Raw genomic sequence first — 242561 nt, 5'->3', positions numbered from 1 at the left:
GTCTGTGGCTCAAATTAAATCAATGACTGGATGTCGGGCTCGGGCAAAACACAATCGCTCAACTGAGTCAGCAGACTCCTGCGGATTCACCCCTCCGCCGGCACCGGGCTCCGAATGAAACGCCAATCACTCTGCTTTCGCTCTGCAGGGGATTTACAGTCCGACTGGTTTCTCTGAGGTCGCGGCAGTTTGTCGAGTGTGAATTTATTGCGTTTATCGTCGACGCCGAGGCCCCTCGTTTCCTAAAACAATCCGATCAAACTACCGGCTGCAACGTAAACCCTGTAAAAGATGAAGGGCGAATAAAGGAAGCTCGGGAATGATCCAGTTATCTGAAAGGTGCTTTATTTTTGAAAGGAGAATTGCATTATTTCATCGATAACGTGGTCATCTCCGCCGCCCAAAATATCTCGTTCAGTATATATATTCACTCAGTGACGTTACGGTCGGTGCTGGATTGGATCAGTCGAAGGGCGCCTTAAAATCTACGCTCCTGTGACTGGTTGTGAAGTGTCCCTGAACTGGTCGTAACCTCAACCTTAAACCTCCCACAACGTATCAACAAATCGCTGGCAGTACCTTCACCAATCTCCAATCCAACCCGGCACCATCTGACGTAAAAAAAACATAAAAAAAGATTTATGAACTCAACTCATCTACAAATTACAAGAAATAGACAAGAAGCGGCAATAAAGCAGCTGAGACAACATTATCAGGCGATGTGCACATGGACGTACCTTTCAGTCGGACATCTTTCGTGTTGCCGTCAGAGGGAACGAGTCGGTTCCGGGATTGATGACGGCGTTAAATCCTCCTCTCGAAGTTCACCGAAGAAACATCACTGCATTAATGTTTTCCCGTGTCAACCCGATATCCCGGGAACGCTTCGAGGGACATTCTTTAAATTTGGCACAAACATTCACTTCGACTCGAGGGTAAACTTATTCAAATTTGGGTGTTGAGAGGTCAAAGGGCACTGTCACCTGACTCCAAACCCGTGGTCGTTACGCAAGATATCTACAGAAAACCCCCCAGTGGATGTAGCTTCTGGGTCTGAAAAATGAGGCAGATGCGGAAGCGCCTTAAGCTGCGATACCACCGGGTGGCGCCAGAGGGTCGGCTCCAAAAAGCCTCCATAGACTCCTATTCAACTTCTCTGATGAAATTCTCAGTCAATAAAAGTTCTCCACGAGTTATGTCGGTTTTGCTCGTTAAAGTCGCTCCTTCTTATTAGTTTTCTGGCCGTCCATCAGAAAACAATTCCCGTCAATATAGAAAATGCTTCAAAAGGCCATGTTTGATTTATTTGGGGGTGGGGGCGTCTGTTTGATTGACAGGCCCCACTCTAATATCATTCGATTTTGGTGGTCAAAAAGGTCTCAGGAATGTCTAGAGGTACCTTTAGATTTAGTTGAAGTCGTGGACGAAGTAAATAGATTTAGGTGATTGAAGGTCAAAGGTCGATGTCAATCCGACCGCACGTCTGTTCTATTTACAGCTTCTTTTGCAGCAAAATCTGTATTTGTTTGGACACACATAAATAAGAAAAAGTTCTGTTGGACAGCTTTGATTAAACGGCTGCACTGAGTTAAAGCCACCGTGCAAAATTATGAATCTGTGTGCTAATTGAGTCGCAGGCTCCGATCTGCTCGGTGCCTCCGCCAGGTCGTCAGCGGCTCCGTCCAACGTCGGCCGCCGCCGCTTTTTATAAACCCCGACAAACTCGGGGAAACGCGACACCGCCGCCGTGTCCGCCTCGCGCCGTACCGAGACATCCGTCATCACCTGCAGGCAACCTGTGGGTTTTTTTTTTTTCCGCCCCCGGTCGCCCGGGGTTGTCACGGCAACCGTTCCCACCAAAGCATCCGAGAAGCAGAATCCAAATGATGTTAATTAATTCCCCCCCCCCCCCCTCCCTTCACCCGATCCCGATCCGTGACTCTGAGCCACATGATAACTACTTTGCTCTGCAGTGTTTCTCCTCCTGCGTCGTTGCGCCGATGCCAAAAACCATAATTCTGATTTATTTCAACGCTTCAGAGAAGAAAAGAGACAGAGACGCCACTCCGGAGTGATTGCATTCAGCTCCATCTGTTTGTTATGCATTAGCTGAGCACAATTGAGCTCTTCAAGAAATCTGTTGAAGGGAAAATGGCCTCGGGTGAAGTGCGGAGAAGGAAAAGAGGAGCTCCATTAAGACATTTTCATTTTCTCCCTCAGAGGGCTGAACACTTCTTCTGAGCCCAGAAAACACTTGAATAAACCTGCGAGAGATTCTTCCTGGGGAAGGATCTGACTTGTCAAATCTGTTCTTTCAGCAGCGGGTAACACGCACTAACGCTTACACAGGTAGGATTTACATTTTGAAAAGCAGCGGGGGGGGATTTGGAGAGCTGTGCTGGATTCACGCTTCTCTCCGTGTTCTTATTTCGCCTACATATATCAGGTGAAAAGACGAAGTCCCGGGCTACAATAGAGGAAATGTTTTCTGTAAAATATTCTCAATTTCCTCCTTTGTTCATTGTGACTGCTACAAGACGGCAGAGGAGCAACCAACTGACCAAAAGTTAGATTGAAAAAACATTCTGCAGCTTCAGCAAGAATCATCTTTGGAAAAAACAACCGTGTTACTTACAAATTACATTCATGGTATAGACTCGTAATTTGCAAGTGCAACGTCACGCAGAAACATAACGGGGAAGAAATAAATGAACATATATACAAAGCAGAGTGATGGTAAATACAACGCTCTGTTTCGGCCTCGATTTAAAAGCAGCACCTTCCATATTTGGCAAATTATGAAGCATTTGCAAAAGACTTTTTGCTTTTTAATGTCACAATATGATTGCGGAGTGAAAATAGTTAGGTCAAGGTGAAGATGAGCGTCTGAAATGTCACTAATAATCCCTCGTTGCGCAAGAAAACTGCACACAACTCCAGTAAATTAAAAGTAGTCATTTCAGCTTAATTAAAAACCAATTTAGATCAAAATAAATCAAATCAGTCGCTAAAGACTAAATTTAAACTTCGACACTGACTCAGCAAAATGTTAATTATCTTCAACATTTGGCCACGCCCCAAGGGGGTGTGGTTATCTAAGAAACTTTAGTTCTGGTTTACTGTTTTCTTAGATTTAACCTTTAATTTTTGTCAAATTGACCGTAAATTTAATGAATTGTGGCTCAAATTAAAAGAAGAAAATACACTATATCAGGGATGGGAAAAATAATAACGTACATATTGTATATAATTTGGATTATTCAAGCTGTTATCAAAGATGTCTAACTTGTTCAAATACACATTAAATAAATGACTTAATTTGAAACAACCTCAAGAGAATAACGGCACCTCTTGGCTTCCATACAAAGCTTCACAATGAAAAACGTTCAATGTGGTCGCAAACTGAAGTAGAAACATTACAGTTTCATGTGTACGTACATGTTAAAATGTCTTCCTGCTCAGAGACTGTTTTTGTGTGTGAACCGCTCAACGTGTGGGAACTAATGGCTTTGCCTCTCAATTGTTTTTTTTTTGGGGGGGGGGAACATAATGACACATCAAGCTGTGAGAAAAAAAAGAGCTTCTTCTTTCCAAAATGACAAGTCTGCCTTTTGAAAGAAAGTGACACCTTCTGTTAGGGAAATGAGCGCCTGCTTTGAAGGGGGGGGGATACTAATGAGGCAGTGAGCCAATCTCACGTCTGTGCTTACAACACAGCAACGATTGACAGCTCGATATCCGTGATATCCTTTAAGCCACACTGAACTCCATCAGGTTGATGCTGCGGCGCCACTTAGAGATGCGATGACCAAAAGTTCACCAGACAAACTCTTTTTTATTTCTACAATAATTTCACAGTGTGACTCTTAAATAATTCTGCACGTAGCTTTTATTGTTATTTAATACTTTTGGCAATGTTCGAAACTGTTTTAGCTTGAAACAAGTATTATAAGCTTAATAGCCTACCGCATTTTGGGCCCTAATTAATTGACATTGTGCAATTTAAAAAGCATTTATCAAGTGAATAAGTGTATCTAGGTGTTGCAAATTATTGATTTGATAATGATTGAAATAACACAACAACTTTCAAACATGAAGTGATTGGCTTTTTTTTTTCATGTTTATATAGTTTTACATCATTTTTACGTTTACTTTTTTCGCCATATGTCAACAGTTCTGTTGGATGAATTGTCATAATAACTAAAAAATTCATAATTTCTAGTTTTATTTTCTTGTCCAATAGTGCCAAACTAACGACAATCCAATTGGCTCAGCTTTTACAATTGCGCTTTTGGGTGATTTTCCACATCCTTCACAACCTGACTGACTAACACTAAACTAGACCAAAACAAGGATGGTCAAGAACTAAAATTTCTAGTTTTTGCACCTTTTCTCTTTTTCGCTTTTGGGTGATTTTCCACATCCTTCACAACCTGACTGACTAACACTAAACTAGACCAAAACAAGGAGCTAAAATAGGCACACACAAAAAAAAGAAGCTCCGATCACTTCATCAGTCCAGCTTTCAATTTCAAGTAAACACAACAACATTCAGGCGAGATAGGAAGAACATTTATTGTCCAACACCTCACGAGGTCGAAAAAAAAAATCCTCTTTCCTGCCTCGACAACCCCATCGACCCCCCCCCCACCCCCACCTCCACCCTCACTCATTTAATGTCGCAGAGCGGTAAAAAAAAAAAAAAAAACGTCACGACCCATCAGCCCTTTTAGAAAATATCCAGGGAAATAATGACTCTCAAATAGCAGTTATTTTTGTGCTAAAAGGCATAAATAGACTCCGAATGACGCCAAGCAGGACCGCCGCTGCTCATTACCGCCTCGCTCAGGTTAAGCCGCCGATCCACCTTTGCTTCTCGTCCCAATTACCTCTCCCGTCCGAACTCTGGCGGAGCCCCCCGAGAAGGACAACCAGTGCCACGGGCATGACAACGCTGTCAGCGCCGCGCACGGGCCCGTAATCACACAGGAGTTGGCTCTCTGCGCTGGTCGGGTAAAGATTCTGGGTCTGATTTGTAGGCGTCTCGCAGCCGGCTCGTTAACGGCTGTCGGAGACAAACGCTCGGAGGCGGGCGGCTCTCTCGTAGCAATTAAGAGCGAAGGTTAATTTTCCATATTAACACCGAATCTAAGGCGGCAGTTTTAGTTCCAGCTTCGCGATCATTTCATCGGTCAAGTATTTGTCGTTGGATTAGTTATTCGTCCCAGTGTAGACAGTTTCTCAAACCGAATAAATACAGCACATAGAAACACTAAACTGCTCAGCTAGCTCAATCTGGTTGTAAGTAAGATATCTGCTGAAAAAAATATATTAATGGAGTCTTGTATTTTTAAGATTTATTAAAACATAAATTTTACGTTGCAGGTGCTCGGAGCGACAAATATGGATCAAAAGAGATCATAGGCCTACGCTGCTGTGACGACTAACTTTCCCCACTGTGGGATTAATAAAGTCTAAAGTCTAATGTTTGAGCTCTGTTGTTGGAGCATCATATTTGATAAGATCTTGCTTTGGTATGTAAAACATTTTAATTTATAAAGTAGCCAGTGATTTTGAAAGTTAGATGAATAAAAAGAAAAGTGTATTTTCCTCTAAAAAAGAAAGTGTCACAAATACCTCACATTTGTACTAAACCTGCCATATATAGAGGAATACAAACAAATGGTCTGATTGTGGGTAATATTTCACCAAAATGTTAGGATTACTCTTTTTTTTTTTGGTAATGTGTGAGTCCCCCCCCCCCACCCTCCACCCCCGCGGCTCCGTGTTGTTGTATATCTGCATATGACTCCATTGCTTTCGTGTTGCGAGCGAGCGTCGGTGAGTTGAGAAGCGTCAGCGCCGTTGAAGCTGGATGCGGCACGACGAGCGTTATCAGCGATGCAGCAGGCAGTCAGCGGACCTGTCAATCAAACCCGGTCACCGGGGAGCTCCACCTGTGTGCTCGCAGACAGGCAGGGAGCGGCATGCCAATGAAACAAACACCCTCTCCCCCTCCGCCTCCCCTGTCCTCCCTACACTGCCTGCTGCACCCCACGGCGGGGGGTTGGGGGGGGGGGGGAGGAGATATGAATTATTCACTAACACACACACACACACACACACACACACACACACACACACACACACACACACAAAATACACATAGTCACAGGTAGCTTTGCTATGTATCATGCATCACTGGACAAGGTCACATTGTTGCTTTGAGTTTGAATATATATATATATTTATATAATGTATGATTAACATTTGTTAAATCTAACATTTCTGCAGCACCAGCTTCGGGCCGGTTCCCACCTGATTTTTACAAACCTCCATTTATAGAAGCGTAAACATCACCGGAACCACTTTGAATTGCTTAAATGAAAGATTTTGTAAAATGTTTGAGTAAATAAATACAGTTTTATCTGTATCGCACTTTTCTCCGACAAAGCTTACGAAGGGCTTTTCACGAGAACGTCAAAATGTCTTTGCAACTGTGATCGAATTGGATGCTTTGTTTTGTTTGTGCCTCATTTCTGTCGCATCAAATTTGGTACGGTTATTTGCTGAGAATTGTTTTTGGGAACGGGTTCAATAATATCAATTGTTCTTCTGTTTTCACAATTTTGACTATAGGCGGACGTGAAACTGTTTTTAAAAAAAATTATTTTAGATCTCACAATGACAACAGAGACTTGTTGCCTTTTAAAAAAAATGCCCCAAGTGTCTCCGGTCCATGTACCCCGAGGTTGTTCATTTTGTCCTCACAGTTGTGGAGCTGTGGATGTTATTTCTGTTGGAAATGTAAAAAAAAAAACAGCCCGGGGCTAAAGGATAATTCCAGTTTATTTCAACACAGTGAGTTTCCCTTTAATGTGTCTATTGTGTCTCTCTGGGTCATACTAACAATCTCCACCCAGGGATTCAAGAGCATTTTAGCCATCAGGACAAAAAAAAAGCGCGAGCTCCCTGCAGTGGATGAATAATTTTATGCTAATACTAGTTGCTGCATATCAATCAGATAAAAAAAAAACAGGATTCATGTAAAAATGTTCACTCTTAGTGCCATAGTGACTGTTGTGTGTTGCTCCTAATTTATGCTGCACCACTGTTAAACACTCAGTCTTAAAGATATAATTTTCTTTCTTTTTTTTTTAAATGTGAAAGAAAAATCTGGCAATGGATGACTTGAACAAAAGTTTCTAATTTAAGATAACTTCAGAATTTATTTTTTATTTTATGGTGATTATTTTGTTAGCTGAAGAAATAGCTTTTACTGTAAATGGGGGTTGATTCACAGTACTTGGCAGATTGGTAAAGAAGCCTTATAGATTATACTTCTTTTTTTTTTTTTAATCTTGGGCACACGAGAAATAGTTCTTGTGCAAACCGGATATTTTACTCTAAATTTATATACTTATAAGATAAAAAAATAAAATAATTAAAAAAAAAAAAAAATCGTGTGCGTATATATATACAACATTTGCCCTCTGCGTAGCACAATTTGTTCTGAGGATGGCGCACCGTGACTAAGCTTTTAATTTGAACAGTTTATCCCGGAAGTCAGGGCTTTTATTCTGAAAATGTCCCACCGGAAACGCTTTGACGCTTTGGTTGAAAGTTACTAAAGCGTCGTCGAAGCTGGTCACTTTAGAGGATTTTTGAGTGCCGCAGTACCCTCAGTCATGGCTCCGGTCTGCAGATAAAGTCCTGCAACGCTGATGAAGAAACCAAAAAAGTGACTTTAATAAACAACACGGTCTAAAATCAACGTCTGAAACGTGATGTCGCTAGCAGCTAATGCTAGCTCTCCGTTGCCTGACGACGGACAGGAAGCCAAACAAAACAGGGCTCGCGGCTAAAAAAAAAAAAAAAGGATTTCCTCTTTTCACGTTTTTTTTTTATTTTTTTATTTTTTAAAAAAAAACCATTTCGTTCTTTTTGACCCGGTAAAAAAAAATAAAAAAAATTCTCCGCACCATGGCGGACGACGGCCGACGGGCGGAGGAGGACGACCGCGGGCCCGGAGCGGCTCACCAGGTGTTCGTCGTGATGGAGTTTCTGCTGGAGAAGCTGAAGGTTCTGAACTACGAGGAGGAAGTTCTGGTCAAACACAACATGAAGAACCTGTCCAGGTGAGAAACACGAGGCCCGCCGGCACAAACAAACAAACAAACAAACAAACAAAGGTTCGGAAGTTTCAGCTGAATTTTTTTTTTTTTTGTCGCATCAAACATTTTAAACAACGATTCGTGATCCAGGTAGAAAACCAGTTAACTCTGAAACCAGTTCTCATCCAGACATTGATGGGTGGAAAAGTGCAGTGTTAACTATTCATAATGCAACTTGGTGGATTATATTATTATATTTAGCGTTCACAGCCAGAAAAATACAGAAAAACAACAACAACAATATATTCCAATGTCTCCCTGATTGTATGTTTATGTACAGATTTGTATTGCTCCTCTTGTGGAAAAGTTTCCCCTTGTGAGATCAATAAAGTCTATCTATCTATCTAACTAACTATCTATCTAACTAACTAACTATCTATCTATCTATCTATCTATAACTAACTAACTAACTAACTAACTAACTATCTATCTATCTATCTATAGATAAATCTATCTATCTAACTAACTATCTATATATCTATCTATCTATCTATAGATAAATCTATCTATCTAACTATCTATCTATCTATCTAACTATCTATATATCCATCTATCTAACTATCTATATATCCATCTATCTAACTATCTATATATCCATCTATCTAACTATCTATATATCCATCTATCTAACTATCTATATATCCATCTATCTAACTATCTATATATCCATCTATCTAACTATCTATCCATCTATCTAACTATCTATATATCCATCTATCTAACTATCTATATATCTATCTATCTAACTATCTATATATCTATCTATCTAACTATCTATATATCTATCTATCTATCTATAGATAAATCTATCTATCTAACTATCTATCTATCTATCTAACTATCTATATATCCATCTATCTAACTATCTATATATCCATCTATCTAACTATCTATATATCCATCTATCTAACTATCTATATATCCATCTATCTAACTATATATCTATATATCTATATATATCTATCTATCTAACTATCTATATATCCATCTATCTAACTATCTATATATCCATCTATCTAACTATCTATATATCAGCATTAACTGCCCACTAAAGTGTCTCAAAAGCACAATGTTATTAATAGTTGTGGTAATAATCTTAATTTCCTCCTTTTTTTTTTTTTTCCTCCCCAATTTTGTGCAAGCGACGGCCGATCCGACCTCTCGTGATAATGACTTGCAGGAAAGACTCCCTCATGAACCGAGAATTTCTTATTCTTGTTTCTTATGAAAGTTTGATGTAATTTCCCGCCAGGATAGCGTAGCTGTACTTTTCTCCAAATTTTAATTAAACTTTGCCGGGCAGCTCCCCCAACAAAAAACTTTTTAAAGTAGCTCCAGTTTCCTCGGCAATGATTACCTGAAAATTCTCTGGTCGCAGTCAGGTTGATTTTTTTTATTAATTATCTCTCCATATAAAGTACTTTAGTCTACGGGGGGGGGGTGGGGGATGCAACTGCAGACCTTCACTGTTATGGAATAAACAATAAAGAAAAAAAAACAGGTCAAGAATGCAGTAAAACACTAATAAGGCTTCATGTTTATTAAATAATATGCAGAACGTCTTGTTTTTTCTTCTTCTGACCAACAAACTCGATCAAACTCATTTTTTTTTTTCTTCTTTTTTTTTTTTTAATATAAATTAATAGTTCCGTCTGTTCTCTCGTTTCCTCCGTCCAGACATTATTTCGTCTCCAGTCCGTTCCTGGCGTCCAACCCGGGCGAGCAGTTCTACATGTTCACCGTCATCGCGGCGTGGCTGGTCAACGTAGCGGGGAGGCCGTTCACCGAGCCTCAGGAGTACGACGAGCCCAACGCCACCGTGTCCAACATCCTGGCCGAGCTCAGGGCTTTTGTAAGTCACAAAACTTTTCAACAGTGTTTTAACTCGGGTGTTGTCTCCAAAGTCGTCTCTTTTTGTCTGTAAATGCGGTAAAATCTCAAATGTCAAACCAACTCGCGCAGACTTTTATTGTGAAAGGTCATTTGCTTCTGGCACGTGAGGAGATTTAAATGTGGTAAAATAACATTAAAAAAAAAAAATCAAGCCACTCTTATAAAGAGCTCGATCATATCCGATAGGAATCTCAGCCTCAAACCTTCTTTCTTAGAAGAAAAGTCCATGAAATATGTCAATGATTTTTTTTTTGGAGAAAATTCACATAAGAAGCCAAATTGATCAAATATTGTTTCAAATGAAATCTTCCTCTCCGTGTCTTTCAGGGCGTGAAGGTGGACTTCCCGCCTTCAAAGCTGAAGTCCGGCTCCGGCGAGCACGTGTGCTTCGTGTTGGACCGACTGGCCGAGGAGGCTCTGAGGAGGAGAGGCTTCACCTTCAGAAGGTTTATTACTTCCCAACATTTCTCCTTCTCTCTGTTTTAGCTCGCTAGAAAACAAACACAAATCTTTTTTTATTCCTTTTTTTTTTAAGGTCTGAAGAGTTTTGATTTTGGATGTGATTTTTTTTTTTTTTTTTTTTTTTTTTTAACTTTCAGGCCAAACTACCCGTCAGAAAACACAGAAGAAGAGTCGGTGATGGAGGACGACGCCGAGCTCACGCTCACCAAAGTGGAGGAGGAGATGACGGTGGGCGTTTTTATTTTCCTAATTTATTTCGCTTCCTCTTTTCTTTTCTTTTTTTTTTTTTTTTTACCCCAAACGCTCAACGGACAGTTCGTCCTTTTAACCCCCGCGAAGCCGTTCGTATTTTACATGAATTCATTTTTATTTGTATTGTTTTAATGTAGGAGGAGCCCGACAACGAGGAGGAGAACGTGATGGACCTGGAGGCTCTGAAGTTACGAACCACTCACACAGTAAGATTTGAACATTTTGCATCTGGACGACTCGCTGTACTTCCGTTGTAACCGACGGCTTTTCGGCCTTTTTAATGTTGCTTGGTTACAATATCCGGCGTGTTAAAACGCCCCGTTCTGTCAGTTTTTATTCCGGAGCAAATTCCATCATTTGGAGGAGTTGACGACTTGTTTATTTTTTGTTGTTGTTGTTTTTTTGTTGTTGTTTTTTTTTGTGTCCGACAGGAAGTGGAACCGTCCTCCAAACCGGACAACATCCTGGAGTCGACGGTGGACGCGGCTTCGTGGGTTCTGGAGATGGAACGGGTCCTGCCGCATCTCAAAGTCACCATCCGGACCGACAACAAGGTACGAACGACACGTCGTTAGAGAGGCGTCCCCCAACGGATTCCTTTTTTTTTTTTTTTTTTATTTTTAATTTTTTTAAGTCCATCGAGTATCTGTAAAAAAAAAAAAAAAATAGAAGAAAGTTCAACACGAAACCCGATCCGATGTAAGATTTACGATGGTGTCGTAGTTTCCTGTTCGGTAAATCAAATATTGAAAGGCGAGCTGCTGTTTCGCTGCAGGGAGCTCGTTCGATTCAAGAAGTCGATTCCAATTTTAAAGTCTGAGAGGTTGAATAAAAGATTCTCCGGTGAGGATGTAAAACAGCGGGCGGGCGACTCGTGGTGGGTTTTACTACTTTAATTGGGCCCTGCTGAAGGTAACGGTGTCATGTGGTCAGCTTTTTCGTTACCAGACCGAAATTCTCTATTATTAATAATTGGTGTCTGACGACGCTCTTATTGGTGTGTGTGTGTGTGTGTGTGTGTGTGTGTGTGTGTGTGTGTGTGTGTGTGTGTGTGTGTGTGTGTGTGTGTGTGTCGTCCTGTAGGACTGGAGGATCCACGTGGACCAGATGCATCAACACAGAGACGGGATCAAGTCCTCGCTCAAAGACGCCAAGGTGCGTTCACTGACCTGGTTCATTAAGACACGCGGTCATCACAAGTCGACTGTTTGGACTTCTGGACTCAAGTCATTTTCATCTCTGTTCCTTATTTACATTGAGGTGGACGATACACACTGAACACACACACACACACACACACACACACACACACACACTGCAGCACCGCCCTCCAGGGCATCCGTCGATATTATTAAATGTGTATTTTCTGAGTGAACGCCGTCTTAAATTAAAGCTGACAACAAAAGTTTGTGTACTTTGTGTTCAGTTATTGATTTTCCTCTCCTCGTTGTCTGTAAATGCAAAATATTCTTCTTTTTTTTTCAGTGACATTTTAATTATTTTGTCTATTTAATTGATATAAATAAAAGGCAGCAGTTAAAATTCGGTTCACGATTGGAACTAAAGATGGAAAAAGAAATAAACTCGGAAGCTCAGCAGATCTCATTAGCTGCCATGTCATTCTTTTAATTTTTTTTCCCCTCTAGTTTATTTTTTGTTTTGGTTGTTAAAATCACTTTATATGTCACGTAATTTGAACGTGTAAAGTTTTACATTATTGTCTTCAGTATAGGACCGAAAGACACTCGACCCAAACCCAGAAAACGCTGGATTTCTGTAAAAGCTTAAAGGGAATTCTTTTTTTCTTTTTTTTCCCCCCCTCAGAGCTACCTGGACAAGCTGCAGGAGGACATCGGAAAGACTCTGGAGAAGGTGAGCAGCAGAGAGAAGTACATCAACAACCAGCTGGAGCATCTGATCCAGGAGTACCGCAGCGCTCAGGCCAAACTCAGCGAGGTGAACGCAACACACACACACACACACACACACACACACACACACCTGAGGGTCAAAGGTCAAATCACGCACCTGCACATCAAAGCCACGAAAATATCTCCGATCAGTTTCATGTTATTTTGACGCACGTTTGTTGAAACTCTTTTTCTTATTAAAAAGTGACATAAAACTTGTAGTTTTTAATTTAAGATACTTTGAAGGAAGTGAAAGGAGTAAAAAAAAAAAAAAAAAAATCGAATGAATTTCCTTCGTCAACCAGGCCAAGGAGCGCTACCAGCAGGCCAGCGGAGGGGTGACCGAGAGAACCAGAGCCCTGGCCGAGGTCAGTGAACGCATCACCCCAAGCAGCACTTTTAAATCAATCAATAACACTTCATTTAGCACCTTTTTTGTACAGGAGAGTGCAGTTTAAAGTGATTGGGTGTGTGTGGGGGGGGGGACTACTACTGATGAGCTGATGAATACAACAGTAACAACAGTTTGAGACCAAGACACATGAGTAAACAAGTAAAAACTTCCCGGAGTCAGTCAGCAGCGTCTCTGATTTCAGATCCACCGCTGCCACCGTGTGGAAAAAACACGTCACTGCACCTCTCCACCTCTCGAAGACTCAATTACAATGTATGGCTTCGGGTTTTAATCAGTTAGAATTCATAATTGAATCAGTTTGAAACCTAGAAATTGACTTTTTAATATGCATGAGAATTTTTTTTTAACAAATTAGCCTCTAATTCAGTTATGAACTGATGAGAAACAAAATGCAGATTCATAAATCTGCTCGGCTGCAAATTTAAATCCAAATTAAATGATTCAGGAACTTTAGAAACATTCAGGAGAGGAAGAAAAAAAAAACACGTGAAGTTAAGAGTGTGAAAGTCGTGATTTCGGCCCGTTAGTGGAATTAACTCAAAAGGACGAGTAAAACAAAAGGAGATTGAAACCGGAGCCTGAAGGCAACACGATGGCCGGAGAGCTACAGCGACGGCGCACTGAAACTTGAGAATAAAATCTTTATTTACATCTTTACCAAATTTTACAACACACCAAATACAGAAAACAAGACTGTGTTAGGGGCACGCGCTTATTGTTGGAGTATTTTGTGGCTCATATTTGTTCGTTTTCCTATTTTTAAAAAAAAAAATTTTTTTTTTTTTTTTAAAAGTTCATTTGTATTAGAAAGACAAGACATTTTCACCCCACTGTAAGTTTTGGTTGCGTTATTATTATTCTTTTTTTTTTCTTTTTTCATTTTACAACTTATCAAGACAAAACTTTAAGAATACAAAACGGAAGGAAAAACAACAAAAATCAAAAAACAACAACATGAACAAATAATAACGTTCACCACCAGCCTGACATGATTGCTCGTGTTTTCCTTTTCTTTTTTTTTAAGTTTAATTTATATTAGAAAGACGAGACATTTTCACCCCGAGAGAAGTTTTGGTCACTTTTTTTTTTTTTTTTTTATTTTTTTAATAACTCGATCAAGGCAAAATTTCAAAACTTTAAGAACACAAAAAAGAAGGACAAAAAACAACAACAAATAATAACAACATCCTCCTCGCACCCCACCAGCCTGACACGATCGCTCGTGCGTCTTTTTTTTTTTCTGTATTTGCAGAACGTACTTCTTCTCGCAGACGTTCATCCGTCTCGTGTATTTGTTTCCTTTCCCGTTTCAGAACAGCGAAGAGCTCGACAAGGTGAAGCAGGAGATGGAGGAGAAAGGCAGCAGCATGTCTGACGGAGGTGAGGCTCGTGTCTTTTTTATTTTATTTATTTCTTGCATCAGAAATCATCTCGTTGCCGGTTCTGGTTCTGACCTTTAACCCGTCCCTCCCCCATCCCCCTCCCTCCCTTCCCACCCACCCGCCCCGCCCGCCCCGGCAGCTCCGGTGGTGAAGATCAAGCAGAGCCTGACGAAGCTGAAGCAGGAGATCGTGCAGATGGACGTGAGGATCGGCGTCGTCGAGCACACGCTGCTGCAGGCCAAACTCAAAGAGAAGTCCAACATGACGCGCGACATGCACGCCACCAACATCCCCGAGGCCGTCGCCGGGCCCTTCGCTTAGTCGCCGCCGCCGCCCGCGCCGGCCCGAAACCACAACAAAAAACAAAACGGCGTCGGCCCCGTTTTTTTTTTTTTTTTCCTTTTCCTGGACCTCGAGTGTCCAAAAAACAACAACTGGATCCTTAAAAAACAACAACTCACGGAATATAATTTCAAAACGAAGAAGTGTTTTTTTTTTTTTTCTTTACACGTCAAAAAACAAAGTTATTCCACTCCGTTTTATTTATTTCATATCTTTATTTTTCATTAACACTACTTAGTTTATTTTTGTGTATTTGAAACAGAAAATAAATTTTTGATACAGATATTAATTTCTGTCTTTTAGAAGTCTTTGGGGGTTAAAGATTTGAGGCTCAATATTAAATTGCATTTGAGCGCAATGTCCACTGGATGTCTCCGGCACCGCTGGGAAAACCGATTGGTTTCAAACTTTTATTTTTGAAACTTGTGTTTTGAGCACAAATTTTGTCTTCATATTTATTCAAGTCGAGTTTAAGCAGGCAGCACAAATGAGTAACAGAAGAAAAACATAAATCGGCTATTGTCATATGGGAAATTTAGGGGAAGTCTCATTTCATCATCTACAGCTTATCAAGCTAAGTGCACTCCATAAGTTAGGGTATCCCCTTTCAAAATAAGGGCGGGATTCTGAATACAGTAAAAGGTGCATCATGATCACATGAAATATCTCAATTATGAGACACAGTTCCTGATGGAGACCCCAACATTTATAAATGGAATATGGTAAGTTTATAAAAGTCTGACACCTAGTTTCCAGTATTTTAGTTGTGCTTATGTGTATTTTTTTTTTTTAAATTTTTTATTTAAACAATAATATCTCCTTAAAGATAGAAGCAAATATTATTATTATATGCTTGATTTTGGATTTCAATCATTGTACATCTACTTTCTAACTTCTTTAAAGTATATATAATATCTTTTTACATTATTTTATTGCAATTAACCTTAATTAATCTATATAAGTGAATTTGAACACAGATATGCATCATAGTTATAAATATCTAAATCAAATAATAGTTCTATTGATAATTTATAAACATATACTCTATAAAAAAAAAAAATCATTGTGATTCTCTAGAAATATAAACGTCGTACTTTTATTTTGAAACGCCTCACCGGAATCTGTGGTGGTTATTTGTTTTGATTTGACAGCTGCTGGCGCTTCCTGTGTGTGGGCGAGGCTCGGTGACAGCTGCGGAGCCAGGAGCTTCAGACTTCTGTTTGGTTTTCCTCTCCTTTCAAAATTTTAAGAACAAAAGTCCCCCCAAAAAAATACAGAAAAAAGAGGACTAAACGTTAAGAAGCCAGAAGAGGATTTCTTTTCTTCACTTCCGGCGGAGAAACGAGGAGGAAAACAAACGGTGAGTTCAGCTGAGCACCGTTATTTTTTTCTTTGTCTGGTTTTATGTTGTAGATTCTGCAGGGAACTACTTCGAAAATATACATAGAAGTATAAAGAAGTGCTGGTTGAGGTTTTTTTTTTCATGAATTTTTAATCATAAAAAGTATTTTAGACATTTTTAATTTCATTTAACGAAACGTTTTTAAGTTGTTTGTTTTTTTTTTTTTTTTTTTTTTTTTTTATCAGAAATTGCGATCAGTTACTTTCCTGCTTTTATTTACAATACAACAAATACAAATATCATTCATATCTTGTGTGCATCTATGCATGAAATAAATTATAATTTATTATAACGATGCTATATTTGTAGGACATTATCAAAAGACATACCAGACATACTTTATCATGGTAATTTTGTAGAAATGCAGCTAAAAATAGAATAAAGCATCTATAAATGCTCTATATGAGACACAATAGAGGTATTAAGATGTTCTTAGGGTAATTTGGACACATTTAATCCAATATTATTGCACTAAATCATGAAAAAAATACAAGAAAACATTTATTATTAACTTCTGAACACCTGAAACACTGAATATTGATATTTAATATGCACTATTAAACATAAATACTGTGTGATAACAGGATTATTAGGCCTTTGAGGATGCTGGGAACTCAAAATTGAGCACAAATCATTCAATAAATTGCAATAAAACAAAAATAGGGGAGGTTAATACATTAAAAAAAAAAAAAAAATCCTGAAATTGCAATAAAGGCTTTAACATTTCAACTTTATGCACTTTAAACATTGTGAAGTCTATAAAAATACAAGTGAGGTGCTGCTGTAAAGACACTCAGAGCAGCGTGGCTGTGTTCTGGTGCTGATAGGGAAATGGTTTGGTCCATCTTTGTGTTTCCTGTTACGCGTTTTCCTCCAACATCAGCAGCTTCAGCAGAAGACGGACTGCTGCTGCAAGGCATGCTGGGAAAACACAAGATGGGAAGAGTCCAACATGGCACAAATAGGGGGGGAAATTAAATAAATATTTTTAAAGCAGTGAGAGTCAGGTAGGGCTGATTATCAGTAATATTATTCTAATATCTGTCGGAGAGATTTCGTGCAAGATTTGGTGGGAAAAAAAAACAACAATTTGCAGGACAATTATTGAAATGTTTTAAGGATAATTGAAGTATTTGAATGGAAAGAAAATATAATGTATTCTTTATTTTTTTTTTTTTTAAATGTCCCAGTGTGTCAATGCACACTTGACCAGACAAAAGAATGAATCGTGGAAAATTTAAGTATTTTTTTTGCAAGTGTGAATATTGTTTCATTGAACTACCATTATGATTTGTTTCATCAATAGAACTGCAGATACTTTTATCAGTTATCAATTAATGTGACTGTTATTTTCTTGATTCATGGTTCATAAAACTTGAGTAAACATTGTCTGATTAACAGTTAAAAAATATATATATATGTAATATATATAAATGTCTCTGTAAAAGTAAGTACCTCGAGAAAATTCTCAAATTTAAGAACCTACTGAATCATTAAATTAGTTAATATTGAATTGCAGCTGTAGTGCGTTATTTATGCTTGTTTCAGAACATTATGCATGTAGAAAAAGAAGTGGCTTATATTCCCCTTTTTACATTAAAATTCAATGTGCAGAAAAACAGATTGTTTTATTGAACGGACCAAAATTATTGTTCTATTTGCTTCTTTTTTGAGACACAGTTCTGGTATTTTGTTATTTTTACACAAAACCAGCCTCGAGCAGCGAAGAGGAACTTCTATTTACAGTCACTTTGTCAGGAAAATGTACAAGTTAGGTTTTTTTACCCTTTTAAAACACTTACAAAAGTGGAGATGATAGAAACACGAGGACACAAAAATGAGGCCTTTCTCACTTCACGAAATTTGATATTTATTGGCTCCGTTTGCTCGTTAAATGATGATGATGATGATGATGATGTCACTCGTCTGGCCGCTCGTGCAGTAAAAGCGCCAGAACGCGTAAAATGGAAAAAACGCCCGTGATGGAAAAAGTCCCGGAGAACACTTCCCTAAACGTCCCGAGGTCTCCTGGAAGAATTTTTTAATGTGCGACAATATCGTAATGAAATCACTATATATACTATATATATGTATATGAATATGTACTTTCCTGCTCCCCAGAGGATGAAACCCTTCAGATTTGAATCAGACAGAAAAGTCCCTCGAAAAAAAAGTCTTTAGAAAGTTATAAAAGTCGTGAATTTACTTCTTTTTTGTTTTGCCTGCCGAGACAGAAACATTAATTATAATTTTTGCCTTCCAGGAGACATTGAAAGTGTCCATTTTATTTTATTTTATTGTCTCCTGTGTTATTTTTTTTTTTTTAACCTTTTCACTGAACTTTGTGACAAGAAATAACCTCATATGAGCTGTTCAGTAATCTCTACATGAGTCTAGGTAATTGATTAAATATATTACTAAGTCTTATTCTTTCGCTATATACAGCTCGGACTTACTGACAACAATATGATAGAAATGTTAATAAATGAATCGCTGGCCCGTTTGTTTTGTTTTTCCCTACTGTCTTCGACTTTGAGTGCCTCATTACAGCCCCCCCCCCGCCCACCCCACGCGCCTCCTCCCCCTCCCCTCCTGCATTCACTGTAACACAGAGCGTCTCTGTTCGCCGCCCACCAACAGTCACTGACCCACTTCATGTTTTTCTCCTTGTCAGTAACTGTTTCAGTCGGGCTCCCTCAGCTCCTCGTCGGCCCCTCCGACCTGTGGCGTTCCCCAAGGCTCTGTACTCGGTCCCTTGTTCTTCTCTGTTTACATCTTCCAATAGGGCTTATTATAAACGTTATCAAAGTGCAATCTGCAGGTCAAATGTAAAAATAACTCAGTCAACAGTTATTGAAGGATGTGTTTTTTTTTAGATCCCTACCCACCCCGTTTCACAGTTCATTTTGGACGTTTGGAGTACATCCCTTTGAATTTACATTTGTTGGATGCTCCTCTAGATTGCATTTTATTTGTGAGATACATTTTCCACTTGGAAATCAGCTGTTCGTCTGGCTTCAACTCAACTTTAACGGCAAACTTAAATGTCTGAACTAGAAATAGAAATTTGCCATTGCAACAGTATTGTTTATTCTTTGACCATTTGTGAAGACGGGAACGTGTCTCTGTTTTGCTCGCTCAGCTGTTTCTGAAGTTTTCCTTGAAGGCGTCCCAGCAGACGAAGCGTTAACAGGAAACATGAGCTCAGATTCACGGCCCCGCTCTGTTTTTCTTTCTGCATTTGCTTCTCAGGCTGCTGCTTCGTCCGCTGCAGGATGTGAGAGAACCGCGACAGAAAAAAAAACAACCCTCTTTGCACGAGAACAAGTTTTAAAGGTAAGACTGAGGGGAAAAAAATGAAAAACTTCTGCTGTGTGTCTTTATAAATACCCGGCACTGGTTTAGTAGTCTGATCAGTTTGGATTAGATTTATATTAGAGTCTGACTCCGGTTAATCCCCGGAGCACTTCGACTTCAGAGGAAAACTCCTCTTATCAGCTCTTGCAGGGATTATCTGAGCTGACTGGGCTCTAATACGCCACATGAAAGCAGATCAGGCGGGATGGCAGACCTTTTTTCTTTTTTCTTTTTTACTGAAGAGCTGAAGTTTAATTTTCCATTTTTGTGCCTGTTGTCAAACTTGCTCTGTCTTTTATCTGTTCCATGTCAACCAGCAGAGTGAATCCTCTAACGAGTATCGTGTCTGATCAATCTTAATCCGCCCAACTTAATGCACTCTTTCCTACAGCGACCAGATGTTTGAGGAAGTTGCAGAGAGCCGGAGAGTTTTGACACACTGATTGTTTTTTTTTTTGGGTTTTATTGCATTGTTGACCGTAAGAAATATTCTCCGCCCGATTCTCATCTCCGGGTGTCGGGTTTCTGATGTCTTTCACAGATCAGACAGACGAGACTCTGTGGACTAAAGCATGGCTCTGTTCTTCTCCGGAGCCGTTACAAGTACGTCACACACTTCACATACGAGAAAAATGAACCCGTGGATGAAAAGTAGCTCCTGAAACCTCTTTGTTGGAATCCTAAATTTGGTTTGAGATTTTGGGAGCCTCAGACTTAGAACCGCTTAAGTTCCTAAAACTCTTTTTTTGTGGGACTTTTGTGGCTCCTACCTCTGAATTTGAATTAAATATATACATATGTGAAGAGGTCGACCGTTTGCTCGGCGTAATGCGAATCGAAGCACCCGGAGGCTGTCGTGGATTATTTATAACACGTTCCTGTAAAATGTTTCACAATAAAAGCCCTTTTAATTATTATTTTTTTTTTCTAAACTGATACAACTCAACAAACAAGCAAATAGATTTCGACTTAACTTCCTGAAAACAAAGCCGTGCTGCATTCAGGAACTGTGTTACTTTTAACGTAAAGATGCCACATGCCTACACGGTATAAATATCTTCGTCACGTCACCGAGCAGCCTAAAGAATGTTGTCCCGCTGATAAAAAACAAAAAAGCCATCTTTATTTAGAAACCTGTTTTATAAGTGTGTGTGAAGCTTCCTCTTTTTTTTCCACCTGTTTTATGTCTTAACTCAGACATTTTTTCCAACATCTGTTGTTTAGGTTCACCGATAAAACGGAGGTTGCGGGGAAATCACTCCTTTCAGAGGTAAAAACAAAAGAAATTTCCGCTGCTTTTACATTTTAAAAGAAATAAAATGTAAATGTACTTTCTGCTGCCGCGCAGAAGTCTTTCTGAATGTATCCGACTTATGCCGTATGCACTCATTTTCATAGCATAGGTTTAACCGTACAGTATTCATCTACGCGATGAGAAGGTTTGAAATGGATTTGCATGAACTGACGTGGTCGAGGATTGTTTAGGTCCGAAGGTCCAGATCTCTTAATTTGACGATGACCAACTTTAAGCCCGAGACAGATCGATGAAGTTAATATTCTTCTTTTACTTCTTTACAACACGTCTGTATTTGTAAGTCTGTATAAAGTGTAGTTCAGCAATTTGTAAAAAAAAAAAAAATGTCTTGACATTAACTGAATTTTTTTGAATTTTTTTGAATTTTTGTTTACCCCTCCTCCCCCGTCTGTCTTCCTTTTCAGCCCCGACCTGTCCCTCCTCTCTCCGGACTCCTCGTACGTATGTTACTCCTCGAGCGCCGGCAGCAGCCCGTGCTGCTGCCGGCGCTCGCCGCGCCTCCTCACCAACGGTTACTACGCCGTCACCGAGGAGACCTTCTTCCTGGACGACGACGGCAACGTGTCGCTGACGCCCTGCAAGACCAACGTGTCCTACAAGGAAAACCTGGTCAGGTGAGAGCAGCATTTTTATTTTTTCTTATTTCGCCTACTTACAACAATAGTTGAGACGGAGTTTCAAATATCCTGTAACGTCAACAGATTTTTATTTTTATTTTTGGGCATTTTTTAAAAAATTTTTATGTGATTTGGATTTTTTATTTTTATTTGAGATGTTGCCGTAGAAACAGAGGAAATGTTGGGAAACAGATCTTGTCACTTGGATTTTTGGAACATTTTAATAGTTTTATGATAAATGACATGTTGGCTAATTTAAAACGCTTCGAAGTGAAATCAGGTTGCAAAGAAAAAAAACAAAAACAGTAAAAACACAATATTTTGCTGATGTTGCCAAAAAAAAAAAAAAATTGAAGGAGCAAAGTTTGTCTGCAGTAACTTCCTGAATTAAAGAATTTGACTCAAAATCTGACGTCAACTTTAATGTTGAAAATCACAAATGTTCACGCAGCAGCGGTCACAAAAACGTACTCGTGAATGATGTAGCTCCCACCGTCTTTAAAATAAATTTAAAAAATCAATCTTTTCTTAAAACGACAACAAAATTTTAGCAAACGAGCCGTGCATTTGTTGGGGACTGTTTTTACGCGGTGGATTAATCCACATTTGGGACTAAATACAGATAAAGAGTTGTTGTGTTTTTTTTTTTAACTCTTTATCTGTCCTGATTAATGTGTAAATATCAGAAACTGTTGAAAATAAACGGGTAATATTAACGACAGCAAGTCGGCTGCGTTCGGGGGGACCAGAGCGTGATGTCATCCCCCCACGGTTGCCAGGAGACCGTGGTGTGTTTGAACACTAAGAAGAAAGTCGACACGAGAAAGAAGTTTCTTTGTTCTGTTTCACAACTGACGAAGTCTGCACTGACAACAATGCGATATAAAAGCCAGCGAAGTCACATGAATAACAAGTATATCTTATATAGTATAGCTCTGGATTATATTTAAAAACTTTGGGTTTGATTTTGTTACCCGAACAAAAGTGTTTCTTTACTTTGCTGCCGAACTGGAGTTTAAACACCTTTTTTTTAGGGGGGGATGAGGTTCATAATAGTCTCATCTGATTATTTCAAAATAAAAAGTAAATGATCCAAACCTTTAGAAAAATATCCTCAGAAAACCTTATTTAGGGATTAATTCACTGGACATGTCAACTAGGCATCAAGCAAAATTAGCAAAGGATAAAAAGTTAAACAAATTATTATTGTTGTTTGTTTCTCAGGGTTTTCCGGCGCCGGCGGAGGCCTCGCCGGTCTCTGGTCAGCCTGCTGAGCGACGTGACGGAGAGCTGCCACTCGTGGCTGGACCAGAAAGTCTTCAGAGGCATGTTGGGGACGGGGCTGAACCAGAACCAGAACCAGACCCAGACCCAGACCCAGAAGCAGGACCAGGATCAAGGACTTAACCAGGACCGGGACCTGTGCTGGGCCAAGAGGAGCATCAGCCAGGAAGGCCCGGCCCCGCTGGACGAGTCGTACTGGTCCGGACTCAGCGGCACCGAGCTGGACGAGAGCCGCAGCTTCACGTACGGTGGGTGGACCGACGCTTAAATAAAAAAAAATTTTTTAAAAAAAAATTGTCCACATTTTGAAATCAGCACTTCACAATAAAAGCCCAACAATCAAAAGTGTTTTTTTTTTTGTCTTTCAGACAACACTGAGGTCCCGCCTCCTCCTGACAAAGTAGCCCCGCCCCCAAAGCTGCTCATCCAGGAGGAGATTTGCTCGGAGATCTGTCAATCGACAGAGCGCTTCACCCAGTCGCTGGGCGGACTCTCCGAAGTCCCGCCTCCCTCGCCCTTCTACGGCAACACCTGCTGCTGTCAGACGGCACCTGAGCGCACGGGTTTGTTATTTAATTAATTAATTTAAAATCTTAATTTTAAATTTTAAATCTTAACATTAATCTTAATGTTATTTAATTATTTAATCTATTTGTTTAAAATAAAAATAAAAAAATAAAAAAAATTCTATTTTGTTCTGGCCACTTTTTTTGTCAATTTGTTCGACCACAGCTGACGTCTGAATTTATCTCGTTGGCATTGTTGTCGTTTGTGTTTGTCTCTGATTTGTGTCTTCGCTCGTGTTCCAGGGTTAACGATGAAGACCCTTCTCCTCCTCATCTTCACCATCTTCATCCTCACTGCTCTGTACTCCGGGTAAAAACTTTTTTATTTTTTATTTTTTTAAATATTTGCCTTCATCCTCATTATAGAATCTCTGAGATCTAAAGACGGAGTCGGAAAGAAACGACAGCGTGAATTTAAAGGTTGAAGGGTGAAACGTTTCTTTGCTGCAGGTGTCTGTTGTGGAGCGCGAGCGTCACGTCGGCCGTGTTCATGACGATCGCGACATGTATGCGTGAGTATCACCGTGTTATACAACAGATCTGATGATGAAATATTGTCTGTCGGATGTCCAGCAATTGTAAAAGAAAAAGAAAAACTTAAAACAATCCGATCCAATTTTCTTGTAAATCTAGTCGTACGTTCAGTTCTGATCTTTTCCCTTGTTAGTCTTTTATTTTGAAGGGTTGTTGTTTACTTCCTGTGTGCTGCGATCTTTCCGAATGCTTATTTTACAGGCAGAACTCTAAATGCTTGACGCAATTACTCTTAATATTTTGGAAAGTACTGCAGCTTCAGCGCATAAATTTATATATCAAATATTTTAAATAGTCATAGTTTGATTTTTTTTTTTTGCGTTTCAACGATCTGCTCTCTTTCAGTCGTGACGAAGTCGGGCCCGTTGGGCGAGTGGAGGAAGGCGAAGACGGAGGTGAGTCCGAAATCGAAGAAATAGACATTTTACGAATATTTAAAAAAAAAAAAACAAATTTAAAACACCCAGTTGTGTCTAGTAGTAAACAACAATAACACAAAGCAGAAAGAATCAACACGGGAGGGGAGGATGGAAGTTAACGGCTTCTGCTTCATCTGCGTTTCAGGATATCACGTCACGAAACGAGTAAAGGAAGCGTCGCGAGACGGCTTCTTTGCTCGCAGACGTGAAACTGGAAGAAGAGACGGAAGAAGAGGTCTGATGGGAATCAGTGGAAATATCATACGAATTATTATTTCACTTACTGTTTGCATGTAGGTTGCATTTAGAGGAAAAAGTTATTTTGAGCTCCGGAAATCCTTTTAAAACGACAGCACCTGTTTGATGCTGGAAATTTGCAGAAATCATTTCTTAAAATACATTTCGTACCATTTGAAGAATCCAAATTAAAACGCGTTGTTGTTGTTGTTGTTGTTGTTGTTGTGAGCTTCGCGATCACGCGGATGGAGACGGTCTTTGTTAAACGTGAACTAATCGGACTTGTTTGCGTGTTAAATGTTAAAACGGCAAAAACAAAACAAAACAAAAAAAAAGTCTTTCCGGCTACTAAACGCCGTGTTGTTGTTAAAATGCTGAAGGAGCTCAAAAAGACGGTGACGCGAGTTACTGTAGGTTAGCAGATACGAAGGATAAATATCATGCGTATCAAAATATAAAAATGTACCTGATGTATTTCAAGTGTAACTTTCTTTCGTTAGTGGTTGAACTTGGCTTTTTTTTTGGGGGGGGGGGGCAGGGGGGTGTCCAAAATGAACCAAACGTCGGGACATTTCACGTCCATGAAACAAATTCAGGTTCCTCCCTTCTAGTAAGTCTTAAAAAAGACAAATGCACAAAAATCACCTGGAATTTTTTTTTAACTGCGGGGAGATAAAAGTGCCATTTTATTTTCCCTGGAGAAACTGAATGAAGAGTTTTATTCCAAAATAAATCGAACAGGAAATACAGCACAAATTTTGTTTTTACATTAAAGCTGCACCGGCTCAGATTTTATTGTGAAAATCCTAAATATTGCTTTCCTGATTAGGTTAGGTTAGGTTAGGTAGTTACTTTATTAATCCCCGAGGGGATTTTTTTTTTCGCTACAGCAGCATACAGAAGCAATAAGATAATAATAGAATAATAGAAAAGCAATAAAATAGCAGTAAAATAGCTGTAAAAAAATATAAAATATAAAATGCACAGTATATACAGTACAGTATATATCTATATATATTATATACAAACAACCAAGAAACACAGTCAACAGTGTCAATTATGAGAGTAAAATAGTTTTATTTTTTTCTGGTACAAAATTTTTTTTTATTTCAGACTTTCTGACGTCTTTTAAAAGATCATCTTTGTATAGAGACATTTTTTTTCTGATGTCACATGATTGACAGGCCAGTGGGCGGGGCCACAGACTCAGTCAGATTAAGCTAATGTTGTGGTCTGCAGATAGTTTTTTTTTTATTTGCTCTACATACTATTATCTGATTAATTGAAATTAATCAAAAGTCTTACATTTTTACAAAATTAATCAACCCGATAAGTGCAGATGATTTTTTTTTATTCCTGTAATCTTTTTAAATCAAAGCTACAGGGTAATAACGAAAATGCAAATAAAAAAAAAAGCAGTTTTCTTAATGGACCCTGGTGCAGCTTTAATAGTATCGTGTAATAAATCCATTAAAAATCTTCTGTATTTTGGGACACTAAATGGTCGTTTTCAGGAAGAGAGTTCTTCTCTGCTGTGTTTTGTGGTAAAACTCTTCATATGTTAAGTGCCTTTATATCAACCAGCAGTGCAGAAGCGCTACATAAACATATTAATAATAATACAGGGAAGTGTTGAAGCCTGTAATGCTGCTGAAACATTTAATAGATCTGATAGAGTCGCTGCAAAATTCTCACATCACCTTAAACGTCTACACATAATACATTCAGATGTGATCGGCTGTTTCACACGTCAGACAAAACAAACAAACAATAAAAACACACAACTGTTTTAAAACCTCAACGATGAGCCAGGAAAATGTTTGTGGATTTGGGAAAATCAACAACAAAAAAAGTACCTTTTACTCCAGTGACTTAAGTACAAGTGATTCTAGTCGGAGTAAAAAGGAAATGTTAAAAAAAAAAAAAAAAAAAAGTACTGTAGAGCCTTATGGGGTTTTAACTTTATAAAGTTTTTTTTTTTAAATTCAATCATATTTGGGCCTCAAACTACGCCAAGATTGAAAGATGACGAGATGAGCTGTGCTTCGGGTTTGATTGACGGCACAGTTCAACTCCATCTTCGTGAAACTTAAATGTTTGTTTATGTGTAACAGAGTTTGTCGATATCGACCGGAAGAGGAGAGAAAATATTTAAGCTCTTTGTGTTCCAGATCGTCTGTAACCTAAAAGATATATAAAAAAAAAAAATAAAATTTTTTTTTTTTTTTTTTTTTTAATCATGCTGCGTTCAGGTCACGTGGGAAATATTTGAATTAGCAGTTTACGACTTGTAAATAACGTCAACATTCACGCTGTAATTATCTGGTGCTGAATAATACGCGAGTCAAACATTTAAAATCTCAGCTGAAGAGCGACAACAGCGTCCTCCACTTCGACTCTTGGTTCTCTTCTCTCCAGATCAGCGCCATTAAAACTATTTAGCCAATCCACGTCGCGATTTCAACGATTTCAACTTTTTTTGACCTCTAAATGCGACTCTATTTAAACGAACTAACTTTAAAGTTCACGGTTTTAAAACGCTGGAGTGACCGAACCTTTAAAAAGTAAATACTCTCTCTCCGTCTGTGTAAATCAGGACTTTCTGAATCATCAAGTGCCAAAATTTGTTTTAAATGTAATGATTCAGGAAATGTCACAAATGTCACAAGTACTTCGTAAATGAACAACAGCAACAAAAAAATCTATATATATTACCGATATTTTTAATACCGCTAATACTGCTTCACTTTGTATTTAAAGCTGTACTTATTAATACGTGTAAACAATGGATAAGATTATTCTGTGTAATGTGAAAGGTGTCGCTTGTAGCTCTGACCCACCGAGAATCAACACCAGCTTTTTTAGCTTTTTTTTAGCTCGTAGTTTTGGTTTCACGGCTCAAAACAGGAGCCAGATATTTTTCTTCAGGAGACCGAAACAGAGCTAATAATGTGAAAAAACACAACTCCAGCAAATCATTTTTGTTTTTGTTTTTGTTTTTTTTGTCAGCTGGATGTTTAAAACTCAATCTGCTGCCCCCTGCTGGCCAGAAATCAATTAAGGCAGCTTTAAATGATCAAAGTTAAATGTGGATCAAATATTATTATTTTTTAATTTTTTTTTATTATAAAATTCTGAATGTACTTCAAATGATGGAAAAGATGGAAACTGGAATGATGAAGATGGAAAATCCTGCGACAAAAACGTGTTCGTATTGGACGAATCTTAGCTTTAGATGTTTCAGTGTGACGCAGCTACTGAACACCATGTTAACGATGTTGTACATAGTTTTTTTTATTTTTTTTATTTTTTATTTCCATTGATTGCACTTGTTTCCAATGATGGAAATGTGATGCTCTGCTTGTAACAGCACTTATCTTTAAAAAAAAAAGTTTTTATTGTATTCATGTTGATAAAGTCTACCACAGATATTGTAAAAATTAAACCTTAAACGAGACGCAAAGTCGACTTGAATTGCAAACTGAGACAAAGATTTTCGATCTAAATGAACAAAGTATTATGAATATTTTTCAATTGGAAAATCTCTTTAAAAAAAAAAAAAAAGACATTTTAAAGGATGAAGTCGTCCTTTTTTTTTAAATTTTTTTTTTTACAGTGTTGACCACTGTAGTCAGAAAATAACAAACAATCAGTACTTTAGGGACTAGTCGGGCGTTTTCGGCCTGTTGATGGCGCTGTTTAAGATTTAAATGTTACAGTATTTTACATGTTGTCATATTATGTTTTGTTTTAAGTAAGTGAACATAAACGCTGTTATTACGACTAACTGCCTTTTCTGTGTATTTTTTCGTACTCTTTAAGGAGCGATTATCAACTTTTAATTTAATGGTCTTCATGTGTGTTTAACACGAATATGTTTCTAGAAATATAACATAATATAATATAATATAATACAATATAATTTCATATAATTTGTTCCAGAGTCCCAACTGTTTTAGTTCAGCACCTGCAAAAAAAAAGGTTTTCTTGGGCATTTCTTTGCTTTCTCTTTTTTTGAACTGAATATTTCCGAGGTGATCCACCGGGTGGCAGCAGAGAGAAGAAGAAGTCACACTGCTGACCCGACAGGTGAGTCGATGCTCGCCAGTCATTTCCATACACGTTGATTTTAACCTGGCAGAAATCAGAAGTGAACGGCACGACAGAAAGTCCAGAACAGAAGATAAACTGTTCAAATACGGAGCTCCAAAGAGGAGAAAAACTGAAAATCACCTAAAAACAAAACTTCCATTGAGTTTCACTTTGTTTCTTTGATATCAGCGATTTTTTTCAATACATTTTTTTTTTTTTTTTTTTTACGCCCAAATCCACTGATTCTAAATAAACTCAGCAGACTGATGAAGACATGAAGTTTTATTTCAGTTCAGGAGATTCCCGACGTTCCCGACCTGAAGGACGAAGGACGAAGCGGCACCTCGGACGCCTACGGTGAGCTCTGATTGGTCAACGCGTAATCATCGACCAGATTAACGGTAACGACGTACAACACTTTCGTTGACATTTATTGTTTAAAAAATATATATATGATCAATAAATAGGAAAACGGACTTCGGCTTTCACAGAACAACAGCTGTTTAATGATGGATCCCAGATATGGAGGACAAAACGGGACATCGTTTTAAATAAATAAAATGTAGAAATTCAGAGCGAGCTTAAATAAAACTTAAAAAAGGTAAAAAAAAAAAAACCCAACATAAATTCAAGAAGTTAATTTCATTATAAAAATTTATTTCATTTGTATATTCATTCATTCATATTCATATATTAATACTTCAGTCGTTTTTGATCCTACATAGCAACGCACAGTGGATATGTCTTTTAAAAATCTTTTTTTAAAACATCTTAAAAAAAAAAAAAAAAAATTCACGTTTTATTGTTTGGGTGAAATTGTGACAAAAATAATCAACATTTATTCAAAAGGAATTCAAACAAAAGAAAAATCTGAACTTTTGACCTTTCGAACCCACATCTCTCAGGTTGAGTCTCAAATCGCGTGAATTAAAAGTCGTACACGAAAGCTATTATTTTTCACTAAGTATCATTATACCGTTGTCGGATAGAAGGCATCAATACAGTGAGACAGAGGGCTTAACAACAAAAACATTTCCGGTAAAATAAACAAACAAAGCCGGCTGATATGTCTGCAGGTGATGCATTCAAATGTTACAGTTATTTCCGGTCATTTTTGAGACGACACCGCCCGGTGTCGAATTTCACGCGCGAAGTGAGCGATCTTGAGACAGTCGTGGTCTTCTGCCGCAGATTAAGTTTGAGATTGTTTTTTTTGAGAGGAAGACAAAAAGGAATCTTTAAAAATCTTCTGAAAACAAAAAAACCAAAACAGCTTTTTTTTTTTGTGTCAAACTACATTAAAGTTTTCCAGTTTCCAGACTGACCAGTTTGATGAAAAATTCTTGTTTTTATATATAAAATAATTTGAGATTATTGAGATGTTTTTTGTTGTTGTTGTTCCAATGTACATAATACACGTTTTTTTTTACAAAGTGTCCCGTGACCGTATTTGAGCCGACGTGTCGATGCGTTTTCAGTTTGTTTTTTTTCCGCGATCCCGTCGGACGTCGTCCGGGCCCGAAGCTCCGCCCCCGGGCCCGAAGCTCCGCCCCCGGGCCGTCTCTCACTGCGGCGGGTCTCCGAACCGTCTCTCCCCTCCGTGGATGCTGACGTGCCGCCGCAGGTGGCTGCCCGATATGAACGTCTTGCCGCAGTACGAGCACCTGAACTGCTTGCAGTCGGTGTGGACGCTCATGTGCACCTTCAGCGAGCCCGACTGGGCGAAGCGCTTGCCGCAGTGGACGCAGCCGTAGCGCTTCTCGCCCGTGTGGACGCTCTGGTGGCGCTTCAGGTTGCTGGAGTCGGAGAAGCGCTTGCCGCAGAGCGCGCAGACGAACGGCTTCTCGCCCGTGTGGACCCTCATGTGGGTCTTCAGGTTCTTGAGGCAGGCCAGCGATTTCCCGCAGTAGTTGCAGGCGAACGGCCTCCCGCCGTCCTCGTCCTCCTGCTGTCCCCACCCGTCCCTCCGGATGAGGGCGCCCGGTCTTCCCGCCGGCTCCTTCCTCTCCGGGAGCCGCCGCTCCTCCGCGGGCGGCGGCGGCAGCAGCGCCCTCTGCTGGCTGTTGTGGAAACCTGCAGGCTGCTGGCGCTCTGCCGACAACAGGCTCGCCTCCGTGAGGGTGAAAGGGAAGCCGCCGCCGCCGCCGCCGCCGCCGCCGCCGCCCGAGTCCGACGCAGTCGTCGACGAGGACGAGCCGCCGCGGTCCGCACCAAGAGGATTCTGGGTAACGAGGGAGCCGTGTTGGAGCTGCGGCGGCTCAAACATCAGACGGTCGTAACCGCCGGTTTCGGGCCCCTGGCCGGCGCTGGGCGTCTCCGGGTCGGACGCGCGGGGGGAGCCGGCTTCCCCGCTCGTCCACGGCCGAGACGAGACGCCGCCGCCGTCGTCCGCCGCTTCCTGTTTGATCGTCGGGGGCGACGATTGATCCGTCAGCTGGCCTTCAACAACTTGACAGAAATGTTCTGGAGAGAAAGAAAAAGCAGAATCTCAAAACCCTTTTTCACAAACACATTTGGAAATGTGCTCACATTTTAATTCAACTCCACCAGAATAAAATCAAACCGAAAGCATTTTTTTTTTGTCCATAAAGATAATGTTGACATTTTTCCGAACGGCTTTCTGTCGAGTCCTTTCGAGAATCAACCGCCTCAACGTGATGGAGGGTTTTAAGGGTCTCGGGGGTCCTGAGAGTTACACTGTACTCACTCTCCTGCTCAGACTGGGACCAGGACCCGTCGTCGTCCTCCACTTTGATCATGACGGTCGTCTCGCCTGCGGCCGGCTGCGAACAAGAGCGGAGAGAATTTGTTTTTTTTTGTTAACTTGGGAGTGATGAAGTCGGAAACCGCGACGTCGCGGACGTCTTCGTCCTCCACTCACCGTCACCTGCGTGGTTTCCGGTGCCGACTCCGAAGGCGCGGCGGGGTCCCTGCACCGCGGTGTCACCTGATTGGACGGTCTGGACAGCACCACGTCACCTGGAAGAGACGATGCGTTTTAAAGATCTGCAGCCAGTGTTAGTTGCTATATGAAGCCGGGTACGTCTGATTTAATTTATTGACTTCTATCCTCTGCCTTGGATTACCACTGCATGTTTTATACAGATACCTGTGAAATATTACTTAGTAATAGCTGACAAAAAAAACAATCGCCCATTTAATCGATCTTTGACCAGTATAAAGAACAGTAGAGCTTGCATTTATTTTTTTTTAAATCATGTTGTTTAGAAATCATTGTTAATTAGGCTATCTCGAAATAACGAGATAATCAACCCCTAATCACGAGAAAATAATAAAGGTAGCAACTGATTTAGGTTTAAATTAATCAAAGAGTAATTATTGATCAACAAAACAAGTTTAAAACAAGTATTTTACCCTTTTGGCTTTAAACTTGGGGGTTATTTTCATTCTTTCGCCCATCTTTCTACATTTTGTGGCACTTTATTAACGTAATCTAAAACTGTTTTCAGCCTGTTGCTTTTAAATTTGAGAGTAATTAAAGCTCCTAAAGTTTTTTTTTCAACGTCTTATTTGTGTCGCCCCTATTTTGAGCAAAGCGCCGAGTACTCCGTTTTCCAGATGTCAAGTGAACGCACCACATCCTGACGTTTAAAAAAAAAAAAAAAAAAAAAAAAAATTATTAGTTTTTTTTTTTTTTTTTAATTACTGTCGATAAATTTAGAATATATGTTTTATATTTATTTTTTATTTTTTTAACGGTTACCTGTCGCTGTCCTCCTCAGCTCGTTGCCCGCGAGCAGCTGAGCTCGCGCGCGACCGCTCGCGTACAGCAGCGCGCCGCCGCCGCAGCCACCAGCGGCGGCGGCGGCGGCTCTCAGGGCGCTCGCCCGGGCCGCCCGGAGCTCCATGAACCGCAGTTTCCTCCGCAGCACCTCGTTCTCTTTGCGGCTCCGAGAGATCTCCAGCTGCAGCAGCGAGTAGCCGCCGTCCACGAGCTCGCAGATCTCCGCCACCGCCGTGTTAGCCAGCGCCTCCATAATGGAGGCGAGCTGCGCGTGGAAGCCAGCGGCCGGGGACATCGTCGCAGTCCTTCCGCGCGCGTCTTTCTCTCTATTTTGCTGGGGAGGGAACAAGAACAGTCCCGGAAAACCCCGGCGCGCGGGAGTCAGCGAGCAAAAAACAAACAAACAAACAACAACAACAACAGAGAAACGCACGCGCCCCGCTTTGTTTACCTGAGTGCCGCCACCACCTGTGTTTACAAGTGCCGAGACGAACCAGGAAGTGATGCGACCAGGAAGACGAGTGAGAAACGACCGAGACCGCGCATGTGCAGAATCTCATCGCGCAGCGTTTTCAAAATTAAAGCCCCTGAAATTATTTCCTCAAGTTTAAATGTTGTTTTTAGCCGGAGCCGAAACACCAAACACATTTGGAGCATTAAAGTATTTTATTTATTTATTTTACAGCACAAAATGTGTCGTTTTCTCTTTTTGTACAAAACCAAACATTGCCATTTACTTTCTCAATCAAATGATAAAATCCCTTTTTTTTTAAAATCGCGAATCAATATTGTTGCAAATTATATTTTATTAGTATTTTTTCAGGGCATTTTTCTACATTTTGGAGCATCTTTATTGGATGTTCTGTACAAATTTGTTGTCATTTGCATCTTTTTGTAGTTATTTTGAGTCCCTCTGAAGTTGTTTTACTTCTTAAACCAGTTTAATTTCTAAAAGATCTTAAAACGGCTTCACTTTGGGCAAGAACTCTCCATCTCGATCCGCTCCGGGCTCGAATCGACTATCACGGGCCGAAAACGCACCCTTTAATTGCGATAATGAACTGTTTTAATCCATCGCATAGAAACCACTCGTGCAAATCCGACATCAATTCTTGGAATTCGAATTGCACGTCGTGTGTCGTGATTTTTAATCCTGACGAAAACAAATCTGAACCCGAAACAGGAAACAAATGGTACAAAACTATCTCTGAAGTTGTTTTATTGAGCAAAACAAATCACACGTGAACAAACCGTATCCTACACAACCCTTAAAAACATTTGTTATAAAATAGCGACATGACATCAGAGACATTTGGTTGTTGTTAAGAAGCTCTAATCGAACTTTAAAAACCCGTTGTTGTTTTATTTTTTTCTTCCCGTAATCTTGTGGCTCGAGTTGCCACGCGAAACCTTTATTTTTTTAATTTTTTTTTCTTCTTGGTGGAAACCCGGATATTTACAGAACGTTTTAAAAACGTTTTTTTTTTTTCCCCGTTCAGAAGTCCGGGTGACACTTCTTCAGGTGCAACTTGAGGCTGTACTTGACGATGAAGCTCCTGGAGCAGAGCGTGCAGGTGTACGGCCGCTCGCCGGAGTGCACGCTCAGGTGCGACTTCAGATGCGCCGACTGCGTGAACTTCTTGCCGCACTGGTCGCAGCTGAACGGCCTCTCGCCCGTGTGGATCCGCATGTGGACCTCCAGGTTCTGCGTGGTGGCGTACGTCTTGCTGCAGATCGAGCACACGTAGCGCTTCTCTCGGCCGCCGCCGCCGCCGCCGCCGCCCGGCTGCCCGTTGCAGAGCTGCGGTCGGCCGTGCTGGTCCCGGTAGACGGCGAAGTTCATGATGCCGTCGTCGCTGTACTCGAACGCCGGGTCGCCGCTTTCCGACAGCTGGCAGTCCGACGGGATGGAGCCCGACACGCTGATCAGCTTCAGCCCGAAGGCGTCGCCGTCCAGGTTTTCGTCGGGGTGGTACTGGGCGAAGCTCATCTGGGCTTTCGGCTGCTTGGTCCACGCCGGGTCGACGCTCAGATCCAGTTCCGCCCGGTGCGACGGAGACTCGACAAGAGCGCCGCCGAAGTACATCTGCCTGCTGGAGCTCAGAGGAACCAGCGCGCACTCCTGGACCAGGTGGACGTCCGGGTCCATCTGAGAGGAGTAGGAGGAACACGCCGACCGGCCGGCCTCCTTCTCCGGCTCGTCGCCGAGCTGGCCGGAGCAGCCCGGCTCGCTGCGCGGAGAGTCCAGACTGTAGACGGGCGTCGTCGTCGTCTTCTTCGGCGTCCCCGCCGGGGTCAGTTTGGTCGTCTTAACCGCGACTTGCCCCGCGGACGACTCCTCGGACGCTTCGGTTTCCCGCCAGCGTTTTTTCGTCCGCCGGCCGACGCGAATCGACGCCGCGCTTTCTCGGGCTGCGGCCGCGCCTCCGTCAACAGACACGTTGATATCTGAAAGAAAAGGCCGTCAATCACCTCCCAAGCCAGACGAAAAAAATAAAAAAAATAACGTATACTTTCAAAACATAGAAGTTTTCCACGACAAGAAACAAAACGTCTGGAAAATATTCACTCCGACGAGCGAACGAAGTAAATCAATTTCAGACGATCGTTTCTCGAACCTTTTCCGGCTGTTTTAAATTCTTTATTAAATATGGAGTATTTTTGCTTTAAGTTTTTATGAGCAAGATAAAAGACAATAAACACAAATCGCTGTTTTTGAAATTCTGAAATCTTTGGAGGAAATCCACCAACCCAGAGGACGGAGATTAGTTCCCTCGTCGAAGGTGTCGTCGCTGTCCGAGTCTTCGTCTTTGATCAACACCACGTCTGGAAACTGCAAGAAACATTTGCAATAACATCATTTAATTTCACATTTCATGTGAAACATTTACAGATGAAAGTTAACTTCCGCGTTTGCACACGAGAGATAATCGATTTCATATCCGTAAAAACAGATAATTTAATCACGGTACAACGTCTGGGAAAACAAAACAAAACAGGGATGTCTGCAAGTGGATTCATTTGCAACAGCTGATTTTGAATATCATTTGATTTGAATAGCACCAGAGCGTCAGTGAAGAAACTTGTGGTCCCCAGTTAGCTCAAAATAAATCTGCAGTTAATTATCACGTCATCTCTGAAAAGTGCCGTTTGGTTTTCCGAGATAATTAACGCGAGAAAAACATCTTTACGCCCGAGACGAAAATAAATATCCTCACGGTTTATCTTGGCATCAAAAATGTCAAGGCGACAAGGAGATGATTAACTTCTAATCTGGAGATTATATTGGATTAAAAAAAAACATGACCGCAACCTCTCCTGGTCTGAAAATACAATATTTAATGTGTCGTTCAAGCGATCGTAGAAAAGTGTGGAAGGATTCGCTGATTCGTGTTTATCAGCTGAAGTTAAAAGTCCCCCCAAAAAAAGGCAAAAAGTAATATGAGAATAAACAGTCATTTAATTTATTTCTATAATAATTATCATAATAATGACGACCAATTTTTATATTTTATCTTTTGACCTTTTTTGAATTTTAAATCTTGGGAAAACTAAATACTTTCTTCATGTATCTCACCAAAGCTCTCAAAACTTTATTTGTTGAATATCAACGTAGCTGCAAATAATTTATCTAACTGATTATTTTATGGACAAAATATTGGCAAATTATTAGGTAATTAAAATAATAGTTGCAGGCGTTCCTTAAAAAGAATACAAAAAATTATTTGATTCTTAAATTGGACTAAACTGCTGTAATTTAACTTCCGTTCACTTTATAGTTATTCTTTTTTTTGTTAGTACCTGTCAAACAAACCAATAATTAACCGAATAATCGTTTCAGGTCTGAAACTGAGCTGATATTTAAAGCTCCGGGAATGTGGCGTGTTTGTTTTGTTTGTTTGTTTGTTTGTTTGTTTACCTACCTCCTCCTCCCCCACCACCACCGCAGCTTCCTCTTCGTCCCGTCCGGCTGCAGCGGCGGCGGCGGCGGCGGTTCTCCTTCGTCACCGTCCCGCTGCTGCCGCTGCCGCTGCCGCGGTGACTCCGGTTGCGGTGCACCCTTCGCGTCCGCCGGTGGTGCCGCCACCCCTCCTCCTCCTCTTCCTCCTCCACCTCCTCCACCTCCGCCGTCGCCGCCGCTGCTGCCGCGGACCACGATGGACTCTATGAGGTGCAGCTTCTTCCGCAGGTCCTCGTTCTCCTCGTGGCTGCGGGTGATCTCCATCTGCAGCACCGCGTAGCCTTCGTCCACCAGCTCGCAGATCTCCGCCACCGCCGCTTTGGTCAGAGCGCCCATGATGATGGACAGCTGCTCGTGAAGCACTTTGCTGTTTATGACCGCCATCCTGCCTCTCGAGATGGGGTGGGAGGGGTGAGGGGGAGGAGGGGGGAGAGCGAGGGATCCCGAGCCGGACCAGAACACCCTTCTCAACGGCTCTGAAACAGCAGGGTGAAGGGCAAAGGCGGAAGACCGAGCCGGTTTTTGGACTTTCGACCGTCGATGATTACAAAGAGGACGAATGTTGTTTCTGCTTCCTTTTGACTTCACTTCCGGAGCAACGCTGCTGATTTCAAAATAAGAGCTTATTGTTGTTGTTGTTGTTGTTGAGACAAACAGGAACGCAAACTCGTAATTCGGCGGTTCTCACAATTCTTACTTATTTTACTGACATTTTTTTCCTCCTTAAAATTTAGTTTATTTTTCATGTAATTTTCTTTGAACTCAATTTAGATTTTGTCATGATTTTGAGTCTATTTTTGACTTGTTTGTTCATCATTTTGCCGATGATTTCAAACTAAGATCGGCTGATTTCAAAATAAGAGCCTATTGTTGTTGAAACAAACAGGGAACACAAACTTGTAATTTGGCGGTTCTCACAATTCCTACTTTTTTTTACTTCAAATTTTTTTCTCCTTAAAAATGAGTTGTTTTTTTGTTTTTAATGTAATTTTTTTTTACCTCATAATTTCGATTTCTCATGGTTTTAAGTCTATTTAAGGGCCCGAGCACCGAATGGTGCAAAAGCCCTATTGTTTTTTTGAAAAATTATTATTAGGGCCCGAGCACCGAAGATTAAAGTTTGTTAAAATAATTTGTTTTCGTCGACGGTTGCCACTTTTAACGTCTCGCCACGAAACTACAAAAGGCTGTAAATCTTATGTCTCTGGACTGACCGTCTCCAAACATTACACATATGATAACGGTCCGGCCCCGAACACATCTCTATGGTAATATTCGCCGTGGCGATGCGGCAAAGTGTGACGTCCCGCCCTGACACAGGAAGTTGATGTTTCCTCAAATTGTGAAATGGGAAGTTTGAATTTTGACCTTTTAACCGCAAAGTTTTGACTTAAATTTTTCAATATTTACTTAATAAAACACTGAACTGAATGAAGTGCACCTTTACCGATTCTCATTGATTAAAAAAAAACAACAACCTGCTGCCGTGACAGATGGAGATGAAGTCACGTGTTCATTCAGGCGTGAAGACCGCAGCAAATCTTTTCGGTGAGTCCGCGACAACAAGCACGCCGTCCACCATCATCGAAGATTGCACACTTTATTTCCAAATACACACCAACTGATATAACATTCACATGCTTCTTACAGGTGTTATAAGGAAACTCTTTTCATCAGGCACCACGATCCTGAAAGTATTCGAAGCGGACGCAAACCCCCCCCCCCAAAAAAAAAAAGAAAAAAAAAAGAAAACGGCTCCACGTTCTTTCTGAGGTAAGAATTGATCTGGATCGGGTCGTGGTTCCGTTCAGTTTCCACACCAAGGCAGTTCAGATGGTTTAAAAACAAAACGAAAAAAAAAAAAAGGGAGTAAGGCCCGTCGAAAGGTACAATAGTCCGAGCTATCAAAATCTCTTTAAAAGGCATTTCGACTATAAAATAAAAATCTATTTAAAATGAGCAGTTCAGTCACTAGTAGGAGCAGCGAGGTCCCGGTCCGTCGGTAGTTCGGATCGGTGTCACGGCTAAAGAGGAGGCAGCGGGTGTTCGGCCAGGTGGTGTTTCTGCTGGTGGATCCTCAGGTTCTGCTTCCCGGCGAATCGCTTGCCGCACTGCTCGCAGGCGAACGGCCGCTCTCCGGTGTGGACGCTCTGGTGCGTCTTCAGGTGACCCGACTGCGTGAAGCGCTTGCCGCACTGGGCGCAGCTGTACGGCCGCTCGCCCGTGTGGACGCGCACGTGCGTCTCCAGGCTGCGCGACGACGTGAAGCACTTGCCGCAGTAGCTGCAGACGAAGCGCCTGTCCCGGCAGTACCGGTTGAGCTCCAGGGGGTCCAGCCGGGATCCGCCGAGGGCCAGCGACGGGGGGAAGCCGGCGGCGTTCCGGTCCGACGCCGAGTCCAGGAGCGGCGGCCGGCAGACCGGCTTCGGGTACGGCTGGCGGTCGACGGGCGCCGCCGCGCTCAGGAGGCCCTGGTTGACCCACGAGGAGCACAGGTCCAGGTCCGTGTCGTAGGGGAGGGAGCCGATAAGGGACGCGCCTCGCTTCAGCTCCGAGGTGCCGGGCAGCGAGGCCGGACTCCCTCCCGACCCGAGGAGGAAAGGCTTCCTCGCGCGGGCCGCGGCGGACGACGGAGCTGCGCAGTTCGACTCCGAGGCCAAATCGAACACCACGTCCGAGGAACTGCTCTCGGCGCCGCCGCCCCCCGCGGGCCCCGGAGAGCCCGGTAGACTGCGGGAGTCGTGGTGCTCGAGTTGCTCCGACGGCCCGGTACTGTTCTGGTCCCACGGTCGCACGTTTGCGCCGGCTGAGGCGGAGAGCCTCATCCCGGACGGGCCCTCGTCACTATCGTCTGTGTCTGACGGCAGCGCCTCCGTCCCTTCAAACAAACCGATCAAGAGAGATTCAATCAGCAGCAAAGAAGAAAGCTCAGTTTTTATTGAACAAAACAAAGAAACTGTCAAAATGTTCCCAAATAAAAACTCAGTCCGCCATGAAAAAAAGAGAAGAAACAGCTGATCTTAAAACATCTTTCTTTTAATATCGACGGATGTGACGTGACCATATTTGGACGAGCGGGGGGAGGAGAAAGCGGTGAATTTGACTCTCGTCAGATTGGGACCCTGAGGACGCCAAGCCCCGCCCATCTGTAGCTGAAACCTGACCAGGCCTGTCAATCAAACAGACACGCCCGCCCCTCTCAAACATACCGCTTTTTGAGGCCTAATAACGAATTTACAGGATTATTTTCAGACGGACTGCCAGATAACAAATAAGAATCAGTGACTTTAGTGAATGACACCATAAATGACTTGTGGACAATTTTTTTTATTAACTTTGCATTTCAAGAGAAAAGTTGAAATGGGAGTCCATGGAGCCTTTTTTGGAGCCGACCCCTAGTGGCCCTCGGTGGTATCGCAGCTTTAAGGCTCCAGCCGATCTTCTCCCCTCTCGCGGTCCTGCTTTGCGATCATCGGTGCTCGTGTTTCATCTCAGCCCGATTAACGGCTCTTTTTTGTTTGCCGTGAACGTCTGAGAGTAAACTCGGCGTCACGGTTCTCTTACCGTCCTCGTTCAGCAGCAGCTTGTCCGCGCCGAGGTCGTCATTCTCGCCGTATTTCGCCGTCTCCTCTTTTATCAAAACGACATCGTGACTTTCCTCCTCGTCTGCGGCGACCGTCGAAGAATCCTGAGAAACAAACAGCTGCGATTTCATTTAAGTCCTGGAGACGCAAAAACAACTGCTAAAGCAAACAATCATAATACAAATAAAAAAAAGAGCATTTCTTTAAATGTTTTTTTTTGGGAGGTAGAGCAGAATAATCCTTTAATTATCCTGTTTTTTTTCTGTTTGACATAAAAAAAAAAAGGAAAATTTTTCTGCCTCTTTTCTGCCTTGAGGTCAATTTACAACAAAAATGTTGCAAAAAGTGCACAAACCTTTTGCATATAACTGCATTTGAACTTTATAATTACAGATGTTTCGATTACAATTTACTGTTTATTTTACACTCACTCACGGTGTGACGTTTCTGCTCTAAACTCACACAGTTGCAAGATTACAACCTAAAAGTTTGTTCCAACTTTTTTGTAAACTTTTCACAGGATCACATTAACTAGTAACAAACTTAGAAAAAAAAAAAAGCTGATGTTCTTTATTTCTTTTTTACCGTTTAAAAAAACAACAACTGCACTACGAGATGTAAATTAAAATTAAAATACACTTTTTCTCAGGTGTATTAAATGAAAGTTAAGGTGTTCCAACATCGTCTGGTGTCGATTTGAAATAACGAGATCACCGTCGCTGGTGCTCTCACCTCTCTTTTTGCAGGAGTCGCATCCGTGGTCGCCTCCAACACGGGAACCCGTCCGGATCTCCTGAGGTTCGAGGCTTTCGGCTGCTCGGTGCACAACCCGGCCTGCGAGACGCGTTCTGGGAAGCAAAAACAACAACAACAACAACAACAAAAACACAGGAATTGTAGGTAACGGTGGACCAGGAGACCTTCGATTCGTGATCACAAAGGGCTTCACTCGCCTCATCACTTCTCAGCGGCTTTAAGTGTCAACATCTGTTGTTGTGTTGTTGTTTTTTTGTTTGTTGGGGAAATACGCAGCAGAACTCGGTTCATTTTTTTTTTTTTTTTTACATTTTAGTTCTTTTCCGTTGCTTAATGTCACACAAACAGAATTGAGTGTCCTCATGCTGTGTTTTGTTTTTTTTTCCTGAATCTTCTGGATCAAGTCTTCCATAATAGAAAAGGAAACCTTTTATGAGCAGTTTTGTAAAGGGAGTATGGTACATGAGCCTCGGAGTCCATTTACGCAAAGCCCACATCCCGCCACCATCATCGGTGTCACTGACGTGTGAAATGACGGTCTGACAGGTTGACTTCCCCCTTCTCCCCCCTCCCCCCCCCACTTTCACCCCCTCCTCGCCCCGGTACTCACCGATAGTGAAATCCGCCAGCCCCCCGCCGCGGCACCCTCCGTCCTCCACCACCGGCGCGCCGCAGTCCAACATCGCCGCGTTCGTCCGGTAGCCCCGCGCGACGAGGGACTCGATGAGCTCCAGCTTCCTCCTCAGCGTGTCGTTCTCCTCGTGGCTGCGGGAGATCTCCAGCCGCAGCACGGCGTAGCTGTCGTCCACCAGCTCGCTGATCTCTGCCACCGCCGCTCTGGTCAGCGCCTCCATGATGGACGTCAGCTGAGAGTGAAACGCCTTGTAGCTCGTCATCCCGGAGGACGGACGTGAAACGACGACAACTCTCTCTCCCCCAAAATTAAAAAAAAAATAAATAAAAATAAAATAAAATTAACATAAAAAAAATAAATAAAAAAACACTTTGCGCGTTCAGGAGGAAGAGGGAAGACAGCCCCCGACTCTTATTTAAAAAAAAAAAAAAAAGCCCCGAGCAGTCGGTTGACCGACCGGGAGGAGCTGGTGGATGCTGCGCTCGGCCGTTGTTGTTACGAGTTAGGGTCGGCTGTCTCCTCTTCAGCGTGCCGTTTGCCAACTTCCGTGATACCGCTTTCAAAATAAAAGATTCAGATTGGATGAGGTGTTGCGTTCAAGTCTGCCTCGTAAACGCTAACTGTCACCGTTTCGTTTTAGAATAAAGCAACATCACAAAGCAACAGACATTCCAGAAAACGTGCAAATTATTCACATTACAAACACCGTTGCACTGTTGTTCAGTTTAATGTAATATTAATATATTTATATTTGTATATAATGTGCATTTTTACATTTGTTATATTTAATTTTTTTTTTTACTACCTCTATTTTCTTTGTCATTTTTTTATCGCTTTACCCTGTACCTGTATATGCTGCTTAGTCTTATATAATAAAACAATAAATAAACAGTAGCGTTAGCCTGTAAAAACAGTCACCGTGTGTAATTCATTAAACGGAACAAGCCTGCTTTGTAGGATTTTTCCAACAGCACGAGAACGCAGCACCAGGTCGGTTTCCACAGCAACGGCTGACAACAGAGGAGAAGATGGTTTACAGTAAGTTAAAAACTATACCTGAAAAACTAAAAAAAACTAAAAACAAACCCTCTCTATATTTCTACTGTTAACATAATTCACAAGTATCATCGACTGTCCATAAATGTGAAGCTCGTTGGAGCCGCTAGGAGCCCACAGAGCAGCTGTTTGGTGCTCGTGGTTGTTTTTAAGGTAATTGGGACTCACGGAACAAACCATTGAATTTTATGGACGTTAATTAACCGGTGATGTTTGGGGGGGAAAAAAAAACATAGAAGGTCGTTTTACAACACTCACCTTTGTTCTGAATGTATTTAAGGAATCCTTTTCTGACCACCTGAAAAAAAAAAAAAAAAAATCCGTCCACTGACTGATTAAAAAGGGTCTCCCCCCCCTCCCTTCCTCACCCTTCCTCCCCCTTCACCCCCCCCTCAGTTTTCCATCCTGGTAGCAGCCGGCAAAGTCCGCCATCTTTGTTTTGATTCGCAATTTAAGAGGTGAAACGAGTTTAAAGTGTCGTTTTATTCTTGAAGAAATGGGGATAATTTGCTGCCCGATGGCTGGAAGAGGCTTTGAGGATTCTAGAGAGATATTTAGAACAATGATGTGTGTTTTTTTGTTGTTGTTTTTTTAACGACTGGCTGTTTTTCTTTTATATCGACGGTCATGTAATTTCACTGTTAGCTCAGCGACCCCGATGTCAGCTGTGGATGGCGGGTACCTGCCGGAGCTAATAGTTGATAAACGAGGTGTTTATTATTATTTATTTTATTTTTTTAGCTTGTTGAGTAACTTTGTTATATCATCGTAAATCTATGTTAGTTGAATTTTGGCTGGTTAAAAGAAACACTGACACCTGTGATAATTAATTTAGCAAAGTGGCGTCTTGGCAGTGACGTCACTACCACGATATTACCATAATGCTACGTACTCACTTCATTTTCTTTTGTTTTATAGTTAAAAGGTAAAAGAAGGTTATTTGTGTTGCACCTGTCACACTACATTAACAACATAACATTATTTAAAAGGAAGACATTTTTAAATATATTGACATTGCAGTTACGTGTAGGAATGTAGGAAATAGCCTTTGAAGCTTGAATTTACAAAACCAGGTAAAACAGATGAGACATAAGTGTTTACGATGGTTATAATCTCTAAAACAAAATACGGCAGTTTCTTATTTGTGCAATTATTCCTTTGCTCCAACAAAACTTAATTATATAAGAGCTGATTAAAAAAAAAATTAAAAAAAATTACAGGATCTATTTTTGTCCCGGAGTCGATTAACCTCTTTAAAACTGGAGGAAATCGTCTGATAATATAAAGTTTGATGACAATCATGAAGTTTTTAAACCGTTTCCCAAGTTACGGAGCAGGGCATGATAAACTCAGTTAAACACACTTTTTTTTTTTTGTTGGAAAACTACTCATTTAGACACACAGTATCCACTCAATATATATATATATATATATATATATACTATTTATCAAATCCTTCTCGTCTAATCAGCACTAATGTCTCTTCGTCCGTCCAGTCACGGAGGAAATGGTCCGCGGGCGCGCCGAGCACAACGAGTGCGAGATCTTCTCCCTGGAGGAAGTTTCCCTGCATCAGCAGGACATCGAGAGGATCGAACACATCGACAGGTGGTGCCGAGAGCTGAAGATCCTCTACCTGCAGAACAACCTCATCCCCAGGATCGGTGAGACGTGGCTCGGTGTGGTTATAAAACCAAGGGGCGTCCAAACTTTTTTTTCAAAGAGGTACCAGATTTGATCAGATTTGAAATAATACATTTTAAGACATAAACCGCGGCCCGTATAAAATCTGATTTTGGGGCCGTGACCGGGCACCCGGGCCGGACATTTGGACGTGTCTGCTGTAAAGAAAGACTGGTGATGTACAGATCTTTAAAAACAAAATAAAAAATTCTTGATATCAAGATTAAAGCTGGACTACCCAGTTTTTAGACATCCAAGTTTTGCCATAAATAAAATCACGTTAATCGCCGAGCTCGGTGTCTTACAAAGAACTTTCATGTGCTTTCTAATTCGTTTCGTCATATTTTTGTTCATCCAGAAAACATCGGCCGCTTGAAGAAGCTGGAGTATTTGAATCTGGCCTTGAACAACATCGAAGTCATCGAAAACCTGGAAGGTGAGCGAACCGAACGGAGACGATGAACATTGTCAGTTTTAATTGAAAGAATTTTCTGCTTTATTTTGCACTTGTTGTAGGTTTGTTGTTTTTTGTTTTACTCCATCGACTAAGTGGCGCCTCCTGTTTTTGTTTTTTTGTAAACGAGAGTCGTTACTTCAGAAGGAAGTTCCGCTGCTGCTGATCTGAGAGCAGCCAGACGGGTTTTTTTTCCAACACGCTGAGCTCCAGGTTTTAGTTTAGTTTATTTGTTTTCGCTCCTTTGTGGAATAGTTGGTGGACGTATGGGAGCTGAATCTGGGTCATAAATGTGATGTTATAATCAGTAACGACGCTCTGAGGAGGCTGTTCAACACACTCACATTAACGTGGAGTCCTTTGCTCCGACCACATTCGGAGGTGTGAATGCAAAATGCTCCCCGAGTCAGCAGTTAGAAAAAAAAAAAAAGTTGCTGGTTAATTTACTTAGTTTATTGTTAAACTATTAATGTTTTTTTGCCTGTAGACTTTATTAATCCCACAGTAGGGGAAATTTAGTCATCACGGCAGCATAGAAACACAAAAAAGGTGCACGCAATGAGAAAAACTCTACAAATACGTAAAAATACAATAGATTAAAAAGAATTATTTTAGAAAAAAAAAATAAGAGCAATGAATAAACACACACGAACTATATACACAAAAACAAATTAAATAAAATAAGTAAATCTAAATATGTAGATGTGTAAACACGGTGTGTTTGTGTTTTTGCATTCAGGCTGCGAGAGCCTCCAGAAGTTGGATCTGACGGTGAACTTCGTGGGTCGTCTGAGCAGCGTGGAGTCCCTGAAGGTCAACCCGCACCTGGGGGAGCTCTTCCTGGTGGGGAACCCCTCGGCTCAGTTCGAGGGCTACAGGCAGTTCGTGGTGGCCGCTCTGCCTCAGCTCAAGGTATAACTTCACCCTGCCTCAGCTGGGATTTTTTTTGGGGGGGGTTTAGATGTGTAGGATGGAAGTCCAAACGTATATGAAAGAATAAATTCAATATTTACATCAGTCTTAATGATGCTGAACATATTTTATCAACCGGCAGATGCGATGAATGTTGCGTCTGAAGGCTTGTAAATCGCAAACGATGATCAGTTTTTACTCCTCACAGAATTTATAAATTATTTTTATTTATTTTTTATTAAAGCAAAGCTGCCAAAAATGTTGCAATTTGCAGCTTCTGAAAATGCAAAAACAAAGACATTTTTTTAATGTGTTATTTCTTAGTAAATTAAATATATTTGAGTTTTGGTTTGTCGATAGAACTTTTTTCACCACAGACATTTAAAGAGTCATTGTAGGAAGAAGCAAAGCTTTTAATTCAGTTTTAATAAACTGAGTGAAATCTACAGATCACACCAGTGAGTTTCAATCCTAAAAATCAATTCATGTGCACATATGAGAAGGTTTCTGTCGAACCAAAGTATGAAGATTGTGAGAAAACTTGGCCTCTTCTTTTTCAAGATGGAATTCTTTCTTTAATTTCTTACTATTTTCTTATTTTATTTAGAAACAACCAAATGAAGACTTTTAGTTGCGACTGAGCAGCAGATGAAAACTGGTTAGTTTTGATGTTAAAATGGACGTTTACCATTGAAATACAACTTCATTTGGTTTTTTTTGTTGCAATGTGTTTCTTTGTCCTCCTGCATGATTAAAGAAAAAACGATTTACAAATACAATTCTGCATTTTCATCTTTTAGTTCAGTTGTAATTTTTTGGTCCTTGAACTCACCATCAGTTCAAGGTTTTTTACGACAGGACGAGAAGCTTAATCGACAGAAACGAAGGTTACAACTAACCTAAAACTAATTATATTTTAAATGATTGTCTTTTAAAATATTGGGAGATGACATCAGTGTTTGGTCCTCAGTGTATACAGTTTTTTTTTTTTTTTTTTTTTTTTTTTAAGTCCATGCTGTTTGTTCCTCAGTGGCTGGACGGGACGGCGATCAGCCGGTCGGAGCGGATCCAAGCCCAGCAGGGTCTGGAGGGGGTGAGGAGGCGGGTCGGGGAGCAGGAGCGGGAATACCTGAGGAGGCGAGCCGAGGAGAGAGAGGAGGCGCAGAGGAAGGCGGGAGGAGACGAGAAAGGAGACGAGGGGAGGAAACCGGGATTCGACGGCTGCCAGTACGCCGACAACGCGGCGTGAGCGAACAGATCGACGTAAAGAGAGAATAACGATAACAATAATGATTCTCGTTTGTCTCCGTAGTACGGGGTCGGAGGAGAATAAGGAGAACGAGGAGCTGCAGGAGAGCCGGGAGCGGGAGGACGAAGAGCAACGAGAGCGAGAGTTCTGGCAGGCGCCGTGTTCCTTCACCCCCGAGTCTCGTCTGGAGACTCACCGCCACCTGGAGGAGAAGAAGAGGATGAAGAACAAGTAAGTGTTCTCTGATTTGTTTTTGTTTTTTTATTATTTAGATTTAATTTAATGGATCTCTCTTGATTAACTGCAAATATGTCTGAAAATATGCTCCTCCATCGCAAAAATTTGAACCCTGTCTGTCCTTCATCTTTTATTATCAGTTTGTTCTATTATTATTATAATTATCGTCTTTAATAATTCGTAATTCACTACATAACAATGTCAGAAAATGGTGAGAACAACTTTTTGTTTTTGTTTGAACAACTGTCACAAAGCCAAAGATAACTACCGAATATTGAAAAGAGAATCCTGGGTATTTTTTTGCTTTAAAAAAAAAAAAAAAAAAAAAGATACTTAAAATATTTTTTTCCAGTTACCAAAATGTTATGGAACCAACCAGCTGATTAATCAGTTAATTTTTTTCAGCTTTGGAATAGTGTTTGCTTTTTTGTTGTTGAAAGAAATAAGGAGGTCAATAAAGGCAACAACAACAAATAAAATGCTGCACATGGAAACAAATGAGAGAGACAGGCCTTCTTAATAATAGTGAAAATAAACTTTTTTATACAATAAAGCCTCCTACTACAAACTTTCTCTGCATGATTAATGATGAGTTGCAAAAAAAAAAAAAAAAATACACACTATTAAAAACCTTAAACCTTAATTATTATTATTATTATTATTGTTATTATTAATACCCAAAGTGAACACTGGCAGTTTTAATTGGCTGTTTGAGTGCAGTTTTGTGTTTTCAGCCACTAGATGTCACTGTAACATCATCCACACTGACTTCTCTGAACACAGACTGGGTTTCACTGATGACACCTCAGCACAATTAATCACCACAAACTGTAACACTATCTACTTACGCTTACGGCCAAAAGTATGTGGACGCCCACACACGTTCCACCAGTTTATGAGTGCCGGACAAGGTTCAGACAAGAGGAGGAGGGGAATGCAAAGCAAATGCCGTTCTAAGTGTCTTTTCTAAAGAATGCCCTTTTTTAAGGAGGAATAAGCACAATTTCAAAGCTACCGAGTGACAATGGGGAAAAAAATAATAATAATTGGGTCAGTTGAGTAGGTGGTCCTGAACATTTGTGCCACATTTGTTGAAGAAATTCCCTCCAGGCTTTCCTGAGGATATAACGTTCTACTCCCTCCTGGCTGTGGGAGCGCAGAGGCATTAAAAAAAAAAAAGAAAAAAAGAAACTTGATCGAGTCCAAAATTTTGACTGTTGCTGAGATACATTCATAAATAATGACAACAGAAAAATGACCACACACTTTACAAGTCTGAGATAAAAAAGAAAAGAATTCTCCAAATAACCAAAGTCTTCTAGCCTGAGCAGAAAATAGTGTCCACAGTAGCTTAGATCATGTCATATTTTTTTCTGAATATTGCTACCAGCATAATAACTAAAGTAAAAAAAAAAAATGGGAAAAATATGTTTAAGTTTAATGTAAAAACAGAATCTCCGAAGTTTGATAGTTTCTCAGCAGAAAAATGTCTCTCTGAGTACACATCAAGGTTCTTTAAATAAACGAATATTTAGGGATCGATATGAAAAATGTTGCTCTGAAAAAAGACTATCATCAAATGCCAATAATAATAATGCAAGACCTGCACATACTATTCTGCATATTAAGCATATATCATTATATGGACACGACACTGAAGGTTGAACCGCCCGGCTGCCACACACACTTAGCCGACTCATAAATGACACTCGAGACATAAATGGAGCATTTTCAAAGGGTTTCAGGGCAAAAGATTTTTTTGCTGATGCTTCACCGTTGTGGAACTGTGTCAGGAGCTGCTGCACGATGTTAGCGGATTATGTCGTTGTCGGGTCAGTCAGCCGAGCGAAATGACAGAAGTTTTGTCCGAGCTGAGGGCACAGAAAAGGTTAACCGTGTGAATGCTGAACTTCTGGTGGATTTTGTTTTTGTGTTGAAGCCGAGTCTGAATTTGGACTCTGCGCCTTTGCTGAACCTTTTAGCCTCCTTTAGCTCCTGGTTTTGGTTTTCTGGTTCAGTCTCAGCCATGAATCTGACTCGATCTGATTGGAAACCCGCCCCACCGATAGCTGTGACCTAACTGCACCACAGGCCTGTCAATCAAACAGACACGCCCCCAAAAACACAGCTGGCACTCGGTGGTATCGCAGCTTAAGGCGCTTCCTGCGTCGGCCTCATTTTTCAGACCTGGACGCATTTATATACAGTCTGTGGTGTTACTGTGAAACCAGGGACATATGTTCCACCCACCTCCACCCTCGACTTGTCAATCAAACCAGGGACCCACAAACATAAGACCCTTCACGGCCTGATGTCCAAGTAATGATTGAATTATTTTCCAGAAGTTCGTAAAGATCAGGACGAACCGCATACTAGGGTGAAAGTACACGCGTTAAGGGAATGTTGTTTGTGTTGCATTTCTCGGTGTTGAAGGGTCTCCGTGCTCTCCTGGGGCCCGTCGCATGTAACCCAGGTGCGTTTGTACACCAATCAAACTGCAGCACCGGCTTTGTAGTGACTCTAATTAGTTCTTCCCCACCAGTCCCCTAATTAGCGCTCACCCTTAAGGTGACCCTCTTGCTGCGGTGTTAATTGTGTGTGTGTGTGTTGCACATCCACTTCTGACTGCGTTTCCTTTCCGTCTCTGACGCAGTGACACACACACACACACACACACACACACACACACACACACACACACACACACACACACACACACACACACACACACACACACACACACACACACACACACAAACTTTCTGTCAGTACGGTGATATCCGCTGGCAGCTGTGAGGTTTCATTCACCGAGAGCTGAGAAGTCGTCCCAAAATGCTGATTACGCAGGATGTTATGAGTTGAAAGTCAGTTAGACTGTTTTGATTTTTTTTTTTTAACCAGTTGTCACCATGAATTTCATAATTTTTACTATTTGCTTCCTGCTGCCTCTGCGAAGCACAGTTTACAGTTAACACCTCTGACAAGAAGAAGAAAAAAAAAAAAAAAAGCTGATGCTGCAAATCAGCAGGAATCCTATTTGTGTTGGCTAAAGAAAGAACTACAAATGTTTTTCTAAGTGCATTAAAAAAAAAGAACGAAGCAACGAATCGTCGGTAGACTTCAGGTATCCATCGATCAGTGTGGAGTTGCTGAGTTTATCTCCCGTCCTGATTATAACCCCGCTGATTCGATGTCATCTCGTCCTCACGGCTGAAAAATTGCGTTCAAACATATGGAGCCCGTATCTTGCCGACCGTGATTCCCCCCCCCTCCCGCCCCCGCCCCCGGCGCGTTTGCCTTGTTCACAGGTATTATTTATCTGTGAGCCCTGACTGCAGTGTCCTTGCTCGAAGGTTGGATTCCTCTCTTTGATGAAGCTTGTTTTTTTGTTTTGTGCTCGTTTTGCAGTTGTTGCAGCAGCTTGTTTTTTTGTTTTGTGCTCGTTTTGCAGTTGTTGCAGCAGCTTGTTTTTTCTTTCACTTTAATGAGTGTCAGTTTTATTTTCCACTTCGAGCCTGCCTTCCTATCGCTCCATGATTCGGGTGTCATGCAGCCAGGACTGTAACCGTGATTAAAGACCGTGCAAATAAACCTGACGTGTAATAGATCTGCGGTAATAATAAATACACAAAGCCCTCCCACGCTCATCCAGCTCCTCGGAGACTTCAGGGCCTGTTCATCTTTTTGTCCAAGGGCAACTCTGACAGTGGAAGTGATACCGGTATCACGGGGGGTGGGGGGAACCAACCCCACCGCCGGCGGTCTTAAACAGTCAAGCCTTCTGGTTACTGGACAAACTGGGTCCACTTCTTACCACAGGTCAGTCTGCTGGAGGACAGAGCGACTATATCCTCTACAGAGTTCTGCTTGTAAACATCTACTTAACTTTGGCTCTGTTTTTTGTCCATCTGTTATTCAAACTGGAAATGCACTTTCTTTTGATTTATATCACCTTTTTTTTTTAACAATCAGACGATAAACAGTGAGAACAGACAAGGGAAGATAAAACTCACGAGTAAGATAAAATGCTTTGAACATCAAGTTAAGGAAGTGAAAAGAAACCAGCGCTACGTGTCAGTATTAAAGTCTTGTTGGTCCTTCACGTCCTTTGAAATCGCAAAGCTCCATACGATACGTGGCTTCAGTTCAAATGATGAAAACGACGAGTCAGAGATGCGAGGGTGGGAAGTTCGATACGATACGATACGAGGGTGGATCAATAAATTCCAAGACTGCTCCTGTTGCGAGCGCGAGTTTGGTCGCTTGATCGAACGAAATCAACATCCGAGTTCCACCGTGCTTTAGTAAGCGGAGAGCGCACTTCGATTTTGTCTTCGCGTCTCGTCGGAGAACCAAACTGCCGTCGTGGTGGTGGACGAATTCACGGCTGACGACCCGACGAAGGCCGAAAGGAAAAACCCGCCTTAACCTGAGGCGCCTCGTCTTCCGTTCAATGAAGCCTGGAGTTCGGATTTTGGTCGCCATCTTGCTGGTTTCTAGCAGGTTGGAGCAGGAAGTGACCGTATTTTCTTGATTGCCGTAGACTTCCTGAAGCATTTCGAGGGCCTCTCGCCGATTTTTCCGGAGTTTGAAACAAAATTTGATGCGCACGCTCTAGTCAGAGGAGAAAATCGCTCACAAAAACGCAACTCGGGTGCTGATTTTGATCAAGCGACGACATTTGTGACACTTACCAAACTTACAGTTGTACCTTCCTCCTGCTCCGTGGACATAACGGTGTTGCTCATTGTTCGTGCGAACCGCACAAGTTTTGGGACTTATCGATCCACCCTCGTACTCTGATCCGATCCTTTTATCTTTTTCTTACTTTTAATATGCAATTAAAACTGTCTGCGGTTTCAAGCGAAGTAACTTCCAAAAACTGTCCTGCCAGCGTGCCACCCAAGGGGAACGAAAGAGCAGGACCGCCTTCAATGCTATTTCACAGACATTTGAGGAGTGACTCCTTCCGTTGCAACGACCGCTCCAGACTTCTCCCGGGAGCAATGGATGGTGTGAATACCATCAACTGTTCACCTTGTGAAGCGTGAACTGACGGGTCCGTTTTCTTATTTATTTATTTCGCTCGTTCGTTGTTTTACCCGAAGGAAAAAGCTCTTCTTTAGTTTCTGACTCACAGCGTTTAGTTTCCAGAACGCCTCGAGCCAAAGAGTCACGGGCAGCCGAACCGCGTATGACGAATGCCGTGGAAGTATCCCGCTGCGTTAGTGCTCTCGCCGCTGCTTAATCTCCTGCCCACAGGAAACTCCTTTTTGCACTGACCCCCCCCCCCCCCCCCATCGCCCCCTCCTCCGCCCCACCTCGAGGTTTGCACATATTGTTTCTGTCAGATTAGTGTAATTGGCCCTCCGTCTTCATGCTGCCGGATATCTTTTCCTCGCACCCCGAGCTGGAATTTGTCATTTTTGTAAGACTTCATTTCATTTGTCATTCAAGTTGAATGTAGATCTTTTTTTTTTTTTTTTTCAAACCTGCAGTTTCCCCTTACGAGTCTATAAATGTATACAGAAAGGGGATTTCCTTTTACTTGCTGAGGAGACCTGAAATGAAACGACTCACTTTTTCTTTCTATTGATAAGAAGTGAGGGTTAAGCCTTGTTTAATGAAACCTGCTGTGATGGGAAAGCAGCCAACCGGTTCCAGTCCCGCTTTCCTTATCCATACTACAAAAAACATCCCGGGCCCGCATGCTGTCCAAGCAGAAAATCTGGGTGATATGGTGTTGCCGTATTTTTATTTTTTTTATCGTCTCCCGGCCGCGCGGCTGTCAGGGCAGCGCTGACTTGATGCATGCAGTCGTGCCGTCACTGGATTGTCAGGAAAGATGAATTTCCACCTCCTGAGGTGGATTGTGCGATAAGGTCAGCCAGGAGCTTCTGTGTTTAATGGCAGCTCTGATCCTCCGAGAGGAAGGATAACACCAGATGAGCAGCCGATCCCGAGATGCAGTCTGTAGAGCTGAACCTTAAAACACACTCGTGCTTTTGGGAGCAAGAAAAGTGACAGGCTGATAAATGGAGGTCGTTACCTGACCTGCGTGTGATGAGGTGGAGGGGTATAGATTTGCATATGTGGGGGGGGAGGGGCTCTACATGAGATATCATGAGGTGTGTTGTTGAATTTTTAAAAGATAGTCATTTCCTTAAGTGACGCCGGCTATGAACACGTAATTGATGACACCGAGGCTAAAAAGGTTCAACAAAGATGCAGAGTCGGTGAAAATTCGTCGAAGGTTCCTATGCTCTCTTAAAGTCCTTCTAAACGTAGATAGATGTGCAGATAAATCCGGGGTGGATTAAGCCTCCTCTGCAGAACCGAGTCGCACATGGCTAACTGAACGCTGTCCGAACAGATCGCCCTCAGCCCGGGACTCCACTCAAACCAGCAGTGGAGCTGTCACCTCGGATGTCTCCATGACTCGGCTGTTTGATAGACGTCCCATCACACAACGTAAAAAAAAAAAAAAAAAAAAAAAAAAAAGTAATAAATCTAGAGCAGGGTTTTTATGGTAGTGAGAGAGCCCCGCTGCGACCTTGACAAGTCAACGGTATGCGGCAGGGAGGGAGATGCTGTTGTTTGAACGGGGAAGATGCTCATTTTGTTTGGGTCTGTCACGAGTGGGCACTTGCCCTCCGCCTCACCCCGACTGAAACCGCACCCTGGGAAGTGTCCAAATTATGAGCTAAATGATTGTAATGTTTAGGTATAAAATGGACCGTTAAACCCAGTTAGCCTTGAGAGGGAAACCCAACCGTGAAGTGTTAGTAATTTGTTGTTCCATTATGAGCCTCCAGAGCGGCTCCAGTTTTTTCCCCCTCAGTTTCACCTCACGATGGCACTGTGCTAACACCGTTACTATGAATTAATAAATGACGAACCCTATTATAGGCCTTTTGGTGACATTCACTCGTCAACTCCGTGTTGCACCAGTTTTACTCATATTAGTATTTGTACTGATAAAAAAAAAAAAAACATCCAAAATACCTGAATAAGACCCAAGTTGTATTAAACGGGAATTAGCCTTCACATTGGCAAACCGCTTGGTTTCCAGAAAAGTCCAAATCTTCGTGGTTCAGAAGAAATAACTTTGAAATTTGAAGTCAACATGTTGGCAAGACAAACGGCATCGGTAAGGAGTGTGTCGACGCTTTGGTTCATTTATGGTACAAGAAAAATATAACAAAAGAGGCAGACTGTACATTATGTTTTTAATCTATTTTTAAACTTGAAACACTAAAATTGTTTCTCACTCATTGTTACTGTCATTAATGTCATAACTATGAAATTGATGTACAAATCTGAACAGTTAGCTTGAATAGAAACTATAAGGAAGAGGGCTGTGACCGTCCTGCCCCCCGCCCCTTTTCCCCCTCTCCCCCCTTTCACCGTTTGACTCTACGGCTCCGGCATGGATAACCACAGTGCTTATTTGTTAACCCCGGGCGGGGTCGGAGCCTCGTCTCACCGCTCGAACGCGCCGCGGTGCCACTTCAACTCATTACAGCTCTCTGCAGCTCCGGCGCTCTAATAATAACGTGGACTTTAACATCCTTGAGGTCCCGCTGTCACACGTCCGCCTCTCCGCCGCTGATGTACGGCCGTGGAAGGTCGCGATTGGCCGAACCTCCGCGGAACGCTAAACAGTTGCACGGCCCGACACGTTCATCTGCCGCCCAGCAGGATTAATAGTGTGTATGAAATGTGAAGTGTGTGTGTGTGTGTGTGTGTGTGTTTGTGAGTGTTTATACCCCCCCCCGCCCCCGCCGTGCTTGTGTCACGGCTTGCTTCGTGTGGCTGATGGAGTGACGGGTTGTGCGGCAGATGGTAATGAGAGTACTGTAAAAAACAATAACAAAACAAACCTTTGATTCAGAGGTGGAAGTCTGCCGAGTGACTTCATTTTACAATATCAGTAATGTGCAGTGAGTTTTATGGAATAATTAATTACAGGTTTGTTGTGTGTGTGTGTTGTTTATGAAAGTAAACGTGATTTCTGAAACCTGGATAAGCCCTCGAATTGGTCCGGAAAGCCTTTAATATGTCAAGCTGGAGTCCTGTGAAATAAAAACAGGATTCTGTCACAAAGAGACATCTTCATCTGGAGCAGTGAAGACGTCTCATTTCTGGAGCGCCGAAGAAATCTGCCTATTAATTTTAAATTATTGTAAGAATTTTGAATTATCTATTTAAAGTAAGAAAAAAATCTGCAATGATAATATTTAGTGTGGCAGATTTTCAAAAACTCTTATCTGCATTATAAAATGTGCTGGAGGCATCACTTTAATTTGTGTGTGATAATTTGTTGGTTTGGTGGACACCAAAAATCAGGAGAGATGACGTTATCTCATAATTTACAAGACATTTTTTTGAAGCAACTTTTAGCCATGTTCCCTTTTCCTTTCATTTCCTTTTTATATCCTCATTTCCTGCTAACCTGCACATATCTGAAATTGTTGCGTGTCTGAAAGCTGCTTCATGGATTCGTCCATCAGTAACACCCTCCGCGGCCCCATTATCTGTTCCCTTTGTCTTTATGGATGCTCCCGGAGAGGGAGGTGGATCTCTCCTTCACCCCGACAGATCCCATAACTCAGGTGCTGCCATCTGTCAGTCCACCCTTTGGAGAGACACACACAAACGACACACACTAACACACTCACGCTGTCCTGCTTCTCTGCTTCTCTGCTGCAGGGCGAAAGAGAAGAAGCCGAAGGCCCCGAGGACGCTGATTACTGCTGATGGACGAGTCATGAACGTCAACGAGACGAAGTACGAACTCTGCGGGTTCTTAAAGCACTTGAAACATTTTTTTTTTTTTTTTTAACAAAAGTTTATTTTAAACAAGAAAAAAACACGTGCCGGCTTTTCTTTGGTTACAACTCGTTACTTGTCGAACCTCAACAATACGATACCGGTGGCCATTAACAAAGAGAAACTCGTTGATTCCAGGTGAGTGTCAGGCACCGTAGCGGGGCGTAGCACGGGTCCACGGAGTTCATCGGAAGTACAGCTCTTGAGTGTTGTGCGATCGACTGTAATCAATCAAAATCCACCAAATGCAGCAGAAAAAGCAAACATAATTCAATCAAGTTCTTTTCAGCCGGAGTAACAGAACACATCCGAGTCAACTGCCTCAATTTTATTTAGAAAAAAACAAAAGAAATAATAAAGGAAAACGGCTCAACTAGTAGTTTCCTCCCTTCCAAACCTGTCATGTCTTTTCTGCGAGAACCTCGATCACATCCTTCACAGCTCAGCTACTCGGTGATTTCTCACTTGATTGACAACCTGATATCCGCGGGCCACCCCGGTCTCCCTTTTATTAAAGCCAGAGGTTTATATCCAGGGTGAGGCCACAAAGGTCGAGGCCTCCAAACACATCTGACTTCATTTGTAATCTGAGCTGGCCCTGAATCTATTCCTTTTGTATGATATATCATCTTCCAGCAGCAGGGAGGCGGGACGGTTCGGCTCGCTGCAGCCGGGCCGATGACATTCAAAAACACCATGTCAGAAAAGTTACAGTTTTCACCGACCTTTCATGAACGGCTCGTAAAGTCACGTTCTCGTAGACTGATGCTACTCAAGACACGACGTTGTCTTGTAACAAAAGGTGTTCACTGAATTGAATTAACTGATGAGAATCCGGTAGAGCTGACAGCTGCAGGCTTCAGTACTTAATACTTTGATTTTATTTAATTTTTCTTAATTTATTTGGAGCTGGAGTGCAAGAAAATAATGAAGAATATAAAGTTTCTAGTTTTTTTTTTTTTTATTTCTGAAGAAAAATTTCTGCATGTTGACTCTAAATGGGGCAAAAAAATATTTAAAAATGTGAATTCTTGGAAAAGTGTGAAGTTGAACAGGAGTTGCAATTTAATGTGGAGCATGAAAAACAGCGGAAATCAGTTGAAATTTAAAAATAAATCATTTTTACACTTTTCAAGTTTAAAATCCCTGGAGCTGTGTTGAAATGTTACATTTTAACTTTGATTTGGTTTTTCAATCTAAATCAAAAGATATCCAACATCTGAAAACAGTTGAAGTGAGTTATATTTTTATATATAAAAGCAGTAACAACAGTTAGAAACAATAGTTTTAAAGTGACGTCAACGTTGAAGGTTGAAGCGCCAGAGATTTGTTATTTCTACATATTTTCATCATCATCAGTTTTAGTAATTTTTGTGTCGTGCCTTTATATTCATTTTGCATTTCTTATGTTGTCATCTGTTTGTGGTGTTCGTTTTATGTCTCTTTGTGGTGATTTCGTCCGTACTCATTTTTTTCAGCCGCCCCTGATTTATTTTGTGTCTCCGTGGTCGTTGTATTCCACTTCATCGTCATTTTGCCGCGCGTTGTCTTCAAGTTTGAAGTCTGTTTGCGGTCATTTGTACTCATTGAAGCCGGGGCTCTGACCCATTGATCATATATTTAAAGAACGGTGTTTGTTGCTCTTGCTTTTTGTCCCAGCTTTGTTCTTTATTCTCCGTGCATCAACAGGTTGGATTTCTCTCTGACTGAAGACGAAGAAAACCACACGATCGTCTTAGAGCTGGCAGTTTACAGGTACGAGGCGCGACGCCAACTCTCTCGACAGACGTGTACTGAATATTTAATGGAAATTTTTCTTGCTGTGAATACAAAGGTTTTATCCTCGTGTTGTTTATCCTCTCTGTCTCATATCGCTGGATTCTTGTTTTTTTGTGTGTTTTGTTGTCTTTACCAAATTAAATTCAGGGCAGCCGCGTGAAAAACCTAATGGATCTAAATGATGGTAAAGAACGGTGTGAAAATTTCTATTCTTCTGTGTGTGTTTCACCGCCTCCACTCGCAGACACATGGACACCTCCCTGATAGATGTGGACATACAGCCGACGTACGCCAGAGTGACCGTCAAAGGAAAGGTACGCCGCTGAGCCGTTGATGCTCTGATTGGTCGATGACCTTTAGGATTCAGTAACGCGTCCTTCTAAGTCTTTCCTCGACACAGTTTTTGGCTGCTCATTCTGAACTTTATCCAGCGCATTAATTCGGGATTATTTTTTTTTTACTTTTTAAAGGGCAGCAGTGAAGACTTCTGAAGTTTATAGGTCACGCAGTTGCTCAGCAACTTTTACCAGAGGGATATTTACGGGGAAAGATGACTGTAGTTTAATTTCCGAATCATTCTCCTCTAGAAAATGATCAGTTAAACTGAAAACTGCTGCTTTCAGCCAGAGGAGCTCTTTGCTTGGAGGGGTACTTTGAGGAAGCACTTCTTAATTGTGTCTCCAGGCTTTTTGTTTTTGGTGTTCAAACTCGACTTTAGTGGCCTACAAAAGCACAAATCTGAATGAATTAGCATTATGTTCCATATGCTAATTGATCAGCTGAGGTGACATTACATATATTTAAGGAAGTTTACACAATATTCTTATTTACTGACGGGACTGGTTGGCCTCCAAAAGCCTGCAAGTTTATCGGTTTATCTTTACGATAATAAACCCAAACTCGCCCAATCTAATGGCATCAACGGTATTGAATTAAGATGCAATGGTGCTTCAGCAGACCCGGGTCTCGACACGTAGTTATTTCATTCAGATGTGTGTTGCAACCCGGTATCGTTGCAAAAACGTGAAATAGATAAGGCGGTCCACTACAGCAAAACATGAAATAGCCACGCTTTGGCCTGTCTCGGCGTGACGGTTACACGTTTTCCTGTAGTGGACGAAAATGAAACCCCCGTTTCTGACTTTCTGATACGAGAGGATTTATTTACGGTGTGAAGTCACCTCCCGGCTGTCCAGAAACGACACAACCGCAATGTTCCTGCGGTAAAATCCAAAGTGGATCAGTCCCGAGTTTAGATGTCACAACCTGTAATCAGCTGCCAAAATTCTGTGTCAGCAGAAGTTTTTTTTTCTATCTCATGTCAGGTGTTTCTTTTCCAGCCCTGCGTGAGATCGGCTGCATCCTCACTGTGATTTTATCGTGAAGGGGAGAGGGCTCGGTCCTGCACGTCATGGTTTAACCACAGATTTTTACTTTCTGGTGTCCAGTCTGTTACACCCCCCCCACCCCCACCAGCACCGAGGAAACGAGTTTTAATCTCCCACGAACGCACCGCAGCGACCACTAAGTGTGATTAAACAGCTGTTTTGGCAGCACGTAATTATCCGAGAGGTGTAATTCTTTTGTTTTTAAACCCTCCGGAAAACATATCACGGCCCTGCAGGTTTTTTTTTTTTTTTTTTTTTGAGTCTGTTCAGAGTCCTGAATGTCACGGCTCTACTTCCAGAGTATTTATGGATGGTTGTTTTATGCCGGGGGCGTCAGTCCTGATTGGACGTGTGCAGTGATTTACGCAGTGATACATCACCTCAGACCTTTAAAATCCCGCTTTAATATGAGCTCCTTTAGAGGAGCAGGGGGAATTGACTGGAGGAGTCATCTGTGAGGTGCGTATATCACGTCAGACACTTAGTTTGGAGTTGGAGGGCTGCTGCAGCGTATTTTGGAGTTTTTCCCTCCCTTGCTGCCTGCTCTCAAGTGTGATTTCCCCTCAAATTCCCCCCTTCAGTGTGAGACAAAAGTACATTAACAAAAAAGTGAAAAGGTCCAATTTTATGCCCAATTTGTTCATTTTGGTTTTTCATAGGATTTCGCTGCGGTGATTGATTGCCGCTGTTCTCAGTCGGAGCTATTCTGGTCACTCTCCCAAGTCCCTTTTTCTGGACAGCGTACCTATAAAAAGCTCCCGCTAATGATTAAAGTCATTTGACACACCGGGACGGCTTTGGTGCCAGATCAGCGCATTAATCTCGCTAATTAAACTTTTGAATAATTTACTCGTGCAGATATTTCAGATGGCTCTGCCTGCCGAAGTGAAGCCTGACAGCGCGACGGCTCAGAGGTCCCAAACCACCGGACACCTGGTCCTGACGATGCCCTGGGTACGTACAGTTACACATCAGGCTGACGCGTATATATATATATATATATATATATATATATACCCTGAGCCTGATGCAGGAACGTTGAGGCAGGAGAACTTTTCAAAGGCCGGTACATGACACTAAAGCGAGTCAAACTTTCTGCAGCCGAGGTTAATTGATGTTAAATATCTTAACAATTATTAGTTCTATTACAGATGTTCGTGTTCTACTTTAATCACTTTTGGTAGATCTGTCTTCTAACATCCTTCTTGGAGTCAAAATTTCAGCTGACTATGAAAACACTATGATCCTTCACTTGAGGACTACTTGGCTTCCTCATTGCTCCCATATCTGTAATAAAGGTCTCAAAATGGCAAAAAAACAACAACTAAATAAACAAAATATAACATGGGAAAATTTACGTTTTCCCCGTTTGAAGATCTTTACTTGTCCTGCATTTTATCAGCTAAGTGGGTTATACATTTATACAGTGAAAAGTATTTGGGCCCAGCACGGAACCTTGTGGCACTCCGTAGCTAACTTTTGTTCCCCCCGGAAGAGTCTTTTAGTGACGCGAACAAACTGAAATCGATCTGAGAGCTACGATTCGAACCAACCTGGTGCAGCTCCTTTGAATCCTAATAACACATTCCAATCTTTGAATAAAATCGTGTGATTCAGTCGTACCAAATTCAGCGCCGAAGTTTAGCGGGACAAATATTGAGATGAGTCCGTCGTTTGAGGTTTTTTTTTGAAAACCGTTTGTTAACTTTCATCTGTGCTATGAGATTAAGAAAATGTTCCTGCCAGTCTGATGGAAGCGTGTTAAAACCAAACATGTTGGCCTTTATTGGAAACCAGTATAACAGAGATAAATCAAAGCGGGTCAGCTGAGTTACACCTCATGAGCTCTTAACCATATGCTTTCTGCAGCGTCTCATGATTTCCAAACAGTTTTATGGATGTTTATTTTGCTTCCTACCTTGGTTTGTCCTGCTGAATGTCCACACCTATAATTGACCCGGTAATGTTACCGACTTTGAAATCCTGTCAGGAATGATTACATTATTTTATCCCCCTTCTCTTCCCAGTAATGTTGTCGAAAAATAAATGGAGCGAGCGATTTCAAAGTCAACTTTACTCATCGTGATGAGTACCACACACTGAAAACAGACCCCATCCAAAGAAAATCAAGATTTAACCTTGTTAACATGTCTCGGCTCGCCTTATTATATGCCAACAGGTACTATATTTATCCCCGAAAATGTTATAGATTTTTTTTTTCCGAGGATTAGTGTTTCGTCTGTTTTGTATGTTGTCGGCGGCGACATGAGAGAAGAAATAAAACGCATGATGAATTATAATCTGGAGGTTCTGGCGTCAAAGTTTTTTGTAGAAAAAGTTGAAACGAACGCTGTTGAAATTACGACTACACGGTGTTTTTTGCCATTTCTTGTGATTTGTTGCGCTCCCGCCAGCGAAGATGTTGCGCTCTGAGGTTTCATGAAGGAACTTTTTATAGTGTCTATAAAGAGGGACAGCTGCTGATACTGCAGAGTCAGAGCTGCTCCAATTAATCTTCCACATGGATACGTGCCGCACCAGAGCGGCAGTAAACAGTTCAGAAATCAAAAGGTGGAGGCTGTTTGCAGGGAAACACCAGTGAACATGCCCCCCCCTTCCCCCCCCCCCGTCTGACCTTGTCCTTTTTTTTCCCTTTTTTTCTTTTTTAAGGCTGAAGGTGAAATCAAAGTGACAAAGACCGTCCCACGTCCACCCAGAGCGTGTCGAAGCAGCTCGCCGCGGGACAATGAAAGGTAGCGATGTTCTTTACACCCACCGCAGCTGCACAGCTGATGATACAGACAGGAAGGAAAATTAACATTGTACCAGGAAACAACTAACCCACAGCTTCTGAAGCTCCTTCCAAAAACACCCAAACAGCTGCTTTTATATTCTGTCTTCAGATAGTCATTTCTGCTGCTTTTATTGCCGTGAAATCATATTTAGAACAATGTAAGAAAGTGGGATCAAAGCTACAATAAGACATTACCGAAAATTGTCAAGACTCAAATACTGCAGGAGGTAAAAACCAAAATACAGCCTGAAGATGCAAAGCATGTACTAAACATAGACTGTTTATTGGTCTGAAAAATGAGGCTGATGCGGATGTGCCTTAAGATGTAATGCCACCGAGTGCCACTAGAGGTTGGCTCCAAAAAGCCTCCATAGACTCCCATTCTACTTCTTATGAAATTCGAAGTCAATACATTTTTCTACAAGTTATTTAGGCTTCGCGAGGTAAAGTCGCTCCTTCTTATTAGTTTTCTGGCGGTCCATCTGAAAATAATCTCATTATTAATTAAAGAATAGGTCTCGAAAAGCCGTGTTTTTGGGGACGTGCCAATATCTAATTAATGATGGATGTATTTTCACAAGGACCACCGTAACGCCGATCAGAAGGAGGGAATACAGCTAATTACACCGCAATGACTCGTGGAAAACATTTATTGAATTTGTTTTTAATAAGAGAAGTTCACGCTTTTTCTTTAAAGGGAGTCAAATGGAGCCAGAGGTTTCTTGGAGCCAGCCCCTATTGGCCCTGATTGGTACTACACTTGAAGACACTTCGACATTAGTTTCTCTTTTGAGACCCGGAGACTGTGTCCCTTCTCATAAACAGTATATGATGTAAACATGAGTCTCACTAGAACTAAAAGGCATCAGCGGATCGTTTCTCCTCATAAATGCTGTGAAACACCGTCGGGATTCTGAAACTGTTGGTATTTTGCCAAGTCATACAAATGCTATTCTGTTTTGTGGTGTCAACAGATGATGAAATACTGACAAATAATCATTTTGAAATATAAATAAGGCGTAAAGAGCAGCTAGCAGCGGAGTCGTAGCCTGCAGGCAGTTGGACGGTCTGCGACTTTACCCGAGTCAAGCGTTGGTCTCGGTTGGCCGCCGTACCGGTCTTTGTTTGGCCCTGAGTTGAATAACGCACATATTTAACTGCCACCGGGCTTATTGGGTCCCTGTTGTCCTAATTACAGATTCCTGTTGTATATTAAACGCTCCGCATGATTCATTTTTAACAGCCTCGGTTGATGGTAGCGCTCTCCCGGCTAAGGACCGTGTGCTGGACACAGATAACCTTGACCAGAGCGGCAGCCTCGCACTGGGAGGAGAGAGGGAAGACAGAGAAGAGAGGGAAGACATGGAAGAGAGGGAAGAGAGGGAAGAGAGGGAAGAGAGGGAAGAGAGGGAAGAGAGGGAAGACAGGGAAGAGAGGGAAGAGAGGGAAGAGAGGGAAGACAGGGAAGACAGGGAAGACAGGGAAGAGAGGGAAGAGAGGGAAGAGCACTCGCTCCTGTGAAACCACTCAGCTTCTTTTACTGTGCTGTTCATATTTAGCTTCAGGCAGTCGGGCTCAAACCACCGAACAGCTGCTGCTGATATTTTTTTTGGACGACTCCCCGTATCTATTCTCGAATGTGACCCGTATCTTATCGAACAACTGTAACATCTTTTTTCATCTTCTGGACTTTCAGGGGAGGCTGTCTTCAGCTAGACAGTGAAGCTGCTTTAAGAGAAAATAATGCCACGAATAGTTTTTATTTATCAAGTAACTTCACACGACCCTGGCCACAATTTGAAATTTGACAGTATAATATATTCTTAATAAATGGGATAAAATGATGGAAAAATATCTAAAAACATATACTTCCGAGCACGCTTTGTAAATGTGGAATCATCCAAATGAACATATATATATATATAAATATGTATGTCTTACTGTATTTTCCAACTTTAAGCCACTGAAAGCTCCTCTTCCTGTGTTAGAGCATCACGGAGAACCGCGACGACGTCTTCGCTGAAGTTCAGTTTCATTCGGCTCTTGTGACCGCACGACCCTGCAGTGCCGTTTCGGCAAACTTCTTTTTCTTTTTTCTTTTTTTTTTTTCCCTCTCCTCGCCCAGAGGACGCCATCATCATTACCATTTATGCCCCATCAAACACAGTAAAGAGCCCCGGTGCAATCATGTACCCTCGAAATTAAACATTCGATAAAAATGCTAAGCTGGTCCCACGCCACGGCAAGGTGACAGGTGAACAAGCGCTGCCGGACCGCTGACTTATTGCATCATCTGGACGCGATTAGGGGCGACCTTTGACCCCAGGCTCATCCGCGGACTCTATGTTCTGCCGCTGGCGCCGATGGAAAATGGATCCGAAGGCCACCAGCTGCTTTTGAAATGTTTAGTTAAAACAAGTTCACAGTGCTGAACTAGTTGTTTTGTCCAAAAACAAACAAAGACCTGATTTGCAATTATATAAAACAGAAAAAGCAGAAATTCCTGATATTTGAGAGGCTGGTCCTGCCAGTAAACATCAGGTACAGCTGCAGCAACAATCAATTAAAAGTCAGACAAATAGCAATAACTGTTTCTCAAAAAAGTCAAAAGGGAATTATTCCAGTTAAACCCCCCTACCCTCCCAAAAGAAGTTTCAATTAACAGTCACAAAAAAACTAAGAAAAGCTACAAATTCTCACATTTGAGACATTAGAACCATTTTTTATAATCTACCACTGAAACAATTAATCAATTATAAAAATTGCCATGTATCCAGGTTTAAAGTACACGAGGTAAACAAAGGTTTAACGAAGAGGCGACCAAAAATGTCATGTGTAAGAACCTCAAAATTTTACTGGTTTTTTTTTCTTTTTTTTTGGAGTGATTTAAATAAATAAATTGCTCCTTTAGTTGGAAGTATATTAAAGCCATGGTAGAGCTACAGAAACCTTGGAGCGGCCCTTCAACCTCTGCAGTTCAGTCATAGTAATGCTCGACCCTCCTCATAATAAACGATGAAATGATTTGATTATCTACGTTTACCAAATAATGCCATGTCCGTCCTCCGACCTCTGCCTCAGCCGGGCCGCAAACCTTTACAACAAACGACTTTATCAATATTGCGCCGTAATCATTATGGCGTGTAGTCGGGCTGATGATAACGTGTGAACGCTCCTCTGTTGACGGTCCGCGGGCCTCGTGACCTGTGAGGTACGATGGCCAACGGGTCCTGCGCCTCGGGTGACCCGCTACAGCGAGCCGTTGCGGACTTCCTAAGCAGGGAAGGGCATTAGTGGCAGAGCTGCTCACTAAAGGCTCCATCCGTCTCGTCAAAAAAAAAAAAAAAAAAAAAAAAAGGGGAGGTGCTGACATTTCAGTTTACCTTTTACCGACACCAGCGTCAGCGCTAAACTTAGACCGACCTCCGAGACGTCGTAAATCTTTTAACGGCCTTGTTCAAATCACCCTCCGCCTCTTTATCATTAATGTACTGTAGATTCATTGAGCGCCTTCACAGTGCGGTCAGAAGTAAAGACTTTGAGCTGCCATTAGATCCATCGTCGGTAAATGACGTTTGGTTGAAACTTGAATATCTTTGAGTTTTGAACTATTTGTTGGACTCGATAAGAAAATCTGTTTACTTTTCTTCAATTTCTGGGTTTTTGACTGAGTTGACCGTTTACTTTTATAGCCCAAACACTAATCAATTAATTGACATTATTAATTGACAGTAATCCGTCTGCCGCACCTTTAATTTTTTAAGGAGGTACCATAAACATTTTTTATTGTCAGATTGGTGACATTTTTCTTCCCCTTGATTGAGTAATGGTTATTTTATGAATATAGTAAAAGCTCAAATATGCGTGAAAACAGTTGCATATTGTCCCAAATGATTGTACATTAGCCCACAATTTCCCATCCAACAGTAATTTTACTCTTGTGGTTTCGGGCGGCACGGTGGTGCAGTGGTTAGCACTGTCGCCTCACAGCAAAAAAGGTTCCGGGTTCGAATCCGGTCCTGGGCCTTTCTGTGCGGAGTTTGCATGTTCTCCCTGTGCTTGCGTGGGTTCTCTCTGGGTTCTCCGGCTTCCTCCCATCATCCAAAAACATGCACCTCAGGTCAGGTTACCTGGCGCCGCGCTAGTGGCAGCCTGCTGCAGCATCTCCCCCCTGAGAGCCCCCCTGCTGTAGTGAAGAAATTTCCCCTCGGGGATTAATGAAGTGTATAAAATCAAAATCAAATCAAAAGGTGCCAAAACTGGCAACAAACAGTGACTACGCTGCCCCCTTGTGTAAGAATAATGTAACTTTTCTAAATAGTTGAGCAATTTGTGTACTTTCACCATCAAAATATAGTATTTGCTGCCAGTTTGCTGCCGGACGCGACTTGTTTTGTCTGGTTCTCATTGTAACGTGAGCCGACGGGATTAAGATCAGACCCGTGACATCACCTCTCATCCACTCCAACAAAAAAAAAAAACAAAAAAAGAAGCCTGATCTGCGCCGATCGGTGGCTGCAGACACTAAACAGAACCTGCTGATGTTATTACGGCGGCCGGTTGCAACTCGATTACGTCCCCATTACCGAACTGAGAGGGAGAACCCTGCAGGAACTCGCCTCCGATACGAGTGCCGTCATAGTTACTAGTTACAGTGTATATATCTGCAAACATTCATTCAGTTTACAGCTTGCGGAGTCATTTCCATGGTTACGGTACTCTGCTGGGATTTGAGGGGAGTGCGGGGGGAGGCGGGCGGGGGGGGGGGGGGGGTTATCATCCTGCTGCTTGTTTACATTCCTCAGGCTGTTCTGGTTTAGAAAATCCTGGTTCTGGAAGTAAAAGTCTGAGCAACTTTCTGGATGGTTGGTGACTCGCAGTTGGAGCACTCATGTTTGCATGGGCTTCAGTTTTGGAGGCCCGCTATGGCGCTTTGGCGTTTTCCTCACTGAAGCATTTGAAATGGAACAGCTGACGTCTCCATACCAACAGCGATAGGGGCTCATGGGTATTGTAGTATTTGAAGCTTTTAACCCACCAAACTGATGGGAAAAAAAACAACATGATTTCTGGAATAAATAAAGATGGAATAATCAAAACAGGTGGCCATAAGCCCAAAGGTTAAAAAGCTAGCCCAGTTTTCCAATTTTTTTTTTTTTTAGGTTACTTTTACTATTTTAGGAGCAGCAGCTTTACGTCAACTAAATAAATGAATAAGTTACTCAGTGTTTGACCTCCAAGATGTCATTTCTGGCAACAAGGTAAAAAATGAGCTGTTAAGACTTGCATGCTAAGAAACAAAATGGTTATTCTTTAATTTATTGTGTCTGTTGTAACCTGAGAATTTTTTTTTTAACAATTTACTATTGAAGGGAACACGGAGATACAATTATGTTAGTTTGAGTTTAACAGAATTTATTTGCTCTCGACAGAAAATGTATTTTATGTCTCAATTGTCCAACGTGAGGATTTGATGCTTTGCTCTGTAGTTCATTGCAAACTGAATATCTTTGGATTTTTGACTTTTTAACTATTATGATTCATTCTTAACTGACATTAATCTGCCCGTCTGCTGAACCTCTAACCTTTAAAGGAAGTTCCTTAAACAAATTCAGTTTCATTTGAATAAACGCTGCAGAAAATCTAAACATGTTTCCAAAAAAAGTTTGGACGTTGTGTAAAATGTAAATTAAAAAACAGAATGCAATGATTTGTAAAGCACAGAAAACCCATATTTAAACAAAATGACAACATATCAAATGTTGAAACTAAGAAATTTTGTTATATGAAAAATATCTGCTCATTTTGAATTTGATGTCAGCAACACATCTAAAAAAAAAAAAAATACCAGAGAAATAGTATAATAAATAATGAAACACCTGACACATTTTTGGCGACTGTCTTGTCTGGTTGATGTTTGGAGGACGTAAAATTGCAACCTCGGTATTTCTAAAATCCTGACTACGGCACAGAACATCGCTAAAGCAGGAATTTTCACCTGTTTGTTTTTATTTTTATTTTATTTTTTATCACAGGCTGCAACAGCAGCACGTAAATCCTCATTTTGAACACCATACTACATTTATTAAACAGCTCGCTTTCTTCTCTATCAGCAGGAAAAAAAAAAATTACTTTCCCGTTTTTCACGCTGCCTGAACTGGTAATTTTTCATGCTGCAAGAGTGAATGAAGACGGGACTGAAAGCATCAGCGTTCACCGTGCAACGCTATGTCCTCTGGCAGCTCTTAATTCCCCTCTCAATAAACAAGCGGCAGAATGCACAGAGTAATGAAGGGCTCCTCCTCCCGCTGTTTATTGTCAGCTGCTGCGCAGGAGATGAAATTATAATAGCCAACGCTATTCCTGGAAACTCAGCACATTTCATTAATTATTATGATAATTTTTTTCCTCGCTTGGTGCCCACTTTACAGACTGATATCGTCCAACAGATACTAAAGGAGGAGTAAAATGGCAGGGCAGCTTTTTACCACGCTTGTACTGCAGTGATAAATTACGCTACAGCCCATATAAGTGTCTTTAATGAGTTTTTATGCTCGTCACCGATATAGGTAGAATTTACTTGCGGATTAGGATTTTACTTGAGAAATATCATTGTTAGGTTTTAAAATGACACACATTGAAATACACGCATTTCAACAACTGTCTACACCTTGCGCCTAAATCTTAGCAAATATCTGAGCAGTTGTGTCATTTATAGCAACGTTAAGAACATTTTGGATTTGTTCAAGACTTTTTTTTTTTTTTGGGAAACTACAACGTGACGAAACGTGAACAAGTTTCTTTAGACTGATTGAATCACGTTTTTAACCTTCTCATTTACTTGATAAAAAAAAAAGAAAAGAAAAAAGATTAGAAACTGCGAGCTGTCTAGCTACGTTACATATCAACTACCTTTCTCCCACAGATTGGTTGAGCTCTTAGCTTGAACGGTGGAAGCCCAAATGTTGCACAGTTGGCGTAGTCGTGACCCACAGGTGGATTACACCTTGTTTTTTTTATAGTGTCAAATAACTAATCCAAAACAAACAAATTAGAAAACGTAAACACTTGAACAAACTGGAGACAGAAGCTACTGACAATAACCATATTTAGGAAACATTTATTCGGGGTGTATTTCTTTGAGTTTAGCTCATGACAGCTGACGTGCTGGGGGGCGGGGCTTATGTCTTATATTGCAACCAGCCACCAGGGATTAAGATATTTTAGCTTGACTTCCTGGAAGGTGTGATGTCATCTATCTTTATGTTCAATCATGTGCTGATGGTTTGCTTTTACTTCTGAGTTACGTCAGACACAAATCACCGATGACCGACAGTACTTTTTAAATTCTGATTCAATATTAATTGGGCATTTTTCTAATTTTACAAGTATAAATGATATAATATGTATAATATGACAAAATGAACTTTATATCATTGTAATACAAAGATTGTAAATTATATGAAGTTAATCCCGTGTTCAGTGTGGTTAAGATGAATGCTATCGAACTTAAGTGGATCCAGTCCAGATTCAACCGTGGGCCCTTTGTTGTACGGCAAACCAGCTGTTTCCTGTTTGGAGCTAAACTCTGTACAACCGAGGTGAGGATGTTAAACCTTCAGTCCCACACCATCACGTTACTGAAGTGGTGAAATGATGTTATCTCAATGAGCACGCTCGGCAATCAAAGAAACCCCCAGAGATGGTTTTGAAATCATTTCCCAATCACAGCTCGTCTGACCGAGCGGGCGAGGCCTTCTGGTTGGAACGTCGTAAATTGATTATTTTGTAAATGGGATGACTTCATATTTGTGGGATGGAAGTGAGGAGGAGTTCACAGCAGGAGAAGTGGGATCAATTTGTCTCATCAGATCGATTACAGGCGTGGTGGAGATGCAGCCGTGTAGGTCGTTAGTTTGTCTTTGAGCTTCTTTTTTTTTTTTTTCTTGTAAGGAGAACAGGTTTGTATCAGAGTAGATAGACATTTTTCTGTTTGTAATCAAGTGCTAACAAGCAGCGTTTGTTACTATAAATGGCAACAAGTGACTAAAATACAAAACTATACAATTTGTGCTGAACTGAGACTTCAATTTGAATTAATATCCACACCAGTACTGTAGAAATTGTGCCGAAAATGATCAGAGAACCTGTTTTTAGTACATTTTCTGAATTTTAAAAGGCACAAAACAACCTATTACAGTAAATCAATAATGAACAGTGGGAAATAAATAACACAAATGTGGGCACAGACAGTCTCAAGTCCAAGTAAAATAAATGAAAATGATGAAATCTGAAAAAAAATGGGACAAAAGTTTTTGTCGAAAGGGTCAGATTTGGTCAACGGGCCACTGTTTGCTTACCACTGCTCTCCAGACCCCTTTTTGCCATCTTCACAAGTCTCGATTTAAAGACAGGCAAAGTAAAGTGAAGCACATTGATTGTTTCTGATGAAGTAGTTCTTTGGCAGTAGACGATGGCAGACAGATGAAGCTCATAAGTCGTTTCATAACGAGGCTCAGCAGCGTTTGAACTGACAAACACATGAAAAATGAGAAGAATCCCCCGCAAACCCTCCTCAACTTCATCCAAACAACAACAACAACAACAACAACAAAAAGCAAGTAGTAGTAGAGCTGATAATGGGTTATTTTGTTTTGTATTCCTTACTTTGAGAAATTAAAAAAAACAAAAACTTTCAACCCAAATCTGTCAAATGTAAATCTGTGAAACACAGGCAGAAGGATACCAAAGAAAAATCCTGTTTAAAACTAGAAAACTTTTAAATAAAGAACTATGTGACAGTCTTCGGGACTCTCAATTTCAATATGCAATAAAACTTTGCACCGTCTCTTTGCAGCGAGCCTTCATCAGATGTTCACTGACGCCTCCGGAAATAAAAATGTCTGTCCTCCCGAGATATTGAACATACTCGATATGACACGTGGTAATTTGTTATTTCTGCAGTGCGAGAGTACACGTAGGTACGAGGCTTTATGTAATATTACACCTAAACTGGAACACGTATATGCACAGTCATATTTATAGTCGGGGGGAATTGCACGGCCTGCACTTTGCCTTTCTACCATATATCACATCTATACCAGGTTGTTTATTAGATTTTGTGTATTAAATCTGGAAAATTGGACGTCTCCGCGCCGAGATAAATGACAACAGATTTACGGTCCGGGTTCTAATCTGGGTTCTGTTGTCGTCCCGCTATCGCCGCAGCGGTTAGGGTGTTCAAATATATTCGATGGAAGGTAACTAGAGGAGGATTCCTGTGGGAAAATATCGAGGTATACATACTAGTTCATAAATGATTTATTTGTGGCTTCAAAGTTGTTGTTTTTTAATTTTTAAACCAAGAGAATTTTAAACTTTCTGATTGGCTGGCAGGACTGTGTCCATTTAAATCATGCGCAGAGAAATACAGCAGAAATGCAGTGCAAGCATAAAAAAACTTGTGCTACCTGCACAGCAAAATTTGCTAAAGTTTAAGGTCCATGGTGAAGTCACAAATGTTCAAATGTTTTTAATTACACCTCATATAATCAATATTAAAGTAATGGTGAAAAAAGCTAAAAGTAAACACATGGTTGGTGGTAATGGACAAGTTGTTGATAATTGTTAAAAAACTGTTTAAAAGTTAAACATGTTTGCGCAAGGTAGTAGATAAAGGGTGAAAAAGATCAAACTGGTGAATAAATTGTCAAAATACATATGTTCAGTTTGATAAAAGTAATGGAAAATTTGCTGAAAAAGCTAAAAATATTGGAAAAATGGTAAAAAAAAAAACAACAACTTTAAACTCACTTAAACACTGACACTTCAACTGTGTAAAAAAAAAAACCTGTCATATTTTTCTATAATTAACAGTTTTAAACAGCATTCAGCTTCATCTGCTTCATCATCTGTTTACTATCGGAGCACTGACCAATTAACTCGTAAGATGGATTAAGTTGATGATTCATTAGTAATCTTCTTCTGGAGTATACTTTCGTTTACTGACATCGTTAAAGAAGACGGTTTTTCTTCCCCCCCCTCGACAGGAAGGATAACGTTCCCGAGCGGCTGGAAGTCGACCCCGGCAGGCGCACGACCGTCGACCTCGCCAACATCGTGCCGCGTCCGGGCACCGAGCGGAGTCCGGCGGAGACGTCCGGGGAGGCTCCGCCCGCTGCCGCGCCTCAATTCTCCGAAGGGTTCGTGGACGACCCCGACGTCCCGCCGCTCATGTGAGACGCCCGAGGTGCCGTTCAAGTACAAGGCGCAGACCGACTGATCGAACAAACCGTTTTCAGACCCTCGACCAAAACAAAGTGCCTAAATGCGGTACCGCAAGTTGGTTGTTGAGATAATAGAAGCATCTTTTTATTGTTTCGCAAGGCATTCAGCTTTTAGATAATATCAAATTTCCTGTCGCAGTTAACTGAAGTAATTTAGCATGTAGTTTCCACAATGACACCCTTCAGATGGAAAAATCATTTACTTGTTTTTATCTTTTGAAAATACAGAAAACTACACGCAAAATGAAGCAGAGTAGATATCGATGTTAAATCCTAATATGTTCCCGCTCGTTTAGTGTTTTTGTAAGGTCTTATATCTTTTCGCAATAAAAGCAAATAACCTTAAACAGCAACCAGAGTTCTTTAAATCCTAAAAATCAAAGTCAGGTTTTGTAATGAATAAAATTGCGATGTCAATGGAAAAGTTGGGTACAGATCTGAGTTAACTCGAGACAGATTATTGAACAGGTTTTGACTAATTATTTAGTCGGTGCTAAAAAAAAATTGCTCAAGCTGAAGCCTTGAGTTCGGTATTTTGGGCCGTCGCCATCTTGCTATTATGGAGCCAGAGGTGACCATATTTGGACCCGAGGACACTGTCGCGGAAACCAGACTCCACCGCAGTCCTGTCAATCAAACAGACACGCCCCCAACCCGCCCAAACATACCACTTTCTGAGGCCTAATATCTAACTAATGATGGCATTATTTCCAGATGCACCACCAGAAAACTAATAAGAAGGAGTGACTTCAGTTGATGACACCACAATGGGTCATGGAAAAAATATATCGACTTTGTTTTTAATGGTAGAAGTTAAATGGGAGTCTATGGAGCCGGAGCCTTTTTTGGAGCCGACTCCCAATGGCCTTCAGTGGTATTGCACCTAATGGCATTTTTTTTTGTTGTTGTTGTTTTTGTTTTGTTTTTGTTTTTGTTTTGTTTTGTTTTGTTTTATACAGTCATCAGTTTCATGAAAACCCCAAGTTATATGCCTTTTTTTTAAAAAAATTTTTAATTTAAACGAATAGTTGAGAGATAACAGAACTCAAGACCAAGTGCTGCACAGTTTCCTGCCAAGAAACAAACTGGAATCATTGCATTTAATGAGCCGGGCCTTAACTTTCTTCGCTTGTGTAAAAAAAAAATAAAACATGATAGATTGCAACCAATTAAGACCTACATCTCAGTGGGGGATGTTTCAGTGCTGCTGAACACGAAACCTGCTGTTATTGAGCAGACAGATTGTGCTGCTGCTCCTCTAAAACCCTTGATGTTGGTTTTGAAGAAAGTTTGCAGATGTTTCGGGGTTTTTTTGGTTGTTTTTTTTCCGCCCTGTAAAAAAAGGAGCTGCAAAAAGTAGGGAAACAAAATCAATCAGCCGAGTGTTGCCTGTGGCCCGTTACTGTGCTTTGGCTGCCGTTGTATTTCTTTTGCCCTGCTGCTTTTTCTCTTTTTTTTTTTTTTACTTGTGATGCTCCTCCCCAGCGCCCTCCTCAAAAGATCCAGAAGCAGATACTCTGCCAGGCTTTGATCACGGAGGCCCAGAGGACGCCGGCCCCGAACAACATTTTGAAGCTTGTTCATCTCTCCTTCGAAACTCGGCTGAAGCCTCCGAAGGTCTTTGCTTTCCGCCAGAGTTTGTCACCTCCAAAAAAAAAAAAAAAACCTCGAAGGTCACGACTCCATCTCCTCCTCCTCCTCCACCCTGAACTCCTTGACGCCTTGAGAGATGGTTTTGGCGTCGGACCATTTTGTTTTACTCCCGAGAAGCCTCACTGTTCTTTTATCATCCAGCTTTCTATATTTGGACTCCTTATCTCGGACCATCTGGGAGATTTGGATGTTTGTATGTTGCATGGAAAACGGCTTATCCAGAGATGATGTATGTAACTTAATTTTTAGCCTTCAATGTAAGTATTTATTGTTTTTCTAAAACATTTTAAATCTATGGTTTTACTGTTCAACCCCCCCCCGTTACAGTTTTTTAACTTTAATTCCCACATTTGGTGTTTGGTAACTATGGTTAAGTTAGCGCTACGGTAAATAAACCGTGATTAACCTTTGACTTCCACCAGATTTTACCGACTTCTATTTAATGGTTAATGACTTCTCATGTAGACACCACAAAGCCACGTTAAAGAGAAGACACTTTTACTAATAAAACATTTTTAAAACATAATTGAATTTATTAATCTCCATGATTTATGAAACGTGTCCGAACGTGTGTTTTTTGTTTTTTTTTACAGGACAATCAGGCTCCAATCATTAGTTGGCGTCGTCTTCGTGCCGATCTTCATCATAACCCGATATCACCAGGACGAGATCAGTTTAATTTCTTATCATATGAGCAGGTGTGTGATTATAAAGCCGACCATATTGAGCAATACAGGAAAAACCTGGGTTGTAAATGCAGGAAAAAAAAAAGACACTGGGTGTAGCTGATGGCAAATATTACACACTTTAAATGACCAAAAGTGAATATGTTTTTACACTTTAAGCAGTTAGATATTAATTCAAATGATATTTTAAAGTTAGATATTTTGTATTTTCTTTCCTATTTATTTATTTATTTTTTATCTTGATGCCGATTCAGGGTTTCAGATGTTTTACAGAAGCTCAGGATTTTTTTCCAACTCTATACATAAATAGCATGAATCCAACCAATCAGCTGTTTAAATCCTGAAATATGACAGTTTGACACAACTTTTTTCAGATTCAGTAAAGAACCTTATTTTCGAATGACTACATTGACCCAGATCCGATTGCGGTGAACTGACTGCAGAAAACTGATCAGCGGTCTGTTGGCAGCGCAGATTTCTGCTTTCAGCTTCATTAATTATTGATAAAATATCCTTCCCGGTCCGTCATGTTGTGTTCGGTTGTTCCACTGAATCTCTTATGCGTCTAATGAGACAAACCGACATCACTGCTGGTATTCAAAATCATAAAACCACAAGGCTCAATTTCTTCTCCGAGTTGGCTGCGATCAGTGGGAAACGCTTCATTAGGGATCTTTCACAATTCATTTAACTGATATTTATGATCACTCTGAGACCAAGACTGCCAGTGTGTTTTAATGCCTCAGTGTTTCTTTTCCTTTTTTCCCCCCAGCATCACGTATCAAAACTCAAACTCTGGGTTGGTTATAACCTTCTTTGTTGTTTTGATTGGCGGGTAAAACATGTGACATCACTGTAGATTCCAATTCCCTGCAGTGAAAGCTGATTGAATTTCTTTATCAGCACCCGCTATCAAAAATCATCATTAATTATATACACCAGTTTTGAAAGCAACGCTACAGAGTGGTTTTTATGGATTTACCAGGATTAAAATATTAAATATAATCAATCAGAAATAGTACCACAACAATATAGACAACAACAGTGATAATAAAACACAAAATATGTGAGTGAAAAAATTGGTGCTTGGAATGAATTCAAATATTTTTTTGAAGCAATTTGAAATTGATCTTCCAAACTGTAGATTCTCCCTCAGGGACTTCCCGAGCAGAGAGGCCCAAACATTTGTGACATTTTAGTCTCACTTGCAAGTAAAAACCAAGAAAGACAACTTCTTTTATGAAACGAGAGATCTGAGACTTTGACGTACAGTACGCGTTCGGATCCTGACGAGCTTTCATGATCCAAGATTTCTTTGAATTCTCTTTGTTTCCTAATGAAGACAGACTCTTTTTTTTTTTTTTTCGGATGTCAGTGCGAATGTTTTGTAGCAGGATTTTAAACTCTCTTCGACCTCAACAAAGAAACAAATTAACGAGAGCGCTGCAGAAGGTGTTCACCCGCTAAATATCACTAACGCAGAAATCTTTGTCTTACTGCTGCTTATGTAACTGAACCTAACCACGACTTTTTTTTTTTTTTTTTTTTATGTTTTATGGCTCAAAGGTTCAAAACCTTCAGTGTTTTAATGCAGAATAGTGGGTTGATTTATTTTTTCGACAGCTGCCATCCAAGGTAAGGCAAGTTTATTCGTAAGGCACATTTCAACAACGAGGCAATTCAAAGTGCTTTACATGAAACCAATAAAAGCATCAAAAGAAAAGAACATTTAAAAACAATTAAGAGCAGTGATTTAAACATTAAAAACTGTGATTAAAACATTAAGCAAGCTAAAAAATATTTTTTTTCCAGTCTAGTGACCTCGGAGTCATCGCATTGTGACGTTTTTTCCATGTTTGTATAACATTTTTTAACCGTAACAAATTTCTGCGGACTGCTGCTACATTTTTTTCTTTCTTCCATATCTACTTTTTTGCTGCTCCACTGAACGAAGCTGAGAACATTTGTCGTGGTTGTAATTTGTAAATTTGCATGCTTTTTTTCTTTTCCCTCCTGTTCAATCAGAACCAGAATGTAAAGATCTCCACCTGTTTCCTGGCTGAATAAACCCAGAGGCACACGCATAAAAAAAAAAAACCTTTTCTTATCTGCCCGGGCTCCATCGCTACCTCATTGATTTATAATTTTTCTTTTGTTTTTTGGGTCTGTTGCCATGACAGCGGTTGGTCCCAACAGTTTTGTGCGCGCAGCATCGACTCATTGTGTCGACCCGGGTCAGACAGAGCTGCCCGTTAGAGTTCCTGTTTGTGTCTCCACGGTTACTAAGAGCAGCCACCGACACTGTCGGTCACCCTCACCCGAAAAAAGAAAAGAAAAAAAGGAAGCCTCAGGTTTCTACAGCCGAGCTATTTGTTATTTTGTTTAATTTTTTTTCAGTTATACTTCAATATTCTTGCAGAAACTGAAGCAGAAAGTCTGAAATTTACCGGCAAAATGTAGAACAGGTTCTATTTTCGAACAACAACGTGACACGTTAAAGCGTTTTCACCCTCGGAAAACAACTGATCCTGTTAAACCCGGTTTTTGCTGGTTTACTGGTGGATAATCTGAGGCCAAAGTAAGGTGTATGATTCAAAGAGGTTGTACTTATTTACCGTCGACGCGAGAAGAGCCCTTTTAAACGAGGTCTCTTGTGGTGCTCACGACATCCGAACTCTAAATTTTCTACAAGCCTCGAGGTCACGAGTCGTGACGTGTTTGCTGACGTTTGGAGAAACGTCAGAGGTCATGGAAGTTCCGTTTTTGTTGGATGTGAAGCTAATGCAATTCTAATTTTAGTCAGTTAGAGTTTGTCTTCATGATTTAGATAATAGCCTTCGTGTGAGTAAAATGTTGATCTTCCCAACGGCCTCATCTTTCACTTCACGTTTGGACTGAATGCATAGTTAGCCTGTGTGGCTTCTAGACGCCGTCTAAATTGCTGTTGCCTAGCAATGGCGTATTTTTTTTTTTTTTACGACTTGGTGCCACTTGGCGTTGCGGTGAACGATAAAACCCAGACAGTCTACAGCCGAGGAGTACCGGCTCTGTGAGGCTGAACTGAGCTAAAATGCTAACATCGGTGCGCTAATGTGCTGACAGCACGAATGCTAAATGTTGAGCATGCTAACGTTTGCTAATTGGCACCAAACTCAGTTCAGCAGAGACTAATGGAAATTTAGTTTTAAGCATTAGATTAAGTTGAATATTTACTATTTACCAGCATAGATATTTATGTGCGATATGCTGCGATGCGTCAACACAGCTGCCATTTTCGGTACAGGCAAGCAGCGCGTTTATCACGACAGGAGGTCTGTTCACGGGTAAAATGATCACAACTCCCTGAAAAACTCTGGATTCCCGAAATAAGTAGGGTTCATCCTCCGGGAACCATGAATGTTTATTTTATTTTAATAACTAAAGCCGGTAACTAAGCAGCGGACCGACTGCCTCGCTCAGCCTTCATCCTGAAGAAGTCGGGCTGACCAACATTTCCTCTCGCGGCGCCTTCTCTCATCTCTTTTGGTTCAAAGCGTCGTGTGGCCGACAGCCTGGTAACCACGAGCTCGCCGTCTGCAGTTTACTCTCATCACATTACAGGATTTCTGGCTTTTGAAGTTAAAACACCGTCTGCGATCTGTGAAGTTGTTCGGAGCTGATTTAAAGGAGGTGGGTGGGATTCAGTCCCGTCGGTGATGAAATATTTCTCATCGCAGCACTCATCTGATCAGACGGTCTGTTAACAAAGCTGCTTTTTAAAAAAAAATTGATTTCTTTACCAAATCTGTCACACACAAAAAAAAAAAAAAATTCTTTGTTTATTTACTTTCTGCAACTGTTTGCGCATGAACTTCTGTAGCGAGATGCAGCGGGCAGTCATAGTGGATTATTGTTTATTTATTACTGATGCGCTTGTTTTGGTTAGCCTATAGCAACAGGGACATTTTTACCCATCTGTTGCATCGCCTCTTGTTTTTAGCAACACCATGTAAATGTTCGATAACTGGGGAGACCAGTTACTGGAGTTTTGAAAGTGATATGTTGTCCCCTAGTAAGGATAGTCCACCTACAGGGACAGGGTCATGTTCACCACTGTGTTCAATCACCTCTTGTTTTAACAGCCCTCTGTAAATGTTTGGTAACTGAGGAGACCAGGTACTAGAGTTTTGAAAGTGAAGTGTGGTCCCATAGTAAGTATAGTCCGCCTATCGGTTTGGTTTCACGATATTTTGGCGTTGGGAGCGGGCTGTAGTTAGTTTTTAAACTTGCTTTAATTTGCCTCCAAACATGTTTCCGTCTCAATGTCTGCCATTGACTCTAAAACCAATCTGGTTTTATTAGGAGGTTTGACCTGAAGCCTTGTTTATGTGACCTCTGACCTCCAACCTCTGAAGTGTGGCCTCGACAGAGAACTGTCTGCGTGATGAATAGGATGGCCGCTGTGCGAGTCGCGGCCCCAGAAGGTTTTTTTTGTTTTTTTTGGGGGGGAGCTGCTGTGTCCCGTTTGTCACTATATGTGTTGTTGTGTTCAGGTGCTGTAAATCTGAGGTATCTGCAGCTCGGTTTAATTAACGCCACGTCGACACTCCGCTGCTCCGCGTTCCTCCTGGGATGGCGACGAGCTGCTCGCAGATCCACGGAAATGATTTGGAGAAGATTGAGTCGGCGCCCGCTGATGAAAATTCAGATTGAGTGTTTTTGATTCTCGCTCTGAAGCTCGAACGAAAACCAAAGGGGACGCTTCAAGGATTTCATGTGAAGGAAATCCAAAGACCATTTTTTTGTTTCCTGAGTGGCCTTTTCCTTTTTTCCTCTGGACTCGCCATCTTCCTTCCTTTCCTCCCCTTCTTTCCTCAGTGGGATGAATTATTTAGCTGTTTCCTCAGAGTAACCCTCCTTCCCCTCTCCTCCCCTCCGTCTCTCCCATCTCTGGGCCGGGTGTCTTGTGCTGCTGCAGCCAAGGACAGATGCAGAGCCGTGATGGGCGGCTCGCCCTGCGGCAGCCTCGACGCAAACAGCCAATGGGGGGAAACTCTTTATTACTGCGAACGTCAAAGGTGGCAGAAAGATGCTTTTTACACTTTATAAAAAAAAAAGTTTCATGAAAAAGATCCTCAAAGTCGTGGAGGTGTTTGGTGTTCTTAAACGCAGCTTCTTTGAGATTGTTTTGACTGCAATCTCCACGGAGTCGGCTTCTCCTGTAAAACTCAGAAACTATGTTGTTTCAGTCATTTTCCATAAACGGTCTTCAGTGAAGTGGAGATTTACTTGACGTCTCAAAGCAGTGAGTTTTTAGAAGTACACTCAAAACCAGCGTGCTTTTAGAAGTACACTCAAAACCAGCGTGCTTTTAGAAGTACACTCAAAACTGAGTTTTTAGAAGTACTCTCAAAACAGTGAGGTTTTAGAAGTATGTTTGAAACCAGCAAGTTTTTAGAAGTCCGGGGGGGTGGGGATCTCCGGATGAAACGCTCCACCGGACTCTGCGCTATACGTCGGCGTATACCTGCCTCCGCATTTTCAAAGAGGTCACGCGTGTGATTTATCCCGATCCGGGAGATTGATATGTTTATTTTAGCATTTATGCTGAATCGTCGTAATCCGCTGAAGTGTTGAGCGTCACTTCGGCGGCAGCTCCGTCCTCCGGGGGCCGTCAGCTGGAGAGTCATTTCTCATGCGGACGGGAAGCGGCTTGATTCATGACGGCTTTAAGTCAGCGAGCGTCTCCGGACGTTGAATCGCACGACCGCCTCGCGTGTTCGTCTCGTGGAGGGTTAACGCCGCCACGATCCCTTCTCAAGATAATGAAATAAATGAACTCGATCTAGAACGACGCCGTGAAAAGAAATTATAATTAGCAAGTTTGGTGGTTTGCCGGCTTCCGTAAGTTTCCACAGTTACTAAGAATCGGCAGAATTGAGCTTTTCGGAAAAAACGAGGAAATTAAAATAATTCACAAACTGACGTCGGTATCCATCGAAGTTTCCACAAAAGACGGAACAACAATTCTTAATTCTTGATTAGATGAGTTACTTCGTGTCAAAGTGTGGAAGTTACACTAAAGGTAGAAGTCTGTCGTGGGTAAAAAATTATAACATGAAGTGCAGTTTTATTTGTTGATCTTCAGATGCGTTTGAAACGAATATTTACTGATTATCAGCTGGACAGGACGGATCAAAAAAAAATTTAAAAAAGGAATGAACATTTAAAACGATAAAAAAAAAAACTGCCGTTGTCAACAAACCTTTTGAGGCGTAAAATCAAATTCAAAATTCAGATTTTCTTCGTCACCGCCCGCTCCCTTTGTGGCTTTTCACCTTGTATTGTAAAAGTTGAATGAGGCGGATGAATAAAAGATGCCGGCCGCGCTGCCGAAGACTCGGCCACATCATGCAGATGTAACACGACGGCTGTAACGCCTTCAATTATTCAACAGCTGGATCCCTTGACTAAGAGGCTGCTGCTCCACAGGAGAGATCACTCACTGTCTGCATAAACAGGAAGCGCTCGCATACCTCGCGATCCAAGTCGGAACACGTGTGTTCGTGTGCCAAAGATTCTGAATTTTATTCCAGCGCAGAAAAACAATTCTGTACTTTGCAGAAAAGTCCTCATCTTCCTCATTTAGCTGATTTTTGTTGTTGTTCTGCTTCTTATTTAATGAAACGGATTTAACAGGAAGCAGCTTGAATTTGTTTGGATTGAACGCAAAGTGCAGCAAAAAACTAATTCTTCATGAGAGCCGTTACTTAGCAACAGTTAACATCTGTACAGGCGGGGTTTTTTTTGTGCGCGTTGTGTGACTTCAGTCTAAATAGAAATCACGTTCCCACATGGTCGGTGGTTTATAAATGACATTCCAGTGCGGGCGGGTCATTATTTAAATATATAGACCGCCGTGTAAACACCTCGTCCTGTATCCTTTTAACCTTGAGGTCCAAATCTTGGATCGCAGCTCGGGACAATCAAAATTCTTGGCGAGAACAAAAGCAGACGCCGTGAAAACAATGAACCGAAGCACATACGTTTGTTTTTCGAGTAATCTGGCGTGTTTCTGAAGTGACGAAGCAGCTCTGGCGGAAGCTGACCAGCTCCCGTGTTGACATCGATCATGATTTACAGTCCCTCGGCGTGGAGGCCCGCCGCTGTAAATCGCCCCCCAAAAAAACAAACCAAAGACTCCTCGATTGGAAGTCGCAGATCAGGCCCACAGCAGAGGCTCGTTTATTTTCATAATCGACATTGACAAAATGCAACGCTGTTGAATTCGGAGCAGCTCGTGCAAAGAGCTCAGGAACAAACGGAGCTCCGAGATTGTTTCTCTGCAGCATCTGTGACCTTGTCATCTAATAACTATTTTATTTAAGCTTTATTTGCTTTAGCAGATTTGGGAATCAAATCTTTTAATTCATATAAAGAATATTTCTTGAACAGCAGCATTACTTCCCGAGTAGGAAATTGCAGTTTTTTTTAGACAAACTCTTTTCCATGTTCGTGATTGTGAGTTTCTGACTTGTGAATACCGTTCCACGTTGACATTAAAAGATGCACCCGCTCCGATGTTATGTATTTGATCGCTGAATAATACATGAGCACCCAGAAAGCTCTCAAACTACGTCGTTCAAAGTCATTAAAACTAGTTTCAACCATCACTACAAAATATGAAGTACGATAAAAATATGGTAAAAAAACCAAAAACGAACAAGACTGCTGACGCCGTAGTTTACAGAGAGAAGTTTAATTACAGCTCCCAGTGGGCATTTCAGCTCCAAAAGCTCAAAATTCCTTCCGTGACGACTGATGAAGACGGTGTGATAGAGTCAAGAAACTCGTGGAGAGTTTTATTTTTTTTTTAGCCTGCAGAGGACATTATGTATGTGAGAGTGTGCGGAGGTAACGGGTCCACTTTGGAGGTCTCGGCGGACTCTGAACACTCCTGTCATCCGGCTCCGCCTCACCGCCTGCAGCACTCAGCCATGAAAGTTGGAAGGAGATGGTGCAGGAAAAAAAAACCTCCGCCGACACCTGACAGGTGATGAGTTCAGGACCCTGGAAAGACCTGGAGGGACTCGAGAGACTCAGTGGACCTTCTGATGAGATGAGAGACAGTTCATGTCGGAGTTTTATCTTCGAATACAAGTTTCGTTGCGTTAGTTTTGTGATAATGTCGTTGATTAAACGAAGACGCACTCGACTGCGCCCCCTTTCGAAGCTCTACGGAACTGCGACTGAGCATCGGTCGCTAGGTCAGCGGTGGCTTTTTGTTTTATCAACGTTTTTTTGCCTTTTAAACATCCAATTCATACCAAAATCAACAGCGCACAACTTTGGTCCCCAAGCGACACGACTGCAAAGTTTCATGCCGATAGGACAAAAGGTTGTCGAGATATGCGAAGGACAAACCTACAAAGATAGAGATCTCTTGCGTGATAGTGTAGGTGCCCCCTGCTGAGCTGCTCTTCGTTAACAAACACAGTTACAACATATTCACCGGGCTCTGACAGTAACTGCAGTGTTAACGTCTACCTCAGCGTTTAGATATCCCGAAGGTTTAACCCTTTAATACCGTCAAAAACCTCGCACCCAGCGTCGTCCGGACATGTTCAAAGCATCGGTTTGGTGGTGTCAGACTTTTATCTGGAAGGGATGGGAGGTGACAAAAGCTTTTTTTTTTTTGACGAGTTTCCACAAAGTGCGGTAAAAGAACTAGCGTGGGCTTTTTTTTTTTTTTTTTTTCAAAGTGGCGAAGTTTGAGAACGGAAACTGTGGCGGTATCCGCTAAACGAGCCGTAAGCCACTTCTGTGAACGTTTAGCTGCGAGAGGGCAGACACGTATATCCCGGCTCGGTCTGATAACTTTCTTTTTTTTGGTTTTTTTGAGCTTCAGGTCCACTTCAGCAGCATGTTTTCCGTGCAGCGGGAGTTGAACCTGCGGCCGATCCGTTTGCAGGCTTGTCGAGGACGGATGGGCTCGGCTCGGGAGCGGCTCCAGCCTGTAAAATGATCTGTTTCCATCCCCGGACACGAGTATCGATCGGCGCCTCGTCCATCACCAATCGCTTCACACCCACATATTGACACGGCGGTCCCCTTAGAAGTGTTCGGCCGAGCTCTGTCAATCTACTCTCTGCCTAAATGCTTCACTGCGTGTCGAGAGACCGACTGACAACTCTTTAGATTTTGTTGTTGTTGTTGTTGTATTCGTCAAAAGCCGTCCTGAAGCAAAATCACATGTAACGCGTAGAGGTGAAAACACTGACTTCAACACTTTACTCTGTTTTTCTGAAAGCTTTCCAAAGCAAAAACATTAAAACCCCCAAAAAATACAAACAGAGCTGCTGAAAAGTTCCTTCATGAAAAAAAGAAAAAAAAAAGAAAAAGAAAGTGTCAGCGGGAAGATCTGTTTGATCAGAAGCTTTAAGAAGCAGCTTCTGACTCTCCCATCTGTCCTTGCGAAAGTGTGTCGGAGCCGCCGCCAACCGGAGGACCGTCCTGTGCAGCAGCAGACAGCTGGAGTCAAATTATTGCTTTTTCAATTACAGACTCGTTGGGCCGTTTTTCATGCAGATAATTAGTCAAATCCGCCGACCGCCAACGATTAAGTAGAAATACTAAAAGGCCACCAAGACACGCAATCAATCTATTTTAAGATTGTTCTGTTCTTCTGGGTAAATCCTGTTACAGGCTGTGAGAGAGCGTGTGCTCGTACTGAGGACCTCTTCCTGGACGGCGCAGCGCCGAGTCCGGGATGTAATTGTTAACTGCACATTCACTTTTCTGCAGTTAATTGTGTTTGTTTCCGTGCCGTAAGTGTTATTTTGTGTTTTTAATCTTGATTTTTGTGCAGCCGTGTGCTTCCGTGCACCTAAAAACATCAAACGGAGACACGGAGTCGAAGAATTCTTCACATTTTATCTGGATTTTAAGGGTTATGAGGGACACAAAACAGCAAAGAAACACAAACAACAGACACAACACAAAACACTGAAGAGACACAAAACAACTACAAAGAGATGCAAAACAACCACAGAGATGCAAAATGTAAACAAAGAGACACAAAACAACTACAAAGAGATGCAAAACGTAAACAAAGACACAAAGCAACTACAAAGAAACGCAAAACAACCATAGCAATGCAAATCGTAAACAAAGACACAAAACAACACTGAAAAGACACAAAACAAGACAAAGAGATGCAAAACAACCACAGAGATGCAAAACCTAAACAAAGACACAAAACAACCACAAAGAGACCAAAAAAACAACTACAAAGAAAAACAAAACAAATACAAAAAGATGCAAAAAAAACCTACAGAGAACATTTCCAACCCTGCTGACATCTTTTTAAAGCTGTAATAATGTACTTTCAGTGACTCTGAATGCATTTGCATTTAATTTGCATTTGAGTACTTCTTATTTTTGTGTACACTAAATGATCTGAAAACCTCTGCTGCATATCAGTCGGCGTGTGCACCTGTTCCTCTGAAAAACTAGAGCTACAGTCAGAACCGTACAGCTTTGTTTTGCTTTAAACTTTCCAAGTTAGTTTGACTTTGCCTCTGATTCAACAGTTCAACTGTTGGATTCCACACACACATACACGCACACACACACACACACACACACACACACACACACACACACACACACACACACACACACACACACACACACACACACACACACACACACACACACTTAACATGCCATTATTAATAGCTGATTATGGCTAAAATGTGGTCACTTTGACACACTTGCTTACCGGTTTGAACTGCGCCAACCGTATTGTTAGTTGTGTACAAATTGGGAGTAGACGGCACAGCATTCTCATATTACTAACAATATATAAGTAGTGACGTGTACATTTAAAATAGCCTTCAGTCCCCAACAATAATATTTCACAATATTTTATTTCATAACATGAACATAAAGTTAAAACGTCCCCACGTCGCGGGTGATTTTTTTTTTTTTTTTATTTTACCACACAGAAGCGTTGTGTGCCTTTGTTTATTTGTGAGGTCCTCCTTAAACAAACAAACAAACAAACAAACAAACAACACTGCCTCTACACATGCATAACGTTTGCACGCGTGTGCATGACGGTGCATGTCAAGTTATCGCTCGCGCGTTAGTGTCTGTGTTTACAAGCGCGTTTTCCTCCCTGAACACAACAAGGTGTGCTCTCTCTCTCTCTCTCTCTCTCTCTCTCTCTCTCTCTGTGCATGCACACGCACCAGCGTGTGTGTGTGTGTGTGTGTGTGTGTGAGTGAGTGAGTGTGCGCGCGCACGTCACGTCTGCGTTGCTGCTGATCTCTCTCTCTCTCTCTCTCACTCACTCACTCACTCTTCCTCTCTCTCTTCTCTGCTGCTTTTCCTCCGCTTCACTTTCAGTATCGACCTCCTTCACGCAGCATCTCTGCTCTTCATCCTCCGTCTCCGACCTCCTCCTCCTCCTCTTCCTCCTCCTCCGCTGCCGCCGCCGCCTAAGCGCCGCTTCCTCTCTGCAGGTGGATGGAGGCTGGAAGCCCCGGAGACGCGAGCCATGCCCGGGATCCGCTGCTGGTAGGTGTCGGTGCGGCTGGTTGGTTGTCTTCAGCGGGTTTCCTCCCATATGTGTATCTTATATTTGCCGTGTGTGTGTGTGTGTGTGTGTGTGTGTGTGTGTGTTAGGATGCAGTGTAATGCCAGCTCTTTGTCTCTCCGGTGTGTCTGTTTTTTGGGGGGAGAAGGAGAGGTGCTGTTTGAGAAGTGGGCATTTATTGCTTGATTCCAAATTGATTTGATTGATTGATTGATTGACAGGCTTCATTAGTCTCCGTGTTTCCGCGTCGAGACGCGCAAAAAAAAAAAAAATCTGTGCAACACTGTTATAAAACTGGCCTCGGCACGCGCTGCGGTGCGTAATAGTGTGACTTTATCCTACTTTTGTGGCGATCTCGGCGCGTGCTTTGTGCCCACTGTATTAATGCTCCCGTGGTGGTCTCGTGAGAAAGGCGTGTGTTTTAAACGAGCGATTTTTCACGCACAATTTCGCGTCAGATTTCTGCACCCAGAGACGCCGATGTTTTTTTTTTTTTTTTAACAAAGTAAGATGTGTAACGCTCCCTCCTCCCCCTCCTCTTCCTCCTCCTCCTCCTCCTCCCACTACTCCTCCTTCACCTCCTCTTCTCTTGCTTTCACCAGTCAGACTGCTGAGCACCTCCCTTCGCGCCGGGGACCACATCCTTAAATGACCCACGGCTGAGAAGAGAGAAGGTGGGGGGGCAGAAGGAGGGTGTCTCCGGATCCAGCCGCCCGGATCATGGCATGCTGCCCACACCGGCTATCCAGCACTGACCATGGGGCTCCGGTCCAGGACCGTCGCTAGCGGCTCGGAGGAGCACAAGAAGACCTCCGGCGCTCCACCGGGGGACTTACTGGACCAAGGAGGCGCCGTCGGCGCGGACAAGGATGGCGCTCTGCTGCTGGTGGCGGCTTCGGGCCGGGACGACTACAAGCGGGGCTCGCAGGGCATCGGCATCGGGCTGCTGGCCAAGACCCCCCTGAACTACACCCGGCCGGCCAAGAGGAATAACATCCGCAAGAGGAGGATCCAGAACCTGATCTACGACGCGCTGGAGAGGCCGAGAGGATGGGCGCTGCTCTACCACGCGTTCGTGTGAGTGTACACACACACACACACACACACACACATATATATATATATACAACTTGCACGCGCGGGTGACTACAAATGACGGCAGCGGAGAGCATCCTCTCGATGTGGGACTCCCGAGTCTCAGGAGAGAGGAGGGGACTCACTTTGTTGCAGCAATTTTCGTTCCCTTAATGAAGCCTTTGCGCAGCGCTGATGTGGGATCCAGTTAGGCTGTAACCTAATATCTGCTGTGGGGGGAAATTAATAGTTTCCTCCTGTTTGACATTGAAGCTGCTTTGGTTACGCAACCTCTCAGCAAGGTCTCACTCTCACTTTTTTTTTTTTTTTTTTGTCTTTTGAGTTGAAGCTTCACATCTCTCACTGGAGCTGACAGGTTGTCATGTGGATTCTTTTTCTGCCCCCCCCTCCTCCTCCCCCCTCCTCAAACAAAGTTTTTAAGCCACTTCTAAACCCACCAAAGTTTAAGTAAGAAGGAAGCTGCAACAGATGGCTGCTGCTGGAGTGTTGCTGGATATGATCGGAGTGATATTTTGTTTAAGTGTGTTGCTGAAAACTCTCAGTTCAGGGGAGGAAGCGGCTCCCGAAAGTGCCTGTTTTGGTTTTTGATTGTTTTTTTGTTTTTTTTTAATGGACTTATGCTTTCGGCGTCGGGTTGAAATCACATCTCCTTTATTGATCTGCGAGTTTAAAGACATCTAAAAGAATAAAAACTGGGTTGAATTTGTTATACTAGAAGTATTTCATCGATCCGTTGGCCTTTAAAACATCGGAAAGTATTGATGTGTTGAAGTCAGAAGATAACAGGACGTAAATGAGTTTCTCCCACTGGAGACTCAATTTTTTTTTTAAATGAAACAACACTGCTGTTTGTCACCTGCTTGTTTTATTGATTCAGCTGCAGTTTGTGTGACTCGATTTCAAGAATTTGACACTAAAAAACAAGTTTTCTGAAGAGTTTATATCGGACTTTATTGTGGTTGATGAGACTAAATTAGCATTGGTCTGTTTCTGCTTCCCAAAATGCAAGTAGATGATGAAGTTCCACCAAATTTAGCTGAAACTCGGTTACTTCCAAATTTCCACCAAACTTTCTCCACTTAGAAGTGTGGAGATTCTTTACTGGGACATTTCACTCCCAATATTCAGAATAGCAGGAAGCTCATGAAATTGAAAAAGAGTCGCCATCTGCGGTCGCAAAAATAGATCATAAGTTCTGGGTTTTTTATGTCATAATTTGTTGGTCAGTAATGAATCCAGTCTGTCTGTGATTTAATAAACGCGACAGGTAATGAATAGTTTCACCATCGATCTGATTATCAACGCTGGTCAGTGGGTTTTCAAGGTTTCAGTGTGTGTTTGCAGATTTCTGAGTGTAAGTTTACACAGTGTGTGTTTACAGAGTGTGTGTTTACAGATTTCTGAGTGTAAGTTTACACAGTGTGTGTTTACACAGTGTGTGTTTACAGCGTGTGTGTTTACAGATTTCTGAGTGTAAGTTTACACAGTGTGTGTTTACACAGTGTGTGTTTACAGAGTGTGTGTTTACAGATTTCTGAGTGTAAGTTTACACAGTGTGTGTTTACAGAGTGTGTGTTTGCAGATTTCTGAGTGTAAGTTTACACAGTGTGTGTTTACAGAGTGTGTGTTTGCAGATTTATGAGTGTAAGTTTACACAGTGTGTGTTTACAGAGTGTGTGTTTACAGATTTCTGAGTGTGTTTAAAGATTTTTGAGTGTGTCTGAATTGTGCGTTTTCAAAGGTGTTTCAGGAGGTCTGGGTGTGTGTTTTCAAAAGTGTGAGTGTGTGTTTTCAGAGGTGTGTGTGTGTGTGTGTGTGTGTGTGTGTGTGTGTGTGTGTGTGTGTGTGTGTGTGTGTGTGTGTGTGTGTGTGTGTGTGTGTGTGTGTGTTTTCAGAGGTTTCCGTGTATTATTGCAGGTCTGCGAGCTGATTGGCCAGTCTGTCTGATGAAATCAAACCTCGTGTCGTGAAACAGTTTCTAATATTCTCTCCTGTATCTCAGCTGTTTGACCTTTTCTTTTTTTTTTTCCCTCCCTCTGAGTTTGTTCGGGTGAACCTCAGCTCTCCAGTTTCATAAATGAGTTTGACGTCTGCTTTATGTCCACCTGCCAAAAAACAACAGTCGATACCAGCGGGCAGGAAAATACCTTTTTGTTTGTTTGTTGTTTTTTGTTTTTTTTCCCTGCAGCTCAAAATTCACTGTTGTTCCAAATGGTGGTTTTGGAGCTGCCAGAAGGTGCAAACTCATCAGCTGCAGCCACAACTACGAATCACCCGCTGTTGTCTTCATATCCCATCCTGTAATCAGCCAATATGACCTCACAACTAATATATCAATGAGTCCATTTATTATTTTCCTCATTTATTCTAGCAGCTGATTTTTTAATTTTTTATTTATATATATGTATATTTCTGCCCTCTGTTGACATTTTGGGGCTACAATAATCCCCAAAAATCTATATTTGATCCCGCAGAGTTTGTCATTTTAACTTGAGTATCGTTTTATGAATTGAAAACTACCTTTGTAAATATCGTCCCCCCCCCACACACACACACACTTTTGTCCACTTATCAGTCAAACACTTAAAGATATTTTCCTATTTTCTGCTGCTTTTTCGGTTTCAGGTTTCTTTAATTATGAATGAATTGTTGTGATATATGTGATATAATAAGAAATAGTTATTTATTAGTGTGGTGGTAGTTGTTGGTATGGAGGGTGTACTGGTTTTCCATCGTACTTTGGACAGTGTGATGATGAAACGTGTTCACTAACATATTATTTGATACTTAAAGTATGAAAATTGAACTTGCGGAAACCCTGCTCCGTCTTGCTGGTTATTTTTGGCTTCAACAGTTGCTTTTTGCCTGAATGTGAAGTTGGAAGTCGTGCCTGCGAGTCTCTACTCAGGGCGACAAAAAGCCCCTCTATCAGACGCAACAGTTTATTTTTGCTCCTCTCGACTTCCGAGGAAAACGCCGAGCGGCTGACTCATCGCCGCGTCTCTCGTGTTGGACTGGCAGCGCCTTGTGTGTTTTTCTCGGCAACACAACATACGCAACATCCAATATGGCCGCTCCATACGGGCAGCTGGTGTCGGAGCGGAGCGGGGAAACTACACGTGTGAAAATTCAACCTTTATCGCAAAGTGCTGCTCCGCTGGTGAGTTGAGCGAAGTCACCAAACGGCGTTGGGTTTGGTATGAAATCATCTCGGCTCACAGGAGCTCGTTTCTGTCTCTGATTTATGACGTCATCAGGTTGAAATCAGCAGCATCGTAACACGAGGTCGAGGTAGACTGAGGCTAATTACTGCAGTGTTTATTTACAGGGTAATTTACATGAATGCAAAACCCCAATTAAAGGAAAAGTTTAAAGTACATTTTCTCACCTTAAAAATAAAAATATATATTATTTTTGTGAGCACTGAATGTATCTACTAACAATTGAGTTCGGGTTCGGGCCCCTCCTGAAGGCCACCAGATCAATCTGAGGGGTCATGAGATTAAAAAACAACGTCTTTTATTGTGAAATTTTACATCATGACCGTTGAGTAAATGAAAACTTGCATCTTGCAACTTGTCACACGTCAAAATAGTTGGAAAAAACGTATTTTAGGAGATGACCACATGATTTTTTTCAATATAAACTGCAAAATATTAAAATCTTAATTTGAATGGAAACCACTACTTTAGGCTGTCAAATAATTCAGCAATAGTGCCATAAGAAATACACAAATAGCCTTTCAAAGGAGTATAACATGGAAAAAAGTACCTGAATATTCGAGTAAATGTACTTCAACACAGGAACATTATTTACAGGACGTATGTAAAAAAACAACCAAAAACATCGAAACCGCCGTTCGGCTCAAACCGCGGCTCACCGAGGGGCGCTAAAGCGTTGTTGCTCAAGGGCACTTCAGCGGCTCGGCGCTGACAGCAGGAGAAGCATTACTCACGCTCTTCACCCACAGATTATGATGCACAGGCAACACTTCAACGTGACATGTATAGGAAAAAAACGGGAGGCAAGTGGGACGCGGATTAAAGAGCAAGAAACAGATGGGTGGACGACGATAAAGAAACTCGGGAGGAGGTGTGGGGGGGGGGATTCAGATACATGAAGAGGTGGAAGAGACGGATTTGTTGTCAGGAAAAAAAACAAAAAACAACCGGCGGTAAATGTAACGCAGCAGTTTATTTTCAACTATAACCGACATGGGAAGTTGTTGGTTTGAGTCTTGGAACGACTAAAAGTGACCAAACGACCAAAACGAATGCAGGTTCTTCTACAGGTGGGATTCCAGCCTGAATGTTTTTGAGGGAAGTCGGGTCACCATGTCAGTTCAACACTTCTTCTGACAGGCTGCCAGTTGGACTGATAACTCAGATAATTGAATTTAAAAAAAGTTGTTTTAATTTCTTTTTTTTTTTTTAAATTATTACTATTAGCTGGGTTTTGCTTTCGTTCCCTGGCGGAGTTCAGGGATCTGCGACGGCCCCCTCTGTCAGAAAACAAGTATGTAACCAAGTTCGAAGAACAAGTCTAAAAACATAGTCCAAAGCCAATCCAAGTCTAGTCTACGACCATGTTCGAAAACTAGTCTGACGCCAAGTCTGTAACCAAACGGAGTCTGAAACGGAGTTTGAAAACAAGACTGAAACCAATCTAAGAATCGAGTCCACAGCCAGTGCAAAGCTGGTCTGAAAACCAATTCAAAACCAGTTTAAAGCCAAATCCAAAAACCGGAGTCTGAAAGCAGTCCAGGTTTTGTCCCCCCCCACCCCCCCCCCCCACCCGCATCCCCCCCTCCCGCTGGAGGGAATTTCAGGTCGCCGTATCAAGTCGCAGCTGCTATGAACAGGACTTGAAGTACCTAGTACCCCCTGAATTTCGGTTTCCATAACAACACAGTTGGAGAGAGTGAAATCCGATCCAGAGTGGAGGCTGAGTACTCGGGTCGAGCGAGCGTGTGTGAAAGCAGAGAGAGAGAGAGAGAGAGAGATAGAGATAGAGAGAGAGAGAGAGATAACAAAGCGACGGAAACACGAGATGTTCGACATCAGCAGTTTTTGGTGGCAGATCGGTGGTGGTCCTTTGGCCTCGTCGCGGCCAATCCAGACGAGCCTGACACGAGATGCTCCTTCCCAGAATGCACGACTGCATTAAATCCTACGTTTTGCTCTTTTCCCGCCCCTCCCTGCCTTCCTTCACGTCTCCAGAGTGACATTTCTTTTTTAACTGGAAAAAGCAGCAGCAGCAGCGTCAGTAGGTGTGAAACCATCTCGGTCAGATGAAACCCCCTCGTGTTGTGACTGTGGCAAACATTTTCATGCTTTTTTTTTTTTTTTTCCCCGAAATCACTTTGAAGTATTACACGGTCCTCGGCAGGTGGAGGCTGCCGAGACGACGGTTCCTACTAACGCCGAGCACTCGTTGGCTGCTTTTTCATTCCCTTTTTTTCAGCACCATGGACAGAGATCACTTTTGCAAACTGTACCAAACTCCATTAAGAAAAATGGAAATTCTGAAATATAACATTACCGCTGCTACTGAAACGATTAAACATTGGTCATTAACACAAAAGTGTATCAGAAAAACTTTATTATACAATTCGGCTGGCTCTGCCTCCTTTTAGATGTGAGAATTTTCGGTATTTTCTCATTAGAAATCAAACATCTTTTGTTATGGGGCCGTTTGTTCGGACGACACGAGACATTTGAAAGATGCCTCTTCGGACTCTCAGAACTTGTGACTGTCAGTTTTCCACAAAAATTGTTTGTTTGAGAAAGTGATTGAAATGAAAGAGTTACATTTATTCTCGACCCTGGAAAAAGTAGATGAGAAAAAAAAAATTGCAAGTTAAGGTCAAGTTATCAGCTTTAAACGTCTCAGATGAAGACTGCAGAGGAAGATTGTTGTCAAGAGGGATGACAAAGATGACGAGTTTCAGCCCCTCAGTGATATAACATATATAATAAAATGGTGCTTAAAATGTAAATGGATAATAAAAGCGGATTAACTGCTCTCAATTTTCACCCGCTCTCTTCCCTCGCCTTCCTCTCTTCTTGTTTCTCAGCAGAACCTCATTTACAATCCATCTGATTGGTGTCAAACCTGAAACAAAAGAAACCCGATGACAGGCCGACGAGTTTCAAATTCGCTCTCAGATCTTCTCTGATTTTGCTGAGCCTGCAAAAAGCTATTTTTTGCCCACATAATTATCTAAAACCTCAGCAACTCACCGTTTGAATCCGGGCTGCATTGAGATTAATGTCACATCTGTGTCTCACCGGCTGCTGCTGGCGTCTTCAGGTTGTCCTGCGTTATGCATCTGGTAGATACTCGTGTTGATCGCTTCCTGCCGCGCGGGCTCGATGCGCCCGTGTCCTTGTTCCGTCCTTGGTTCGAGTTGCGTTGTCGGCCGCACGAAAGAAAACGTGGGCGGAAAATGAATCGACAGACGAGACCGAAAACTTCCTTGTAGTGTGAAGAAAACAGAGGACTTCTCTTTACTCTCCGCAAACAGTCCTGCTGCCGTTGGGGCCCTCAGGGTTTTTTTTTCTCTCAGGGCTCTTATTTTGGCGGGTGCTCCATTTCCTGCTTCCTTCATCGAGTCAGTGTCGCAGTCGTGGGTTAGAAAAGGTGTAATCTTCGTGCAGAAATGAAATGTAAGATACGTTAACTCGATATTTCAACAGATATCGAGTACAAAAACGGTAAGAATTTTTTTTTAAACTGCTTTTTTCGGTTTTTTTTTTTAATGTAGAACCGAAGTCGTAGATGCTACTTTAAACATTTTGGTGTTTCAAGGTCAAAGGTCACAAATACTGTCACCTCACATTAACTCATGCCTGTGAACACAAACAAGACCTGAGTCACTTAATTCAGTCTCATTTATAAAAAAATTCCCTCTGTGGACGGGTTTTCACCAATAACGGGCTGCTAATGTTTACCAGTTGTGGATTCACTTCAGGGTTTCCTAATGGACTCTGTGGTTGTGGTCATTTAGTGTAATGACATTTATCTTCTACAAATGTTGTAACAGTGGGAGTCATTCAGACTGTCTCGTGGAGACATGAAATGTAAGATTCGGGCTCCATGAACGAGACGTTTCACCACATATTGAGTCTAAAAACTGCCCGATTTTTCATGTAGAACGAAAGTTGTAGACGCTTTCTTTGCTACCATGTGGCCAAAAAAACCCAGTGCTCTCCGTACAGTACATTTCTTACATTTCTTGGTTAATTAATCTGTAAAATTTGAAAAGGCACAACAAATATTTTTGGTTTTTGCGATGCTTTTTGCTTGAGTGATCATCGAAGAACCTTCATATATTCAATTTATTGCCGTAATAACAACAAAATTTTGAATTTTGAGAAGCTGGAAAAAGATCATTTTTCCTTGAAATGCAACTTTAATGCAGCTCTAGATAGATGCACCGTTGGCCGGGTACCAAACTTGGGATACTTTTATTCCACCAATCGAATCGCCTCAGCACTATCTAGTGTTAAAAAGTTGCCCTGTCATTTTCTACCAAAATGTCAAGACCTACTAGGCTACATCCACCATGACATGTTTTCATTTTAAAATACAAACTTTTCTACGTTTTGGATTTTGAAAACTCGTCAGCCGTCAGTAAGCCGCAGCGCTCCACCTGCAGGTCTGCTGTTTCGCCCGTGAACCAGGTTTCCTCTTTCCACGTGTCGTAGCTCCTCCTGCAGCAGAAACAGATGGCTGCCGTCGCGCCGGGCGACTGAAGTTACATGTTCATCGAGGAGTCGCTCCCGCCGAGCTGGCCGAGGGCCGAGGTGACAGAGCTCGTCGCTGCCGCTGGGGAAGTTTCTGTCTGCTGCCAGATCCTCAACCCGTGTGACTCTTTAAAAGCCAAAGTGTCAACGCAAGTTGCACACACATCTGCAGTTGTTTTACACGTCTGAAAACCCCCAAAAAACACACTTTCCGTCTTTTAAAGCCTCCGTACCGGCTCCTGATGAGTGGACGGTGTATGACCGGCTGCCGAAAAAGCTCTTACCGCTGCAGAAAAAAAAGATGGCTTTCATGATGGCGGCTCAGGAGGTCGTCAGAGTCATAATGAAGCCCTCGGGTGCTGTTCTGGGTGTTAAACACAGAGGGGGGAGGTGGGGTTGTCTTTGTTTTCCCCGAGTTTACCGCCAAATTTCTTAAAACGGCAGCAGAAAATGCAACAGTATTATTTACAGTTATTGAAATTCAGATATAGCAAGCAAATATTTGTTTGTGCGACGAAGGCTGCTTTGATTTATTTTTATATTTTTTTCGTGGACCCATCCATCCACCCCAACCTCCTCCCTGAATGTTTTTTTTTTTTTTTTTCCAATCCAAAATCTTTTCCTGTTAAGTTTTACTTGCTTGCTCGTTTTGGACATTAAAAGACATTATTTTATTTTTAACTTTACTACAACGTGCCGTTCTTCCAGCGGTCGTATTTTTGAACCGTTGAGCGATAATACTTTTTTTTTTTTTTTTTTTTTTTACTAATAACAACCTGTCAATCTGACGGTGGTTTGTTAGAGCGCCCTCTGCTGGATTACACGATAAACCTCTTCAAGCGGTTTGCGACGGCCCTGTATGTGCGCTCATGGAGGGGCGTGGTCTGTAAGACATCGCAGAGTATCGCCAAAAGAGATCTCAACCTAAGACTCGTACTTTTTCCTGTTCTCATAAAATAAACCCGTCAGTTTTATCGAAAACATTTTCATCTCCCTTCCTCTCCGGCGACATTTCACACTTCTTCTGAGTCGACAGAGCAGCTGCTTCTGGGAAAAAAAAAAAAAAAAAAAGTCTCCATTAGTTATGAAAAATGTCTTTAATTATAACAACAATAAAAAAAACCTCTTCAGAGGTCCGGGCCTCGACGCGTCGGAGCCGCTTCGGGGACGTTAATCCGGTCGGTCGTAACGTTTTCGGGTGATTTCTGTAAATCACGGCGCCGGGAGTTTCCGCAGGTTCGGGACGCGTTCGCTTAATGACGAGCGTTAACGATTTGTTTTCGCTCAATGTTTGTGACGGTCGCTCGTTTCGTCGATGAGTCAGGTCTCTCTCTCTCTCTGTCTCTGTCTCTCTTTCTGGATGATTCGGCGTTCCCGTGACGATACCGCGGGGACTCGCTCTGTTGTCTTCCTCTCGAGCGCAATCACACCAAAACACCAGAGCAAATTCAATTGCGCCGCTGTTATCAGCATTAGTAGGCTACATCCCCCCACCCCCACCCCACCCCTCACCCCACCCCTCACCCCACCCCACCCCGCTCTCTCCATCTTCTCCTCCGTGGCAGAGATGCTTTATTCTTACTCTCCCCCCCCCTCTCTCTCTCCCCAGAACCAGACGGCGGTAATGTTAGCGGCGCCCGTAAGACGCCTCAAAAAAATAAATAAAAAGGGAACTTTCGAGAGGATGAAGCTGATGCTGAAACCCGATATGTCACGTTTCAGAACCCCTCCGGGTGATGTGTGTTAGCGGGCACAGCTGCAGTTCAGCAGGTGGCTGAAGACAATTTCTTTCCCCCCTCATCAGCTCGTTTGTCTCCGAGGCGACGAGCGTAGTTTAGTGGCTGCAGCGAAGGATGCTGGGAAACATTAATAAGCGCTTTTTTTTTTTTTTTTTTTTTCTCCCAGAGTCTCATCAAACACGAAGCGTCCCTTTACAGTTTTATTATTACGATTCCTCGCTGTTTTTTTTTTTTTTGACCTGTGATGTGCGATGTGAGCTCGGGACCCCTCGGCCGTCTTGTTTCCAGTCGTCACGTCTCTTGGTGGTCGTTCTTGTTCGTGGTCATATTATGTCGTTTTCTTTGGTTGTTTTCGCAGTTTGTTTGACTTCCCCGGGTGAATAATATCATCCTGGGAATAATATAATAATATCCTGTGCCCGGTCGACCCCTTCAGTGATCCATCCATCAATAGTTGTCATTTTTTGGTGATTACTCAGGGTAGTTTCCAGTGTGATCTCACAGACTAACACATTCTCTGGTCACCGCTGCTGCTGGCAGGTTCCTGTGATATCTGAACCACACACACACACACACACACACACACACACACACACACACACACACACACACACACACACACACACACACACACACACGGGGGGGGGGGGGATCGATGGGTGTAGGTGGAGCAGTCGGACCCTGAGGAGGATGATCTTACCGGGAGGAGGAAGATGATCTGGCCTTTATAAAGGGAAACCCCCCCTCTCCAATCCCACAATCCCTTTCTCCACTGCTGCCGCTGAGCACTGAACCTCGGTCTGTGATCCTGTTGTGTGTGTGTGTGTGTGTGTGTGTGTGTGTGTGTGTGTGTGTGTGTGTGTGTGTGTGTGTGTGTGTGTGTGTGTGTGTGTGTGGAGGGGGGGGGGGAGGGGGGATCGTTACCGTTTGTAATTTCAGTCCGTCTCAATCTGCCGTGTCAGTGATTTTCACAGACTGTCCGAAAGTCCGCCGGCCATGTTTACTTCCTGTGACACGACGGTAAAAATAACCCTTTTTTTTTTTTTTCCTTTTACAAGCAACACCTGAAAGCAGCTCAAAGCGAGATGCAGTTCAGAATCTGTTCAGAGTTTTGTCTTTAAAAAAAAAAAAAAGTCGAAGCCTAGAGATATAAATACTCTGGAAATTAAAATTCAAGATTTTATCAATTAGATTCATGCTGAGCTGATAAAAATGCAGGAAAAAAGGAAGGAAAAGTAAAACAAATTTTAAAAAGCCACGGGGAGTCGGAGAGCGGCGGATCTTGCAAATGAGACGAGAGCATTTATCACGAAAAAGGTCTATTTTTTATTTGTTTTTGCTCAGACCTGCTTCACTTTTGACTCCTCCCATTTTGGGACCAGGCCACACCCACTTTTGCCACCCCCCTTTTGAAACGCCCGTTTGTATTTTGTTAAGGTCGAGTTATCGCTCACTTACTCGTCTCCGTGCTCCGCATATTATATTAGAGGCTTTTTTTTTTTTTTTTTTTTTTTACTGAGTCATGATTTATACAGAATATAAAAAAACAACAACAACAAAAAAAACAACAGAAGTCTACGGTTGTAATTAATTCAGAAAATATATATTAAAAAAAAAACTGAGAATGAGGAAACCACAGAACCGACTCGCTCGATTGGATGAAACGGCTTTTTGAATGTCAGCATGGATTTCCTGAATAAGTTGAAGGTTTTAGATAAATAAATCAATCTGTGGGAAGCGTATTTAATAGATGAGGGTGTGTGTGGCGCTTTCTAATCGCGCGTGTTTTATGGAGAAAGTGGGTCAGGGCGGCGTCAGGAAACAAGGTTTTTTTTTTGGAAAAGGGAAGGACCAGAAAACACAGAAGCAGCGACCCGCCGACAGAATCCGAACCGGTGTAAAAGGGAAAATGGCCGACTTGACAGTTTCTTCTTCTAACAGCTGCTGAAGGAACATTTGAACACCTCTGGGTTTTTTTTTTCTTCCGTATCAAGTGTCTGAAAAATTCTGAATAGTAGCAGATGTATTTCCGTGCGAACACGTTTCACATTAAACGAAAAAACAAAACAAAAAACTGACAATTAGAAAAAAACTTTCATTTTTTTTCACATTATATCGACAACAGTACCCACCACTTCTTCCTCTTCTCCTCATCTTCCTTCTCCTTCCTGTTTTTTTCTCCTCCTCCTCCTCTTCCTTCTTCTTTTTCTTTTTCTTCTCCTCCTTCTTGTTCTTCCTCTTCTTCTCCTCCTCCTCCTCTTCCTCCTCCTTCTCCTCCTTCTCCTTATTCTTCCTCTTCTTCTCCTCCTCCTTCTTGTTCTTCCTCTTCTTATTCTCCTCCTCCTCTTCCTCCTCCTTCTCCTTGTCTTCCTCTTCTTCACCTCCTCCTCCTCCCTGACACAAAGAAAACTGCTGCTTAACATCAGGATTTCTAGAAGATGTGTTCAGGTGTGTCCTGTATATTTGTACGTTACTATTCACAATTCATATATATATATATATATATATATATTTTTTTTTTTGTCAGCTGAAAATGGTTGTCTGGGTTTAAATTGTTCAAATGCATTTTCTCTTTGCAAAGTATTTCTCCATGAATAAAACAAAAAGTTGTTCCTGTCTCCTGGGTTCATGTTGGAGCAGAGGAAGTGGATGAGTGTCTCCAAAGCTTAAAAAAAAAACCGGGAGACGGAAACATGATAATCAGCCTCTGGATGTATTACGGTCATTCGGTGCCGCGTGGCAGTAAAACATCAAACTTATTACCTCGTTAAAGTCACCGCGGATTAGATCATCGCACTGAGCGCGCTCAGTCTGTCTGTCTGTCGGAGGTTCAAATCTCCGGCTGGCTGTCGTTAGTCTGCTCCAATCAGAACGCTCGGAGCAATTACGGCGAGCTGGAAGACGAGGAAGGTTGACTCAGTCTACCTGTGAGTGTGTGTGTGTGTGTGTGTGTGTGTGTGTGTGTGTGTGTGTGTGTGTGTGTGTGTGTGTGTGTGCGCGCCAATTCTAGAAAGCTCTTCAGCTCGTAAAAAAAAAAAAAAATGAATGAGTGAATTATTTATATTTTGTTTTTAATTTTCTGCCTCTTATACCTGAGACTATAAGGAGACACGCATCCTGCTTTCAAGACCTTGAAGTCCTCCTGCGTCTCTTTGCGGTCATAGTTTTTGGATACTTCGGAGAAGGGTTTTGACTCTGTGGAAGAGGTTTTTTTTCGTCTCTTCCTTCTTGTCCATTCGGGGCAGTTTTTTGGTGACTCCGGGGTAACCCTCCGGGGTTTTCCCAACCTTAGTAAGACCTACCATGACGAGTAAACTTCTAGACTGGTGTTAAACATGTCAAAAACTCTCTCTCACACACACACACACACACACACACACACACACACACACACACACACACACACACACACACACACACACACACACACACACACACACACACACACACACACACACACACACACACACGCACACACACGGAAAGAAACTATAACTCACATCCCGTTACGCCGTCCTTCCTTAGTAACAATGAAGTCCTCAAACATGAAACTTTAATGTTGACAGGAAGTCTAAGCATCCATCAAATCCATCAACCGTAATACCCGCTCCCTCTCCGACCGGACTGGACTCGGTCCTCTCGGCGACTCTCTTTGCGAGGCAGGATAGTAAAAAAAAAGGTGCATCGGTGTGGTTTTATTTTGTGTTTGGGATGTGGAGGTTTTTTTTTTTTTTTTTTTTTCCAGATTCTTCAGGTTCTTCTGACAGCAGGAGTGAACGTGTGCAACCGAAGCTTCTCGGATTGCAGAGCTTCGTCTCCAGCTTGACCCACCCTTTAACGCTGACAGAGCACTTAGCCCCGGTGTGAACTACGTGCTCATCATTTATTCAGGAACCAGGAACCATTTGTTCTACCCTCTTTTTTTTTTCCAAATCCCCCCCCCTCCCCCCTCCACACATCTCAAGGCATCGTTTCCGATTCCTCCGAGGCTCGTCTTAAGGCACGGTGCTCTCCTCCTCCCCATAATGCCTCTTGCTTCCTGCCGAAGGCCTCGGGTGACTGGCTGTGCCACAGGGTTTGTTTCTTCCAAAAAAAATTGGGGGGCGGGCGGGCGGGGGGGGGGGGAGCGATGGGTGAGGCAGGGGGAGGGAGGAGGGCGCTCATCTGTTTTGGCAAGCAGGGAGATAGAAGGGAAGCTCTCTGTGTTTGTGGAGGGATTTTTGGTTTTTCTTTTTTTTTTTTCCACGAGGCTTTGGAAGAGAGCTGGAGAGTCAACAGAGGGGAGCGTCGCCGCTGTCGTGTAAAACTGGAAATTAAACAACAACAAAAAAACGGGGTCTGATGCAGATTTACCGGTAATTACAACGTGACAAACCGGCATCGCAGCAAAAACGTGAAACAGCTCACGCTTTTGGCCTGTCCAGGCGTGACGGTTACACGTTTTCCTGTTGGTGGACGAAAACAAAACCTACCGCCTGCGTAGACTCGTGGGAAATTAAACTTGTAGCTAAAACACGTGGTTGGGGTTAGAAAGAAAAAAAAAAAAAAAATCAACAAAAAAAACGTTATCACCTCCTGCCAAAACGTGGCTATTTCACGTTTTGCTTTTAGTGGACCAGCGTGTCTATTTCACGCTTTGCCGTGATACTCGGTTTCAACCTGACGTGAAATCTACGTTTCTGATTGGTTTTCCAAGCGTCTGTTGAATACCGATCAGTCCTCACTCCTGAAGGAGGGAATTTAGCGAATGACACCATAATGATTTGTGGGGAAAAGTTGATTGACTTTGTATTTTATGAGTGACGTTGATGCTTTTTGAATAGGAGTCTATTGGAGTCAGACGTCCTTTGTAACCAGCCCCTATTGGCCATCAGTGGTATTGCACTTTAAGGCCAGTTTTATACACAGTCTGTGGTCTGAGCATAACTGACCAAGGGGCCGCCATCTGAACTGTTTTGGACCAACGTGGACGTCGCTCGTTTTCTAGATGAAATTGATCAGCTTTTCCACATAACCAGCTCACTACATATCAACTACTTTTCCGATATTGAGGCGTCGTCTTAGTCAGAGCAAGACGGCAACGTCCACTTCTGGTGAAGGTCATGTCGTCCATCTATATATAGACTTTATAGCGCAACCAAATGCACCGCTATCAAAGTCTCCCTGCTGTAGAGATGTCATGTCAATAATTGTTCTTAACACATCTTAAGAAAGAGGTTTTTTAGTGCTTATTAGCTTGTGCAGAAAAACTGCCCAATCCGACAACCTCCTGCTGAAACTGACCTCCCAACCTTAACCACAAAGATCCTTGAATTCCCAGAAAAAAAGGAAACAAATCTGTAACGTTCATGTAAAAGTAATTGATGCGTGTACGCTGTTGAACAAACCGTTTTAACATCAGTCTGCATGAAACTTCTTTTTTCTTGAAATAGCGAGTAAATAGTAAATTCCACCGACGATCTGACTTGTTAACCTCATTTCGCTTCCTTTAATGTGTGTCTCGACTGCAATTTTCGAGCCGATCTTTTCATTAAGAAGATATTAAAGCTTTGAGGGAGCTCAAAGTGCTGACAGGACCTTTTTTTTTTTTTTTTTTTTTCTCTCAACAGCTGACGAACGCTGCTAATTAGCACTCATAACACGACTCATCACAGTTTTGCAGCAGAGATTCAGTGAAGTTCAAAGTTGCATTATTTTTTTAAATTTTTTTTTGCACGAGTGCTCTTCGGGTCTGTCGGTTTATGTCGTTGATGTTTTGCCGGGCGGTTCGTCCACTAAATATGCGGAAATCTCTAAAAGTTCAATTAAAAAGATGAATAAAAAGATTAACACCTGCTTCATCGCGTTTTGTTTTTTTTCTGACGCGTCTTGCCGATGATCCTCTTCTTCCTCCGGAGTAGAGTTTAAGAAGCTTGTGCCTTTTTTTTTTTTTTTTTTTAAGAAAGACCTGCTTTTACCTCAGGAGGTGTCGCGTTAGCACGGAAACAGAGGATCACAACTGGACCAGCAAAAAGCAGTGAAGGATACTTTATATTTTATGCGTATCGAAGCCAAAAATCGTCGGGCAAAAGGTGCCGACCCACGTAGTGGTGGTTTGAAGGGCGGGCGAGAGGACACGGCGGGAGGCCTCGGGAAAAAGGGATCGGAGGGACTGCTGACCTGACAAGGTGGATTTTTCAATTTCCAAACGTTCGTAAAAGGGCAGCGGACCTTCCTGCGAAAGAGGACAAAGACGTTTTACTGCGTCCGATTCGTGCTATTGTGGAAAAAAAAAAAGGAAAAAAGGCCAGCTGGAATCAGATGTCAGTGTTTTTTTTTTGTTTTTGTTGTTTGTTTGAGATTCACTGGTAGAAAATGATGCTGTTGAACTTCCCTGAAAAGATTTTGTTCACTTTACTCCGCACGCATCTTAACACGAAGCTTTTAACTTTGTCTGCGATTTCAAAATGCGACTCAAAGACACTGAAGGAAGTCAAACAAATCGGATTGACGGACAACTTTTCTACGTTTCTTGCCGTCCGTTAGTTGAAGTTTATGGGCTGGATGTCTGAATGCTGCAGATACCCCCCCCCCTCCTCCATCCTCCCGCAGAATTAACAAAGTAAAAGCAATGAAAATGCATTGAAATGCTAAATGATACAACCTCAGCAGAAAACATTGCAACGTTTCAAAAAAATTGTACAAAACAAATAAATGATCCACTTAATAGCTTTTTTTTTTTTACAAAGTTTAAACACCAACATGCTTGATGTTTTTGATCCTTTTTTTAAAATTTTATTTTTTTTAATCCCTTTAATGTTTTTAACTCCTTCATTTTACTCCCTTACTGCTGGTTTATTTAATAGTAGTTTAGTACATCATTTTTGATCTAAATGACAATTATCAGGTTTATTATCCACATTTAGACGAGTTAAAGTCTTTGAGGTGATGACGTCTTTTTATTCTTTATGTATTAATAAAACAAGGTGTCATTGCATCAAAAAGACATCTTTCCTTAAAAAGAGTAAAAAAAACAAAACATTCATTTTATATTTGTCATAACTTTTGGAATTTTCTTAGAGGATCATATTGGAGTTTTAACCGTTTCCACCCTGGAGGACTTCGTGTATCTGATATTAAAACGCAAGAATGCATCGCTCAAGTTTCAGACACGCTAAACGCACTTCGAGAATTGCCGGTGTTTCATGGCGCAATTTATTTATTTTTTGCCATAATGCACATTTTAACGTGACGCCTGAAGCCGTCAGCGTCACAATCGTTTTCACCTCTTCAGATAAACAGACTCAACACAACCTTTCTGTTGAGAAAACACTCGTTCGCCTCCTCTTCTGCCTCCTTCCGCCTCCTGATGTGTCCTGATGTGTCCTGATGTTTCGCTGCCGCCCTGGAGATGATAGCTTAGGAAGAGGACAAAAAAAAAAAAAAAAAAAAAAAAAAAAAAAGAGGCTGATGACTCCTCCCGCTCTGTAGCCCTTTAAGGGATGATTTAGGGGATAATTAGATCTGGAAAACATTTGGGCTCCGAGATGTGCAGATGCCTTTTTCTTACTCGCATAATGGATATCTGCAGAACAGATGGCACCGAGCATTTAGTCAGAAGAAGGCCGCGCCCCGGAGCCCAGGACCTCCAGTCGCACCGAATATTTTGACCCATATTCATGCACGGTTTAAACAGTCATCTTCATTCAGTTCAGGTGTGTAATTAAGATGAATGAGCGGCAAACGTCTCCTCAATTTAAAGTAAATGTCAGTCAAGCGATGACGAAGTCGAGAAACACCCGCCTTCGAAAAACGACCCGCTGCTGATCTCTGATTGGTTAATTGACGACAAGGTGATCTACCGTTGAGCTCGTACTGTGTGATTATATTAATGTGATTACTTGTAACTTTTCGGCTGTAATCAGATTTTAGGAAAATGCCAAACCTGGTGTCTTTTTTTTTTTTCCAGGATTTTTTGAAAACACCTTTAATGGAGCTGAATTTCTGTCGGAGAAAAATAAATCTGGTCATTTAGATCCCGCAGCTGTTTTTTTTCTTTTGTTTTTTGTCACATAGGCGGAAAACTAAAACGGTTTACTACTCAAATAGAGTCCAAAAAGACAACTAACCTTGCTAACATCGTAGAAATACGCTACAGTTAAGTACGCAACTAATGTCAAAGGAAAACGGCCTAACTGATAAAGTCATGGAAGGACGGCTAATAAGTTAAAGCTACAAAAATACAGTGAGCTACACGGCTAGTTATACGAAAACACCCAACGACACATCTAAAACCACAGAAAATCTGCGATCTGTACGACTAAATTCGTAGAAAGACGTCTGACTATTGTAAGAAAAATATTAAATATTTAATAAACGGGTGACGGTGAGTTTTGACCTCCGTACGCGCAAAGGTTTTGTGTGATCGAAGGTGGACGGCGTTTACGTTTTCAGCCGCGGTAGCGAACTGATACGATACACAACGGCAACGATCAAACAGCCAGTCAGAGATTCCTCCACAACTCGGATGGAAGATGCTTTAATGTGTGTGTGTGTGTGTGTTTTGACATTTTCCAGCCTGCCCAGGCTTGTGAATAATTGATCACAGGCCTTCACCTCTTCTCAGTCTGCGTTCAGTTCGCCCTCCAGTCGTCCGTCCGTCTCTCCGTCTCCTCCTCAGGTCTGTCAATCACTCTCATTCTTATTCAAATGCTTTTTATCTTTCTGTGCAGATTTTTTGATTTTTGTTGTTGTTGTTGTTGAAAGATTATAATCGTTCAAAATCCTCAAATGAAAGCTCACACTTTGAAATAACCTTTCAAATAATGAGGCCGGTATGAAACAAACAAAAACAAAGACCGAATAGAAAGGACTGAAAAAAACCGATTTGTGCTTTTTAAAAGGTTCACGGGTTGAATTTCATTATCGGTTCTCGTTACATCGGCGCAACAGTCATACAGTCGCACCAGTGTGCTGACTCGTCACTCGTACTTGTCACTTGTCTTTTGTTCGCTGTCGGTGAAACTTTTTGCAGTTTTTAAATTTTTTTTTTAATTTCTTAATAAAAATATGCTTTGTGTCACCGAGCAGAGAAGTCTCGGTGTGCTCCGCCCCTTCGAGCGCGCTCAGTATGCGGGGAACGTCTCACCAGACACGACGCTTATAAACTTTGTACGCTGTAAAAAATAAAAAAAAATAGATTTATCCAGCTACGACAGGCTTAGTTTTATGTAAAAAGTTCTTCACTCGAGCTTTAATAAAAAAAAATCCCTGTAAATGAGAAATATGTGCTTTCAGATTAACTCCCCCTCCCCCCTCCCTGTAGTTTGGGGTAAACAAAGACCGGTTATTCTCTCAGTGCTCTGGCGGTCGGCTCGTTGCTCTTTTATCGGCCTCTTGTCACCGCTCGCTCACTTCCTGCCACCAGCTGTCAGTCGTCTCTGCTTCTGGTGTGCTTTCCCTTTTTTTTTTGCCCTCCCTCCCTCCTTCCCTCCCTCCCTCTCTCTCTTTCTCCAGCCTTTCATTTCTGCTTCTCACCCCCCTTTCTGTTTGTTTGGGGTTTTTCTTTTTCTTCTTATTTTTGTCTGGCGGCTTTTCCCTCGTCTCTCTCTCAACCTCCCCACCATCCCACCACCGCTCCCGGCTTCTCCTTTGTCTCCTTATCATTTTTCTCTCCCCTGCATATTTACTTTTCTCTCTCTCTCTCTCTCTCTCTCTCTCTCTCTCTCTCTCTCTCTCTCTCTCTTCTTTCTCCATCTTCTCGGGGGAGGGGCGGGCTGTGATTGACAGTATAAAGGTGTCACTCCGACCACACCACGCTGGCCTGTTTTTTTTTCAAGCTGCGCACTGAAGATTCCCACTTGTTGGATTTTATTTGGTTTTGTTATTAGAATAACTCTCTGATTTAACTGAGAAAACATACGTCGCCTTCAACTCTTATGAAATACGTCGGGGGATGTGCTTGATTTGAGCTTTAATGCCGTGAAGGGAAAAATCGTCTACAACTCCTCTGAGATTTCATAAAGAATTGATCTGCATGCTCAACAATAATGCCTTTCATTTTTTCATGTCCGTTTGATGTGGATGTAACCAAGTGTACAATTGGTGGGGGAGGGAGGGGGGGTGGTGGTGGGGGGGGCACATAATTAGGTTCTCCTTAACAACCCTTTCCACCTCAGTCTGCTGACGGTCCACAGCCCACTCCCCACTGGCATCTGGACCAGTTGCGCCCGGTTACCAGGGGTAACCGTGCGACTCGTTGCCACGGGCGACTCGTTGGCGACTCGTTGCCACGGTAACCCCAGGGAGGCAGGGGGTTTTGCTCTCGATTTCGGTCCTCCACACTCTCGGCTTCGGCCTGGTCAGTTACCCCCCCCCCCCACCACCACCACCCGGTCTTTGTGCCGGACGTTTCTTCGCTCTGCTTTTCTCTGCAGCCGAGCGATTGAAGCTGTAGCGGGATGTTCGCTCTGTCGTCGTCGCCGCAAAACGGTGGAAAAGGTGGAGGAACGGCGAGCCGTTCATAAAAAACGAAGCCGTAACACCCCCCCCCCCTCCTCCCACACACACACACACACACACACACACACACACACACACACACACACACACACACCCGGAGACAACACGAGTATGCTGACTCCATCAATGGCTTATATTTAGCATGTTTGGTGGATGTGCTCGCTCAGATTAGGGAGTACGTTTGTGTGTGTTTGTGTGTGTTTGTGTGTGTGTGTGCACACATATGTGTGTGTGTGTGTACGTATGTGTGCGCATTAGCTACAGCACGATGACACAGCCATGTACAACAAAGAGTCTCAGTTGCTAGGCAACCCCATCTAAAAAAAACAAAAAACAAAACACTTGCTAACCAAAATATGTCCATGTATGCAGCAGCAGCGGCTTCTCAGCTGGAGGAGTTGGAGTGGATCAATTTGAATTCCTGAGAGCAGCTCCTGCAAAATGTCATCGCTGAAAACAAACTATTAAGCGAGCTTTCAGCAGCACGTTATTTTCATGTTGAAAAAAAAAAAATCTTATTTACACAAGCCGGCGTCGCAACAATTTACATGCGAGTCGCCAAACAGACTTTGACTTTTTTTTTCCTCTATCGTGGAGACCCGAAGAGAAGACGGGACACCACAAAACAGAGTCGGACAAAAGAAGGAGAGCGAGGCGAAGCGGAGCAACCGGAAACAAAACAAAATCTGCAATATTATGAAATCCTCATCGCTGATAAGACGAGGAATTAAGCAGCCGAAAAGCTGCAGCAGGTGCAGTCTTTACACAGATTATTTAATGTTTAAATAAAGATATGAACCTTTTTCTGTTTTGTAGCTAATTGGAGCTGAAAAAGGTTTCAGCCTCCTGCGACGGGCGGCGTTACTTTGATACGCCAACTTTCCCTCGACTTAACGTAATAATGTTTTTGCAATATTTTGAGATTACGTACAATTTTCTGCGCACAACAACAGGTCGATTGACAGTATGGGAGGGGGGGGGGTATGGAGAAAGTTCCCAGAAAAAGTCGTACATAATTAACACATGATCCATTAAGAGCAAATTTCCGGCTTTAGGAGAGACCAAATTTTTTTGAATGTTTTCTAACTTTTTTTGTGTGTTTGAGCTTTTGGCTTTGTTTTTGTTTTTTATAACGTCATCCCATCGCGTCCTCTTCGTTAACAGTTTAACGCCACCAACTGAAGAATCGACGCCACGAGCTGTTTATCCGAACAAACAGTCTTCTTTTCTTCTTTTTTGCACGTTTTCCTTTCGATGAAATCCCTCTTCTTTTATATTTTCTGCTTTTCCCGGGACCGTCTGTTCTTTCGAGAAACTCTCCAAACTCCCGGCATCTCCGTGAACTTCGCCCGAGTTGAAACCCCGACCCCTCGGTGACCTCCAGGAGGTCGCTGGCGGTGAGATTGGACTCATCCCTTCCCTCGGAAAACCTTCCAGTTCTTTCTCCGCACTGCAGCTGGAGCCAAAATGAGTAATTAGTGGGTGGCGAGCGACCTTGGTTAATTGCATCGCCGTGAGCGGAGCGGCACATAGAAAGTGTCCGTCCGGAGCTTCGTTATGCTGATCTGGCCTCGGAAAATGGCTCCTGTAGTTGAAAACGGCTTCGGGGCTGGAGTTCGATGGCCATTCGACGACAGCGGCGAGGTCAGATTATCGTCGTCTGAATACTGACGAGTCAGGCTTTTATTTTGAAATCTTGGCTCAAGGAGGACAGCTCCTTGTTTATGCATATTGAAGCAGCGGAAGCAAATGATATACGTAGAAGCAAATGTCGGATAAATGAACTACAACTCATGTTTAATGTGGAATGAAGTGGCTCGATCGAGGCCACTTTTAATACATTTTAATGACAATGATTTGCCAGTTCTGCTTGGCAGTTTTGGACTCTCGGAGGTTTTCCCGGGAGGGCAGGACTTGTTGGCGAGGAGGAGCGAAGTCCGAGCCAACCGCAGCGGAGCCCGGACCCGGAAGGTGCTTCCAAAAAAAAAAAAAAAAAAAAGACGAGCGGTAGAATTAAAAAGCTCCAGAGAAGACGAGGAGGGACGAAAAAAAATAAAATGGACGCAGACTTTTATTTTTTTGGGTGAAATCGCAAACGTTCACGTACCATTGGTCACCAAATAATGCGTGTAACTCAGGTGCCGATGTTGGTCAGATGACGTAACTAGGAATATTTAGCCGTGAGAGTTATCGCTATATAATAGGATAGGATGTGTCAAGACGATGCCGTTGAGTTCATGTAGATATACGTAACTATACTGTACGCGATAGTATTATAGTTTTTTTAAATTTCCTCGGCTCTTCTTTAAGACTGAAGCACACTATAAATAGCTCTCAATCTCTTGGTTTGTTTCAAAATGAGTCACATGGATGGTACTTTCGCTGTAAGCTGGCGTTTCAAATGTCCCGGAGAGAGTTGGTACCATTCACAGCAGCATGAAGCTGTTTTTCTTTTGTTGTTTTTTGTTTTTTTTGTTGTTTTTTTTTGACCAGTGCTTCTGATTGGTCTCTCATAGTGGTTTCAGTGGCCCAGTTTTGAAGAGTGTTTGGCTGCACGTGAAAGCAAAGATGAAGACTAAGACGGGCTGCTGCTGCTGGATTTCTCTCTTTTTCCACTCCGTCCAGAAAAAAAGTTTGCTTTACTGCAGAATCCCCCAAAAAAGTTTGCACAGAGTGATTTCAGGTCAGCTGCGCAGTAACAGTACTGATCCCCGATCTGTGATTTAAACGTCACATGTTTGGGGGCTGAAACAAAACGCCCCAGAATCCATTTTGCGGCTGCTATTTCTGCCCCCCCCCCCGCCCCCTTCATCCCCGCCCCCACCCCCACCCCCAGACCCGACCCGACCCGACCGTGGCTTTTCTGAGAGTCTCCTGAGAGTCCAAAAACCCACGCATGGTTTCCACCTGTCTGAGACATCATATCTGATCTGTTCCGCTTCTGTAATGACAAACTGTACGTCAGCGGGTCTTCATTCGGTGAGGCGGTCTGATCTGTGACACCTTTTCCTGCATGACTCACTGTCTCTGTTTATCCTTTATTTTCAGAATCTTTTTAAGGGGGAGTTCAGGGACACGCATGAATATTATCAGTCTGTCCTGCAGACCGAGACAATATTTAGAACCCGTAGATGCTGAAACCGCAGCCCTGAGAGGAACTAGCGTCGATGTAGCCGCTATAATAAGGGCTTATTACCTTCTGTGCTTTGGTGACAGTGTTATTGTCTTTTTTGGGGACTTCTTTCCACCTTTTTGTGGACATTGTTTTGCCCACCTGTGGACCAGGAGCCCCTGTTTTGTGTCAGACGTAAGAGGGATTTACAAGAACTTCATACACACTGCGTGACATTTTTAGTTTCACAGTGAAGCACAGGTTTCTCAGACCGTGAGGTGTGTTGATCTTCTGTGAGCTTTGCCGTCCGTCCATTTGCTCTGTCTACATGTAACACACTTGTATGTATGAAACATCGGTCACACAGCAAATACAACCGGCTGTAGTTCTGGATCATGTTTATATGTGGTTTGTTTTTTGCATGGTAGAGTTTTAGAAAATCGGGTTTTTTTGGAAGTGTTCCTGAGCCCACGCGGTGATTTCCATTACGGAATCGTGTCTGTTTTTGAGGGCCTGAAGATCTCAAGCCATCCAATATTGGTTTTCTTCTTCGTCCCTTGTGTCCAACGATTTCTCCAGATTCTCTGAATCTTTTTATGAAATGATGAACCTTGATGATGAAATCCACTAAATTCTTTGCAATTTGACGTTGAGGAATATTATTTTAAAATTGTTGTACTATTTGCCTTCGGACTCTGGGATGCTCTTTTTTGTTTTTATACCCAATCATGTTACTGCTCTGTTGCCAGGTAACCTAATTAGTTGTGAGATTTTCAACCAGGTGTGTTTTTTTTTAGCGTTACACAACTTCAAACGGGCTCAGATTGATAATCACGGTGGGCCCCCCTTTTCCCCTCCCTCACACACTCATGTTTCGCCCCCCCCGCCCCCACCCCCCCGCCCCGTTCAGTCAGTTGGACGTTGGGCTTCTCTGCTGATAGTGGAACAGATTAGCACACCGTATTGATAGCTGTGGAAGCGCCAAGTGATCGCCTTGATGGTAGAAAAAAGAACAAATGGTGAGCTGCCAATGGCATCACACTGACTCCCCCCCCTCCCAACCCTCCATCCCGGGGCTTCACACTGCAAAAAGAAACCCATCCCAGATAATGACTAATTTTGTCAGATAGCGGCCCGAAATATATTCTTTAAATAGGTGATGAAACCAGCTGTGTCACAGACGAGCTTCATTTTTTTTTTTTTTTTTTGTTTAGTTTCAATACAACAAGAAAATGATGAAACCTGTCAGGGACATTATGCAACAATCTTTAATTCCCAGCTCACAGCCGCCTGGACGGACCGCCAACAACGTATCTAAACATATGGCTCTGAAATACAGTAAAAAAAAAAAAAAAAATGCAGATGTATACAAAGGTTTTGGGAACAAAAACACATGTTGTTAATCCTGAAATTATAACGTGACTTTCTCCTAATTTTAACGAACTGTTTTTGCATATTTTTCATGAACTCTTAGCTTTAATTTAAAGATGAAAGATGATGATGTTTTCTTTCCGCTCTGCCTCTGTATGAAGAATCAAGATGTGTGGTAGCGTTGTGAACGCAGCTGCAGCTTTGAAAAAGAATGATCCAGCCCTCAGTATTGTTGTTATTATTATTGTTATTATTATTATTATTACCGATGTTGTGAATTGGCACGCCGACATCGAACTCTCCCCTCTTTTAATTTAACAAACTGCTGTTTACCTGCTGGGGCTGTTTGGAAGCGGCGCTAAGTCACGTTCTGTTGGAAAGGTGGAAACGCGGTGCATTCTGGGAATTTAACGAGGCGCTTCTGGTTCTCTGCAACAATTTAGGGACTCCCCCCGCAAAAAGGTGACTCCTGGACAAGTTCCAGTTGAGGAAATACATATTTGCTCTTTTTTTTTTTTCCTAAATTTGTTTTTCTGACGAGTGTTTGCAACTCGACACTTTTTTATTTATTTATTTTTTTTAAATTTGCTGAGCGTAGCACTTTCAGTGAAGAGACCGCCCGGCTCGGCTGTGACTGAAATAGATGCAGCATTGTTGTGCTTCGTTTCTGTTGTATCAGATCGGGTCGAGCTGCAGTTGAGAATCTTTTAGAACAGGTTCAGTAACGTCAGAGTCACTGACTCATTGTTATAAAGCTGTTGTTTACTGTCTAATTTTGGATTAGTTGGAAGTGAAAACCTAAATTTTTGTTGACGTTTTTTTTTTTCCGACTCTCACTGATGGACTATCTCTGATTCATAGAGCCCAAAGTTCGGTTTCGCCTCAGTTGTGAAGCGGTTACTGACAAAAAATTATTTTTACATATTTTGCTGCAAGAATGTTTTTTTTGTTTGTTTTTTTTAAAGATAACCTCATGCTTAAAGGAATTATTTTGTTTTTTAAGTCCCTCTCGGGTGTTTAGTTTATCCCTTCTGGGCTGCCGTAGAAACATGGCGGTGCAACATGGCGGCTCCGTGGAAGAGGGACCCGCTCCCTACTTACATATTAGGTTAGATTCAACTTCTCATCGTGTAGAGTACAGCTACAAAAGCCAGTGAAATGCAGTTATCATAAAACCAGAAGGGCAAAGACTATTACAGAATTACAGGACACAAATAAAGGTCTTATTCTAAGGTGTTGAACAACAAACAAACAAAATGGTTTCTTAGTTTCAGGTGATTACACATCAATGAAAACATCATTTTGAATATTATGTTCCATTCCTGACAACAGATCCTCCTAAAACCTACAAACCGAGCCTTTAAGGAGTTAAGTTGTCAAATATTATCACTGTTGTTTTTTTTTACCAGGTTTTGAACCAATAAATAAATTTAAAAAAAGGCCCCGGCAGGATGCAAAGAACGACTGTTTTGACTTTGAGATATCACATTATTATATTGACTTAATGGTCAATGTGGCATCGTGCTTATGTCATCTCAAAAAAACTGTACTATAAACTACTTTACCTTAGAGATCAGGAGTTTGAAAAACTGGACACTTTTATTTATTAGCCTGCATTTATTTCCATTTTGACAAAGTGGAGCCGTTGGAAATATGCCGATTTCCTGGTGAGGAAAATATATCTTCATGGACAAGACAACTGTCACTGGATCACTTTGATACTGAAGAAAACTTTTACAAAAAAAAACCCGTGATGTTCTGCAGTCATACAGAGCGTGACTTCTCCGCAGATCTCTGGATGTTTATTCGCAACTGACATCTGAGATGATGACATTCTCAGAAAGTGTAAGTCACACCGAATCTAAAAAAGACAGTGCTTCGCGTCTGAGTGTTGAGTTTCTGAGAAGGAGCGGATTTAATGAACGGAGCTGCCTCCATGAGGCGGCGCGTCAACTAAACTGACTAAATTCCTGTTGTCGGGACACCGGCCGTCCACCTGCCTCCTTTTTCCCACCTTCATCTTTGCCTCTCAACTCCCCGCTTGACATTCACGGTTTACAAAAAAAAACCAAACAGCTGTTGTTGTTTAGTTTGGAAGATTCGGAGCCCTTGAATGCATCGTTAGATTTAATCCCTGCGAGACTGGCGGTTACCGTTCGGGATGAATCCTCTACGGGCGGTCTAATTCAGGGAGGGAGGTCCTCGGAGCTCTGAAGGACTCACCTTCGTAACGATTTTGTCCTTTTAAAGGGGTCGAGCTCAGAAACAGGAAACGGACCAGTGTGATCACTGTCGGTCGGTGCTGCTTTTTGTTCGTTTCCGTGGTAGTCGAAGTAACGTGTACGGATACACGTTTCCTTCTTTGAATAGTACAAACAGTAAACGAACTTTAAAAATGTCAAGTTTTAATGTTGGAGACATGATTTGACCAAGTCGAAATTTGGGTAAAAAGTAACATTTCGCATTTTGTTTTCCACCTTTTTGTCATTTTTATCAAAAGGTTTTGACGAATTTTTTTTTTAACTCATAGTCTGTCGGTTCCATTAAAAACTTCTCGAGTCTTTCTTTGACCTTTGAATCTTTCACCATGTTTAGCTTCTCTGTCCGTCGTCCTGCCAACCGGCCAAAGAAGACAAATTTGACTACCTCGGAAGTTTGTATTTATAAAATGTAACTCTTACTCTTCTTCTTCCTGCCATGTTTGCTCGGTTTTTAATGGCGCTTTACTGATGATGGTCGTGCAAATATATCGGCAAATACTGCTGGTTGAGAAATTCTTTCTTTTTTTTCTTTTTGAGCGAATTGAAACTGAAACCTGCAGAAGTAAAACAAGCTGAAACTCGGTGTTACGCCACACCTGAAGCTGATAAGAGATTTTCAGAGGTAGATATAAATCAAAGTAGAAAAAAAAAACGGACTGAAAAGGTTAAAATGGAAACGTTCTAAGATCTGATCCATTCCTGTGAGGACTGGATGTACTAAACCCGACACATGTTGATGCATCTTCTCTGAAGTTGGAGTCTCTTCTGAGGAGGCCCGGCTGTCTTTAAAAAAAAAAAAAAACACTCCGATTCGACTGATTAACTGATCAAAGTCGTCTCGCAGCTGTTTCTCTCCGCAGGAATCGGACTTTCGCTTCTTTTTAAACTCCGATCAGTCCCAGTTATTCTTCCTGCTCTTCAATTTGTGCCGTTCCCGGATACAATCTCTTCATCCTGTGCATATGTTTTTTTTGTTGTTTTTTTTTTTGTCTGTGCACCCAATTTACGAATCGAAGCGGGCGAGAACGCAGCGGTCGGTAAAAGAACGGGCTGCAGGGGAGTTTTTGTTTTTTCCCCCCCGCTTCCTCCGTCTCGCGGCTCATTTCCTGTCCGGCGTCGGCGTCCTGCCTTCGGTTCCCGCCCGCCGCTGCATCCGTAACATTATTAAACATCATTAAAACGCAGAGCGCACAGGACGCAGAGATCCGGCCTCCCTGGTGGAAACGCTGCCTTCTGGTTTCTGTTCCAATCCAAACCCCAACACGCAGCGGCTTTATAATCTGCACCGCCTTCATATATATGTATATTTATATATATATATATATATATATATATATATATACACACACACACACACACATATATATATATATATATATATATATCTACATTCCCTGCCTGTCTTTGCCGTGCATGTTTTATTTTATTTCCCAGAGTGACTCAGGATGAGTGAGCCAGCAGCTTTTCATCATCTCGCTGCAGGACATTTTGTCAGCTGGCGGTTTTTTTTGGGGGAGGGATCGGACCTTTGATCCTCCGACTCGTCGAACCTCCCTTGTTCCGACCCGCTCGCCTCCCACGTCGCCATGAATCCCTTTACTCAGAATATTTAAAATGCAACGTGCTTCCTGGATCTGCACGTAAGCGGGATGAACACTCGTCGATTTTTTTTAATTTTTTTATTCCTGCAGGTTTTTTTTGGTGAGTTTATTGAACTGGGTTCCTTGCTGGTGGCACACCGAAGGGCTTTGAGAGCTTAACAACAAAGGAAAGTAGAGTGAGTTCTTCTTCCCACGACACCTGTATAAGGAAGAACAATACCGTTATATACTTATATTTACACCTTACTTATGTTTGCGGATCAAAAAAATGTATGTCCATGTCGTAGACATAGCTTCGGTGCCTTGAACTGCAATACCACCGAGGGCCACTAGAGGTTTGCACCAAAAAGCCTCCATAGACTCCCATCTAAGTTCTCTCGTGAAATTCGAAGTCAGTAAATTTTTTTCACAAGTTATCTTGGTGTTTCTAAAGGCCCATCATTAATTAGAAAATAAGCCTCAAAAAGCTGTGTTTTTGGGGGGGTGTCTGTTTGATTGACAGGCTTGAGGTGCAGTTAGGTTATGGTTATCGGTGGGCGGGACGTAATATGTTTTGTGTGGGGTTTGGTACCGAGCTCTGTGCGGGTCCGACCATCATCCCCGACCTCCTCCAAAAAATAAGAAAAGTGTAAGAAAAAACATCAAAAGTTCAGTTGTGTTGTCTAAACTATAAAAGAAGCCATCACACGTCTTTCCACTTCAGGTTTAACAAACTCTCTGAGACATCTGCTCAGTTCACACCTGAAGTTTAAACAAAGCAGATCAGCCCAAAGCGAATCAATTCGTCAGACGGGCTGGAATATATGGATCCTCAATGAAGGTGACAGGAAGTCAATGGAAGTTCATCTGCGCCAAGTCGACTGCAGTTTATTGAGGTCTGAAACATTCATTTCTCCATTATTTTCTATTTTATTTCTGTTTTTTTAAGAGCTCGACGGTGAAACTCCAGCATACGCTCCACACAATAACCTGATCTGAGGGCAGGTTGGTTTTTATTTTCATTTATGCGGGTTTCTCTGGATGCAACAAGCCGACCGAAAACCATGAAACACAGCTTGCAGCTGAGAACGTATAGAACAACAAACCTCTAAATATATATACATAAAAAAAAAAGGTGAGCCAGTCAACTGACAGGTTTAAAAGCCTCCCGCTGTCACGACGAGTCCCAGACTCCCTCCGCAATGACTGTACAGTCTGACCCGCGCCGGTGCTGAGAGGTTTATGCCCCTCCAGGTTTCTTTGGACTCGGTGAAACGACCTTGAGAGCAGCAGCAGCAGCAGAAGCTCCTTTTTTATTTTTTTTAATTTTGTCTCAGTGAAGCGAGTAAAGCGTTGAAGTTGCGGTCATCCCGAGACAACAAGCTGCCAAGTCACCCAAAGGTAAAAGTTTCTCGTCTTTTTGCAAGTTTTTTGCAAGCTCTGATTATCTTGTTGTGTTTTTTTAGTAGTGAAATAGTGTACAGGATACATGTGCGTTCAGAAACTGGCAAGTAGCAGTTTTAGCTCCCGTTTCTTTAAGGCGCCCCTCCCTAAAATCCTGCTTGCCTCTTATTGGTCAACTTCCAGGAAGCCTGCGCCCGGTGCTTTTGAGCAGCACCTCATCCTCTTGCTAGTTTATGGAAAACACAGACCGTATACAAAAGCGGACATCACTTCCGGGTCTGAAAAATGAGGCCGATGCGGAAGTGCCATAGACTGCGATACCACCGAAGACCACCAGAGGTCGGCTCTAAAAAGCCTCCGACTCCATAGACTCCCATTCAACTTCTCCAATGAAATACAAAGTCAATCATTTTCTTCCATGTTGTCTTTTGTTCCTTGTTAGTTTCCTGTGGCGGTCCATCTGAAAACATTAATTTGAAAATAAGCCTCAAAAAGAGGTGTTTTTGGGGGGCGTGCCTGTTTGTTCCGCGGTCACCTGGTACAGTCAAGGTTTTCGTCGGAGGTGGGCGGGGCATGGCGTCCTCCGGTTCCCAAATCAGATCGAGTCAGGTTCACGGCTCGCCCCGAAAACGGTAACTTCTGGCTACAAAATAGCAAGATGGAAATCCAAACTGGAAGCTTTAGAACGGCCGTTTCACGAAGCGACGGGCGACGTCACGATTTGGGGCGAACAAGGAGGTCGCGTGACCGAGGTTATTTGTTGAAGTACAAAAGTGCTAACGTCCTTTCCTAACGCCCTGAACCCACGTGGTTTTGTTACGCGGAGAGAAGGCGAACCGGGTGTAATAAATGCTTTGGCATCGGTTGAACCTTCGCGGTAAAAGCGTCATCGAAAGTCGAAGGTGCATCTGTGCAGCTTCCTCTTCTTCTACACTTGACATGAGATTTTTTTTTTTCCTCCTGAGAGGAAGATTGCTTTCATCTGTGCTCATCAGCGGAGACTTCAAGCCTGCAGCGTTATGGGAGGGGAAAATCTGGGAAAGACGCTCCTTCATATTTAGGAACGGTGGCCAACGAATAAAAACAAAGGAGGAAACGATCAGATCGTAAAAAAAGAAAGAAAGAAGGGGTCTGACTGCCGACGACAGGAACGCGAATCAATCATGCTTTCGGAGAGGAATTCATTACGGTCCCGTAAATAAAAACAGATTTTGACAGTTTAGTTGTTCGCTGTGGTTTGTGGTTTTTCCTTCAGAAAGCTGCAGGCCCGTCTGCTTCCAGACGACTAATTACCATATTTACTCCCCGCGTAGCGAAGCAAGTCTGTGCTCCCGAAAAAGAAAAAGAAAAAAATGACTGCATGGCAGATACGGGAGGAGGAGGAGGAGGAGGAGGAGGAGGAGGAGAAGGAGGAGGAGGAGGAAGAGGGATACTGGGCGAAAGGCTTTTCTTTTCAGCCTGCCGTGCTTCAGTCTCCATGGCAACTAAAATGCCAAACGCAGCGGTGGTTCGTTTGTCCGGGAAAGGCACACATCAAGTGTGGAAATAATTTGTTTTTTTTTTAAATAAATTAAAAAAAAAAACAAACACCTTATTTGATGTTTCATGCTGGAAACTCAAGAGGGATGTGTCAGCGTTTCGGCTTCGCAAGAATAATAATAAAAAAACAACAACTGTGAAATCTGTGGTGTCAGAGAACACAAATACCACACCTGTGACTTCATCAGGGTTACGTAGTCTCTTTGGATTTCTGCTGTAAAGAGGGAGAGAGGCTTTGTGCCCGTAATACAGCAACCGAAAGTCTTCAAATTCATCAAGACTGATGATGAGAGGTTTGCCTGAGAGGCTAAATCCAGGGAAAACCCCCCCCCCCCCCCCCCACAAGGTCTAAGCAGAGGAAGACGAACACATCCACTTCTCAGAATCAATAAAAAAAAAAAAAGGAGAATAGCAGCTTCCTAAATGTGAAGGTTTTCTGGTTCCTTTAGTCACCCGCGGTAATAAACCGAATATCTTTTGGTTGCGGACTTTTGGCGAGCTGCTGCGGCCAACCGTGATGTCACCCATTCCACAAACAAACAAACAAACAAACAACCGTGAACAACCCGACGGGGTAAAACTTGTCTTAAACAACCTCATTAATGAGCCGTGACACGTGTTGATGTGAGAACTCGGATGTGTTGCAGCAGCTGTTTTGTTGTTGTTGTTTTTTTAGACTGATACAGTCGACCTCGGTCTTTTGTATTGTTTTCTTGAAGTATGACTGTGTGTTTTTCAAAGTGAGCCGGAGGAGCTGATGACTGGGCAGAGAGGAGCCGGCTGATTGATGCCTTTGTTTCCTTCGACGCAGAACACATTCTGATGATTCAGTACTTTGCACTGTATATGCCAGGCGTGTTTGCGAAGTGTCAAAACTCTCACTTGCGGTGAGTTTTCTCTTTTTTTCTTCTCTGCTGAAGCGATAAAGCTTGAGATGTTCAGGTGAAGCTGAACTGCTGCTGAACTCGGGTGAAAAACGGCAGATGAATCTGTTTTTCAGATGTTCGATCCAGTTTCATATCAAGTTTTTTTTTTTTTTTTTTTTTTAAATCCAAGAATAAGATTTACGCTTCTGGGTTCTTTGGATTTTTATCTATTGAGGTCAAACATTTTAGAAAAGCTCTCAATGTAAAACTCTGAGGTTTCAGGTTTCATTCATGGATGGATGGATGGATGGATGGATGGATGAAGGGTTGATGGATGGATGGATGGATGGTTGGATGAAGGGGTGATGGATGGATGGATGGATGGATGGATGGATGGATGGATGGATGGATGGATGGATGGTTGGATGAAGGGGTGATGGATGGATGGATGGATGGATGGATGGATGGATGGATGGATGGATGGATGGTTGGATGAAGGGGTGATGGATGGATGGATGGATGGATGGATGGATGGATGGATGGATGGTTGGATGAAGGGGTGATGGATGGATGGATGGATGGATGGATGGATGGATGGATGGATGGTTGGATGAAGGGGTGATGGATGGATGGATGGATGGATGGATGAAGGGGTGATGGATGGATGGCTGGATGGATGGATGGATGGATGAAGGGGTGATGGATGGATGGATGGATGGATGGATGGATGGATGGATGGATGGATGGATGGATGGATGGATGGATGGATGGATGAAGGGGTGATGGATGGATGGATGGATGGATTGATTGCTTTGTGATGGGATTGTTTGGCCAGCTCACGTTCTCAGTTTTGGAACTACAGTTACTATCATGCTTTGGAGTGGATATAATGTTGCCATGGAGACAGCTGGTTAGCTGTGGGCTACACCTTACTGTAGACTTTATTTCTTCACATTTTTGTTGAATGTCATGACCTTTTTGCGAGGCGAGAGCCGTGCGACAGTTTAAATACTCCACAGGTCTCAAAAACCCACCGTAAATATGTTTTGTTGTGCGTTAACGTCGGTCTGTGACCTTTCAGACCGGATCAGCGCCGTGGGACGCGCTCAACACATTGTAATTACCTATCAACCAAAGGATGTGAAATTTAAAGCAGAGCTTAAATCCAGGTTTAATTGATTATGAAACATGTTACACGGGCCGTCGGAGCATGTTGTCGTTTCTCCCTGTTATCAGAGAAAGGTTCAAGCGGATCAGGCGGGAGGAACAACAAAACCCCTCCGGAAAGCTGCGGAAACAGAAATAGTCGGGGATGAAGCAAACACAGCAGACGCAGCTGGAAGTTCAGAGCAAGAAGCCAATTAAAAACCTGACTGAAACGCTCATTTGTTTAGCGGCTGAATACCGAGCTGCTGTGATTTATCATGAAATTTTAATTCCGTTGCTGTTTGGGGATAATGAAACAAATCGCATTTGTTAAAAGGGTCAAAAAAACAACATTGGACTAAAAGCTGTGATTAAAACCTGTTCAGGACAAGTTCAACATGTTTGGCCAATAGTTTTTGTTCATTTAGAAATTGATTTTGCCGAACAGTTCCACAAAAGCCAGTCGTTCCAGTCAGGTGCGGGAGCGCTTCGTGTCGATGCCTGAGAATAATTAGCATCACGTCTTTTTCAATCTAATTGTCTGCGGCTGCAGAGCCTCGGTGAGGACGCGTGTTGTCGTTCTCGGTTATCAGTTTCATATTCCTCAGATAAAGGCTCGTCTCAAGGAAAGCTGTCGTAACAGTTCTGTTCAGTCCAACCGTAAAAGAAAAGAATGTTCTATTTTATTACGCCCTGACATCGGTGGTTTTCTGCTGTCATGTCTTTGACTTTGTGTAATTCCACTTCAGATGTTTATCCACTAACTGTCATCTGCTGTCTAAAAGTAGAAAGGGTCTGTCACCGCCAGTTTTGTTTATATGGATACAAATTTCCTCGAATACTTTTGCAGCTTAGAAACAGCTGCGATTATTAGTTTATAAATCGCTATTTTAAGATGATCGATGAAGCGTGTGAGCTGCATTTTCAGGCTAAATTTGCTGATTTAAGATTTTCAGCTGCGACCATTATGGCCATAAATTCATTATTGTTTGGTTTGAACTGTTTGGAAGATAAAACAGGACATGTGAAGAATTTCAGACTCTGGGAAACAGCATTTTGTGACATTTTTTTTTTAGCCTAAACCATGTAAAAGTGGACGTAGCTTCCGGGTCTGAAAAATAAGGCAGATGCGGGAAGTGCCTTAAACTGCAATACCACAGAGTACCACCAGAGGTTGACTCCATAAAACCTCCGGCTCCATCGACTCCCATTCAACTGGTCTCGTAAAATTCTCAGTCAATAAAATTTCTCGACGAGTTATCTCGGTGTTAGCTTAAGTCGCTTCTTCTTATTAGTTGTCTGGCGGTCCATCTGAAAATAATCCCGTCACTAATTAGAAAATACATTTAAAAAAAATCGGTTTTTTGGGGCGCGTCTGTTTGATTGACAGGTCTGTGGTACAGTCAGGTTACGGCTACCGGTGGGCAGGACGTAGCGTCGCTGGATTTCCAATCGGATAATCTTAAAAAAAAAAAGATCTTAAAAAAGATCTTTCATTAAACCCTCTCCAGAGGGTTTGCTGGTTTGGTGCATGTTTTTTTTTTTAATTTTAAATTTTTTTTTTACCAGCAATATCTCTTATTACCATACCTCTCTTTTCTATTGTCCATATCTAAAGTAAACAACGATCCTCAGGGGTTATTGAAGCATCTGAGCAGCACGTGGCAGAGAAATGGCTTTAAGCCGAAGGCCATCGTGAAAGTCTTTGTAACTCTGCATAGACTGACTGAGTCTTAATATATGGTGCACACATTGTATTTCCATATCAAGGCCAAAGCAGCGGTTCCACATGTTTTAGCTCATTTATTGTAAATCACTTTCACGGAGCGTTACACGCTGGAGTGTTTTACACTCTTCGGATGTATTTTGTCTCGTGTTTCAGGCATCGGTTGGTCGCTTTTACTTCTAAACAGTTTGATGAAGAGATTCCTGCTCGAGTGGAGATGTACTTTTTTCAGGTTTATTATAGTTGTGAGATTTAACAATCCAGTGAAGACTTTTTGGCGCATTTTTCTAAAGTGGAGAAACGTGTGGTCTTTTTCCAACCGCTTCGCTGGAGTCATTGCACTTCTTTCACTGTCGACTTTGGGTTTCAGCTCCTTTATGTCTGGCAGAGGAAGGACACCGGAGAGACGAGACGGGAAAGACTTTCCGAAATATGTGAATGGGGCGCTTTCGAAGCTAAAACGGGTTGCGACGCGCCGCTTGAAGTTCAAATGGTCCGAGCTTCATCAGGACCTGGACTGCCCCCGCGGTGTTGAAATACACTTCAGTACGGCTGCGTTTTTGCCAAACGGACTTTCTGAGTTTAGGATAATTAAAAAAAAAAAAAAAAAAAAAGCTTAGGATTTCCCCGCAGGGGTGTCGAGATCTCGCCGACGATTTGTGAAGCTGTCACGTTTTATGGCTGAAATTTTACGATCCGGCCCGCCCCCTCCGTTCACCCTCATCGCTAAAACGTCCAGATAGTGTTCCTCTCTTCACCCCCGGGGATACACTCAACAACACAAATTTATCTCCTCTCCTCTGAGGCGGCGGTGATGAATTGGCTCGACCGCCGAGCCAAAAACAAGCCCGACTGCGCAGCGCTGAGCCCGCGGGGACGTCGCCGGGTCACGGAGAGATTCCCCACTAATTCATGAGCTGCGTGATTCCCCACTAATTCATGAGCTGCGTGATTCCCCGATAGGTGGAGTTCCACACATCAATTACAGCCGGATGATAAAGTAAAGCTTTCGCCAATACTTAGTCATTAATATACGCTGAATAAACACGATTTGATGTCTTAACGAATATCTCTTTGGCTATTTGGTACGTTTTCATTCAAAATCTAGATGTTAAGAATCCTTTTGTTGACTCGTATTCTCAAACACGGGCTTCTTTGTTGAATCATCTCGACCCCTGGAAACTCGCAGACATTAATAACTGTCTGAACTGACCTTGAGTATGTGGTGTACGCGGCATTGTTGTAGCTCCTGTTGCGCATGAGCCGAGTGTAGCGCGGCGATACGCACGGACCGAGGGGGAACAGCAATAGTTTTCGCGAGTAAGTATTCCAAGTTTCGTCGCTCGATCCGTGACGTCACGGTAGAACTCGGTGTTGACGGTCCGACCCCGGGGGACGAATTAAGGGGTGCGCAACCCCCGTGAATGTCAAAGAAAAGCCACTCGCACCTCGCATAGACTTTAGACTTTAATAATCCCACAGTGGGGAAATTTTGTCGTCACAGCAGGATAGAAAGACAAGTAGGTTAAAAAAAAAAAAGGTGCACACAACGAGAAAAAAATGACAAATACCCATACAATAAAATGAGACCAATGAACAAGATATTAAGATATATTCATTATGACATTCGAACCTTCGGTAGGGTGTTGCTGTCGGTCGTGCCAGTCTCAGACGCTTCTCACTGAGGATGTGGGAAATTAAAAAAAAAAAAAACATCGGCAATGTCACAGTCGTCAAATATATTTTACCGCCGTATTTTGCTGTGACCTACTTGGGCCATTATGTGTTCCTCTTTTAATTGCCGGCGTGTAAATTCGTAAGCCCCCGGATGTCACTGCACATGTGCCAATGGATGCCAGTCAAAATACGACGCCCCCAAACTCCGATTAGTCATCACGGCGTCACAGTTTTACAGTCTTGCACCAAATTCCCTGCAGATATCAGGGAATCATATATGTATATAGATATATTTTTTTAACCCAGGTCTTTTATTTCTCCGTCGCCTCCTCGAAACTTTAATTTTAGTCTTCTGCGTCGAAGCGTTTCCCCATCATCGTGACGCACTTTCCCCGCTCCCTCCTCATTGGTCCGGTCCTTTCACCGCACTTTGAGTTCGTCATCATGTCTGTGGGGACGGGGGGGGGGACGGGGGACGACAGGGGGGACGGGGGGGCTCAGCAGTCCGTCTCTTGTGTGGATCCGTCACCACCGGTGCTCTCTGTGGACAACAAGACTTGTGCATTAAGAGGGGATGCTCACTCAGACATGTCTGATCTGAGGCAGCAGCATTGGGAGCTGCGTAGTTAATGGATCCGCACGTCTAATCTTTGAAGAGATGCTCTCCGGCTCTGCCCCACAATAAAAGCATAGAGTCATTTAAAAGAGCATAATTCAGTTGAAATGATAAGTGGTAGAAAAAGCTTCTTTTTCTTTTCTTTTTTTTTTGGTAATGTCACGCGAGGCACTAACACTGCGGAAGTTTGTGGTTCAGTTTTTCATTCAGGGCGACTTAAAATAAAAAAAATAAAAGTTTGGGTCAAATTACTAAAATAAGTAATAAATGAATAATGCAGGATTCAGCTGATTTTAGCGTCATTGATTTTATATTACTCTGCCGGCTGTGCTGGGAAACAACGCAGAAACTTCTTGCTTCACATACAGCAGAAGTTTGGTGGGAATAAAATAAGTCTGCAAAAAAAAGGTTATAACTCCAGTAAAAATAACCCAGTAACATCTCAGCAACAACCTAGCAACGCTTTAGTAACCACCTAGCAGCTCGTCGGCGTAAACAACATCCTGCCTCTCACATTTCAAACCTTTTATCTCGGCGTACTGATGTTTTCAGTATTTTTTTATTTATATCACGTGGAAATATCTTTGTTTCTGGTTTTACAGTTTAGAAAGGAAGAAATATTGAATTATACAAACCAAGACTGATGTTTCAGAGGTTTTAATTTATTTAGTAAACTCACCCGACCCATATTCAACAATCTTAAGGCTTGAAAATGCTTCCGAAGCGTCAACTTAAAAATGAGACGCAGCTCTAAGAGAATTTTTCATTTTATATTTCACTTTATTTTACAGTAAATGTGGGCCCGGGTATCCCAGATCTTCCTCAGTCACATTCTCTGATTCAACTCGAATAGAGAACCATTCGAAAGACTCATTTATCCAGAATTCCCGCCTGTGAAATGTACAAATCTCCCCCCGCTTTGCAGCTTTAACTGAGACCGTCTGGAGTTGTGGTTTTCATCAGCATGTTGAACGGTTGATCGTTTCATGAACACCCAGTAATCTGATCAGCGCTCACGTTCAGCCGTGACCTGATTTCAGGAACGTCGATGACATTTGAGCTGCGACCGACGACGTCGAGGCGCGAGAGGCCGGCGGCGCGCTGCTCCTGTTGCTTTTTTTGGAGGAGGGGTGATGGGGGGGAAGAGGAGGAGGAGGAGGAGGAGGAGGAGGAGATGACGTGACGTGACGCTCTGCTGCCGTCATCGCTGTTCATAATTCTCTTTGAAGATTTTTTTTTTTTTTTTAAGAGGACCTCAAACGGCCGTTATCTCGCGCCACTTGCAATTAGGAACTGGTTTCTTTTGCATATAAAAGATACCTGCAGCGTTCCCGCTCACGTCTTCCGCCCTCGAGGCCGATCTCCTCGTCTCGCCTCGTGTTCGAATCTCCTCGGCGCCGCCGACGTTTTTGAAAGTATTTCTGGTGTGATGTTTGCCGATGTGGCGGGATTTAAAACCTGCATCTGATTAGCCCAGTTTTTGCAGCTCAAAATGCTGCGGCTGTTTCTTTTTTTTTTTTTTTTTTTTTTTAAAAGCTCCTTCCAATACCAGCCAGAGATGAGATGAATGATCAGCAGTCAGAGCGTGAACCGACCTTTCCATCTGTGCGCGTTAGCCGCGGCAAACGTGGATGAGGAAAAAGAAAATTCAGTCTTTAACCTTCACAGCTGAATACTTTCACTATTTTTTTTTTTTTTTTTTTATGGTCCAAACGAAACACGCATTTATCGAGGAGAAACACACCTGCTACCAAAACCAAATACTTTTTGGTTTGATTCACCTTCGAAACTCCCTTCAAATTGTCCGGCTTGAAGATGAGAGAAGCTTCAACTTGATCCGGTCCTCCGTGAATTGTCCATGTTGGCGCTTCGTTTTGGTTTTGCTTTGCCCTGGGTTTTGGCTGTCAGGCAACATACTAGGAACAGTCCTTTTTGGTTTGTTTTTAGCAGTCACATCTGACGACAGGGAACATCAGTGTTTAGACACATTTTTGGTGGCTTTTAAATGTCCGTCTTAAATGTTCTCTCGCACCTTTTTCTGTATTTTGTTGTAGTAAACGCTCTAATTCCAGTTTCAGTCTCAGCTCATCTCGGGTAGAAATAAGATTTATAATATACATTATGTTGGATTCATGTTTTTTTTTTTCCTCTACTTGTGAAACCAAACCCTTTGAGAACTGATGTTAGTTATGTACCAATGGCAAATATACATGTATATATACAAATATATACGTACACAGCAGTCATTTTTTTCATGTTTTATGTCTGTCATTTTTTTGGGCCTTTTTTTTTAGTGATTTTAAGTTGATTTATTTTGTTGTTTCGATTGACTTTTCAAGAAGAAACGCTTCAAACGCAGTTTTCTCGACTTGCCCTTGCGCTCGAGAGTTACTGACCACTAGGGGGCAGGAAGCTCTCAACGCCAGCAGCAGCTGAAAAGCAGCTTCCACCGACATTCATCTGAGTGAGAAGGACCTAAACGAGTGTTTTCAACTACTGTCTACAGCTTGTCAGTTTACGGTACTGCTCCGTAATGGCTTCCTGCTTCCACGTTGAGGCCATTGATTTATATTCAGGAACCTTTTACGGGAGACGAAACGCACCCTCAGGACAAACATTACGTCTAATTGGCCTTTTGAAGGGGGGGGGAGGAGGGTATGAACAGAACTCACACAGTGAGGCTGCCATTTTGTGAACCGTAAAACTTTTGAGTTAGCCGACTTTTTTTTTTTTTAATGACAGTACAGAAGAAACTTTTTAAATTGTTTCCACTCTTTTTTGTTTTTAATCTATCCAGTCTATCTAAAGGCTCTGTTGTGCAGTTGAAGAGAACTGTGATGTAACTCCTGATTGAGAGCGGCAGGTGCTGCTTCTATTACTGGTAAAAAAAAAAATTAAAAAAAATTCAGAGTTGAAAAGCAAAAAAGAAAAACGTAAACCTGTTTTTTTTTTCTCCGGGGGAAGGAATTAGTGAAATGAGGGAACGGGATGTTCTTCGCAGGGTACTCAAGAGGGAAGAAAAAGGTCATCTCGGGTAAAATAAATTAAAAAAAAATACCCAGATGAGATTAAACAGAAGGGGGACACAAAAAAAAAGATGAAAGCTGCATCTCATCTGATTTGAAACGACTGAATTTATGAATAATGCGCAACGTCCGCTATCGTCGCGTTTGGGTCACACGTGCGCGTCGACTCGTGTCGGCCTGTTTTTTTTTTGGGCCATTTCCTGCCTCCGACGTGAACAGGCGTGTTCTCGCCGTGATTTCAAGTTGTCTTCGCAGTAAACGCTGGTTTCATTCCTCGGCAGGTTTCTTCCTTTAAGCAGCTTTTGCACGATATCGCCCGTTAAAAAGAGGCTTCGGGGCCTCTCTTGATTATCCGGATTATTTTAATCTCTCTGTTTGTTTGTGTATTTTCTTTCCGCGAATGCTGAATAAAGAGACGATTAGTCCACGAGAACAGCGCCTACTTTGGACCTTTGGACTTTTTTCTTTTTTTTAACATTAGCGACGAGTCAGTTTACCATTTTGGGTCCAAACTGAAATATCTTCCTTTTTTTTTTCCCCCACTTAAGACGACACATGATAGTAAACAAGCAACAATTGGTCGATTAAATCTGTCATTTTGATATTTAAATATTCATTTTATTCATATTTTTAAGGTTTCCCGCTTCCAGGAATGTGGGAAACGTTAACGAGGCGGTTTTTTTCCGCTCTTTTCCTGACATTTCAAAGACAAAAAGAAAAATGTATTGATTGAGAAAAGAATCAATACATTCGACTCACTCTTCTGCTTTTTCTTTAACTGATGCCGTGCTTCTTCGCTGATGACGTTTCTGTTCATTTCTGGGTTGTTGTTTCTTTGCGTTTGTTGCCGTCCCGCTTGCTTTGATATTCAACGCTTTAATTTTGAAGCAGTTCTCTTCAGAGCCGCTTCCTTTTTGCGTGAGTGAGTCTGAATCTCAACGCTTTCTCTCCAACCAGAAGTCGTCAGCAGAGGTTCTTTTCAGTTTTTTTTCTCCTCTCCTGAATCTATTGGTTCAAGAAAGTCGCACGGGACGTTTTGAGGTTTTGCTGACGCGCGTTAAACACTTTGATCTGTCTGAGAATCTTTCTCTGAGAAATTTTTCGTCCCCCCCCCCCCTAGAAAGGTCATTTTCACTCATAAGATGGGCCGGTGTGATGTATAGTCGGTGTGATGTATAGCCGGTGTGATGTATAGTCGGTGCTCTGCGTCCTCTCATGTGTGTGGTGTTGTCCTGGTGGAACATGTAGTCAGCATGCGGTCTTGCGGGCGTTCATCATGTCTCCGCTGCAGAGGTTACTGCACATTTTTACTGCACATAAAACACGTTTTTATCCCCCCCCCCCCCAACTGGTTCCACCTTCGACAATCATTTTGTGCACGTAGTTACTAAAGGACTTGAGGGACAGACCGAGACAGACCTGACAGTCAATATACGGGATGTGCTTTAACGTTTGCCTGGCTTTAAATGTATACGTTCTTAACTTCCCTTCCCTCCTCTGCAAACAAGCTGCACAGCAGCGCCTCTTCCTCTATCTGTGCTAAAAAAGATAAATGAAACCCGACCTCCTCTTCCTCTTCCTCCTCTCCACCTGCCTCGCCTTGAAACTCATTCCCTTTAAAAAAAAAAATAAATAAATAAAAAAAAATTCCTCCTACAACACCCGGAAAAGACATTATGCCGTCCAAAAGCACACACACACACACACACGCACACGCACACACACACACACACACACACACACACACACACACACACACACACCCACCCCCTGGTGGCTCGGCGAGTGTGATATATACGCGTGGTTATCATGGGAAATAAACTGTTAACAGTGGCAAGAAATAGCTTTTTCTCAGACTGCGCGGCGGAGTCATAAATTCCGAGCGAGACGGCGGGCGAAGGCGTCTCCGGGTTCGTCAGCCGGAGGCTCCCGGCGCGGCGGCGTAACATTTGGGTTTATTTTGTGCGAGATTACAACCCCGGATATCCATCTGGGCCGGAACCGGGCCTGACCGACGGTCGCCCACGGCGATGATTGCCGTTTATTATCGGATTTAAATGTCTCGGCTGTAAGAATGCAACGTGATGCCGTGCATCTGCTGGTTTCTTACGGCGCTTCATTATTTTGTTTCTCCAAGTATTTATTTAGTTTGAAGTCCTGTTTTTGTTTTGTTTTTGGTCCTCCCATAACGTGGAGACACTTTATACTGTTTAATATCATGTTTTTTGTTGTTGTTTTGTTTTGCTGTAGTGGACCGGCGCGTCTATTTCACGTTTTTTGCCGTCGCGTATCCAGAACCGAATGCGACGTCTCTGCTACGGTTGCTATTTGACATTTTCCCCATAATTTTTCTCACAGAAACAAATAAAAACGATTAACACGCCGTCTCACATGACCGATATCTCGCCGTGTCCCGGTTTGGCCCGAGGGCTCGAGTTTGCGCTGCAGACGGGCTCCGCGGACGGTTGCGTCATCGGACCTTCAGCATGCAAAATATGGGGACTTTAATGTCTTCGCTCGAAGCGCCAAAAAAAAAAAAAGGCCAATTGTGTTTTGATAAATTGGCAATTTGAATTCGTAAAATGAGCTTCGGTGGCATTTTCCCCCTTCGCAGTGGAAGGGGAATGGATCGCTGTCCCGGGATGACCTCGAGGAAGAGAGCTCTACGCCGACGGAGGGAAAACAGAATCCGCTCACGTCGTCTTCGTGTACAAAACTGCGGACACGACATCTAGAAAACGACGTCCCGAGCTGTTTTTTTCTCGGCGCGGTACCCACAGCGTCTTCAAAGAGAGACTTTATATCGTGACAGTTGAAGATTTTTCCCGAACAACGTCCGGTTTAAATTGAAAAGCAAAGCGCGCCGCCTTCTGCCCTCTGCTGATCCAGACCTCTTCCTCTTCTCTGACAGCTGAAGGCAGCGCCGGGGGGGACAGACTCAGCAAACTCTCGCCTCATTGTCCCGGAGTTCAATTCAATAACCCGGCAGACCGAGACGGAGGAAAAAAAAAAAAAAAAAAACCCAGACTGCTTCTATCACAGAGGTGGATTGCGAACCTTGTATGCCTCTTTTGGGACTGAGAGGGTTCTTACATTCAGCCTGTCAGTTTCTAACAAAGTTAACTGCAGTTAAGGCCGAGACAAATATTCACTTTGCAACTCCGCGATACAAAGCAAGACTGGGTAATATTTTACACACAAGAAATGATGAAATATTCTGAAAACAAATTCTTCCACATCATTTCAACATTTGGGACACTTCAAATGTCTTTAAATGTTTTTTTGTTTTGTTGAGCTTTTAAAATGTATTCGTGTAAATTATCGGCAAAGTGAAGAAATTCAAGCGATAGTTCGTACAGGAAGGCAAAGAATTTGATGTCGTGGCTGAAAGAAAGCGAAGTGACAGTTGAAATAAAAGCACTGAAAGGGTGGGGAATTTGTTTGCTCGAAGAAATTAAAGTGGCAGTAGAGCTGAAGCTGAACCTCTACGAGGAAGCTGAAATGTCATTTAATACTGATTCGCTGAAATAAACTCGGCACTAAAAGAAGGGGAAGTGGCAGGTTGGGGGGAAATAAAGCGTCAAAAGAAGTTTAAAGTTATAGCTGAAGTGAAACAAGATCAAAGTATTTTAAGATATTAACGTTGAAAGTCGAAAGAGAAGCGCTGAACGAACTTGAAGTAGCAACTCATTAATTTGAAGTTGTAGCTGAAATTAAAGCGCTGAAAGAAATGTGAAGTTACGGTTAGTTTCGGCATTAAAAGAATTTGAAATGGCGGTTGAAAGAGAAGCGCTGAATAAAAGTGGTATTCATAGTCGAGTCCTTGAAAGAAATTGAAATAGCGATTTAAAAAAAAAACAAAAAAAACCAGTAGACATTTTGAAGTTGCCGCTGAAAGATGTTCGAGTGGCAACTAAACCGTTAGTTTTAAGTTGTAGCTGAAGTTTTCAGCACTGAAGGACTTTTAACTTCAAGATTCTTTCAGAAGCAGTGAAGGAACTTCCAGCTGTTGTCAAATCTCTAAAAGTCGAAGCGGCGCCGAAAGAGTTCAAAGTTGCAGCTGAAGCTCTGAAGGACTTTGAAGTGTCAAGTTGGTTTCCAGATTCCTCCGCTGGGCACTGAAATAACTTTTGAGTTTTTTCTCAAAACCTCTAAAAGTAATTGAAGTGGCAGTTTAATCCGAAGCACTGAGAGATTTTCAGGTGCCACTTGACGCGAATATTGTGAAAGGCGTTGAAGTGGCAGTTGAGATATGAGTACTGGCAAGACACGTCAGGGAATCAGTGGTTGTTACATCTGGTGAAGGGCTCGTTGAATAGGAGGGATATGGTATGAGTAAAAAAAAATGAAAACAGTCCCAAGGCACATTGGACATTGCATTGTTGCCTACATACAGTAGGTCTTCATCCTTGTCATCATCATCATCAGTTGCTTACAGACTCTCACCGTCTTATATCCTATATCAGCGCGGCAGTAGTGACGAGGTGACATTTGGCCCGTCGGCCAATCGGAACGGACCACGTTCTGCCCGTGGCGTAGTTGACTTCCTCCGCCTCTGAGGGTGGAGGATTAGACGGAGCAGGTGGTTCAAACCTGTCAATCACGTCCTCAGTCTGTTGGCTGCTCGCCGTCCTCGGGGCTCGTTGGCTCGCTGAGGTCTCCGTCGCTTCACGTCTTCGTCTTGTTGGGTGTCGTATTACTAAATTACAAAATATATCTTTCTTTATAGACAAAAAAAAAACATATCTTATAACATTTGGTCATCATTAAGTCATTCATCGCTATCATATTGTATTAATAATACAATGATAATTATGATATTATATGTATATAATATAATAATACATTGACAGAAGTATTTAACATTTTATAAAATATTTGATTTGGACTTATTTGACAAAATATTATTTTATATTTTTGTTAGATTTTTTTGTTATATAAAATATGTATTTCAGATCATATTTAAATAAAGTATTATCCTACATTATATTATTATTCATTGATTGAATATTTTGTATGCTTTACAAAAATGGTAATAATTTTGAATATGTAGAGCAATATTCAAAATGTATTTTAAATTGGTTGATTAGGAATCATATTTAGGACTTTAAAAAAAATTAAAATGGGAAAAAAAATCAAATTGTTCAATTATAATTGTAATTTTATCAGGAATGTCCAGCAGTTTTTTTTCGAATGTGTTTTCGTGATCAAAAAGGATCAATTTATTGACCTTATCAATAACTTGCATTAATTAGCAGCGTTTACAAACAGCTGATATCCACAGTTGAAGCCTGACTGTTGCAGACAGCAGACTGGTCATGGATTCTCTGTTTACTCGCCGTCTGCTCCGAACCACAGAGGAAAACGCTCCGACGAACAAACCACACAAAAACCTACTCCTAAAAACGACCAATCGCGTCGCGCCGCGCGCCCGCGACTGGACTTGACCTCGCTCACCTCTGCGGCGCGGCGGCCGGGCGAGCATCGCCATGGAAACACACACAGACGTGGTACAACTGGTGATCCCTGACGGGACTGACGGGCGGGGGGCGGGCGAGGGAAAGGAAATGAAGGCAAGCGAGCAGGTGTCGCCATGGTGATTTGGAGATGGAGGGATACTCCGGTGGAGCAGCTGTTGCCATGGAGACGCACAATGCATGTCATCCTTGTGCTCGCTGGAACGAAAGGGTGGTTGCGATGAGACAGCAGCTCGTTAATGTGCTGGATCTGACTACTCTGCAAAAAAGCGAAGGCTGACTGGAAGGTCGGAAACGCTTCTTTTTGCGATGATTAACAACAACAACAAAAATGTATATGCCAATATTCTAATGATCTAATAATATTATCTTATGCTGATTTGGGACGTTCAGGCAAATCAAGCGATCCGATTTTCAGTCTCAACCTGGTTTTGACGTTCTGGTTGTTGCGTTTACGTCGAATATTAAAAACCATAATGACCTATTTCTATTAAAAAAAAAAAAAGATCGCAGTTGTTGCCCCAAAATCAAAAGCGAGTCAATAAGTAACAATAAATATCTTTCATGAACTTTCCAAAACATATTAGCTAACGCTTTATGTAAGATTAAAAACAATGAGTAAAATATTCAAATACAATGATTAAAAACAGAACGAGGCAGATTAAAACCAGTAAATAGTCAATGAATGCCGGTGCAGAATATGGACGTGTTGTTTTTTCCCCCCTGATTTGCGTCTGGCAGGTCGTTTCCACAACTGATAGGAAAAGTCGCTGTCGATGAGAGATGAGCCTCTCAAAATGATCACAATCATCAAAAGTGTTGCATTTTCTGTGGGCCGAAGTAAATAAGTGTATATATATATACAATAACACGGCCGAACTTATGTACGTGTGCAACGTGTGGCGGCAGAACCGGCCGTCCTGAAGCCAACGGGCGTTGATATGGCGCAATAACAGCCTCCACTTGAACCGCATCCAGTCGTGAGAGCGTCGTTGGAAGAGGTTTCGGCTGCGTTCGCTGCCCAGCAACGTCATTTTTCTCACCGACGTCGGAAACCATTATGTTGGCTTTTGTCACGTTGAAACAGGAACGAGAGAAACAAAAATAAAAGTAGCATCGTATTCAGGAGCTTTTTTTTTTGTCACTTGAACGGAAAAAAAAAAAACACAAAAAAAATAAAATAATAATTTTTTTTAAAAAGTGCTCATAAGTATGTGGACACAGTTGGGTGTCCAAAAGAGGGCGTTATTGGTTCATTTCATGGGAACCACAGATGCCTGTTTATTCAGTTTTTTGTTTTTTTTAAATTTCAGCTCTGAGCGTGTGCAGAGACGAGTAGGAGACGTTGCAGCATCAGCAGCGCACGAACGTGAAACACGCAACGTATGGCTCCGGCATTTAATGCGCCGCGTGACCTCTGCCGCCGAGGTCACGGGTCGGTTGTAAAGAAATGTCACGGTCCATCACGTTCAAACAACCGAGGACGTCAAGCTTTATTCATCGTGGTCGGATAAATGCTGAGTGTGCATTTGTTTCCGTTTTTAAAAAAAAAAAAATTATGCCAACGTGAATGTTTCAGCATATTTTCATATGCAGTGCAAATATAAAAAATGAAAAGGATGAAGAGTTTTTTGTTTTGTTTTTGTTTGTTTTTAATGATTTCAACTTCATCTCCATCCTCGTCCTCTTCTTTTGTTTTTTTTAATTTCCTTTGGCTCCCGCTGCTTCCCGTCCGTCCGCGTCATCCGTCTCCTCTGTACTCGACTGCACTCGGTGTCCACCGTGTTCCAGGATTAATGAGCTTGCCTCCGCCCTGACCGGCCAACGTAAAGAGCGCAGCGATTTCCAGCCGCCGTCAGCTGGACTTTGAGTCCTCTTTGCTCCTGTAATGAGCTTCTGCTTTTGCCAGGAAAAAAAAAAAAAAAAAATAGGGCGAAAGAGTCTTGAGTGACGCCGGCCGTATCGCTGGCGGAGAATCAGAAATGTCCATTAATGAAGATGCTCTGTGAGTGCCCGAGTGACCCCTCGCTTGAAGAACGGTACTCACAAGCTTCCTCGTGTTATTTACTGGAAGGAACAACATCTTCCCACTTAGAAGAAACCTCAAAATCTTTTAATATGATATCGGGAAACTTGCGCACGGACCAAAGATCGTTCGATTTTGTCTGGACGAAGCGTTCGTGAACTCCCTCTTGTGACTCCCGCTCTTATTTTTGAGTCATTATTTCCTGTAAAAATTTTGTGTGGAAACCTAATTTGGACACTGAAGCTGACAGGAACGGAGTGTTTTCCACAGAAAACAACACGTGGCGGACCTTTAAAAACATCAGACCCGGGTTGTAAAGAGTTATAATTACACTCTTAATGGCACGGATCCAGATCCGGCCTGTTGCTTGTCGAGAACCATCTGATAAACGAGCTCACTACCGTCTCCTCGCCGGCTGCTGTCGGTGTTAAACCGGCTAACGAAACAGTTTGTTTACACGAATGTTAAATTAACCGACGAGAGGAGCGCCCCGGTTTGTCTTTGTAGGCCCGAGAAATCAATATTTAATAGAAAACAGATAATCGTCTGCTCCGCCGCGGCTAATCTACGATTCCTGGAAGTGAAATAAGCCTGACTCATCCTCCGTCTCTCCTCATCTGTCTCGCCGAGTGGAAACATTTTCCTCAGGCCTCGATGTTTCCTCGTTTGAAACCAATACAACTTGTGAAAAAAACAACAACACATTAATACGTGACATCATGGGTTGTTTCCATTTATCTTAAACCGAGAAGATAAATGTCTGTTTTAAAGTCTTTTAATAGGAAGTTTCCATATAAATAAATGTTGTTGTTTTTTTTTGTGTGTAATTCAACACAACAGTATAAGAGCCAATCTTTTAGCTGTTTAAAGGTCCCATATTCTAAAATTTTCCGGTGTTTTATTTGCATATTTTTGTGGTTTTAAGTTCCAAAAAACATCTCAAAATAGTTTTACATCTCTTCTCTTATGCTTCGCTGTGGAGTTTTGCCATGAACGTTTGAATGAATGCTTCTGTGTCTGTTTCTTTAAGGTGAATTGATATTCAAGCCCCTCTCTTCTGATTGGCTGGCTGGGGCGAGGGGTGGATCTGACTCAGAATCTGAGAATACTATGCCCCGCCCACCTATACTAGAAAACCTGACTGCACCATAGGCATGTCAATCAAACCAGGCACGACACCAAACATACCGCTCTGTGAGGCCTAATATCTAGTTTATGATGGAATTATTTTCAGAAGAATCACCAGAAAACGAATAAGAAGGAGCGAATCTAGCAAATGACACCGTAATGACTTGTGTCATAAAAATGATTATCTTTGTATTTCAAGAGAGAAGTTGAATGGGAGTCTATGGAGCCAGAGCCTTTTTGGAGCCAACCCCTACTGGCTCTTGGTGGTATTGCAGTTTAAGGCACTTCCACTAGTGGCCTCACTTTGCCAACCAGGAGGTTACGTCCACTTTTATATACAGTCTGTGGGAAAGACAGATAAAATAAACAAAGAATATTATTGTATTTGATATGTATTGATAGAATTTATTCATAGCCTGCAGAGTTAGTGCACTTTCGCATCAACTGTAATTTTCAGACCCAGAGACTATCTCCATTTTTCTATGAAGTCTACAGACTGTGTTTCTCTTCAAATTAACAATAAAAAAACCAAAAAAACACCAAAACTAAATGTTTCACTTCAATGGTGGTGTTTTATTCAAATATATTATGTGTGGGTGTCTAATTGCTCTGCTCTTTTTATGAAGGCGGTCGATGAAAAAGCTTTTCCTCTGCTCCGCCACAACACACACACACACACACACACACACACACACACACACACACACACACACACACACACACACACACACACACACACACACACACACATCGTATTTCGCCGCTGAAAACGACTGAACAAAGAAGTTTCCTTCACGGCAGACGGACATCAGAGTCAGTGAGTCGAGGCGTATTTTGTGCAAATGGTACAGCGCTGTTGGCCCGGCTGACACTGATTGCTTACACCTCCTCCTGCCAAGCCAGTAATGGCTTCCCCCGGCCTCAAGGGCACTCAGGTGACAAATTACAGCCTTTGGCAGGTGAAACCCTTCGGAGACCCAGTCAGGCTCTATGCTGATGACGTGCACTCAGTGAAAAGGTTCTGGCTCATCGGACGCCCCTTCTGAATTACACAGCTGTGTGTAGTGTCTCATCTTAACATTTGGTCCAAAGGCAAAAAAAAAAAAGATGAAGCGAGACAAAACCAGAATTGACTCAAAACTGAAGAGTGTAAAGCCGCTGCTGGTTTGACCGCGTCCCAACCTTTCTGCTAGCTTTGTTGGTTTTACATAGACGGTTTATTTAATCTGTCGATTCCCACAGACGGTATATAAAAGCGGACTCTCTTAAACTGCAGTACCAGTGATGGCCACTTGGGGGTTGGCTCTAAAAAGCCTCTGGCTCCATAAACTCCCCTTCAACTTTTCTCATTAAATACAAAGTCAATCATTTTTTTTCCATAAGTCTCTATTGTTCACTAAAATCACTCCTTCTTATTAGTTTTCTGGTGGTTCATCTGAAAATAATTCCATCGTTAATTAGATATTAGGCCTCAAAGAGCGGTATGTTTGGTGTCTGGTTTGATTGACATGTTCAGTTTTCAGTAAAGGTGGGCGGGGCATAATCTCATACTTACATATTATATTTATTTTTTTCATTGCACAAAAATAAGGATTTTAACTTTATGAAAGTCATTTTCTTAAGTTCTGAAAACGGTTAATTATACAGTTTAAATTTATGATATAATATAATAATGTGTATATAATAATAAAAAAAAACATGTATTTAACATGGGAAATCTTACAAGGATAAACACTGAAACTAAGGAACGTGTTGACAAAACTTTTGTTGGTAGATTTGTATTCTTCTTTACTTGTTCCTTGTTAGATTAGTAATTTATTCAGGCTAAACTCTTTATGTAATTTATGTACTTAAAAAAAACTTTAAAAAAATCTAAGTGAACGTTTTTTGGTAGGAAAAAAAACTTGATTTTAATTCATAAAGGTTTGTTATCAAATTAGAACTTTTAACTTTCATATCAGAAGTTTTAATGTCCCTGAATGGGTCAAGATTTCTTTATTTTGTCTCTTTATTAAAGTTACATTCATGATATAAACTAATACATGTACAAATGGGACAATATTGTTTTGTTTTCTCAACAAGATTCAGGATAGGACGTTATTATTATTATTAACGTATCGGGAAGCCACTCGATTGACAACACATTTGTTTTCATTTCCTCTTTCTTCCCGCGCGGACAATGACGATAATTCATGGCTTTGGAATTGGGTCAATAAATCTGCCTTCATAACAGTAAACAAACACAAATGGAAACTGCTCGTTAAAAAAAAGCCTCGCTTCCCTCCGGGACGCTTAATAGTGTGATTTTTCATCATCGCTTTTTTATTTTTTGAGACTTGAAAACAGGCCACGAATGTGACGGCGACGTCTCGGCTCGTTGATGAACGAGCGCGCCGTCAGAAGAGCGTTATTGATTGATGAGTGAGCGATGTCCTTTCACCCGAAGATGGATTTGAAACACAGAACGCCCCCGAGCATCCGAGTACTTCTACTTCAACCGTCCTTCAGTATTCTTCCACAGTCACTTCTTTTTCAAAATTTTCTTTTCTTTCTCGTTTCCTTCGACTTTTTTTTAATGTCCTCGTTCAGCCTCGGTTTCAGAAACGTTTCGATTGTTTGTTTTTTTAACTAAAGTATGACTGTGGCAGCCATTTTTTTTATTTTGTCTTCCACTCATCCGTCTGTCCATTTAGCGAGATGGGGCAGAGAGGCGTTACCGAACCTCATTTCCTTTTGGAATGACCCTAATTACTCGGCCAGGAAATATAAGATAATTAGAGATTTGGTCTTTTAACTGCCCGAGTGCGTCCGTCCTCCCCCTTCGCAGAGGAGACGTCGCTTATTCGAAACGGCGTCGCTGTATCCGCTGTGATCTGTTTACAACATGCAACTTTAGCTCATTGGGTGTAAAACGAGTTCATTGGGGGTCGGTTCGATCCCCGGACAGAGCGAGTCGAGGTGTTGATGTCAGCGTTAACGAGGCCTCACGTACTGTCGGAACTCATCAATGTTAGTGACGGATAAAACTTCCAGATGACTTTTTGTTGTTGTTGTTGTTGTGTTTTGTTACCGGGCTCCCCCAGATCTCATCAGGATAAAGACCAAGACTTACTCATTTATTTTTAATGGAGAAATTGAATGAACAGATTCCTCTGTTTCACTTTTGTTTTCTTCTTTGAACCAAATTACGGCTCAATCGTTTGTCTCCTCCTCCTCTTAGAAAAAAAAAGAAAAAAAAGATGAATTTTCATTGTGCAAAAACTCGTGATGTGATTTGTGCATATTATTTTGTATTTTGTGGTTCTGTAACATTTTCATGGTGTAATCTGTGTAGATTCCCATGATAAAAAACATTTCCACATATTTTGCCCATGTTATTATGTTGCAACATTAACATGTTAAACATATGATGGCACGTGTAGCATGTGGAAAACACGGGAAACTTTTATTTCACTTCTTCTCTTTCTCATTTGCCACTGCGGCTCATTTTTACTTTCACTCCAGTTCTCTTTCTTCTTTTCCTGTTTAATGGGTGACGATTAATCTGATTGGTCAACTGTACATTTGAATTGCGCTCAAATCAACATGACAGCACACCGTGTTTGTCACAAAAAAAAAAAGATCACGCTGCCATCTCCATGGCAACATCGTAACAACAGAGAGGATTTGTAGTCCGTTTTAATGCTCCCTAGAGATGGTGGGATTTCTCAAAACTGAATAAATACAGCACATAGAAACACGAAACTGCTCAGCTAGCTCAACGTTGTAACTAAGATATCTGCTGAAAAAAGAAATCCACCGACACGTTTTTTTTTTTTTTAACAATGCTCTGGAAAACTGCTAGCCTATTGAGTTACGATCATATCAGCTAGGCCAATTAATAACATAAAGCACCCTGTTGTGTAATATTGCTTAATTTTGACAGTGCAAACCAAATTCTGTTTGAGTAAGTTTCGAGTTTTTCCATTTACAGGTTAAATTAGCTTTGCACGACATTTTCTTGGAAAGGAGTATAAAGATGATGTAATAAAACATGTTGACCTCTTTGGTTCTTTTCATCAAAAACCCCAAAAACCAGAACAGCATGAAAATTTTAATCTGCCACTAAAAAAAAAAACCCCGCCGCCGTTTTCCAGCTTAATGACGTCCTTGTTCGGAGCGCCGAACTCCCATAAATCTTTATTGAGCAGACACAGAAGGAGAGATTAAACGAGAGCTCCATTGATCTCTTCCAACCTCTGAGTTTAATCCCACCAGGGGGGCCACAGATGACTTCACGGTGGGACTGTAAGACACGATTTTGATTGGCTCCTCACGAGGACGGGAGCTCTGCGCTCGACTTCCTGCGATTTATAGAGTCGAGTTGATGTTTTCTGAGAAATCAGTCAGCATCTCTTTACTCCCTCGAGGAAACTCTCTGATGTGAGTTTGCTGCTGTAGCTTTTTTGTCCCAGTTAACAGAATGTTCCATAATTGGCTTTAATGAATCAGATTAGTTGGACTAAATGCCTCGTTTGGACTGTTCAAACATCAGTCAGTGAGAGGAATAAACACACAAAGTAAATGAATCCGAAAGAGTCAAACCAAGCCTCCTCCACAGTCTGGCCACGACAGGGAGTTATTAATGTGTTTTTTATATCATTCAAATGTACAAAACCAAATGTTGTCTGTAGCCCCTTTCTTACTAAAAAAAGACGAAAAGTTTGGAAGCATTTTGTTCGTTGGACTCTGGAAGGGAAAACAATAGTTCAGCAAGCAGTGATTTAACAAGTATTTTATCCCTATAAAAGACAGAAAAGATAAAAAAAAATTTAAAAAAAACGTGTGTCTGTAAAAAAAATAGCAAATACGTTGATTCTAAACGCTTTAAGAAACATTACGGCGACTTAAAAGTGACTAAACATGAAAATCGAAACAGAGTTTGGTTACTTTCCCATCTCTACAAAATAGTATATATCTATATAAATACACATGGTTATATATGATCAAATAAAAAAGCATACTGCAAAATAATTGAACATCCCTGCAAAAGTTGTGGAGATTGTTCTGATTTGCGGCTCGACCTCGGGACTCCACATCAACACGTTTATAAGTCAATGAAGCTGTCAGCTGTCATGTTGCTGATGCTGCATGTTGGAGTGGGATTACCCCCCACCCGCCCACCCCCACACCCACACCCACCCCCACATTAAACACATCACACACCAGCCGCCACTACATCCGGGGGCCGGGGTATTCCCGGTCAAACGCCGTGTTCTGCCTGATCAGCAAATCCCGAATCACAGCCTGAATATCCTTTTTCTGCTCTCCCCACCGCTGTGCCGTCCCACGGCGGGGCGGTGGGGGGCACAGCGGACGAATGCAGATCTGACCTCCCGTCGCCGTAGGGGTGGGGTGGGGTGGGGGGTGGGGTATAAATGAACGAGGACATAATCTATCTGTCAAGAGAAAAAAATGTGAACCTCAAATCTTCTGCTCATTTAAAAGATTGTCGGAATTAAAGCATAAAATATGTCTTACGCTTCTTTGCTCTCAAAACCCGCTGAGCTACATTACAGGATATTTAACTTTTTTTTAAATTTCACTTTGACATGAATCAGATTTGAGTTTCAGATGTGTATTTAATGTTTCTGTCTACACTCCTAAAACTCTCTGTAACATTCCCGCCAGTCAGAAAAAAATTGGCAGCTGTCCGACTGTAGCCAACGTTTTAGACCCGATCCCCTTTAGTTCAACGTGTCGGAGATCGTTTGACTGCTTCCGAGCTTCTTCTCGGGGATCCCTCGGCCTCCTCTCATCTCGTCATTGTGACTGCGGTCATTAACGTCGCCGCCGCCGTCGTCCTTTCCCATCTGTGTTTGCATATCGCCGAGCGAATTAACTGGCAGAAATGCATCGTCGGCACTCTCCTTATTGAATCTCGCCCTGGCAAATTGGTTGTTAGGGGAATCCTCAGGGGTGGTATCAGCACCGGGGAACCCAGCGGAGCTCAGCCACCGCTGGGATAGAAAGTGGATTAATGGAGAGAGAGAACGGCGGCACATGTGGGCTGCCACATGACTTTTAGGAACTAATAAAAACATCCATCCAGGTAAAAAAAAAAAAAAAAAAAAAAAAAAAATTCAAACAATTAAACATAACTTCTCTGAGCAGATGTGTCTCATCAGCTTCTGGTTTTTAGTCAAAGAACACAACTGAAGTGATTTTAAAACTAGTTTTTTTTTTTGTAATTATTTTAGTATGAAATAAAGAAAATGTTTTAATTAGTTATCCTGAAGGAAGGAAAGTCGTTTCTTTCTTTGTCGTGTAAATTACGGCTCTTGTATGTCATAAAAACTGTGTCGGAGGAGGTCGGGGTGGATGGATGGGTCACTTTAATGAGTTTGCTTCCTGTTTCCTACCAACAGTCAACGCGACCGCGATTGTTTCCTGAACTTAAAGGATAATTCAGATTTATTTCAACCTGGCGTCTGTACAGATTCGAGGGAAAAAAACGAGAGGTCGCACAAAACAACGGACATTGCGGGCAAAAAAAAGTTCGAACTCTCTGCTGTTTCAGGTTTATAGATTCATCATCACTGTAGGCTACACATGGTTCATACGTCTAACAACGTTTAAACACACTATAAAGTATGCGGGTGTGTTACAAGCAGTAAGCCCACTGTAATGTCACCCATTGGGTTTGGGAGCCAAGACACGCCCCCCAAACATAGCTCTCTTTGAGGCCTGATATCTAATTATTGATGTCATATTTTTCCAGATAAACCACCAGAACATTGATCAGAAGGAATAAATCTAGCTAACGACACCATAATGACTTGTGGAAAACATGTATTGACATTTTATATTTCGTGAGAGAAGTTAATGTTTTTTGAACGGGAGCCGAGAGGTTTCTTGGAGCCAGTCCCCCTAGTGGCTCCTCAGTGGTATTGCACTTTAAAGCACTTCATTTTTCAGACCAGGAGGCTACATCCATTTATATATAAATTATATGGTGTGTTTCCGTATAGGTTGGTGAGGCTTGTGTAGTATACTATGTTTATATTGCTTTTTCTGCTATCAAAGCCTTTTTATTTGTGAAAGTAACCATCAGCAAAAAGGCTCCATAACCTCCTTCAAGCGATGCACCATTTTCCGCTGATTGTCTCGCCAATAAAGTAAACCTCCCTCTTTGATAAAAAAATTAAAAAGCTCCACTACCTTGACCAATAACACCGGAGACGCCAGGTTCAGTCCCACAAACCTGAACCTCTCCGTCTTTCGCTGGTCACCTTCACTCAAAGAAAAGGTATGGAAAGATCATTTTCTCTCTTTGGTCTCTCCGCCGCTCCCGGTGGCTCTTTCTCTCTCCCTCTCAGGAAAAACCTTGATTGACAATCACAACTCAGATTGGATTCTTGTGTTTCATTTATTTGTCCAACAGGGAGGTAATGGAGTGTTACAGTAGTAGCGCCCAACAGCATTTACACCGTTTTTCTCTTTATAGAAGGCAGACTAATGGTGCTGAGGGTCGGACATGCAGAGGTCACCTCAGGGCAGGTTTGGTGTACATCACTTCCTCCTCTGTGACTGACTGAAAACCCTCCTGGGAAACACATGGTTTTCAGTGATGGACTTGTGTCATCCTTTTTACATCGAAGAGTTTGATTTTGAAATGACATTGTTTTGAAGCGGGCACCTGAAGGTTTGAAGACTCTATGATAGAAGTGAGAGCGTATGTAGAACAAGACTGAGTGTTATTATTGAAAGCCCTTTGAAAGGCGATATGAGTCTGGGTCAGTTGTGGATCAGTTGGTCCGTTCCAGTCTGGGTCAGTTTGTCTGTTCCCATCTGGATTCGTCAGTCTGTTCCGCGTGTTTGGGTCAGTTTGTTCTGGTCTGGTTCTAGATTTGGTTTGTTTGGTCCAGCCTGGAGGAGTTTATCTGTTCTGTTCAGGTCTGGGTTAGTTGGTCCATTTTGGTCTGGATGATTTGGTTTGTTCCAGTGAGGGTCAGTTGGTTTGTTCAAGATCACCCGGCCTGTTCTGGTTTGGGTCAGTTGGTCTGTTCTGGTCTGTTCTGGTTTGAGTTATCGCTTTTGCTTTCATGTCTTCACAGCAGCTAATTTTGAAGATTCTTGACAAATGAAGGGACATTTTTGTGAAAGTACCACTCGTGGCAAATTCACTTTGAGCTCAGCTCTAATTACAAGAAAAAGATGGTTTTGCTGAGAACTTGAGACTTGATTGAATTCCGATAACTTGACCTCTGACTTGCTCCGGTTTTCCTGTATGTGTAAGGAGGATGATGCTGGAGAAAAAGTTTTTTCTTCTTCTTTGAACCATCATGAATATGTCGATTAAACTGTCTCTGGTTTATGTTGCAGTAGATTTGTATTGATTTATCCATTACGAGCTGTTTATTGCTGTGATTCTAAAATTTAACTTCTTGGAAAATGAATCTAAACGTCTTTTTTTAACTGATACTGTTTCACCCTTTGACTCCTGCCCGGCTCCTCTTGATGTGTCGGGTCTAACGGCCATCGACATCGCTCTGTGTGCCTTATTGAACAAACTATTTGAAGCCGAATAGGAAGCCGACTGTGTCGCAGATCGGTATCTGCCGGATCGTATCGAGTTAACGTCGATCCGGGCCTACTCGCTCCGGGATTACCTCTGTCCTCTGGATAACTTTGAGGGGAAAAGCTCCGATTTAATGTACAGCTGGGGGGTGGGGCAGGAAGTCCGGTGAAAAAATAGGCACGATGTAACGACAAAGAGATGCAACCGCCGCAGCGGACTCAGGCATCAATCAAGCCGCAAAAACTCCCAAAGATCATTTCCTTCAGGTGAATTATGTAAAACTCTCCGGGCTGTTTGGCCGTTAAATATTCATGCTGTTATGGTTGTGCAGCACTTCAGAAATCTTCTCGGTGATGTCAACAGTGCCTAATGGAAACACAACAGCCCATGAATGATTCAGGAAAGGAAAAGGGTAGAGATTTGGACTTAAGGGCTACAGTTAAAAACAAAAACCTAATCGGTCCCTCCAGGAAATCGCGATGTTGCGAGTGCAATAACAAACGCAAATTCAAGCAATCTTAGCAAGTATTTACGGGAGCTTGCAATTTTGCTAAATTCCTGGGTTTGTTTTATGCAAACAAATTTGTCAGAAGATCTGCTGACAGTTTTTCTAAAGAAAATTTTTGTTAACAAAAATAACTACAAGAACCGGAATAAGCGGTAAAATCTTTAAAAACAATTAAAAAAAATTCCTCAATCTACAATTTTTTGTGAAATTTTGCAATTTTACAGCAAAAAAACTCACTTCAAACTCTGTAAATTACAGCGAGGTTTTTGAGAAATTCAGACGCAAACTCAAACATTTTGTATTGCAACGATCCCCCCACAAAACTGGAGGGACTGCTTGATGAGATCTTAGGGTGTCTTTTTTTTAAAAAATACTTAAAAACCCGAGAAAATAAACACACACATCAAGAAAAGAAATGATGTGAAATTTCATTTTTCAAGTACATTTCTACCACGTTGAGTTTAGCTTGATGCTGCTGGAGAGACTTGTAATCGTCTAAATCTGTTCAGTCAACAAGTGCGTTTCGTGACTGTCACGTCGGCGCGGTGAAGTATCGACGACTCTGCTGAGCCTCATTCTGTCAAACTAAACAAGACAATGTGAAGTGAGGTGATGCATTTGTCCTCAGAGGAGCGGGTCAATATTACTTCCAAGTTTGCGCAAGCGAACCCGCCGGTGCAGATCAGGACTTCATTATTGCTGCTTCCATCAGTGAGAAAAAAAGTGCAGTTATGGCAGATGAATATGTTTTAACATTCATTTAAGACTACAGTGCGCTGTTCTGCCCTCTTCTCTTCATCTAATGTTGATGAGATGAATGCACCCTTTTGTTTCAGATGATTTTGTGTCGGTCTGTAAAGGAAATTAACGTTGACAAGGCTTCATTTTCTCTGAACATAATTAATGTGTTTGAGTATTTCCATTTAATTCTACTTTTTAAAAAAAAAATTTTTTTTACTTCCACTCCTCTACATTTCCAAGGGAAATATTGTGCTTTGTGCTCCACTACAGTTATTTAACAGCTTCAGTTACTTTTCAGATGAAGATTTGACCCAATGAATAAACCTTTTTTTTTTTTAGCTTTTAAAGTACAAAACCATTTTTAACGGCTCCACCGAACAGTGATTTTTCTCTCTAAACTTCTCACATATTTCAGTAAATGTTAAAAAAGGTCCAATATCTCACCAAAAATCAAAGCTTAGACAAAAAGCCCCAGAAACTGAAAACAGATTTGTGAATCAGGACTGGGTTTTTTTTTATTCTTTCCTCTCAGTAATCATCTGACGAACCCTCACATTTATCTGCCGCCGATCAAACACGGGCATTAACATTTCATTCACTCCAAAAAATAAATAAAGTACGTTTTCACCTCAATAATATAATAAATCATGCACGTTGGCAGTGGGTGAATTGGTTATATTTAAACGTCATTTAAGAAACTCTGTGAAGAACTCTTACGCGTTAGCCGACTAAGCTAGTATGATATATATATATATATATATATATATATATATATATATATATGTTTTTGTCAAAAGTATTACGGGCGATACAAGAAGCAGTATTATTTTGGACTTGTTTAGTTGTTTACTGCTGGATTTATTTCATCCAAAATAGGAGGGAAAAACCACAACGTCTCTATTTTTAGTTCAACAGATGTAACGGTCTCCGTGAGCTGCACAGCATCTGGACGTCTGTTATTTTGGCAGCTAACGGCGACAAAAGAAACATTTATTCACATTTTAAAAATGCCGGATTCGTTTCTGAATACCGACACTGAAATAAATGTATTGTGAAGTGTTCCCGTGCTTATTATTATGGATAAGGATCTGTTCCTAAGCTTCCCCGTCGCCGCTCAAATGAGCGCCACCTCAGAGGAACAAAACAAGCTTTTCCACCGAGCTGACGGCGGAGAATATTGGACATGCAGCGCTGGCTACATGTTAATTGCCAGTGTTCCTGTAGCCGGTCGAGTGCATTCAGTGCGGTTCGGTGTCATATATCATAGCAGGGTGGTTAACTCCAGACTATCTGGAATGCAGCCATGTTGTGCTCCACTGTACTGAGGAATTTAAATGGCAATTTGTATGTGCCTATCCAATTAATTGGGTTTTTTTTACTTGGAAGGGCTAAATGAAGACGTTAGAGTAAAAAAAAAAAAAAGAGTGAGAAGGGATCACTCAGCTTTTCAAAATACAGGATTGGGTTGCGTGAAACTGAATATTAAGGTTGACAGGGCATAGAATAAGAATACGGTAATTAAGATTGTGGAAAGAAGCCAGCTAGACAATCTCTTATGGTATTCTAGATATGTTTTCTTTTCATGGCTGATACGATACCAATTTTATGTAGCTAATCTAGAAGACCGATAGCTGAGATTTGGGGTCTTTTTTAAAGGTTATTTTGAAGGGTAATACTCTTATGGCTGTTAGGATAACGACAATTGCCTTCCAGACTATTGCTCACTGCTTTAGTTATCTTCGCTGTGATTATAGTCTGGAAATCCTGTTAGCATGACGTGATTCTAGTCTGGAAACCCTGTTCTACAACAAGTAGTTCCGACTCGGCGATCTGATTGGTCAACTATACATTTGAAACGGGTTCAAATCACCATAAAGCTCATCATTAGAAATATCACTCCGCCTCCTCAATGGGAATATATAATTGGAATTGAATTTCATATAATATGCAATATAATGTTGTTTTTACTCGTCATAGGTCTACTAATTGTGAGTCTTTTCATCCTTCTTCGTCGCTACGAGCACCCGTACCGTAAAACACTAGGTAGTTGCGCATTTTCAATCCTAGCAGCGGCCAGCATGACCGGTTTGGTTTTAACACGACATGGTGCTAAAATCTTAAAAATAAATGACTCCATCGATATAGTTTTTCATTAGATATCTTAGTTACACCGAGATTGAGCTAGCTGAGCAGTTTAGTGTTTCTATGTTCTGTATTTATTCAGTTTGAGAAACCGTCTCTAGAAAGCAATAAAACGGGATAGATCTCATCTCTGTTGCTAGGGTCGTTGCTAAGGGTCGAAGTACTTCTTGGAGTGGTAAACATTGCCTACGTTACATAAGCGTCTACTGACGTGACTGATTGTTTTCTTACCCCCATATATTGCCATGGAAACGGACATCACACTAACAAAAAGTTTTATATTTTGAGAACAAATGGCCCCCACAATATGAATACATTTTGTTTGCGTATTTTATTTAGTTGGTAACTTTTTGTATAATTACAATATTAAATGAGAGGGTGATGCTTTAACGTGATTATTGGCACGAAAAATGTATAATGCTACACCTATTAGCATTAACAGCACAGTGACTAGTTTTACTGACTGAAAACAGTGAAAAAAGACAAACGGGATGGATTTTAAATGTGTCATACAATTGTTTAGTCACATAATAATCAAAACACTAACGATAGAGAACACCTAGAAAAAAATCAGAACACAGAAAATATCTGAAAGTGTCAGTGCTGTCTGCAGACAAAATGCTATTCTTATCAAAGCATATATATATTGTTTCAACCATTACTTTAGGAATTTTGTCATTAACTCATTATTATGATTTTAAATCTGTTTTATTTAATGGTCACCACTGTGTCATTTTTTATATTAATAACAGTGTGACTTGATATCTGTAATATACTGGGTTTGGCTTCTTCCTCTGGTTGCCTGCAGTGTTACACATTTTACAGGTCTGGATATCTGTCCAGCCAAATCTGATAAAGGGGATATATTGCTTTTTTTTTTTTTTTTGATCTGCTGATACACTATGCTCCAGGGAGGTGATTTTTATTGGAAAAAAAAAACCCACATTTCATTTAAAATAACACTGATAAATGGTTGAGGTAAATTAAAAGATTTTGAATTTAAAGTAACACTGATAAAGGGTTGGTTCCCGTGTAAGAAGCTTTGTGATATTAAACTGTCTTCCAGTGGAGCAGAAAGCTTTTTTTAAATGGGTTTCAAAGACCCACATATGACGTGGTCACTAAAACAAAATACATAATTTATTCTTTTGGGTTGTAAAAAGAAGCACTAAAATAAGATTACTTTAGTGGGACATAATGAACAGTGTTACAAAATGGGTTTTTTTGTTGATTCCTTAGGAGGTAAATGCACTATGCCGTACGTCATTTTGGTCTTCATTGGTGGAAAATCCAAATTAGCGTTCACAACTCATGGCAAAAGTAGAGACTTGACCAAAAATATTATCAATGCCTGAGGAAAATCACACATAGCAGTCCCAGTTGCTGCAACAATAAAAAAAAAAAAAACATGTATATCCTGAAAAAGTGTACTTTTATTAATTGCAACAAAAACTATTGATTTGATTCTTTAACCTGAAATCCAAACTTCTTTTTTTTTCTGTCTCTTTCTTGGAGTTACTCCTGAATGTTAGTGAAAAATGTGATGTGATATCTTCCTCCTAAAACCCTTTTGTGATCACTTGTGGAAAAAAGCACATTGTCAGTTATTTATTCTCAATGGAGATGTTACTCACATCCTGCAGCTACAGAAAGACCCGGGTGTTGTTGTTGTTCTTCTTCTTCTTTCCTTCACATCTTCCACATCAGACAGTAATGTTCAAGCCGCCGTGCAAAGAACTGAACCCTCCTGTCCGTTGTTTCCGTTTGTTAAATTCTAAAATGCCATAAAAAAAAACAGTTGCAGAGAAAAGATTGTTTATCCTCCGACAGCTGACGGTGCTGTCCAAAGAGAGATGTAGCGCTCTCTAGTGGCGACACTAAGACACTGCTTGTGTTTCTGGATCAATGACCTCAATTTTGCTGATTTGTTTCTCTGCACATGTTTATATTTGTTGTCATGTTTCCGTCTCCTGCACATGAGCAGTGTTTTCTTCTCACATACTGTTTACGCTGACCCGGTTGTTCTGTGTGTCTGCAGGTTTTTAATCGTCCTGGGTTGTTTGATTCTGGCCATTTTGACCACATTCAGGGAACACGAGAAGGTGTCTGCACACTGGCTGGTTATACTGGTGAGATTTAATTTCTTCTTTTTCTTTCCTGAAGAAAAAGCTTTAACCTCCCTGTAAAAAAAATTGTTATTCCCTCTTAAGATTTTAATTATTTATTATTATTTTTAACACAATGTTTAATTTATTGATTGTAATATAAACAAACAGATACAAATGGAAAATGTACACATCGGATGTAGATATGAAAGAACAAGATTTAATGAAACCTACTTAAAACCAACTTTTGAAGAATTAACTGGAACTATGGAACAATAAAAGGTAAGTAAATGGATCAAGAACAGTTAAGATAATAAAGGAAAATGCAATAACGCTGATAAAAACATTGCAATATAGCTGTAAAATAATTCATTTAAAAAAAAAAAACTGACCGATTAAAGCATGAAGAACACGGACACCATAAAACTGCAAGAAAATGATAAAAAAAAAATATATTACCCCAAGTAAAATGTTAAAATTTTAAAATTGTAATATTGACATTGTAAGTATAGTTGAATTTAAATCCTTTTTTTTTTTAAAGTTATACAGCTTATATTTTGTTTAAATTTCTGTGTTTGAAGTGCAACACTGAAGTGATTGAAAAATTTGAATGTTTCTTCGCAGGAAACCTTCGCCATCTTCATCTTCGGAGCAGAGTTTGCACTGAGGATTTGGGCGGCGGGTTGCTGCTGTCGCTACAAAGGATGGAGGGGGAGGCTGAAGTTCGCTCGCAAACCCCTGTGTATGTTGGGTAAGGAGAAGGTGGAATCATAAATATTAATGAGCGTTAAAAAAAAATTGGTGATGCCCTGTAAATGTTGCGTAACAAGGAAAATAACAATAAATATACATGGCGCACGGGTGCTTTTATACCAAAGGGATATGAACAAAGACACAATGTGACCTTTAGCGACCCCTGTTGGAAATATAGGAGGAATTACAACAACAGAGGGAAACTAAACTGGAGCAGAGATCCAACAAAGGTGGAAAGGTAAACAACACATTATTTACAGTGTTGTTTTTTTTCTTCTGCTGATGCTGTTAATGGTTTTTTTTTTCCTGCAGTGCATGAATACATACAAATACAACCGGACCAAATTTATCTGGACGTTTACTGAAGAAGGAGAATTAATACAAATAGGTTTAACTGCAGCAAAAGTAAAAGAAACAAAGACACTGCAAAAAATAACTTCACGTTTAAAAGAAGACTAATAGCCCTGTAAGGATGAATGAAAATGACGGTACGTTGTTTTGGTTGAAAATTAAAGGGGCAATGATGTAAATTCCAGTTTGACCCTGATGGTGGCAGTTTTGTCTCACTGTTTTGCTATTTAAACCAGGACACAAATGATACAGCAGTGTGTCTGTTTGGCTTGGTGTCACGGTAACATGATGCTGCAGCACCTGGGTGTCAGGTTTAGTGCAGAACAGCAATATCTTTGTTATTGATGAGTTAGATGTTGTGCCATTCATCAATAAGATAATTTAAGGCAGGAACCACAGTATTAAGATAACAAAGATATTGAGGCACCTTGGTCAAAATACGTCCACGTTGCGTCACCAATAGAGGTTAGGACTGACGATGGATCTCATTAGTTCCCTCAGCTGTCTCAGATCAGCTGCTATAAACACACAAGAAGTTTTCCAGCACGATTTTCCAGTTTTGAGAAGCCAGAAAATCTCTCGAACTCTCCCAGAAAACATCAGCCTTTAGCTGCTTTGGCCACAAATGCAGAAAAGGAAAGAAGAGCCACGACTTCCAAAAGCTGACAGAGGCTCTGAAAATCATCAGATTTAAACACGGGAGACGTCTCGTCTGTCCGTCCACGCTTGACCGAAGAACTGTGCTGACTGGTTTGGACTTTCTAGGTGTCACTGAGAAACGAAGATTTCTGACTTCTTTACAAGCAGCACGACTTTAATATGTGGCTTCATCTTCCTTAAATCCGTGCTGAGGTATGTAGTCGTATCAGAAATACAATGAACGCATGCAAAGTTGAATCTATCTTATCATTGATATTAACAAGCATTATTTCGGTATTTCATTTGCAGTTATGACGCTGCGAAGCACTTTGGATTAAAAAAAAGATCCCCATAAACTACTTTTGATGTGACAACCAAATCTTATGAGCAGCATTTCATCAGCGTCTTTATGCTCAGCTCTTGTTAAGAACTCACTCTGCAGCAGCTCTTCGAAATGCATTCATCATCCCACAAAGACGACTTAATCAGTGTGTCGGGTCAGACTCATTAAAGCTTTGATGAGAGCTTTTTTCGTGGAGAATCTTTTATGAAAGTTTTTGTCTGCTGTCTTTTCTCTCTCCCAGACATCTTTGTGCTGATTGCCTCGGTGCCGGTGGTGGCGGTGCGTAACCAGGGTAATGTGTTGGCCACGTCCCTGCGCAGCCTGCGCTTCCTGCAGATCCTGCGGATGCTGCGCATGGACCGGAGAGGAGGCACCTGGAAACTGCTGGGATCCGCCATCTACGCGCACAGTAAGGTAGGACTGGACCCGAGCCGACTTCCTTCACTTTCTCCAGGAACTGAGTGAAATGCATCAGTGAAATAAAGTTTGGCACTGAAAGGAGTTGCAAAGGCGTAAAGGCGTGGAAATGCGTACTAGAATGTAACTTAGAAAATAATGTCTTGACTATGGACTGTGAAAGCAGTTGAAGTGTTTGACCGATATAGACAATACAGGACACTCTCTGAATTGGAGACCATTATATGCTGGGAAGTAAGGCCAAAACTGACAAGGCCTGCAAAGATGTAGTAAAGATTTCTATATATTTTTTTTTTTTCGAGTTTTTACCACATTGGTTTGTTTTCATCGCGGCACATGTGGGCACTTCTGTTTCTGCAGGAGCTGATCACCGCCTGGTACATCGGCTTCCTGTCTCTGATCCTGGCGTCTTTCCTGGTCTACCTGGTGGAGAAGGACGACGTCTCCATGAACGTGTCCGACCACGATAACCCCACGGCCCAGCCCAAACCGCAGGACTTTGACACCTACGCCGACGCACTGTGGTGGGGACTGGTACGTACGTTCACTAAAGTTCCAGACAACGTAGACTTCTTGTTGGGACCTCGCGACGGACCCGAGACGTGAAATTTCTCCCACAGTGATCCAACACAGTCCATAATTTATGGACCTGGCTTTATGCTATACAGCAACATCTGTAAAACCACACAAAGCAGAGTAGAAATAAACAATAAAAGATTCAAAAGGTGCAAATGTAGGCAAAGTAGATAAATTCAATTATTCAAAATAAAAAATTAATAGAACTGCAATTGCTACTCTCCAAAAATCCAGAGACAACTGAAACTGCACTAAAAACAAGAGGAAATATTTCAGTTCACTGACAGAATTTATTCTATTGTTTTCATGACAACAAAAGGTAATTATTTCCGCAGAGTTTTTGTCTGTTTGTTGGCTCGATATCTGCCGAGTTGAGATTGGATTTGGCCGCAGCTCGGTGGACAGACTGGTGCCTGGCCACATCATCAACTGAAAACATTTTGGTTTCGATCCAAATCTGGGATTTCTGCCCAAAAAATATTTTTTTGCCGAAAGAAGAAAAAAACAGCTTTTTTAGCCACTAATATCGTGCTGCCTTCAAGTGTTGTCAGGAATGCCCAACCTTAAGAGCTTCAGAGTGTGCTGCTGGCTTTCTTTCTTTTTGTTTTGTTGAGTCCAACTTGGAGGCCAAACAATACCAGAAAAAAAAAGCCTGCAGCTTGCGGAGCTACTTTAATGAATGCCTCTCGTGAGAGAAGCAGTGATGCTGTTTTTCTTTCCCGCAGCACGGCCTCATTAAAGCGACCGTCCGAAAGGTCAAAACCCGAAAAGTTCAAATTCTTGTGACAGCTGAGCATCTGCCGCGCTGAAGTGTCCTTCCGCCCGATGCTCAGCGGTCAACCGGTTGCTTGTTGGAGGTGATTTTCTGACACCGGGAAACACCGACGTGCCCTTCGGCGGATCGATACCGAGTTTCTCCGCAGAAAGATATCACAGCTGAAACGAGGACACTGACGATTGTTGGGGGATGAATGTCAAGGACTGAATTCACACTGAAGTGCATTTTGTCACTGAATGTTTTTTTTTTTTTTGTCTCCTGCAGATCACACTGACAACCATCGGTTACGGCGACAAAACCCCAAAGACGTGGGCCGGGAGACTGTTAGCCGGCACTTTTGCTCTGATCGGAGTGTCCTTCTTCGCTTTGCCTGCAGTCAGTACACTCTTCCATACAAAATTCTTAACAAATTTAACACAGCCGCTGATAGTCGATTGCAGAAATTCGGGAGGTGGTTAAATTTGCTGACAAAGGGAGATTTGCTGTAAAGTTACACCGTTTACTCACTTACACCAAGATGGACTGAGAAGTCAAACACAGCTCTTTTTGTTCTGCACTTAAAGACAGACAACTTTAGCCCCCCCAAAAAACAAACTTTATTAGTACAGAACCTTTCATGCAGGTTAGTATGCAAAGCAAAGTGCTTCACAGGTGACAGGCTGGAAGACGTAGAAAGCGACTAGTGTCTCTTACCCTTTAGGACACTTTGAAACTTGACAGATGCGACCTTTAAGAAAGTTCATTTAAAACGATCGTGTGTGTGCGGCGCCCCCAAAATGTTAAGCCCACCTTTTTTCATTTTTTTTTTTCAAACGACTTGTGTCGGATTAGCAGCGACCTGGTGGTATTCATGCAGCGTGAGCTCTCGGCTGTGCTTTTTCTGGCTGCAGGGTATTCTGGGTTCGGGCTTGGCTCTGAAGGTCCAGGAACAGCACAGACAGAAGCACTTTGAGAAGCGCAGACATCCAGCCGCTGGGCTCATCCAGGTGAGTTGACCCCCCCCCCACCACACACACACACACACACACACCTCCCCGACGTCATCATCGTCCTTCTCGTGTGCTTTTGGTCCAGTTGGGAGTTGTTGTTTTTTTTAGATTTAGACTCAATCCCCTGAAGCCTGTTGCAGGTTTCGATCACATTAGATTGTTTGACTGTTCTTTTCTTCTTATCTCAAGTCTGCCTGGCGATATTATTCCACCAATCCAATCAGGGACGACCTTATTGCCACATGGAGATTTTATGAAACTGTCATCTCTCTTCCCTGTTTCAGGCAAGTACCGCTAAACATCCTCCGTGCGCCACTGTGCATTTACATTAAACCCCTGAACATGAATTCTGTTGGGTTTTCCTACATCCCGGTGCCATGAAATGGAATCAGAGGCCTCAACATGATTAGAGGATAATTCTGGTTTATTTTAACGTGCTGTATTTCCCATTAATGTGTCTAATGTGACTCTATGGGGTCGTTGTTTCAAGGAAACGAGGAGTCGGAAATAAACGGCGTATATCTGACTTGACAGGAAACAGAAATTGCCCGTAAACCTCGGGGTAATTTGGAAACTATTGGAGCGGCCTTTAACCAGTCAGCACTGACCATATACGGCAAAACTCTACCACTGCTTGAACTACATTTAGAAAAAACAACAACACTTGATTTCAATGTCATGGCACTTAACCGCCCACACTGGTTGCTGATTGGCCCCCCAAGCATCAACCGACCGCGACGTCACCCGTTGGTTCGCGAAGTTGGTTCTGAAGCCTCGAGTTCGGCATCTTGCCATGTTGCTATTTTGGAACCAGAAGTGACCATAATACGTACACGACATATACTACACCCAACCACCTGTACCAGAAAAGTGAGAAGTGGCTGAGCAAACAGTAATAATAATAACAATAATGGGTTTCCAGACTATAATCTCCGATGCTGTGAGCAAAAGGGGGGCGGAGCCAAGCCGAGGGAGCTCGAGCTTTTTGCCCTGACGTGTGCTGTTTTTGTACAACTTCTCGTTTCCCTGAATCTTTACATAGAAGGTGCAAAAGTACAAAGTTGACCCACAACAAGCTCATTATTGAGCAATACAGCAGTTGGAAACAAACTAAAAATGACCCTTAAAGTCTTTGACTTATACATCAAGTTGTTCTCAGATCTTAATATTTAAGTGGCCATGTTGGCTTTTTGAAATAGGCCTCAAAGAGATAACGTGTGTTTTTTTAATCAAAGTTTGAGGAGTTGTCTTTGGACTTTTTGTTTTAAGGGTGACTCAGCTCTCTCTTTCTTTTTTCTCTCTCCCTCTCCACATCCAAAGGAAGGAGACCTTGGAGGCCATGGCGAGGTAGGTCACTGCGATTTGATCTCCAGCAGATACTGTAAATGACACAGAGCTGTGCCCAGAGAAAAAGGCTTACCGATGGTGCTTTAATTAGCCCTGGCGTGGCGCTGCAGCAGAGACTAATGAACATTTTTCCTAGAATATCCCACCCACCGTCCGCCTTTTCAAAATTGCTTTTCATTCACGAGTCGGACAAAATCTCCGGTGCTTAATGGGCGCAGTAAATACGGGTCGAGATTTTGAACGCCCACTCGTGACGCCTCCTTCCACATTAGCTACATTAACGACATTCAAAGATGGGAGATTTTTTAATTTTAGAAACCTATTAGCGGGTCCATTAGTTACAGTTTCAATTATGAATGACAGTTTAGATCTGGTAATTAGAGGAGGGAAGAGGTCTTCGGTGTCTGATGCTTTTCCATTCTTTTTTTTTTTTTTCCCCTCCGTCACTCCGAACGACTTTAATGAGCCTCCACATCAAAACGTGTCGAGAAAAATCACCGAGGATGTTTGAACTGACAAGAAGATTCATCTTGACTTCGCGAGCCGCTGCGATTATGTCATCAGTCCATTACTCTAATCAACAATCACACGTTTGCCCCCACCCCTCCCCCACCCTCCGATCTCAGCAACGTGACTGAACAGCTACCTTCATATTTTTTTTTTAGACAATTAGCTCGTGTTTTGTGCTCCAGAAGAACTGAAGCACAAAGACAGGAAACAGTCACTGTGATTGCCTGTCTCTGCTGTAACTTTAAGGCAGAGGAGGAACTAAGTTAAAAGGGAAGTCAAATATTCCACAGAATTCAAGGGGTTTCACATTTAGTGCAAATATTCTCACTTCTTTGAATTCGATGTATCAGCATGTTTCGTCTAAAAAAGTGTCGTCAATTAGCAGCCAACCCACTGAAGACCAAAACGGACATATTTTTCTGTCCTGTGCTGTTTTACATTAATAAAATGTATAAAATGTTATCAAAAGATGATACGTTTTTATAAACTACATGCTATTTTTAAAACTATTATATATTTCGATGCTATATTATTATTATATGTTATTATGATATATTAATAATGTTCATTATATACCGCTATTTACTGTATATTTAGTTTATTCTATTATCTTGTTTTTCTTAAATTCTTCAGTTTTTCCGTCCTGAAGCCGACGTGAGCGAGTACGGGGTTAACCATTTCCCCCGTGGGGATTAATAAAGTATTCTGATAATTCTGATATTTATATAATTGAAAATGCCTTTTGCTGCTTTTTTTTTTTTTTTGTAGGAACAAAGCCTGAGAAACCCTGCGTCAATAATAATAATGTTTAATTTTTGTATAACACCGGACAAGGTCACAAAGGGCTGCACAAGTAAAAATAAAATACAAAAAATACAAAGCTCCACATGAGGCGGCCGGTAGGAGGCGGAATCTTTATCAGCCGATAATTAAACAGCAGCAGGTAGTGGAGGAGTTGTTCGTGTGTCTTGTTGTGGATCAGTACCAGTTCCAACACCGGCCCAATTACAAGGCAACCCTTGGTAATAAGACCGTCCTCCGTACCTCTTTTTTTTTTTTTAAAGATATCAAACACTTTGACAAGTTTTACCCCCCATTTATCCAAAGAGTCCTCGTCGCCGAAGCGTTTCCTCTTGTAAAACAACGAAACACTGTAATATGTCAAACCCACATCAGTGTGTCTATCACTCACAGGCTCACGCTCTTTCCTCACCCTCAGACATTTTTTTTTCTTCTCCCGAGCTCATCGTCTGTGACAGGCGGTTTGACAGATTTCTCTTCCCGCTTCGGTTCGGCGGTGAAGGCGACGGCGGGTAGACGTTGACCTCGTTTGTTTCCTCTGTTGCAACAGAGCGAATCGAACACTTTAACTGCCGAAAGACTGACATGTAAACGCTCGAAAGCCTTGAATCAAGGCTGCAAATAACCCATAATCAAAGACTGTGTTTAGTTTTACACAGAAACTTTGGAAAAAAATACAGAATTTTAGTTTTTTTTTTCCAGAAAGAAACATCGTCTCATGTTCATCCCACAACAGATCCTTTGAAATCAAATTTTTGTTCCTTTCACAGCTTTTTTACGTGTCGCCAGAGACAAACGAAATGCGTATCTCCGGACTACGACGCTTGTAGCTGTCGTGTTAACCTCAATAACCTCGATTCAGGTCAGCGTCGCCGGGCCCATTACAGCGGAGCGTTCTGCTCCGACGCCTTCCCGCCACTTCCACCGAGCCGCCGCGCTCAACGCGCCGGATTAGGTTACCGGCTGCTAAAAGCCACTGAGCGGCAACATACAATGGGGGCCCTGATACACCGTCTGATAGAGAGGAGGGGCGGGTGGCGGGGGGGGGGGGGGAGTTCAGGTCATTTAGACTCCTGGAAAATACAGTTTGTTTCATAGGCTGAACTGAAGGGTCAAAAATACTGTAGGTCCAGGTTTTGACATACCTATCTCTTAAACTTCTGCTACCACTCCACTACAAATAAAATGACATTGAGTTTGCTTGTTTAGTTGCCCGGTTCGGTCGGAGGTTTCCTTCCCGTTAAAAACTTGGTTTTTTTCCCCTCCCTTTAAAGGGGAGTTTTTCACTCCTCGCTTACGTGGGAAATCGTTGAATCTTTGGGTTCCTCTGTATAACTTTGTAAAAGTCTGTTGTAAGGACTTTACCGTGTCAAGTGCCATGAAATTTGGCGGTGCCTATATCAAATTGAATTTTAATTTGTAGCCCAAAAATATCAGAATTTCTGCAGCTGCAAAAAAAGAAAAAGAAAAACAGCAAGACTAATCTGATCTAATTACTCGTGCTGTTTAGCGTGGAGAAAAGTGAGGAAATAATGGGAGAAAGAGGTGGGAAAGGAACGGGAGAGGAAACAAAGGAAGGGAAACAAAGACTTGAGAGGCAGGCGGAGAGAGTTTTAAGAGCCTTGCAGGATCAGCGGCTGGGAAATTAGCAGTCTGACATTATCTTGTTGCTCTGAGCGAAGAGGTGGACGACGGCCAGAAACTACAACAGTGCTGCCATGTCCAACAAGAGGCCGATAAGCCACTTACTCTCTGTGTGTGTGTGTGTGTGTGTGTGTGTGTTTCGCCGCGCTGTGTGATATTACAGCTTTTATCTGACTTTTGCAGTAGTACTGTGTGTGTGTGTGTGTGTGTGTGTGTGTGTGTGTGTGTGTGTGTGTGTGTGTGTGTGTGTGTGTGTGTGTGTGTGTGTGTGTGTGTGTGTGTGTGTGTTGTTCTTGTTTTGCTATCATTGTGAGGGCCTGTTGCAAAATGAGGACAGTGTTGGTGCACCAGACTGAGGTCAGACAATTCCTTTCGGCCCGTTTTGTTCTTCTTAGAAAAATAGGAACGGCTGCAATTAAAGGCAATCTGTGGCAATCGAGCTGTATAATATATAATAAGTTGTTTGTGTGCATTTACACAATTAAAAACATATTTGACAGAGGAAACAAAGGTGAACAGTGAAATTATCACCCGCAAGTTACGGACCCGCCCCCCCCTGCTTCAGCCTTAACCTATTGTTTATACGGTAGCAGTCGTCTTCCTTTAAATCTCAGGTTCAAATCTCAAGTGATCAGGTTATTTTCCAAATAAAGGGTTTTTAGATAATGTTCCTAAGTCTCAGCTTTTAACTTGTCGAGTACAATTTCATCCTAACGACTTCGACCAAAGGAAAAAGAACTCAAAACTGTAATAAACTGGAATTATCTTTTGATATTTTCACTGCAGGTTCGCGCAGATAAAGAAAACTAAAAGTGTGTCTTGGGAAGGCCGAGCTGTGGGAGATAACGAGCATTATTTTGTTCCCGCTTTGTTGCCTCGTTTACAGAGATCCACGGGATAATTACATCCCATTTTTCTGCTCTTTATGCGGCCGAGGAGCAGTCCGAAAAGAGATTCTCTCTGCCTTTAAAGCTTCCTATTCTGCAGCCTCTCAGCGCCGTAATCTGCCGTCCCTATTCTGCCCCGAGGACACATAGAGGCTCATATTGTGTGTCTACTGTGGGAGCAAAGTCGCTGAGAACGCTCCACGTTTCAGAGGCCTTGTTTAGGCCGTTGTCGGCTCTGGTTACACCACCTCTCTCTGCCTCTTCCAAGGCACACAGGAGTCTTATTTTACCCAGGGAGCTCCCGTCTTTGTGAGGCCGAATATTGTCAGCCATTGGACAATAAAGGAGACCAATCTCCTCGCAGTTCTTTGAGGCTTCCTTCTGCTAGGAGAGCAGCATTGTTACGCTGAGGCAGCAGACCATGAAGAACTTCTCTGAGAGAGGAAACTCTGACTGAAAAACTGGACAGACGGATTGTGGAAGAGGGCAAGAACCCCAAAACGGCACGAGAAATTGGTGGTTTTACGTTCAGGAAAACGTACAGCCAAGAGAGAACTCGGAGGTCCTGAGTTGGACCATCACTGGTTTCAGCAGGATTTCAGGAACCACATTTCAGTGTTAGCTAGATCTTGGCATTGATTACTGTTTGTAAAATGTGCTTACATTTTTCAAAAGTTTAAAGAACTTTAATCAGTTTTGGTTCAACTTTAGCCTGAATGTCTAGATTGTCTTTTGATCTACAAATCAACAAAACCCTAGAAAATAAACAAGGGTCAATGATAAGGCATCCTGATGACCTTCTTCGGGTATGAATCCATGGGCCGAAATGTCCTTCGTAAAGAAACTGAGTACAAGTGACAAAAAATATGAAGGGTTTCTGGTTCTCCTTTGGCAAATTCGAAACTGGGTACATTTGGGCACAGCTTTGGTCACGTAAACATCTACCCACAGGAAACGCTTCTTTAACCTTTTAATATCTCTATAATAAAACAATAACTTCCATGTTATGGGAAGGTACATTAACTATTGGGGCCATAAAACATTGATCCAGTTTGTGTTTGCTTGGTAAATTATCACATGACTTTGGTTTTCTCTTCCGTCCCATTTCAGCCAGAAACTCAGTCTACTCGAGCGTGTTCGCCTTCCCAATGCGCGACCATCTGTGGGGATGAGCAAGAGGCTCATGGGTAACGCCGACTCCATCGAGGAGAGTCCCTCCAAAGAGCCCAAACCTGCCGGCTTCAGTAACCGGGAACGCTTCCGCACCGCCTTCCGCATGAAGGCCTACACACTCCGCCAGAGCTCTGAAGGTACGAAACCTCTGAAAATGAAAAGGATGAGTATGTTCTGCAAGATTGATCTCTTCTATCTCATGAATCTCTTTTTTGCTAATGCATAATTCTGTTGCATTTTTCTGTCAGATTCCGGAGCCCTGGCAGACCCAGCCTTAGAGGAGCGGGGCTTCCCCCCAGAGATCCTCCTGGAGGAGATGATCCCCACACTGAAACTGGTCATCAGAGCAGTCAGGTCAGGAACTGAGGATCACTGGTCCTTTAAAGTCACACCGAAACAAAACATTTTAATAAAACAGTATGAAATAATATATTTAAGGAACTCCTCAAAGTGGAACCATTTTTAGCTGTCCTGCTAAACAAAACAAAAAAAATAGGGCAGAAACAAAATGGTTGTTTATGTCAGGAAATGACAAATCATCAATTTAATGCCAACTTACAATACGTGACAATTTTCATTACTCTATATGACAACACAATTTGGTCCTCAAAGTGTGGGCATTCAATACGCCATCACTCTGCAGGAGTACAAAGGCCAACGCACTGTGTGAGCAACGTAAACTGGAGAGAGTGTGAGCAGAACTCACACATGCTGACAGTGCGCCGGTAAACCTATAGGCCACACAGCTGACATAATGCAGGAATTCAATCTAGCGTGAGGAGGGGCCTGTGAGATGAGTGATTAACCCTGTGAAAGTCCTTCTTCCGTCCACTCCATTATATTGGGGGTTGAATGGGTCTCTGAATGGGATGCTCAGACCTGCAGGGTTTTTAATTTCAGGACCTAAGACTTTCTGCCAAACACTGGAAGCTCGCAATCAGCAGCCGCTGACTCTGGGAAGAGTCAGCTGAAAGTAGGGGAGCTCTATGTTACAAAAGAAGGAGCTCAGTGGGTTGACGGGAAGGTCTCGAGGTCGAGAAGGCTTTCAAAGAATGGAGAGATGTCGGGTTTGAGGATTCCTGTGCAAGACAATGAGCCCTTACTTTCACCTCATTTAGCACTGTTTCAGAAATACCTGACAGATTCTGGTTCTTCTTTTATGGTTTTGACCTGTGAGTGTGAAGGGGTTAGGATAAGGGTTAGCTGCTCCAAGTCTGAGGCCATCTCAGGTAAAAGGGAGACTGCTTACACTGAGTTGGACGTGGTTCGCGGAGCCCAATTGAAGAAATTGGTGATTTTGTTCACGGGTAAAGGAGTTCAACAGGTGGATTGTTATAGACCTTGATGAGGCAGCTGAGCCAGTCAGTTTACGGTATGTATTGAACCTCAAGCTTTGGGGTAGAGACCAAAAGAATGAGGTCACAAATACAAAGTGGTCAGAATGGCCATTATAGATCCAGAAGGAGCTCGGAGTAAAAGTGTTGCTTCTTGATGTCTAAAGGAGCCAGTCGCATTATAATAAACAAATTCCATTGTTTTCCGAGTTTAATACATTGTCACTGTAATGTTTCAAACCTTTAACTCTTTGTCTCACAGGATCATGCAATTCCTCTTGAACAAGAAGCGGTTTAAGGAAACTCTGAGGCCTTACGATGTCAAAGATGTGATCGAGCAGTACTCTGCTGGACACCTGGACATGCTCTGTAGAATTAAATACCTCCAGACAAGGTGAGCAACCGCATCGCACATCAGGTCGTCTGTTTTTGAATATTGCAAATATCTCCTCTTCCTCACGCTCATCCCTTTTCTTGTCCCTTTAAGGATCGACATGATTCTTGCCCCTGGACCCCCTCTAACGCCCAAACACAAGAAAACTCAGAAAACGCCCTTTACCTACCCGCCCAATCAGTCACCCAGGTACTTTCACACTGTTCATCAATGCGCACAGCAAAGATTCGATTGCAATTCAAGACTGTCTGAAAAAGATAAAATAGCATTAACGCTGGCATTTCTCGTTATTTTTGATGTCACAACTATGAATTTGTCATAATTCAGTTCATTTTCTCCCGAACAAAGCAGTCCTCATCTTCTCGGTGTCTCTTTGTTCCAGGAATGAGTCGTACCTTGCCAAAGCCGCCTCCATCCCAGATGTCGAAGACCAAAGCATGATGGGTAGATTTGTCAGGGTGGAGAGACAGGTGAGGATAAGTAACTGACAATAAGGAATGAATGAATTCCAGCTTCCATTACGTCAGCGCCGACACAACACATGTACTAATCAATCAACCCAACAGTTCTTTGTTAGCTGAAAGTGAGATACACGATGGTAGACATGAAATTCAGATGCAAACCTAAAAAAAACCTCGGGGGCCCAAATGTTGCTGTTTGAGTTCCAATACTAATGTTCGGATTGTTCTTTCGGAGGTCAGTTTTTCACATCCCCTTTAATGGTTTGAATGCCTGATGACGCACTTCTTTGAGGGAAATAAATCACCCAAAGGTCGTCCCCAGAACTTGGTCGTGCCAGCGTTTATACTGGCAAAATTTCATACCAACATTCTCTTCTTTCAGTGTAAAAAGAACCAAAATTGTACCGGTATGCATCCTTGACAGTGCTGACATTTGATATTGATTGAAAAACACATTGGAGAGCCAAAGAAATGGAGGAATTTATTGTATTAGTTGTGTTGCACAACCGTGGATGTATCAAGGACAAGCCGCTCACTTGAATTAAAATTGCTCTCCTGGCATGAGCCCAAAAAGATTTGTAGTTTTGGCATTTGCTTCTGTGTTGTGCACCTTATTGCAAATGTGCATTAGGAACTGTCAGGCTCGACCTTCAGACATTTAAGTGTGATGACATACTTAAAGAAGACTCTTTTCTGGTTGCTTGTTCGCAGTTGTAAATTACAGAGAAGCGTTGAGCAATAATCGGGCAAAGCCAGGCTAAAGATGACTTTTCTTACAGCAGATATATTACCTATACACTTATTTGGCTAAACCATAGCTTGTTAGCTTGCCTGTTCTTACTCAAAAGATCAGTGTGTAAGATTTAGTAGCATCTAGTGATGAGGCTGTGTTTCACCTCACACTTGTAGCAACTTATTTTATATCTTTACTGACACACTGAACCAGTTAATCATCAGTCTGTGCCTCTTGTATAAATGTGTCTCTCTCAGGTGGAGGACATGGAGAAGAAGTTGGACTTCCTGGTGGACATGCACATCCAGCACACCGAGCACCTGCAGGTGGACTCTGCCGGCGCCGCCCACATGACCCTGGAGACCTGCAATCCCACGGCGAGCGGTGAGATCAGACGGGTTTTCTTAAACTACGCCGAGGCGTTCCCGCACATGTCGTACCAGGTGCCCGTCAGCAGCGTGAATCCGTATTACGGCCGAGGACGAGGAGGCAGAGAACGGGTGGGATTTCCGGGAGGAGGCCCTCTACCTCCGGATCATCAACCCCGGCTGTCGCACCAACACCAACCTCCAACAGCCATCCCCACCTACACCGAGCGTCCCACAGTGTTGCCCATCAGCTCCCTGCAGGACATGTCAGCGGGGCCGGGCAGGACCACAGGGGGGCGGGGCCACGACTCCCCTCTCTCCATGCTGTCGGTGAACCACGAGGAGCTGGAGCGCTCGCCCAGCGGGTTCAGCATCTCTGGGGAGCGGGAGGGGGAGGACATGTTGATGGGGGCCGGGTTGGCGGCCGGGGACCCCGGCTGGACGAAACCCAGGCCGAGCTACCTGGCGGAGGGGGAGACGGACACGGACACGGACCCCTTCACGCCCAGCGGGGGGCCCCTGCCTCTCTCCTCCACCGGGGAGGGATTCGGCGACGCCGTGTGGAGCACGCCACCCTGAGAGGAAGCATGTTCGTTCGTTACGACGCAGAGAACCGCGACTCTTGAGTTAAGACCTTAAAATCCAACCCCATGCCTCTAAACCCAAATCGCTGGGTCAAAGCCAGACCTCTGGACCGAACCTTTGGGAGAAAAAAAGGTGGGTCTCATCCGCCTTGATGCTGCAACGTCACGAAAGAGGTCATCGACCCTCAGAGGCCGCCGCAGATCCCGTCAACCGACCGCGGTCCAGACAGAGAGCCATGGCACCGAGACTGAACAGAAAATAAAGGGAATCCCGACCGTTTGTAAAGTAAAACTGTACAGCGCACTCTCTGCAAAAATTAAGCTGAAATAAAAAAGAACAATAATATACATACTATATACACCCAAAAAGCTTTATTGCTGCAAAGCCAACCGCACTGCATGTAACGCATGCGATTTTTAGTGTAGACACTGCAAAGTTCAGGATATCAGGAAATGGAAAAAAAGAGATTGAATGGATACATAAACTTGCTATGCCATTTTGTAACACTTATTTTTTTATATGAATACATTCCCATTGTTTTTTGCATGGTTTGCATGATAATGCACCATTCTAGGGGTGACGGTTAGAGGGTGATACTGGAACCAAAAGTCTCCTGTCTCTTTGTTTTGCCTGTTGTTCGCCGAGTGTGTGTTTGCGTGAATATATGTGTGTGTGTGTGAGGACTCGTGAACAAGAGAGAGAAAGAAGGACTCGGGTAAGAAAACACTGGTTAGTCGCCGGCAGTCGTGTTTCACCATTTCTGCTTTTCTCCGAGGATCAGTTCTGTCCAGAAAGCAGACTTTTCTGGATCCCGTCATTTCGTTTTCACGCCACTGTGCTCGAGTTGTATGTCACCACTTTACACATACAGACTTTTCCACTCCAGAAACACAACAATGTAAAATTCGACAGAATTTGAAACACTAAATCTCTGCTGCTTTGTTGGCACATGAATTCAGGGATATAAAACCACCTGTACGTCTTTCATTTTTCAAAGCCTCCTGAGCCTCTTGTAGTTCAGCTCTGCTTGAAAAGGGTTCACAGTAAACACAACGAAGAAGGAAACATTTAAAATGAAACAGTATGGGTCTGTCCCAATACTCACATTTAAAGTAGAAGAAAATTGGGATCCCTGTTGGAAAAATGGCAACAATTACAACGCTTAGATTGTATTTGATGCTTAGTTTTCGTGGTGCCGATTCAAAGTGGTATCCAGAGCTACAATCAATCCTATTGCGCCTGCGGGCTGGTTTTAGCACATAAATCAACAGATTAGAGATAGTTTATGATGCTGACAAAATTATGGCAGGACCTCCACAGGATTTTGTTGCAATATTATTATTCATCAATTCTTCACTGTGGAACTCCTGTTGAACAATATTGCTTAAATTAACCCCTTTTTTTTTTTTTTTTTTTACCTTTTAGCAAAGATTGAGAAGCTTTGCCTTTAATCAAACAAAATTCAAAGTAATATAATGGCATGTATGTCTGTCTTATATATATATAGTCGGACTACTTGTGCATCTAGACACTTTAAGTTTAATATATCTTGATATCCTCTGAATCTCTTAGATTGCAACTTTAAGACTGTATGGTTGATACAAATCAATTTATATTTACAATAGTGACGAGATTTCCTTCAAAGTCCAAGATTGTTATGATTACCAGAAACACCACACAGGTAGGCACAAGATCCCTACCTTCGGCAAGTGTGGGTATTGGGATGGTTTTTATACTTGACATTTTTTTAGACATATTTATTATGTTCTGTTGTAGCTCAGTAGAATCATACAACCACGGGAAATTCTGCATTGGAATTTGTAGTTCAAACTTGACCTTAAACAAATGTTCTTCTACTTTAGGGACAAAATCCAATCCAATAAATCCAGTACAGTACTTAAAAAGGTAGGGCAGTCTACTGCTGCATTCATATGCATAATATTCATTTGTAATATTTTCTAATGATACCTCATCAATATGCAGCAGCAGGACTAAGTCCTCTTCTGTACAAAATACAAATTCTGACAAAAATGTCCCTAAAAATGCAGAAATCTGATTAAAATTATGTTGTGTCATTATGTTTTGAGTAGCCTGTCCAGGTACTCAGCACTATAATGTATAATCCTAAAATGACCCCAGGTAATTGTAAAGCTGATTAAGTGGGGTACAGGAGCATAAAATTAAAGGCAGAATAAAAAATAGTGACCAGAGATCCAAACATCAGTCATAAGCATTCAATTACGAACACAATCCATCAACAGAAAACTTTGTAGCAAAAACATCTTTTTAAAAGACTCCCTTTTTTGCTATCCAACAACACATCTTTAGAGTAATTACATTTTTTGAATTTTTTTGATTCAGACCAACTTCAAACTTTCTGTATAGTTCACTGCTGCACTGCGAGCAACTTGAATGTCCAGTTATGAACACAACCAAGCGCATACTGGAAGGACAGCGTTGATATACCGGTACGTGATTGGCTGCAAAAGGGAGAGGTTTCAGTTGACCACCTACTGAAAATAAAAAAGCTTTACAGATGATCACATATAGGCCTAAACAGCATTTACTACTTTAGATTTAGGACAACAAATGATACTGAATGTAATATCTGACAACCAACTATATCCACACAAATGAATTATTAATTATTATCACACAGCTAAGAGCATGTTCAAGCACCATCAGAGGAACTTTTACAGACAAACTTTCCACACCAGGCTTCGACTGAACGTTTTAGTGCTTTTATGACTGTTTGTTGCTTAGAGAGCAAATCACACCGATCTAATGCAGTTTTCAAAATGACTCCTGTTCGCTGAGGTTACTCAGCAGAAGTGGAGTTTTTGGCTCATTTTTGGAACTGGTTTGTTCAAACCAAGACAGGAGAATGGTTGTTAACAGAACAAAGCTTTGGTTCAGTGTTAATGACTTTGAGTTACCGCTGGGATAAATTGGCAGCAAGGTTGAGTGCTGTTGTCAAATCCAGCTCTTCTGACTGAATGTACAGTTCCCCGGTTCTGACAGGAAGGTTCTGATGGAGCGTACGAATGTAGTTACAAAAATGTCCGTTCTAGTTGGATAATTTTGCGTCTACTTTCAGTTGGACACAACAAGGTGTCCTGATCCACAAGAATAAACGAAGAGCTGGTGATGATGAACGTCAGTTGCTAAAGCCGTTATTTTTATACGCCATGCTTTATTTTTAGCATAGGCGCTTATTGCAGTTAAAAAGAGAACCTGCGCTCAAACCATCTAATTTTTAAAAGTTTATTGACATTGGTTTTAAGCCGTCATTTGGTCATGGTTACACGATCAAACCAGCGACTATGTTTGAGTTAATTCATTTGGTTTCCCAAGCCTTGACACATCAAATTCGCCAAAAATTCTGCAGTTTTGGGTACTGTACCTTAAGTACTTGAAGAGGAGGCTGTTGGGTGCACTTGGCATTGAATCACAATTGGGTTTGATAAAACATCTCGATTTCAAACCAGAATTTACCAGACTTAATCAGAATTTTCCTAAAACTCCACCCACCTGGTGCTCCAAGCAGGTTAAAACAAGCGCTAACATGAGAAGCTTGGTGTGGGGTTGGCTATAGTCTGTGAAATTAACGAGTTCAACCCCTTATTATTATTATTATCTATTTATCTTACAATATTATTGTTGTTACTATTACTTCTCTTCTGCTCCTGAAAGCCTTTCAATTATATCTTAGAAAAATAAATGAACTTGCGACGTAGGCATCAAATGTCACAACATATAGATATGAAAATCATAACATGATGATATATCCCTGTAGACCTCCATTCATCGTGCCTCTGAAGCAAGAAACATCCCTTCAGAATGACTCCACCTCGTCATTCTGTATTTAGTGTTTCAGTGTCACTTCATCTCACCACACACCAAACACGCCACACAGGATTTATGAATGTGTTTCTTTCTGCAGTGCGCCGTCTATTTTTTTTATTCTATTTTATGAGCACAGTACGGTCTTGCTTTTGTAAAATACAGTTTTTTAGCTTTGTGGTGCTTTTGGCTCATTTACCGAATTCAGACCCAACATGATTTCAGATGCACAGAAATGTAAAGTTTGCGATGTTTCACTTCTTGTTTTCTTTATTTGTTCTTATATGAGCTTAGATTTTAAATGTCGTATCCATTCTCGGTGGAGTTGCTCAGTGTTCTGCTGAAGTTTAAAGTGTCTCTCTCCAAATTCGTTCAACACCGGTGTTTTTGTTGCTTTGCACATCAAGTTTCATTGAAAGAAACTGTTGCAGATTGTTTTTTTGTGACTTACATTGCCTTCATTTGAAATTCAAAACTTTTTATTGCCTCCTTTCTAAACTTACTGGCCTGTATCAGTTTAAGAATATCACTAGAAATAACTATATAACAGAATTGGTACATTTATAGTTAAATGGCAAATTACTTTTAAAACTAACTTGTATTATTTTATAATTTGTTAAACTAAAAAAAAAATTGTCTTCCAAGACACTGAAATACACTGCGAAAAAGTGACGCTAGCAAAAACAGGTAACGATAAAAATAATTTCAGATTATCATTTGTTACACATGAACCTGAAGTTGTTCTTCTCAGGAAATCAAAACTTGTTATTAATTAATTCACGCGTACAAAGCAACAGCACAGTAAGGATACAGCACACTCTCCATTTTAAGTTTTCATGTTCAAGTTATTTTGTCTCTATTAAATTTCATTCATATTCTTGAAACAATTAAATGAAATCAGTTGGCTAGGTGTAATAGACAAGGAAAACTACATTTTTGGGGAAAAAAATTGTTTCCGAATTTTTTAGGTTTGAGACAAAGTGGAGACTCTGTCTTGCTAAGACAGTGTGTGAAATAAGTACACAAATGCTATTCCCTCGAGGAATGCTAGCATGACTTTTTACAATGGAAAAAATAATTCCAATTTAATTTCCTGTCCATTTTGTGAAGTCAATGACATTTCATATGTTACGGGTGAATTTGCCCGAACATGATACCATATTGTTTTTACGGAAAAAGCTTTGTGCTGTTTGTTTCCACGTGTTATTTCAATTGCTGTTTTGCAAAAATGTCTCCAGTGGCATCTTTATACGACATGCAGAAAGTAAACTGATAAATTCCAATGTTGATCCAATGCAGGATTCACACATTTACTATTCTAATCTTCCCTCCCGTGACGATAGCTCCGTCTTTGATTTGTCTTCATATTTTTCAGCATCACTTCTGTGTAATAGATGTTTTTATGTTAAGGGTGGCATGTCAAAATTCAATAAGTCTAATTGAACAAGATGAAGAATAACTTAAATGTCTCCAATAATTAATGTGCACACCCCATTATTTTACAAAAGGAGAATACTGTACCTTCAGACACTTCAGAGATGCTTTTTCTGTTTGTTTGGCTCTTCAAAAATCACCTCTTTAGGTGTCAGTAGGTAGCACAGACGTCAGTCTTAAGTGTTGGAATAACCCTTTATCTGTTAATTTGACAATCAGCATCTTGTTGTTTTTCTTGTCACAGTGTCTTGGGCTTGTCACTTTGAAAATTTAAAGAGTTTCCAAAACAAAGAATATGCTCTCTCGACATACTGGTGAATTAATGAATTTGGTCCCCATTTTTATGATCTTAAAATGCCATTTGATAAATAGTCTTTCGTTTAAATTGTAAAGGGTGTTTCATTTCACTGAGCCTGTTTTCCCAACAGAGTTTCCAACCAATGGTTGTTATCGTTGGTCATTTTAAAACCCTGGGTTTAACATTTTCCTAAGAGTTGGTCAATTTCTTTGGTCATGTACCAACCCTGATTCTTTAATGCTTATTCTGTTTTTAACAGTGCAATCCATGATTTGGTTTTGGCGCCCAAAAATCCCCGAATGTCCAGTTCTTTGTGTACTGGAGTTTGAACACAAACCCAAACAGTTGTTGGCACAGTTTTGTGTACTTGTGAGGCTTTGTAAGGACAAAATCTTATTTAATTAATTTTACAGTGGAAACACTTCATTATAGGCGTAGCAGCCATTCACTCTTCGACAAGGTTGAAAGGCCAGCAGCTGTTCGGTAGGCCAGCAGGGAAACTAACTTCAAAAAGGTTCAATACACCCACAAAATTCCACTAAATATATCACATCGGTACGATTTTGAAAACTTGCTTGATAACTTCAATATAAATGTTTCCCCTGTCTTTCCAAGCCATAATCTGAAACATATACAGTATGTACCTAAACTAATTTTTTTCAACACATTTCTGCCCTTACACTAATATTGTGTGTCATTCAGTTATTTTCAACTTTCTGTATATGAACTCATCTGTATGTGCATTGATTCTGTTTGAAAGGGAGCACTTTATGGCATCCATGTAGTTCAGAGGGCAATAGTGCTTGCTGTGATTATTCTGTCGAGTATGGTTGTATTCACTGTAACTGCATACCAAGCAATGCACTGATCGGCACGTTCTACATAACCTGTAATTTTATGGACATTTTGATTGCTACAAATTATTTGTGCCTTGGCCTTTTACAGTACAATTAGTTCTTTAAATGTACTTCTTTTATTTTGATTGGTCATGCTTTTCTCGCTACGGCTGTCAAAACGCGGCACAAAGCTGTGGGTAATACCTGTGGATGGCTGCATTTACACTAACAAAACGTGCCAGAAATGTATTCATTTTATTGCCAAACAGACAAGACGGAAAAAAAAGTTATCCATTTACAGTCTTTGAGCAATGCACAGAAACCGGTCCGCACACTGAAATTTGCCAGCTTCCAAGTTTTTTTTTCCGTGTTTGTCTTGATGAAAGACCTCGCAGGGCAAAACTTTACATTATTTAAAGCTTGAGAGCTTGCAGATTTTAAAGTGTGCGAGCTCCTGTAATCTTCCACCGGTAAGATGAGCATGCACAATATTTCCCCCCAAAAAACGTTGGCATGCAGCCTACCTTAAAAAGTTCCTCGCCACAAAGTCCTTCCTAAACATTCTTTGCAACTGGGTCTCGAATCGTGCAACGACTGCCGCTGATGGCGATGTTGCACCGTTTTGTGCCCCTCACGTAGCAGATAGAGGCGTCCACTGGTTTCTCTTAGAGATCATTAACAGACCCCGTTTAGAAAAACCCGGAAAGTCCTGAACGCAGTTTCAGACAAATAATATTCGAACACATCAGATATGTTAAAAGGTTTGCTGTGGTGACTCTTTACATCATTCAGTAAGGTTCGCAGTCAAAACTAAATCAGTTAACCTGAAAAAAATGTTCCCCAGCTACTTTAACTAGCCAGCAGTTGGATTTAGAACCAACGTCAGCCGATTGTTCACGTGGAAAAGCTGGCTTCAACGAGTTACATTAGCACGTGTGCAAATTAAACGTGTGAACTTGTGTTTCCAAACACGTACGCAATCTTACGCGAGATAAAAGATTTACACAATATACACAACACCACGGAACAACTAGCCTTTGTAACACAGTCCATTTCTGTCGTCTGCCTTTCTCAAGGAGCGTTATCCATGTTTAGTTGGTTTTTATTCTCCAGATTCTACGATAATCGTACTTCTGGAATATAACCCGAGAGCTTCCATTTAGGTTCTCTCTGTATGGAGGCCCTTCAAAATGTGACCCAAAAAAGTTTAAAACTGAAAACAGCACGTAACAGAACAAAGAACTGTCTGGATACTGTGATAGAAAGCTTAAATAAAAAAAAAAAAAAGAGAAATCTGACAAATAGCGCTTAATTTGCTGCGCAGTGTTTTGCCGGTTCTGTTGAGGGCGACGTACAGCAGGACCTCCGTAGACCTCCGTAGGACAGGACTGGTTTCACAAAGATACGAAGGGAAATCTGTTCGAAATGTGTAAATGCAGCCAACACTTATACAATACATGAGAAAAAAAAAACAGAGAAGATGTCTTTATAAACTTAGAGATGAGTTACAGACAGCTTTGTGTGAGTTAAGTGGCAGCAGCTTATTTTAGGTTTTTTTGTGGGTCAGAACAGTTTTGTTGTTCTTAAGTTTCATTTAAGGGAAGTTTGGACAACTTTACACTAGTGGCCTTCAGAGCTGTGCATCATTTTTCTCATTCCAGTTTGAAAAAAAAAAAAATAAACTTGCCATTTCTATTCTGTATTAAACCACTTTGAATATTTTGTTTTGATGATATAATATGCAAATGTATTCTTACTTGATTTTTTAATTTTTTTGTCTTTTCAATTGCACCAGTTATTAATAAAGTATTGAATTGAAAATGTGTTTGCGTGGATATTGTGAGTCAACGGTAAACATCGGGTGCCGACGGAGTAACATTGGCGTATGAAGCAATTTATGCCGCTAGCATGATTAGCGCTGCAATAAGGTCGTGAGATTTTGGACTTGTTTGTGTTTTTCTTTGGTTGCTTTGCATCTCTTTGTTGTCATTTTGTGTCTCTTTGTGGTTGTTTTACAACCCTTTGCACATATTTTGCATTTCTTTGATGTTATTTTGCATACCCTTGTTATTTATGTTTCCCTTCTTAAATTGTTTTGCAACCCTTTGCAGTCATTTTGTGTCTCTTCGTCGTTCAGTTTTTGTTTTGTCATTTGGAGTCGGTCTACGGCCATTTTATTCTGTCGCTTTTGGTCATTTTGTCTCTTTATTGTCATCTTGCATGTCCTCGTGGTCATTTTGTGTGCTTTTGTAGTCGTTTTGTGTCCTTTTCGGTTCCTTTCTTAATTGTATTGAATTTTTTTTGTGGTTGTTCGACATACCATTTGAGTCATTTTGCATCCCTTCACGGTGTCTTTATTTCTGTTTGTGGTTGGTTTGTCTCTCCTTATTATTGTTCTGTGTCTTTGTTGCCCTTTTGTGCTCATTTGTTGTCATTTTGTGTGTCCTTTGTGGTCATGTTATCTCTTTGTGGTTTGTTTCGTATCTCTTTGTCGTCATGGGCATTTCTTTCAAAGGTGAACTTCATTATTTCGTTCACATCGGAGACTCCAACAGTAATTGCCGGGCTCCATCAAAAACGTATTAAATGTTTTCCATGGAGGTAGTCTTTTTTTTCTATGAGTTGCTCACTTTGATGGGTCTTATTTTTCTGAACTTTTGCACCACGCCGCAGGGATCCTGTTTTGTTTTTTTCATGTCCAACTTAATGAGCATGTTAATGAAGGCTCAAAGTGGGAACACAGCCCCAATGTATATTAGTGCCACTTTAATTTTTCCTCATCAAGTTCATGTAATTTCTTTCTTGTTGTAATTATTTGTTAAAAGTCTGTGTATCTTTTCCCCGAGGGCACCTGTTCCCAGGCCCTCAGCAGCCCCGTTTCCTCCTCTGCCAATTACTGCTGTGTGCCTGAATGTGGCTGAATGTGAATGCCAAGGCGACCAAAGTGCCCACCAATCCCCAGTCATTAAGGAGCCGCATTCACTCCTCTTATTCACTGATCTTCCCCACGGCTCGGATGTCACTCCAGCAGCTTATTACAGCCATTTACCTACACTGTAAAAAATCTCTCTCTCTCTCTCTCTCTCTCTCTCTCTCTCTCTCGTCAAATCGTTTCAGGTTAAATTAATTTGAAACTATTATAATATTACTTCTTTGTTTTATTAAATGATGTCATTTTAAAATTTAAAAAAATAAATAAAACGTGAACACATCCTGAAAGCAGCTTTTGAAGTGTGTGGCACTTCTTTCACCCTCTAATTATCAATAATATGTATTTCAAAACTTTCAATAAGTCGTCGATACGGTGCGTTAATACGGTGCCTTCTTCCATTGCATTTAGGAGAATATAGACATTTGTCCTTTGAAAGGAAGTGCTGAATATTTTTGGCTGCAGTCATCATGGTTGCGATGCCTTCGAGTCCGTCGTTAAAAATGTTTGGATTTAATGGACTTGTAATGGCAGAGAATACAATGATGACTTCCAGGCTTTTGCTGGAACAGCACACCGTTGCAGCATGTACATTTTTCTTATTCAGCCAGTCCCTCAAATTGAAAATATCAATTCTATTATTTATATTTTCCAGTGATTGAAATATGATATTGTTTTGGTACAAACAGCACCAGCTAGGTGAGGTCTACTGTAAATCTGTGTAATGTTAGGTTGTTGTGAGATTTATTTTTTGTGTTGGGTGTAGTTGAAAAAAACTGAATCATGATACACTGTAGGGGTGATACTATGACATTTTTGAACATGTAAAATACTGACAATAATCCCATTTATTATTAAAAAAATTTTTTTAAATATAAAGTTACAAAGTGCCTAATAGAGGTATATTAATATTTTTTTTTAAATTAACAATAAAATAAAATAAATTCAGAGAAAACCTTCTGAGAAGAGCAGACAACCTGAAGTCCAGACTGTGGACATGAAGCCAAAGTCCTATTGCAGGTAAAAGTTGAGTTAAAAAGTTAAAGTTCAAAACTTTCAGACAGTCCAGTATTATTTCTACCACATGAAAAGCTCACCAGTTCACCTCTGAAGGCGGTAAACATGCTCTTCTTTCCCCACAGGTGATCTCCGATAAGTTCAGTGTAAAAACAAAACTTTTTGTTTGCACCTTTAGTGTCGTATTTAAAAAAACTTTGCAGGTTTTCTGCAAGGTCATTGACAATAATTGATTTTCAATATTTAAAAACAAAAAGTAAAGGGTTTTATGATATAAATATCTGTTAACACCAGCTTCAAATCCTTTTTCTTGATGTGACAGTTGTTGTAGTTACAGCTCTCTGCCTTTGCAGGGCAGCATAGAGCAGTTCAGCAAACTGAAGTGCATTCTTTGACCCTAAACCTTGCTATTTTTTGCAGTGGAGTTGATGGAGCGGGTTTGGGATCAGCGCCCAGCCTACTCTGATTTGTGTTTTTTTTTATATATTTTTTTTTATTTCACTGAGCTGCCAGCCTGCTGCCAACCGCTGCTGTTCAGAGGAGGGAAAACAGGCATCGTTTAATCCTTATCTGACCGCCGGTGTGTGGCACACTGGGCGAGGTTCGATGCTGCCGGGGGGTTCAACAGAGCTGCACAATTTACAGGAGAATTCAAGCTGCAGGTAAACTGTGCTCACTGGTTTTCATACGGTGGATTAGTGGGCGTAGGAATGTTATAATAATATCACAGGCGCTAAAACTTCAGTGAGTCATTTACAAAAGATGAGGTGAAAACAAATGATTTTATAGACTGCTAGACGTCAGAAAGTATTTTTAATTGTGTTTCAATAATGTTGTTTTTTAATCAGAAAAAATGCTTCACTTTAGATAGTTAGATAAAAAGAAAAAAAAAGAAAATAAGCATATGCCATTGACTTGCAGTTTTTCCATTTTGCATGAAATTTCAACAGGTAGAATTTTTTTTAATTTTTTTTAAAGAAAAAATATATCCGGAGCATAAATTAGTAGTTAATGAGTGTACATTGTTAATTTGAGGGATGCATTTTAAGTATTAAGGCTGCAATCACTAAATTGAAGAAAGCATTACATTAAGCATGCTAAAAAATCTGCAACAACGAGAATTTAAGAAAAAAAGAGAATTGATATATCAAAACTTCATCCAAACCAGTCACTACCTTAGTGTGAAGTAGTGTAATATATACTTTTTCAGAATATTTTTGCACATCTGAGTGAAAAGTCTGACTTAAAATAGAAGGAACTATGTTTTGTTTTTTTAAAAAGGTGGTTTTTTTTTTTAAAAGACAGCGGTGTCTCTGTTTCCAGCCCTGAAGTGAATGTGAAGTTTTATACTCTGCAGACCTCAGGGGAGCTCAGGCTCCGCTGGGTTCACAGATGGGGATGCCGCCTCATGACATCGTTGTGTGTGTTGGGACCAAAAGAATCTTTTTATTATTTTTTTTTTTTACACAAAACTCGACACCCTTTTAAAAGCCATCCGATGGAGGCACGAAAGTTGACCTGAAACATCAGAATACAGAGTTTTCGTGCCGTGAAAAAAAGTCAATTCAATCCGAGGTTTTGTTTGTTCATGCAAAAGTACAGATTGGATATAAAATATCAGTCAATTATTCCTAAAAAACGTAAGAAATAATAACAGAATTAGCCATCCGGCATGTCTTTAAGCCTTTATATCCTGTTAACTTTCGTACCCTGCACCCTCTGTGACATGTGAGCTGTTTTTCTTGGACGTTATTTGCTCTGGCAATCATATTTTCAAAGGCAGCAGTCGTAGTTTAAGTCCCTCCATGCACATGTGTGGGTCTTGTTATGTAGAGTAAACCTGGCGTAAGCTCAGCCACTACAAAACCAAACCAAACCAAAAAAAGCGCAGGTTCCTTAAACTACCCTTGAAGATTTTTTTTTTTACCACCAAGTAATGAGTCCCACAGAGGATGAAAAACTTCTGGTTTACATTTATCGCCTTCAATTAAGCCAAAATTAAACAAATTTAGATGGTGTGGAATAACATATCCCGACAACGACATCCCTTTGTAGCTGAGTGTATTCTGCCACAAGTCGTCACTTTCAACATCTTTATTTCTGACATATTCTAGTTTGAGTATTTGACATGTTTCCATAAAGCACTGATGCAGAGTGTGATATATGAGAAGAATTCAGTGTTTGAATTGTCCTCTTCTTCCACAAATCCGCTTTATCGGATTAAACTGTTCTTTTAGATCCTAAAATCACATAAATAAATAACATGTATGGCTTTTTCCCCCCAATCATGTAATCCCATAAGGTTAACTTAGTTTAGTTTAATTTTTGGTTTATTTTGTGACACAGCTTGTGTGTTTCTGTGGTTTCAGCAGGACCATGGCAGGTTTATGGAGGTTCACACAGCGTCCACGCTTCTGTTTTATAATCTGCGTTTCTGCGGTTTTACTTCTTCTGCTCTTCAGTCAAGGTGGGTCGACTTCACCAAACTGCTCCTTGTTTTATTAAATGAGTTTTCTAAAGTCATGACAGGATGATTTTTTTTTGTGGCCATCTGTGATGTATAAATATTTGCTTTTAAAATGCGATTTCCCTCATTTCTTTGCAGCATTTAGACCCAGACAGCAGAAAGAGAGGCACAAAAGAGACTTCATCGAGTCCACAGGTATTTTTTTAAAAAATTTTTACAGTTTATCCTTCATTCCACTTGTTGGTGCATTATTTCTGATTTCAGATTTTATTTATTAACCGCTCAATCCATCACAATGTGAATTAATCCTTTTTTACGTTCCAAAAACAGAATGAAATGTCAGAAAATGTTATCATGAACAAGCAAACATGACTAAAACATTTTTAAAAAAAAATCATAATAATAATTAAAAAAATCAATCATCAAATCAAACATGTAAGATTTTATGTAAGTATTTTCAGGCAAAGAGCTTCAGCATTTCAAAGGGGAACAATATTTAAAATATGTTTAATAAAATGCTGAACATATGAGACTGACTGTTCCCTTGACCTCGTGTTATTTAAATAACTTCCACCCCGGGGGCTCATTCGTCCGGCTAATTGTTGCTTCTTTTTTTTTTTCCTCATTTCAGTCCATCCAGCATTTGTACAGCTTCGTTCCTGCTGACGGTGCTAATTCCATAATAGAGATTAAAAACCAGATCGAGCTCCCATTGACGTCCCTCTCTGCTTTTATTTCCCAGAAATCCCAGCGGACCACTTCGATCCCGCTGCCATTGATCTCACCCCCCTTGTCAATACTTTAATAAATTCAAGCCAATCAGGTACGTTGTCACAATGTAATTCGCTTGCAGATCAATTCTCTCCAATAAATCTTTCATGTGTGTCGTGATTAAACCACAGCTTCAATCCGTCCGGGTTTTTAGTTTTTTTGTCCCTGTAGAGGTCAAACTGCAGGCAGGAAAGCTGAACGTGTCAGCTTTAAAGGAGCAGTGCACTCAAATCACACAAACAAGTATATCGAATACAGGTTTAATCAGATTAAAACGGAGACTTGAAAGGTTGAAGATGAGTTTTTTTCAATTTGGTTTGTTCAGTAGTTTTTAAAGGTATAATGTCGAGTTTATTCTAACCCGGCGTATTTCCCATCAGTTTGTGTCTTCGGGTCGATCGTCAGGTTTTTTTTTTGTATTTTCTTCTTACTTTAAAGTAATTCAGTGGTAGCTGTCAGAAAATTAAACTGTTAAGAGTTAATTCACTTACATTTTTCGAAATGTAAACTTATATAAAACAGGGTTCATTTCACGTTGTCTCGTGTCCGCGGCACTTTTAACGCGACCTCTTCCTCCATCTAAATTTGTCTCCTATAGCGACACAGTAAATCACGACTGCGAGATGAGTTGAGGTTCAGATTTCTGAACTCCTGTTTTTTTTTTTTTGGTGTCCTGTCCTCGCAGGCTCTCGGCAGCTCTTCTCTCTGCTCAGCGTGACGTCCTACAGCTCGCTGGCTCTCCACAAACTCACCCTGCTGGTCTACAACAGTAAATATTCTCCTCCTCCTCACTTTTGCTTTCATCCTTCCTTCCAGCTTAGAAGTGTGAAGTGCGCTTTCAGGGTCGGCTGCCGTTCACGGTTGTCGCGTGGGTTCACGTCTATAAAACCAAGTCAGCAGTGCCATCTGGTGGTTTGGAAGTGTAGTGAAGAATAGTTTTCAGTACAGTCTTGTGGGACGGTATTTAGGGACTACACGTTTAGATTTATTAAAAAAAAAAAGAAAAAAAGGTCTAAATAATAATTTAACAATAAACTTTATTTTTATCGCACCTTTCATACAAGAAATGCAGCTCAAAGTGTTTCACGTAAAAACAAATGTAAAGGAACGTCTAAAAATATTGAAAAGAAATGAGATACATGAGAAACAGATCAAATGCATGAAATTAAAACGCAAATAGAGTTAAGATATAAAATAAGAAATATGCATTTTAAAGGCGCGGTAGTTCAAAGTGCAATAGAGCTTCGAGAGTAAAGGCTAAAGTGAGCGGATATGTTTGGAGCTTTCTTTTTAAAGTATTAACTGAGCTGATATCTAACAGGTAGTTTGTTCCACATCTTTGGAGCGTCGCTAACAAAAGCTGAATCCTCAATTTTCTTTCTTTTTATTTAAATTTTGAATCAACCAAAGCACATGATGTCAAAAAACACGCTACTCTATAATATCTTAACTTTTCAATCCCAGAAATATTTCAAACTCTCCGAACTGATTTTTTTTTTTTTTTTTTTCCTGTAACGTGTGTCTTTTTTTTTTTTTTTTTTCAGTTTCCAGCATCAGAAGTTTAGAAAGCAACATGTTCAGGAGGAGATTCTGCTACTGCGTCACAAACGAGACCAACGATTTAACAGGCGGGACACATTTCATCTCACTGATCTCATTCAAAGAAGTAGTTTCCTTTTTATTTTGAAATGTAACTTTTTTGTTGTTGTTGTTGTTGTTGTTTTTTTAGACTTCACAGCCATCCTGTTGGACGTGATGGGAAACTCCACGAGTTACCTGCATGAGCTCTTCAAGTCTTCCTCCATATTATCAGGTGCGTGGATTTAACAGAATATAATCAACCACTGTATGATGCACTGCATTTTGTGTCTTACAGTTATGTTTTCTGCTCTTGCGCCTCAGTAAGCCAGAGGAATAACTCCGACTGTATTTACATCTGTGTGATGGCGGGTAAGATGGGTAAGCAGAGCTCTCCTCCAACTCCTCTACTCAGTTCGATTCTGTCCGGATCTACTGTGTGATGTCGTGACTTTGTTCACATTTTGATATGTGCAAGTTCATATCTACGTAAATGTGTCCGATTCCCTGAGAAATGACTGATTTTGGTGATGTTTTGGTGATTTTGGCATTTTTGCACAGGAAGGCCAGAGAAGAGGCCGAATTTGTTTTTTAGTTACCATTTTATGATTTTTGAATTACTGCTAACACTGCAGTAAACAGCTGATTCTGAGAGGAGACTACAGATTGAGTGTCTGCTCGGTCCTGACTATCTCAACTTGCTATTCATTTCCTTACATTTAAGTAACCAGGATAATTATGTTCCACGCAAACTTTACAATATAACCCACAGAAGCATACAGATAATACAAAATAATCAACTCTTAAGTATGTAATCAGAGAGTTGGTATGTGTGTCAAAAGCATTTTGTTAATGAGTGTCTAAAGCAAACTCTCTCTCTTAGGCCTTAATGGGAAAGTTGTAGAATTAAAATAGATCTTCAGTCATAAAACGTGTACAGCCAAACTTTCAAACACCGCTAAGTGCTGCAGCTTCATTTTATTCAGTATTACCACACAGTTTTGAGGCTTCAGAGAATTTATCAAACACTGCCATTTTTTTTATTTTTTTTTTCATATCTTTTAATACGTTTTTTCGAGCAGCAAAGTTCGAGGAACATTTTAAAGACAGATTGATTATATTTGCTAATTGGCTGAATTACTACATGATTTATTTATTTTTTAAATGTTGTTCTTTAATCAAAGGCTCTTGAAATGAAAGATTTGATGCACTTAAAGCTTAATCACTCTATTTGGATTCCGCCAGAAATGGAGCCCAACTTTAATGAAGGTTTGGCTCTATAAAGTTGCTGCATCTTTTATATCTTTGTTGTTGTTGTTTATAAAAGATTAGAAAAAAACGTTTCTGATATCATTTTTGGTGCAAGAAGGAGCTTTTTTCTTTGTTCACTGTACATCAAAGATGAATGATGATGAGGATGATGAAGGTGTCTGTCTGAATAATGGTGTCTGTGATTGTCCAGGCAGAGAGGTGCCTGATTTGTGGGAGGTCGACTCCATCACTCCGCTCTTCAACCAGACCATCGTCGAAGGGCCGCACCAAGGTTCCTTTATACTCTTTTTTTTTTTTTTTTTTTTACTGATAACAAACAACACAACCACCAGGGGGCAGCATTACCTCAGGACAGACCCAAAGAGGCTCCAGTGTGGCAGTGAAGAGAATATATAGGATTATTCGTGTTCAAAAACATATGACATAATCTATAATTGTGCTGCACAGAAGCAGGGAAGTCATTTTATTCTAATTACGGAGAGCACCGCCAGGCCGACTGAAACGGAAAATGCCAGAATATGTCAAACATTTTTTTTTAAATAAAAAAAAAACTAAGTCTACACAGAAAAGAAAAAAACACAGCTGTGTAATGACATGGTTTTTGCATACTGATGTGGAGAAATAATCAGGAGTGAATAACAATTGAATATAGTATAAGCTTGAGTCATGTAGGAAAACAAAGACAGGATCCCCTTGATTAGTCACGTCGTGCCGAATCACAGCATGAGACATCTCAAGGCCTTTAACTCAACTTTAACAATTAAACAATTTCTGTGTGATGGTGGGAAGGAAAAACTCCATTTTTAGTGTGTCAGGAGGTCTGAAAGGCAGAATGGCAGACTTACATTGATATTTAAAGAACGGGGAGGTGAAACTGATTGGCGCAAAAAAAATCACAGAAGAACACAGAAAGCAAAATATAGTGACTGCGAGATGAGTGATTTGACAGCGTGGGAAAGCGGAGGGGAAGAAGAAAAATAGAGCAATGTCATTTTGGCCTGGTTTGGGGCCCACAATGATTATTGGGGTTTAAAACAGTAATTTTGCTATAACTGGTGATGTTTACTGATAATCCTGACTGGCTATCTATGAGATTTCTAACCATAAGTATGAGATGAAAAATCGGTCTCCTGGGTACTAGCCTGTATTTAAGTCGAGATTTATTTATCACTTCTAAAATCGTTGCGCCACACAAACTAGTTCCCGTGTAGAAATGATTGATAAATATGTTGTGATTTCTAACCAACCGACAAAGCCAGTGTTAAAATGCTAATATAGAGTTGGAGTTGACAAATCTGACCTATTTTCCTTAATGTGGATTTCAAATGTCGTTTTTTTTAAATTACATTTCACAAAACCACCAAAAATATATTTTTTTAAAATGTATTTCCATGACCAAACAATGTTTGTTAGGTTAGCTAGCTGGCACAACTCATTATTTTATGAGAACACAACTAAAACACAGTTATTTCTCAGATGAAAAGAAAATACACTTGTGTCTACATTTACAAAGGTTTGGCGGTTCAGGGTGCAACACGATCTTATTTTTGGAGTATTTAAAGTAAACATGTAAACTGTCCTTTCTGTTTGAATTTCTGTCACATGAACTTTTCTTTTTCCCTTTTCAAGTAGCCAACATCTCCTCCTTCAGACTCCCCTTCGGTAAGTACAAATTGAAAAAGCTCATTCAAGCATGCGCCGTCATCAACAAGACACTAAAGAGACATTTAATAATTTCTTATTTCTATTTTTAAACTTCAGAATGGCACCAACTGCCCACGAACCTGAGTCACATCACTCCATCTGGGATGAGCTCCGCGTTAACCAGCCGAGTCCAGTCTACTGCACACAGTGAGTCTCTGCAGGAGGCCGACGCTCACCGTGTTTAGGTTTATTTGATTTAACTCCTTCTGTCAAATCTGATGACTGCAGTATATTTATCCAGAATAACTTTCATAAGTTGTTAATAGGAAAAAGCTCCTAGTTTTATCAACGTCAAATGTTTTTTTTAAAGATCAATATCATACAAAGATGAAATGTGGTAATAATCTGTAGTCAATCCAAAGTGGTGGTCCAATTTCAAGCTGTCACAATCATCCAGTTTTACTACACCTATGCTCTGAAAAGAGCAATTTTCTGGCATATTTGAAAAAAAGAAAGAAATGAAAACGGCAAATAAAAGAGTGAAAAATAAATTATGGAAAATTCAAACCCATATTATATAGACCCATATAGACAAAATTGACTTATGCACAACTGAGAAAATGTCAGTGATGTTTATCTTACTTAATGAAGTTTGTTACTAATTAAACGGGGGGAAAAAAAATCGAATTTCTTCAGAGCTGATCCAGTTAAACCCATGTCAATATTCATTCATTATAATTTATAATAGCTCATTATTTTAATATAACATCATTCTTTTCTGAATTGTTCTCTCTGACAGAGAAATTTCCCATTTTTGCTCGAACTAAAAGAGCCTTGTGATTGCACCAGTTTGTCTCCATTTTCCTCATAATTAGAATATAATCACATCATTTCCAGGAGATATTATGCAAAACTATTTTGAAGTTATTATAAGATTATGTACCTTTTAAATATAGCATTTAAGATATAGTTCTTATAAAAATGATTCCATTAAGGTGCAGAAATAAAAGACTAAAGTCATCTCCTAAGAAGCATTTTCTTTTCACTTCATGAAAGATTTGTGGGGAAAAAAAAACTAAATCTGAATGTTGGGCTGATCGACTGTTCACAGACTCCAAAGGTCATTCTAGATTAGCATTTTATCAAATTTGGTTAATTGGAAGTGTACCATCTGAACATTGACTTCATTACAGCTCTATTCATAAAATTCTTGGGACTTTATTAGGATTTTTTTTTTAAGAAAATGGTTCTACTCAGTTAAGAGCTTCCATGAGAGCCAATTTAATATATTTGAATTTCATGTTCCCTGTTCATAAACGTACTTTTTCCAGTTTTTCAAGGTGCAAGATATTTCCATCACATTTTTCACCAGTATTCTGTTTGCATTTTAGTCCAAAAATGTTACAAAAATAGTTAAAAACATTCACCATTTCCAATGATGCTTTGTTAGTTTGTTTGGTTTTGTCCGAAAAGTTTGACGAATGGAAAAAAAAACGTCACTTTATCGGACACGGAAAAGTGAACTTTTCTACAGTTTTTTTTTTCTTGTCTGTGTTTGGTTGATCAGCTTCGCCACCAACTCTGGATGAAACCGCCGCGACAAAAGAAAAGGTCACCGCCGCTCGAGAACCTACGACCGTCGCGCCGCAAAGTCAAACTACAGCCGCAAGACCGGAGTCGACGAGAGCCGGGACGACCCAAAGAGTGACGACACGAACGCTGACGGCGCAAAGAGCGACGACGCCGACTGCTGCCACAACCTGGACTCAAACTGCAGCGAAAACGACACTTTTACCACAGATTACCACCTCGAAACAACCGACCACCGCCGCGCCAGCGGTGACTGCCGCGGCTCCGACCACGGTGAAGGCTCGGTCGACGGCGGTGCCGCCTCACCTCACCGCGGCGACGCCGCCCGAGGCCGCAACCTCCTCACCGGCGATTAGTCTGACCCGGCTGACCGCCGCTACGAGCGCGGCAACCCAGCGCACAACTTCTACGGTTCCTCCGGCCCGACTTTCGCCCGCCCGACTCACGGTCGCACCGACAGTGGCCAGGAGGACCACGGGGCCTCTCGGCAGGAGAACTACAACTCCCAGCAAGCCTGTGGAAACAGAAAAACCAGGTAAAGATTTCTTGGCAAAGATGGTTTTAATATGAAAGCGATCGATATTATTTCAGTGAGGTGAAATGCACAAATTGAAGGGTTTGTTCATTTATCACTGTGGTACAGCCGAAGCATGTAATACACCCGACAGTCCACTAGAGGGTAGCGTGTCAGCGTGGCGGTCGGCCTCGCACAAACAGCAGATGTGTATTACGTTGGTCATGTGACTTGACTTTTGACCTATGAGGACAGGGTTCAAGCTCGAGACAAAGCAACAGGTATTTCTTTTAAAGAAATCTTTTTCCCAACTTAAACCAAGTAGATTTCTTTTATTAAACCTGATCCTGTTATTTTCACGCCAAGCTGAGGCAGTCCAGACGAGAGGGTGCACTACACACTTTTGGTTTGATACTGGGATGAGTGGCATAAATCGATGAGGATGGTTTTCCCCTTTCAGTTGGATGCATCGATTTTAAACCAGACAGCTTGTGAGTTGAAAAAAAATTGAATTCCCTTGTGAATATTTATAAACAAATAATTGTTACTGACTTCCACGTTTAAAAAAAAAAAAAAAAAAAACACTAGTTAGTGTTGAATACTATAATTAAAAGTTTAATTTTCAATTTTAATTCTTAGTTACAAAGATCTCAAAATGACAGAGCCCTCCAGGGGTCAGAAATAATGTGTACAAAAGCCAGGACGCTTTGTACGCCCGTCATCCAACCCCGACCACCTCCCGCCCATGCAGTTTACTTCAATCTTTCAAAACCAAAATGTTGCCTGTGACGATAATTCAAAAATATATTTCGGTTTCGTGACGCCATGACGTCACGCTGCGTCCTCCATTTTTGACGTCGAGATCTTCCGCAAGAGGGGCGCCAGTCACGAAAATATAAACCTGGGTCAAATGTGGAGCACAATATTGACAAATAACCCCGAGCCTGCTGCTACAAAAACACATTTACCACGAAGAGACATCCAACGCAGGGCATTCATGACAAATCAGTGGAGCCGCAAAGCTGCTCCGCCGCGGAGGAAACCGGTTGACCGCTGACCGCTGACCTGCTCTCAGAGAGCAACTGGAATCGCATCACATCCATTCACCGTCATTTCTGGACACACCAACAGCTGCTGGTTCAATTTTAGCCCGGGGAAAGGTGTGTGTGTGTGTGTGTGTGTGTGTGTGTGTGTGTGTGTGTGTGTGTGTGTGCGTGCGTGTGTGTGTGCGTGTGTGTGTGTGTGTGTGTGTGTGTGTGTGTGTGTTCAAGCATGGGCAAGAGAGGGAGGAAGCCATGCAGGAGATAGTAACCATGGTGACACGGGTGCAGCCTTCGTTGCGTACAAGCTTTCATCTTATTTTTTTATTTTTTTTGTCTTAAGCTGCGAAGTTAAATATTTAGCGTTCGTCTGTCTGGTTACACGATCGGTGATCATGTCAGGAGGGTTATTGAAAATATTTATCTATTCTCACGGACAGAAACGACGAGCTGTGTAGTTCAAGATGTTAAAATAAATTGTATAAAAAAAAACTTAGAAGATATTCTAAACTAATAAGTTATTAAGTATTTCTTAGATGGAGAAAACATTTTTTTTTAAATCCTCATAACCAGCAAATTTAAACCCGTTATAACTACTTAAAGACAGAATGCTCAATTTCATATTTCCTGAAAAGGGCAAATATATACATATATGTGATGAAGGACAATGTGACCAAAAAAAAAAAATCTATTTGCAGGCAGTTAAAGGTGTGGTTAGTTATGAAATGTTTTAATTTTTTTGAAGTATCAGCCTCTTTCTATTAAAGTCTTTTTATTTATAAGCATCCATTTAAAGGCTTTTTAATACCTCAGCCTGTCCATGAATTTGGTCTCTTTAGGAATATGAATATGGTGATTGAATGATTGATTCGATTTACAAAAGTGTAACTGTATGTAATGCCCCCCTCCTCCCCTTTCTGTCTGATATCCGAGTTCTTAATTAATTGATTCACACACTAAATGTATCAATGAGAAAAAAAACAAAAAAACAAACAGCATTTACTTGAATCCCTTCAGAAGAAGTCTGTCTTTAAAACTTTCCCAGCAGCACCACTAGATGGCAGAAACATCACGCCGTAGGAACAGCGGCTGCCCCCCCCCCCCCCCCCCCCACCCCGCCCTCCTCCATCTCCATCTCCATCTCCATCATCTCCATCTCCCCCTCCCTCCGACTTCTGCCTAGCAACAAACAGAAGGCCGGAGCATCCTGTGCAATTTCTCACTGATTCGTTAGTGTGCGGCGAAATGAGCGTTTGTCTCCCAGCTGCACGTGTCTGCACTCTGTGGCGGCCTGCGGACGGGGATGTTTGTCTCACACACGCACACACACACACACACACACACACACACACACACACACACACACACACACACACACACACACACACACACACACACACACACACACACACACACACACACACACAGAGCGACGAGAGGCTGCAGCTCATTGTGCCATGAGGGGCTGATCTGTTTCAGCTCCGTGAACACGGCGCAGCGTTTAATGCCGAGGTGTTGCTGCTTTGTGTTAACCTCAGTTAAACAAAATGGGGGGGGAGTTGGGGGGGGATTTATCTGCAGGTTTTTGTCCGAAACCAAAAGTTTCCATAAAAGGTTCCTGCTCCTGATACCATCACGATAACGATTGCACAACGAGCAAAATACGTGCAGAATGTGGGAAAGTAGTCTAATTCAAATTCACTTGAATCTGCAGTTGTATGCTAACTGTTCCAACAATACTGTCGCTCTGATTAAAATGCATCATCACCAGTGATTCCTGTGATGGGAATTTAAGCACTGAAATGAAAGGACAATTGTGCAAAACGAATGCGACAGTATTTAAAGGATGGCTGTGCGGATGATTTATTCTCTACGCAACATCTCCGAATCGCCTCCGCGAGCTTCCGAAAGGTTAATTCCAAAGGGTTTGATTTATTACTTTCAACGCGATCGCCTTCTTCCTCTTTTTCCCGTTCTTTCGGCGGAACGCGCAGACTGGACTCGGCGGCGAAGGGTTGTGAGGTTTGAACGGGAGCCGTCCGGCGACTTAACGTGACCTCTCGCTCTGTGTGTTGAGAGGTTGTCCTTGGAGACGGTCGGAGGTGACCGGCGAGGCGGCGTCCGGCGGCGGCGGCGGCGGCTCGACGACCGTCGGCGCTCACAAGCTGCAGCCCTGCGTCCTCGAGCTCTGCAAGTTCTTCTCGCAGTGCCTCTGCAGACCCTTCGGCCACAAGACGCGCATGAAAAGGTTCCCACGCCTGCAAATGACACGTTCTGCTTTTGAGATGACACCGCGTCAGACCGGAGGTTTAATTATACAATATAGAGAAAAGAGGAAGGAGGAAGTAGAAAAGAACGAGAATTGAAGTGGTGATTAAAAGTTTGTGAATTTTCCATAGAACTACGTCAGACATAAAAGTCATCAAAGTAAAACCAATTCAAACAAGTGAGATGTACTGTAAGTGTTGTGTATTATACTTGGTCTTTGGTATATTGAGGAAAATTTCCCAATATTACATGTTGGTTAGTGGAAAAAGTAAAAAAAATGAAATGAAAAATATGGTAAAATTACAAAACTTTTGCCTCCTTAAATGTGGAAATTTTCTGTTTCCTTTTGATCCCAATGAGAACAAACTGAATATCTTTTAGCTGTGGATTGTTGTTTGGGAAAAAAGGAGACATTTCAGGCTGCAGCTCCAGCTTTAGGAAACACTCGTTGACATTTGACAAAAACAATTCTGACATTTTAAAGATCGAATAAGGAAAAAAAAAAAAAAAAAAAATCTACAAATGAGTCGATAATGACGATCCTTTCGAAGCCCTAATTCACACACGGTCATGGTGATCTTTTTTTTTTTTTTTTTGTAGCTTAAAACGTACCTGTATGAGGGATGCTTTCTGAACCTCACGTTGTACTCTACTCATGCCGAGCTGTTGAGGTTTTCTCTGTTGAGTTGAAGGCCAGCTGTTTACGGCCTCTTCCTTGTCTTCTACAGATACTGTGACGACAGCCACCTCTGGTACGAAAAACACACGTCGGAGGTGTGCCGGCGGGTCAGAAGAGTCTCCTTCTCCAGAAGTAAGTGGACTGTAGAGGAAGGCGCGATCGATCGATCGATCGCAGCCGAGGTGACGAACTTAGTGACTCTTGAAAGCGCCGTCAGTCCTGATCCGCATCACCTGCTTTCACCGGAGTCTCTGAGGTTGTTTTGGGTTTTTTTTTATTGAAGAGAGGCTTTTATTGAGACGAAGCTTCCTCTGAGCTTTTAAAGCACAGGGCTCCGACATGATACAGTTGATTGAAAAAGTTTGCTCACCCCCGGGCGAATTGAGTTTTTTTTTGTGTGAAAAAAGTGAAAGTGAAGTAAATACAACCTCGGCAGCAGCTTTTACAAATCAGCAACACGTGTGGTTTACCGAAACTATCTTCTTCTGAAAAAAAAGAATGCCAAAACATTGCATCACTGCTGCCTTGACCTCAAGTCGAATGTTGTTTTCTATTCACCCCACGGTTTGTTAGATACACCTACAGATTTTACGTGAGTCTTCAGTTTGGACGAGTAACTTTTATCGGTAGTGATCAACAGAACAATAATGATACGACTCCGCGATCGACACACCTTATATGTGCAGCAGATACGGTTTGCTTAAAACTCGGGGTCGGTTCTGAACATGTGCTGCGTTCAAATGCCGTCGTATATACCGTGTACATGAGAAGACTCCATATGAACCGGCGCCGTCTTGTGGTATTCACAACGTCGTAACTCAATATTTTTCTATACAGCTCGAGTTTATGTGAGGCAACTATTGTTCACTAACATTTACGGAAATTGCATGGTTGATCTTCCCAACGGTCTCATCTTTTCCCTCCTGCGTTACGTTTTTCCCTCTTGCTAGCTTGCTAAATTGTTAGCGCTTGTGGCTTCTAGACGCCATCCGCGTTGCCGTTACCTAAAAACAATGTTCTCACGGTTTAACCACTTGAACGCTGAGAATACGGGGGCACGTGACTTTCCATCTACGAGCTCACGAGTTTTATTTGCACATCAGGATGGTAAAGTCTACCGTTTGTTGTTTTATGGGTTGTCGTCCTGGCGTGTTTCTTGGCCCGAAGCAAAAAACCTCCCGAGGTCGTCACCGGTTGTCGGGCTACGGCATCGTAACGATGAGGCGAGACTATGTTCTGACTGCCAGCCCGAATCAGATTTTTTTTTGTCATATCCAGATTGTATCTGATTTTTTAAAAGTCTGAACGGCAAAAAAAAAAAACACGTGAAATGCAATTTTCACAATCCAGTAGCTCCCGTGTCGGAAAGACGCGTAACCAGCGTAGCGGCGCGGCGTACGCCGTTACCACAGCAACCCGTGCAGATAGGATGGTGATGTCCGGACACATCGAAATCTGATTTGTTCACTTGCGAAATAACAGTGCGGACAGTCTCGTCCTAAAGATCTGCTTTAAGAAACAAATCCAATTTGTCTGCAGTGTGAACAAAAACCTGCAACACACCGTTTTCTAAAACTTCATTTATCCCTTTTAATGGGAGGGGCTAGAAAAGCAAAGAAAAAAGGTGCCAAACTTTGCCGCCGTTGCCCCTCAGATCAGGTAAACATCGCAGCAGGGTGATACCTGAACTCTCCAAACACTTAACACGGAGGCTGAAGTGTGTTTAAAAACAAAACCAAAAAAAAAGGGACTCTGACCGTTTTTAAGTGAAAGTCATGTCGTTGCTTCCGAAACACTTACAGAGCAGTGAGTGTTTGAATCCCAAAATAATTGGGGGAGCACACTTCATCCTCCACCTGCGCTGACGAGGACGAGGACGAGGACGTGTCAGCCGTGTTGCTGGGACTCGGCATCGGAGCTCATTAGAGCAGCAGCTCTGCAGCAGCACTAATGGACCCGAGAGGTCGCCGAGAAAAAGCAGCGTCTGACACGCCGATCATCCGGCGCTGATCCCACCGGCAGGCCGGAGAGAGAGGACTCAACGCGCTGTCATATCACTTCGTCCTCCGGCTCTAATTAGAACCTCCGTGTGTGTATTTTGAGACTCGGCGGGAGGAGGGTTTGATGGGAAATTGTCAAAAAATATATTTCTTTTTTTTTTTTTTTTTAAAGCAGCGAGCGAAAGAGAGATCATGATCTGTGAGAGATCGCGGACTTACAGTAAGCGTGTCTCAATCCATTGACAACGAGTGGAGGGAGGGGTGGAGGGGGGTGGAGGGGGTGGAGAGGGTGGAGGGGCTTCAGTGTCAATATGCTGAATATTCTGGTCGAATTGTACCATGTAAGGTGTCCCGGTCTGATAAAACAAAAATAAAAAAAATTGGACAATGCGACGACGTAACGACGGGTGGCGCTCCCCCTCCTCAAAGCTTTAAAAACACAAAACAAGGGCCTCGTTCTGTTCAGTGCTTTTCTTAAGTGTTAAGATTCCAGAGTGTCACCGTGGTTACCTGCAATTTTAAAGCTGGAGCACCTTGAGCGTTCAAGTGACTCTCGCAGGCTTATATTTGTGGAAACACTCGGATTGAGCCAACAGCCGGCGAGCTGCTTGACTTACGTCTCCTTAATATATTTAAGTGCTTGCAGGTCAGTTTAACAGCTTCAAGGTTGTGGAGTCAAAAGAAAGGAACGTTTACTGCAGCAGGTGGTTCGAAATACTTTTATCAAAGTAGCAAACTGTGCATGAAAAAAAAAACGTGAAAGCTCGCTTTAGCTTTTCGGTTATTTATTTATTTTATTTTTTTACTTTTCTTTATCTCCACAGATCTCAAACAGAGGTGCCTGACAAAGATGTGCAACAAACTGTGACCAGCGTGGAAGCGGAGAGAGAACAAAAAGAGCCGTTCATCGTTCATCAATCGCAGGAAGTGACTGAAACTACAAAACGACAGCTGGGCGCCCTTCTGGGAAACATCTGGAGAGAGGTGGTGGGGCAGGGGGAGGGAGGGAGGGAGGGACGGGGGAGGTCCAAATCTGCATGGGTTTGGGAATTGTTTACAAAAGTGCAACTTTTAAGAAGTTTCTGAGTATGACTGGCCATTAAAAAAATTAAAAAAATGGAATCCTGAAACTAAACCTGGACTATTTAAAAACACAAAAAAAGAAAAGATGACTGAGGTTTGGAAAACTGGAATAAAACAAAAATTTTAAAAAGTAGAAATTGTGTCAAAAAGAACTGGTTCATGTTTTTCGTGTCGGTCTTAATAAACATCTGTCTAATTTTTCTCTCGCTGAGTCTCCTTTTGAGTCGGATTGACACGTGATCGCACTTTTTTTAAATCCGTCTACGTCCGCCCTTTTTTTTCCCCTCAGAAAGCTGCTTTGACAAAATGAAAGTGTTCGAGAGTTACTCGTGTTCAGTAACATTTATCCACATGGCTGAGCTCCACCCAAACCGGCGCCAAACGAAAACTAAAGTAGTCCACCTGACCATCACATCATCCTTTTATTAAAACGCACGGCATGTTTCTGTAATCGAATCCACTTCCTGTGTGTCACCTGACATGCGACGTAAACATTTGTACCCTCCTCCCCCCGCTTGATGCACCTGTCCCAAACAATGCCCCACTATCAGCCGCCCAGTTATTAACCCCCCCTGCCCCCCAACTCCCCGCAGGCAGTCATTGATCTGAACTCCTACGAGGATCAGATAAGACCGGGTTGACCCCCGGGTCACAGATCCCCCCCCCCCCCCCGCCCTGCAGGACAAAGACCACTCTGTGGGTAACCCCTCCCCCCCACACACACACACACACACACACACACACACACACACACACACACACACACACACACACACACACACACACACACACACACCCGCCTTGTCAGGACCCCCCACCTCTGCTCAAGCCTCAAATACCTGCACAGGAACCAAAGCATGATAAGCTCCTGCTCAGGTGTCACCTGATAGCCAATAAGAGCTGAACTGAAGGAGCTAAAGGTGCCCATCCTCCCCCCCATCCACCCTCCTCCCCCTCTAAGTCAGGACTGATAAACACAGTTAGTGGAGCTGTGAGTGTTTATTCTTTTTGGGAAACAAGACGACAAAAAGTTCCTCATAAGGGTTCCGCCCTCTTTTGGCTGCTCGTGCCCCCATCAGTCTTTTTTTTTTTACGATGACACTCAGTTTAACGTCCACCTTTATTCGATGAGGAAACCACAACTTCTACAGCTGTCGTCCCACGAATAAGGTACGATCTGACCATTTTCAAGTTTTTGGATTGGTTAACTGTTGCTCTGAGGGTGTAATAATTCATACGTGCAGGTCGTAGTTTGTGGTGTTGTTGCTGTACGTTTTTTTTTTTTTTAATTCAAGATATCATGTACATTCGAGTAAACGTGAGTCAGATGTTTTGTGACCGAGACGTGTCGGAGTTCGGGGTTGAAAAGACTGCAGTAAAGTAACGCTGCAGCTCTTCGGGGGCCGTTTAGATCTCTTTTTAAACTCCTGGTTTTAGTTTCTCTCACTTAAGACATTATCTGGTGAACATTTAGCAGCTCAAAGACCCAGAGTTGGTGGAGACCAAAAATAGACCAATGATGAAGGCAGCCTAGTTACCAATTAGGGGTCATGGTTTTATTTTTTTATTTTTTTTAATGCAGTGTTGTTTTTGCATCAGTGTTACTGCAGGTTATGTGTACTTGTATTTTAAAGAGTATTATTGTTATTTTGGTCATATTTGAAATTTGGTTATAAAGCCTCATTGTGTTTCTCTTAAATGATTGTTTTCACATACATTGATTCTTACGTTCAAATTAAAGAAAAAAAAATAGTATTTTTTTTGTAATTTTTTTTTTTTTTTTTACAAATTTAACAGAGTTGCTGTAATTCAATACAAACATTGTGCATTAAAACCTTGAAGAATAGAAAAATTGCATTGTCAAATTACTGGATCATATAAAGAATACCATAAAGACCACCTGATCTGATGCCAAAAAATAGAACTTTAAAAAAAATGTTGGGTTCACTTGGGTGATTTGGGTTGGTTTAAATATTAGCTTTTTAACGCAGTTGTTTGTCGTGTAAATAGTTGGACGACCAAAAGAAACGGCACCATTTTCTTCTTTTTCGTTTCCTCTACGTCAACGTGGACCTCTTGCTCTTTTGAAACGTCTCCGTGGACCGTAGAAAGTGACTGTTGTCGTCTGGATCCGTTAACGTGAAGAACTTCACCTTTTGAAGTTGACATTAAAGATGAAATACATCCGTATCGACGTGACAGCTGACCTCCTCGGAGGTTTCTGATAGCTTCCCGCCTCTCAGTGAAATGTGCTCGGGGCTCGAATGCCATGAATGACGCGCTCCTCCCACTTGGCGCCGAGCGGAGCCGCAGGTGGGTCGAAGTCGTTCGAAGCCATTAAAAGACATCGAAGTAGCGAACAGATCGGGTCTTGTTTGGCGGGGGAGTAATCAGCGCTCCTCATGGTGGGGGGGGGTAATTCATGGAGCTCGCACAGGAGATGTCAGGAGTTTATTCACGGTCTCTATTACGCATGAAAAAAATAAAACAACTGTGACATTTCTGGTCCCGTCTGACGAGCGTGTTCACTTCTGTGATTTAGTACGAGGTCCCCCACGTCACCTTTTGCAGTAATGACAGCGTTGGAGCTCGTTCGTACCTTCTGTGGCGCTTTATTATTGAACAGATGTTCTTGATTTTACACTTCGAACTCAAGACGCTTCGTTTCTGCTGGGGTGCAGCACCCCCTGTGGTTGTTCAGAGAATTACAACAACAAAGCTGAGCAACATGTCCACGTTTTTTTTTTTTTTTAGCATTTCAGGTACTTAGTGGAAGTGCCCGTTCAAAATAGTCTGTTTGGCAGTTTTATTGCCTGGTTTGTGTAGTTTTAAAGCTAAACGTTACTTGACGATATGACGACGTGACGCGCCGTCTTTACGCTGATGACTTTTTTGCGTCGAACTGAACGTCCGTCGTGAAAGAAAAACTTTCTCTCTCTGCGTGCAGATTCAAGTCATGTTGCTGACATGGATTTTCATGCTATCTGCTGTCCCAAACGGTGAGTTCACGATCCATTTATTAAAAATCTCACTGCAACTTCTGACATAAAAAAAAAAGTTGACTATAAGGATTCTTTATGAATTAATGACTCACCTACCTGCAAAGTTTCTATCACAATCTGGCAGCCGGAAAGTTCTTATTGACGATTTTTAAAAGTCACCTGTAAAATAATTAGGAAAAAGATTTTAGACACTTGTCCGATATGGTTTAAAGTTTTTGTACAGATGTGTAGGTGATGTGTTACATGTTTCATACGCGAGTCAGATCGCTTTCATGACTAAAAAGCTGCTCCCGTCTGTCTTCAGCGCTCTCTGCCGGCTCCATCTTCTGTCCGGATCCCGAGGCCGCCGACCAAAACGCAGATCACACGATTGGTGAGAACGAAGCATCACGTAATAAATCAACTGCGAGCACACAAACAGCCTCGGATGGTTCGCGACGGGTGGCGAAATCCCCCCAAAATATTCACGCTGACGCAAATGAAAAAGACTGCGTGTGACTCGTGGATGAAATCCAGCTGCAGCTTCTGGTCCAGGTCTAAACCTTCCTCTTCCCCGGCAATCATCTGAAATTTCTGTGACACCGTTGACACGAAGGTCGACTGATTCCCAAGGTGTGATGATCTGTGGAGGGGTGGGGGTGGGGGCGGTGGGGAGGGGTGGAGGGTGGGGGTGGGTGGAGCGGAGGACTTAATCAGCGCTGTGTGTGTGGAGAGCTGCAGCGCAAATCATTTTCTGCCCGCCGTGCTTCTCTCTGGACTGGAGTTATTGGAGCCCGCCAACACGATTATCTGTGATTAAATCACTCCGACTCTTCCCACCTGCAAGATGACAAAAAAAATAAAAATAAAACATCTGTTTACGGTGTGTGTGTGTGTGTGTGTGTGTGTGTGCGTCGTCCGTCCGTCCCTCTTCACCGTCCATCTTGTCTCCTCACAGATTGCGTGGGTCTGAGCTTCACCTGGCTCCACTCCCTCTTCCATAATTTCCCCTCGCTGCTGAACTTTGCGACGAAGCTCCGCTGCGCCGCCGGTATTTGCCCGCGCGACCTGGAAGATTACGGCTGCTCCTGCAGATACGTGGCGGCCGGAAACCCCGTGGACCCTCTGGACACGTGAGTGGTCGGGGGGGGGGGGGGGGGGGGGGGCCTTCGGATCACGGATAGCTTCTGAATTTAAAATACAAGCAGCGGTGGCTTTTGAATTGAAGTCAGAGACTGGAGGCAGGCGTGTGTCTGCGAGAGGCAGACTGCGCTATATGACTTGTGTTTCCATATTTTGGACGACATGCTACAGTATGACTTTTTTATTTATTTATATTTTTCGTTAAAAATGGCCTTTAAAATTGGGCCCCAAAACCCACTTCGCGTCGGGACCCAGCAGATTAGAACCACTAGTTTTATTTATTCATTCATGACTTCCTTTTTCTGATTTCTCCTTCGCTGCAGCTGCTGCCAGACTCACCGACTGTGTTACCAGAATGCCGCCCCCTGCAGGCAGGAGCTGCCTCTCCCTCCGTACAACTTCAGCTGCACAGCAGCAAACACCAGCTGTGGTGAGACTTAAAGCTTAAAAGAGCATTTTTATATCTTTGGGGGGGGAAACATGCTCACTTTGTTCCAGCTGAGATTTCATTAAAATAACCTCTCAGGAAGTCAGTGAATGCACCTTAAATACAGGTTGGTTTTAACCAAAGTAAACCCACAAATTACTTGTTTTCATACTTATATTTTTGTACAAATGTTTGAAAAAAAAAAAAGAGATACGAGGGAATGACAATTTTTTTCCCGAAGGGTCTTGGCTAGCTTTTTCCCTTTGTGTTTGTGCTAAGTTAAGGTAACTAATTTCTTTCTGTATTTACCCCAAAGATGTGAGAATATCAATCTTTTCATCTGATTCTCAGCAAGAAAGCGTTCTTCGTTTGTGTGTAGAACTTATTTGACTGAGCATTCCATAAAAATACAGCTTCATAACACCATAATACATTCAAAATGTGTCTCCTGTCATGCATGACGTAATGTACGGTCGATGGCAGTACTGTTTGTGGACATTAATTCATTGTTTTGGTTTCTTGTAATCTTGGAGATAATGGTGACCGGTGTCAGCAGACGTTTTGTGAGTGTGACCAAGCTGCAATAAATTGTATAACTCGGAGTCCGTACAACTCAACGCTGAGAGGACTCACCGAGTCGTCTTGCTCTGCAAATCAAACAGGTGAGATGAAGGGCATAAGCATGGGAGTGATATATATCCATATATATGTGTATGTGTGTATGTGTATACATAGGTATAGATGTGTTTTTATTTATTTTTATATTTTAGAAATCACACTATTGTATGAATTCTTTTTAATATTCTGGATGACATGTTATAGTTTGACTTTTTTTTTTTTTTATCATATTTTGGACGACAAAAAAAGCCATACTATCGCATGTCATCCAAAATATGAAAAAACAGCCACACTATAGTATGTCGTCTAAAATATGATAAAAAAAAAAAAAGGCATAGTGTCTCTGTCTTCTGTCTCTTTACGCGGTCCAACACTGACTCCAGGATGTTGGTAATTGTCCTGCAGCAGAGTGAATTTTTGACTGATTAAATAAATTACAGCGGGACACGTACTGTGCTTTTTATCAGCAGCTGGGCTCATTAGCGCTTCTCCCGCTCTCGCCCACCGGCCCGACAGAACGGAGAGCGAACAGCGGCGCGAATCTCTCATTAGTTTGACTCTGCGTTTCAGACCTGTCCGGCGGTGCCGCGGAGACCGACGACGTCTTCAGAGGATCAGGTGAGTCTGGGTTGCGTCGGCTGAAGCTCCGAGTGGCGACGGGAGCGCCCGGCGACGGGAGCGCCCGACGACGGGAGCGCCCGACGACGACGGCCCCCCGTGAGTCGTCTCGACACGGCGCGTCACTTTCCGAGCGGGGTCGGCGAAGTCGGGACACGATCGATCGGGGAGAAAAACGCAGACGTCTGAGTCACACCTCGGCCAATTAAAACAACAATCTCTTGACTTTTACCAGTGGCAGCTTCCCACCCACGTACGGCTGGGGGGGCGGTGTGGGGGGGGGGGGGGGGAGGAGGAGGGGGGGATTAGGGATTGTACCGAGTTCCTTTGATCTGCGTGGGTCCAAATATAGATGTACCCAAGCTGAGCTGCTCTCAGAGAACCAGGAGAAGGTGAGGTTATTAAAGTGGAGGAGCCAACTTCAGAGGGAAAGTTTGCAAAGCCTGTCAGAGGCCTTTTAGACAGTTCAAGATGAATTTTTCGGTTTCAATAAAGATTTCACTGCACGCAAACCTCCGCTGTTTGAACCCGAGATCAACTTAAATACACTTTTGTTTGAGTAGCAGGAGCAGGTACGACATGGCTCATATGATGTAAGTCTGTACTTACTAATAATTTAAAAGAACTCGAGGGCTAAACTCGCTCACTGAGCTCATCCCTCGTCCTTCGTCTCTCCAGATGTTCTCGCGGCACTCGACGACTCTGCCGGCTTCCGGTTCTCCAACGCTTCCCTGTTTTTCTGCGGTTGAGTTCACTTTGTGAAACGTATCTTTTCATACTCGGCACGCTCTCGAAAAATGAGACAAAAATGGAACCGTGAGAGTTTTTAGAGACGCTCGAGTCCTTGAACCTGGAGTGAGACACGTCAGATAGGACTGCAGGAAATGAATGGGAAACAGTTTAAAGAGACGAACGGAGGTTTTCTGATCAAATAAAAAAACATTTAAAGAAGGAGTCTGACTGTAGATTTTGCTCACTGCCATCTAAGTTTAAAATAAAATTAATTCTTCAAATAATTTTTTACTGCGAATTAAGACAGTTAATAAAGCTTACAAATTATGATTTTAATAATATTAATCAATTATTACTAATTATTAATATTAATATAGGCAATAATATTATATAATATAGGTAATAATATTATTTTATATTATTTTTTTATTTTAAAACAAATGTAACGAGAAGGATGTATTTTAATGCTGACAGCTATATAACAAATGTAAGATTTTTTTTTAAATACAAAAACAATAAAAGAGAAGATTCATATTTTAGAGCAGGAAAGAAAAAAGTAGTAGCAGTTTTAGATTTTAATTAAAAAGTCATTAAAAAATGATTAACATTAATAAGTTCTTGATGGACACAAAAGCAAAGAGCAGTAAATAAAAAAAGTAAAAAAATCAACATTACTTTTTGTCGTAGAAATATCTCTTAGGTGAGATGAATTCAAGATGTATGTTGTGAAAGATGCAGCATCATGATAACGATGACTTTCATCGGTCCTAGAGGACGCACACTTTAGCTTCTGCTGGAGGATTAACTATCCTGAAAAATATACATAACAGAAAAGGGTTTCATCTTGTTCTTATCGTTCTGAAACTTTTGAAACTGTTGTTACGCGTGTTGATGGCGATGCTTTTTTTTTTTTTTCTTTGTCATTTCAGAGGAGTTTGAGGACGTTGCCGGTGGTTTTATCTCTCAAGGTAACCGTCGCAGACCCCTTAAATGTCTCCTTTTCCAATCTGCTCGTACTTGCCGTTGTTCTCTCTCCGCAGCACTTTTTCTGGCAGACTCGCGCTTCGCCAAGCTGCTCGTAATTACGTTTGGCCGCGGCCCGAACCGTCCCACCGCTTCCAAAAACGCCAGAAATAATTCCCCCGCTGTTCCGCTCCTGCTGCTTCGATGACTCACTTTGGCTCAGACGTTTCCTGACACTCTCTCTCGCGCGTCGCACAGATCTGAATGGGACCGTCACAGAGGAAGCGCTCGAGCGGGAGGAGATAAGTGAGGATGAGTTGACCCACAATCCACCAGCAATCGGACCCGGTGAGAACAGCAACGCGCCGCTCGCTTCTTACTGCGAAGGAACGGTTGGCGATTCTTTTAGTTGTTTCTTTTCGACGACGTGACGGCATTGATGCGATTCCTAGAACTGAACGGTGATTCATCTGATGTCTAATTCATAAAAGCTTTTCTTTATCCCGCCTCTCAGGAAGTGATGCGTTGTTTGTTCTTTGATTGATCTTGATAAAAAAAAAATATATATATATATATATATATATATATACAAACAGGAGGACGAAAAAACAAATTATAACACTGAAAAAGGAACTTTCTTTGTTCTGCGCAACTTTCTGAAAATTTAAAACTCTTAAAACTTTCATTTAAAACTCAATTCATGTTTGTGAGGATAAGAATTCTTACAAATAAAGAGGGGGTTTAAAAAACAACAACAACAAAAAAAAAAATCACATTTTTAAAATGAACACTGAAGTCATTACAGCATCCGAAGTGATTTTAGAAGCCGATAAAGACTTTCATCTCGCGCGTTAAAAAAAAAACGCGGACGACATCCTGAATTATTTTTTTTGAAATTTGACGTTGATGTCTCAGATTCAGTTTGGTCGGTCCACGGTGGAGCGACGCTGAATGAAGCCCAATCCAAGCTGACGTCGTCTCGGAGCTCGGCTGAAGAAAACACGGAAATAAATCAAACCGTGACGTCGTTTCCTGAAATTACATCATCGGCTCAGACTACGACTCCCAGAGAGATGACATCATCGGCTGAAGACGAGTCATTGGAGAAAGGTGACAAAGAAATGCCAGCCGCCACTCCGCATGTTTTTATTGTCCGGTATCTCTAGTTCACGCCATCTGATAGTCCAGTACCGACTTACTGAAATATATCTTTTATCAAAATCAATCAATAACAAAAAAAGCTGTACATTTTGCAAAATTTTACAAAATTCCTTTTCCCCGATGTTTTAATAGTGAAACTTTGTAAATTCATGTCGTACATTTGCTGGTTCAGTCGTCGCAGCGACTTCCTCTCCGACCTCGGCGACACCTCGAATCGGTCCGAACGGGCAAATAACAACCGACACGACGCGCTCAAGGTCATCCGAAGAAAAAGGAGAAGATGGAAAAGAGGAGGAGGAGGAGGAGGAGGAGGATGACGAGGAAGAGCTGGAAGTGTCCGACGAGGACGGTGAGTTCGTGCTGGATCACAAGAACGAGAATTACGCTCGAGGACATCTCGATGATTAAAGCTCCGACCCGGGTCGTCGATGGTCGAGGAACGTTTTTCGCCCGAGTTACCGCTCGTCTTCTTCTTCCCCAGTCGTTGGCATGCTCACAACAACAACAACAACAACAACAACAACTCTAAAAACAACTCGGTCCGCCGCGACGTCGATGACTGTCGCCACAGAGGAGTTGGACGAGGTGAAAGAAAGCTCCACCGCGAGGAAAACATCAGCTTCTCAAACGGGTCAGTTTGTTAGAAAATGGGAGTTATTTCGGTTCTGCTGGCGAAAGTCGCTCCTTCTTATGAGCTTCAAAAACGCGAAACAAGAGCCGACTCTTGAACTTTTTGATCCGCCCTCGTATGTTGGTACCGGTGGATCGAGTCCAAACACAGCAGGAGTACATCGGTACTTCTTTTTTTTTTTTCAGACATTTTGCTGACGGGAAGAAACGTTTCTGCCGACTCATCCTTTGAATACAATTTCACTTTTTTGAGTTTTGAGTACGAACTCTGCCGCTTCCCAAAACACACACACACACACACACACACACACACACACACACACACACACACACACACACACACACACACACACACTGAGTCACATTACCACTGCAGGGTAAGAAAAACTGTAACCGCTGAAGTGGTTATTTTCCTCTCAATGGCGTCTGTAATTACACCCCCGAGGCTTTGACAAGGTGTCTGAAGGGTAAACTCGCAGAAATTACCGTGTACGTTTTTAATTCCAGGAAAGAAAAAAAAGAAAAAAGGGTCTATTTCTTTCTTTCCTGCTCGTATTAATCAAGTGGAGTGTATTAATATCTCCCCCCACCCCACTCCGACTGCCTTTGTGTTCGGGTCTCTTCAGGCGGCGGCGGCTTCACATTAACGCCAGCAACACCTTCAGCTCCGGAGGAGCGAGGCGAGCCCGGTGTCGCCGAGGAGAACGCGAGGCCGACTGAAGGTCAGCTCCACTGAAAACTCTGAATCCAAACCGGAGCTCTGAAGAAGTCGGAGTTCAAAGCCAAAGAAAGTAGATTAGTTACACGACCGACGTCTTCAGTCTCTGTCGGGACAATTTGTGTTGGCCCCTCGCCCGATCGGTGACTTCCTGGGAGTCCCACGTTCGGCTCGCGGCCCAGAAATGACCCGACATCTGTCTTTTTCCCGCCAGGCCCGGACGTGACGACCGGCCCCGCGGCGAGCTCTCCGACGAGAAGCTCGCTTCCGGAAACCAGAGCGGTAAGAACGACCGCAGCTCCCGACGGTTCGTGGGAGGACGACGTCACGCCGCCGCCGCCGCCGCCTGCTGCTCTCCGTCCCCCGAGTCCAGGTGAGGGGGCTCCAGGCGCAGCGAGCGCCTCGCTCCGGCAAAGTCTTTGGAGATGAATTAGCATTTAATTAAAACCTTGAATTAATTAAATGTTCGCACAATCTCGGGAGCTTTGCATCTGTTGCAAGAAAGGTGTCAGAATCACTTCAACCTGTGCAAACATTTGCATGAAGAGGTTATTTTAATGAAGCGAGGGTGAAAGTCTCCTCATATATTTTCTCACTTTTCTTCTCTTTATTATACGTGTACGTTTTCCAGTTTTTAATAAACCCGCAAGTACCGTGTTGAAATTGCCATCGTGCACGTACCTGGAATAGTTCGTTCGGACCTGCGCCATCTTGCTGGTTCGGAGTGGTTTGGAGCAGGAAGTGACCATATTTGGACGAGCCGTGGGCGGAGCGAGCGACGGATCTGACTCCACCTGATTGGAAACGCGCGGATTACTACGTCCCGCCCCACCAATAGCCGTAACCTGACTGCACCACAGGCCTGTCACTCAATTTTATATAGTAGTTGAATGGGAGTCTATTTTTTTGGAGCCAACCTCTAGTGGCCCTCGATGGTACTGCAGTTTAAGGCACTTCCGCATCGGCCTAATTTTTCAGACCCGGAAGTTACGTCCACTTTTATACACAAAAAAAAAGAAAATGATTCTCTTCGAGATAAGAATAATCCTCAAGAGGGCTGTTTTTTTTTTTTTTTGTGAAATCCGATTAATGCAGCAAGCTAACAGCAAACAAAGTTTCCTTCAACCTTCTGACTACTTGTTGCAGCACATGATCCTCCAACATCTACAGTAAACACATCGAGGACCGTCGCCCGGACGACACCAGGAAGCCGAGCCACCTCCGTCAACCCGCGATCGGACGTCGACGCGTCCTTCGCGACAACAGAAGCCGTCAAATCTCCACCAGACGCCACGACTGAATCTGAGGAGGACACGGTCGGATCCACAGAGGACAAACCTCCGTCTCCGGATGGAGAACAGGCCGACGGCTCGCAGGAGAAAGACGCAGATGGTAAGAGTTTGATCAGACTTTCCAAACATCGTGATTCAAAATGATTAAATACAGCAGCGTCTGTATTCTGTCCTCTTCCCCATGAAAAAGCCTTCTGCTGTTTCCTGTTTGGCACCAGGCTGAAATTTTATTTTTTTAATTTAAATGAAATGAATAAATTCTGCAGTTTTCTCTCAGGGATTCAAATAATTCAAGTATATTTAAAAGGGGTTGTGGAAGTTAAATTAAGTCATGTATAACCTGCAACACTGTCTCATAACTGATATTAACAAAAAAGAGTTTATATTTTCTTTTACAATATAAAGGCTTTAAAGAACACAAACTTCCCACAAAGCAGGAAACACACCAACAAGCTAAGAGTTGCCAACGTGACGGCAGCAATGTGACGGCAGCAAAGTGACAGCAACATAGTGACGGCAACAATGTGACGGCAGCAAAGTGACGGCAACATAGTGACGGCAACAATGTGACGGCAGCAAAGTGACGGCAACATAGTGACGGCAGCAAAGTGACGGCAACATAGTGACAGCGGCAGCAAAGTGACAGATGCAAAGTGACGCAGCAACGTGACGGCAGCAAAGTGACAGATGCAAAGTGACGCAGCAATGTGACGGCAGCAAAGCGACGCCAACAAAGTAACTTGTCTGTCAAAATAGTAATTAGCACTCTGTAATGGCTCAATACCCTCTAATGACCTAAATTAACCAAGTAGTGACTTATTTTTGCGGCGAGCAAGTGTTTCTCTCCCTTTCACCACAAAAATGTCGAGTGATGTCAGACCTTCTTCTCTGAGCTTTAAAAAAAAAAAACACCTCAGACTTTCCGAGGTCTGAACTTTCCCACTTCTCAGTTGCTAGCGAACGCACCGTAAAACTCTGAATTAGGAAGTTTCCTTTCTCTGACGTCGACGTTTTCTGCATTACATTGATTCAACCGTGGCGTTTGCCGGTCACCAGACTGGGAGGCGGCTCGGAAGAGGACGGTGCCGTACTTCGCCTGGTCCCTGCTGGAGGCCGTCGGGCTGACCGACGTCCAGCTGCAGCCGGACAGCAAAGGTGAACCAGATGAACTCTTTCAGGCTCTGTGTTAAACTGAGTATTTAAAAAAAAAATTTTTTTGTCTCAGATCCCAACGCCCCCGTTGGATGCATCGTGTTTAAGGAGAGTTTTGTGCACTAAACCGTGTGTGTGTGTGTGTGTGTGTGTGTGTGTGTGTGTGTGTGTGTGTGTGTGTGTGTGTGTGTGTGTTTCCTCCAATCCAGAGTGCAGTCACTCCTTCAGCGTATACGCCAGCGACGGGCGAGGCCGGCGGGAGATGCCGGCGCTCGGGGAGATGCTCCGCTGCCTGACGGGACGGTGCCCGCACGAGTACGAGATGTACGGCTGCTACTGCGGACAGGAGGGCGGCGGTCAGCCTCTGGACCAGCTGGACCGGTGAGCGGCTGCGGGAAGAGGGGACGAAGAGTTTCGTTGTAGGGTTTTAGAGTTTGTTGTTTTTTTTTTTTTCCACGTGTTAAAACTCTGCCGTCTCCTTTCGCTGCTGCTCTTCCTCAGGTGTTGCTTCTTCCACCACTGCTGCCTGAAGCAGATCGGCTCGATGGGCTGCAGGACCGACAGGAAGCTCAACGCTCAGACGTCCTGCGAGAGCGGGAAGCCGCGATGTGAGTCACAGTGGTTGTTAATGCCAAGAAGAGGAAGCGATTATATTGTACCGACAGCGTCAACAGGAAGTGCAAGCCAGCACCAGTTTAACCGGCAGTCCCCCACAGGAAGTCTCCTGTTTAAATACATCAAATAAAGTCCTTTATTTTTTTTTAAAATTTCAGGTCAGTGCTTTGATCGCTTTCTTTTAAACTCTGCACGGCTCATTTCACTTTAATATAAAATATTGTGTCACTTTTAACAAAGAGGCAAATTCCTTGAAACTGAAAAACGTCCTATTTCATGCAGACAGTCAACCTTTTAATTCACGGATAAATAATCAAATTCTTTGAGCTACATTTTGAGTATTTCCGCACAATTCTTCTGAATTTAAGTTTTAAAAAACCGTTGGAAATCTCGGATTGATTAACGAGTCCTCATCTGGAACAGATTTTACATAATCCGAAATATAGTTTTGTTTATAGCTACCCCGGCGTTCGCCGTTTATTTCCATGTTTTTCGGGATGATATGAGGTTTTGTTGTCCGGTCCTCCTCAGGTCAGGGCGTCGCCGCGTGCGACAAGCTGCAGTGCGTGTGCGACAAAACCACCGCCGAGTGCATGGCGGCGGCGCACTTCAACCACAGCCTGCCGGCGCCGCCGCGGTGCCGCGGGCCGGGACCGTCCTGCCGCCGGGCCAGCCGACCCCCCAAACCTCAGAGGGTCTCGCCTCAGTCCAGCGAGGAGAGCGAGGAGCCGCGGGGAGAACGGTCAGACGCGACGGTCGGGGACGAGCCGAACGCCGGCAGCCGGCAGGACGCGACGGCGGAGAGGAACTCGCGCAGGTGAGTCGCGACGAAACGTACTTACGAGTGGAGAGCAGTGAAAACGTCACGAACATTTATTATTATTATGTTTTTAATTTTTTTTAATGTGCAGATTTTTCTGCTGAAGATTCAGTTTATACAAAATACCCAAAAGTTTGAGCAAAATGTACGGAAACACCTCCGGACTGAAATACAGGTGATTTTAAGTTCTTGAAAAGCAACAAAATCAGTTTCCTCCCCCCAAAAAAAGAGGAAAAAAAGACCTGAGATGATGTCAAGTCTTTTTTTTTTTTTTTGTGCCTGTCAGACGCAGTAAAAATCTCTGCAGTGTTTTTATGTTCAGATCCTCGAAATAAAAAAATCTTTCTGTCTGCAGTGACGAAAGCTCCGACCTGCAGGACGAAGACAAGTCCAATCCTCCTGCTGGACCGTCAAGCGGCGAGACACGACCTCCTCCTCCTCCGGCCTTCAGCGAGGAGAGCAGGGAGCAGCCGACACTCAGCGGGATTCAAACCCACGAGCACAAGCCGAGCGCCGGGCAGAGCCAAGGGCAGCGACCGGCAGAGAGACCAGGAGGGATAGAAAAAGAAGAGGAGGAGGAAGATGTGGAAAAAGAGCAAGAAGAAGAGGAAGAGGAGGAGGAGGAGGAGGAGGATGGAAAATAGAGTCGAATGTTTCGCGTTTCTTCGGCAGCTTTTGAGATTTGAAGTCTTTTTGGTGCCTCGCTGTAATTTATAGAAACGACTTCACAAATCAAATGTTTTCCTTTTGATTTTCAGGTTTTCTCTCCGGAAGAAATTTATTGAATAAACACAAAGAAAAGCAAACACACACACACACACACACACACACACACACACACACACACACACACACACACACACACACACACACACACACTCGGCTGTCCTCCCCTCAGACAGCAGACGCTAAATAAAAGACGTCAGAAATCCACAGGTTTGATAGAAACACTTTATTTTAGTCTCTTTAACATGAATCTCGATGCACAATTTTTCTATTAAATAGAGGCTTTGTAATAAAACACGGAGGCTCCGCTGCTGCCGCGGCGGCGGTTCAAGGATTTGTTCGTTAATGAAGCCGTCAAATTTGATAATTGGTTGTCATTGATTCAAAAGGTTTGATCACGTCCTCTTGGAACATTTTTCTTTTAGTACGTTGAGATATTTTCCATCTTCAATCAGCAAAGAAAGTGATTTATGGAGAAAACCAAATGAAGCAGCGAGCTAACGATGAGATAATCATTGCGAAATAAGGAAAAAAAAAAAAAAAGTTCAAAAGGCGTGCGGGTCTTAAACCCCACCCGGTCTGGTGAACCCGCGACAGCAGCAGCCGAGCCTCGGCGTCGGCTAGTGGTTCAAATCAAAGCCAAGCTTTAGCAGTTTGTCACTGTGAAGGCCGAACACAGACGTGACACCTTTTAACCTCTAAAACTGGCACAAAAAATACAAACCATTGCATCACAAACATTTAAAAAAAACAAAACAACAAAAAAACATCATCAGAAGCTGTTTTTTTTTGTTTTTGTTGTTGTTCATTTACATTTTTGCAGATTTCAGCTGGCAAACTGGAAAAAAAAAAAAGTCCGTCTTAAAAGGTGAAGAGAAGTCGATATATATATATGTTTTTTAAAGTAAGTTTTTTTTGTGTGTGTCCAGCATACTGAAAGTAAGGCAGGTCAATCGTGAAATTATTTCACCCCCATTTACCGATATCGTCTTCATTTCATGTTTTTTTTTTTTCCATTTTAAGACTCCCACATTGACTTCCATTCACCCGTCGAGAGGGACGCTTTTTAACAGCCGCACCCGACGTTTCACAAACCGAACACCAGCAATAGAAATAAGGACCCATTCGTACCGAACACTAAACAAGCCCGTGCGGATTCATTCTTGCTATAGTACCATGTACACAGTGATCAAAGTGCAAACACCACGTCAGATTTTATCGTTATTAAACCGCTCTGCATTTCATTTTAAATGCATCTGCTGCCGCTGTTCGGATGACGAATCTTGACGGATTGATTTCTGCATCTCCAGCTCGGCTCAGAGATCTTTTTTTGTTTTTTGTTTCTACAACCCAGATTCAGATCCAGATTCACCGGGAAAAAAAAACGCCTCAATGGATTAAAGTGTTGTTTCATTATAAATGTGTCCTCGTGCTCTAATACTGACTTTTCATTTTTTTTTTTTTACAGGTTAAAGATATTGATTGCGCAACACGAAAACAAGCCAATATTAATGGCTTTTTTTTTTCCAATCCTTTTTATTATGTTTTGTCTCGCTTCCACGTGGAGGATAATCCCGTAACATTTCCCATAATTTGGGGACTTCCTTAAACTCGGATTTGTCAAATTGGCGACGTTAAAAGTGTTGCCGAATTGACTATTTGCAGCCGCTGTCTACGATGTCCTCACCGTTGCTTCCGCAATTATCATCGGATCCCTTTAATACTGTAGAAAACTTGAAAACAAGATCAATTTCAAGCGAGTTCTGCATCGAAAAAGTGTCTTTTTTTTTTTTTCTGTGATTTGTTGAAAATGTTGGTGGCAGTGAATTTTGAATAAAAGGAAGGAAGCGGTTTTCATCTGTATGATGTTGACGAAGAAGCTTTTTTGGAAGATTTGTTTCAGTCTCGTTGAAACAAACGGATTTTTGTGGATCTGGAGCTGATTCTTCTCGACCAAACATCGCAATTTCGGAAATAATGCTTTGCCGATGACCGAGCCGGATTCAAGGTCGAAAGCTACAAAATAAATTGAAATGCTAAAACGAGCCGGTTGCACTGATTTAACTCCACCTCCCTATAATATCCAAAAATAACACATCATCTGACTATAGATACAATATTCATTCATTTTTCATATTATTTGAATATAATAGATTCTACAATTAAAAAAAAAAAACGTTCACGTGAGAGTTTTTCCCGCACCGATAAGAACTGCACGATCCCATTGAAACCCTGAACCGTCAGCGTCGCGGTAAACAACGACAAAACTAAATGAATGCGAAGAGTTCAGCGTCCGTCTTCAAGAATTAAATCTCCCAAATCTCTACCAGGCAACAATTCAACGACACAAGGATGCATAAAATGTACAAAAATATATGATATACTGATGTAATGACACATTCGTAAGAGGGAAGTCACCGTGTATTCCAGCCACGTCTAAACCGACGAGTCGTCCGCCCGCGAAAATACAAACTTTCTCTTCAAACTAAAATCAGCGGCGTTCCCGCTGTGCTGGCTCGTTTATCATCCGTTAGAAGAAAAAGTCCGATTTTTAAGATCCGGTCGATGAAACGACTTGTTTAGGTGTTTTTTGTTTTTTTTCCTCGGCATAATTTCCCAGCGGCCCCGTCGAGGGGTTCAACGGCGAGATGTTAAACCTGCGGTGCCGAACTTTTACGTTCAAAATGGGTTTAAGCTAAACGAGCCCGCTGCAATGTCGGTTAAACCGATCGGCGACAGACCAATCAGTTTTCTCGGTTGACTTTCAAAATTCTGGTGTCCGGCGAGCACTGCGCTGTGGGCGGAGCTTTGTGCGCTGCGGACATCAGCCCGGTTTAGCGCCGTGCTGACTCGAATGAGTGAACGCAAGAAACGCTCATCGCGAAAGCAATTTTGCCGCGGTTGCGACGCTCAAAACAATTCAGTCGTCGACGTTGGAACCCGTAAGCACGTGTCGACCGTGTTTTTTTTTTGTTGTTGTTGTTGTTGTAATTCCTCTCCCCGGCAGCAGGGGGCGGAAAAAAGTTCCGCGCAGCAGGTTTAAGAAATCATGCAGTTATAGTTCACACAATGCATGTTTTTAAAAAGCTATATGATACTATATTAAGTCACGAAGAGTCTGTGTTTAAAGCTAAGACGTTATGCAGCGCAGATAATGCATCAGGTTTTAACATCAAAGACAATTTTTTTTTCTTTCGTTTGTAATTTTCATTTTCAAAAATCCAGGACATCGACACTTTAATAAACCTTTTTTTTCTTTTTAAGCCAATACACCGATTTACATATCACATCTAAAACAGAGGAGGACTCGGCGTCACGCTCTCCTATTAACATGCAAGTCTGTGTCGGGATTCGTACTCCGGGTCGACGTTTGATCGCCGGCCTTTAGATGTTCGGAAGAGCCAAGAAACAACGTCACAGCTCCTAAACGAACCTCGAGTCGACGCCGGCGTTAACGGCTCTCCGTGCCGTCGAGGTTCGGGACGCGTTCGGGTGCGCTGCTCCTCCTTCGCGAACCGACCATCGTTCACGCTCCGCGAAAGCTTTTCGGAGACGTTGACGGTGCGTCGCGGCAAAAAAAAAAAAAAAGCTCAGAAAGAAGAAATTGAAATTTTATAACGGCAGATATTCAGGAGAAGACTTTGTGATTACAAACCAGGATGAATCTCCAAATACCGTTATTTTGGTAGCTTTGCTTGCCAGGCGAACGCTGCGTAAAGGAATCGCAGCCAGCGGGAAAGCTTCCTGCTCCCTCCGTTGATCACATGACCGTCGACTTGCCTTATTTATATATATATATATATATATTTTTTTTTAAAGTCCACGTTAGCCAACGTTTCTCATTCAGGAACCAAGCGACCGACGACTTTGAACAAAAACCACCCGAGACATCCGAAAACAGGAAGAAAACATCCCGAACAACAATCGTCTCTTACGTTCGGTCCCCCCCCCCCCCCCCGTCTTGTTCTCCGTCGTTGACCGTCGATGTTAAAACGCGACGCGAATCCGAGTTCTTTAAAAAGGCCAGACGAGGAGCCGGAGGACCGTTTCCTCTCTTCCACGTACTCTCAAACCCGCTGGAGTCTCAAGACCTTCACGCCGCCGAGGCCGCGACGTGACTCGGAACAGCTGCTCGGTCCGAACCGAGGCAGCCGGTATCTTTCCTCCAGCTGGAGGGATTTACTTCCCACACCGAGCTCAGATCAGAGGAAGAAGAAAAAAAAACAACCCGATAACCATCTGCTGTTACGGATCACAGCTGCAGCTGCGGCCCGATGCGAAGCAGCTCATTCCCCCCCCCCAAAAAAAACGCCTCCCGCGGCTCCGACGGAAACAAAAACACGACCGCGCGGCCACCGTTGAATAAAAACCTACAGACGATTAAATCCTTTCGAAAAGAAAAAAAGTCACTGCTTTGTACCGGAGCGGCTCGAGAGGCCTTATTAATATGAATGTGTTCACTTCGATGGTCGTCTCCTTCTTTTGGGATGAAAGTGTCCACGTGGCTCCTCGCAGGATTTCTGGCTCCCGTCAACATTCGGCCGTTTTCAGATGAAGACGTTTCCAAACGGGAAACGGGACCGAATCACGGCTGGCCAAAAAAAAACACATTTTCTTTAAAGCGGTCGCCCACGCGTGTCGCTTTTTGCACGCGGAGATTAGATCTATGTTTCGTAAAATAAAATAGTTTGAGCGTTTTCGCCGTTTATTATTACCGAAGTCTGAATAGTTTACGTTTTTTGAAGAGCCCCTGAACGCAACGTCTGAAGCAAACGAGTGAATCACCAAGCAGGAGCCGTTCCTGCTGCCCGACCGGACTCTCTTCAGCTCGAGTCTCTTTGCCAAGCTGACTTTTTTTTTTTTTTTTTTTAGGTAGTTAAAATCAGTCGTTTCTGAAGCTTTTCAACCTTCAAACAATAAAGATTCAACAGCGAAAACCGAAGATAAGACGGAGCAGCCGTGCAGCCGTGAGCCTAAAAAACAACAACCAAACTGCCTCCTAAACACCGCTGAAGCTACTTCAGTTTTTTAAAAAAATTTTTTTTTATCGCCGACAGCTACTAAATAGTACATCTCTACAAATTTGTGACCGCATTGACGCCTACTGATAAAAGCAAGAGAGCAGATACTCGTTAAGAGGCGGTAGCATTGAGGCTAAAGTCGGCTTTAAGCCGTTTAGGCCTGCAGCTGGTTTTAGCCGTTTCTAAGAGAGCTCGGTTTTCAGACCAGAGCGTTTATGTACAAGGTGCGAATCGAAAGCAAGCGACTGGAACGGAGAAGCGACGTTAGATTCGGCGTCGGTTATACAGAAATCTCGGAGAGGAAGCGGTTTGTGTCGTTTCGTTTTTTTTTTTGTTCTCGGTGACTCAAAAGTTTTAGTTTAGTTCGGTGCAGCAAACGGGTTCATTTAGATCCGATTTGAAACCCGATTAAGGATCAAAGAGTTCGGAGTAGAGCAGCAAAGCGAGGCCGAAGAGGGTTTTTGAAGTATTATTTGAACTGGTACGGATTTTAAACTACGTCTCAGAGTTTCTACAAAATGAGTGTTTTGCTGCATTCGATATCCCTGATTGTCTTTTGGTGCTGGTTGAATCGAGGAAACTGGAATACAGTTTGTGATTGTGTCGTTCTTTCTAAGCGGTTTAAAAAAAAAAAAAAACTATTATTATTATTATTTGTTTTTTTGTGGATCGCGGGAGTGTTTCGCGTCTGCGGCGCGTTCAGTAGACGCACAAGTCTGGAAACTTCATCTCGTAGACGGGGACGGACTGGTGCTGGGTGTGTCCCGCCGAGATGGACACCACTCCGGACGGGCTGGGAGGAGGCCTGGCGAGGTGGAACAAAAAAACTAGTTGTGTTAAGTGGCTGGGAGAAACTTTGTCTTTTTTTTTCTGTGATACTGATCTTTGAAAACGACGAGCGTAACGAGGAAAATCTCTATTTATGAATAAAAAAATGTAAAAAAAAAGAAAAGAAGAAAAAAGGACTTACCGGATTGTAAGTTCGAAGATTTGTGCCAGCCGGTCGTGCAACATGTTTGCCTGGGAGAGTGCAAGGTTTAAAGTAAGCGGGAGTTTACTTGTTTTTAAGTTTGAGATGTTGAGTTTCTTTTTGATTTGATTTTTTTTACCTTGGACTCGCAGTGGGCAGCGATCTCCTCAAACGGAGCTTTCTGGAACTTCTCCATCACCTGACGCCTCTTCTCCCTCTCCTGCTCCTCCAAACCGGTCGTATCTGGAAACAAACAAAACGACCAAAGTTAAATCCACGTTTTATTTCCGCACGTTCAGTGCAATCCAATATATTTTGCTCAATGTGCAATTTTACACTTGGTCCTGGTTTTCCCTCCTGAGCTTCTTGATCTTAGCCTTTAAAAGTGTGCCGAATTAGCCGTCAGCACTTCCCGTTTGTAGTGTACCCATGAAACATACAGACGACTGCAACTGGATGACTGTGACACTCACAACAACTTTAAAACGTGGTATTTTTAAAGCAGGTTCTGAAGCCTGTTTTTTTTTTTAGAGCATTTCTAGGCAGATTTATGGATGTTTATTCACAGAACTCTCACAATATAAACAGAGTTTATTAGAAGTCAAACACTACATGTTGGTGTCAGATATTTAATTTCTTTATGAGCAAAACGGTAAAAAATAAATTTGGACGTGTTGTAAAGATTAAGACGATAACATCAGATTTTTTTCCAGCCTCGGTACGACAGGCAGTAAATCTTTACGATTCATAAAACATTATCGTCAACATCTTGGCTTCTTGTCAGAGAGACTCCGGCTTAAAGGACGATGGAGCTCCTCTTGACAAGTATAATTTCGTTTGTGTTCAGGGAGACGCTTCGCAGGAAGACGAGGACAGACTGGATGTAAAAATGATCTTACCGATGGCCTTCTTCAGGGTCTCAAACGTGATCTCCTCGGCCAGCTGGGACTGCGGACGGAAACACAAAGAGCAAAAAAAAAAAAGGAGACGTCAGCCTGCTGCGAAATCTGACTCGGCAACGGAAGCCGAAGGTGAACTGACCTTGTCCGGGAGGCTGTTGGACATGATGTCCACCTGGAGGGAGATTGTGTCCACGAAACTCTTCCTCCTGGTCAGCCGGTCTTCATCTGCATGGGGACAAGTTCCAACCGGAGATTTTATACCACAGTTTAATCCATATATACATATATATACATATATACATATATACACATATACATACATACATATATACATACATACATACATACATACATACATATATATATATATAAAATGGTGATAAAGCTATACATTTATAGACATAGAACTTTTTGTGTACACGACTGCACAACGGGAAACTCCAGGAGCACGTTTCTACGTGTCTTTTTCGTTTTTCTATACTGTTCTTTTCTCTCACTGCTCTCCTCTCACTCCGACCCGGTCGAGGTTGACGACCGACCGCCTCCGAGTCTGTTTTTGTTGGACGTTTCTTCCTGTTAAAAAGGTTGTTTTTTTTCCCCTTCCGGCTGTCTCTTCAGCGAGAATTGTACAAAACACAAAATGACGCATCATCGACGGGGGCGTTTATTTGCGTTGTCAGTGTCAAATAGCTCACGCGACCACGAAGACGTTTCTCGTCAGCTGCCAGATCGTCACGCATTAGCCGCTCTTACGTTACAGAAACATGCGTTTATCCCTTTTAGACTCTCATTAAGGTTGCATGCTGTCATTGAGGAAGCTTCTATATTGTTCTCGACAGCGTCCACTTGAGAACAGCGGTGACATCTCAACTCCCACGCGCCGAACTTCGCATTTCCTAAACAGCCGCAATCTATTCGGAGGCTCTGTCTTTTTTCACCGTGCCGGTAAAAATAAAGAAAACAACAAAGAAACGCAGCTACTGACTCGACTTCGAGCGGCAGCCCCGGCGCCGAGGTCTTGCGATAAGGGTCGGAAAAGTATCGGATCGAGACGAGGAGCGTGGAAACGGACAGAAAAAGGAGAAACGGCGAGCAGGAGCACTTTATAATTGCGGTTTTGCGGGAGTTGGAGTGACCTCCGTTGTGCACTTTGAACAGGTACGACTCAGCAGCCGGCCTCGAGGCACTAATGAGAGAACGTATCCGAGAAGACAAGAGAGAGCTGTGTGCTGACTCTTCTATTATAGTTTGGACATTTGGTTCTCACTCACATCTACAATACAGAACAACAACAGAATTATCGGCCGGTTTTTTTTGTTGTTGAAAACATAAAAACCAGAAGAAAGAATCTGAAACTCAGGAAACGTGTCAGTTTACAGTAACGATCAAGTCTAGTTGTGGAGTGAATACGAAGTGCGGCACGTGATTAAGTATTTCAAGTTAAGTCTCTTGATCGACATCAGCATCCTTCATGAAAGAAAAACAAAAAAAACAACCTTCAAAACGATTAATCAATTATCAAAATAGATGAGAATTCATTTTCTGTTAAATAACAGACCAATGAATTTGAGTCTTCAAGTTAAGTGAAAAATCTAGTGAGAAATTATAATTTAAGAAACATAAGTCGCTGTTTGAAGAGCTGAGGAGGTTTTTTCAGAGCAGCCCCTGTTGGCCCCTCGGTGGTATTGCACTTTAAGGCACTTCCGCATCGGCTTCACTTTTCCGATTTTTTTTTGTATCCAGTCTACGAGCTGAACCCTCTTCGACCCGTCGCTCTCTGGCTTCGAGTGCTTCAGGATATCGTTAATCCCCCCAGATAAACCAGCCATTAACCCCAAAACGAGCTCGGGCAGACTGAGGACACTTTTCCGTTCGGCAGGAGTTATTATGATGAAAATTTAAGCTCCACACGGTGACAACATTTATAGATTAACGCCACTAAGTACAACAACATAGATAAACTACAGTACTGACAGTCTACACCATCTACATGTAATATATATACTCACCGGACCAAGTCCAAGCGCAATGCAGGCAAAATAGTTACAAAAATGATTAAATCATTTTATTGAAAAACAAAACAAAAAACAGTATTAATAAATATAGGATTCGCTTTTTTTTTGGCCTTACCGCCCTCATAGAACGGTATCTACACTGCTCGGTTGTGGGATCTTGCCGTGTTTTAACTGACTCAAAATTTCGGCCATTATGAAAGTGTATGCGAAAAATTTATCTTTACTGTTTTATTATCTGAAAGAGAGAACGCTGTAGTACAAATTTAAAGTCCTCCTCTACTTAAAAAATGGTTTTACTTATCGTTCCTTATCTCAGATGTTTAACCTTCACTGTGCAGAGTTTGACACTTAATTTTAAGTTTTAAATCACACTTCCTTAAAAAATTGACTGCCGGATTATTTGATTTCAAGAATCTTCATAACTTGATAATATAAGTTTCTTTTTGTGGAAAAAAACAAAACAAAAAAACATTAGACACAAAGCAGAGAGCATTGCATGACCCAAACATGGTCTGGAGAGGATCTTTTAAGTATTTTTCAATTTTTTTTTTTTTCCAGTTTTTAAAAAGCATGGATCGAGCGCCAAAATAGGGATGGATCATGATTTTCGAATATTTGAACAGTCGTGAAGATATATAAAAATCGATTAATATGCGGCTATTTTTCTTATTTCCACTGTTTTGACTGCTACCTGGTTGCAATACGTCGCTTTGTTCGGTAGGGGGCGCCTAAAAGCTGTTTTTTTTTTTTGCCAACAACTGTAAATAATAATCAAAAGAGTTTCGAGCGACTATTAAACAGTGTTTTTAGAATGACGGTAAGAATTGGAAATATTTCTTAAAACATCCTCGTTTGACTGCGGTTAGTTTCTGGTCTCTCTTTGTCGCCGCCTTAAAACTCCTCAACAAAACCGTCGGAGGCGGAATTCAGAGCCGAACCACGGCGACTATAACGGCAGGTAACTACGTCTACGTCGCTGCACAGCGGACTCGTCTACGGCTCTACTCTAGACGGTTACCTCTGGACCTCTGCTTGCACCTGTGGAGGATTTTCCCTACTGTGTAAAGCACTGATGAGACATGAAGGCATGACAGAGGGGAAGAAAAACACAAGCACACCGTTCGTTAGACCAAGGACGAAGCAATCAGCAGCTCTCGCACCCTGCTAGCAGTTCGATTCAGTGAAAAATCTAAATGTAGGTTAATCGAATGCCACGTCTTAATCTCAGCCTGGATTTTTTTTTTTTTTTTTTTTCAAGTGGAAGCTTGTAAAGAAAAAAACAAAACAATATCTACCTTTTTCGGGGATGTGAATAAAATTTCAAGATTTACTGCCAAATGAGATGTTAAAAATGAAAGGGACGTTAATCTTGAAGGATTAATCGTTTCTAAAGAAAGTTTTGCTGAAGGACAGAGTCTGGGACGGCCTTCAGTCTAACAAAGCTGATCACACAATGTCTTCTTTATAATTTTTTTCTTAAAGTTTATTTTCTGTTCGCTGAACAACTAAAACTCTTAATCCTGCAAATCTTCAAACAGTTCTGGGGTGGTGGAGGGGCTGTGAGTGTGAAAGACAGGGAAATAAAAAATAAATGTAACAGCATAACAGCAGTCAACAACATCCGCGTCAAATCCTTTAATCTGACTGCTTTATAACTTCTTCGAGTCTTAATTTTCCTTGTAAATCGCTCCAACGTATCACTTCTGTTGTATTTCAGCTTGTTCTTAATCCTTTATTTAACATATACAGGTCGATGTTGCACACTGTGACAGAAGCGCCACGTTTTTTTATGGCTCCAGAGTTGCACTAAATCGGACTACTTCAGATTATTTTGAGCATCATTTTTCGACACGTTTCCCCCCAGAATTCAGTCTAGACATGATTTGGGATAACGTTTGAGAAATCGCTGGCTGCAGAGAAAAACGCTTTAAAAGGCCGAGTCAGGCTGATTTTAAGAGGCTGATGAACGGGTAAGGAATCGACCAATGAGGAAAAAAAAGCAAGGTCAATTTTCTGTTAAACTGCTTTCATTAATATGCATCAATAGAGGCTACGTTGTGTGAAACCAGGCGGGTCGTACCTGTGACCTGAGGGATGTACGGGATGGACAGTCTCTCCGCGTTGTACCCCGGTCCTGCCAGACACTCCGCCATGTCGGCCGTCTGGAAATGCAGCTGTTTGTCGCCCTTGTCCAAAGATTCGGGGAATCTGGAAGGAAATAAAAAAATTTAAAAAGTACAAAAAAACAAACTAAAACTACGTTTTCCAACAAGTTCGCATCTCCAGAAACAATATGTTTGGATGATTTGGCGGCGAATTGGGACGTCCGGATAATCTACGCGAAGCTCTCTAAAGCGCTGCAAATTTAGCTTTTTCAAAACCTCGTGTATCTTTCACTACAGAGGATGATACTGTAAAGAGGGGTGGGTGGGTGGGTGGGGGGGGGGATTTAAATTCAGAAATAGACTCGGCTTTTCATAATCTCATAATCAGGTTTTTATCAGCAGATGCCTGGTGATTTCGGAGGTGTGGACGGAGCCGAGAACGACTGCAGGGAACGATTTCCCATCTGGTGTTTTCCAGGTGCGGACATCCGCAGGTGTCGGGTGACGACACCAAATATGCCAAAAATCAGTACAGGAGATCATCGAATACTGCAAGGGATTATGGGTAGAGGGAGACTCGTGTCACCATTCGTGTCTTCCTCCTTTTCCTCAAATCTCTTGACAGCTGCAGGCAGCTGAAGGACTTCGAACGCGGTCGCAATGGCAATGTTTGCGGCTGGAAAATCATTGATATAAATATATATTTAAAACATGAACAAGAGGTTTACAGATTTAGCAGAATCTTCTAGAAGTCATTTTTCTATCTTGCCTTCGGCTTTAAGCTTCCACGTTTTTGTGGGTTTTTTTTCTCTTAATTTTGAAAAGTAATCTCCAACAATCTCACCTCAGGCGTACCGCACAGCTCCTTTCTTTTATTTTCGGAGATATTTTGGATTGGCAGTGACTCTAATCTTAATTTGTGGACATTTGGAATAAGAAGCTTTCTCACAAACAACACTTCAGGGCTCGAGTTGTTTGAAAAATGTCTGTGGATTGTTTTTTGTTCATGGTGTTCAAATCAAAAAGCATATAAAGATCAAAATACTGTTTATGTATGAGAGAAGAGAGAATTTTGAAAATCTAAACCGGGAAGTTTGGAGAGCGCTACAAAGAGAAAACTGAAAAGAAAGAAGCAGATTGTGCTGTGGGGTAAATCTGAGGACGACCATGTTTGACTGGCATCACACCGCCTCTTACCGAGGACATACATCGACTCCGATTTTTTTCTAATGAAGCTTAAATTCCTCAAACAAACTGTAGCTGTTGAAATATTTTCAATATGAAGACGAAAAAGCTCAAAAACAAATTCCCCCCGGACTGTTTTGACGAAGGCAAACAACAGCGAAGAGGTACTTCTAGTTTAAGGTTGTAGTTTGTCGGGTTGTTAGTTAAGATTTGGGCATCTGAAAGGTGATAAATGAGCCTCCACTCAAGCAAACTACTTATTTGTGTCTTTATAAATGTTTAAAAATCGAACCTCCAATCTGTAGTGGATACTTACGGACACTTGTCTCTGAAGATGTGTTCTGGGAGGAGGTACGGGGCGTCCAAGCTCCTTAATTCAATAACCTGAAGAGAGAGTGACAGAAACATCAGACTTTACGGGAGGTAAATAAAGAAGAACGAGAAGAACTACGACGACAAACTGGGGTCTAAAAAGACAAAAACAGCGGCGCATCGTCAGCATATTGATTGACCGATGATTGTTTTGCTGCCCGGCAGGTAAAGAAAGAAGAACGACAATGAATGCAGAGCAAACTGGGATTAAAGACCAACAGCTGGGATGTTTGTTAATGTCACAGCGAGGTCGATGATGCTCCTCACCTTGTTGATGTGCTGACAGAAAGACGGGTTGGCGATCATCTGGCTCAGGAAGTTGAGGTACGCCGCCACCAGCGCCATGATGCCACAGCGAATGAACATGGGCATGTTCTCCTCGTTGGCCAGAGCCATGTCCTGCAGAAAACCGTCCCCAAAAACAACAACAACAACAACAACAAAAAAAGGCTTGTAATGTTCATCTGTGGAGATTTTTTTTAATCAAGACTCAAAGATTATCTGAGCATCCGCCGAGTTTCTGTCTTTCAAAAAATGTTGCCACACTTTTTCATAACGATCTTCGAGAACGAACAATTTACAAGCAGCAACTACTTCGTAGTATTTCATCGCACGCTACGACCCAAACGCCTCTTGATGCGTCTTTTTAAAATATTATCATTATTATAATAAATCACATCACGTTGAAAGGCGTGGTCGGGCTTTAATCCGTGTACAGGGGATGACAGCATGCGGGAGGATTTCCTCGCGACCCTTAAAGGTTGCAGGGAGGAGTGTCTGCTGTTTGATTGCGTTCTCACACTGTCAGTAAAAAAAAAAAGGTCGTTGTCAAGGGAACGACCCCGGGGTGTTGCAGCAAGGCACGGCGCGCTGAATATGATGCGCCGCATGGCCGTGGTATATTTCTGTGGTCGTCTGTTGAAATCACGATGAGGTGTTGGTCGTCATGTCAATCTATGTATATCTATCTATATCTAATCTGCTGCTGTGTTCGCACCAAGGCTGCAACTCATGTTTATTATTTTCCCCTCACCAAGTCCGATCAATCTGTGAATTGTCCACAAATTGTAAAAAAAAAAAAAAAAAATCTTGTTTTGTCCTGTCGGCCGCACAAACCCTTAAATATATTGAGTTTACAATGATTTATGACTTATATTATATATCGGAGAATGTAGAACAAGAAACGAATCGTCTGAATTCAATCCACATTACGTCACTTTCAGGTTTCTTTGAGTTTCACTTGAGCTGTTCTTGCTTTATTTGTAGCTTGTTGACTCCACTTGATCACAAAATGTCCTCTCAGTTAATATCGGGTCATAGTTGGGTTTCAAACATTGACAGTGAAATTAAAGTAAATTTAGAGATGTCAGTTCACCAGGTTTAAAAAAAAGAAAAAAAAAAAGAGTCTTTGTCATAAACAGTCTGTGACACCTTTTTAAATGATACTAATTCAATATATTAAGAATGCACAAAAAACAAAGTGTAAGGCTGCACACACTAATGAAATGTAAGACATGTTGCCTGATGCAGGGAGGCGTGACGATCGTTCATCTAAATCTCACGACCGGACCACATTTCCCATAAACCCCTGCTCGTGTTTCTGGTCGACCAGCATGTGGCCCGAGGTTGAAGAGCCTCGCTGACTTTAAACAAGGGAGTTAGTCTAAGTTTAAAAACCCGGTTTTGTTCTGAAAGGCTTCCTTTGTGCCGTAACGTCTTCAGCGTTAGTGCAGGAAAAAAAACAAAACGGTAACTTTGCTTTGAATTATCGTAGTTGCGAGATCGCAATTAGCCGGAGGGACTCGGAAAAAGGCATCCCGAAGTTTCTCAAAATGCCAAACAGATTAAAAAAACAACAACATTTAAATCCAAACTCTGACTCCTTCTGAAGTTCAGCTCGCAACGCCGCGACGGTTCCAGCTTTCGTGAAATGCTCTCTGGAATCTTATACGTCGTTCCAAACCGTTAAAAAGACGCTCCTCGTGAAGGTGGACATGGTACTGCAATCGCATGTGCATTCGTGTGTGTGTGTGTGTGTGTGAATGCCTGTTGACTATAACGCTGTGACATTTGGAAATGATAAGAACTCAGCGTGATGCGTGAGCAAGCAGCCGGTGTGTGTGTCGGAGGCGGCGTGCAGATTTCTCTTCACACTTCGCTTCCGTCTCACTTCGGGAGGTTTTTGTTGGACCGCCGTGCGCTCTCCGGTCTGACGGCGGTAAGGACTCGGCTGCTGAAGGCGACGCCTTCAAAATAAAACAAATACGCCGCCGTCCGCGTTTGAGATTGAAAAAGCGATCGTATGGATTGTTGATTTGAAGAGCTTTTTTTTAAAATTATTATTATTATCGGTATTTAACCCTCTAAGACCGAGAGACCCCCAATGCGGAGCCAAGGAGACTTAGCAAAACTATTATTAAAATATGGACATATATATTGATATTTACACATCTGAACAAATCTCACAAGTGTCCCCTTTATTATTAAAAAATATATCTATTTTTTTTAAAATAATTTTTTATTGTGGTTGCAGATATACTCTTTTTATTATGGGTATGCAATTTTCGAGCAGAGGCCTAAAAAAAAAAAAAAAGGTGTTTTTAAAAGGTTAAACACAAATCCTCAAAAACCAAAAGTAACTGCGTGTTTTCTCCATACGGAGTGACTTTCTTGTAATTCTAGTATTTCCATTTTAAGAGACTTTCTACTTTTTCTTTACAGTTCAGGGGAAAACATTTACTACAACCTCCATCATTTCCTTATTTTCTTCTCGCCTCACATCTTTCCAGCCTCACCTTGTTGTTTCCATATCCATTTTTCCCAAAAGTATACATCATTTTCTTCTTTCTTTAACTGATCTCCAGACAGTTGAACCTTTTCTTTTTCTTTCTGACAGTTCTTTAGTTCAATGTGTTCTACTGGTCATTACCTGTCTAGTTTTACTGTCACTGAATTCTAAAGTGCTAAATTCAGATTAATCTTTCAAGTTGAAGTTTGGAGGACTTTCTAAATCCAGTAGATTCACAGTTTCCTTCACATTCATTATTTAATGGTGATTACAAAAAGTATTATTGTTTATTCTCTTTTTCACCTGTTAAAATTCACAATTCTTTGTAATAAGCCTCGCAATATTAGATGCAATTTGTACGTTGGCACTTCTGTCCAAAAAGCTGTATTTTTGTTCATTTACGCTCCTAATCGGTGTCATAACTGCAATTTGAGTGCTTCAAAAAAAAAAGGAAAAATAAGCATCTACGGTTTCACGAAAACTGGCAATACGCTGGAGAAGACGGACGCCAGATCCTTTCGACTGACTCCGGTTTCCTACGTCGCGGGCGAACTTTCAAAACGCAACAAATTAGAGAACGCTGCAAAAATGTCAAACCTCGCGGCGGTCCGTTTTACCTGGAGGGCGATGGCGAGCCGGATCAGGTCGATGACCACTTCCTCGTTGGCCAGCTCGATGGTCAGGATGGCCAGCGTGGTGAAGAGCAGCTCAAAGTTTTTGTGCACGTTGTCTTCCTCTTTGCAGCCCAGGTAGATGTGACGGTAGAGCTGCTGGCCGTGCTGCGAGGGGGGAGGAGGGAAGACGGAGGAAGAAGAAGAAGAAAAAGGGAAAATTAAAGACGCTGCATTTTGGCCTTCTTCTATCTGCAGTCTTCGGGTTGTCGGGTCGCAACCGCGACAAGAAACTTCGACCTTTCCGACGGCAGCTTTGAGCGATGAAGGTTTTCTGAACACGACCCAGAAAAAAAAAAATCCTCTGCCGAACAGCTGGCAGATGTTCCAGCTCACCAGGTGGAGATCAGTTGCTGTTTTTTTTACCGTCCTCTACTTCAAGTCCCCCAAAAAATGACATTTTGGGACATTTTTATTATGGGGACTATTTTCTACGGTGGATTGATCCACAGTTGGTGGTCTGGCAAGTATTTGTGGCAGCAGGACATTGTGTGTGTTAGTGTGTGTGTTGGACTGAATCAGAGTAAATTGCACTCAGTGTTTTTCATAATGAAGGAACATGTCAGCAGTTTGACGGCGCGGCTCCCTGATGTGTTTTTTTAATTTTTTTAATAGGTTTTGGACCACAGTGGAGTTTTGTGGTTCGGAGGAAGAAGATCTATCAAACGTACAACACTCAGGACATCCAATGTGCACAACTAAACTATATTCACGCACTAATACAGCCCATTTGTTTTTATTTGTTGAATTAACCAAAAGAAAAAAAACTGATTAAAATAAAAGAATGGCAAATGTTTCTTCCCTGCTGTTGGGATTTATTGCCTTTCTTTATCTGCTGTGACAGTAAACTGAATATTTTTGGAGGTTTTGGACCGTTGGTCAGGCAAGATAAGATAAGGAATAAGAAATTATCGGACTAATTTTACGATCCAAAAGTTGCGAGTCACTCCCCCCCCCAAAAAAAAGAAAAATCGTCGCACTAAATGCTCAATTAATCACCCTATTTTTTGATAATGCCACATTTCTGACGCTACTTCCACCGCAGCTCCACTCCGATATCAACGAAAACAGTTATTGTTCTGTGAAAATGCAAATGGAAAATGCCAATGAAAAGATTAATCCTATTAAACTGAGCCTAAAAATATCCCACTGTGTCGGCGGCTTCTGCTGCCGGTGATGGTCTTTATAATAGTAAAAGAAATTAAATAAAACGCTTCCGGACGCCGGGATCCTGCATTTCATATACGCTTGACGTTGCGCTTAATGGAAAGTGAAGGCCGATGACTTCTATTCACCGCTAATGAATAACAAATAGATGCCGTTAAATGACCTCTGACAGCAGATAAGAGCTGGCTGTGGTGGGTGGGTGGGGGAGGGGGGGGGGCTTCGTCTGCTGGGCGGCATTGTGGGTAAAGTGAGCGGAGGTTAACGTCCCGCGACGGTTCCAGCCCCGCGGCCGTTCTTCCCGGTGTTTGACGTGCGGCTAAAGGTCGCCGCTCGGGTGTGATTCACAGGTGAATAATTACAACTGTGGGCCTCTTTTTTCTTTTCTTTTTTTTTGGGGGGGGGGGAGGGGGGTGTCATGTGTCTGACGTCGAGCTGTCGGGGTCCAAAAAAAAGCTCCTTAAATGAAAATGTGAAGGCTTGCAAAGGCTACGTTGTCTTAAAATGTTCTGAAAGACACTAAAAAAGAAATGTCGTCTTTTTTTTTCCTGAATTGTCTTTTGTTGAAGGCGACATACTTCAGCCGCCAGTTAGCTCAATAATTTGCAAAACTTTTTCACACCGACATGCTTCTCTTTGAACGCTGCAAAGTTGGTCTCGGTTTGAATTTGTTTTTAAGGTTTCTTGGAAATTGTTGTCGTGCATGAGAAAAGAAAAAAAATGATCTGCTACGACAGCGATTTTTTTTTTCACTACAAAACTAACGTATGTTTGAATTGGTTTTAAGGAGTGTCGGCAACTTCTGGAAAATAAATATTCCCTCATTATCATGCAGCGGATTTAAGTATAAAAGTTTGAAAACGTCAGATGTGGGTCACTATTATTCGTTGTATATGTCATCTTTAGCCGTTTGGCTGATTTAAAACCTTTTTCAGCGACCGAGTCAACATGCTGCTATTTTAAAGAAATCATGAAAAACATTTTAAAACATATTTTGATTGTACAGTTAATGTTGTTGCTTTATGAGCTGTTAAAAACAACAACAATCAAAACAAACCACAAGAGCGTCAAACAGAAGTTTTTTTTTTTTTAGTGGAGAGTCGCTTTTAGATTATAACAATATATATGTAAAATAACAATCATATTTTTTTCTACCTTCTTCATGAAGGTGACATCTTGTTTGGAAATCTTCTCTCTTTTGATCTTCAGCGCCGCCACATTAGGAATGACTCTGCAAAACCGAGACGGACGCAAAAAGCCTCCGTTAAAACCAGCCGAGTGGTGAATTTTCAGTCTCTTAATAGCGCGCGCATCCCGGCGACGACGGTACCTGATGCCGCGTAGCTTGGCGCGGTTGTCGTGGCGATCGATGATGTTGTGCAGGATCTCCAGCACCAGCTGCCTCAGCTCGCTGTCCTCCATCAGCGAGATGGAGAAGAGCGGGTCCAGGAAGGGAGGAGGCAACGCAGCTGCCATGGACTTGGACTTGAAGCCGGAGGTCACCTGAGGGAAAAAATAAAAAAATAAAAAAATGAAAGAGGGGAGGAGGGGGAGGAGGGGGTGAAAAGGGTGAGAAACGACTCATCACACTATAATGCGATTCATCCGTAGGGGGTGTCGCTGGGAAAAACAACACACCGCCTCGACAGGGCTTAAAGGTTACCCGCTCACGAGCAGCTGAAACTGTCCAAATGTTGACCCTCGGTGTCGGACGGGACTCAGACGTGATGGTTTGTGATCAGCGTGAACAGCAGGAGACCTTCTACCAACGACCGCCACATGCCACATGCCACGTGCCAAGTGGCATGTGCAACACGGTTTCAAGTGTGGCGCGTTCAGGTTGGGATTTGTGAGCTGGGACTTGTTCAACATGAGAACAACTGGGAGGAACGAAGGCCTGTTGGACGTCCCACCCGATCTGTGTTTCACTTACGATACGATGCGATAGATTACGATACGAAAGATTACGTTATGATAGGATACGAGAGATTACGATACGATAGGAAACAAAATATTACGATACGATGCGATACAAGTGTTGCTGCATTTGATATAATTCTGCAAATTGGACATAACACAACGATCTTTCTAAGAACCATAAATTTGTGTGTCATAAATAGAGATGTTTAAGTAAAAAGAGTCCCGGCTGTCTTCTTTAACATTAACCGCCTGCAGCAGCAATTCTCAAACCTGCAGGGTCCCCCCCCCCTCCACCCCCCGACAGTCTGCAGCGTGCACATCAACACACACACACACACACACTCTTTATTGCCCCCTCCCCCCTCACGTCGCCTGGGCCCCATCTGCAGCTGCATGGTGTTATAAATATTGTGACCTTTCACCCCTCCTCCAGCTGCACTGAGAAAGCAGGTGGTGGCGAGCCGAGGGGAGTCGAGGACAGACGGACGGTATGAAGCGCTGCGAGAGCGTGCACGGAGCGCCGCCGTGCACGAGGATGCAGCGGCAACGGAAGTGTGCGTGCGTGCGTGTGCGTGTGTGTGTGTGTGTGTGTGTGTGTGTGTGTGTGCGTGTGCACGCTTGCACCGCTGGTGCCACCTGTGCCTCCTCGACTCAGAGAGAAGAGAGTCTCTTACTGAAGCAGATAATGAAGGAGAAGGAAAACGCCTTCGCGGAGAATTCAAGTGTTCAACGCTAAACAGCCCGAGCTGTGAAAAGGCCGATAATAAATACAGGACGAATATTTTAAGCAACGACGACAACAACAACAACAACAACAACAAAATACTTTTTTAAAAGAGCTATTTTGAATATTTTATTTGATTAAATAAAAAATGAGCTGCAATAAAACACTTTAAAAAATGTTGTCATATTATTTTAGAAGCAACTGCTTTGTTTCATTTGTTTGGGTAATTTATTTGAATTTTTAAATAATGTGATTTGGCCACAAGCGATGTGATTGAAGTCAAATGTCAGTCGTGGTCACGTGACCGGTAACCATGGCAGCGCTCTATTAACGCGTGAAGGTAAACGCGTTTAAATCCAACCGAAGGTTTCATTTCGACGCAGTAAAAACAGTCGGGAACGAATAACTCAATGAATTAATGAAAGTAACTATTCAAACAGCTGATAAATCACCGCGCTAGTAAGATGTTTTTATGCCTATTGGACGAGTACGGAGGAGTTTAAGGACTCACCATGATGAGGGAGCTGAGCAGCATGGTCTGGATCCGCTTGGTACCCTGATGCCTGAGACACCCCCCCAAAAAAAAGATTTAAAAAAAACAAGACATTTGTCCTCTTTTATCAAATTCAAACACAAGTCACATTTCCAAACACGTCTTTAGCAGCAAGTGAAGCAGGTACATGCGTCTTCGTCAAAATAAGCTGTTCCCTACAGCATATATGCCATAAACGTTGACATTACATCTTTTTCTTTTACAGTACATGAAATATAATTAAACTAGCAGCATGATTGATTGTTTCCAGCGTAAACGTGAACAGGATTGTGAATCAAACTGGCTGATTTAGAGCTGAAATTCACCTTTAAAAAAAAAATAAAATCAGGCAATCCTTTAGATTCTCAATGCTATATGTAAATATATATATATATGTAAATATATATATGTATTTCATTTCCTGCCCGAATGCAGATATTTATTTTGGGGTTAAATTCCAGCAAAGAAAAAAATAAAAAATAAAATGGTGTCAACTTCATGTCTCAACTCGGTAACACCAACAAGCTTGCAGAGTCACATTTCTCTCCTCTGGCAATTACCCAAAAAGGAGAAGAGAGAGAGGAGGAGGAAGAGGAGGAAGAGGAGGACAGTGTTCATTTGATTTGGGATTATCTGTTCTTGCACTCCTGAGGCCTCGGGGATTAGCTTGTTTTTTTTTCTTTTCGCAGTTTTTTTTTTTTTCTCCCTTCGTCTCGGTGACCCGGGAGTCCGCCGCGGGGCGTCCAGCAGGTGAAGCGAGGACAGATTAAGATACAATTCACTTTGGATGAAGAACAGTGGGCGTGTGTGCGTGTGTGTGTGTGCGTGTGTGCGTGTGTGTGTGTGTGTGTGTTCCTTCGCTGCACACTGCTGCCTGAACCCGACTGTGACTCCACTGTTTCAGGTTTGTTCACTTGGCAGGAAGCTCACCTGCAGTAAAGTTGGATGTCAACCTTGCGCCTTGTAGAAGTGTGTGTGAACTTTTAACATTATCGAGGCTTTAAATAAACCCACTGGCTTTTTTTTTTCTTTTTCTTCTTCTTCTTCTTCTTTTGATGCACAGAAAAAAAAAGTGTTTGTTATCTTTGTAAAAAAATCTGAATGTTTTTCAACTTTTTGAAAAATTCTAAAAAAAAAAGATGTAAAATGCAACATGCAATCGAAATGTCACGTCATCGCTTTTGCCGATTGATTGACAATGTGAGCAAATGCTGAAATCCTTCCATGTTTAAGACCCAGTGAGGAGGTGGCACGTTTTAATGTGTTTAAAGCCCACAAAGGAACAACAACAAGCTGTAGCTAAAAATCCCCGAGTTGCATATGAAGATGAATGAAGTTTCAGGTCAACGGAAAAAAGAATCCAGTAATAAATAAAGGTTTCCATTTTTATGGAGGCGAGTTCAGAGCAATCTGATAAGATGTGATATCAGGATTTAACACATCCTTCAATCCACTGATGTGCGTATTAATCTGGATTTCTGTGTATGATTTCATTCACTAATAACAAACCGAACGGCAACCTCCGCGTTTCTGAATGTAGCTACGCTGAAGTGAAAAAAAAAACTGCAGTTCCTCAAATGGCCACTGGAGGCTGTAAAAGCGAGTAAACCCCCCCCCCCCCCGCCTCTCCTCCCTCCCACTGGATGCTACGTCCCAGTTTTTATGTACGGTCTACGATATAGCCAGTCATCAACACCGACAGGGTAAGCCCCGCCCCCTTCTGTTTATCCCAAGATTTGCGCTTTCGTTTGGTAGGACGCGTTACTCTCAGTCTTTTAGGAGGACTCCCGGTGGCGAGATAAAAAAAACAACACCTCATGGTGCTCTTGTGTTTTGTGCTCCGTGTGCCAACCGTGGAAAAAAAAAAAAGACGGTTTGGAGCCAAAGCGTCTCTTCGCTCTGCTGGAGGGTTTATATGCAGCGTGTGTGTGTGTGTGTGTGTGTGTGTGTGTTGGAGGGGGGGAGGGGGAGGCGGGAGAGGGGAGGGGGACGGGGGACCCCCGAGGTCCTCGGCTAACGAATGTGTGACTCACCCAATCTTGACGGTGTCCAAGGTGTGGCAGGGGGTCCCGAACACGGGCACTTTGCCCATGATGAACATCATGACTTCGGCTCGCTGGTAGTCTGGCAGGTTTCCACCGAAAAAGCCTGGCAGGACGAGGCGAGGGATGAGTCACAGCTTAGACTTAAAAAACAACAACAACAACAACAACAACAACACATTCCTCCCTCCTCTGTGCTTCATGTTTACGGTGTGCATAAGACGGGGAAAAAGCAAAACAAACAAAAGAAAGAAACCACCGTCGTACCGATGGTCTGGATGATGGCGTTCTGGACGATCCGCTCTTCGCTCTCTTTGCCGCGGGCCGACGACGTGCTGACGTTGGAGTTTCTCCTCGAGCTCTCGCCCAGCTCGAAGTCCACGCTCATCCTCAGGTGTTTGAGCAGAGTGTTGAACACCTCCAGCACCGTGGGACCTGCCGTCGCACACACGGGACCAATCCCAGCACGTTTATGGGCGAGGATTTAAAAAGAGTCGTTTCTTGGTAGCGGGTCGTTTTTTTTTTTTTTTTTGCGGTTAAATTAAAGGACACTTGAATTTAGAGTACGTGAGAAATGAATGTACAAGAAATGAACTTTTTTCCTCTAAAATACCGCCGTTGACATGTCCATCGGAAGGGTATTTAACCGCTAAGAGCAGAAAGACGTCCCCTTAGCTGTGAAGCAGCGAAGAAAATTCGTCAACAATTTTATTTGTTTAATTTTTTTTAAACGTTGTTTTCCTTATAAACCGCCAAACACCCGGTTTCCCACTTTTATTTCCAAGGAAGCCACTTCAAGCTCTTCACCGTGTCCGCCAGTATCGTAGAAAGTTCTTTACTGAAGCTTTAAGAATTCTCAAAAACACTCTGGATGTCTCGTGCCACATTTTTTTCATTTTCATTTCCGCAAATTGAACCCCGACGACTCTTTGGAAACTAATTTTCCAACTGGCGGATCAGTCGAGTTTAAGAGGTTTAAAGAAAAATCGACAACTCCGCTTCATTAAAAATCAGACTAAATAATTTAATTGAGTGAAATTTTTTCATTGGACGTTTCCGAAGAAATACATCCATTGAATATGAGTGAGAGTTTTCTGCAGTGTACGCTGTTAAACACCACGTTAAAAAGCAGTTTATGCGTTTTTTTTTCCAGCCATAGCGATTGAAGAATGGAAGATAATCAGTAGTTCTAAAATTACTTGTTAAATATGCAAATCTACTCATATTTACGTATACATTTTCTTGATAGTTTCTGACTTGGAAGCTGATACATGGCAGAAAATAATTGATTATTCAATTAAGAAATAACTGATTAATTTAAGTTTTGATGTGATGAGCAGTAATAAACTGAGTTTAGGTTTTTTTTGGTGTTTTTTTTTTCAGGTCTCATGGAGGCGCCTGAAACCTCAGATAAAACGAGTTAAACCGCCTCCTGCAGCAAAAATCTCCTGTCGAATCAGACTCACTTTTTTTTACAGGTGAGAAAAATAAATTCTCCCCCGGTGGGATGAATAAAGTGCCGTCGACCTATAACGCCTCCCGGCAGGCTGCAAACTTACAGTTAAATGGAAAGTTAGAAAAAATATGAACTTAAATGTCTTCAAACGCCTTTTTGTGGGTCCTGAATTTTAAAAAATAAATGTTGACTTTTAAAAGCCATGCGCAACACCCTCGATAGACTCCAGAGAACATTTTAAAACGAAGCGGTCAGGAACAGACTCCGTCCTAATTCACTTTGTCACAGGAAGCAACACCTCAGATTATCACCAAGTCGAGGCCGACTGCTTCATCCTGCCTGCCTGCAGCATAAATAAATAAAAGTGTTGAAATACTTTTGAGAAAATTAAATGTTAAAAAAATGTAGATATTAATACACATGAAATGATTCACCAAAACTGAAATTGAAATGAAACTAAAATCTTGAGTGTAAATACCACTCTCGTTCAATAAATAGAGAAAATGCAACATTAAAATCTTTTAAACATGAAAGTTGGGTTTGTGTAAGAGGTGTATTCTTCACTTTCGCTAGCGGTTTCCACCCGTTTCCAGTCTGTGTGCTAAGCTAGGCTAACTATTGTGTAAAAGGTCTTTTTTTTTTTTTTTCCCCATCATCGCAAGACTCGAGGATTTCTGAACATTTAACATCTAATCTACGGAGGTGACGGTAACACCGTCGATTCTACAAACCACCGGCACTCAGCTACACAATCACGACACGACGCAAGTCTGACAACCCCCCCCCCCCCCCCATGAAGTCAAACTCTCAGCTGAAGTTTGTGCAAAAATCAGTGACCAGAAAAACTGAAATATAGAATCTGTAGAGAAGGTACACTGTAAAAAAGAAAAGGAATCTCGTAATAAATCATGTCTTTATGAAATTAACAGATTTGTGTGGTCATTTGTGTGTCTTGTACTACTTTAAATTATATTTTCAGATATATATATATTAAAGGAAAAACACCTTGTGGTCAAAACCACAGAAGTGACCTTTTTTTTTTTTTTTTTTAATGTACTTTTCTCCACAAAAACCACACAAATTACACATTTTGCAGTATTAGTTATTTTTATAAATATTATAGTTCACAGCAGCGAGTACTTCAAACTATATTCCTCTTAGCTCAGTTGTTTCAAGGCAAAAACAGAAGACAAATATCTCCAATCATGCTCGTAAAAACTGGAGAATTGAGTAAATAAAACTGAACCCTCAGGTTATTTCAGGTTTATTACATTAAACTGAATGATATATTCTGGTCTTTCTGTGTTTCTGGTCACTTAGTGTGCATTTAGATTGAGTTTGTAATATCTGCAGGAGTAAACAGACCATTTCTGTTCGCCTGGCATTAACATTTCAAATCCTTTGTAGTAAAATCAGACTCTCCTGGGAAAAAAACCCCCAAAACTTAAGCTCTTGGGTAAGGAGAGAATCCTGGTTAAATAAAGATCAGATAAAAAAAAATAGAGCCTAGAAGGTAAACGGTACCAGTCAAAGGTTTGAATACTCCAATAAGGGACTATTAATGTGTTATTTTCTAGTTTTAATGTTAGTTTTGTTCTTTACTTTAGAAAAATAGCAAAAAGAAAACCTTGAGTATATCGAACACAAACTTCATAATCAGTTCATTATCTAACTTCGCGTTCGTTCATCGCCGTGGTTACCCATCGTCCTTGTTAATGCCAGGCGTGTTGTTTTTTTTGGGGGGGGGATGGAGGGGTGGAGGGTGGGAGGTGGAGGTGGGTGGGGGGGGGGGTCCGTACATGAACTTGCTCTACTTTCAGTCCAAACTCTAAGCACATCCTCATTACCGTACCGAGCCACAGATTGGGAGGACTCGTGATTTCGCTTTCAAAGAGGAACGCGTCGCTTCTCTTGGACTCCTGGATCATTCCTGTCCGGGAGGAAGGTTGTGGGTTTGTTTGTTTTTGTTTTCAGTAAAATGATTTCTAATTTTCAAATTATCACCTCGGCGTTCGATTTTTTTTTTTTTCCACCTTAATTTAACACTGAATTTAAAATGCCTTGCTAGAATAATTTGCAGTTACCTCGTCTGTTGAATTTTTCCTCCGAGGTGATAAAACTTTATGTTAATTTCAACACGAGGCAACTAGCACGTACGGACACAAATGAAAAAGCACAGGACAGCTGAATGTGACCATCGAAAACACGTCTGATTCTTTTCAGAAAATAATCAATTTCAGAATTGTTGTGAAGGTGGAAGGTCGCTGATGTCTGAGGCGGCATCAAACCTGCGACCGTCGTGATTACGGCGTACAAAGCTTCATAAGACATGAAGGTGTTTTATCGTATTTGTCTGTTTTTTTTATTCAATGGTTCATTTCAAATCATTGAATAACTGGCCATCGATTTTGCCAAGTCGACCAAAAAAAATTGCAGGTTTTGTCAATAAAATGTCAGAAAACTGTAAAATAAAAATAAAGTAAAGTATTTTCAGTGGTTACAGTGGATGTTAAAACTCTCTTTACCCTTTATTTTATTTTTTTTTTTAAATCATCCTTAAATTTTTACCAGAACAAAAATGTTACACTTAGATAATCTTTCCTCTACCACCCCTCCCGGAGTCGCTGATCCCGCAGCAGGAAGCGGCGCCTCCCTTTTAACTCACCCACGGATCCCTTGGCCGCGATGGCCACCGTCTCCAGGAGGACCTGGACGATGCCGGCTCGGACCCGCGGCGTGTTCTTGTTGTGGGTGTCCAGGTGGTTCAGGACCTGCTGGATGACGTGGTGCGAGTGCTGAGCCTGGAAAAAACACAAAAGTCAGAGAGACCAGCGTGCCATTTTTCCCAGGCTATGTGCCAAGCTAAGTTAACTGTCTGCTCAATCCAGACGCGAGTCCGACACGAAGCGGCAACCGGCAGCGACGTCGTCCGTTGGTTTTGTGAACGGCCGTTACGAAGCCTCGAGTTCGGAATTCGTCCGCCGCCATCTTTGCTAGTTTGGAGCAGGAAGTGACCATATATGGACGAGCTGAAGAGGAGCGAGCTGGTGGATCTGACTCGATCTGATCGGAAACTACGTCCCGCCCACCGATAGCCGTAAAGCTGAATGCACCGCAGGCCTGTCAATCAAACAGACACGCCCTCCAAAAAAAAGTTTTTAAGGCTTATTTTCGGACAACTAAGAAGGAGCGACTTTAAGCGAGCAACACCGAGATAGCTGGTGGAGAAATTGTACTGACTGAGAATTTTATGAGACAAGTTGAATGGGAGTCTATGGAGGCTTTTACGGAGCCGACCTCTAGTGGCACTCGGCGGTATTGCAGCTTGAGGCGCTTCTGCATCGGCCTCATTTTTCAGACCGGGAAGCTACGAGCACTTTTAAATACAGTCTGCGGTCCAACATGGTCTGCAGCTTTTCTTTTTGTTATCTTATTGGGATCTTTATATCGATAACATCTCCAGTGATAACTTGGAAAACTGTTCATGCTGCGACCATCGAAAACTCAACAGGAGCCTCTTAAAAAAAAAAAAACTGAAAATGAGAGGATGTGTGTTTATGTTTTCTTTAACTGTGAAACACTTTGGTGATTATAAGGGTCCATCCTGGACGTTATTTCACTCCTGTGTGAAATCGATATGTGTGTGTGTGTGTGTGTGTGTGTGTGTGTGTGTGTGTGTGTGTGTGTGTCATTCTTTGATTGATTTTTTTTTCCCTCTTTGCGACTGCTCGTAAAAACCCTCGACAGCGAGTTTAAAATGATTATTTCTTTTTTTACCGTGCCTCTTTCTAGATCACCGTACGATCCGACCTCGAAACGTCGTCAGCAGCCGTCGTTTTTCTTCCCCTCCCGACAGCCGAACGTTCGACTGCGTCTCCGCAGGACAAACTCAGGCAGCGCCGGGTCGGTGTGGGTTTTTTTTTGTGTTTTTTTTTGCCACTTTCAGATCAAAGAGACGTCGCCGTCTCCCGGCAGACAGACACAAACCTCCCCGGACAGATCAAAGAGACAAAACTCTGCCTGCGTGGCACGTAGAAAATTGTGAAAAATACTACACGCAACGAGAGTCGTGCAGGCGGTGGCATCGACGCATGGAAACCGACACGCAGGAGATACTCAGATTGTGTGTTTTTTTTTAATTATTATCTGCGGCAGCACATCAGAGCCGCCGGGAGAAATCCTGAACCAGTGACCGGTTAAACTTCAAATGGCTGCTGGTACAAATCCAAGGCATAATCTTCAAAAAGGCAAACGCACATCTGTATATTTCTAGCATCTGCAACACAGATGGGGTGGAGGAAGGTTAGTTGGGGCAAAATTTTTTTTAAAATATTTGTATGATTTATAAGCACTGCGTTTTGCAGGCCTGTTGCCAGTGGCGTTTCTGTCCTCTGACCTCTGTGTGTTCCACCAGTGCTAAAACGGATTTGCCAAATATTCTTGGCCGGCCGTCAATATAGCAAGGCGGCCCGGCCCGTCCAAGTCAGTCTACGTATGGGGAAACACTGCGTGTTGTTCGAACCCTTCCACGATCTAACTCGGAACCGGGTTGGACCCCCCCCCCCTCCCCCGGTGGGCAGTTCACCATGACGATATAGTATCTTCAAAGACAAAACTGAAGTCGAAAATTGGAAGAAAAAATGAAAACCCACGTTTGAATTTGGAGTAACTGGTGTTTTGTACTGTACCTGGATGGAGTACATGATGATTCTGAAGCAGGACACGGCGAACTCATTGGGGTCCCACAGGTGATGGTTGTCCAGGTGACTGAGGGACGGAAAAGAAATACAGATTATTGGTATTCATTAACTTGACAGCTGCATTACGATGAGGCCACACTGAGGACTTTTGGGTTTTACAGATACTTTTCACCATATTTGCATCACCCCTGTTTTTAGATATAAAACTACATTGAGATGTTTTTTTTTTTTTTTTTTTTAAAAAAAAACTACCAAATTTATCTTCCTGTGGATATAAAGACTGCAAAGAAAATGCCAGAAAAAAGTGTCAAATATGTGCGGCACCTTTAAGAAGTCAGATGCTTCCTCTTATCCGCATAGGAAGGAGGTTGGGGTGGACGGTCGGGTCAACTGAGCATGCGACTTCTGCAACGTAAACTACTGTTTGTATCCTTTAAACCAACAGTCAAACTTTGTCAAACTGGGACTGGAAATTAGCTGGTAGCAAAAATCCGGTACAGAGCATCTCCCCTCGTTTTGAGAATAATGTTTTCTATCCTACCTTAGGATAAAGAATAAACCTTCTTTGCAACCCTGACCTCAAAACAAGTCATTTATGTGTCACGTAGTTTGTTTTTCTGTCATTTAATTTCGAGAACTACCACATTTGTGAAGTTACGTATCTTTAAGCCGCCCCTGGCCACGACTTGGCAAAATAATATTTACTCATCTAACTGTACCTGCAGATGTAACGAGTAGATATCGGACTTAGAACGATTTCGAGGTACGACTGCGAATTAAAGCTTACCAAAGATTCAAAATTGAGCAAAAATAATCATTAATATCCTTTAAAGCTGTGTTGACTCAGAACAACTGTTAAAAGTGAATAATGTGCCGCCCGCGGGCTCCGAGACGAAAGACAGATGGATATAATTAGAGAATGCAGAGGAGGAGCGAGATGCACAAAAACAGCATGAAAATACACAGGAAAACCCGAGAGAACATCTCCAGACGTTCCACCGCTGCGAGGTGAGAGACACGCGAGGTCGAAGTTGTTGGTTTGAAAAAAAAAAAAAAAACACCGTGTGGATGTTGAGGAAGGTGAACGGCAGATTCACTTCGTCTCGGTGGGAGCTGACTCGAGCTTTGGAGGTCAACTCATCTTTGAGCTGCATCTGCCATTTTGGGCAAACGCCCCGGGCGGGCGGTCGGAGCTTATTCACCCCCCTCCCCATCCCCCCGCCCCGCCCAAACAGCGAGAGCAGCTTCCACAACACGGCCGAGACTTCCACGAGGTCTCCGCGACTCGGCGGCGGCTTCGCCGAGACTCGGCGGCTTCGGTAACGACGGGGCGAGAGGAAAAGTTCCTCTCCTGGTTTGGATGAAACGTCAAAAATCTCCGGCTGCCTCGGAGTGGCTTCGATCCCCGACATCGTTGTACGTGTGAATCTGCGAGCGTGCAAAAATAGTAGACCTGTAGCCATTATTACGTAAATCGCCGGGTCGGGATTATTTTGACGTCGCTATAATCGTTTTGCATAATCAAAAGAACCGTTTCAATTCACGGGTACGAAAACAGCAGAATGAAAAACGTACAGAAATGTCATATTTCCGTCGTTTGAGGTTTGACCGTCGCTCTTTTAAAACTATCGCTCTAACTCAACGGCACACGAGCGGAGAGTTGACACCAACTGTTCACCTCGCTGCAGTTCAATTGGCGTTAACGTCATTGATTCAGTTGAAAAGGGAATAAACGGGCTCTTCTTCTTCATAAGTGGTGTTATTAAACATAACGGTGGCATAAAATGAGCCCCCAAAAAAAAGAATTAGATGGTTCATCGCAAGTTATTTGTGTGATAATTAATTTGGCAACGCACATTTTTTGGGGATCGTCAAAGAGTGGCGAAAGCTTCCCGACTCTACCTGCAACCTACCGCGGCAGCGCCGTCATACGGAAAGCCCCGCCCACAAAATTGCGTAAAAGTACCAATTTTAGTATCCGAGCCGAACGGCAGGTAACGGAAGTGATACCGAGGCTGTCGACCGGCGGAGGATCACTCGAGACTGTCAGAGAAACAGCGACAATGAAATCGGGTGTCAGATGGGAGAGGAAAAAAAAGAATAAATAAAAATAAAAATAAAAAAAGGAGACAAGAGAAGAAGGAAGATGTAGAGAAAGAAAATAATAAAACAGGACAGATTGGAAGCCGGTTGCATGAGAACAGTTCCCCAAAATAATGACGTCAATCCAACCCCCCTCCCGTCCCCCTAAAAAAACAAAACCAAAATTCTCCCCCTCCTCCCCGTTAACCCCAATCCTTGCTATTTATAGTCTGAAGACGCTCCCCCTTCCTCCTCCTCCTCCTCCTCGCTGCAGGAGGAGAACTGGTTTTAGTCTCAGACGGAAGCTCCTGCACCTGAAATGTCTTCATTATAAACGACAGCTGAAGGGGAGCTGAAGCCGACTCGGGATGTTAAAACCAAGCGGCGACCGGCAGCGACGTCACCCGTCTGGTTTGTTGAACGGCCGTCACGAAGCCTCCAGTTTGTATTTTTGGCCGTTACCATCTTTGCTAGTTTGGAGCAGGAAGTGACCATATTTGGACGAGCAAAAAAAAAAAAAAAAAAACGTCTATTTGAAGCTTATTTTCGAATTAATCACGTGATTATTTTCAGACGGACCGCCGAAAAAGTAATAAGAAGGAGCGACTTTAGCTAACAACACCGAGATAACTCGTGGAGAAATTTTATTGACTGAGAATTTTATGAGAAGTCGAATGGAAGTCTTTTTTGGAGAAGACCTCTAGTGGCACTCGGTGGTATTGCAGCTTAACGCACTTTCCGCATCGACCTCATTTGTCAGACCCGGAAGCTAAGTCCCCTTTTATATGCAGTCAGTGGACTGTGGATTTATGTAACGACATCAACAAACCAAAACATGGTTAATATTTCATGCTGCGCTCCAAATGACACACTTGTGTAGTACTTGAATTATTTTTTTTTACATTTTTGTTATTTTAAATCACACACTGCTGTGTGGTGTTCAGGAACAGCAGCAGCTTCCTCAGACACCTTTAATTTGACATTTTTTTTACACCCCCTTTCTCTAGGTAGCCAAGATGGCGACCGTTTAGGGTGGAAAAGTGTCCAAAAGAAGTTTCACACTTCTTCTTTGGACCGTTTTGAGTGCATCATCCTGGTACTTGTAAGAACGTTCTCTTATTTTTTTTTTCTCAAAATCCATCTAACCGTCTCTCGTGAGGAGGAAAAGGAAGACGAAGAGTTCCCTTCTCGAAGAAATAAAACCCCGGCGCCTCGGAGTCAGAGCTGGATTTCACTCAGCCACCGCAGCAGCTGGTGAGGCGCCGCCTGGCCTGCAGGGGGCGCATCACGCCTGCGAGTCGGCGGTCAGCGCTGGCGGTGACACAGTGAGTATGTTGTCTGAACACACGCACACGCACACGCCTGCCTTCGGCCTGTAATAACTGGCGTTCAGTACTGCAGCTGTTATTCTCACACTATCAGTTTATTACTGTGTGTGTGTGTGTGTGTGTGTGTGTGTGTGTGTGTGTGTGTGTGTGTGTGTGTGTGTGTGTGTGTGTGTGTGTGGACTAGGCAGACGTCCCGTGTCGAGTGTCAGACATCAGATGAGTGCTGACTGAGTGTCATCACAGAGTGAAACAAAGAATTATGGGATTCCTGCAACTGACAATTAACCCTTCGTTCGATCATTTGTTGACGAATTGACGAAATTATTTTGATGAAAACGCGTCAAACATACGAGTCGAGGCTCGTCGCACGCTCCCTAAAAACCAAAGCGATGTTCTGCTTAGTTATTAAAGTATATTTTACACAAGTACCAGAAATGAAGTGCTTTTTGCTGGTATTCACGTTTCGTCTCTACTTGCTACGTTTCGGAGGGAATTTTTGACCTTTTTTTTTTAACGTATTTGACGTTAGTTACTCTGTAATTAAACAAATTTACATGAAACTTTACATTAAAGTACCCAACATTATTTATATATATATATATACATGCAAGTCCAGCTCTGATGATTAGTCAATTAACAAGATTAATCTATAACTATTGGTCATTCTCTATGCACAGATTTCTAACATTTATGGCTCCAGCAGTTCAAACTTACTAAACGAGTATATTTGAATAAATTTGGGCTTTTGGTTGTAACATGTGAAAACATTTCAGGTCACAATATTTTTTACGAACCAAAAAAACACCCATTCAGTTTTTTTTAGAAAAATAATTTTTCAGATTAATGCATACATTTTAAAAAGGAATCACTGTTACACGACCTGATAGACAGTTTGAGAGAAAGTTCAACGCCTAGCGGCACGATATTGATCACAGAAAAAGAAAAGAACATCGTAAGCACAACTAATCTTCCTCCAGAAGTGATGTTAAGGTAGAGCCGGAAATTTGGACGTAAAATATTCTGATTTATGCACAAAAAAAAAAAGAAGAAAGAAACTAAATTCCTTCAAATTGACAGCATCTCGAAAACAACAGCAGATGAAGATGAAGACTGTCCATTGTTTAAAGTCTTCCTCCTCCGAAGTGATTTCTTTTAATAAACTCCAGATGGAGAGCCAGAGAAAAGGTTTGAGAGACGTGCGGGGACGGAGGACGACGAGGGAGGAAGACGGACGGCTGCTACAGCGTCCAAAAAAAGAAAAAGAAAAAACGAATACCTCCGTAGTTTGAAAATAAATACGTTTAAAAATTGGATTCCATTTTCAGTGCATGAAAAATAGTTATAAAGTCAAGTTTATGGAAAACGTCTGCTGCGATGGGAAGCATTGGTTGTGGTACCTTAAAATACTTGATATTGTGTTTTTAATTGATGTATAGTTTGATCAGAACGCCTGATGTCATATAAAGTGGCAGAACTTTCACTTGGTCTTTCCTCGAGCTTCTGACGTCTTATAAAAGAACCAGATGTTTTGGTGTTTATCCGGGACGTTTTCTTTTTTTCTTTCTTATGTCCGTAGAAGTTTTCCAACTGTGAGTCGTATAACGTTGTTGATAAGAAAAGTGCATTTTTATTTGTATTTTACTGGCGGAACCAGCGATGCCTCGGTGACTCTTAGGACTCGTCTTTACCACGCACGCGAACGCACCGCAAATCAAAGGGAAGAAAGAAAGAAAGAGCGAGAGAGAGGCGAGGGAAATGTATTAAATGCAGCTCGGTTCCTGAAGAGGCCCTACAGATGTCAAGCAGCCGCGGTAATATTATGTAATTAATTGCTAATGGCAGCGTTAAGTGGCTCGCTCGCTGACTGGTTTTTCAGGCGGCAGTTATAGAGTTAATTAAAAGGTGTCACTCTGAGTCGAGGCTGAAAAGCAGCAACTGTAAAAAAAATAAATAAATAAATAAAACACGAGGAGGGAAATGTATTCAGGAAGCTCAAATACAACAAAACCCAAAGTGAGTTTTTCATATAATTCACGAGGAACTGTGGATTTCAACTCATTTTCTCAGGGAGTGTTAAGCTTGTTATTTTCAACACGTTTTATCACCATTTAAAGCTGACGGGACGGTTTCAACAGTGACGTCGCCCGTTGGTTTGTCGAACGGCCGTTACGACGCCTCGAGTTCGGATTTTGCCGTCTTTGCTAGTTCGGAGCAGGAAGTGACCGTATTTGGGCGAACTGGAGCGGAGCGAGCCGGTGGATCTGACTCCATCTGATTGGAAACCCGGCGGATACTACGTCCCGCCCCGCCGATAGCTGTGACCTGACTGCACCACAGACCTGTCAATCAAACAGACAAGCCCCTCCCTCAAAAAACTTTAGTTTCTAATTAACTATGGAAATATTTTCAGATGGGCCGCCGGAAAACGAAGAAGGAGCGACTTTAGCCGACAACACCGAGATTTTTTGGGTTTTGTTACATTTTATTGAGACTTCTATAAGAAAAGTTGAATGGGAGCAGGAGTTTTTTTGTTTGGAGACGACCTCTAGTGGCGCTCGGTGGTACTGCAGCTTAAGTCACTTCCGTATCGGCCTCATTTTGCAGACCCGGAAGCTACGAACACTTTTGGCTTCACTGATGAATAAATACGATCTATATACGATATATCAACACAATCCTCCTTCTCAGACTTTAAGTTGAGGCCTTAAAGAGCTCATCCGCCGAGTCCGACTGGATTCACTTCCCCGGTCGTCTTCTGCGGTAAATTGTAAGAGGAACGCTCTTTATTAGCATTTAAAGGTGTGTAACATGCGACATATTTAACAGCCCCGCTGCTGTGTTTGTTTTCCTTATTTGATAAATTGTGATTTCACACATGACTACTCTTATCATTCTCATTAAAGGCTTAAGGCTGTTTTTTTTTTTTTCCCTGTAATGACCAACTCGGGAGGTTGTCAGTGCCATTAAAGTCCGAAGAGCGTGAAAAGTCTTCGCAAAATCTTTCCGAGCAATCGGTCTCATCCGTGTCGAGAATTAGCACTCGGACGCGAGCTAACTGAATGACATCACCGTCCCCGTCTGACAGAAAAAAAACAAAGGTAAAAAAAATAATAAAAAATGCTATTTTTAAATGTCCGCGTGAGCCTTTTTCCACCTGAAGCTGCCGAGGATGAAAAGAGGCCGACATCCACTCAGCGGGGCGGAAACAGACTGCGACGGAGAACTTCTCAGCGGGGGGGCGGGGGGGTGAGGGGAGGGGGGATCCGGCCGTTCGCTCGGTAATTGTCCAATTTAAGCGAGTCGTGCCGAGTGGCGGGTCCGGGCCGAGGCGAGGCGAGGCGAGGCGAGGCGGGAGCGGCGGCGAGGATCTTTCAATCCCGAGAGGGTCGAGTCGGTCGACGGTGCGTCGCGTCCGCACGGCAGCCAGTCATGTGATAAGAGAACTCGTTTAATTTCCACTGTGTGCTGGGAGTCCGCACGGGGTGTGTGTGTGTGTGTGTGTGTGTGTGTGTGTGTGTGTGTGTGTGTGTGTGTGTGTGTGTGTGTGTGTGCGAGCGACAGGTTTATTTGCAGTCCTGTCATCTCTCCCTGCTGCCCGTGTCGCGACCCCGACATTTAATAAAGCC

At 42.1% G+C, this 242561-nt stretch overlaps 8 protein-coding genes and 1 long non-coding RNA gene across 12 annotated transcripts in view; 7 read left to right on the top strand and 2 right to left on the bottom strand.

The window, feature by feature from the left end:
- The first annotated feature begins 7598 nt into the window (after positions 1 to 7598).
- Positions 7599 to 15097, top strand: ift57 (intraflagellar transport 57 homolog (Chlamydomonas)). The gene is made up of 11 exons (XM_069720481.1): positions 7599 to 8138; positions 9852 to 10026; positions 10395 to 10513; positions 10667 to 10757; positions 10919 to 10987; positions 11213 to 11335; positions 11865 to 11936; positions 12606 to 12737; positions 12997 to 13059; positions 14420 to 14486; positions 14628 to 15097. The coding sequence occupies exons 1-11, from the start codon at positions 7984 to 7986 to the stop codon at positions 14807 to 14809; spliced, it is 1248 nt and encodes a 415-aa protein (XP_069576582.1). The 5' UTR covers positions 7599 to 7983; the 3' UTR covers positions 14810 to 15097.
- Positions 15098 to 15998: 901 nt separating this feature from the next.
- tmem71 (transmembrane protein 71) lies at positions 15999 to 26466 on the top strand. The gene is made up of 11 exons (XM_069720486.1): positions 15999 to 16190; positions 19485 to 19568; positions 20131 to 20192; positions 20814 to 20859; positions 21309 to 21518; positions 22746 to 23053; positions 23174 to 23368; positions 23615 to 23681; positions 23822 to 23883; positions 24251 to 24300; positions 24470 to 26466. The coding sequence occupies exons 3-11, from the start codon at positions 20162 to 20164 to the stop codon at positions 24491 to 24493; spliced, it is 993 nt and encodes a 330-aa protein (XP_069576587.1). The 5' UTR covers positions 15999 to 16190; positions 19485 to 19568; positions 20131 to 20161; the 3' UTR covers positions 24494 to 26466.
- Positions 26467 to 29993: 3527 nt separating this feature from the next.
- Positions 29994 to 41730, bottom strand: LOC138633930 (zinc finger protein 91-like). The gene is made up of 12 exons (XM_069720469.1): positions 41310 to 41730; positions 40676 to 40791; positions 39924 to 40047; positions 38397 to 39237; positions 36322 to 36822; positions 35366 to 35375; positions 35150 to 35231; positions 33896 to 34846; positions 32378 to 32953; positions 31535 to 31632; positions 31361 to 31436; positions 29994 to 31116 (listed from the first exon to the last, which is right to left on the bottom strand). The coding sequence occupies exons 1-12, from the start codon at positions 41593 to 41595 to the stop codon at positions 30218 to 30220; spliced, it is 4560 nt and encodes a 1519-aa protein (XP_069576570.1). The 5' UTR covers positions 41596 to 41730; the 3' UTR covers positions 29994 to 30217.
- Positions 41731 to 43022: 1292 nt separating this feature from the next.
- On the top strand, positions 43023 to 74142 carry dnaaf11 (dynein axonemal assembly factor 11). Its single transcript, XM_069720477.1, has 13 exons — positions 43023 to 43099; positions 43886 to 44053; positions 44431 to 44508; positions 45266 to 45438; positions 46469 to 46665; positions 46751 to 46918; positions 55637 to 55714; positions 57446 to 57511; positions 57780 to 57849; positions 59782 to 59877; positions 61594 to 61676; positions 71767 to 71984; positions 73489 to 74142. Exons 1-12 carry the CDS (start codon positions 43048 to 43050, stop codon positions 71954 to 71956), a joined length of 1419 nt encoding a protein of 472 aa, XP_069576578.1. The 5' UTR covers positions 43023 to 43047; the 3' UTR covers positions 71957 to 71984; positions 73489 to 74142.
- An 11555-nt stretch (positions 74143 to 85697) lies between these two features.
- kcnq3 (potassium voltage-gated channel, KQT-like subfamily, member 3) lies at positions 85698 to 172803 on the top strand. Of its 2 annotated transcripts, none has more exons than XM_069720493.1 (16): positions 85698 to 85904; positions 86530 to 87000; positions 149950 to 150040; positions 150641 to 150767; positions 152344 to 152516; positions 152880 to 153053; positions 154138 to 154248; positions 154764 to 154859; positions 155052 to 155146; positions 156183 to 156209; positions 161162 to 161361; positions 161473 to 161578; positions 162821 to 162952; positions 163046 to 163141; positions 163335 to 163422; positions 164404 to 172803. In XM_069720493.1, exons 2-16 carry the CDS (start codon positions 86681 to 86683, stop codon positions 165091 to 165093), a joined length of 2526 nt encoding a protein of 841 aa, XP_069576594.1. In that variant the 5' UTR covers positions 85698 to 85904; positions 86530 to 86680; the 3' UTR covers positions 165094 to 172803. The 2 variants fall into 2 exon arrangements, with proteins under 2 accessions (XP_069576594.1, XP_069576593.1); XM_069720492.1 differs by having other exon boundaries at positions 86526 to 87000.
- Positions 172804 to 175966: 3163 nt separating this feature from the next.
- On the top strand, positions 175967 to 192258 carry LOC138633932 (HERV-H LTR-associating protein 1). The gene is made up of 15 exons (XM_069720471.1): positions 175967 to 176118; positions 177826 to 177923; positions 178062 to 178118; positions 178666 to 178746; positions 179380 to 179463; positions 180239 to 180322; positions 180424 to 180507; positions 180597 to 180653; positions 181735 to 181815; positions 183174 to 183206; positions 183306 to 183395; positions 184756 to 185313; positions 188412 to 188580; positions 189329 to 189411; positions 192104 to 192258. Exons 1-15 carry the CDS (start codon positions 176063 to 176065, stop codon positions 192145 to 192147), a joined length of 1659 nt encoding a protein of 552 aa, XP_069576572.1. The 5' UTR covers positions 175967 to 176062; the 3' UTR covers positions 192148 to 192258.
- Positions 192259 to 195280: 3022 nt separating this feature from the next.
- On the top strand, positions 195281 to 208916 carry oc90 (otoconin 90). Its single transcript, XM_069720473.1, has 17 exons — positions 195281 to 195361; positions 195669 to 195737; positions 196302 to 196476; positions 196810 to 196916; positions 198102 to 198248; positions 200013 to 200192; positions 200760 to 200954; positions 201178 to 201354; positions 201487 to 201636; positions 202262 to 202357; positions 202568 to 202726; positions 203500 to 203745; positions 204702 to 204800; positions 205007 to 205178; positions 205299 to 205405; positions 205944 to 206229; positions 206588 to 208916. The coding sequence occupies exons 1-17, from the start codon at positions 195319 to 195321 to the stop codon at positions 206874 to 206876; spliced, it is 2697 nt and encodes an 898-aa protein (XP_069576574.1). The 5' UTR covers positions 195281 to 195318; the 3' UTR covers positions 206877 to 208916.
- A 3691-nt stretch (positions 208917 to 212607) lies between these two features.
- Positions 212608 to 242561, bottom strand: part of efr3a (EFR3 homolog A (S. cerevisiae)) — an 85737-nt gene continuing 55783 nt past the window's right edge. For 2 of the 3 annotated variants that reach the window (XM_069720497.1, XM_069720494.1), the window contains exons 8-23: positions 235514 to 235592; positions 233491 to 233626; positions 229637 to 229804; positions 229361 to 229475; positions 227307 to 227358; positions 225482 to 225654; positions 225307 to 225382; positions 222934 to 223095; positions 219796 to 219927; positions 219473 to 219540; positions 217947 to 218074; positions 213991 to 214076; positions 213849 to 213897; positions 213089 to 213192; positions 212950 to 212999; positions 212608 to 212784 (exon numbers count right to left, since the gene is read on the bottom strand). In XM_069720497.1, coding sequence (XP_069576598.1) covers positions 212679 to 212784; positions 212950 to 212999; positions 213089 to 213192; positions 213849 to 213897; positions 213991 to 214076; positions 217947 to 218074; positions 219473 to 219540; positions 219796 to 219927; positions 222934 to 223095; positions 225307 to 225382; positions 225482 to 225654; positions 227307 to 227358; positions 229361 to 229475; positions 229637 to 229804; positions 233491 to 233626; positions 235514 to 235592 — 1684 coding nt within the window. In that variant the 3' untranslated portion in view covers positions 212608 to 212678. The remainder of the gene's footprint in view (positions 212785 to 212949; positions 213000 to 213088; positions 213193 to 213848; positions 213898 to 213990; positions 214077 to 217946; positions 218075 to 219472; positions 219541 to 219795; positions 219928 to 222933; positions 223096 to 225306; positions 225383 to 225481; positions 225655 to 227306; positions 227359 to 229360; positions 229476 to 229636; positions 229805 to 233490; positions 233627 to 235513; positions 235593 to 242561) is intronic. The other variant, XM_069720495.1, reaches the window with a different exon arrangement.
- On the top strand, positions 237906 to 241839 carry LOC138633951 (uncharacterized). The gene is made up of 3 exons (XR_011311925.1): positions 237906 to 238048; positions 238767 to 238932; positions 240102 to 241839. It is a non-coding gene; the product is annotated as an uncharacterized lncRNA (long non-coding RNA).

The sequence above is a fragment of the Brachyistius frenatus genome, unplaced genomic scaffold (genome assembly GCF_029030835.1).
Source record: "Brachyistius frenatus isolate BFR_SWC_R1_liver_20210118 unplaced genomic scaffold, ASM2903083v1 Contig_242, whole genome shotgun sequence".
In the NCBI taxonomy this organism is placed as follows: Eukaryota; Metazoa; Chordata; class Actinopteri; family Embiotocidae; genus Brachyistius; species Brachyistius frenatus.
This window is presented reverse-complemented; position numbering and strand designations above follow the sequence as displayed.

Coding starts and splice junctions, on each gene's coding strand:
- ift57 (XM_069720481.1), top strand. CDS start 7,984: ATGGCGGACGACGGCCGACGGGCGGAGGAGGACGACCGCGGGCCCGGA. Junction 10,988..11,212: donor AGTTACGAACCACTCACACA/GTAAGATTTGAA, acceptor TGTGTCCGACAG/GAAGTGGAACCGTCCTCCAA. Junction 11,336..11,864: donor CCATCCGGACCGACAACAAG/GTACGAACGACA, acceptor GTCGTCCTGTAG/GACTGGAGGATCCACGTGGA.
- tmem71 (XM_069720486.1), top strand. CDS start 20,162: ATGGCTCTGTTCTTCTCCGGAGCCGTTACAA. Junction 21,519..22,745: donor TACAAGGAAAACCTGGTCAG/GTGAGAGCAGCA, acceptor TTTGTTTCTCAG/GGTTTTCCGGCGCCGGCGGA. Junction 23,682..23,821: donor CTCACTGCTCTGTACTCCGG/GTAAAAACTTTT, acceptor TCTTTGCTGCAG/GTGTCTGTTGTGGAGCGCGA.
- LOC138633930 (XM_069720469.1), bottom strand. CDS start 41,595: ATGACGAGCTACAAGGCGTTTCACTCTCAGCTGACGTCCATCATGGAG. Junction 31,633..32,377: donor GCTGAGGAGGACAGCGACAG/GTAACCGTTAAA, acceptor CGTCTCTTCCAG/GTGACGTGGTGCTGTCCAGA. Junction 31,117..31,360: donor GTCCCAGTCTGAGCAGGAGA/GTGAGTACAGTG, acceptor CTTTCTCTCCAG/AACATTTCTGTCAAGTTGTT.
- dnaaf11 (XM_069720477.1), top strand. CDS start 43,048: ATGTCAGCTGTGGATGGCGGGTACCTGCCGGAGCTAATAGTTGATAAA. Junction 45,439..46,468: donor CCGCTCTGCCTCAGCTCAAG/GTATAACTTCAC, acceptor TTTGTTCCTCAG/TGGCTGGACGGGACGGCGAT. Junction 57,512..57,779: donor TTAGAGCTGGCAGTTTACAG/GTACGAGGCGCG, acceptor CTCCACTCGCAG/ACACATGGACACCTCCCTGA.
- kcnq3 (XM_069720493.1), top strand. CDS start 86,681: ATGGGGCTCCGGTCCAGGACCGTCGCTAGCGGCTCGGAGGAGCACAAG. Junction 87,001..149,949: donor CTGCTCTACCACGCGTTCGT/GTGAGTGTACAC, acceptor GTGTGTCTGCAG/GTTTTTAATCGTCCTGGGTT. Junction 156,210..161,161: donor ACCTTGGAGGCCATGGCGAG/GTAGGTCACTGC, acceptor GTCCCATTTCAG/CCAGAAACTCAGTCTACTCG.
- LOC138633932 (XM_069720471.1), top strand. CDS start 176,063: ATGCTGCCGGGGGGTTCAACAGAGCTGCACAATTTACAGGAGAATTCA. Junction 180,323..180,423: donor CGAGACCAACGATTTAACAG/GCGGGACACATT, acceptor TTGTTTTTTTAG/ACTTCACAGCCATCCTGTTG. Junction 189,412..192,103: donor AAGAGTCTCCTTCTCCAGAA/GTAAGTGGACTG, acceptor TTATCTCCACAG/ATCTCAAACAGAGGTGCCTG.
- oc90 (XM_069720473.1), top strand. CDS start 195,319: ATGTTGCTGACATGGATTTTCATGCTATCTGCTGTCCCAAACG. Junction 195,738..196,301: donor AAACGCAGATCACACGATTG/GTGAGAACGAAG, acceptor GTCTCCTCACAG/ATTGCGTGGGTCTGAGCTTC. Junction 201,355..201,486: donor GGAAGTGTCCGACGAGGACG/GTGAGTTCGTGC, acceptor CTTCTTCCCCAG/TCGTTGGCATGCTCACAACA.